This window comes from Pristiophorus japonicus, chromosome 5 (genome assembly GCF_044704955.1).
Source record: "Pristiophorus japonicus isolate sPriJap1 chromosome 5, sPriJap1.hap1, whole genome shotgun sequence".
NCBI classification, from domain to species: Eukaryota; Metazoa; Chordata; class Chondrichthyes; family Pristiophoridae; genus Pristiophorus; species Pristiophorus japonicus.
This window is the reverse complement of record NC_091981.1, coordinates 250,761,477-251,049,834: the sequence shown is the minus strand read 5'-3', so window position 1 is coordinate 251,049,834 and position 288,358 is coordinate 250,761,477. Positions and strand designations below refer to the sequence as shown.

At 45.9% G+C, this 288,358-nt stretch overlaps 1 protein-coding gene across 1 annotated transcript; it reads left to right on the top strand.

The window, feature by feature from the left end:
* Positions 1-57,221: 57,221 nt before the first annotated feature.
* Positions 57,222-58,420, top strand: LOC139264160 (putative nuclease HARBI1). Its single transcript, XM_070880245.1, has 2 exons — positions 57,222-57,329; positions 57,578-58,420. Exons 1-2 carry the CDS (start codon positions 57,222-57,224, stop codon positions 58,418-58,420), a joined length of 951 nt encoding a protein of 316 aa, XP_070736346.1.
* The last annotated feature ends 229,938 nt before the right edge of the window (positions 58,421-288,358 follow it).

Sequence of the window (288,358 nt, the reverse complement as noted above, 5' to 3'; positions counted from 1 at the left end):
AGGCAGGGAATTCCAGAGCTTAGGGTCCAGGCAACAGAAGGCATGGCCACCAATGGTTGAGCGATTATAATCAGGGATGCTCAGGAGGGCAGAATTGGAGGAGCATAGAATTGGAGGAACACAGATATCTTCGGGGGGCGGGAGGGGGGTTGTGGGGCTGGAGAAGATTACAGAAATAGGGAGGGGCAAGGCCATGGAGGGAAAACAAGGCTGAGAATTTTGAAATCATCAGATGGTGGAGGCTTTGAACCACACTTCACAATTCCAATGAGTGGAGCTTGGAGCTTCAATTCTGGGTTTAGCCCAGCATCCGGTGGGTGTGAGTGGCCCACACCTCATCGTGTGGGATCCCATAAAACCCTCCTTCACATAGGACTAACTACCCTATTGGTTGGTATAAAGATGGTTGCGGTCACAGAAGGAGGGTTTCGACTGTCAAGCAGCTGCCAAATTTTTCCTATCCTTCACATTGTTTCCAAGGGAAGAATGTTTATGAGGGGAAGGGGGGAGGGGCGGAGGGAAACAACCCCCCCCCCCATCATTGTGGGACTAGAAATCGACCTCTATTGCAAGAAATGTAAATGGAGACTGAAAATGGCTGGCATCCACATTCCCGGTAAGCTGCATAGCCATGCAACTGCACAGCGCTCTGCAAGTCCCGCGCAGGCCGCACATCGGCTTCTACAGGAAAGAAACCACGCGTGCGCAAAAATTTGAAATGGGCCGCACACCAAGTTAAAGGGACCGCGCACTTAAAAAGTTTGGTTAGCGTGTATGATTTAAATTAACTGCATTTTTTCCACTTCTCGCATTGTGATTGGAACCAGGTGAAAAAGGAAAGGCAAACCCGCCGGAGTAATAATGACATCCACTTTGATCCACTTCTGCAATGTGCATCATGCAGTGGCAGCCATCCTTTCGAGTTAGTTGGGAAGGAAAGGCTGGAACTGGCTTCTGAAGCCTTGGTTGCACAGTGAGTTTGCAACTTCTTTACTGAATGATGTGCCGACTTAGCATGCATCACAATTTTGTTTGCCTACAGCTATTGAATACTGACCATCTGTGAGTGACAGAGCAACATGTGCCAAACCAGACAATAAATAATTTGTGCACATCCCGAATGCATTTGTAGTTAGTGCAGCCACCCATCGATCACCATGGCTCAGTTTTGATACACATACACTCAGCGGGACAAGACTAGAACACTTAGTAAGGTAAAACACATATTTCCCATTGCTGTGTTTATTACAGTTAATTTCTGTGAATGGCCTGTGCATGTTTAGCTTTGGGATGCATTCACCTCTAGCTGAGAGCAGGTCGAATCTCAGAGTGAACATAAGAAATAGGAACAGGAGTAGGCCATGCGGCCCCTCGAGCCTGCTCCACCATTTAATACGATCATGGCTGATCCGATTATGACTCAGGTCCACTTCCCTGCCCGCTCCCCATAACCCCTTATTCCCTTATCGGTTAAGAAACTGGCTATGTCTGTCTTAAATTTATTCAATGTCCCAGCTTCCACAGCTCTCTGAGGCAGCGAATTCCACAGATTTACAACCTCTGAGAGAAGAAATTTCTCCTCATCTCAGTTTTAAATGGGCGGCTGAGTGAGATAGAGAAGATCTCCTTCAGTCGGGTACAAAAAAGGTCATTCCGTCAGCTTATCAAGAAACATGGTGACTACTGCCCCAGAGCATTCCAGCCGAATGTCAGAAACAAAGCTCCATCCTCTACGCAATGTCAAAATACAATAGGAAATGAGTTTTATCTCCATAGAATCAGGCTTCTCGGTTGGCTCTTGTGACCTCTCAGTATTTTTTCCATCTTGAACCAGTTCTGATGAAACGTGATGGACCTGAAATGTTAACTCTGTTTCTCTCTCCACAGATACTGCCTGGCCTGTTGAGTGTTTCCAGCATTTTATGTTTTTATATCAAAGTTGTGCTTCAGTGACAGTTACTGGCAATTTGTAAAACCTCCGTCCCTCCTGACTCCCTCCTCCTCCACCTCTACAATTGCTCTGTCAAAACCTGACAGTCAGATGCGGCGCATATACTTCTTATGGGACCTGTGCACAAATTGTATAGATTATGTATTAATCTGCACTGTTAAAGTAATACATCCCTGTTTCTCCATTACCCTTTTCCCTCATCCCTTCCCTCTGTCACTGACTATTTCCCTCCTACTATTCGCTCCAGTAAGAGAGGCATTTGACCTGTGCTCAGAGCCACAGCTGAAGTCTCCACATTCAGTACTCAAGCTCTGGGGATGCCATAACTGGGTACTGGGTCCCTAACGATACAGTGTAGATATTAATTCAGAAAAAAGCCAGATACGTAGAATTTAATTTTAAAACAGTAAATCATTTTGATGTTCAAGGCAGAAAAAAATCAATGAGCAAGTTATTATTTAAATGGAGAAAAATTGCAAAGTGCTGCAGGACAGCGGGACCTGGTCGTACTTGTGCATGAAACGCAAGGTTAGAATGCAGGTACAGCTGGTGATCAGGAAGGCCAATGGAATCTTGGCCTTTATTGCAAAGGGGATGGAGTATAAAAGAAGTCTTGCTACAGTGATACAGGGTATTGGTGAGGCCACACCTGGAATATTGCGTGCACTTTTGGTTTCCTTATTTAAGAAAGATATACGTGCTTTGGAGGCAATTTAGAGAAGGTTCACTAGGTTGATTCTGGATAGTTTTGGTCTCCTAACCTGAGGAAGGACATTCTTGCTATTGAGGGAGTTCACCAGACTGATTCCCGGGATGGCGGGACTGACCTATCAAGAAAGACTGGATCAACTGGGCTTGTATTCACTGGAGTTCAGAAGAATGAGAGAGGATCTCAGAGAAACGTTTAAAATTCTGATGGGTTTAGACAGGTTAGATGTAGGAAGAATGTTCCCAATGTTGGGGAAGTCCAGAACCAGGGGTCACAGTCTAAGGATAAGGGGTAAGCCATTTAGGACCGAGATGAGAAACTTCTTCACCCAGAAAGTGGTGAACCTGTGGAATTCTCTACCACAGAAAGTTGTTGAGGCCAATTCACTAAATATATTCAAAAAGGAGTTAGATGTAGTCCTTACTACTAGGGAGATCAAGGGGTATGGCGAGAACGCAGGAATGGGGTACTGAAGTTGCATGTTCAGCCATGAACTCATTGAATGGCGGTGCAGGCTAGAAGGGCCAAATGGCCTACTCCTGCACCTATTTTCTATGTTTCTATGAGGGGGGTTGACTTATGAGGAAAGATTGAGTAGGTTGGGCTTCTACGCATTGGAATTCAGAAGAATGAGAGGTGATCTTATCGAAACGTATAAGATTATGAGGGGGCTTGACAAGGTGGATGCAGTGAGGATGTTTCTACTGATGGGAGAGACTAGAACTAGTTGGCATAATCTTAGAATAAGGGGCCGCCCATTTAAAACTGAGATGAGGAGGAATTTCTTCTCTGAGGGTTGCAAATCTGTGGAATTCGCTGCCTCAGAGAGCTATGGAAGCTGGGACATTGAATAAATTTAAGACGGAGATAGACAGTTTCTTAACCGATAAATGAACAAGGGGTTATGGGGAACAGGCAGGGAAGTGGACCTGAGTCCATGATCGGATCAGCCATGATCTTATTAAATGGCGGAGCAGGTTCGAGGGGCTGTATTGCCTACTCCTGCTCCTATTTCTTATGTTCTTAAGGCAAGTCCAGAAGTTCGGTTGTACGTTTTTAAACTAAAATTCTTAAAAATATATATTTTCCATCTTGTGTTTTGAATTGAAATGATCGAGTCTATTAGATTTTGCTGTATCCACTGTCAATTTGAAGGACAGGTTGGTAATAGGAGGGAATAATTTCTGATTGGCGCTGTTTTGGTTCAAATGCCTCACAGCCTTTATCTAAATTTCTGTCTGTTTTTAAAACGTGAAAACGTGAAAGGGATGTGAAAACGTACGTTACATTGTTAAAATCTTGAGTGAGCTCCAAACGTGTGATTAGAGAGATACCATCATTTCTTTATTTCAGCATTTAAATTGTTGTACAAACTCTTATTAAAATACACTAGCTTTATTTAAAAGGCTTACTATTGGCAACTGTATAATTAAGTAACATCTGATTGTATTAGGTTAGGTTTGGTGTTCCTCAGCCAGCATTTCAGCAGCGAATTAGACAGTTAAAACAATTACTTTAAAAGACTACCCCAGATGGAAGTATGTGTATTCATTTGGACTGTTCAAAAGTGTATTGTTATCAATTACCTCCTGATGTTTTAATTTTCAGGAGAGGGGAATAGCAACAGAGAGAACTGAAAAGGAAGGAGTAACAGATAGCAGAGAGAAAGGGCTGAGTTCATGGAATAGTACAGCACAGAAGGAGGCCATTCCTCCATCGAGTCTGCGCTGGCTCTTTCTAAGAGCAATCCAATTAGTCCCACTCCCCCCCCCCACCCCCCCACACCCCACCTCTTTCCCCATATCCCTGCAATTTTTTTTTCTCTTTCAAGTATTTATCCAATTCTCTTTTGAAAGCCACTATTAAATCTGTTTCCACCACCCTATCAGGCAATGCATTCCAAATCCTAACCACTCGTTGCATCGAGAAGTTTTTCCTCATGTTGCCTCTTTTGCCAATCACCTTAAATCTGTGGCCTCTGGTTAGTGACACTTCAGCCATTGCAAACCGTTTCTCTTTAGTTGCTCTATCTAAACTCTTTATGATTTTAATCACCTCTATCAAATCTTCTCTTAGCCCTCTCCGTTCTAAGGAGAACAACCCCAGCTTCTCCAGTCTGTCCACATAATTGTAATCCCTCATCCCTGGAACCATTCTAGTAAGTTACAGAGATCGCAGAAAGCAAAGGTGGGTAACAGAGAATAGCACTGAATCACAGCAGAGACAGAAGGGGGAAACAGTGAAGGAGTTGTGGCCTTGCAATATTTTGGGTGGGGACGGGTAGAGAAACTGGACTATGGTTAGGATATAGGACAGAATGGATCTACTCAGTGTACTGTTGACTAATCAGGTTGGGTAGGGGGTTCTGGCAGACAGATTGACCGAGTTATCCAAGGGCTGTCGCAGAAACGCTAATCAGATGAGAGAGAGAGAGGATTGACAAGGACAGAGAAACTGACCTGTATCCAGAGACTGGAACAAAGGATAGGGTTTCAAGTAGGAAGTGGGGCTGTCTGGAAATGTAATGCTTTCACTTGATGATGTTAATTTCATATCATGTTTGAGGAAAGAGGCAAAACAGGAACTGTGCAGAGAAGTTAAATTGATTTCGTGGGGCGATGTTGAGTTAATATTTAGATTGTTTGTGTGAGTGAGTTAATGTCGAGTTAGTCTGTACATTTACCAAACCAGTTTATTAAGTTTCCCTAGTTGTAAATATGGGCGATTTTTCCAGCGTTAGTGGTTGTATTATTTTTCGGGATCGCCGGAATATCATCCATTTTAAAAAACGCTAGTTTCGACTTGTTAATTTGGGCGATAGCCTTAGCAATGTTAAATGGGCGATAGCAATTTACTCCGTCGTGCGTCCATAGCAACGGCCATTCTGCGTATTGGTGTTTTTTTTTGGTGATTAACTTTTCCCGCGATTCATGAGGTCAGGGGTCATCTGCGCATGCTCAGAAGACTGAAAGAGAGAATAGACAAAGCATTTCAGTCGATCAAAAAAGCAGATAGTACAATGCAGATGGATTACGTGGAGTTGGGAGTGAGTGATGTTGATGAGGTGGCGGAGGTAGGTGAGGGGTGTGATTTGGCAGAGATGGGTGGGAGAAGGAGAGCAAAAAGGTTTTCCAATGAAGCAAATGCTGCCCTGGTCCATGAGGTGGAAACTCGGTGGGCCCAATTAACCCGGGGTGGTCGTGGTAAACCCCTTCCCTCCCCCCCCCCCCCCCCATATATACCAAAGAATCTGGGCAGAGATTGCTGACGTTGTTTCATCAGCGACCCATGATGTGCGAGAGCCAAACCAGTGCCACAAGTGCTGGAACGACCTGGTTGGGTCTGGATGAGTAAGTATTAAAATATTACATTTATAATTGTAATGATGCAATGACTAATTAATTAAAATGTAAATCTGCCAGATTATAATTAAGCTGGTAGTCTTGGTGCCATGCGTTAGTTCCTAACCATGATCTTATTAAATTTATTTTCCGACCGTAGCTATAACCATAATAATGTTCACGATGAATAACATGGGTGATGAAGAATTGTAGATTTTCTGCGTGTTGCGTAATAGTATCTAGTAATAGATGTAATAGTACCTAAACAATTAGCTTATGGCATGCTCTTGTCACCTTTGCAGAGGAAAATTTAAAAAAATAGAGCTGAGCAAAGGCGGACCGGAGGAGGACCTGCAGAACTGTGCCAGCTCACAGACTTGGAGGAGCGGGCCATGGCACTAGTGGGGTGCATAATCGTTCGGCCACCCATGGTGGTGCTGAACCCGTTGTTGCGCCACGTGAGTAATGTATAAACCATTGGTGATTTAAAGTAATTTAATGCCATTTCAGTATTATATATGATTGATGTAATGTTATGTAATTAATGATGGGATCATGAAATATCATAGTACAGAGTCTGCATGGCATTACAATCATGATGTTAATTATAATGTGACGTGTCAGTGATACTTATTACAGTAGTGTTGCTCCTCCTCGTACATATGCCTGCGTAGTGTAAGCATTCTCATGTCACCCTGGCCTCCTCTTCTCTTCTACAAACCTCAATTATGTTTTCTAGGTTCTCAGGTTCCCCAGGAGCAATCCAGAAACATGGAGGCCCCTAGAGCATCACCACTTCTCGTGCAGATCATGTTGACCACGGAGGAGACCGGCGAGGAGAAGGGTGATGAGCCTCAAACAGGCTGCTCCAATGTTCCTGCGGCCACGTCGTCTTCAACTAAGGAAGCAGTGGGGCCAAGTCCCTTGCAGCAGGGCACCCCGAGTGGTTCAATGCCTACGCCAACCCTGCGGAGGTTGGTTCGGCGAGATTGGATTGCTCAACAACAGGCAGAACTGGACATGGTTGAACTGTCAAGGATGAGCATTGACATTGGTCGAGAACTCCTCCAGGCAATGAGCGGATTGACCGGTCACATTGCCGCTCTGACTGCGTTAATCTCGGAGGAGATGCCGCAGATGGTTGCGGCAATGTGGAGAATGGCCGATTCCGGCGATGCCATGGGGCAGGCGGTGGTCTCGGGAAACAGCACTACACCCCAAGGTGCCGTACCACCCTTGTCGACAGATGCGAGTCAGGAGGAAGCAGTTGCTTCCAACTTGGAAGACGTTTCTTTGGAAACGTCGTCTACAGATTCTCCAGCTTCAACTGTGACTCTGCCACCATTAGCTCCCACACGGCTGCAGTGCTCGAGGTGCCCTGCTACAAGGCGGCTTGGTGTTAATGCGGGTAGAAGGGGTCGGTGTAAGTCGGGGTGGGGGGCTTCAGATCAGGGGGGATAGAGGCAAGGCGAGGTGTGGCCGTAGGTAGGGTGGGGGGTGATGGGTGGCATTATTCTTGTTTTTGTATTGTTCGCTGTTGGGGTTGTTACTGTTATTAATTTGTTGACTGTTAGGGGAGGGGGGGGGGGTGGATATTTATGTCATGTTATATTATAATTATTGAAAAATTGATAAATATTGTTAAACATTTCACTGTTGGAGTGGGGGGGATATGGGTGTTTATATTCATGTAGATGTTTTTTTCACTTTAGTTTGTTGAAAAAAAATTAAAATTTTGTAATTATTAAATATTTTTATTTAACTTAACATTGTCTTCCAATAACAGAAATGTTAAACGTCAATACAAGATTTGCAAACAATGGAGAGAGCAGGCTAGACAGGAATGAAACGTAACGTAACACAACTATAACTGTCACCAACGTAACTTCACACAAAGCATTCATTTATGAACTGTTGAAGCAGCAGTCTTGCAGCTGTGTAACTACCATGGGGCTTTTCCTGCAGTCTAGGGTGGGGTGGGATGCGAGCATGGCTTCAACACCAGTCTGATTGTCCTCCCCGAGGTCGTCCTCCTCCTCCTCCTCCTCCTCCTCCTCCTCTTTCACCTCCCCTCCCTCCTGCGATGGACCGGCAGTCCCATTTGGCAATTCTTGTCCCTTCTTGATAGCTAAGTTATGCAACATACAGCACATCACAATGAACTCAGCGACCTGCTCAGGATGTATTGTAAGTCGCCTCCTGAGTGGTTGAGGCAACTGAACGCTGCTTAAGCACTCCAATTGTCTTTTTGGCGATATTGAGTGTGGCTATATGGCTTTCGTTGTATCGTTTCACTGCTTCTGTCGGGGAGTTACGCAGGGGGTTATGAGCCAGCTGGCAAGACCATACCCTTTATCCCCCCACATCCAACCATGACCTTGTGGCTGACTCTTAAACAGATCAGAGACAGTGCTCTCACACAAGATGTGCGCATCATGGATGCTCCCTGGAAATTTAGCATTTACTGCCATGATTATTTGCTTGTGGTCGACAATGAGTTGCACATTCAGGGAGTGGAATCCCTTTCAGTTCTGAAACACCTCTACATCCTGTAAAGGTGCTCGCAGGATGATGTGCGAACAGTCTATTGCTCCCTGCACTTTGAGGAAGTTTGCTATTCTCGAGACCTCCAAAGCCTTCTCACTCTGTACCTCCCTGGTCATAGAAAAGTTTATAAATTCCATCCTGCGAGTGTAAAGGGCTTCAGTCACCTGTCAAATGCAGCAATGTGTGGCTTGTTGAGAGATGCTGCAAATGTCGCCAGCTGATGCCTGAAAGGAGCCCGATGTATAGAAGGAAAGTGCCACTGTAACCTTAAGCTCAACGGGCAGTGCGGTCCTGATGGTGCTAGTAGGCTGCAGAGCTTCCTTAATTAGCTGGCCTATCTCACTGATGACCTCCTTTGGGAAGCGCAGCCTCCTAAGGCACGTGTTATCGGATAAGTCCAGGTATGACCACTTATCCCTGTAAATGCTTTGGGTGTCTCCTCCTCCTCAGCTGGATTGGGCACATAATGCTCTTCAATAAATCTTCTCCCATCTTTATTCTGCAGCATGTGAGTAGTCATCAATACTGGCTGAGAAATATAGGCCCCATTACTATAAATGCCCTAATATGTCTTCAAAATTATTAAATTGTCCTCTACAAACGCAATGTAAACTCAAAGTTCACCACAATGTGATTAGATAGTTGTCAAGATTTTAAAACAACCTTAAAATCACTCATGTATTGCTTCAATGCTCCCATCAACTTGAAGCAGCCTTTCACTAAAAGTCCTCTGATTAACAAAATGGCGTCCACATCACTGGGTTAAGGTCAGGTGAGTGCAGCTTTTCTTGAGCGTCTTTTTGGGCGAGCGATCATATGGGCGAGATGTCATAAGTAGTGCTCGGCGATAATCTGGGTGGTATTTGGGTGTTAGTTTCCATTATAAACAGTCTTCTGGGCGGTGCACAAATGATGACGCCAGATTTTATTTAAAAAATATGGCCGGGCGGTTCAGCTAATTCCCGGCGATAATTGTATGCCGAAAGTTACGCCGGCGATAATTGGGCATTAGTTTCCATTTATAATCAAATATGGGCGGTAAACTCAATCTCAACAGTTCAATGAGCGGATATATGCCGAAAGTCTAGCCCATATGTAATGTAATTTAATCTTTCTATTTAAAAAAATGTTATGCTATATGAGCAAGCTCACAACCTGTTAGTATTTACATGACATCATTTAGCTATGGTTTACTAGCTGATATTTTGGCCCCTATATTAATAATCATTTGGAAATGTGACTTTTGCCTGCCAAATGCTTATATATAGGACTGTCTTTTGAGTTTGCATTTTTGAAGCTGTTTGCCCACTTTTGTGCATTTTCCCAGTTGCCATGTAGTATGTTGTCTAATGCCAAGGAGGGGAGGTCTTTAAAGGCCGCAACTGGTGATAAATCATCTTCCATACCAGGATAGAACTGCCAATGAAAAAAACATCTGGCAATGGTCAAAGCTACTTAGGCTTAAACCTCAGAATTGTTTCTTTTGCAGTGATTTTAAACCTCATGTTAGGGATTAAGTATCAAAATGATGGGCCTTAAATCAATTGAAGTAAGTTGTGGATGGTCAGATATGCTATATCCATTCAGTCTTCCCAGTTATACCATTCTGGTCATTACCTTCAGTTCAAGCCAACCCAAGGCCAGAAGAGCGCCACCAGAGATCAGCTCGTGAGTTTTATAGATCAGTTACAGTCTATCACTTTGATTTCAAAGTTGTCTATATTTCAAAGGGTCTCTGTAATATTCAGGGTCACTGCACTAACTAATCTTTTTTTTTCACTCCAACTCAACCTCCGAATAAGTGAAAGAAAGAATGTGCATTTATAGAGCACCTTTCACATCCTCAGAATGTCCCAACGTGCTTTACAGCCAATTAATTACTTTTGAATTGGGGTCAATGAAATGTGTAGCAAATTTGCACACAGCAATGATATAAATGATCTGTCAGTCTTTTATTGGTGATGTTGATTGAGAGATCAATGTTAGCCACTACACCAGGAAAGAACGGCCCTGTTCTTCAAATGAGATCTTTTATGTCCAACGGAACAGACAGATAGGCTTATCCAAAGGCAGCATCTCCGATAATGTTCAGTACTGTACTGAGGTTTCAGCCTGGATTATGTGCTTAAGTCATGCAATGGGCCTTGAACCCACAGTCTTCTGACTGCAAGTCAAGAGTGGTACCATTGGTGAAGCTGACACAGGTGAAGTAAAAGAATAGAACTAATTGAATTTTATGATCATGGTCTGAGAAATTAAACATGTCCTTCAAAGCACACAAAGTAAACAATCCTTTAAGTATGTGCAGATAGTTGGCCATAAACATCACCTACTTCTGCAGAGCTATCTAGAATGTCAAAGGGAATTCCGGCATTCAGGTGATGGGCAAGTATTACCCAATATATGGTGTTGTCCTTCAACTTACATCCATCTTTTTCACTAATACCTTTGTGAAGTTGGACATATATAGAACCATGGAATTTTACAGCACAAAAGCGGGGGGCATTTGGCCCATCGTGCCAAACTTTTTAGGCCAGCTTTCTTGGTTTATTGATTGGAATAGACAACGTGCAGACTTTCTGGAGCATGCATTGACCGAATTGTCCAATTTAGTCCGACATCCCAGCTTTCTCCCCATAATCCTGCAAGTTAGTTCTCTTCGAGTACATGTCCAATTGCCTTTTGAAAGTTCCTATGTGCATTTCAATTTGTGCATTTCAGATCATAACAACCATCTGTATGAAAAACATGTCTCTTCATTTCCCCTCTAGTTCTTTTGCCAGTTATTTAAATATTTGATCTCTGGTTACTGACTCACTTGCCAGAGTAAACAGTTTCTCCCTCCTTGCTCTATCAAAACCCCTCATAATTTTGAATACCTCTTTTAGGTCTCCCCTTAACCTCTCTGCTCCAAGGAGAACAATTTCAGCTTCTCCGATATCCCCACATAACTGAAGTTCCTCATTCCTGGTATCATCCTGGTATATCTCCTCTGCACATCTCCAAGGTCTTGACATCCTTCTTAAAGTGTGGTTCCCTAACCCTCGGAATACATTGTAGCCGGGAATGTTTAGTTCCCTTTCTTGCCCAAGTGTAAGCCAGGTCTCTGTTATAGCCACTCTATCATAACTCCATGTGGCAACTTGCATCTGTAGCCCATCAACCTTATTTGTAACAGTCCTCGCATTAACACACATCCATTCCAACAACATGCTCGTCAGCTTTGCTTTTTTTCCTCCATCCAATTCCTGCTCTTTCTACACTATTCTTTGTTCTGTTTCTGTTTATCCCTCCTAGTTTTCTTCTCTCTGCTGCAACATCCTGGTGCTCTTCCCCCTGCCAAATATGCCTCTTGCTATTTATACATCTGGTTCACAGCCTGGAAAAGTCCCAATTAGAAACTTTCCAAGTTCCAGAAAACCTCAAAATAAATCTCTATTAAACAGCAGCCTACCTCGGCTATTGCAAACCTTAAAATCCCTGACACCAAGTGAATCACTGTTTCCTCGCAACAATTGAACCTATTAGCTGGTCACAGTGGTGGATTTTGCCACCTTGTAATCCTGCATTGCTCAGGTACAATATCCAGACTGATATATTATTAGCATGGCTCTTAAGGTGCATCCTCTCTTGCTGGGAGGCACAGGTGGGATCAGAATACTTGGTTCTCGAAGATAAAATGGAGAATGATTTGGTTACCAATCCAGCAGATGAGCTGAAAGTAGCAAGTCCAATCAGACTTCTGGGCACTCTGATGAAACATGCTCATGGACTGGAGGGGACAACTTTCTAAATTTTTTGCTAGGATGCTCCAAAAGACCTGCACATAGTCTATTCCAATTAGTAAACCAAGAGAACTAGCCTAAAAAGGCTACAGCACAAAAGGACACACAGAATTAAATTATCAGTACATCTATTTTAATGATCATCATCATAGGCAGTTCCTCGAAATTGAGGAAATCTTGCTTCCACTCTAAAAATGAATCTTTAGGTGGTTGAACAGTCCAATACGAGAACCACAGTCCCTGTCACAGGTGGGACAGATAGTCGTTGAGGGAAAGGGTGGGTGGGACTGGTTTTCCGCACGCTCTTTCCGCTGCCTGCGCTATATTTCTGCATGCTCTTGGCGATGAGACTCGAGGTGTTCAGCGCCCTCCCGGATGCACTTCCTCCACTTAGGGTGGTCCCCGGCTAGGGACTCCCAGTGGGGATGTTGCACTTTATCAGGGAAGCTTTGAGGGTGTCCTTGTAATGTTTCTTCTGCCCATCTTTGGCTCGTTTGCCGTGAAGGAGTTCTGATTAGAGCGTTGCTTTGAGAGTCTCGTGTCTGGCATGCGAACAATGTGGCCTGCCCAGCGGAGCTGATCAAGTGTGGACAGTGCTTCGATGCTGGGGATGTTGGCCTGGTCGAGGACGCTAATGTTGGTGCAGCATTGAGGGATAACGGTTGGCCAGGACACCTGGAAAACTCCTGTGCTCTTCTTCAAATGGTGCTGTGGGATCTTTAAATTCCACCTAAGAAGGCAGATAGGGCCTCAGTTTAACATCTCAACTGCTCACACAGTACTGCACTGAAGCATCAGCCTACATTATGTGCTCAAGTCCCGGAGTGGGACTTAAATCAATGAGGCAAGTGTTACCAATGAGCCAAGGATGAAATTTATTAAACCTTTTATTTTTGCAACCTAAATGGAAGACAAAAGGTTACATACTTAAAAGTATAAAAGGCTTTACAATGTTGAATATTGAAGGAAAAAAACAAGGCAAATAATAAGACTAGAAAATAGTAACCGAAACACTGCATTTCTCTGGATGCAATTTTATTTGTACATCTTTGGCCAAAGGATTCATTTCCAGGCTTGGAACTGATTCACTCATGTGTGCCAACTGTAACTTCCACGAATGCTGCAAGAAAAAGACCACTCTATTACATATTCATTTCCAGTGGTAGTTGTATATTTGCGCAACGATATTTTGCAAATGGTCCATGTTACATAAAATGCAACCAGCATATTGCAAACATCAAACATTCTGCTGTATAATTAAATTAATGGTGAAAACAGTAAGATCTGACCAGTATAATTCATGTTCCGCTTGCCTAACTTTACAATGAAACCCATAAGAAATATGTGCGTTTCCTACTCAACAGACTAATGAATTTTGATATTCCTTTATGCATCTACAAGTAGCTTATGGTTCATTCTTTTAAATTGTAGTGGTCCTAGCCTCTTATTTTCTGCAGCTCTTTCATCTCTCAAAGCAAAGGAATGCTCAGATGTTTTGCCCAAAATGTAATTGTAAAGATTTTGCCTGAATGCTCTATCTTAACCCTTCATGAGATATCGTAACACATGTCAGAAGAAAAGGCCATTGTGCCATCAAGATTGTTCCTCCTATAAGACCAATGCTCCCTGCAATTGTTTTGGAGGGCCATGCGACTCCTTTAACAGTCTGCATGGCCCATTCAAAAATCTGGGTATGTGTGTTTTTTGCATTTAAAAGCCAGTTGTAAGGGGCTTCCAGAGTGCTGCACGCTTGCGGATCTTACAGAGAACGTTGCATTGGGCTCATCCAATCTACCTCATCATGGGCTCTACCCAATGCAATCAAAATCCCCAAGGTAGATTTTGCAAAGTTTCTCCTCTTCAACATGTCAGCTGTGGCTCAGTGGGTAGCTCTCTTGCCTCTGAGTCATAAGGTTGTGGGTTCAAGTCCCACTATAGGAACCTGTAGCTCAAAACATCTAAGCTGACACTCCAGTGCAGTGTTGAGGGAGTGCTGCACTGTCGGAGGTGCCGTCTTTCGGATGAGACACTAACCGAGGCCCCGTCTGCTTTCTCGGGTGGACGTAAAAGATCCCATGGCTTTATTTCGAAGAAGAGCAGGGGAGTTATCCCCAGTGTCCTGGCCAATATTTATCCCTCAATCAACATAACATAACAGATTATCTGGTCATTATCACATTACTGTTTGTGGGAGCTTGCTGTGCACAAATTGGCTGCTGCAGTTCCTACATTACAACAGTGATTACAGTCCAGATGTACTTAATTATCTGAAAAGCACTTTGAGACATAGTGAAAGGTGCTCTATAAATCCAAGTCTTTCATTCCTCTTTCTTTCTCTACCCACCCTCTACCCCAAGACAATCTATGGAAATTGGATTTTAATGAAGAAATAATCATAACTAACAAACCTGCTAAGTAGAGGGGCCCACGTAAAAAGGTGCTTCTGTGCACAACCTAACAACTACACATATTTTATATGATGGCTGTGTCGTCACCATAGAGTTATCACCTGCATTTGCAACAAGCCTACCTTCAGTTTTATTACTCTTTTATATTTTACCCATTTGCTGTGCTTTATTTTCTCCTGGCCTCTGCCAAAGCCATTCTGAATTGACAGCTGAGGAGTTGCACGCTATCTCCAAGTGTTGCTGTTGTCCTGAAGGAGAGGCACCCAGGCCCTGCTAGTAAAGTGGCTGAGATGAGAAACTTAGCACCATACTCTTGTATGGAGCTGCTTATAAGGAATCCAATGCAAAGCGCCACCTGATTGCTCTTGTTTAGTTAAAATGTATTAATTTTGACGTTGATAGTACAGAGTGACAAACCAGTGACACACCAAATATAACGGCAAAGAGTATCTGCTTTGGGCGCAATCTGCCACCTGGTCGCAAATTGCGCTCAAAATTCGGCTAGTTTTGAGAAGTGTGTTTTTTTCAAAGTTTCCGCTCAAACTCATTCGCATATCGCCGAAAGCAAAATCTGTCATGGACCAGCGCAACAGGTTTTAGAATGTAATATTTTTTTAAATAAAAATTTTGCATTAAAAAATATTCCTTAATATATTGAGTGTTAACCTACTGCAGCTTTATTAATGCAGTTGAAAATAGATGTATTTGAAAAATAAGCATTTTAATCAGTGTGTAGTGCACCATCTGTGAATAACCTAATTTTGAATACTGAAAGTTACTTTCAAAAAAAAACTATACAGCACAATTTACCAGTTACATTGTTAGTTTCTTTGTAAAGTAAAAAGTATCGAGGGCGCATCCTCCGTGTTTTGAAGTTTTTGGATTGTGGCGGAGATGCCGTCGATATTCGACACTTTGAAGTTTTTTCCGGCCGGGTCGGATGTAGTTGTGGCCGAGGGGCGGAAGTGCCCCTGCAACGGATCGACCAACGCGACGTCAGCGCGACAGCGATGTGCTGCGTCGCTCTGACACGTAACAATGTCCCCCTACGGTTAAAAGAGAAGGCCGCTGCGAGCTCTGCATATTTTTCCACATAGGTTCACTGGGCCACCAGGGAGGGCTTTGGCCGGGCCAGGGTGCTGGCACCCAAGAGTGGGTGCCAGGCTGCCTATTGGCAGCCCGGCCAAACACAGGGGCATAATTGTCGGGCCGACCTAACAGTTGGCCACAAAAAACAATAAGATGATGTCGCTGGCAGTACCACTTCCCCTCTGGGCGGCCGCACTGCTGACCATCAAGAAGTGCGACAACAGAAAAAGCTGTCAGTGGCACCGATCAGTGCCAGCGCTGCTCCTGCGGGGCAATTCCGCAAAATGGATATTTCCTGCCGAGCAATTTAGGGAAGGGGTCACCACTGGTCAGCACTTGCATGCCGAGGCGGGAAAACGGGCCAAGCCGTCCCCTACACCGCTCCAACCCTCAGGAAGGGCAATTTAAAAAATGGCGGCTCCTCCGCGGAGAGTCGGCGGCCATTCTGCCCCGCTCCATGGCCGCCGCTTTTTGGTAGCCAGAGGTCTTATCGGGAGGGGCAATTTCAGCCTCATAATATGTTAAAGGCTTTTAAAACATGCCTATTAGTGTCCTTGCATCTAAAAAAAAAACTTAATTTTTAGAGTCTCCTCAAAGGTCTGCAAACTAGCACAATTAGTGGATACTTGCAATAAACATTAATTCGATCTGGGGGCATGGGCAGTTTTGTGGGTGAGGCCGGCTTCTCACGCAAATGATCGTGGAAACTCTTAAGTGCTGAATGCAATTTGCGCTTAAAATTCCGCAATCTTTTGCACTGGTTTGGCCGATTTTGGGCAAATTGCACTGAAGAAACCAGCACAACTGAGCAAAATCTCTTACCCAGTATTGTTCCAATTTGCAATTAATTTTACAATGTCATCCATTTTGTATTATTTGGTCATGTCTAACTGCTATATAAATATATTTATTGTTTGCTTGGGCGCAATTGCCAATACTTATGGATACTTAGGGCTCATTGAGAGTGATTTTAAAGTTTGTGAGGGGAATGTATATTTAATATGCATCAACAGGTAACTGTACCAGCAAGCTACTTTCTCCAAAATTATCATGGCACAGAGAGCCAGAGCAGCATAGGATAGATGAGCTAAAGGCGCAATAAAGTTCTGTCAAATAATGAGAAATTATGTGATTCCATTTAAACAAAAATCACTTAATATCATAGTATTTTACAACACCAAAGGATTCCAGTCAGCCTGTGCTGCCTATTTGATAAACCTATCCCTTTAGTCCCATTACAGTGACCTTTTCTCTTTTGCAATTTACATTTTTCTTCTTCAAATATTCATCCACTTCCGATTTAAAAGTCATGATATATTCTGCTTTCATAACTTCTTTTGGTGATCTTAAATTTATACCTTCTACTTAGCGACTCATCATTCAGCAGCGCCATTCAAATATTAAATAATTTGCAGTTTACATTTACCTTGACGAGCACCTCTGCTAGTTTGCACCTTAACCTTTAATGAAAAAAGCCGCAATTGCTCTGTTCTTTCCTCAGGTTTAAAGCGTCTTATCCCTATTATCGTCTTAGTGAATCTCTTCTGCATCCATTCCATGGTTTTGACATCCTCCCTAAACTTTCAAAATCATGAGGCGTCTAGACAGAGTAGATCGAGAGAAACTGTTCCCATTGGCAGGAAAGTCAAGAACCAGAGGACGCAGATTTACGGTGATTGGCAGAAGAACCAAAGGCGACACGAGGAAAAACATTTTTATGCAGCAAGTGGTTAGGATCTGGAATGCACTGCCTGAAAGTATAATGGAGGCAGATTCAATTGTGGCTTTCAAAAGGGAATTGGATAAGTACCTAAAGGAAAATAATTTGCAGGGCTACGGGCAAAGGGCGTGGGAGTGAGACTCGCTGAAGTGCAGAGAGCCAGCATGGGCTCAACAAGCCAAATGGCCTCCTTTCTATGATTCTGTGATATTCTAAGTGCAGGATAACCTGTGATTTGTATAAGTTCAGTGTTACCTTTGCTTTTATACTCAGTGCCCCCATTGGGAAAACCTAGGATATTTTTGAACAATTTAATCAACGTCCTCTGATTTTTATAGATTTGGGTATCTGTTTGCTCCTTTTAAAGTTTTGACATTTAGTTAAAAATGTCTCACCCAATAGGGACATTGTTACAAGCTGTTTACGCTTCAATGAGAAGGCAGATAGATGGCAAGGGTTGAGATCTGTCAAAAAGCAATAGGCTTCTTAGATCTAACAGCAATTCCCTGCTCCTAAATCATCTTTAGTTTTTGTGCTTTATGGTGGCAAAAATGTTCACACCAATAAAAGAAGTATCTATCTCAATATGTGGCACAACACCTTTAGGAAGGTGTCACCACATCTTTGTTGGATTTTATTTTAAACATTAGAGTTCGTCACTTTTTGTCCTATTTTTCAGCGTATGTTGGTCTCACGGAGGTTGCAATGACTTTTGTGCAATTTTCTCTGATGGTTCAGTCATGGTGGGGATGTGTCTAATCTGGTTGGAACACATTCCAGCCGATATAATTTAAAAAGAATGGATATGAGGTTGGAAAAACATATCAACTACTTCAACAGGAATGTAATAATGAAAAACTTGAAAAAACAAGAGAAAAGGCATTAAAATGTAAAATAAGTTTTGTTTCAAATATCTGAAATTGACATACTATGTTATTTTGAAATTTCACATATTGTGAGAAGTAATTGAAATGATGGTCCACCACAAGTATTAAAAGTATCCTTCAAAGGACCGTGGGAACAGTTGAGACTTTAAACAGGAAATTGGCAAAACAAAAAGTGGTTCCTTCTGGTTAGCATCCAAAAGTTTGAAGTGTTTAGTATTTAACTTTAAAACTTTTGTGCAGTTGTGTGCAGATATAAGCGGATTTGATCTTTGCAGTGTGGAGTCACAAAAATGAGAAAAGGATATATTTAAACAGTTGCAAATAATTCCATTACATACTTGAACAAACTTAATAATTCTTGCATGTAGATTATTGGCAATTTCCATTTTTACATGTAATACGGAGAAAGTGTCTCTTTGATGTTAAAATGTATATCAAGAATTACAATTTATTAGCACAAACTAATTCTGGTCATTCATGGTCCAGCAGTGAAACTAAAAAAAGAATATTGAAAAGAAGGTAATCAACGGATTTACTGCATGCATTGCTGTGGTTTCTATTTTAATTGCAAATTACATACGAACGGATTATCAACTACTTGCTGATACATATTCCATTCTCATCACTTTAGCAAATAATTTATTTCTGACTGCAACTTGGTTGTCTAGAGGAAGATGTAGAGTTACATAGAATGAAATAGAATGTACAACACAGAAACAGGCTATTCGCCCAACAGGTCCATGCCAGCGTTTTGTACATTGCAACAGTGATTATGCTCAAAGTACTTCATTGGTCTTTGGACCAACAACATTGCTGTTTGTGGGACTTTGCTTTATGTAATTTTGGATGCGGCATTTCCCTACTTTGACTGCAGTTCAAAAGCACTTAATTGGCTGAGATGCGCTTTGAAATTCTTGAGGGCATGAAAGCTGCTATATAAATATTTATTCTTAAAAGATGGAAAAATAACGTTGGGTGAACAATTATAATAAAAAATCTTGATTGCAAGTTTTCTTCTTCAACAGAATGAACTTTCATTCATATATTATTGTACAGATAGATCTTCTCTTAATTCAAGTGTTGTTTTATCAGCTGGGATGAACACCAATAATCGGTTTAATACATTGAAAGAGATGAGAGTAATGTACAGTTCCTCCGGTGATGAGAGTATTTTACCCTTCCTCGTGAGATCAGAGTATTGTACACCGCCTTCAGGAGATTAGAGTATTGTTCACAGTCCTCGGGAGATCGCAGGGATAGCGTTGGTGAGAATTTACCAAAATTCCCTGGATTCTGGGGAGGTCAAAGCAGATTGGAAAACTGCAAATGTAACACCCCTATTTAAAAAAGGAGTCAGACAAAAAGCAGGAAACTATAGACCAGTTAGCCTAACATCTGTGGTTCGGAAGATGTTGGGGTCCATTATTGAAGCAGTAGCATGACAGTTGGAATAGCAAAATTTGGTCAGGCAGAGTCAACATGGATTTATGAAGGGGAAGACATGTTTGACAAATTTGCTAGAATTCTTTGAGGATGTAACGAACAGGGTGGATAAAGGGGAACTAGTGGATGAAGCGTATTTGGACTTCCAGAAGGCATTTGACAAGGTGCCATATAAAAGGTTACTGCACAAGATAAAAGTTCACGGGGTTGCGGGTAATATATTAGCATGGATAGAGGATTGGCTAACTAACGGAAAACAGAGTCGGAATAAATGGTTCATTCTCCGGTTGGCAATCAGTAATTAGTGGGGTGCCGCAGGGTTCAGTGCTGGGACCCCAACTATGTACAATCTATATTAACGACTTGGAGGAAGGGACCGAGTGTAATGTAGCCAAGTTTGCTGATGATACAAAGATGGGAGGAAAAGCAATGTGTGAGGAGGACACAAAAAATCTTCAAAAGGACATAGACAGGCTAAGTGAGTGGGCAAAAATTTGGCAGATGGAGTATAATGTTGGAAATTGTGAGGTCATGCACTTTGGCAGAAAAAAAATCAAAGAACGTTATTATTTAAATGGTGAAAGATTGCAAAGTGCTGCAGTACAGTGGGACCTGGGGCACTTGTGCATGAAACACACAAGGTTAGTATGCAGGTACAGCAAGTGATCAGGAAGGCCAATGGCATCTTGGCCTTTATTGCAAAGGGGTTGGAGTATAAAAGTAGGGAAGTCTTGCTACAGTTATACAGGGTATTGGTGAGGCCACACCTGGAATACTGCGTGCAGTTTTGGTTTCCATATTTACGAAAGGATATACTTGCTTTGGAGGCAGTTCAGAGAAGGTTCACAAGATTGATTCCGGAGATGAGGGGGTTTACTTATGAGGAAAGGTTGAGTAGTTTGGGCCTCCACTCATTGAAATTCAGAAGAATGAGAGATGATCTTATCGAAACGTATAAGATTATAAGGGAGCTTGTCAAGGTGGATGCAGAGAGCATGTTTCCACTGATAGGAGAGACTAGAACTAGAGGGCATGATCTTAGAATAATGGGCCGTCCATTTAAAACTGAGATGAGGATAAATTTCTTCTCCTGAGGGTTGTGGATCTGTGGATTTCGCTGCCTCAGAGAGCTTTGGAAGTTGGGACATTGAATAAATTTAAAATAGAACTAGAAAGTTTTTAACCAATAAGGGAATAAGGGGTTATGGGGAACGGGCAGGGAAGTGGATCTGAGTCCATGATCGGATCAACCATGATTGTATTAAATTGCCGAGAAGGCTCGAGGGACCGTATTGCCTACTCCTGCTCCTATTTCTTATGTTCTTATGAGAGTATTGTACATCTTCCTCCGGAAATGAGAGCATTTTACACATTCCTTGAGAGATCAGTGTATTATACACATTCCCCAGAGATGAGAGTATTGTACACATTCTTTAGGCGATGACAGTATGATAGAATCATAGAATCATAAAAATTTATAGCATGGAAGGAGACCATTTCAGCCCATCATATCCGCGCTGACCGACCAAGAGCTATCCAGCCTAGTCCCTCTTACCAGCTCTTGCTCCATAGCCCGGTAGGTTATGGCATTTCAAGTGCACATCCAAGTATTTTTTAAATGTAGTGAGGCTTTCAGGCAATGAGTTCCAGACCCCCACCACCCTCTGGGTAAGGACATTTCTCCTCAAATCCCCTTTAAACCTCCCCTCAAATACTTTAAATCTATGCCCGCTGGTTGTTGACCCCTCTGCCAAGGGAAACAGGTCCTTCCGATACACTCTGTCCAGGCTCCTCATAATTTTATACACCTCAATCAGGTTTCTCCTCAGCCTCCTCTATTCCAAAGGAAACAGACCCAGCATATCCAATCTTTCCTCATAGCCAAAATTTTCCAGTCCAGGAAACATTCTTGTGAATTTCCTCTGCACCCTTTCCAGTGCAGTCACATCTTTCCTGTAATGTGGTGACCAGAACTGCACACAGTACTCCAGCTGTGGCCTAACTAGTGTTTTATACAGTTCAAGCATAACCTCCTTGCTCTTGTATTCTATGCCTCGACTAACAAAGGCAAGTATTCCATATGTCTTCTCAACCACGTTATCTACCTGGCCTGCTACCTTCAGAGACCTGTGGATATGCACTCCAATGTCCCTTTGTTCCTCTGCACCTTTCAGTGTCGCACCATTTAATGTGTATTCCCTTGCCTTGTTGACCTCCCCAAATGCATTACCTCATACTTACCTGGATGAGAGTATTGTACATCTTTCTCGGGAGATAAGAAAGAGAGCATTATACACATTCCTCGGGAGAGGAGGGTATTGTACACCTTCCTCAGGAGATGAGAGAGAGCATTAAACACATTCCTCGGGACATGAGAGAGAACATTATACACATTCCTCAGGAGATGAGAATATTGTACACCTTCCACAGTAGATTAATGTATTAAATGGTGGAGCAGGCTCGAGGGGCCATATGGCCTACTCCTGCTCCTATTTCTTATGCTCTTATGGAGATGAGAGTATGGTGCATCTTCCTCAGGAGATGAGAGTGCCTGTGATTTATTTTTTACGCCATCACTAAGTACACTACACACAAGATGGCTCTACAGAATCTTGACCTAGTCACATGATGTTTTTATTGTATTTGCACCAGCAGTTGCATTACCACAGCAGCCCACTAGGTGGAGCAGTAATCCACTAAGGGGAGCTGTATATTACACTTCTCCTTCCTTAATGAAGATGTAATCAGAACAAAATAAGCTTTATACATTACTTGCATGGTTATACACAACAAAAGACATGGACTTATTTTGCCATATTTACAAATCAAGCTGACTGGTTTTTTGTTCCGAAGAGGATAACTTCACTCTTGAACTGAACCTTCCAAACATGGTGTCAAACTGAGACTCATTCTAGGCTGAGCCTGAGGAGAGTTTTTTCTCCAAGGGCAACCCTTGATCTACATTTGATTCTACAACTTCAGACTTTGTCTGCCTGGCTCAGACTCAGAATTAAATTCTGACTTTCTGTTGGATTTGTTTCTAGTACATCTGATGTAGGATTTGCCACTGGTACTCTACTTGTAATAAGACTATCTGACTCATCAGAAATAATCAAATCATTCCAACTTTCAACTCCTTCCACATCTGTAGGTAAAATATGGTCAATGTGAACAAACCTAACCTTTCCACGATCAAACATCTTGACCAAATATGTGCGAGGGCCACATATCTTCACTATTCTTCCTGATAACCACTTTAACTATTTATGGTGATAGTTCTTCACCTTTATCTGCTGATTCAATTGTATACTTCTCTCTCATTCGACCTCTATCATGATTCTCTTGTTGTCTTAATTGTTTATCTTCTACTGACTGTGCCAAGTTTGGCTTTAACAATGAGAATCTGGTCTGTGGTATAATTTGAGAAACAAATCTGCTGGTATTCTCCCAGTAGTTGTTTGAGGAGTTGGTCCAATGACAACTGCCATTTCTTTGGATTTGGATATAACATTTGCTTGATGAGAACAGGTTTTACAACTCATACAATGCGCTCTACTGCACCATTTGAAGCAGGGTGGTACGGTGCAACCTTGGTATGTTTCACACCATTTTTGCTCATGAACTGTGCAAATTCTTCTGAAAATCATGCAAATCATGGCCCATTGTCAGAGACAATTTCTTCTGGGAGGCTGTATGAAGAAAACAATCTTCGCAAATTGTCTAATGTTTTACTTATTTTCCGCATCGAAAACACCTCTACCCATTTCAAATGGCTATCAATCACAATGAACAATTATTCTCTTTACCGAATGACATGTTGTACACTGACAAATGATGTACTCAATATCTTTATCGAGATCTGGCCACCATAAGTAACTGCATGCAAAACTCTTGGTCAAGCACATTCCCAAGTGCTAGTCATGAAGATCTCCGAACAATTTGGATCAGAACTTATTTGGAATAATTATTCTTACGACCCACATGATGCAACCATAATCCACTGAAGTATGGATGAATATCTTCCTCTGATACCTGATTTGGCCAGCCATTTTCTATCTAATCATATACCTTTGACATAACTGGGTCACGTTTGGTTGCTCTACCAATCTCTTCAGCTGTGATGACAGTTCATCAATGTATGACAAATAGAACACTTCCCTATTGGGTGTAACTTGTGATGGGGATGGAAACCTCGACATAGCTTCAGCAGTACCATCTGACTTAGGTACAACAACAATGGGTGTAGCCCAATTACTGAGGTCTACCTTAGAGATAATGTTCTCAGTTTGTAATCTTTGAGTTCTTGCTCAACACTCTCCTTGGGTGCATATGGTATGGAACGTGCCTTGCAGCAAACTGGTCTAGCGTCCTTATGCACTCTGACACTCACCTTGAAACCCTGGATCGGATTGCCTGTTTTGCTGAACACCTTCGGATACTGCTTGATGACATCATCCTTTGATGCAAATCTCATTTCAACACAAAAAGTCTAATTCAAATCCATCTTTAGTGACCCCAACCAATTTCTACCTATCAAGGCAGGCTTGTCTCCTGCCACTACTATGAGAGGCAAGCTCTGAAACTGATCCTTGTATTTCACTGGTAAGGTGAGACATCCTACAACAGGAATTTGCTCTCCTGAGTAGCCTTGCAGCTCTAGCTTCGACTTCTCCATCGGAAAATCGCTCAACTTCTCGGGATATAGCAATTCAGATACATAAGAACATAAGAAATAGGAGCAGAAGTAGGCCATTTTCCCCCTCTAGCCTGCTCCACCATTCAATAAGATCATGGCTGATCTATTCTTGGCCTCAAGTCCACTTCTCTGCCTGCTCCCCATAATCCTTGACTCCCTTATCATTCAAAAATCTGTCTATCTCCACCTTAAATACATTCAATGACTCAGCCTCCACAGCTGTCTGGGGTAGAGAATTCCAAAGATTCACGATCCTCTGAGAGAAGAAGTCCCTCCTCATTTCTGTTCAAAATGGGCGACCCCTTATTTTTAAACTATGCCCCCTAGTTCTAGATTCCCCCACAAGGGGAAACATCCTCTCTGCATCTACTCTGTCAAGCCCCTTCAGAATCTTATACTTTTCAATAAGATCACCGCTCATTCTTCTAAACTCCAATGAGTTTCGGCCCAATCTGTTCAACCTTTCTTCATAAGGCAACCCTTTCATCTCAGGAATCAACCTCGTGAACTTTCTCTGAATTGCCTCCAATGCAATTATATCCCTCCTTAAATAAGGAGACCAAAACTGTACACAGTACTCCAGGTGTGGTCTCACCAATGCCCAGTGCAGTTGTAACAGGACTTCCCTATTTTTGTACTCCATCCCTGTCATGTATCTTACATTATTATATATAACTGTATCCTAACATGCTATACATGACTGTAATAAGAGATGACCTGTAACCACCAGCATACCTTACCACCAGGGGTGCACTTGCAAGAAACAGGTATATAAGGACAGGTCTCAGGCAAGTGCAGCATTCCAGAGCTGTTAAATAAAGGTGCAGGTCCGGAGTGACCTTGACTTCACGACATGCCTCGTGCGAATCTGTACTGAGGGGACAGGACTTTACAATGGCGACGAGTTACGGGATTACAGAATCCAAAGAATGGCGAACAATAGATCAGATGAAAAGTACAATGCTGGAGACAATTGGGAGGACTTTATAGAAAGGCTCCAGCAAAGCTTTGTAACCAAAGACTGGTTAGGCGACGATAAGGCAGACAAGGGAAGAGCCCATCTCTTTACCAGCTGTGGCTCGAAAACATATGCTTTAATGAAGGATCTGCTGGCACCCGAGAAACCAGCAAGCAAGTCGTTTGAATAATTGAACACACTGGTAAGAGACCACCTGAAGCCAGCGAGCAGCCTACACATGGCCAGACACAGGTTCTACAACTACAGACGCTGTTTGGGCTAGAGCATACCCGACTTCGTGGCAGAACGTCGGAGGTTGGCTAGTTTATGTGAGTTCTCCGATGAACTGAGGGGAGGAATGCTGAGAGACTTTTTCATTGAAGGAATAGGCCACGCAGGCATATTCCGAAAGCTCAAAGAGACCAAGAACCTGACCTTAGAGGCAGCAGCACTGGTTGCACAGACATTCTTGGTAGGGGAAGAAGAAACGAGGTTGATTTACAATGCAGGTACGACAACTAACGAAATAATGGAACAAGAGTTCACAGCATTAGACAAGCTGCTACCCCCACACACAGACAAAACCGGGAGAACAGGCTCTCAACAGCAGGCAGTGGTGCCAGAAGCCATCAAGGGCCACAGGAACGGCCGTTCACATCTCATCAACCCACAATGCGAGCAATCAACTACAAACCGAGAGAAGCTCAAGAGAGATCAGCCAGACGCAGCTCATTCTTTGGGAACAATGAAAGCAGTCTGTGCTGGAGGTGTGGGGGTGGGCACTCGTCAAGGGGATGTCGATTTCAGCTGGCTGTTTGCAGGAACTGTGAATATACAGGGCATTTGGCCTGCATGTGCAAAAAAACGGCAGCTCAGCTGGTATACGAATCGGATAGGTCGGAAAGCGGACCAGTAGACGGTGGGGACCGTACCCGGGACACCGATGTACAGCGGGTCAACACGATCAATGGCTGCTGCTCCTACAACAGGACGCCTCCTATAATGATGAGGGTCCTACTCAACGGGATACCTGTCAACATGGAGCTGGATACGGGAGCGAGTCAATCTCTCATGGGCGCTCAACAATTTGAACAACTGTGGCCGCATAAAAGAGACAGACCAAAACTCACAAGGGTCGACACCAAACTAAGGACCTATACCAAAGAAATCGTACCAGTCCTCGGCAGCGCCATGCTCTCTGTCACACACAAAGGGATAGTGAACCGACTTCCCCTGTGGATTGTCCCCGGAGACCCCCCAGCACTGCTGGGGAGAATTTGGCTGGCAAAACTAAACTGGAAATGGGATGATGTCCATGCCATGTCATTAGAGGAACGGACTTCCTGCTCAATGTTATAAAGTGATTTGAACATCTCTTTCAGCCAGGTGTGGGCACTTTCAAAGGGGCCAAAGTCAAAATCTACATCACACAGGATGCTAGACCGGTCCATCACAAGGCCAGAGCTGTACCCTATATGATGAGGGAAAAGATTGAACATGAACTAGATAGGCTTCTGCGGGAAGGCATTATATCACCTGTGGAATTTAGCGACTGGGCAAGTCCCTTCGTCCCAGTCATGAAGCCTGATAGATCCATACGAATCTGTGGGGACTACAAATCTACCATAAACAGAGTCTTCCTACAGGACCAGTACCCATTGCCCAGAACAGAGGACTTATTTGCCACATTGGCTGGAGGTAAACTTTTCTCAAAACTAGACCTCACATCTGCGTATATGACGCAAGAATTGACCGAAGAATCCAAGCTACTCACCACCATCAACACACATCGAGGCCTTTTCATGTACAATCGATGCCCATTCGGCATCAGGTCGGCAGCTGCCATATTCCAGCACAACATGGAGAGTCTGCTCAAGTCCATCCCGGGGACGGTTGTATTTCAAGACAACATATTTATCACGGGCAGGGACACCGACTTCCATCGCCGTAATTTGGAGGAAGTATTAAAGCGGTTGGATCGGGTAGGCCGACGAGTCAAGAAATCCAAGTGCCTGTTTCTCGCACCCGAGGTTGAATTTTTGGGCAGAAGGATTGCCGCTGATGGAATCCGCCCAACAGAGTCCAAAACACAAGCAATTCGCCTGGCACCAGGCCCCGGAATGTTTCAGAACTGCGCGCCTTTCTCGGGCTACTCAATTACTTTGGGAACTTTATGCAGAACTTAAGCATGCTGCTGGAGTCTCTCCACGTGCTACTCAGGAAGGGGTGCAAATGGTTTTGGGGGGATGCCCAGGAACGCGCCTTCAATAAGGCACGCAACCTTCTATGTTCCAACAGTGTTTTGACTTTCTTTGATCCAGGTAAAAAGCTAGTTCTCACATGTGATGCGTCAGGTGCGTTTTACAACATGTCAATAGTGCGGGCAAATTACAACCCATAGCTTATGCCTCTAGGTCACTTTCGCGGGCGGAGCGCGGGTACGGAATGGTAGAGAAGGAGGCGCTCACGTGCGTGTACGGTGTCAAAAAGATGCACCAATACATTTTCGGGGCCAAGTTCGCGTTACAAACCGATCACAAGCCCCTCGCGTCCCTCCTATCTGAGAGCAAGACAATAAACGCCAACGCCTCGGCGCGAATTCAACGGTGGGCACTCAAGCTGGCGTCCTACGACTATACCATAAGGCACAGACCAGGCACAGACAACTGTGCCGACGCGCTCAGCAGGCTACCCCTGGCGACCACGGAAGGGTCTGACGAACAGGACTGTGAGATAGTCATGGCAATCAATGCCTTTGAGTCCACAGATTCGCTCATGACGGCTCGCCAAATCAAGGCCTGGACGGCCAGCGACCCCACGTTATCCTTAGTAAAAAGATGTATCCTAACTGGTGACTGGGCAGAGGCTCACGATGCCTGCCCCAAGGAATGAAAACCCTTTAACAGGCGCATGCATGAGCTATCACTACAAGCAGACTGCCTGATGAGGGGCAGCCGAGTAGTCATGCCTCTGCGAGGCAGAGAGGCATTTGTCCGGGAGCTCCACCGCGAGCACCCGGGGATCGTTCTCATGAAGGCCATAGCCAGATCCCACGTCTGGTGGCCTGGTATTGACGCGGACTTGGAGCTCTGCGTCCGAAGGTGCACCATTTGTGCCCAACTCAGCAATGCCCCCAGGGAGGCTCCCCTGAGCTCCTAGCCCTGGCCTACCAAACCGTGATCGCAGGTGCACGTAGACTATGCGGGCCCATTCATGGGCAAAATGTTCCTCGTAGTTGTAGATGCATTTTCAAAGTGGATCGAATGCACCATTTTAAACTCGAGCACAACCTCCACCACTGTGGAGAGCCTCGCAACCATGTTTGCAATGCACGGAATCCCTGACATATTGGTCAGTGACAATAGTCCGTGCTTCACCAGCGCAGAATTCCAAGACTTTATAATTGACCATGGCATAAATCACGTCAAGACGGCACCGTTCAAGCCGGCTTCCAACAGCCAGGCGGAGAGAGCAGTGCAAATTATTAAACAAGGCATGCTTAATATCCAATGTCCTATGCTGCAGAGTCGCCTGTCACGACTGCTGCTGGCATACAGATCTCGTCCGCACTCATTGACTGGGATCCCCCCCACCGCGCAACTGTTGATGAAAAGGAATTTAAAGGCAAGGCTCTCATTAATCCTCCCAGACATGCACAAAATCGGTGAGGCAAAGCGCCTTAAGCTGACTGAGTACCATGACAGAAATTCGAGGGGGAGATGGAATGAGATAGGGGACAAAGTGCTTGTACTAAACTATGGCAGGGTTCCCAAATGGCTTGCAGGGACAGTAACGGGCAAGGAAGGAAACAGGCTACTGGTAGTACAAATGGACAATGGCAAAACCTGCTGGAGGCATGTTGACCAAGTCAAAAGCAGATTTACCAACAACACTGCAGAACCAGAGGCAGACTACAATGTGGAACTCGCACCACACCTGGTGGGTAGACAGAGGGAACAACCTGAGGAAAGGGCAATCCCAACAGACAGCCCAGGCGAGTCAACAACAATCACACCAATTGAAACAGACAGCCCAGGCGAGATACCAGCAACCACACCCAAAGAAAAACAATCACCACGGCAAACAACTGAACCACAACTCAGACGCTCCACGCGAGAGCGTAGACCACCTGAGAGACTGAACCTATAAAGACAATAAGACCTTGGGGGAGGGTGATGTCATGTATCTTACATTATTATATATAACTGTATCCTAACATGCTATACATGACTGTAATAAGAGATGACCTGTAACCACCAGCATACCTTACCACTAGGGGTGCACTTGCAAGAGACAGGTATATAAGAACAGGTCTCAGGCAAGTGCAGCATTCCAGAGCTGTGAAATAAAGGTGCAGGTCCAGAGTGACCTTGACTTCACTACATGCCTCGTGTGAACCTGTACTGAGGGGACAGGACTTTACAATCCCTTTGAAATAAAGGCCAACATTCCATTTGCCTTCCTAATTACTTGCTGTACCTGCAAGCTTAACATTTTTTGTTTCATATACAAGGACCCTCAGATCCCTTTGTACTTCAACATTTTGTAATCTCTCCGCATTTAAATAATTTGCTTTTTTATTTTTCCTAACAAAGTGGATAACCTCTCATTTTCCCACATTATACTCCATCTGCCAAATGGTTGCCCACTCACTTAGCCTGTCTCTATCCCTTTGCAGATTCTTTCCCACCTACCTTTGTATCATCAGCAAATGTGGCTATATTACACTCGGGCCCGTCATCCTAGTCATTAATATAGATTTTAAATAGTAGAGGGCCCATCACTGATCCTTGTGGCACCCCACGAGTTATAGTTTGCCAACCGGAAAATTACCCATTTATCCCGATTCTCTGTTTTCTGTTAGTTAGCCAAATCCTCTATCCATGCTAATATATTACCCTCAATCCCGTGAGCTCTTGTGTAATAAACTTTTATGAAGCAGTAGCTGGACATCTGGAAAAGCATAATTCAGTCAGGCAGAGTCAGCATGGATTTATGAAGGGGAAGTCATGTTTGACAAATTTGCTGGAATTCTTTGAGGATGCAACAAACTGGGTGGACAAAGGGAAACCAGTGGATGTGGTGTATTTGGACTTCCAGAAGGCATTTGACAAGGTGCTATATAAAAGGTTACTGCACAAGATAAAAGTTCACGGGGTTGCGGGTAATATATTGGCATGGATAGAGAATTGGCTAATTAACAGAAAACAGAGTCAGAATAAATGGTTCATTCTCGGGTTGGCAATCAGTAATTAGTGAGGTGCCGCAGGGATCAGTGCTGGGACCCCAACTATGTACAATCTATATTAACGACTTGGATGAAGGGATTGAGTGTAACGTAGTCAAGTTTGCTGACGATACAAAGATGACAGGAAAAGCAATGTGTGAGGAGGATACCAAAAAACCTGAAAAAGGACATAAACAGGCTAAGTGAGTGGGAAAAAATTTGGCAGATGGTGTATAATGTTGGAAAGTGAGAGTTTATGCACTTTGGCAGAAAAATAGAAAAGCAAGTTATTATTTAAATGGAGAAAAATTGCAAAGTGCTGCAGTACAGCAGGACCTGGGGGTCCTGGTGCATGAAACACAAAAAGAAAGTATGCAGGTACAGCAAGTGATCAGGAAGGCCAATGGAATCTTGGCCTTTATTGCAAAGGGGATGGAGTATAAAAGCAGGATATTGGTGAGGCCACACCTGGAATACTGCATACAGTTTTGGTTTCCTTATTTAAGAAAGGATATACTTGCTTTGGAGGCAGTTCAGAGAAGATTCACTGGGCTGATTCTGGACATGAGGGGGTTGACTTATGAGCAAAGTAGAGTAGGTTGGGCCTCTACTCATTGGAATTCAGAAGAATGAGGTGATCTTATCTTACTGCTTCATACTGCTTCATAAAAGTTTATTACACAAGATTATGAGGGGGCTTGACAAGATGGATGCAGAGAGGATGTTTCCACTGATAGGGGAGACTAGAAATAGGGGGCATAATCTTAGAATAAGCAACCATCCATTTAAAACTGAGATGAGGAGGAATTTCTTCTCTGAGGGTTGTAAATCTGTGGAATTTGCACCTCAGAGAGCTGTGGAAGATGGGTCATTGAATAAATTTAAGACAGAGATAGACAGTTTCCTAACCGATAAGGGAATAAGGGATTATGGGGAGCGGGTAGGGAAGTGGATCTGAATCCATGATCGGATCAGCCATGATCGTATTAAATGGCGTAGCAGGCTTGAGGGGCCATATGTCCGACTCCTGCTCCTATTTCTTATGTTCGTATGTGGCACCTTATCGAATGCCTTCTGGAAATTCAAATACACAACATCCACTGGTTCTGCTTTATCCACCCTGCTCATTACATCCTCCAAAGAACTGCAGCAAATTTGGCAAACATGATTCCTGTTATGTATGTAAACGTTAGCAATGTGTAAGACTTGCCAACAGGGGGCGCACCTCTGGGGGATCCAAGGGTCACCTGCACACCCTGGGCAAGCAGGTATAAAAGGCAGTCCACCATGCTGCCTCCTCACTCTGGAGTTCCAATAAAGAGTCCAAGGTCACAACAGTTTGAGCATACGATATACAGCCTTATGGAGTTATTCTGAACGTAACAATTGGCGACAAGTAATAGATCACAAACCTTCACGCGGTTATGGCTGCCGTTGGTATTCTTGAGAGATTTGTTGAGGATGATGATTGGGAAGATTTCGTTGAGCGTCTTGACCGGTACTTCGTGGCCAATGAGCTGGAAAAGGAAGAAACAGTGGTCAAGCGCAGGGCGATTCTCCTCACTGTTTGTGGGTCCACGATACATGGCCTCATCAAAAATCTGCTAGCACCGACGAAACCAACGGAGAAGACAAATGAAGAATTGTGCATGCTGCTTCGAGAACATCTCAAGCCGAAGGTGAGCATCTTGATGGCCAGGTATCGCTTTTATACACACCACCGTTCTGAGGGCCAGGACATGGCGAGCTATGTCGCCAATCTAGGACACCTTGCAGGACCGTGTGTATTTGCTGGATTTGTTGCGGGACATTTTCGTGCTTAGAATCGGCAACGAGGTCACTCTTCACAAACTGCTGTCTGCTGAATCCTTATATCTGAGCAAGGCCATCACGATAGCTCAGGCTTTTATGTCCACGAACAATAACACTAAAACAGATATCATTGCAGCACCGGTACTCACCGGCAAGTAATGTGCATAAAATAATGCCTTCAGCAGGCAGAACTGTACATGGCAGGGCCTACACTCCCAAGGAGGCCGGACCTAGGATGACTCAGAGTCCGTCGTGGGGCGTGAATGCGAATCCATTAGCACCAGGTCGGCGCTGCGGGGGTAATCAGCGAGTCCATCCATGTCGATTCAAGCACTACGTGTGCAAGGGTTGTGGAACAATGGGGCACCTCCAGCGAATGTGCAGACGTGCTGTGACTCACCACATGGCAGAGTCGGCAGAAGATGACCGATCTGGCGCGGATCTCGCTGAACGAGTAAGAAAGGCAACTCAACCCGAGGCTGAAGAGGGAAGTATATGGGGTACACGCCTTCACCTCCGATAATGTTAAAAGTCAAATTAAACGACATTCCAGTTTCCATGGAATTGGACACGGGGGTGAGTCAGTCAATTATGAGCCAGAAGACTTTTGAGAAACTTGGGGCAACAAGGCCAAAAGGCCAAAACTAAGCCCAATCCACACCAAGCTGCACACTTATACCAAAAAGCTCATACCAGTCATTGGCAGTGAAGGTATCGTATGATGGAGCTGTGCATGATTTATCACTATGGATTGTACCAGGCGATGGCCTAACGCTGTTCGGCAGAAGCTGGCTAGGAAAGATCCGATGGAACTGGGACAAGATCAAAGCACTGTCTTTGGAGGATGACGCCTCGTGCGCCCAAGTGCTAAACAAATTCCCGTCGTTATTCGAGCCAGGCATCGATAACTTCACAGGCGCCAAAGTGCAGATCCATCTAGTACCTGATGCACGACCCATTCATCACAAGGCTCGAGCGGTTCCACACATGATGCGAGAGAAAGTAGAGATTGAGCTAGACAGACTTCAATGAGAGGGAATCATATCGCTAGTCGAGTTCAACGAGTGAGCCAGTCCAATTGTGCTCGTGTTGAAAAGCGACGGGACGGTCAGAATCTGCGGGGACTACAAGGTAATGATCAACTGAGTCTCGTTACAGGACCAGTACCCACTATCCAAAGCGGATGACCTGTTGGCAACGTAGCAAGCGGAAGTCATTCACCAAGCTGGATCTAACCTCTTCTTACATGTCACAGGAGCTGGCTGACCCTTTGAAAAAATCAACCACAGATGCCCTTTTGGGATTCGCTCGGCTGCGGCCATCTTCCAGAGGAACATAGAGAGTCTGCTGAAATCGGTTCCGTGCACCGTGGTGTTTCAAGACGACATCTTGATCACTGGCCGCAACACCACTGAACACTTGCACAACCTGGAAGAGGTTCTCAACCCAACTGGACAGAGTGGGACACGGGCTGAAATGCTCCAAGTGTGTTTTCCTGGCACCAGAGGTCGAATTTCTGGGGCGAAAGATTGCAGCGGACGGCATCAGACCCACGGACTCCAAGACTGAGGCCATCAAGAAAGCACCCAGACCACAGAATGTGATGGAGCTGCGTTCATTCCTGAACTCCTCAACTAGTTTGGTAACTTTCAACCGGGGTTGAGCACTTTGCTGGAATCATTGGATTTATTGCTACGCAAAGGTGATGACTGGGTTTGGGGTAAATCTCGAGACAGCCTTTAACAAGGCTAGAAACCTGCTATGTTCTAACAAATTACTTGTATTGTATGACCCGTGTAAACATTTAGTACAAGCTTGTGATGCATCTTCGAATAGGGTCGGTTGTGTGTTGCAGCAAATCAATGGGTCAGGCAAACTGCAACCGGTTGCATATGCTTCCAGAAGCTTATCCAAGGCTGAAAGAGCCTACAGTATGGTTGGGAAAGAAGCATTATCATGCCTATACAGGGTTAAGAAAATGCACCAATACCTATTCGGACTCCGGTTTGAGCTTGAAACTGAGCACAAGCCTCTCATTTCGTTGTTCTCAGAAAGCAAAGGTATTAACACCAATGCTTCGTCCCGCACCCAAAGATGGGCACTAACGTTATCTGTGTATGATTATGTAATCCGCCACAGACCAGGCACTGAGAACTGTGTGGATGCCCTCAGTCGGCTACCATTGCCCACCACCGGGTTGGAAATGGCACAGCCCGCTGACTTGCTTCTTGTAATGGATGCTTTTGAGAGCGAGGGGTTACCCGTCATGGCTCGCCAGATCAAGACCTGGACTAGCCAGGACCTGGTGCTATCGCTAGTAAAAAGCTGCGTCCTCAATGGGAGCTGGTCAGCGGTCCCAGGGGAAATGCAAGACAAAATTAAGCCGTACCACCAATGCAAGGATGAAATGTCCATTCATTCAGACTGATTGCTATAGGGGAATTGTGTAATTTTTCCAAAAAAAGGCAGGGAAATGTTTATACGCGACTTTCACAGTACCCACCCAGGCATAGTCATGATAAAGGCTATCGCCAGGTCACACGTTTGGTGGCCTGGCTTTGACTCGGAATTGGAGTCATGTGTACACCAATGTAACACTTACTCACAGTTGAGCAATGCCCCACTGAGTCTGTGGTCATGGGCCTCCAAACCATGGTCCAGGGTCCACGCAGATTTCGCCGGCCCCTTTCTAGGAACGATGTTCCTAGTAGTAGTGGACGCTTACTCCAAATGTATTGAATGTATAATAATGTCGTCATGTACGTCCACTGCCACCATTGAAAGCCTCCGGGCCACTTTCGCCACCCATGGTTTTCCCGACGTCTTTGTTAGTGACAACGGGCCATGTTTCACCAGCTCGGAATTCAACGAGTTCATGACCCACATCAAGCATGTCAGGTCTGCACCATTTAAGCCCGCATCCAATGGTCAAGCAGAACGGGCAGTCCAAACCATCAAGCAGAGCTTGAAACGCATGACGGATGGCTCCCTGCAGACCCGGTTATCTCGGATTCTGCTCAGCTACCGCATGCAACCCCACTCACTTACCGGGGCTCCCCCTGCAGAATTGCTAATGAAGAGAGCACTCAAAGCCATCCGGATCTCAATGCTCATGCAGAAACCCGGCGTCATCGGCATAACATGTGCCACGATCGCGCGGCTGTATCACGTGACATTGAGGATAATGACCCTGTATTTGTCCTTAATTATGGTCATGGTCCCAAATTGCTTGCTGGCACTGTGTTAGCCAAGGAGGGGAATAGAGTGCTTGTTGTCAAACATTTGAATGGACAAATGTGCAGAAAGCACTTGGATCAGACCAAACTGTGGTTCACTGACAACCAAGAACAGTTTGAAGAGGACATTACCATCAATGATCCACCCACACACATCCAACCAGCAATCGACCTTGTGGTCAGCCACGAGAATGAACCCACCATGCCCGACAGTCCAATCAAACCAGCCACATCGCAGTGCAGCAATGATCCGACCGACTCACCCATGCCAGGACTTCAACTCAGGCGATCAACCTGGGAACACAGAGCCGTGGATTGCCTCAACTTGTAAATAACTTGTATCGAAGACTTTGTGGGGGGAATGATGTTATGTATATAAACATTACCAATGTGTAAGACTTGCCACCAGGGGACGACCCTGTGTGAGACCCAAGGGTCACCTGCACACCCTGGGCAAGCAGGTATAAAAGGCAGTCCACTATGCGGCCTCCGCACTCTGGAGTTACAATAAAGAGACCAAGGTCACAACAGTTTGAGCTTAAGATATACAGCCTTGTGGAGATATTCTGAACGTAACAATTTCCCTTTCATAAAACAATGCTGACTCTGCTTGACTGTATTAATGATTTTCTAAATGGCCTGCTACTACTTCCTTTATAATGGATTCCAGAATTTTCCCAATGGCAGATGTTCGGCTAACTGGCCTGTAGTTTCCTGCTTTCTGTCTCCCTCCTTTCTTAAATAGTGGTGTTACTTTTGTGGTTTTCCAATTCACTGGGACCCTCCCAAGAATCCAGGAAATTTTGGTAGCTTACAACCAATGCATCCACTATCTCTGCAGCCACTTTTTTTTAAGACCCTAGGATGCAGGCCATCTGGTCCAGGGAACTTATCCACTTTTAGTCCCATTAGTTTGCCTCGTACTTTTTCTCTAGTGATAGTGATTGTTTTAAGTTTCCCCCCCCTCCCAATAACCCCTTGATTATCAATTATTGGGATGCTTTTAGTATCTTTTACTCTGAAGACTGATACAAAATATTTATTCAAAATCGCTGCCATTTCCTTTTCCTATTATTAATTACCCAGTCTCATCCTCCAAGGGACCAGCTACTTGCTTCCATTTTATATACCTGTAGAAGCTCTTACTGTCTGTTTTTATATTTCTTGCGAGTTTCCTCTCACTTTATCTTCTCTCTCTTTTTATTATGTTTTTACTTGTCCTTTGCTGGTTTCTAAAAATTTCCCAATCCTCTGGCCTTCCATAAGAACATAAGAAATAGGAGCAGGAATAGGCCATACGGCCCCTCAAGCCTGCTCCGCCATGTAATACGATCATGGCTGATTCAATCATAGACTCAGGTCCACTTCCCTGCTTGTTTCCCATAACCCCTTATTCCCTTCTTGGTTAAGAAACTGTTTATCTCTGCCTTAAATTTATTCACTGACCCAACAGATCTCTGAGGCAGCAAATTCCACAGATTTACAACCCTCCGAGAGAGAAAATTTCTCCTCAGCTCAGTTTTAAATGGGCGGCCCCTTATTCTTCACAACATTGTATGCCTTTGTCTTCAATTGGATATCATTCTTTTCTTCCTTAGTTAGCCACGGATGGTTCATCCTTCTCTTAGAGTCTTTCTTTCTCACTGGAATATATCTTTGCTGAGAGTTATGAAATATCTCCTTAAATGTTTGCCACTGCACATCTACCTTTAATCTATTTTCCCAGTCCACTTTCACCAACCCTGCCTTCATACCGTTGCAATTGCCTTTGTTTAAGTTCAAGGACACTAGTTTGAGACCTAGCTTCCTCCCCCTCAAACTGAATTTGATATTCTACCATGCTATGATCACTCTTCCCAAGAGGATCCTTTACTATGAGATCATTAATTAATCCAGTCTCATTACGCATTACCAGATCTAAAATAGTCTGCTCCTTGGTTGGTTCCACAACGTATTGTTCTAAGAAAGCATCCTGAATACACTCTATGAATTTTTCCCCAAGGCTACCTGTGCCAATTTGATTTGTCCAATCAATGCACAGATTAAAATCACCCATGATTATTGCTATACCTTTCTTACACTCACGTTCATGAATGCAGAGTGTCGATTTCCATAGGTATCCTGGTTCCTGCAACGCCTACTTGAATGACGATACTTTGCAAATCGCTATTAGATACCCTCGTGCTCCTGATCTTACAGTAAGACAAAGGTCCTCCACCAGCCTGTCCTCGCTGCACAGCACTGGCCCCCAGTCATCAAGATCCATGGCGCGGCCCTGGACAACGTGTACCACTTCCCTTATCTCGGGAATCTCCTATCAACAAGAGCAGGCATTGACGATGAGATCCAACACCGCCTCCAGTGCAGCCTTCAGCTGCCTGAGGAAAAGAATGTTTGAAGACCAGGCCCTCAAAACTGTCACCAAGCTCATGGTCTACAGGGCTGTAGTAATACCCGCCCTCCTGTATGGCTCAGAGACATGGACCATGTACAGTAGACACCTCAAGTCGCTGGAGAAATACCACCAACGATGTCTCCGCAAGATCCTACAAATCACCTGGGAGGACAGACGCACCAACATTAGTGTCCTCGACCAGGCCAACATCCCCAGCATTGAAGCACTGACCACACTTGATCAGCTCCGCTGGGCAGGCCACATAGTTTGAATGCCAGACACGAGACTCCTAAAGCAAGCGCTCTACTTGGAACTCCTTCACGGCAAACAAGCCAAAGGTGGGCAGCAGAAATGTTACAAGGACACCCTCAAAGCCTCCCTGATAAAGTGCAACATCCCCACCGACACCTGGGAGTCCCTGGCCAAAGACCGCCCTAAGTGGAGGAAGTGCATCTGGGAGGGCGCTGAGCTCCTCGAGTCTCATCGCCGAGAGCATGCAGAAATCAAGCGCAGACAGCGGAAAGAGCGTGCGGCAAACCAGTCCCACCCACCCCTTCCCTCAACTATCTGTCCCACCTGTGACTGGACTGTGGTTTTCGTATTGGATGGTACAGCCATCTAAGAACTCATGTTAAGAGTGGAAGCAAGTCTTCCTCGATTCCGAGGGACTGCCTATGATGATGATGCTCCTGATGACTTGGATCTCCAGAACTTCCTCGTCCTGTTGCTTCTCTTCAAAGCTATGTAGTGTCTGGCAATTTCTAATTATAGCTTTAAAAGTTAGTTTAATCTTCAGTTTTCACCTTCACAAGATGCTCAGTTTTCTTGCAGAAGAAACATTCTGCCTTCACATAGTGACAACTTTGTTCAGTGTGTTGTGCCAGACACTGATAGCATGACTTCAATGCACTATTAACTTGGCCAGTTATTGAGGCCTTGGGGGACCAGCTGCCTTTTGCTTTTAACCTGCAGGCGATTCACCTCGGTTGTCGGATGACTGGAAATGGTGTGAAACTTTCAGGAGTATTGGTCGGCCATATCCATCGACATAGCTGTCTAACAAGCTAACTAAAAATTCCAGTTAGGGGTTGTTAACAAATTTCTTCTGATTGCTTCATTTTTCATCCCACAAAAAAGCGGTCACGTAATGCTTGGTCCTGAAAGTTTACGAAATGACAGTGAATGGATAGCTTTTTTAACGCTACAGTGTACTCACTGATACTCTTGTCAGTTAATTGATCTCGTATTCCAAAACGATAACTATCAGCAATTTCCAGGGGCTCAGGACTTCAGTGCTGTTCTAACTTGGTTAGAATCTCTGTCAGTGGTGTGTCCTTTGGTTTGACGGGAACAAGCACATTTTTCAGGGTGTCATACACCTCGGGCCTGCTTCAGTCAAGAAAACAGCCCGTTTTCTTTCTAAAACCACCTGGTTAAGGTTTTCATCATTGGGGACTTTGATACCATTCATGGTGAAAAACATTTCTAGCTGCTCCACATATGCTCTGAAAGTGTCTTGTCCATGTGTCCTATTATTCCCATAGGTGCAACCATCTGGACTCCTTTCTGTTCAGCCAAGTGTGCTTGTAATTTACCTGTTCTGCAAAATAAAGAACCTCTCAAAGTCATTCTGTCGGTTGGCTGGTCATCCACCAACAAAATTTTTACCAGAGAATCCAGAAATCCCATTCTCGTTGCCAAGGTGATATATTCTTTATGACATCACTAAGCACACTACACACAAGATAGCTCGACAGGAACTTGTCATCATATGATCTGGTTGCATGATGCTTTTATTGTATTTACATTAACAGTTGCATTACCACAGTAGTCCACTAGGCAGAGCTCTATATTATAATATCGCACACTTTCCTCAGGCGATGAGAGTAATGTACTCCAACCTGCGGAGATGAGCATATTGTACACCTTCCTTGGGAGATGAGAGTATTGTACACATTCCTTTGGAGATGAGAGTATTGTACACATTCCTTGGGAGATGAGAGTATTGTACACCTTCCTCGGGAGATGAGAGTATTGTACACCTTCCTCAGGAGATGAGAGTATTGTACACCTTCCTCGGGAGATGAGAGAAAATTGTACACTTTCCTCAGGAGATTAGTGTATTGTACACCTTCCTCAGGAGATGAGAGTATTGTACACCTTCCTCGGGAGATGAGAGAATTGTACACCTTCCTCGGGAGATGAGAGAATTGTACACCTTCCTTGGGAGATGAGCGTATTGTACACCTTCCTTGGGAGATGAGAGAATTGTACACCTTCCTTGGGAGATGAGAGTATTGTACACCTTCCTCGGGATAATGACTGCATACATTCTTACTATTGCAATTAGTAGCTTCTGTTATTTACTTCTACCCTCATCAAGGGACTGCACTACATTGAACAATACGGTGCAGACGTTCTTTAACCAAACAACTAATTATTTTTTCAATTAAATTTTGCTTTTGCTATGTAAAAACAAAACTAGATGCCCTTCTGTTCCCCCTCCCCTTTCAATGTTTCCCCTCCTCTCCTTGGAAGCAGACTGATGGTGAGGTGTGTGAGCACCAGAAGCCTGCCTTTACTGCACTTGAGGGGGCCATACCTTATGAGAACCTGAGCAGTGAATGACTTTGTCCTCTTGCAACCTCCAGGTGTCTACTTCCAGCAGTATCAGCATCAGGAATGCTGGCTGTTTTTCTGCTCCTTATCCTAGGAGTGCTGAGGACACTGTCATACCCTAGCTGACATCCACTTACTCAGCATATATCGCAAATCAAATCTGGGACCTTCCTGACAAGTGTGGCTCAGTTCCACCCTGTGCAGTGTCCAACCGAGGCATCCCGGGCCCTTGCTTTTGTTAATTTAATAAGGGTTTTGTAGAAGAACAACTGGAAATAATTTATATTCAAGTCTGTAAATTGGACAATATTTAATAGTTCTTGTGGAAATGATGGGTAATTCACCAAACAGTATAATTGCAGCATAGTAAAGAAAGCAATAATAGTCTCTTGAAAAGCATTGAGAATGGATTCGATGCAGAGGTACCAACTGGATGCAGTCAGAATTGAATTGAATTATGTTGCAGGTTATTCACTATGTTTAAAAATTAAGGAAGTTCATGTTTCCGGAAACATATATGGGACAAGAAAAGGCAATTAGGACTGTTCAGTCCGTCTCGTTACCAGATCAATTCCAATCGTGGATTCTGCCCAAATCGGTTTCCTAAGCGAGGCTGCCAAGGAAAGGTAAAATACAGCTGTGTGCAATTTTGTCACAGTCCTCAACGGGACTGGGCTCTTCCAAGAAATAATTGACTGCTAGAGCAAACAAAAATGTAAAAGCTGGAAATCTGAAATTTGAAAAAGAAAATATTAGAAATATGTGGCAAGCCAGTCAGTATTTGAAAAGCTAGGTTAACGTTTTGGCTAGAGAATCATGATCAGATCTCTCTACCCACACCACTGGCCTGTCTTTGCTCTGTACAGGTGCTGATGAACTTGTATGCTGCCTACATTTTCTATATTTATTATAAATTCTGTTTTATGATATCACAATACTTCACACATAGTCCCCTGGACACAGTATGTGAGGAAACCATACATTTTTTTAATGCAAGTGGATTTAGGATTCTCTTCAAACAGCACTGAAAAGCCTATTGAATGATTGCAATGCTTCGCTCTCTGTTACAAGCACAAATTTATTCTACAGGCTGCAAGATTCTGCCCTCGAGATAATGATCACAAGACACCAATTTCTTCGGACTATTTTATTTCCATTCATGGGTCTCTGGCTGCTGATTCAAACTCACGTTACTAAAGCAACAATATAACTCATAACAGAATGTTGCCTTGACGGCCCCATTGCCCTCTGACATCCCTGCATATAGTATAGGAATTTCTCAATATGTCTATCATCACTTGTAAAAATATATTTTTGCCACATTGTTATATTTTATGTTATATTTGTGGTATTGAACTGAAAATACGAATGGTTCCCGCTGGCTCTGGTATTTATCGACAGGGCTTATCTCTGACCACACGTGATCAGCTCTGCTGGGCAGGCCACATAGTTTGCATGCCAGACACGAGACTCCCAAAGCAAGCGCTCTACTCGGAACTCCTTCATGGCAAACGAGCCAGAGGTGGGCAGAGGAAACGTTACAAGGACACCCTTAAAGCCTCCCTGATAAAGTGCAACATCCCCACTGACATCTGGGAGTCCCTGGCCAAAGACTGCCCTAAGTGGAGGAAGTGCATCCGGGAGGGCGCTGAGCACCTCGAGTCTCATCACTGAGAGCATGCAGAAATCAAGCACAGGCAGTGAAAAAAGTGTCCCACCCACCCTTTCCTTCAACCACTGCCTGTCCCACTTGTGACAGGGACTGTGGTTCTCGTATTGGACTGTTCAGCCACCTAAGGATTCATTTTTAGAGTGGAAGCAAGTCTTCCTCGATTCTGAGGGACTGCGTATGATGATGATGATTCTTCAGAGTACATGTGACCACATTACTTGCATGTTATTCCGGGAGGTCCATGGACTGAAGACAATGAGGGGGAGAAATTCAGTCAGTTAGCACCCCTGGAAAGGGTCGGAACAGCGGCGATAAAGAGGTCGGAGCTGCGAGCACCGGCATTCGCGCCACTTGGCACATTCAGTGTGCCGGTGCCGGCTGCACTGAGCAGTATCGCCCGGGAGCGTCGCACCAGTGGGCAACACCCCCGGTTTTGACAGCGATGCGATATTTGGTTGGAGTGGCACACGTAGCACCCTGTACTGACACCGCTAGAGAAAGCTGATGTACAGAGCTGTCCCGGGGCACTAAGGGAAGGAATCATTTTAAAAAAGGGAAGTGAAATTTATATTTATTTGAATTTTTTTGCGATTCACCTTTATTTGGAAGGGAGTACTTTATTGGGAATGGTTTTTGTGCCGATTTTTTTTTTGTTGTTGCAGGGAGGCCTCTCTTCGGCTGTTCTGAAGCTGGCTCTTTAGCAACGGATTTTCAGTTGCTCACCCTGCCTAGGATCTCTCGGGGCACAGCAACTGAATTTTTTGGCTGCCGTTGCAAACCATTTTCCGACGCAAAATTTACAGACCCGCCACCATTAGCGCCCGAAGAAGCCTCCAACCGAATTTCCACCCCTGAGATTCTCCATTTGCCCATGATCCTTTGAGGTCAGACATTTTTTCTTGCAGATAATACAGGTTTTGCCAACTCGGAAAATGTATTGCTGTTAACGGTTACCGCCCACCTCCAGCACACCTACATAGCTGGGAAAAATCCATCATCCAGCACCATATTAGAATATTCAAAATATACCTCAGTCATGCCCACTACTCTCCGTAGGTAGAACGTTCCCCAGAACAGATGAATTGAGAAGGATACACTGATGATTAGTTATCTTCATTCAGAATGCATTATCACAGAGCTGAGACAGACTGTTTTAATCACACATATGGCAAACAATACATTGTTATGTATTAATGAGAAAAGGCCATCAGGCCAATACACATTTTCCCATTTTTTTTCATGGACTTAACCCCACCTACCTATTTGCACTCGGCACCTCCCATACACCGTAACATCCTGGGAGAGGACGGAAAGTCACAGCCAATTCAGGAAAGCTCTGGTAGAAATCCCTCTACAACTCTTCAAAGCAAGCACAACTATGTGCCAAACCTGGTGGCTATTACTCAAGATCTTACTTTCCTCTGCCGTGATCTTGTAGTTTTTCAAAAATGTATCGAATGCCTTCTTGGAGGACAGTGAGGTATATGTTCTCACGACTGCCTCCTGAATGATGCACCACAGCGCTTAGTTAGTGACAGATTGCAATACGTGAAATTCCTTGCTGCACCCTCTCAAAAATGCCATTCGACCAAATGTCAGAGGCCCTGCCACTGCCCTGCTGAAAATTATTAAAAAAGCAGTGTTTAAATCACTGGCTCCAATCCTAGCGTGTCAGCAACTCTGGGGCAGAACATGATAAACTGCAGAAGAAAACTGGTGCTGGTTGGTTGGCGGGGGCGGGGGGAGATAGATAGTGAAGTGCTTTCTGTTAGTGTTATGAAAATGGGAAAATATAAGGAGAGGTAGTAATACCACTGTCCTATCTTTGGCTGCCCTGTTACACTTTTCTGCTTTAATGCCAGCTTTAACATGAGACCAAATTTATTTTACCAGCCATTGCTGCCAGATAAAGGTTAATCAAAAATTGGGCAGTAATTTTAGCATCAAAAGAAACGTCTCAGCCATGATTTTTAACTCTACACTTATCCATCTCATTTATGCGCGAATATATTCCTTCATAAATAGATTAATGGAATAAAGTTGAATGACAATAAAAATGAGTTGCGCAAAATAAATTTAGGAATACACTTCATATTTTGTAACAAACAGAAGTTAATGTAACAATTAGTCATTTATTTTTATATATCTATATAACTTGCTGAATTAACAAATAAGCAGTTTAAATAGTGAAATACCTTGGAGAAATTGAGGTTACTTATTGATCTATGCATGGTATAAAGTAATTGTTACTGAAAAATATTGTAGACATCAGTGAAACTATTGCTTGCACTGGCTTTATGATTTCTCTCGCTTAATGTACTGCATCCTAACACCCAGTTGTCAACTGAATATTGTACACCACTGGCATCCCATTAATTTTAGCTGCAAACATCAGTCTTTAATTGTGATTAATTATCAGTCATTTGAGATGCCGATGTGACCACGCTGGGTGTCACCTCTGCTGACTGTGGGGTTCAGCTGTTTTCTGATGACTCTACTAATTTTTTAATGATGCTAAAATTCTTGGGGCAGAAAGACCAAATTACAAATGTGCGTAGGGCTTTTTGTGCAATATGCATTGTGCAAAGCACTTGCCTGAAGAAAATATGTGCTTGGAAGTGGAATTTGCTGCCTACATGCCTATGGTGGTTATTGGAAAAGAGTTGGTGAGATTTTCGGGCTTTTCCACGTGCTTTGCCATTTTTGTGCAGTACAAATTAACTGTATTTAAAAGAGAAAAATTGATTGTAAATTTTTAATTTTTTTGCTCCCCAGGGACAAACTAACAATGAAAGAATTGCAGATTGATAAAATCTGAGGCAAATTTTTGTCTTCACTGCTGGGGCAGTTGCCTGGCAGAACGGATCACCCACCCGTTAAAGAACCCGTCTGATTATCATTCCATTGATTTCAATGAGATGAAAATCGGACAGATTCTATTCTAGTGGCATGATCCACGCTGCCAGATTACTGCCCATGCAGTGAAGACAAAAGTTTACACCTCTCTGTTTACTCTGGTTTTATTGTCACTGTATGTCTGCAATAAGAAACAGAAAAGTGACACATCAACGTTCACTAATTAAATGTTCAATTTTTAGATATTAGCCTACTGCTGTCTAACAAGACTACACCTTTTTAAAAAAACAATATGGTAGCTCACCTCCCATTTCTGTGGTTGAAGGCTTAAACCTGCGTAGAGATTAATATTTCAACTAGGAGCCTCCCATTTAAATGAAGAAAGTACGGAGTGAGGTCGGATGTGCAGAAGTTTGAGTTTTTATTTTTCTCAGAGGGTGATCGACCTGTGGCACAGCATTCAGGAGGCAGGAGTGAGAACATACACATTGCAGTCCTTCAAGAAGGCATTTGATGCATTTTTGAAAAACTACAAGATCACGGCAGAGAAAAGTAAGATTTTGAGCAATAGCCTCCAGGTTTGGCACATTCTTGTGCTTGCTTTGAAGAGTCGGAGAGGGATTTCTACCAGAGTTTTCCTGAATTGGCTATGGCTTTCCATGCTCTCCCGGGATATTATGGAGGCGTGGAGGGTGTGGAGTGCAGGTGGGATTGAGTCCTCGAAAAAATGGTAAAATGTGTATTGGCCTAATGGCCTTTTCTCATTCTTAATACATAACATCATGAAGCGGGAGTTCGTGGCGTTGGTGAGGCCTATAAAGGCCCAGCGGCAGCGAGAGGTGGCGGCAGTCAGAGGCGGGAGTTCGTGGCGTTGGTGAGGCCTACAAAAGGCCCAGCGGCAGTCAGAGGCGGGAGTTCGTGGCGTTGGTGAGGCCTACAAAAGGCCCAGCGGCAGTCAGAGGCGGGAGTTCGTGGCATTGGTGAGGCCTACAAAAGGCCTAGCAGCAGCGAGAGGTGGCGGCAGTCAGAGGCGGGATTTCGTGGCGTTGGTGAGGCCTACAAAAGGCCCTGCGGCAGCGAGAGGCGGCGGCAGTCGGAGGCGGGAGTTCATGGCGTTGGTGAGGCCTACAAAGGCCCAGCTTGTGCAGCTCCAGCCGGGAGAAAAAGCAAAAAAGAAGTAGAAAGAAATCAAAAGGTGACGTGACAGCCAAAGGGGTAAGTGATTGGCTGGCGATTGGTGAGTAGCTTTTCTTTTTTCTTTTTTATATCAGTAAGTAACTTGTTGACAGTGTTGTCGCCAAATTAAGTGTATCTAAGGGTTAAGTCATGGCAGGAGAGCTCGGTCATGTGGTATGCTCCTCCTGTACCATGTGGGAACTCAGGGACACTTCCGGTGTCCCTGATGACTACGTGTGCGGGACGTGTATCCGCCTCCAGCTCCTGACGGACCGTGTTGCGGAATTGAAGCTGAGAGTGGATTCACTCTGGAGCATCCACGATGCTGAGAATGACGTGAGTAGCACGTGTAGCGAGTTGGTCTTACCACAGGTAAAGGGTACACAGCCAGATAGGGAATGAAAGATCAGCAGGAGGAGCAGTGCAAGAAAGGTAGTGCAGGGATGCCCTGCAGTCATCCCCCTGCAAAACACATACACCGCTTTGAGTACTGTTGAGGGGGATGACTCATCAGGGGAGGGCAGCAGCAGCCAAGTTCATGGCACCGTGGGTGGTTCTGCTGCGCAGGAGGGTAGGAAAAAGAGTGGGAGAGTGAAAGTGATAGGGGATTCAATTGTAAGGGGAATAGATAGGCGTTTCTGCAGCTGCAACCGAGACTCCAGGATGGTATGTTGCCTCCCTGGTGCAAGGGTCAAGGATGTCTCGGAGCGGGTGCAAGACATTTTGAAAAGGGAGGGTGAACAGCCAGTTGTCATGGTGCACATTGGTACCAATGATATAGGTTTAAAAAAAAAAGGGATGAGGTCCTACGAGATGAATTTAAGGAGCTAGGAGCTAAATTAAAAAGTAAGACCTCAAAAGTAGTAATCTCGGGATTGCTACCAGTGCCACGTGCTAGTCAGAGTAGGAATCGCAGGATAGCTCAGATGAATATGTGGCTTGAGCAGTGGTGCAGCAGGGAGGGATTCAAATTCCTGGGGCATTGGAACCGGTTCTGGGGGAGGTGGGACCAGTACAAACCGGACGGTCTGCACCTAGGCAGGACCGTAACCAATGTCCTTGGGGGAGTGTTTGCGAGTGCTGTTGGGGAGGAGTTAAACTAATATGGCAGGGGGATGGGAACCAATGCAAGGAGACAGAGGGAAACAAAATGGAGACAGAAGCAAAAGACAGAAAGGAGATGAGTAAAAGTGGAGGGCAGAGAAACACAAGGCAAAAAACAAAAAGGGCCACTGTACAGCAAAATTCTAAAGGGTCAAAGTGTAAGCTCGGTGCCTCAATGCGAGGAGTATTCGGAACCTGGAAGAGGGCTCTGAGCTAGTTAGAGTGGGTGAGAGCTCAGATGAACAGGACTCCAATAAAGAATGCAAAAGGCAGGAGGCAACAGAGCAGAGTAGCACTGGAATAAATGTAAACCACAAGGTGAGAGGAAGGGACATTATGTATGAATATAAAGGGAATGCAGGAGGGGTCAAAACTAAAAATCATGGTTTAAAAACTAGTATTAAAACACTCTACCTAAACACATGCAGCATTCGAAATAAAGTAAATGAGTTGACGGCACAAATCATTACAAATGGGTATGATTTGGTGGCCATTACAGAAACATGGTTGCAGGGTGGCCAAGACTGGGAATTAAACATACAAGGGTATCTGACAATTTGGAAAGATAGACAAGAAGGGAAAAGAGGTGGGGTAGCGTAGCTCTTTTAATAAAGGATGATATCAGGGCAGTTGTGAGAGATGACATTGGCTCTAATGAACAAAATGTTGAATCATTGTGGGTGGAGATTAGAGATAGTAAGGGGAAAAAGTCACTGGTGAGCGTAGTTTATAGGCCCCCAAATAATAATTTCACGGTGGGGCGGACAATAATCAAGGGAATAATGGAGACATGTGAAAAAGGAATGGCAGTAATCATGGGGGATTTTAACCTACATATCGATTGGTCAAATCAATTCTCACGGGGTAGCCTTGAGGAGGAATTCATAGAATGCATACGGGATTGTGTCTTAGAACAGTATGTTACAGAACCTACAAGGGAGCAAGCTATCTTAGATCTGGTCCTGTATAATGAGACAGGAGTAATAAACGATCTCCTAGTAAAAGATCCTCTCGGAATGAGTGATCACAGTATGGTTGAATTTGTAATACAGATTGAGGGTGAGGAAGTAGTGTCTCAAATGAGCGTGCTATGCTTAAACAAAGGGGACTACAGTGGGATGAGGGCAGAGTTGGCTAAAGTAGACTGGAAACACAGACTAAACGGTGGCACAATTGAGGAACAGTGGAGGACTTTTAAGGAGCTCTTTCATAGTGCTCAACAAAAATATATTCCAGTAAAAAAGAAGGGCGGTAAGAGAAGGGAGAACCAGCCGTGGATAACCAAGGAAATAAAGGAGAGCATCAAATTAAAAACCAATGCATATAAGGTGGCCAAGGTTAGTGGGAAACTAGAAGATGGGAAAATTTTAAACGACAGCAAAGAATGACTAAGAAAGCAATAAAGAAAGGAAAGATAGATTATGAAAGTAAACTTGCGCAAAAGATAAAAACAGATAGTAAAAGCTTTTACCGATATATAAAACGGAAAAGAGTGACGAAAGTAAATGTTGGTCCCTTCGAAGATGAGAAGGGGGATTTAATAATGGGAAATGTGGAAATGGCTGAGACCTTAAACAATTATTTTGCTTCGGTCTTCACAGTGGAAGACACAAAAACCATGCCAAAAATTGCTGGTCACAGGAATGTGGGAAGGGAGGACCTTGAGACAATCACTATCACTAGGTGGGTAGTGCTGGACAGGCTAATGGATCTCAAGGTATACAAGTCCCCTGGTCCTGATGAAATGCATCCCAGGGTATTAAAAGAGATGGCGGAAGTTATAGCAGATGCATTCGTGAAAATCTACCAAAATTCTCTGGACTCTGGGGAGGTACCAGCGGATTGGAAAGCAGCTAATGTAACGCCTCTGTTTAAAAAAGGGGGCAGACAAAAGGCAGGTAACTATAGGCCGGTTAGTTTAACATCCGTAGTGGGGAAAATGATTGAAGCTATCATTAAGGAAGAAATAGCAGGACATCTAGATAGGAATAGTGCAATCAAGCAGACGCAACATGGATTCATGAAGGGGAAATCATGTTTAACTAATTTACTGGAATTCTTTGAGGATATAACGAGCATGGTGGATAGAGGTGTACCGATGGATGTGGTGTATTTAGATTTCCAAAAGGCATTCGATAAAGTGCCACACAAAAGGTTACTGCAGAAGATAAAGGTACGCGGAGTCAGAGGAAATGTATTAGCATGGATAGAGAATTGGCTGGCGAACAGAAAGCAGAGAGTCAGGTTGGAAATTGGTGGTTAGTGGTGTGCCACAGGGATCAGTGCTGGGACCACAACTGTTTACAATATACATAGATGACCTGGAAGAGGGGACAGAGTGTAGTGTAACAAAATTTGCAGATGACACAAAGATTAGTGGGAAAGCGGGTTGTGTAGAGGACAAAGAGAGGCTGCAAAGAGATTTAGATAGGTTAAGCGAATGGGCTAAGGTTTGGCAGATGGAATACAATGTCGGAAAGTGTGAGGACATCCACCTTGGAAAAAAAAACAGTAAAAGGGAATATTATTTGAATGGGGAGAAATTACAACATGCTGCGGTGCAGAGGGACCTGGGGGTCCTTGTGCATGAAACTCTTTTTGGAGTTCATCTGCAAAAAGTTAGTTTGCAGGTGCAGCAGGTAATCAGGAAGGCGAATGGAATGTTGGCCTTTATTGCGAGAGGGATGGAGTACAAAAGCAGGGAGGTCCTGCTGCAACTGTATAGGATATTGGTGAGGCCGCACCTGGAGTACTGAGTGCAGTTTTGGTCACCTTACTTAAGGAAGGATATACTAACTTTGGAGGGGGTACAGAGACGATTCACTAGACTGATTTCGGAGATGAGGGGTTTACCTTATGATGATATATTGAGTAGACTGGGTCTTTACTCGTTGGAGTTGAGAAGGATAAGGAGGGATCTTATAGAAACATTTGAAATAATGAAAGGGATAGACAAGATCGAGGCAGAGAGGTCGTTTCCAGTGGTCAGGGAGACTAGAACTAGGGGGCACAGCCTCAAAATACCAAACAGCCAATTTAAAACCGAGTTGAGAAGGAATTTCTTCTCCCAGAGGGTTGTGAATCTGTGGAATTCTCTGCCCAAGGAAGCAGTTGAGGGCTAGCTCATTGAATGTATTCAAATCACAGATAGATAGATTTTTAACCAATAAGGGAATTAAGGGTTATGGGGAGCGGGCAGGTAAGTGGAGCTGAGTCCACGGCCAGATCAGCCATGATCTTGTTGAATGGCGGAGCAGGCTCGAGGGGCTAGATGGCCTACTCCTGTTCCTAATTCTTATGTTCTTATGTTCCCACATTACCGTGACCAGCAATTTTTGGTATGGTTTTTGTGTCTTCCACTGTGAAGACCGAAGCAAAATAATTGTTTAAGGTCTCAGCCATTTCCACATTTCCCATTATTAAATCCCCCTTCTCATCTTCTAAGAGACCAACATTTACTTTCGTCACTCTTTTTCGTTTTATATATCGGTAAAAGCTTTTACTATCTGTTTTTATCTTTTGCGCAAGTTTACTTTCACAATCTATCTTTCCTTTCTTTATTGCTTTCTTAATCATTCTTTGCTGTCGTTTAAAATTTTCCCAATCTTCTAGTTTCCCACTAACCTTGGCCACCTTATACGCATTGGTTTTTAATTTGATACTCTCCCTTATTTCCTTGGTTATGCACGGCTGGTTATCTCTTCTCTTACCGCCCTTCTTTTTCACTGGAATATATTTTTGTTGAGCACTATGAAAGAGCTCCTTAAAAGTCCTCCACTGTTCCTCAATTGTGCCACCGTTTAGTCTGTGTTTCCAGTCTACTTTAGCCAACTCTGCCCTCATCCCACTGTAGTCCCCTTTGTTTAAGCATAGTACGCTCGTTTGAGACACTACTTCCTCACCCTCAATCTGTATTACAAATTCAACCATACTGTGATCACTCATTCCGAGAGGATCTTTTACTAGGAGATCGTTTATTATTCCTGTCTCATTACACAGGACAAGATCTAAGATAGCTTGCTCCCTTGTAGGTTCTGTAACATACTGTTCTCAGAAACAATCCCGTATGCATTCTATGAATTCCTCCTCAAGGCTACCCCGTGAGATTTGATTTGACCAATCGATATGTAGGTTAAAATCCCCCATGATTACTGCCGTTCCTTTATCACATGCCTCCATTATTCCCTTGATTATTGTCCGCCCCACCGTGAAGTTATTATTTGGGGGCCTATAAACTACGCCCACCAGTGACTTTTCCCCCTTACTATCTGTAATCTCCACCCACAATGATTAAACATTTTGTTCATTAGAGCAAATATTGTCTCTCACAACTGCCCTGATATCATCCTTTATTAACAGAGCTACCCCACCTCCTTTCCCTTCTTGTCTATCTTTCTGAATTGTCAGATACCCCTGTATGTTTAATTCCCAGTCTTGGCCACCCTGCAACCACGTTTCTGTAATGGCCACCAAATCATACCCATTTGTAATGATTTGTGCCGTCAACTCATTTACTTTATTTCGAATGCTACGCGTGTTTAGGTAGAGTGTTTTAATACTAGTTTTTAAATCATGATTTTTAGTTTTGACCCCTCCTGCAGCCCCTTTATATTCATACATATTGTCCCTTCCTCTCAACTTGTGGTTTACACTTACCCCATTGCTACTCTGCTCTGTTGCCTACTGCCTTTTGCATCCTTTCTTGGGGTTCTGTTCATCTGAGCTCTCACCCACTCTAACTAGCTCAGAGCCCCCTCCTGGGGTCCCATCCCCCTGCCAAGCTCGTTTAAAGCCCTCCCAACCGCACTATCAAAACCACCCGCGAGAACATTGGTCCCGCCTCTGTTGAGGTGTAAGCTGTCCGACTTGTCCAGGTCCCACCTACCCCAGAAGCGGTCCCAATTGTTCAGGAAACTAAAGCCCTCCCTCCTACACCAATGCCCCAGCCACGTATTTACCTGACTAGCCTTCCTATTTCTACCCTCACTAGTACGTGGTACTGGCAGTAATCCTGAGATTACCACCTTTGAGGTCCTGGCTTTCAATCTTACTCCCAGCTCCCTAAACTCAGCTTTCAGGACCTCACCCCACTTTCTACCTATGTCGTTGGTACCAATGTGGACCACAACCACTGGCTTTTCCCCTTCCCTCCCCAGAATGCCCTGCAGTCGCTCAGTGACATCATTGACCCTTGCACCAGGGAGGCAACACACTATCCTGATGTCACTTTTGCTGCCGCAGAAGCGCCTATCTGCTCCCCTAACTATTGAATCTCCTATCACTATAGCCCTTCCCGTCTTCTTCCTCCCCCCCTGTGCAGCTGAGCCACCCACGGTGCTGTGGACTTGGCCCTGGCTGCACTCCCCAGAGGCATCACCGCCCTCGCCAGTAGTCAGAATAGAGTACCGGTTGGAGAGCGGGATAGCCTCAGGGGACTCCTGCACTACCTGCCTCGCCATACTCTTGTGTGCGGTGGTCACCCATTCCCTATCCTCCTGTGCCCTTTTAATCTGTGGGGTGACCAACGCCTGAAACGAGCTATCCACGTACCTCTCGTTCTCTCGGATGCTCCTCAGTGCTTCCAGTCCTCGCTCAAGCTCCGAGACTCGGCGCTCGATTGGAGGAGCTGGAGACACTTCCTGCACATGTGGTCATCCCCGTTGCGGGAAGCATCCAGGAATTCCCACATGGCACAGGTGTTGAATTCAGTTTGAACGAGCTGCCCTGCCATCCCACTAGTTACCCTTAAAGAGACGATTCACTTGGCTGATACCGGAGATGAGGGGGTTACCTTATGATGATAGATTGAGTAGACTGGTTCTTTACTCGTTGGAGTTCAGAAGGATGAGGGGTGATCTTATAGAAACATTTAAATAAATGAAAGGGATAGGCAAGATAGAGGCAGAGAGGTTGTTTCCACTGGTCGGGGAGACTAGAACTAGGGGGCACCGCCTCAAAATACCGAACAGCCAATTTAAAACCGAGTTGAGAAGGAATTTCTGCTCCCAGAGGGTTGTGAATCTGTGGAATTCTCTGCCCAAGGAAGCAGTTAAGGCTAGCTCATTGAATGTATTCAAATCACAGATAGATAGATTTTTAACCAATAAGGGAATTAAGGGTTATGGGGAGCGGGCGGGTAAGTGGAGCTGAGTCCACGGCCAGATCGGCCATGATCTTTTTGAATGGCGGAGCAGGCTCGAGGGGCTAGATGGTCTACTCCTGTTGCTAATTCTTATGTTCTTATGTTCTTATATTGTTTGCCATATGTGTGATTAACACAGTCTGTCTCAGCTCTGTGATAATGTATTCTGGATGAAGAAAACGAATCAGTCTCAACTAATCATGAATTCTCAATTAATTTGTTCTGGTACAAAAATGTTTGTTTGGGCCTCTCCTAGAACCAGCCCACAACTGAAGAGGGGCTTCAATACAAATTTAAGGCACAGATACCACAGGGAGGCCATGACTAAATATATTATATGAGTAAAAAGAGACTGATTAAAAACTTTTTTTTGTGTATTTTTCATTCACGGTATGTGGGCATCGCTGGTAAGGGCAGCATTTATTGCCCACTTCTAATTGCCCTTGAGGTGGTGGTGAGCTGTTGCAGTTTTTTGTAGTGGCTTGCTAGGCCATTGCAATTAAGAGTTCACCTCATTGCTGTGGGGCTGGAGTCACATATATAGGCCAGATCGGGTAAGGACGGCAGATTTATTTCCCTAAAAGGCATTAGTGTGCCAGATAATCAAATTTAAATTCCCCAGCTGCCATGGAATATGAACTTGTGTCATTAGCCCAGGCCTCTGGATTACTTGTTCAGTGACATAACCACTATGCTGCCATACCCAGTTTTAAATATATAAGATTGCAGCTCAGTTTGGTAAATGCACTGCCCAGTGGAACTGAGTCATACAGATTTGGAAAGTCCCAGATTGGGCCTTCTCTGACTTAGCAGATCTCAGCAGGATGCCAATAGAGGTACTACAATTGGTCTCAATACCTCTACTCAGAAGGAGGAAATTATTTAATGTTTCCACCCACTCCTCATCACTATGCAGTGACTCCTGCTGGAAAGTCTGGGTGCTTGGGCATAAAGTGGGCAAAGGTTTGGGCCCATCTGTGATGCCCACTGTGGTTGAATGGACTAGCAACACAAGGGTTGCTCGTGAAGAATGGTCACATTCTTGATCCCAAAGGAGGCTAGTGCCTGTGTAAGACAAAGGTCCTCTACCAACCTGCCCCCGCCACACAATACTGCCCCCCCCCCCTCCCCCGATTATCAAGATCCATGATGAAGCCTTGGACAACGTGGACCATTTTCCATACCTCGCGAGCCTACTGTCAACAAGGACAGATGTCGATGACGAAGTCCAACATCACCTTCAGTGTGTCAGTGCAGCTTTAGGTCGCCTGAGAAAGAGAGTGTTTGAAAATGAGGACCTCAAACCTGGCACCAAGCTCATGGTCTACAGAGCAATAGTGATACTCACCCTCCTATATACGTCAGAGACATGGACCATGTACAGCTGGCACCTCAAAGCACTGGAGAAGTACCACCAACGCTGCCTCCGCAAGATCCTGCAAATCCATTGACAGGATAGGCGCACCAACATCAGTGTTCTCACTCAGGCCAATATCACCAGCATCGAAGCACTGACCACGCTCGATCAGCTCCGATGGATGGCCACATCGTCCGCATGCCCGATACTAGACTCCCAAAACAGGTGCTCTACTCAGAGCTTCAACACGGCAAGCGAGTCCCAGGTGGGCAGAGGAAATGCTTCAAGGACACCCTCAAAGCCTCCTTGAAAAAGTGCAACATCCCCACCGACACCTGGGAATCCCTGGCCCAAGACCACTCAAAGTGGAGGAGAAGCATCTGGAAAGCACCAAACACCGAGTCTGTTTGCCAGGAGCAAGCGGAAGCCAAGCAGAAGGAGCGCACAACAACCCAAGCACCCCATCCACCTGTCCCTTCAACCACCGTCTGCCCCACCTGTGGCAGAGGCTGTAGGTCCCACATTGGACTCATCAGTCACCTGAGAACTCATATTAATGTGGAAGCAAGTCATCCTCGACTCCGGGGGACTGCCTCAGAAGAGAAGAACTATACCTCAATGCCTTCAGGGGAGGAGAGAAGTAAACGAAAGGGAAGATCTGTGTTTATTATCAACAATGTAACTAAAATGATTTAGTCTCTGTAATGAATATGATTGAGGGAGTTTCTTTTCTTGACTTATGTCAGCTACACTAATATCAACATCAGTTCTGATACAGCACCTGTGTTAGATGATTATGTAGGAAAGATAATATGGCTTAGAACTATCTACATTCATATAAGGTATGAATTTCTCATCAACCCACCTCAGCAGCTTAATTGGAATTATCTCTGATTTCTCATTGTTTTCACAAAAGGTCACTGAAGGGAGAAATTCATAAGGAAGCTGCACAGAAAACAATCCTGTATCTTTCATTATTTTAAATCTGTTTCCTAATACAGTATAAATCTTCACAGAGCCAGGTTATGAATCATTTACTAATAATTTTGTGTCAGCTGTTAGTCACATGTCTGTCCAATTTCATCACACAGTGGCAGCTGTGGCTCAGTGGGTAACATTCGCGTCTCTGAGTCAGAAGGTTGTGGGTTCAAGTCCCACGCCAGAGACTTGAACACAAAAATCTAGGCTGACACTCCACTGCAGCGCTGAGGGAGTGCTGCACTGTCGGAGGTGCCGTCTTTCGGAGGAGATACTAAACCGAGCCCCGTCTGTTCTCACAGGTGGACGTAAAAGATCCCCCATGGCACTATTTCAAAAAAGAGCAGGGGAATTATCCCCGGTGTCCTGGCCAATATTTATCCCTCAATCAACATCACTCAAACAGGTTATCTGGTCATTATTGCTGCTTCTGGGATCTTACTGTGCGAAAATTGGCTGCTGCGTTACAACAGTGGCTACGCATCAAAAGTACTTAATTGGCTGTAAAGCGCTTTGGGACGTCCAGTGGTCGTGAAAGGCATTATAAGGCTGGAAGCTTCCCAGCCCTGCGAGTGCGGGTTTGGAGGTGGGCCCGCTGTCAAATTGACTGAGATTGGCAGCGGGACAGGATCCCGCTCTGAAACTGTCTCCATGTCAGTTTCTCAACTATCTGGTTTGCCTGTGGCTCACAGACCCGTCAGCAAGCGGCAGGTCAGTCAATTAAGGTACTTAACAGGTAGTTTAATGGTATTTAAGATGATTATAACCAGACACTTACCATTTTACCAACTTTTTGAGGAGTTTGCCGTCCCTCCGGGAGCACGCAAGATTAAGTGTGTCAGGTTCTCAGTGTCTCTCCATTGCTTTCAATAGGTGACAGCTGCAAAAGTGGTATAAAAGCTACCATTTCACAGCTGTTCACTTTCTAATCTCAGAAGCTGTAGCCTCAGAAGCTGTTTGAAAGAATCTTTTCAGCTTTACTACACACTTTGGGATTGTTTGTAGTGAATTCTATATTCACTCTAACCTTCTTGAAGGAACATTTCTGACCATTGACAGATTGCTTCTCTCAACTCAAATGGATCTGGCATATCAAGAATCAGAATGGGCACGATGTATGCTCTTGCATCTTGGTCCTCAGAGTCTGATGAGGAAGAGCCGCAGGAGCAGCAGAACCAGCAACAACAGGAGCACCAACCTTCCCCTGAGCCCCCTGATGCTGTACAGGGCGGGGGGCATCATCGTAGAGATGCGCCACACCAGAGGCATTGCCCCCAGCGCAGGGTCTTATCGTCAGAGGATGAGCTACCTCAACATGACGGAGCAGCAGTGCCAAAGGAGACTCAGGCTATTGCACCAGGTGGTCACCGACCTTTGCGCATTGCTGGAGGAAGATCTGCAACCCAAAGGACGGGGGGGAAACCCAGTGGCTGTCAAAGTCACTCTTGCCCTCAACTTCTTCGCCTCAGGCTCCATGCCAGGCATCTGCCGCAGACATTAACGGCATTTCCCAGTCTGCCGCCCATAGATGCATCGTACAGATCACTGATGCCCTGTTTAACAATTCTGGCAACTACATAAAGTTTGCTACGGATCAAGCCAGTGTGACTGAGCAGGCGATTGGCATTGCCGCACTGGCTGGCTTCCCATGGGTCCAGGATGTGATTGGCTGCACACATGTGGCCATCAGGGCACCCCATCACAATCCGCAAGCTTTTCTGAACCGCAAGGGTTTCCACTCCCTAAACGTTCAGCTGGTGTGTAAACACAGTAAAATCATCATCCATGTGTGCACCAAGTTCCCTGGCTGCTGCCATGGTTCTTACATCCTGAGCCACTCCACCGTCACTCAGCTTTTCTCACCGCCAACCAGTCTTTCAGGTTGGCAGCTTGGGGACAAGGGCTGTTCCCTCAAGGCGTGGCTGATGACACCTTTGAACGAGGCTGATGGACGGACAATCAGAGCTTCATCTCCACGAGATCAGGAAACTATAATTGAGCAAACTATAGGGTTGCTTAAAATGCGGTTCAGATGCCTGGACAAATCTGGAGGGGCCCTTCAGTATGCACCAGCAAGGGTATCGAGAATAGTCATGGTCTGCTGCGCCCTGCACAACATCATTCAGCATCGAGGACTGCCACGAGATGATGAAGACGGCGCAGAGCGAAGAGCTTCATCGAAGGGGGAGGAGCAACAACATGAGGTTGACGACGCCAATGAGGAAGATCTGGAGAAGCCAGCACTGCCATTAAGAAAGAACGTTGCTGCTTGTAACGCCAGGGACGCCCTCATAAATGCCAGGTTCCAGTAACTTTATGGATGTCACACTTTCACCTGACTTTCACCTGACTTTTTACCTGACACAGGCGTCCACATGTTAGCATGATTCCACACCAACAACATAAACCATTCAATCAATGACTACTTCCTTCTTTTCATGAACAGCACCATTGCTGCATGTCAAGTCAGCCCTGACCCTACACTCTGTCACCTCCATTCTATTCCACACATCTGGCTGCGACTGCAAAGTGTGACAAAGAAATGATTTAATTACATAGCTCCATCTTAGACAACCATCATGATGAGAGTGAGAATCACATGTGAGTGATGACCTTTGTGACTATTTGTGTGGGATCTTTCTTTTCCAGGTGCTGCCACATGGTGCAACCCCTGTGGCTTTAGCAGAGGTAGGGGCAGCCTCCTCCTCATCTCCCTGCTGCTACTGCGAAGACACCTTTGATGGCTGCCTTCTGGGTTTTGGGGCCTGTGAGGGCCCCGCCAAAGTCTGCTCCTCCTGCGACTGTGTGGGGGCAGACTCGGCCATCACTCTCCGGGGAGGCATCTGGCGCTTGGAGAGGAGCCGCCACTTCCGTGTCCCCTCCCACCACCATCTCTCTCATGGGCCACCCACACTTCCCTGCAAGCAAGGAGCTGGATAGCACCTTGCTGCACTTCAGTGGGGCCCTGGGGGCCCACATCTATACAGACACCCTTCCTAGGAAGGATGTCTATGAGTCTCTGGTTTCTCTCTTCCATAGATGCCCATCTATTTAGAAGCAAAACCATGTTGTCATTACACTGGTGCTGTGATTCCTCCATGCAGGTGGCCACCCTATCCATCGAGGAAGCTATAGTGATTACGTGGTGCTCATGTTGGAGATGGTCTCCTCCATTCTCTGCACACTCGTAGTCAGCGCAGTCGTAAAACCTGTCAGAGCCTCCTGCACGTGTTCCTGCAGCTCCAGGATCGCCCTCTCCCTGGATGGCCCCCGAGGCTCAGCGTCTTCAAGCAGCCGAACAGAGCTAGGAGACTCCGGCACCCTCCGACGAGGAGTTTCCACTGCTGTCACTGTCTCCACCATCTGTTCTTGCTCACTTGTGATCTGAGAGACACCAGGTGACAACACTGCTCTATCTCGCGACGGCCCCACCGAGGTGTGCGTATCTGCGCTGGTGCTGGGTTGCGTTGTCTGAGGCGACGCTGCACCCTCGGAGGCAGTAGGCTCTTGCTCATGGACGGTGGGGGTGGGGGGCTCCTGACGGACCCGTTGGAGAGTAAAGACGTTATATAAAAATATCACATCTCAAGTGCAGACACATAACATTATACACATCATCAACGTTCATTTTCTGATCACATAACACCCCATATGAGTGACTGATGAAAGGCATGCAACTGTATGGATAATGATTCTGTCACCAGTTTCTTCTATTGAGCCTCTCTCTCCATCCCCCACTTCCGGAACCTCCACCACACCAGCACTATCGAGCGCTGCCTCCTCTGCACTTGACAAATAAAAGATTGACTGAGGGCCTCCTCCCGTTCTCTCCCTCTCACTCTTATTGTGGGCAATCTTTTCCTGCAAGGAGGCAAAGAAGAGAAGTTTTAAAGAGAATGATGGAATCACCATCATCAATGCAGTGGGATCGAGCTTCACAGGGAGACTTTGATGGAGTGGCGTGGCGATACCAAGTTGCCTCCTATTGTGCTGTTACTTGCTTTCATTGCATAATGATGATGCTGAGTGTGAGGGGTAGAAACTAAGACCTTATAATGTAATTACAGCGAGACGCATGGATGAAGGTCTGAGGGATCTTGGGCTGAGTAACGTTGTGCAGGAGTAGGGTTGGCAATGCACAATGGTGGGGATATGATAACAGGCACAGCAGAATCAAGGTAAGTGTAGATTTATACTTACTTTTCCTGATCTTAGAAGACCATTAAAGCTTTTCCTGCACTGTACCCATGTGCGAGGCATTACTGAATTCACCGTAATCTCTTCGGCTATATTAAGGCAAGCTGATTTAATCTGTTGGGGAGGGCTCTTCCTGTCATAGGAGGGAAGAGAACCTCTCTACGTGCCCTCACACCCTCAACAAGATGCTGGAGGGACTCATCATCAAAACGATGTACAGATCTCTCCCTTGCAGACGTCATGGTACAGACCTCCACTCACTAACACAAGCTTCACGAAAGAATACCCAACTGTCCGCAAACAGGGCCATGTCCCGTTTAAATATACCGGCAAGAAACATGTCATCCGGTAATGTCACCAGACCCACTCCCATTAATTGGAATGGGAAATGAGCAGGGCGGGCCTAACTCGGCTCATTATGGTAAGATCTTATTTTTGGCCGGAATCGTCACAGGAGTGGGTTCGCCACCCGCTGCCGCCATCTCCCGCCTTCACCCCGCCCAGGTAGGGGAAATGGCGACCCATAATTGCAAGTTTTATTTCTTTTCTTTCTTATTTATTTATGACACAGTGATACCTACATTTATCAAAGTCAATTTTATTGTTTTCTTTTCCATCTTCTCCAGTTCTGAAAACAACAGTTCCATGGGTTTCAGCAGCCTTTTGGTAGTCCCTTTATTGTTCATATATGAGCTCAGAGGGTAAGTGTTGGCAAGTCGTTGGACTGAGTAGGCAACACAACTGAGTTTGATCCCATCCACAAAGGTGCACTGTCTACAAGATGTACTGCTGCGCCTCGCAGCCCTGCAATATCTATCTTCGAGAAGGGCAAGAGCAGAAAGATCTGGAAACCACCATCACCTCCAGGTTCCCCTCCAAGTCACACACCACCATATATCACTGTTCCTTCATTCTCACTGGGTCAAAATCTTTGATATCCTTGCCTAACATAACCATGGGAACACCACCACCACAATGACTGCAAGGAAACAGCTCACCACTACCTTCTTACTACCACTATCCTGCCACAGGACTGAAATCTTATCAGCGTCACAAATGACATCCAATGTGACTGTGACCGTCGTAAACTATCCCTCCTTGTCCTTCTCGATTTATTTGCAGCCTTTGTCTTCCAGTGCAACTTCACCATCGTCCAACTGGGTGGGATGGCACTTGCCTGGTTCCATTCTTATCTATCCAGTCATAGCCAGAGAATCACCTGCAATAGTCCCCACCACAAAATCTGTTCCCAAGCCACTGGCTCCACCCCTCTCCTTGCCAACTGTCTGTGGCTGAACCAGACCATTCGTAACTTGGTGTCGTATTTGACCCGGAAGTGAGCTTTCGACCACGTATCCGTGCCATCACCAAAACCTTCTACACCCATCTTTGTAACATCACCCGACTCCGCCTCTGCCTTGGCTCCTCTGCTGCTGAAACCCTCATCCATGCTTTTTTTTAACCTCTCGACTTGACTATTCCAACATTCTCCTCAACGGACACCCACACTCCACCCTTCATAAACTTGGTTATCCAAATTCTTTGCCCATATCCTAACTCGTACCAAATCCCGTTCGTTCATCACCCCTGTGCTCGCTGATCTACATTGGCTCCCAGTCCGGCAACACTACAATTAAAACATTTTCATCCTTGTTTTCACATCTCTCCATGGCCTCAACTTTCCTATCTCTGTAACTTCCTCCAGCCTGACAGCCCACCGAGATTTCTGCGCTTCTAAAACTCTGGCCTCTTGTGCATCCCCTATGTTAATCATTGGTGGCCGTGCCTTCAGCTGCCTCAGCTCTAAGCCCTAGAATTCCCCCCATAAACCTCTCCGCGTTTCTACCTCTCCTCCCTTAAGATGCTCCATAAAACCTTCCTCTTTGACCAAGGTTTGATCACCTGTCCTAATATCTCCTTATTTAGCTTGGTGTCAAATTTTCTTTGCTAACGCCCCTGTGAAAGCACCTTGGGACGTTATACTATATAAATGTTGTTGTCCTTCGGGAAGCAAGGAGCGCCTCGTCAGTGTTACCCACATCCCAAGCACAATTTAAAAAAAAAACAAGGTAGTGGAAGAGCCACAGGACTTGAAAGATACTCTCATAGAGAACAAAGAGATGAGTCTCGTGACACAGGAGTCAGGACTCAGTGGGAGACATTATTTGGGAGATGGAAATTGTTTAAGAGTTATCATAGCATTGCAAAGTGCTCCAGTCCACATTAATCATTGATTATAGAGCTAGAAATCTAGACTACTCTGAATTTAATTGATTCCATAAACCCAGGCCAAAAAAAAAAAACTCCTTTTAGCCATAGATAAGATTAGGGACCCGAAATTGAAAAACTTACCACCCACTGCCGTTGACATTGCTCTGGTCGAACCGCCCTTTGCCACTTTCGACGTGGCCCGGAGCGGGCGGGAGGAGAGAGCTGCCGGGAAGCACCCGCCGACGTCAGCGGACGAACGAGTCGCTCAACTGACCTCCCGCCTGCTGAGCTGCGATATTGATGTGGGAGGGAGTCGCCAGCGGTTGGCGGCAGAACGGGGGTGGACCGCTGGCTGGAGGCTGGTCTATCCCCGACGGTAGGTAGGAAGATGGTGAAAAAAAGTTTAGTACACTTGTCATTTTTTTCTTTACAGGGACCTACCTGGAAGGGGTCCCCTGAAGGTCGTCCAGTGGTTTTAAAAAAAACATTTTTATGCTTTTCCTTTTCAGCTCTTCGACCCTCCGTGGGCCCGACTCCATCCTTGGCGGCACTTGGGCAGCAAGTGCCTTTGCCGCTGAGAATGAGAGCTCCTGCCGGCTGCCGGCCAGATTGGCGGCGTAAGTCACTCATTTGCCGCCCACCGACCTTCGAGGGACCTCTCCGATGAAAACCCCACTCAAAGTACCATCCAGTATCTCGGCGGCCATTGGCGGTCCTTTGGGTGGATGGAGGCCTTCAGCAATTTCGGGCCCTAGATTTCTTTGAAAGTAAGCCTTTTGAGTCTTAGTCTTTTTTTGACTGAGTAGTTTCTGTTCTCACTGAACTAAGTAGGAGTAGCAGCAAAAAGATTCCGGGGGGGATTTCATTCAGCTGGTATCAGTTTGTGATGAGTGCAATACCATATGACCACAACATTTGGATAAAGAGTACTGGTGGAGAGAAAACATCTTGTTTAATTCTAACTGTAGTTTTCACTGGCATTTACTTAAATTTTATATTAACTCTTTCGTAGAGTTTAACTCAACTCTTGAACCTGCTGTTACTGCAAACCCTGCCTCATCAGAGTCATAATTCAGCTGAAGACACCCACAGGCGCATTCATGAATTCCATTGTAACTCGGGGCTCCTCGCAGTGCTGCATGTATCCCATAATTACCACCACCGAGAGAATTTAAATCACCACCATGTTACCCTTTCGGAGAAATTTAGGCCCTTTGCCAGCTTCCAATCGGGAAAAAACTGAAAAACATCATCTGCTGTCTGGAATCTATTTATGAGAGAAACAACAGTGATTAATTTAAAGCAGTCTGTTCACACTACAAGACATCTATTAGTGGAGACTAATTGCAAAAGAAATTATTAAGCCAACTCCTCTATCTTCATCTTATTGCAATACATCAGAATGGTGGCAATGCTGCCATGGATCATGTGAAACTAAGGGACTGGCACGAAATGGTGGCAGTTAGGCATTGGTCAAAAATCCAAGGATCAATTTGACGCTGGCAAAGTAAAAAGAATCTAGTTGTCTTTTTTTCTTACTTTCAATTAGAAAGAAGAAAGAACTTGTAATTCATTGCAGTATTGTGGGACCGCTGTATTTTTGGAGGTTACCACCTTTTAGATTCTGTTACACCAAGGTCCTGCCTTCCCTTTCAGGTGGACATCGAAAACCACAGGGGAGGGGAGATCTTCTGCTGTCTTGGCCAATATATATCCTTCAACCAAAACAGGGTACCACAAAAACAGATTATCTGATGATCTATTTCATTGTTGTTTGTGGGACATAGCAGTATGCAAATTAGCTGCTGTGTTTACCTATGTTGCCACAGTGATTACACTTCAAAAGTAATTAATTGGCTTCAAAGCACTTTGGGGAGTACTGAGGATGTGAAACCTTCTTTCATTATTTCATTTATAGTTCGTGCTACCAAATACAAAAACACTTCACATGCTATGAATTACTGAGGTGCAGTCACAGTTCAGTCACTCAAGCAGCAACCATTTTACATATAACCAGGTCCCACAAATAACAACAACCACTTGTATTTATATAGCGCCTTTAATGTACTGAAACATCCCAAGGCGCTTCACAGGAGTATTATGAGATAAAAATTTAACATCGAGCCACATAAGTAAACAATGAGATAAATCAGTTTATTTCTGGTGGTTTAGTTAAGGGGCGAGTGTTGGTCAGGATATTCCCTACTTTTTAACATCTTTTACATGTTGTAAATTAATGGTGCAACAAACAGGATTAAGTCGTGTGCTTTGATATATATTAATGACGGGACTTGGGTAAACAACAACAGCAACAACAACTTGTATTTATATAGCGCCTGTAACGTAGTGATACATCCCAAGGTGCTTCACAGGAGTATTATGAGGTAAAAAATTTGATACCGAGCCGCATAAGTAGAAATTAGCGGTGGTGACCATAAGCTTGGTCAAAGAGGTATGTTTTAAGGAGCGTATTGAAGGAGGAAAGAGAGGTAGAGAGGCAGAGAGGTTTAGGCAGGGAATTCCAGAGATTGGGGCCGAGGCAATAGAAGGCACAGCCACCAATGGTTGAGCAATTATAATCAGGGATGCTCCAGAGGGCAGAATTATAGGAGCGCAACATCTCAGGGGTTGTGGAGCTGGAGGAGATTGCAGAGATAGGGAGGGGCGAGGCCATGGAGGGATTTGAAAACAAGGATGAGAATTTTGGAATGAGGCGTTGCTTAACTGGAAGCCAATGTAGGTCAGCGAGCACAAGGGTAATGGATGAGCAGGACTTGGTGCGAGTTAGGACATGGGCAGCCGAGGTTTGGATCACCTCTAGTTTACGTAGGGTAGAATGTGGGAGGCCAGCCAGGTGTGCGGTGGAATAGTCAAGTCTCGAGAAAACAAAGGCATGGATGAGGGCTTCAGAATGGAGGAGCTGAGGCAAAGGCGGAAATGGGCGATGTTATCGAGGTGGAAATAGACGAATGACAAACAGGGCAAAATTTAAAAGTTTGCAGATAATACGAAACTCAGAAATGTAGTAAACAATGTGGAGGATATTAACAGACTTCAAGAGGAAATAGACAGACTGGTAAAATGGGCAGATTCATGGCAGATGAAATTTAACGCAGAGAAGTGTGAAGTGATATATTTTGATATGAAGAATGAGGCGAAGCAATATGAACTAAGTGGTACAATTTTAAAGGGGATGCAGGACAGAGAGACCTGGGGGTGTATGTACACAAATACTTGAAATTGGCAGGACAAGTTGCGAATGTTGTTTTTAAAAAAAAAAGCACATAGGATCCTTGGCTTTATTAATAGAGAAATAGAGTACAAAAGCAAGGAAGTTATGTTAAACTGTTATAAAGCTCAGCTGGAGTATTGTGTTCAGTTCTGGGCACTACACTTTATAAAAGGCATTAAGGTCTTGGAGAGAGTGCAGAAGAGATTCACTGGAATGGTATTATGGATGAGGGTCTGCAGTTTTGTGTGGAGAGATTGGAGAAGCTAGCTTTGTTCTCCTTGCAACAGAAAAACTTAAGAGGAGATTTGATAAAATTATTCAGCATCATGAACGTTTTTGATAGAATAATGGGAAACTGTTTCCAGTGGCAGAAGGGTCGGTAAACAGAGGACACAGATTTAGATGATCAGCAAAAGAACCAGAGGCGACATGAGGAAACATTTTTTTTACACAGCGAGTTATTGTGACCTGGGATGCATTGCCTGAAAGGGTGGTGGAAGCAGATTCAATAGTAACATTCAAAGGAGAATTGGATAAATACTTGAAGGAAAAAATTTTACAGGGCTATAGAGAAGGAGTGGGATTAATTGGATAGCTGACACAGGGACGATGGGCCGAATGGCCTCCTTCTGTATTGTATCATTCTATGATTCTATGTGAAGAGAGTGTGTATTCAATCTTAAGCAAACAGGAACATTGCCTATGTGAATTTCTCAGAAGCTTGTTTGAGACATTCTTGAGCTTGGTGTTGGGTTTCCATTGTTATCAATCACCTGATCAAAATAAAACAAGATTCCATTGGCAGTGCAAAAGATCTGGGCATGAAATATTGTGGGCCCCTAATTAATCACATTTACATATGCAAATATATTTTCATAATTAACACACTTTATTTATAGGTTTTACTTTTAAACAATGATTGGCTTCTCCAAGTATCACACAAATAGAACTTGGATATCAGAGTTACGGGGTGAAGGAGCATAATTTGCAATTAATTTAATTTGTGTGTACAACTTAGATTGATTTAACACAACCACTCAGGCAATGTCTCAGCTCACTGGCTCTGATTGAACTCATAAAATATTGAAGACCCTGTGTTACTCAAAGTCAGTTTACCAGCACAGTACTCAGACAACAAGACTATTATACTTTGTGAGAGCTTTGGGTTAGTTCATTGAATTTTCACCAGCATTCATTGTATCTTAGTTCACAAAAGGGCAGTCTGGCACTGAGCTGAACCTCGAATGGTTCTGATGCCGTGAGACCTAAAAAGACCATTTGGTTTTCAGATTTCACTGCAGGATCATGGGTCTGTGCACATTTGGTGAAAACACAAGAGGGGAGAAGCAGAAGAATTAAAAACAGATGTTTTCCAACAAGGTGGGAGGCGAGTCACCTCTGATGCTCTTGCAAGGATCGGCCATTGTACAAAAGGCAATGGAATCAACTAATTGGAGAGGAGGTCATCATGTAAAAGCAGCAGCATATATTATAGCAGTGAAGTTAGTCCACGCCATTTAGACCAGTACAGAGAATAAAGTCTGCCTCGGAATCCTTTTTTGGGTCCCCTAATTTAGAAATTACAATTGTTTTTGTCTATGATGGTTTTTAAAACCTGGATTACGTCTTTTTGATGTGAGTAAATTGACTCCAGATGTCAGCATAATTTTCACGGCAAACTTGATGCCATTCACAAACGTGACTAATTTGTACTTTTGCTGTTCATCTCCAGACAGGAAATACTGGTTTTAGTGGTTTGGTTATGGTCTGTATTTCATAGCCTTGGTTCATATTGCTTTAATAATTGAATAAAAATCAATGAAACCCCAAACTCAGAATTGGGCAGCTAAAATGTGCACTCACAGAGTTGTTGGTTTGTGGGTTATGCTTACATATATATGCTTCTGTTAAAGGGAAACTGAAAGCAACGTATGAGAGTTACTGTTGAAAACTTGTATACGTCACATACAATCTGTGGCTCACAGATTGCAGATTATTGTATCTGTGCCTGTGACGCTTGAATGATTGTTGCCAAATATACGAGTCTGAAAAATTTAAGTTCAAAAATATGATATAAGGCTGGTGGTCATTTATGATGCGGCTGGAATAGTAGTGCATTTAAATAGGAAAGCTATTTTGCACATAAGTACGACGAATTTCTATTTTCATGGTTAGATCTAGGCTCATAATTGAAAGGAGATTTAAGGTCCATATCACAACTGTCTATCCAAGATAGGAACATAAGGGCCAAGGCACAATTGTGTGAACTGGAACTGGGTTAGGGAGGGGAAGCATGGGGTTGTTGGAGCTGATCCAGGGTTATGGTGAATATTATTCGGAACTCAAAAAGATTGACATCATCCAGGATAAAGCAGTCTGCTTGATCATGACCTCATTCACTAGCGTAAATACCCACCCCCTCCACTATCACCGTGGGTGCAGTGTGTACTCAAGCTCCATCCCTGTACCTCTTTCCATATGGGTCTCCCACCCACATTTTGTTCATGGCGACCCAGTTTCCTCTATTTGTCCTGTAATTAACTCTCATTTGCATGAGTTCATTGTACACAGACTTTAGTCCTCTCGGTGCAATGGCCGAATTTCTAGCCTTATCTCAGTTGCTAGCATTCATACCTCTGTGTCAGAAGGTTGTGGATTTGAGTCCCACTCTAGGGGCTTGAGCACATAATCTAAGATGGTGCTCCAGTGCAGTACTGAGAGGAGTGCTGCACTGTCGGAAGTGCCGTCTTTCGGATGAGACATTAAACCGATGCCCGGTCTGCCCTTTCAGGTGGACATAAAAGATCCCATTACACTATTTTGAAGCAGGGGAGTTCTCAGTGTCCTACCAATATTTATCCCTGAACCAACAGCAGTAAAACAGACAATCTAGTCATTATCTCTTTGCCATTTGTGGGACCTGTCTGTGCGCAAATTGGCTGTTGCGTTTCCTACATTACAGCAGTGACTACACTTCAAAAGTGCTTCCTTGGTTATAAAGTGCTTTGGGATATCCTGAGGTTAGGAATGGCATTATATAAATGCAAGTCTTTTTTTCCTTTCTTGATTTCCGCCATTCCCTTCAATGAGGCAATAGGGTTTTTGTTAAAAAAAATTGTTCTCCAGATGGGAAACCATAGGAATGACACCTGTCAAAGTCATTGGAAATGTTCAAGATGATGATCGATGAATCACTTGGACTTGAGAGACAAACCAACTCTGAACAGAGCAGAAGGCTGACCTAGGGAGCTAGAGCTGGGGCCCAGATGGGAAATTGTGTGAGGGAGAAAAAGTTTAAATTGCTTTTATGTTGGGCCCACCACTCATGGGGGGAAAAGATTTCCTAAATGTTAAAAATACTTGTTCATTTTTAATTGTTGCTTTGAGCATTCAGAAATAAGTTTTTCAGAAAGTTGAAAACTTAAAAAAAAAATCCTGCTTAATTTTTTATTTTAAATATTATCATTTCGCTCTGAGAAGTCTGATTTTTAAATATATTTCTCAGATATGGTTAGACTGAAATCACTCCAAAAAGACAACAACAAAATTAATGGTGTGCCACTGCATGGACTCTGGTGGGTACATGGCTGTTTTGAAGAAAGTTGGAGATAAATGGTTCCAGGGATGAGGGGCTTCAGTTACGTGAATGGACTGGAGAAGCTGGAATTGTTCTCCTTGGAGCAGAGAAGATTGAAAGGAGATTTGATAGAGGTGTTCAAAATCATGAGGTGTCTAGACAGAGTAGATAGAGAGAAACTGTTCCCATTGGCAGAAGGGTCAAAAACCAGAGGACACAGATTCAAGTTGATTGGCAGAAGAATGTAAGGCGACATGAGAGAAAACTTTTTTACGCAGTGAGTCGTTAGGATCTGGAATGCACTGCCTGAGAGGTGGTGGAGGCAGACTCAATCATGGCTTTCGAAAGGTAATTGGATAAGTACCTGAAGGAAATTTTTTTTGCAGGGCTACGGGGAAAGGGCGGAGGAGTGGGACTAGCTGAGGTGCTCTTGCACAGAGCTGGCATGGGCTTGATGGGCCGAATGGCCTCCTTCTATGCTATTTTAAAAAAAATCAAGGAAGAAGGTATGAAATTAATCTCGGGAAAAGGTGTGGTTGTGGTGACCTTTATGGGTAGTAAGCGGGAGGAATTAACAATAACTAGGTTAATGCAGGGTGGGGTTGAGTTGGGAAAGGAAGGAATAAAGGCTAAGGAGTATAGAGGCAAATGAGAAATTGGTGGATTTTTCCTTTGCTGAGCTGGCATCGAAACTGAGAGAGAAGCAAAATTGTGATAATTGGACAGTGCTTTGGAAGGGAGAAAAAGAGGTACAGTGATAGAGCTCGAGTCTTTTACACAGCATACATAGAATTACATAAAATATACAGCACAGAAACAGGCCATTTGGCCCAACCAGTCAATGCCCGTGTTTATGCCCCACTCGAGGCTCCTCCTGTCTTTCCTCATCTCACTATCAGCATAACCATCTATTTCCTTCTCCCTCATATGCGTATCCAGCTTCCCTTTAAATGCATCTATATTATTTGCCCTCAACTACTCTAAAAACAAATATTTAAATGTTGTGGGAAGATTGTGAGAAAAGTGGAAAACAGATTCAAATAGACAGTCAGAGCAGAAACATGACTAAACAGGTTATTGTACCTGATGAGATGGCCAGGCGAGGGTGAGGACAAGAGACTCAGAGAGGTAATGACAGTGGGAGATTCAATGCATAGCAAAGCGGGTAACCAACTGGCACAAGGAAAATACAAAATGAATAGTGAGCTGCCTATCCAGACCAGAGACAGAATTGCCCACATTGAAGAAAGGCGTGGACCGTAGGTTACTGGAGGTAGCATGATAGATTCTATGGCAATTGTCCACTGAAGGGTGACATAAGGTGAGGTCACATTGGCGCCCTACAGCTTTTATTGTCACTGCCTCTAACTGAATATATTAAACAAGAACGCCATATTGTTTTAGCACAGCCATGTACTTGGCTATTTTGCTTTCAACATTCTTCTCAGCAATTTTCTACAAGACTGATATGAAAGAATAGGTTGCGAATTGAGAGACAGGAGGTAATATTTTTGTGTCTACTTCCAGTGTTAAGTAAATGGATGAGAAAACTGAGAAAGTTAACAGTTGGTGCAAAAAAAAACAGAGTTTGTCAATGATTGTTTTTGTTTTGGGCTTTAAGGGTGGTATGTGCTGCGTCTAAATAGGACAGGCATCCAGAAGCTCGTGAGGAACATAGAAATTGCTATTGGGCATCTTTTAACTTAAATGGGGATAGGTCACGGTGAGTCAGGAATAGGCAGGATAATTGGAAGCGAACGTGTCAGAAACAAGAATACAACATCATAAGGAGTATCATGATATCTAGACAGCAAAGGCTTGACAACCAGATAGGAAGGAGAATACGAGAAGCATTCAAAGTAAAGTGGTTGAACGAGAGGCATGGGTGGCAACTGATAATTATGATGTAATAGGCATCACAAAGTCACAGGCAGCCTCGGATGTTGGAAATGATTATAGCTTACGAAGGGATTCAGGAAGGACAAGGATATAAACGATTGAGGGGTTGCTTTATGTGTAAGGGACACCTGGGAAGTTGAGGTAGTAGAGCCAACATTGCAGATGTATAAGATTATGAGGGGGCCTTGACAGGGTAGATGCAGAGAGGCTGTTTCCCCTCGTCTCACCCCACAGCCTATGAATGAATGAAACTAGAACTGGGGGCTTAGTTTCAGAATTAGGGGTCGCCATTTAAAATGGAGATGAAGAGGAATTTCTTCTCTCGGAAGGTCGTGAATCTATGGAATTCTCTGCCCCAGAGAGCTGTGGAGGCTGGGTCATTGAATATATTTAAGGTGGAGATAGACAGATTTTTGAAAGATAAGGAAGTCAAGGGTTATGGGGAACGGGCAGGGAAGTGGCGTTGAGGCCAAGATCAGATCAGCCATGATCTTATTAAATTGTGGAGCAGGCTCGAGGGGCAATATGGTCTACTCCTCCTATTTCTTATGTTCTTATAAATAAGCCACAGCATGAAAATCTCTGCCTACATGTGTGCAATGAGAAGAGACTACAGACTGTGGCCCCGACACTTCCAGTGAGGCGGGGAGAGAATGGGGGAGATCGTAAACGGCCAAAGGCGGCGGAGGTCCTGCCAAGTCTAATTGCTGGACCTCATTATCAATTTTTTCTTCCATTTCCCGCCTTGCAGCCAGTCAAATTGATGGCCTGGCCAGCTGCCAGTCGGGAAAATCTGTGACAGGAGACTGCAGCCGGAGAATCTTGGGGATTATCGGCGCTAAATGGGAAGGTCCGATTGATGTTCGGAGCATGGGGGGTTGGGAGGAGAATCATCATCATAGGCAGTCCCTCGGAATCGAGGAAGACTTGCTTCCACTCTTTAAAAATGAGTCCTTAGGTGGCTGAATAGTCCAATATGGGAACCACAGTCCCTGTTACAGGTGGGGCAGATAATCGTTGAGGGAAAGGGAGGGCGGGACAGGTTTGCCGCACGCTCTTTCCGCTGCCTGCGCTTGATTTCTGCCATGCTCTCGGCGATGAGAGCTACCCAGATATGTCCTGTCCACAAAAAGCAGGACAAATCCAATCTGGCCAATCACTGCCCCATCAGTCTACTCTCAATCATCAGCAAAGTGATGGAAGGTGTCGTCGACAACCCGTTTAATCGGCATTCGCTCACCAATAACCTGCTCAAGGATGCTCAGTTTGGGTCCCTCCAGGACCACTCTGCTATGGACCTTTTTTTTTCCCAAAAATATACTTTATTCATATAAAATTTTCATAATACATTGGAAAATAGTTCAGTGTCTTGCGGTCAGCAATTCCATACAATTCACTTGGATGCTGACAGCAGTTCCATACAATGCACTAGCATGCATTTCATTTCAAGGTACAGTTTAGTGCAATCCGCAAATCATGTTACATGTAGTACTGTGCAAATGAGGCTATTACATGCAGCAGATGAGAACAGGTTTACATTCGATTCCAGGATACATTTCAATGCCGATCACGAATCACGTTACATGTAGCACTATGTAGATGAAAGCAATACACGGAACGGATGGGGATACATTTACATTTCTTTACAAGTTACTAAACAGTGCAGAGACTTTCATTATACATGGCACAACACAGGTGTTTTTCAGTAGATGGTGCTCTATGTATACTAGCAGATTAACAAGTACAGCCCGAGGGGGGTCTGATTCCATCCCCTGGGTTTACCGTGGCAGAAGGGCCTTAAACTGTAGCTCTTCCCCATCGTGCCTTTGTGGCGGCTGCACCAATCTTTAGTGCATCTCTCAGCACGTACTCCTGGACCTTGGATTGCGCCAATATGCAACACTCGGCCGTGGATATCTCCTTGCTCTGGAAGACCAGCAAGTTTCGGGAAGACCAAAGTGCGTCTTTCACCGAGTTGATGGCTCTCCAGCAGCAGATGATGTCCGTCTCGGTGTGCGTCCCTGGGAACAGTCTGCAGAGCAGAGTGTCCTGTGTTACAGAGCTGCTTGGGATGAACCTCGACAGCAATCACTGCATTGCATCTCCTTCCAGACCTGTCTTGCAAAGGGGCAATTCCAAAGGAGATGGATGACAGTCTCGTCTGCACCGCAGCCAACACGGGGGCAGAGTGCCGTGTCTCTGAAACCCCGGCTGTGCATGAAGGATCTGATGGGTAGGGCCCTTCTCACCGCCAACCAAGCTACGTTTTGGTGCTTGTGTGAAAACTCTGGTGATGAGACATTCTGCCAAACGAGTTCAACAGTCCGCTCAGGGAAACGCCCAACAGGATCCATCATCCCCTTCTTTTGTAGGGTGTCCAGGACCTTGCGTGCCGACCACTGCTTTATAGCCTTGTGCTCAAAGGTGTTTTTCTTGAAAAACTTTTCCACGAAGCACAGGTGCTGGGGCATGGTCCAACTGGTTGGAGCGTTCCGCAGCAGCCTGGCCAGACCCATCCTCTGCAACACCGGGGACAGATAGAATCTCAGCACGTACTGACACTTGGTGTTTGCGTACGAAGGGTCTATGCACAGCTTGATGCAGCCATACACAAAGGTGGCCATCAGGATGATGGCTACGTTTGGAACGTCCTTTCCCCCCTTGTCCAGAGATTTGTACATTGTGTCTCTGGGGACACGGTCCATTTTTGATCTCCAGACGAAGTGGAAGACGGCTCGGGTGACTGCCACGGCACAGGAGCGGGTTATGGGCCAGACCTGCACCACGTACAACAACACCAAGAGCACCTCACTCCTGATGACCAGGTTCTTTCCTGCCATGGAGAGTGAGCGCAGCTTCCACCATCCCAGTTTATGTTTGGCATTAGCGATACGATCCTTCCAGTTTTTGGCGCACGCCCCGTCCGCTCCGAACCATATTCCCAACACCTTCAGGTAATCTGATTTCACGGTGAAGGGTATGAAGGATCAGTCGGACCAGCTTCCATAGAGCATGGCCTCGCTTTTGCTGCGATTTACCTTCGCTCCCGAGGCCAGTTCAAACTGGTCTGTTATGGACCTTATTACAGTCTTGGTCCAAACATGGACAAAAGAGCTGAATTCCAGAGGTGAGGTGTGGCATTTAGGCAGCATTTGACTGAGTATGGCATCAAGGAGCCCCAGTAAAATTGAAGTTAGTGGGAATTGGGGGAAAGTCTCCATTGGCTGGAGTCAGGCGTAGCACGAAGGAAGATGGTTGTGTGGTTGTGGTTGTTGGAGTTCAATCCTCTCAGCCCACAGCCTATGATTGAATGCATAAATTTTAAAAAAGGTCGGCCACAATACATTAGGGTAAATTTTGAGTCAATGCTTTTTAAAAATTTGTTTACAGGATGTGGGCGTCGAACATTTATTGCCCATCCCTAATTGCCCTTGAGAAGGTGGTGGTGAGCCGTCGCCTTGAACCGTTGCAGCCTGTATGGTGAAGGTACTCCAACAGTGCTGTCAGGGAAGGATCTTGACCCAGTGGCTATGAAGGAACGGCGATATATTTCCAAGTCAGGATGGAGTGTGACTTGATGGGGAATTTTCAGATGGTGATGTTCCCATACGCCTTCTGCCTTTGTCCTTCTAGGTGGTAGAGGTCACGGGTTTGGGAGGTGCTGCCAAAGAAGGCTTGGTGAGTTGCTGCGGTGCATCTTGTCAAAGGTGCACCAGTGGTGGAGGGAGTTAATGTTTAAGGCGGTGGATTGGGTGCCAATCAAGCGGGCTGCTTTGTGTTGGATGGTGTTGAGCTTCTTGAGTGTTGTTGGAGCTGCACTCATCCAGGCAAGTAGAGAGTATTCCATCACACTCCTGACTTGTGCCCTGTAGATGATGGAAAGGTTTTGGGAAGTCAGGAGGTGAGACACTTGCCGCAGAATACCCAGCCTCTGGTAGCCACAGTATTTACGTGGCTGGTCCAGTTAAGTTTCTTGTCAATGGTGACCCCCGGATGTTGATGGTGGGGGATTCAGCGATGATCGTTGTTGAATGTCAAGGGGACAGTGGTTAGACACTCACATATTGGAGATAGGCAGCTGTTGTGTATGTAATAATATAAGTACACTCCCTGTACACTCAATGTACAGTTACATAAGACCACTGGATGTACCTTCACACTGTATATACTATGCTTGTACCACCAGAGGGTGCAACTGGTGGAGACCCCAGGAGTCACCTGTACACGACAGGTAACCAATATAAAAGAGAGCTCACCATGCTGTACCCTCACTCAGGAGCTGTAATAAATGAACTAAGGTCACCACAGTTCAAGTACAATATCCTGCCTCGTGGCGTCATTACTAGAGTGCTTACAGACACTTACAGCGAGATCGGAGGCTGATAAAAGGAGCGCCCTAGAGCGGGAGCAGAGTGGCAGCTGCAAGGGTGGAAGAAAACCCACAAGGAGTGACATCATAGGATAGCTGATAACTGATTGGATGGTAAAGGTCACATCATTTTTCTTTGCTCTTCAGATTCGGGGCCAGTGAGTATAACTTGTTTTTTGTCTGTTGCCTTTTAATCTTTAAGGGCAGAGGGGTACACTAAAAACTTTTAGTTAATTAATCTAATAACTGGAGGCATGGCAGGGCAGCTCGGTCCTGTGGAGTGCACACCCTGTGCCATGTGGGAAGTCCTGGCTGCTTTGCATAGGCTGGATGACCACATGTGCTCCGTGTTTCGGAGCTTGAGCGGCAGCTGGAGTCACTGCGGTGCATCTGCGAGGCTGAGAACTTCGTGGATAGCACTCTTCTAGAGATGGCCACCTCACAGCTTAAGAGTGGGCAGGCTGAGAGGGAATGGGTGACCGCCAGACAGAAGGGGAAGACCAGGCAGATAGTGCAGGAGTTCTCTTAGTGCATCTCGCTCTCCAACCAGTATTCTGTTCTGGATACTGGTGGGGGTGATGGTGCCTCTGGGGAGTGCAGCCAGAATAAAGTCCACGGCACCACGGGTGGCTTACCTGCACAGGGGGTAGGAAGAAGAGTGGAAGAGCAATAGTAGTAGGGGATTCGATAGTTAGGGGAGCAGATAGTAATTTCTGCGGCCATAGACGTGACTCCAGGATGGTATGTTGCCACCCTGGTGTCAGCGTCAAGAATGTCACCGAGCGGCTGCAGGGCATTCTGGGGGGAGAGGGTGAACAACCAGAGGTCGTGGTCCATATTGGTACCAATGTCATAGGTAGAAAGAGGGATAAGGTCCTACAGACAGAGTTTAGGGAGCTAGGAGAGAGGTTAAAAAGCAGGACCTCAAAGGTAGTAATCTCTGGATTACTCCCGGTGCCACGTGCTAATGAGTACAGAAATAGAAGGATAGAGCAGATGAATGCGTGGCTGGAGAGATGGTGTAGTTCGGAGGGCTTTAGATTCCTGAGGCATTGGGACCATTTCTGGGGGAGGTGGGATCTGTACAAGCCGGACGGGTTGCACCTCAACAGAGCCGGGACCAATATCCTCGTGGGGGGTGGGGTGGGGGAGATTACTTGTGTTGTTGGGGATGGTTAAACTAGCTTGGCAGGGGGCTGAGAACCTGAGAATATATTCAGAAGGGAAAGAAGTAAAGCTGAAATTGGAAAGCAGAAAATTAGAAACTGAATTTGGAAGACAGAGGAAACAAGTGCAAGAAAATAGACAAGGGAATTTGGCATTGATAAATAGTATATACAGGAAACTCTCGTTTATCAGAATAGCTCAGGGATTCGGCAATTCCGGGTAAACTAATTCTCCGACGGGGCGAGTTTACATTTTAAAGCTAATATTTGAAGTTGATTGTTATATATGTAAACCTGTAAATACCTTGTTTAACCACCAGAGGGTTCATTCCCTGGAATCCCAAGAGATCCTACAATCCCTTGGGAGCACCTGGACATAAGGAGGCCTCACAGGCTGGAGAGGCACTCTGGAGACCTATAATAAAGGACTACGGTCACACGTTACTTTGAGCTTACAGTATCTGGTTGGATTCTTTATTCAAGACATAACAGTGATCGAACCACCCACAAAGATTTAGTTCATGTTATTTGAATATCAACGTAATAAAATAAATGAAAATTGATTCATAACGTTTCGAAATTAAAAATTATTTTATTCTGTTAAAACTGAGATTGATTTTTAAAATAGTGATCTTATATCTGCTTGTTTAAATGAATTAATTTTCTTCTTAATTAAAATGTTGTGGATGATATGAGTTTGTTGAACCTCGTGAGAAGTAAAATGAGAATTCTCCTCAAAAAAACCAACGACATATTTCATTGCTTCTTCAGCGGTGTCCAAGTCTTTTTTTGTTTTTCTTCAATTTCATTGTCTGAATCGCTCATCTCTTTGTCAGATTTGTCTTTACTGGTGACTATACCGATAAGTTCCTTGTCAGTGTAAATTTGCGTTAGATCTGTTTCGATGTCAACATCTATCCACTTAGCAATGTCATCTTCTGCTTGGAATTTAAGTGCATTTGTTTCGTGTGCACTGCTGACAATCGCCACGATTCCTTTTACAGCCTGTTCTTTATTAGTCAGTACATAAAAACCTTCGAATTCTTCGTCATCAGAAGCACTGTCTTCGAATATGACATTGGGCCACAACTTACGGCAACACCTCGTCAATGTAGCGTTTTTTTACTTCTTTCCATGCCAACGAACATGCATAGATGACATCTTTAATATTGTATGCTCTCTGGAAATCAGAGATTGATTGATCTCTATTAATCAATTTGCGCATGAAGTTATTCCTATAGTGGCACTTGAAAATTTGTATGACACCCTGATCCATAGGTTGAATGAGTGAGGTCACTTTGGGGGGCAAATAGCATGCAAAGTTGTTGCTACAACTAGACACTAATTTTGACTCATGCGGGTGTGTTCTGCAATTGTCAGAAGCAGCACATACTTTCCATTTGGTTTGCCTATTTTCTTCATGTTTTCTCGAGCTTGGGGGATGAATTCTGTTGAAACCCATTCCATGAATATGTCCTTGTCCATCCACGCACTTCTCTGAGCCTTATAGCTAACTGGTAAATGAGCAATTCCTTTTAAAGCACGTGGTTTCCTTGATCTGCCAATCACTAAAAGTGGAAGTCTAGGTTCTCCAGAGGCATTGGTACAATTGAAGATTGTTAACCTCTCCTTATTCATTTTAAAGCCTACAGCTTCCTTCTCCACTGCTGCAGCCAAAGTAACAGTTGGCAAACACCTCCAAAGTAAGTCAGGCTCATTGGCGTTGTATATTTGATCTGCAGTCAATTTCATTTCTGTCATGTATGTAGACCATATATATTAACTGTATAGTCACATAAGGTGTGCCACCAGAGGGCACTGCAGTGGGAGACCTGATGGTCACCTGCATAGGTGTGCAGGGCCCAGTATAAAAGGCTGCCCACCATGCTTGTGCCTCACTCTGGAGTTACAATAAATGGGACTAAAGTCACAACAGCTCAAGTACAATATGAGACCTCGTGGAGTCATTCATAAGAGTATTAAAGACAACAATTTCCTGCACCATTTCAGCAAATGTTCTTGAATAATTCTGTGTGGCCTCATTGTCTGCTGATTTTTTTTTCGCCCGACACATCCAGCTGGCAAATGCCGTGGCAGTGCTTAAAATGTGTGAGCCAGCCTTCTGAAAAAATGCACTCTTCAGTTAGATTCATTCTCATCTTGAAGTCCTTGACCTTTGCTGTAATCATTGGCCCTGACATTCCCATACCTTCAGACCGTTTCAAAGAAAACTATTCATAAAGTACTTGGTCTAGTTTGTCAAGCTTCGGTTTTCACAAATTCTTGCGGGACATTGCCTTGACGGAAGATTCAGAAACATCGGTGAAACTTTCTAAATCTTTCTTTTACTTCTTGACATCGTAAATTGTTGATGATCCAACTTCATATTCGTTCATCAAAGTACACACACTTCTGCCTGCTTCAGATCTTTATAATTTCTAATTTCTGCTGAATGCTCAATACTTTTTGTTTCCTTTTAGTGCTGTCACAAGACATTTTAAATTGTACACCCGACTGCTTGAACTGCTTTCAACGCATGTGACAGTTGAATAGTGAAAAAGAAGTCCACGCCTGCATCAATTTATGTGTAATTGTGCAACCTGTTCACGTTTGCAATAGTTGAAGTGAGCAAGATATTCACGTGTGTGACAGTTATTTTAAATTCTGTTATGGCGGGTTTTCTGTTACATTCGTATCCGGATAAACGAGAGTTTCCTGTACTTCAATGCAAGGAGTATAGGGAATATGGCAGATGAGCTGAGAGCACAGATAGACACTTGGGAGTACGATATTATAGCTATTACTGAGACATGGCTGAAAGAAGGGCAGGTATGGCAGCTCAATATTCCTGGTTATAGGGTTTACAGACAGGATAGAGGGGGGAGGGTAAAAAAGGAGGGGGGGGTGGTTGTAGTATTGATTCAAGAAACAATTACAGCTGTGAGGAGGGATGATATGTTAAAAGAATCATCAAATGAGGCCATATGAGTTGAATTGAAGAATAAAAAAAGGGGCGATCACACTGCTGGGAATGTACTATAGACCTCCAAACAGTCAGAGGGAGGTAGAAGAGCAAATATGTGGACACATTTCTGAGAAGTGCAAAAACTACAGGGCAGTAATAGTAGGGGATTTCAACTACTCTAATATTAACTGGGATAAAATGAGTGTGAAAGGTATAGAGGGTGTGGAATTCCCAAAATGCATTCAGGCAATTTTTTTAGCCAGTATGTAACAAGCCCAACAAGGGAATGAAGCTAGGCAGATGGAAGGGGTATCAGTGGGAGAGCATTTTGGTGTCAGTGATCATAATTTAGGGGCATTATGGAAAAGATCAAAGATAGACCAGGAATAACGATTCTCGATTGGGGAAAAGCCAATTTCGCTAAGCTGAGATTTGATTTAGCCAAAGTGGACTGGAAACAGCAACTTGAAGGTAAATCAGTGTTGGAGCAGTGGGAGGCATTCAAGGAGAAGATCCTGAAGGTTCAGAGCAAGTATGTTCCCTTAAAGAAAAAGGGTGGATCTAACAAATCTTAGAGCCTCCTGGATGTCAAGGGACATACAGGGTAGAATAAAGAAAAAAAGGGAGGCTTATGACAGATACCGAGGGCTCAATACTGCAGAAACTCTAAAGGAGTATAGAAAGTGCAGGGGTGAAATTAAAAAAGGAGATTAGCAAAGCAAAGAGAAAGCATGAAAATATGTTGGCAAGTAAAATCAAGGAAACCCCCAAAGATGTTTTACAAATACATAAAGAGCAAGAGCATAACTAAAGAATAGGGCCTAGAAGTGGGTATGGTTCTTAATAAATACTTTGCGTCTGTTTCCACAAAGAGAGGGGCAATGCAAACATTGCAATCAGAGAGGAGGAGTGTGAAATATTAGATGAAATAAAGATAGTGAGAGAAGACGTATTAAGAGACTTAGCAGCTATGAAAATGGATAAATCCCCAGGCCAGAATGGTATGTATCCAAGGCTGTTAAGAGAAGCAAATGATGAAATAGCAGAGGCTCTAACCATCATTTTCCAATCCTTTCTGGTTACAGGTGTGGTGCCAGAGAACTGGAGGACTGCTAACGATGTACCGTTGTTTAAAAATGGAGAAAGGGATAGACTGAGAAATTAAAGACCAGTCAGCCTAACTGGTGGTGGGAAAATTATTGGAAAAAATTCTGAGGGTCAGGATAAATATTCATTTAGAAAGACACGGATTAATCAAGGATAGTTGGCATGGATTTGTTAAGGGAAGGTAGTGTCTGACTAACTTGATTGAATTGTCGATGAGGGTAGTGCATTTGATGTAGTGTATCTGTATTCTAGCAAGGCTTTTGATAAGGTTCCACGTGGCAGACTGGTCATGAAAGTAAAAGCCCATAGGATCCAGTGCAAAATGGCAAGTTGGATCCAAAATTGGCTCAGAGGCAGGAAGCAAAAGATAATTGTTCATGGGTGTTTTTGTGACTGGAATGCTGTTTCCAGTGGGGTTCTGCAGGCTTCAGTACTAGGTCCCTTGTTTTTTGTGGTATATATCAATGATTTGGACTTGAATGTAGGGGGTATGCTTATGAAGTTTGCAGATGATACTAAAGTCAGCTGTGTGAGTGATAATGAAGAAGAAAGCTGTAGACCAGGAAGATATCAATGAACTGGCCAGGTGGGCAGAACAGTGGCAAATAGAATTCAATCTGGGGAACTGTGAGATAATGCATTTGGGGTGGACTAACAAGGCAAGGAAATACACATTAAATGGTAGGACACTGAGAAGTATAGAGGAATAAAGGGACTTTGGAGTGCAAGTCCATAGATCCCTGAAGGTAGTAGGCCAGGTAGATAAGGTGGTTAAGAAGGCAGATGGAATACTTGCCTGTATTAGCCGAGGCATAGAACGCAAGAGCAGGGAGGTTATGCTTGAACTGTATAAAATACTACTTAGGCCACAGCTAGAGTACTGTGTGCAGTTCTGGTCATCCCATTACAGGAAGGATGTGATTGCACTGCAGAGGGTATAGAGGAGATTTAGGAGGATGTTGACAGGACTAGAGAATTTTAGCTATGAGGAAAGATTGAATAGGCTGGTTTGATTTCTTGGGCACAAACAAGGCTGAGGGGAGAACTTATTGAGTTGTGTAAAATTATGAGGGGCCTCGATAGAATGGATAGGAAGGACCTATTTCCCTTAGCAGAGGGATCAACAACCAGGGGGCATAGATTTAAAGTAATTGGTAGGAGGTTTTGAGGGGATTTGAGGGGAAATTTCTTCACCCGGAGTTTTGACAAAGGGTCATAGACCTGAAACCTTAACTCTGTTTCTCTCCACAGATGCTGCTTGACCTGCTGAGATTTCCAGCATTTACTGTAGTATATGATTTTTCTCCTGATCCAGTGTATCATGGAGTCTGCAAGAGACAGCACCCTCCTTGATTTGGTGAGTGAAGCAGACATGATTCGAAAGGCACAAATAGTTGATCCCACTAGCTGACAGTGGATTCCTAATAGTTAATCCTACTAGCTGATAGTGGATTCCTAATAGTTGATCCCACTAGCTGATAGTGGATTCCTAATAGTTGATCCCACTAGCTGATAGTCGATTCCTACTAGTTGCTCCCACTAGCTGAAAGTGGATTCCAAGTAGTTGATCTCATTAGCTGATAATGGATTCCTAATAGTTAATCCCACTAGCTGATAGTGGATTCCTAATAGTTGATCCTACACGCTAATAATGGATTCCTACTAGTTGCTCCCACTAGCTGAAAGTGGATTCCAAGTAGTTGATCCCACTAGCTGATAGTGGATTCCTAATAGTTGATCCCACTAGCTGATAGTGGATTCCTAATAGTTGATCTCACGAGCTATTGTACAACATTGTGATACGGCACAGCCATGTAACCAAACCCTATTCCAGGGACTTGAACAGGAACTAGGCTGACACTCCAATGCAGTGCTGAGGGACCACTGCACTGTCGGAGTGGCTGTCTTTCGGATGAATCATAGAAATATAGAAAATTGGTGCAGGAATAGGCCATTTGGCCCTTCAAGCTTGTACCACCATTCAATAAGATCATGGCTGATCACGCAACTTCAGAACCCCATTCCTGCTTTCTCTCCATACCCCTTGATGCCTTTAGCCGTAAGGGCCACATCTAACTCCCTTTTGAATATTTCTAACGAACTGGCCTCAACAACTTTCTCTGGTAGAGAATTCCACAGGTTCACAATTCTCTGCGTGAAGAAGTTTCTCCTCATCTCAGTCCTAAATGGATTCCCCTTATCCTTTGACTGTGACCCCTGGTTCTGGACTGCCCCAAAATCGGGAACTTTCTTCCTGCATCTAATCTGTCCAATCCCGTCAGAATTTTATATTTTTCTATGAGATCCCCTCTCATTCTTCAAATTACAGTGAATATAAGCCTAGTCGATCCAGTCTTGCCTCACATGTCAGTCCTGCCATCTTGGGAATTAGCCTGGTGAACCTTCGCTGCACTCCCTCAATAGCAAGAATGTTCTTCCGCAGATTAGGAGACCAAAACTATTGTGTTCCTAACACAGATGAGACTGCACACAGGGAAGTTAAACTAACAGTGACCTCAGTCTTTATTAAGACACTCCAGAGTGAGGAACAGGCCTTAGGGGGCCGGCTTATAGACAGTGCTCCCAAGGGATGCTGGGATCCCTTGGGACTTCAGAGGATGCACTCCCTGGTGGCGGAACATAGGAGTGCATGCTTTACAGATACACAACATCACTCCCCACCACCCCCGCCCCCCGCAAAGTCAAAGTGAAAACTATTTACAAGGTGAGGCGGTCGGGAGCCTTTCTTTCCCTGGTGGACCGCCTCGGTACAAATATCTGTTCTGGTATGTTGGCTGTGCCCTTGCTGGGCTGGCGTGTTGTTGGCCCTGCAGGACTGCTAGGTGAGCCTGGCCTTGATGGGCTGTTGGGCGTGATGGGGACGATTTCCTGGTCCGGGGTGGTGTTGTAGATCCTTTGGGTGTGTGTTGTGGGCTCGAAAAAGGTGGCGTCTGCTGTGGGTTGTTCAGGGCAGTCTGTGAACCGCAGTCTCAATTGGTCCAGGTCTTTCTGCAAATTTGTCCATTGTCTACAAACACGCTACTCCCTTCTTTAGCTATCACCGTGCCCACGATCTACTTGGGACCACGTCCATAGTTTAGCACATACACAGGGTCATTCAGATCAATTTCCCATGACACAGTGGCGTGACCATCGTTTACATTTTGTTGCTGCCGTCTGCTCTTTACCAGATCATGCAGGTTGGGTGAACCAGCGAGAGTCTGGTTTTAAGTGTCCTTTTCATGAGTAGCTCAGCGGGGGGCACCCCAGTGAGCGAGTGGGGTCTCGTGCGGTAGCTGAGCAGTACTCGGGACAGACGGGTTTGGAGTGAGCCTTCTATGACTCGTTTGAGGCTCTGTTTGATTGTTTGTACTGCCCGCTCTGCCTGCCTATTGGAGGCTGGTTTAAACGGGGCCGAGGTGACATGTTTGATCCCATTGCGGGTCATGAATTCTTTACATTCGGCACTGGTGAAACATGGCCCGTTGTCACTGACCAGTATGTCAGGCAGGCCGTGGGTGGCAAACATGGCCCTCAGGCTTTCAATGGTGGCGGTGCTTCCCGACATTTTCACATTCAATCCATTTTGTAAAAGCATCCACCACCACCAGGAACATTTTACCGAGAAACGGGCCTGCATAGTCAACATGGATCCTTGACCATGGTCTGGAGGGCCAGGACCACAAACTTAGTGGTGCCTCTCTGGGCGCATTGCTCAACTGAGCACACACTGCATTGCCGTACACAGGACTCTAAGTCAGAGTCGATACTGGGCCACCACACGTGGGATCTGGCTATCACTTTCATCATTACTATACCTGGGTGTGTGCTGTGGAGATCCGAGACGAATGTCTCCCTGCCCTTTTTGGGTAGCACTACGCGGTTATCCCACAACAGGCAGTCTGCCTGAATGGACAGCTCGTCCTTTCGCCACTGGAATGGCTTGATTAGCTCTTGCATTTCAACGGGGATGCTGGCCCAGCTCCCATGCAGTACACAATTTTTTTTACTAGGGACAGCAGACGATCTTGACTGGTCCAAATCCTAATCTGGGGGGCCGTGACAGGTGATTTATCATTTTCAAATGCTTCCATGACCATCAACAAGTCTGCGGACTGCGCCACCATCAACAAGTTTGCAGGCTGCGCCATTTCCACGCCCGAGGTGGGCAATAGTAGCCGACTGAGAGCATCCGCACATTTCTCGGTGCCTGGCCTCTGGTGGATGGTATAGTTATACGCTGATAGCGCGAGTGCTCACCTTTGTATGCAGGCTGAGGCATTCGTATTTATCCCCTTGTTTTCAGCGAACAGGGATATGATCGGTTTCCAGCTCAAATTTGAGGCCAAACAGGTACTGATGCATTTTCTTTACCCTGAACACACATGCTAATGCCTCTTTCTCAATCATGCTGTAGGCCCTCTCGGCCTTAGACAAGCTCCTGGAGGCATAGGCGACAGGTTGCAACTTCCCCGCAACGTTAGCTTGTTGTAATACACACCCGACTCCATACTATGACGCATCACATGCTAGCACAAGTCTTTAACATGGGTTATACAATACAAGCAGCTTGTTGGAGCATAAAATGTTTCTGGCTTTCTCAAAAACAATTACTTGTTTTTTTTCCCCATACCCAGTTCTCACCTTTATACAATAACACATGTAGAGGCTCTAAGAGGGTGCTTAACCCCGGTAGGAAGTTACCAAAATAGTTGAGGAGTCCCAGGAACGACCGCAGCACCGTGACATTCTGTGGCCTGGGCATGTTCCTGATAGCCTCTGTCTTGGCGTCTGTGGGCCAAATGCCGTCCGCCGCGATCTTTCTCCCTAAAAACTCCACTTCTGTTGTCATGAAGACGCATTTCGACCTCTTCAGCCGCAGCCCTACGCAATCCAGTCGCTGGAGGACCTCCTCCAGGTTTTGTAGGTGCTCGATGGTGTCCCGACCCGTGACCAATATGTCATCCTGAAAAACCACCGTGTGTGGTACCGACTTGAGTAGGTTCTCCATTTTCTCTGGAAGATCGCTGCAGCCGACCGAATTCCAAACGGACATCTGTTGTAGATGAACAGTCCCTTATGCGTGTTGATGCAGGTGAGGCCCTTCGAAGATTCCTCCAGCTCCTGCGTCATGTAGGCCGAAGTCAGGTCAAGCTTGGTGAATGTCTTGCCTCCTGCCAGCGTCGCAAATAGGTCGTCTGCCTTAGGTAGTAGGTATTGGTCCTGTAGCGAAAAACAATTAATAGTTACTTTATAATCGCCGCAATTCCTGACCGTGCCATCACTTTTGAGCACTGGACCAATCGGGCTGGCCCACTCGCTGAATTCTACTGGGGAGATGATGCCCTCGCATTGCAGCCTGTCCATCTTGATTTCCACTCTCTCCCTCATCATGTGAGGTACCGCTCGTACCTTGTGGTGAATGGGTCGTGCCTCTGGATGCGCACCTTCGCCCCGGAAAAGTTTTCAATGCCTGGCTCAAAAAGGGAATGAAATTTGTTCAGAACCTGGGTACATGAGGCCTCATCGACATGTGATAGAGCTCAGATGTCATCCCAGTTCCAGCGGATTTTGCCCAGCCAGCTCCTTCCAAGCAGTGTGGGGCCATCACCCGAGACAATCCAGAGTGGCAGTTCGTGCACCATGCCCTCATAGGTGACCTTGACCATGGCGCTGCCCAGGACAGTGATGAGCTCTTTGGTATACGTTCTCAGTTTCATGTGGATGGGACTCAGGACTGGTCTGAATGCCTTGTTGCACCACAGTCTCTCAAAACATCTTTTTACTCATGATGGATTGGCTAGCGCCAGTGTCCAGTTCCATGGCTATGGGTAAGCCATTCAGTTTTACATTTAGCATTTTTGGTTGACATTTCGTCGAAAATGTGTGCACCCCGTGTACCTCCTCTCTCTCAGGCTCGAAATTGTTTTGATCCACCATGGATCGATCTTCCTCTGCCACGTGGTGGTTAGCAGCTTTTGCAAAGCTTGCAGCTCGTCTGCAAGCTCGTTGGAGGTGCCCCATTGTTCCACAGCTCTTGCAAACATACCCTTTGAAGCGGCATGAATAGGCTGAATGGAAGTCTCCACAACGCCAACAAGGTGTGAATTGCCTTGCATTCATCCTTTGTTGGGGGCTCTGAGTCATCTGGGTCACCTGAGGCCTGCTGGCAGTTGCAGACTCGTGGTTTCTGCCTTGTATATTTCTGCTCGCAAACACAGTTCCAGTTTATTTATGAACATTGCTAGCACTTGTGTGCTGAGAGATTTGTTTGGTGTTATCACTGGTGGACATAAATGCCTGTGCTATCTCAATGGCCTTACTGAGGGTCGGTGTCTCCACCATTAAAAGTTTTCATAGGATGGTCTCGTGGCCAATGCCCAGTACAAAAAAGTCTCTGAGCATCTGCTCCAGGTAGCCATCATACTCACATTGTCCTGCAAGTCGCCTTAGCTCGGCGACGTAGCTTGCCACTTCCTGACCTACAGATCGCTGGCATGTGTGGAACCGATACCTCGCCATCAGCACGCTCTCCTTCAGGTTAAGATGCTGCTGAACCAGTGTACACAGCTCCTCACACGACTTATCCGTGGGTTTCACCAGAGCCAGACGATTCTTCTTGAGGCTGTAGGTTGGTGCCCCGCAGACCGTGAGGAGGACCGCTCTCCTTTTTGCAGCGCTTCCTTCTCCATCCAGCTCGTTGGCTACAAAGTACTGGTCTAGCCATTCGACATAGGCTTCCCGGTTCTCACCCTCCGAGAACTTCTCTAGGATGCCCACAATTTGCTGCATCTTTGCTTTGGATTGGTATACTCGTCGCCAGTTATTGTGTTCCTAACGCAGATGAGACTGCACACAGGGAGGTTAAAATAACAGTGACCTCAGTCTTTATTAAGACACTCCAGAGTGAGGAACAGGCCTTCGGGACCGGCTTATATACAGTGCTCCCAAGGGATGCTGGGATCCCTTGGGACTTCAAGGGATGCACTCCCTGGCGACGGAACATGGGAGTGCATGCTTTACAGATGCACAACAAAAACTGTACACAGTATTCAAGCTGTGGCCTCACCAAGGCCCTGTACAACTGCAGTAAGACATCCCTGCTCCTGTACTCAAATCCTCTCGCTATGAAGGCCAACATACCATTTGCCTTCTTCACCACCTGCTGTACCTGCATGCCAATTTATAATGACTGATGTACCATGACACCCAGGTCTCGTTGCACCTCCCCTTTTCATAATCTGTCACCATTCAGATAATCTGCCTTCCTGTTTTTGCCACCAAAGTGGATAACCTCACATTTATCTACATTATACTGCATCTGCCAGGCATTTGCCCACTCACCTAACCTGTCCAAGTCACTCTGCAGCTTCTTAGCATGCTCCTCACAGCTCACACTGCCACCCAGCTTAGTGTCATCGGCAAACTTGGAGATATTATATTCAATTCCTTCGTCTAAATCATTGATGTATATTTTAAGTAGCTGGGGTCCCAGCACTGAACCTTGCGGTACCCCACTAGTCACTGCCTGCCATTCTGAAAAGGACCCGTTTCTTCCTACTCTTTGCTTCCTATCTGCCAACCAGTTCTCTCTCCATGTCATTACCCCCAATACCATTTGCTTTAATTTTGCACACTTATCTCTTGTGTGGAACCTTGTCAAAAGCCTTTTGAAAGTCCAAATACACTACATCCAGTGGTTCTCCCTTGTCCACTCTACTAGTTACTTTCATAAATCCATGCTGGCTTGGACCGATCCTGTCACTGCTTTCCAAATGTGCTGTTATTACATCTTTAATAATTGATTCCAACACTCTCCCCACCATCGATGTCAGGCCAACTGGTCCCTCCTCTCCATTAAACCGAGGCCCCATCTGCCCTCTCAGGTGGACGTAAAAGATCCCATGGTACCATTTCGAAGAAGATCTCGGGATTTATCCCTGGTGCCCTGGCCAATATTTATCCCTCAGTCAACATAACAAAAAAAACAGTTTATCTGTTCATTCTCACATTGCTGATTGTGGGAATTGCTGTGTGCAAATTGGCTGCCGCGTTTCCTACATTGTGCTGAACATTCCGGCCTCACCAGGTGTGTGCGAACTGCGCATGGACCTGGTGAGGCCGCGCAAAAGCCATTTTTTGAGGCGAGATGCACATGCGCCAAAAAACGGCTTTTCTGATCTGTCAACAGGAAGGACATCCGCGTGGGAGAGATTGGGCTATTTGCTTGCTTTTACCAGCATAAGAGTTTTAAAACATATAAAAATTAAATTTAAACACTCATTCTTATGTTTAAAAACCCTGTCCATTCAGGTAAGTTTATTTTTAACCATATTAAAAAACATTTAAAAAAATTGCAAAAAATATATATTTTTTCTAAAACATTTAATTACATTTAATTTCAATTAATTTTGAATATGAGAGGTGTTTTTAAAATTTATTATCTTGTGTTTCTTGTTTTAGGGGGTGTTCTCATTGATAGTAATGGGAACTCGTAAAAACGGAGTTTCCATTATTATCAATGACAATATTGTATAGTGATTGGTGGTCCAGGCCCACTTAATTCCAGAATTTCCATACGTACAGGGAAGTTGTCTCCCCATACGTTGCGCAAAGAATGACGGCCTCCGACCGGAATTGAAGGTGCCTCTGTGACCAATAGGTATTTTCGTTAAAAGATTTTGGGTCGGAGGTGTTCATCTGAAGGAAGCCTCCGACTGCAATTTTCCTCCCATTACAACAGTGACTACATTCCAAAAGTACTTCAGTGGCTGTAAAGCGCTTTGAGACGCCCGGTGGTCGTGAAAGGCGCTATATAAATGCAAGTCTTTCTTTTTATTTCTGGTATACAATTTTAGATAGGCAACTTCAAGAGCATGGGACCCGAGTTTGGTAACATGGAGCAGGGAACACTGCAAAGATAAATCTCTGCAGGATAAATGGACATCCTTCAAAAATATTATGCGCAGCGTACAGGAGAGGTCTATCTTTAAGCGAAGCAGGAGTAAATCAAACAAAAATACACCAAAATAGGCCAATATAGAACTGAAAAGGGTGATTAAGAAAATAATATTTACAGATTTTGGGTGAGGAGAGGGCAATCAATCGGCAGAGTAGACACTAGACAGAAGCAGTTAAAAAGATATTGGTGTCAGGAGAGTACTGGAAAGTGACATAGCAGAAGATGTAAGACATAAAGTCAAAACAATTCTATAGCAGCAAGAGGGTAGTCAGGGATAAAGTTAAGATATTCAGGGATCAGTATGAAGCTGAAAATAAGGATAAACATGATCAATGGCTACTTTTTGAAGTTTTATTTTACCAGGAAAGATACTAACAATATACCAACCATCATCAAACACACATTGTGTTTGCTTTGGAGCTTTGACACTCGCAAAGCAGAAAGTCTAGAGAGGATCAAGGGTCTGAAAGCTAATAACTTCTTGGACAGGTGAATTACATACCAGTGCACTTAGAGAGACGAGGGAGAAGATTTGTGAAGTACTGATAGTCATGTTGAGGGAGTCAATGAAATTGGGGCAGTTCTGAGTGACTGAAACAAGCAAATGTCTTTCCCAGATTCAATGTGCCCAATTGAAGTGAACCTGGCAAGTATAAATGGGAAGGAAAATAAACTGTAAATGCTGGAAATCTGAAATACAAAGAGAAAATGTTGAAAATACAATAACTCTATCAACATCTGTAAAGATAAAATATATGTTTATGGTTTAGATTCCGTTCTGAAGAAGCCTTACTCCCAAAATATTATCCTGTCCTTTCGTTTCACAGATGCTGACAGACATGTTGTGCATTTCCAGCATTTTCTGTTTTTAGTTCTGGCAATTACAGATCCATTAGCCAGGCCTCAATAATTGGAAAACTAATGAAACCGTAATCCAAACTACAGTGAAAGATATTTTTAGAGCTGTATATAAATAACCTAATAAATGCCAGCTAATGCATCTTCAAAAGAGATTGATCTTATTTGGCCAGCCGCATAGACTTTTTTTTAATGAGGTGATAATCCAAAACAGTGCAATGTAGTTTACCAAAAGGCCCTTGATAAATGACCTAATGTAAGACTCATTTACAAACGAAAGATCAGTGCATATCAAAGGTAGATGATGAAAACAGGTTGCATAATATTTAGAATATTGAGGGCTGATTTAATTGAGCTGTTTTAAATGATAAAGGATTCAATAGAGCCATCATCATCGGCAGTCCCTCGAAATCGAGGAAGTCTCGTTTCCATTCTAAAAGTGAGTTCTCAGGTGACTGTACAGTCCAACACAGGAATTACAGTCTCTGTCACAGGTGGGACAGACAGTGGTTGAGGGAAAGGATGGGTGGGACAGGTTTGCCACACGCTCTTTCCGCTGTCTGCATTTGGTTTCTGCATGCTGTCGGCGATGAGACTCGAGGTGCTCAGCGCCTTCCCGGATGCTCTTCCTCCACTTAGTGCGGTCTTTGGACAGGGACTCCCAGGTGTCAGTGGGGATGTTGCACTTTATCAAGGAGGTGTTGAGGGTGTCCTTGAAATGTTTCCTCTGCCCACCTGGGGCTTGCTTGCCATGTAGGAGTTCCGAGTAGAGCACATGCTTTGGGAGACTTGTGTCAGACATGCGGACGATGTGGCCTGCTCAATGGAGCTGGTCGAGATTGGTCAGTGCTTCGATGCTGGGGATTTTGGCCTGATCGAGAACACTAATGTTGGTGTGTCTATCCCCCTAGTGGATTTACAGGATTTTGCGGAGGCAGCGCTGGTGGTATTTCTCCAGTGCTTTGAGGTATCTACTGGATATGCTTCACATCGCTGAGCCATAAAGGAGGGTGGGTATCACTACTGCCCTGTAGACCATAAGCTTGGTGCCAGATTTGAGGTCCTGGTCTTCAATCACTCTCTTCCTCAGGTAACTGAAGGCTGCGCTGGCACACTGGCGGTGGTGTTGGACCTCATTGTTGATGTCTGCCCTTGCTGCTGATAGGCTCCCGAGGTATGGAAAATGGTCCACGTTGTGGATTTTGATGACCAGGGGTCAGTGCTGTGTGGTGGGGTCAGGTTGGTGGAGGACCTTCGTCTTATGTATGTTTAGTGTAAGACCCATTCCTTTGTACGCCTCGATGAAGATGTTGACGATGGCTTGGAGTTCAGCATCTGTGCGCAGATGCAAGAGTCATCCGCGTACTGTAGTTCGAAGACAGAGGATGGGACGACCTTGGATCTAACCTGGAGGCGACGACGGTTGAACAGGTTCTATCGTTTAGTTCCATTCCATCAGGGAGCTTGTTGAGAGTGAGATGGAGCATTGCAGTGAGGAAGATTGAGAAGAGCGTTGGTGTTATGATGCAGCCCTGTTTGACCCTGGTCCGGACGTGGATTGGGTCTGTGGTGGATCTGTTGGTCAAGATCATTGCTTGCATGTCGTTGTGGAGCAGGTGGAGGATGGTAACAACCTTTTGGGAGCAGCTGAAATGGAGGAGGACGCTCCATAGTCCATCATGGTTGACAGTGTCAAAGGCCTTTGTGAGGTCATGTTCAAGGGTTGGTGCTGTTCCCTGCATTTCTCTTGTATGTCGCGAGGTGAAGATCATGTCCGTTGTACCTCTTAGTGGACGGAATCCGCATTGTGAATCTGGGAGGAGCTCTTCAGCCACAGGGATAGGACAGTTAAGGAGGATTCTAGTGATGACTTTCCCAGTGGCGGACAGCAGGGGAGTCCTCTGTAGTTGCCACAGTTGGACTTGTCCCCTTTTTTGAAGATGGTCACGATTACAGCATCTCTGAGATCTCCTGACATGCTCTCCTCCCTCCAGAAAAGAGAGATGAGTTCATGCATTCATGCCAATAGTGCTTCTCCACCATACTTTAGTGCCACGGCGGGGAATCCATCTGCTCCTGATGCCTTGTTCTTCACCATTTTCCATACCTCGGGAGCCTACTGTACAAGAACAGACATCGACAATGAGGTCCAACACCACCTTCAGTGTGCTAGTGCAGCCTTCGGTCGCCTTAGGAAGAGTGTTTGAAGACCAGGACCTCAAACCCGGCAGCAAGTTCATGGTCTACAGAGCAGTGGTGATACCCGCCCTCCTATATGGCTCAGAGACATGGACGATTAACAGCAGGCACCTCAAAACACTGGAGAAGTACCACCAACACTGCCTCCGCAAGATTGTGCAAATTCATTGGCAGGATAGGTGCACCAACATCCCCAGCATCGAAGCACTGACCATGCTCGATCAGGTCCGCTGGACAGGCCACATCGTCCGCATGCCTGACACAAGACTCCCAAAACAAGCGCTCTACTCGGAGCTCCGACACGGCAAGTGAGCCCCAGGTGGGCAGAGGACACCCTCAAAGCCTCCTTGAAAAAATGTAACATCCCCAACAATACCTGGGAATCCCTGACCCAAGACCGCCCAAAGTGGAAGAAAAGCATCCGGGAAGGCGCTGAACACCTTGAGTCTCTTCGCCGAGAGCAAGCTGAAGCTTTGGGGCTCTATTAATGTTGATGATGGAACTGAGCGCACGGCAACCCAAGCACCCCACCCACCTGTCCTTTCAACCACCGTTTGCCCCACCTGTGACAGAGGATGTAGGGTCCCGCATTGGACTCTTCAGTCACCTGAGAACTCATTTCTAGTGTGAAAGCAAGTTATCCTCGACTCCGAAGGAGTGCCGATGATGATGATGATCTTGAGCTGACGGATGGCCTTTTCTACCTTGTGCACGGCTGGGGTTTTGCTAAGATGATGGCGGGTAGCATGTAGCGGGATGGAATCGAGAATACTTGTGTCAAAGGCAGAGTCCCGATTAAGGAGCTCTTCGAAGTGCTCCTTCCAGCGGGTTCTGACTTCCTCGGTGTCCTTAATGAGTGTCTCCCCCGTTCTTGGCCAGCAGTGGGGTGGGGCCTTGGGTGCTTGGGCCGTAGGTGGACTTAACTGCGGTGAAGAATCCTCGCACGTCATGGCTGTCGACCAGCTGCTGGATCTCCTGTGCTTTCTCCACCCACCATCTATTCTTTAGGTCACGGTTTTATGTTGGACCTCGGCCTTCAGCCGTCAGTAGAGCTGCTTTGCTGCTCCCGAATTGGGTTGCTGCTTTTAAGTTCAGAAATGCCCTGCGCTTGCGACTTATTAGGTCCTGGATCTTTTGGTCATTTTGTCAAACCAGTCTTGGTGTTTCCTGGTTGAATGACCGAGCATCTCTTCACAGGCACTGGTTATGGTGGCCTTGAGGACAGACCAGGCGCTGTGGGCACTCTGTGTCTAGGGGTCATCGAGGGTCGCCAGGTTGGCAGTGAGGTGTGGCTGTATAGGGCTCTCTTAACTGGGTCTTTGAGTGCCCCGGCATTGATTTTTCTGCGGCATTGCTTCTGTTGCCATCACCGCTTTGGGGCTATATTAATGTTGATGATGAAACGGATTAGGCGGTGGTCCTTCTAGCAGTCATCGACTCCTGTCATGGTGCGGGTGATGCACATGCCCTTGCGATCCCTCACTCAGACGATGATGTAGTCGAGCAGGTGCCAGTGCTTGGAGTGAGGGTGTTGCCACGATGCCTTGTACTTTTTCTTCTGGCGGAACAAAGTGTTGGTGATGACAAGGTCGTTTTCTAGGCATTTTGTCAGGAGTAGGGTACCGCTGGAGTTGGTTTTGCCTATCCCCTCTCGGCCGATCACGCCTCCCGAGAGGTCTGTGTCCTTACCGACCCTGGCATTGAAGTCGTCGAGGAGGATCAGTTTGTCGTCCGTAGGGACTTGGGATAGAGATTGTTCGAGACTGGAGTAGAATTCCTCTTTGGCCTCAAATGTTGCATCGAGTGCTGGGATACACAAGCTGATAACTGTGGTGCATTGGTTCCGGGATCAGGTGAACCGGAGTGTCATGAGACGTTCGCTTATCCCAAAGGGGGAATCTCTGAGGCGGCCAACCAGCTCGTTCTTGATGGCAAAGCCAACTCCATGGAGGCGGCATTCTTCTTCTGGTTTGCCAAACCAGTTCTTTGAGCTGGCCTTCCGCTGCCCGCCGGGCCTCGCTTAGGGCGGCGATGTCGACGTCGAAGCGCCTGAGCTCCCAGGCAATGATGGCAGTGCGGCGTTCCCGTCTGTCACTGGGGTTGTCCATGAGGGTCCTGACATTCTAGGTCCTGACTTTCATTTTGTAGGGGTGGATGATGCCTGTGCATGAGTTCTTTTAACGTGGGGTGGCAGTTACACACCAGCTACCACACAGGCTTAGCAGAGCAAGGTCTTGGTCCAGTGGCAGGGGATTCCAAGATGATGGAGACCAGACACTGCTGTATGAGCCTAATTGCCTGCGGTGGGATGCGAGCCGTAAGCTTAGTGCTGAGCAGCACCCTTCGCTGAGGTGGTGAGAGATCTGAAGCATGAATCCGAGATGGCGGATGGGATGGCAGCTCCCTCGGGAGCTCTCCTTGAACAAATTTCCCTCTGGCCACCTGCTATCATCGTCCACTCATCGCTCCCCCAATCTTCCACACACCTCCATTTTTTAAGGCCCCCGGCCCTAATAGTGGGTGCAATTCCTACCCCTGTAGGACATTCAGAAGGATTTTGACAAGGTCCCACACACGAGATTGGTATGTAAAATCAAAGCACATGGTATTGGGGGTAATGTACTGACGTGGATAGAGAACTGGTTGGCAGACAGGAAGCAGAGAGTCGGGATAAACGGGTCCTTTTCAGAATGGCAGGCAGTGACTCGTGGAGTGCCGCAGGGCTCAGTGCTGGGACCCCAGCTCTTTACAATATACATCAACGATTTAGACGAAGGAATTGAGTGTAATATCTCCCAAGTTTGCAGACGACACTAAACTGGGTGGTGGTGTGAGCTGAGGAGGATGCTGAGAGGCTGCAGGGTGACTTGGACAGGTTAGATGAGTGGGCAAATGCATGGCAGATGCAGTATAATGTGGATAAATGTGAGGTTATCCATTCTGGGGGCAAAAACAAGAAGGCAGAATATTATCTGACTGGCGGCAGATTAGGAAAAGGGGAGGTGCAACGAGACCTGGGTGTCATGGTTTATCAGTCATTGAAAGTTGGCATGCAGGTACAGTAGGCAGTGAAGAAGGCAAATGGTATGTTGGCCTTCATAGCTAGGGGATTTGAGTATAGGAGCAGGGAGGTCATACTGCAGTTGTACAGGGCCTTAGTGAGGCCTCATCTGGAATATTGTGTTCAGTTTTGGTCTCCTAATCTGAGGAAGGACGTTCTTGCTATTGAGGGAGTGCAGCGAAGGTTCACCAGACTGATTCCCGGGATGGCAGGACTGATAAATGAGGAGAGACTGGATTAACTGAGCCTTTATTCACTGGAGTTTAGAAGGATGAGAGGGGATTGCATAGAAACGCATAAGATTCTGACGGGACTGGACAGGTTAGATGCGGGAAGAATGTTCCCGATGTTGGGGAAGTCCAGAACCAGGGGACACAGTCTTAGGATAAGGGGTAAGCCATTTAGGACTGAGATGAGGAGAAACTTCTTCACTCAGAGAGTTATTAACCTATGGAATTCCCTGCCGCAAAGAGTTGTTGATGCCAGTTCATTGGCTATATTCAAGAGGGAGTTAGATATGGCCCTTACGGCTAAAGGGATCAAGGGGTATGGAGAGAAAGCAGGAAAAGGCTACTGAGGGAATGATCAGCCATGATCTTATTGAATGGTGGTGCAGGCTTGAAGGGCCGAATGGCCTCCTCCTGCACCTATTTTCTATGTTTCTAAAGTATTTCCCTTAACCCTAAAACCCGTGCTGTAAAGGCAGCTATCTGGGCTCACTGCCCATCCCCCAACCATTCCTGCTCACCTACATCATTGAGTGTCAGATTTATATTCCAGATTGACCTTCCTGCTGCCAAGCATTTTGCTCCCCACTGGACGTGGCTGACTCAGCTGCTTAACCCGATCCCCAACAGTATCTGGTGAAGCTCCAACCACAGGTTTGAGCCCTACCTTCTTTCTTCGCCCTCGCGTTCGGGCCTCCACCTCTCCAGCGACGTTATGGCCCTTATCCCTCCGGCGACGTTTGGGCCTCCATCCCTCCAGCGACATCTTAGCCTTCCTTCCTTTCTCCAGTGAAGTTCTGGCCTCCCTCCGGCCGCTGGTCCCACTCAACCGCGGAGCCCCTGGCGAGCACGTGGTGTGCACAATAGTTATGGCCATTCTGACCTCTCCTCCTTCCATGAAGTGGACCTCTGGCCACCCCAATGCCTGCCCTCAGTCAGGAGCTAATACCTGGGAGAAGACAGCATTATCTCAAATCTCGCAATAGAGTAGATAGAGAGAAGCTATTTCCTCTGGCGGGGGATTCAAGAATAAAGGGGCCATAATCTTAAAAATGTGAGCTCGGCCTTTCAGTAATGAAATCAGGGAGATGTGGAACTCTTTCCCTCAAAAGGCTGTGAAAGCTTGGTCAATTGACATTTTCAAAACCGAGATCGACAGATTGTTATTTGGTTAGTGTATCAAGGGATATGGAGTTTGAGGTACAGATCAGCCATGACCTAATTGCATGGCAGAACAGACTCAAAGAAAGAAAGATTTGCATTTATATAATGCCGTTCACGACCACCAGACGTCTCAAAGCGCTTTACAGCCAAAGAAGTACTTTTGGAGTGTAGTCACTGTTATATGGCCTACTCATGTTCCTCTGTTTGGGCAGCTGGCTGATGGCGTGCACCCAAATGGGAAACAAGTGCCCCTGAGCAACCAGCCGTCTGGCCAGAATAAGATGTGTCCGGGGGAGTATGCACTCTGTGGGGAGAGCAGCCCGATAGCAGCCCGGGTTGTTTCTGTGGTCCCCCTTGTCCTCATTTTCCATTCTACATTCAACAGATCATCCTCCGCCATCTCCACCGACTCCAGTGCAATGTGACAACTAAACATGCCTTCCCTCACCCTCTCCTCTTTCAGCATTCCAGAGGGACCTTTCCATCCACTCTTTCATCACCCTCAACACCCCCTCCCCTTCCCACGGTGCCTTCCCGTGCAAGCGCAGCAGATGCAACACCTGCCCTTTCACCTCCTCCCTTCCCACCGTCCAGGGAGGCTGCTCGATGCTCCCTACACCTTTCGCTGATGGGGAACAGCCAGTGGCTGGGCGGCGCGTTGCCACAAGAAGGGGAGGGCGGACCGTCGCGGTTGCCATTTTATTTTAATTGTTGGCCAACTCTGAAGTCAGCCTGACAGTGGTGGCCACGGGTTCATCCGGGCCGCCAACAGGCAGCCCCGGCACCCCATCTTGGGTGCTGGACCGCTGGCCTGGCCGAAGCCCTCCCTGGTGGCCCGTTTGTGCCACTAAAGTGGCTTCAGAGCTCGCAGCGGCCGTCCCCTTTAATTGAAGGGGAGGGACGATGCTACGTGTCAGCACGAGGCGCACGTCCGCATCACACTGACGTCATAAGCGTCACACAGATGTGCTCAGCGCGGCACTGATGACACCGCCCGCCTTCCATCACACGCCCGACTCACTTCCGCCCCTCTGGCGCCCCAAATACCGCCCCGATTTTAAAAAAAAAGTTAAAGAGGCCAATTTCACTCTATTCTCCGCCTCATCGATTTTGGCAGAGAATATTCATTTAATTCAAATTATCCGCCCCAAACAGGATGGAGGGCAATTTTGGCCCCTTAATCTCTTAACATCTTCCAGTTCTGATGATAGGTCATTGACCTGCAACATTACCTCTGTTTCTCTCTCCACAGATGGGCCGGAACCTTCCCCTGCCAGTGTGGGTTTGGAGGCAGGCCGCCTGTCAAAATGGCCCTGATTGACAGCGGGTTGGGATCCCGCTCTGAACCCAATCTGTGTCAGTTCTCAGCTGTCAGATCTGCGTTCGGATCGCAGACCCAACACCAAGCAGCAGGCCAGTTCATTAACATAATTAACATGTAGTTTAGTGGTATTTAAGAGGATTAAAAGCAGACACTTACAATTTAACCAACTTTTTGTCAGGTTTCCTGTCCCTCTTGGAACACGCCAGGTAAGTGTATCGGGTTCTCAGTGACTTTCCATTGCTTTTGGCAGGTTGACAGCTGCAGAAGTGGTATAAAAGCTACAATTTTCCAATGTCAGAAGCTGAAGCCTTCAAGATTTGGAAGGAAATGTTGCACTGTATGCAGGTTACAAGTCTTTTCAATGAACTCTCTATTCACTGTCACCTCCTTGGAGCAACCACTCTCACCATTGACAGATCGTTTCTGTCATTTCAACCTCGGCTGCCATCTATTCCAGCAGCATCGGTACCTTGGTCCTCATAATCCCACCATGATCAACCCCAACACCAACATCATCAGGTGCACCAGCATCACCAACAACACCCCCAACTTTCTCTGCAATCACCTGATGCTGCACAGGTCACAGGGCATCAGCACCCGACCACATTGCTGCGTGAGAGGCCAGAGATGGCCTTACCATGGCTACATTTACTTAACTTGATGCTGTGCACCCTGGCTGCCACATGATGTGCCAGGTTGGCACCACCCCACACAAGCACCATAAAGTATCCCTGCAATGTCCAAGCCATTCCTTTCACACTTGTCACCATTGTGCAGGATACTCTTATGTCTGATCATTCACTCTAACTCACTAAGCCACTTCCAAAGATGCACACAAATCTGCCCAAGAATACAAAGTGTTCAAAATAAAGATTTCAATATTTGACAACACATTAGCAGATACTCCAAATGAACATTGGCTGAAATGCAAGTGTCTACCCTTGCGTGCTAATGTTAGTTGCTATGATTGGACAAGGAATGACGGTGAGTGTGAGGGGTGGCTAGTGAGATAGGGAAGTGATAATGTAGCTTGAGAGGGATGGTTGGAGGTGCACGGTAAGTTGGTGTGAGTAAGGATGTGCAGGAGTAGGGTAGGGAAGGCAGAGTGATGGGAATGTGATGAGAGGCACAGCAGGATGAAGTTGAGTGCGGCTTTGCAGTAAGGTTTCGTGATCTACTGAGATCATTGAAAAGTTTGTGCCACTGCAGCCTGGTTCTTGTGATGACATCTCTGCTTGTGCCCTCCTATGCAATGTGCAACCAGGCTGTGTTGGTCTCCTGCGGAAGTCTCTTCCTCCATTGGAATGGAAGAGAACCTCCCTGCGAATCTGGAGAGAGTCCTGGGAGAGCCTGGGTGCAACCGTGCACCTCTGTGCAGTGCTGGTCAGTGTTTGCAACAGCTCAACACTGACAGAAGAACTGTCAAAAACAAATGTTGGGCATGGTCCCTTTACATAAACTGGCAGATGACACATTAACAGGTGATGTCATAGAAACATAGAAAATAGGTGCAGAAGTAGGCCATTCAGCCCTTCGAGCCTGCAGCACCATTCAATATCATCATGGCTGATCATGCAACTTCAGTACCCCATTCCTGCTTTTTCTCCATACCCCACTGATCCCATTAGCCGTAAGGGCCACAACTAACTCCCTTTTGAATATATTTAGTGAATTGGCCTCAACAACTTTCTGTGGTAGAGAATTCCACAGGTTCACAATCCTCTGAGTGAAGAAGTTTCTCCTCATCTCAGTCCTAAATGGCTTTACCCCTTATCCTTAGACTGTAATCCCTGGTTCTGGACTTCCCCAACATCGGAAACATTCTTCCTGCATCTAACCGGTCCAATCCCGTCAGAATGTGATATGTTTCTATGAAATCTCCTCTCATTCTTCTATAATTCCAATGAAAATAAGCCGAGTCGATCCAGTCTTTCTTCATATGTCAGTTCTGCCATCCCGGGAATCAGTCTGGTGAACCTTCGCTGCACTCCCTCAATAGCAAGAATGTCCTTCCTCCGATTAGGAGACCAAAACTGTACACAATATTCAAGGTGTGGCCTCACCAAGGCCCTATACAACTGCAATAAGACTTCCCACTTCCAGTGTTTGCCCATTTCCAGTTAATTGGCTGGGAAACCCGCAGGGCGGACTTAACGAGCCCCAGCCACAGACGATTGAAGGGTGAGGCCGGGCTGCACTTCAGAGCAGGTTCCCCACGCTGCACCAATTGTAGTGTGTATATAGGCACCTTTGGTAATGACTCCATGAGGCAGGGTATGGTACTTAAACTGTGTAGACTGTAGTCCTTTATTTGCAGCTCCTCGAGTGAGGACACCAAGCTGTGAGCTTCCTTTTATACTGGGTTACCTGCAGTGTGCAGGTAACCCTTAGGTCTCCAGCAGCAGCATCCTCTGGCGTACAGGTAAGGTGTGTACAGTGTAAGGGTACATTTAGTGTTACAGACATCATACAACAAGCAAGCATGCATATATAACAACACTCCCCCCCCTAAGCATTTTTAATATCCTTATTGTCATGGGACCTGGGGAGGTGATCAGTGGTGGGCTCTGGGAGGTTTGGTGAGGGTTGTGTGGGTGCCAGGTGTGATCCCTGTACTTGAGGCTGGCCTCATACTTCCCTACCCTCCCCCCCCCCCCCCCCCCACCCCAGACACACACACACACACACACACAGACCATGTGGGTGTCACTGTTGTGGGATCCCTCAGGGGAGTAGCCATAGCAACAGTGGGTAGAGTGCATACACTGTGATGTGGGTAATTGTGTGGTGGTGGGCAGGGCCACAGAATTGTGTGGGCTCCTTGTCCTCCAATTGGGATGAGAGTCTGGTCATCCCAGGGTTTGCCAGGGAAGCTGGAGGGTATTGGCCTCTTGCTCCTGGTGTTGGCCCTGATGGCCAGTGGGAGTAGGGCTGGTCTGGGACAGGTTGCCAGTGGTGGTGGCTGTGCTGCCCATTGACCACTGTCCCTGTAGTGGGTCTGCTCCCACTGGGTGTGTGTGGGCCCTTCCAGGGGCATCACACTTGTTCCAAAGGTCCAGGCTACATGGTCTAGTAGCCAGCTGGACCTGGGGGTCTCCCACAGAGGGATTCCTCTAGCATTTGCATGGTCCCTGTAGAACCCAGCGTCCTTTAGTAGTGTCCTACCTGTATACATGACACCTTGGCTCTGATCACACATAGTCGAGCCCTATATTATTGACTGGCTTTGCATTATAAATTACAGCATTTGTATCACTTTTTGGTGTCATGGTCTCACCAGACATGGTTAGATTAGGCATTTCAAAATCTCTGTCATAATCATCAAACATACCAAGCTTGTTCTTAACCTTACTTACACAAGCATTCATCTCATTTGTCACATTAATTACACCAGTGTCACAATTCATGGTTACATTATCATACTTGCACCCTTTTACTGCATCTTTAGCTTTAAAGTCCTTGTCATCATTGAGTTGAAACTGTCCCTTTAAATTTTTTTGGTTACCGGTCTCCTTTAAGGGAGCCTTCCAATCTGATTGGCCGCTCGGTGCCATGTGTCGCTCCTCCAATGCTGCCCCTCGTGGTGTGGCCGCCATCTTCTGACTCTCCTCCAGGTAGGCTGTGATGGTCTTTTCTTCCTGAGGTTTGGCCATGGGCATCTGGAATCCACTTCTTTCGACAATGTTTACCTCTTGGAGTCCTGCCCCGGCCCGGAAGGTGGAGTTTGAGCTTTCGGTCCTATAGATTTCGCCGCGATGTTGTGGAGTCGTCGCTGCACAGTAGAGTTGGACAGTGGGATCTCTGGATGCAGCGGTGGATCCATGTTTGCTGTCGATTGCTGGAACCCGGAGGCCGTCGCCACTTCGACCGACTTGGACCTGGCTCATCCAATTCCTACCCAGCAGCGTGGGACTGTCGCCGGCTACGATCCACAGGGGGGGTTTGTTCAACACGCCGCCCTGGGAGACCTGGATGTCCACGCTGGCAACGACCGGGATTTTACCTTTGGTATAGGTGAGCCGCTTCGCTTAGACAGGATGCAGTTTTGGTCAATTGGCGGAATTTATCCAACGTTTTTCAAAGGTCGTTTGGCTCATCAGAGACTTGCTCGCCCATGTGTCGATCTCCATAGAAACTGGGACCCCGTCGATGTCTACTTCCATCGTCCACGGAGAACTTTCGGTGGAGCAGGTATACACTCCATACTCTTCATTCAGGGGTTGAGCACCTTCACTTTCATCTGTGTCGGAGCCCTGGTGATCAGCCAACTCATCAGAGACGCGGTGAGTACAGCTTTTTCTGCACATTCTTTGAAGGTGCCCTTTCTCTTTGCAGCCTTTGCATGCATAGTCTTTGTAGTGGCACTGGTGGGCCCTGTGGTTTCCTCCATAACGCCAGCACGGGGCCATCCGGTTTGCCTCATGTGGCGGACTCAGGTTTGCGGGACTTGGGGCAGCATTTTTGCCTTTAGAAGTATCCATGTGGTGCACTACGTTCGCTGGTTTAGAGTCCTGGGTCAGTATTCGCCTGGAGTCGCTGGCCGAAACCATGTAGGCCTGGCTCACTTGAATTGCTTTCTGCAGGGTGACTGTGATGTCGGCAGAGAACAATTTGTGTAAGAGGCCCTCGTGGCTGATTCCAATGACAAATATGTCGCTTCGTGCTTCATTAAGGTGGTCTCCAAAATCACACGGTGCAGCTAGTCTTCTTAAGTGTGAAGCATACTTAGTAATTTCTTGGCCCTTGGGTCGCCAGTAAGTGTAGAACCGGTGCCTGGCTGTGAGGATGCTTTCTTTTGGTTTTAGTTGTTCCTGTATAAGTGTTACAAGTTGCTCATTGCTCTTGGTGGTTGTCTTTGCTGGGGCTAGCAAGTCCCTGATGAGACAATGGATGGTGGGTCCACAACTGCTAAACAGGATGGCCCTGCGCTTGTTCGGTCGTGTAGCCGGTGTGTCCCCATCCAGGTCGTTGGCTATGAAGAAATGTTCCAATCTTTCTACAAGAGCATCCCAATCTTCCCCATTGGTAAATTGCTGAAAGTTGCTGAGATTCGACATGCTGAGCGTGTAGTTCGTGACCTCATATCCTCGTCGCCAGTTGTAGTGTATGTAGGCACCTTTGGTAATGACTCCACGAGGCAGGGCATGGTACTTAAACTGTGTAGACTGTAGTCCTTTATTTGCAGCTCCTCGAGTGAGGACACCAAGCTGTGAGCTTCCTTTTATACTGGGTTACCTGCAGTGTGCAGGTAACCCTTAGGTCTCCAGCAGCAGCACCCTCTGGTGTACAGATAAGGTGTGTACAGTGTAAGGGTACATTTAGTGTTACAGACATCATACTACAAACAAGCATGCCTATAAAACACCAATGCTGTCCGCATCGAACTTGCCCCTGTTGGCGAAATCCCGGCCGTGATGTGTGAGTGTTTTCCAGCATTTTCTTGTTTTTATTTCAGATTTCCAGCATCTGCAGTATTTTTCTTTTGTTTCTGTGGTTCCTGGAGCAGCTTTACCCGCTGGGCTCCTCTTTGGCTTTACTGGCAGCTAACACTGGGACATGCTCCACCCAGGACTATCCTATAAGAGCAATTGGGGCCCTACGTACAGCCTCTGCATATTAAAAGGGCCTACCCACCTGGCTCAGGCTGGGGAAGAGAGGAGACAGCCACACGCTCTGAGTGAATGGGGCGGCAAATCATTCCCCTCCATTTCTGGGATGCCGCAGCCTGTTTGCACTGGGCGGGTGCCTCAAAATCTCCCCTCAAATTCAGGAGAGATGCCAGGAAATGTTTCTTTTACGCAGATGGAATGAATTTCCAGGAACAGTGGGTGAAGCCAGGCCATTGGTACTGCAATGGGGAGTTGGTGCGATTCGTATCTGGAAGGATGAAATCAAATGGTGTGAAGGGCTGCCTTCATTGGAACCCGTCTTACGACCTTGTGAAGGAAATAATCCAGAGCAGAGCTCTGGAAATGTAAAACTTAGGGAATAAGATTGGCATTAGAATGGCCATGTTGGAAACCATACTGGTGATTCGGAGCTTTAATTTGAAAGTTAGCAGCTTCAATACCTTTAGAAAGTATTTATAGAGGTCCCAACGCAATTGGATGACAGTTTGAAGGGTAGGAAGAATAACTTTTTTTAGGGATAGCGTGAACAGAAGCAAATTTCCCAGGAGAAGGAAAGGCTAACTGGGAGAATGGCATTGAAAGATGAATGCTGCAGGGATTAGTTCAGAAGCATGCATCTTGATGCCAAAGGCTTTACTGGAGCCCAGAATGTGGAGGATCTGACACAGGAATTAAATCACCTCTGATGTTTGTCATAATGGCGGAACAGTGGAGCTGGCTTCTTTACCAAGACAGTCCAAATTATTGTTGGAGAAGAACAACATGTGAAAACGTTTAGGGGGAGTTAGCAACCATCATAACAGGTGCGCAGGAGGCTTCACAGAAGTTACAAGAGGCAGCTTTGGCAAAGCACCAGCATAAACAGATGCTGAAGGGGCAGAAAGACAGCAGTTAATGTTTCTTTTCAATGTGTGTTTAGCAGCTCTAATAGTTGTTTTGCAGAAGTTCTAAGTAGAGGTAGCATTGTCTCCGAATGCCTCAGACCGATTGAGACACTGAGTGCGAGCACCAGAATTGTGATGACAGACCGCAAAACAGCAGACTTCATTGTGCCAAGATACAGCTGCAGATCTGTTGAAAAGCACAGAGTGAGGTTTGAAGCCTTGAATGTCAGCCAGAGGGTGCTGACACAGGAGGAGGAGGAGAGGGAGGTGGAGAGGTTTAGGGAGGCAATTGCAGAGCATAGGCCATAGGTGGCTGGGAATGAAACATAGAAAATAGGGGCAGGAGTAGGCCATTCGGCTCTTCTAGCCTGCACCGCCATTCAATGAGTTCATGGCTGAACATGCAACTTCAGTACCCCATTCCTGCTTTCTCGCCATACCCCTTGATCCCCCTAGTAGTAAGGACTATATCTAACTCCTTTTTGAATATATTTAGTGAATTGGCCTCAACAACTTTCTGTGGTAGAGAATTCCACAGGTTCACCACTCTCTGGGTGAAGAAGTTTCTCCTCACCTCGGCCCTAAATGGCTTACCCCTTATCCTTAGACTGTGACCCCTGGTTCTGGACTTCCCCAACATTGGGAACATTCTTCCTGTATCTAACCTGCCTGAACCCATCAGAATTTTAAACGTTTCTATGAGGTCCCCTCTCATTCTTCTGAACTCCAGTGAATACAAGCCCAGTTGATCCAGTCTTTCTTGATAGGTCAGTCCCGCCATCCCAGGAATCAATCTGGTGAATCTTCGCTGCACTCTCTCAATAGCAAGAATGTCCTTCCTCAAGTTAGGAGACCAAAACTGTACACAATACTCCAGGTGTGGCCTCACCAAGGCCCTGTACAACTGTAGCAACACCTCCCTGCCCCTGTACTCAAATCCCCTCGCTATGAAGGCCAACATGCCATTTGCTTTCTTAACCGCCTGCTGTACCTGCATGCCAACCTTCAATGACTGATGTACCATGACACCCAGGTCTCGTTGCACCTCCCCTTTTCCTAATCTGTTACCATTCAGATAATAGTCTGTCTCTCTGTTTTTACCACCAAAGTGGATAACCTCACATTTATCCACATTATACTTCATCTGCCATGCATTTGCCCACTCACCTAACCTATCCAAGTCACTCTGCAGCCTCATAGCATCCTCCTCGCAGCTCACACTGCCACCCAATTTAGTGTCATCCGCAAATTTGGAGATACTACATTTAATCCCCTCGTCTAAATCATTGATGTACAATGTAAACAGCTGGGGCCCCAGCACAGAACCTTGCGGTACCCCACTAGTCACTGCCTGCCATTCTGAAAAGTACCCATTTACTCCTACTCTTTGCTTCTTGTCTGACAACCAGTTCTCAATCCACGTCAGCACACTACCCCCAATCCCATGTGCTTTAACTTTGCACATTAATCTCTTATGTGGGACCTTGTCGAAAGCCTTCTGAAAGTCCAAATATACCACATCAACTGGTTCTCCCTTGTCCACTCTACTGGAAACATCCTCAAAAAATTCCAGAAGATTTGTCAAGCATGATTTCCCTTTCACAAATCCATGCTGACTTGGACCTATCATGTCACCTCTTTCCAAATGCGCTGCTATGACATCCTTAATAATTGATTCCATCATTTTACCCACGACTGAGGTCAGGCTGACCGGTTTATAATTCCCTGTTTTCTCTCCCTCCTTTTTTAAAAAGTGGGGTTACATTGGCTACCCTCCACTCGATAGGAACTGATCCAGAGTCAATGGAATGTTGGAAAATGACTGTCAATGCATCCGCTATTTCCAAGGCCACCTCTTTAAGTACTCTGGGATGCAGTCCATCAGGCCCTGGGGATTTATCGGCCTTCAATCCCATCAATTTCCCCAACACAATTTCCCGACTAATAAGGATTTCCCTCAGTTCCTCCTCCTTACTAGGCCCTCTGACCCCTTTTATATGCATTGCCACTAATCTGGGGTGATGGGAAGAAGGAATACATGAGGCCAGGATTGAAGGAATGGAGAGTTCTGGTAAGGATCGTTGGAGATTACCGAGATACGGAGCAGCAAGGTCATGAAGGGATTTTAAAGACAAGGGTAAGAATTTTAAATTGAAAACGTGGGAGGACTGGGAGCCAAAGTAGTTCAGCAAGGACAGTGGTGATGGGTGAGCAGGACTAAGAGCGAGATGGGATCCGGGCAGCAGAGTTTTGGATGAACTGAAATTGAGTGTGGAGACTGGCAGGCTGCCCAGGGGAGTATTGGAATTATCGAGGCTGGAGGTGATAAATGCAGGTGTGATGAATCAGGCACAAAGTCTGCTCGCATCACTACTGCATTTACAGACCCAAACAGTCTCACATGAGACAGATGCAATGTAAGAGTTAGAATCGGAGGTGAGGAAACAACCCATGAGGTTAGCTGCATTGATCAGACATACAAATCAGCTGATTGATACGTTGCGGGAAGTGACTTGCAATATGAAGGATTTAGTGTTCGTGTCAATCTGATCAATAGAACACGAGGAATAGAGCCTTTGTTAATGATGAACAATGAAGTTTCCAAAAATGGTGATTTCAGCAGAGGTGAAGTTACAGCTGATAGAATGACAAAATGCTGACAAATGTTAGAAGAGTGATAAAGGCAGCAGATTGAAGAGGTGAGAGAATGATATTTTGAGTAACAGGAGATTGATTCAAGGCAACTAAGACAAGCATGTCAGAATGGATGTCAGTCCTTTTGGATGGAGGTTGGAGTAGAACATCATTTGGATGGGCTCTGTGGTGACCTTGGGACCGAAGAAAAAAAATAGATGAATTTTAAAGCAGATTTTGGTGAAAAAGCTTTCGTATAGAATTGATGTTATGAATCAGGGCCAGTGTCAGGGAAGGGTTAATCACTGGTCATAGAATCACATAGTATCTCCTGTACAGTAACAGGCCATTGGGCCCAACTGGATAGTATTTATACTGCAGACAAGCCTCCTCCCACTTTATTACCACCCTGCCCTTCCCTTTATCCTTCTATTCCCTTTTCCCTCATGTAGACATCAAGCCTCCACATATGTGATGTCTGCTTCATCCACTCCATGTCTATGGGCCAGACTTTCGGCTTCATTATCGGCGATTTTCCCGGCGTTATAGCTGGTTTTTCGCCCGGTGAGAGTTTCCACGTAAGTTTTTGAACGTTATCGTCCACATCTGAAGTCGCCCGCCGGGACCAAACCGCCCATGTGCAATGCTGAGAACAACTGCCAGGGCATAAGTTTGGGCTCAACCACCGATGTCTAGATCGCCGATGAACTGGCATCAACAACTCTCTGTGGCAGGAAATTCCACAGGTTAACAACTCGCTGAGTGAAGAAGTTTCTCCTCATCTCAGTCCTAAATGGCTTACCCCTTATCCTAAGACTTTGTCCCCTAGTTCTGGACTTCCCCATTGTCGGGAATATTTTTCCCGCTTTTACACGGCGGTAAGGGGGGACCCTGCAAAGAAAGGTAAGTTGAAGGTTATTTAATTATTTTAAAATTTTACCATGGCGATTAGGGTTAAAACAGTCTTGGGAATGCTTTGTATGTGTTTATTTTTTTAATAATGAAAATTATTTTTAAAAGTTTTCTCCCCTCCCTAGGCCCAACCGCAGCCTCGGACTAGGTTTTGCTACTTACCATCCATTCCGGTAACGACCGCCCATTTGTCTAACTTTGCACTTACCCGCCGAGAATGAGTGTGCAATGCCCACTTTTTCACCGGGCGATCAGTTCTACTTACTTTTACCTTCAAAATGGAAATTCTCGCCCGCTTTTTTCGCCAAATGTTAGCGGTCCTTCTCAGCGGGCAATCGGGCATTGAGGGCCTTTATGGAAAGTCTGGCCCATAGAATCAGAGGATCGTACAGCACAGAAGGAGGCCATTTGGCCCATCTTGAAACATAGAAACATAAAAAATAGATGCAGGAGTAGGCCATTCGGTCCTTTGAGCCTGCATCACCATTCAATAAGATCATGGCTGATCATCACCCCTTTCCTGCTTTCTCTCCATACCCCTTGATCCCTTTAGCCATAAGGGCCATATCTAACTCCCTCTTGAATATAGCCAATGAACTGGCATCAACAACTCTCTGTGGCAGGAAATTCCACAGGTTAACAACTCTCTGAGTGAAGAAGTTTTTCCTCATCTCAGTCCTAAATGGCTTACCCCTTATCCTAAGACTTTGTCCCCTAGTTCTGGACTTCCCCATTGTCGGGAATATTTTTCCCGCATCTAACCTGTCCAGTCTCGTCAGAATCTTGTAAGTTTCTTTGAGATCCCCTCTCATTCTTCTAAACTCCAGTGTATAAAGTCCCAGTTGATCCAGTCTCTCCTCATATTTCAGTCCTGCCATCCCAGGAATCAGTCTGGTGAACCTTCGCTGCACTCCCTCAATAGCAAGAATGTCCTTCCTCAGATTAGGAGACCAAAACTGAACACAATATTCCAGGTGAGGCCTCACCAAGGCCCTGTACAACTGCAGTAAGACCTCCCTGCTCCTATACTCAAATCCCCTTGCTATGAAGGCCAACATACCATTTGCCTTCTTCACCGCCTGCTGTAGCTGCATGTCATCTTTCAATGACTGATGAACCATGACACCCAGGTCTCATTGCACCTCCCCCTTTCCTAATCTGCTGCCATTCAGATAATATTCTGCCTTCATGTTTTTGTCCCCAAAGTGGATAACCTCACATTTATCCACATTATACTGCATCAGTCATGCGTTTGCCCACTCACCTAACCTGTCCAAGTCACCCAGCAGTCTTTTAGCGTCCTCCTCACAGCTCACACTGCCACCCAGTTTAGTGTCATCTGAAAACTTGGGAGATATTACACTCAATTCCTTCATCTAAATCGTTGATGTATATTGTAAAGAGCTGGGGTCCCAGCACTGAACCCTGCAGCACTCCACTAGTCACTGCCTGCCATTCTGAAAAGGACCCGTTTATCCCAACTCTCTGTTTCCTGTCTGCCAACCAGTTCTCTGTCCACGTCAGTACATTACCCCCAATACCATGTGCTTTGATTTTGCACACCAATCTTTTGTCTGGGACCTTGTCAAAAGCCTTTTGAAAGTCCAAATACACCACATCCACTGGTTCTCTCTTGTCCACTTGACTAGTTACATCCTCAAAAAATTCCAGAAGATTTGTCAAGCATGATTTCCTTTTCATAAATCCATGTTGACTGTGCCAGCTCTTTGAAAGAGCTATCTAATTAGCCTCAGCCCCCTGCTCTTTCCCCATAGCCCTGCAAAACTTTCCTTTTTAAAGATGTATCCAATTCCCTTTTGAAAATTATCATTGAATCTGCTTCCACCACCTTTCAGGCAGTGCATTCGAGATCATCATAACTCGATGCGTAAAAATAATTCTCTTCATTTACCCCCTGGCTCTTTTGTCAATTACCTTAAATCGGTGTCCTCTGGTTACTGATCCTCCTGCCATTGGAAATCTATCTACACTATTAAAACCCTTTCAATTAAATCTCCCCTTAAACTTCTCGCAGTGGGGGCATTATACCTCTGATTTGCATATGCAGAGGCTCTAACACCTGTTTCAGGCATGGCCGCTGCATGCCAATTTTTTGGAGGCCTTTACCAATATGGTGGGTGGTGCACTTCCAGCTTGTAATGAGTGTGCCCTTCCTGGCCACCATATTGGAGGCTCAGGAGGCCATTTAGCTTTCAAAAAATGAGTGCAGTGTGGCTGAAACTCTAGGCCGGGGTCTTGCCCTCCTTAAGCTTGGCTAGTTTCTTTCTATTTTAATTGTTGTAATATCCCTCTTGACATCTTCTGTCGTTGTCATTTCCTCTTTGTTAGCCTCGTCAGTGAAAGTATCTATTCAGTATTCCTGTCATTTGTACGTCCTCTCCTGTGAGTTTATCTTGCTCATCACTTAGTGGCCCTACCCCGAGCTTAATTATACTTTTGTTATTTTTGTGTCTATCGAATAAATTAGTTTTTCTTCTTGAATTCTTCTGATATTTTAGAGTTGTGCCTGTAGTTGATTCTAACTGTGTGAGAAGGTATCAACAGCTGAGAGCTGTTGGCACTCACGACAGAGTTATTAACACAGAGAAGAGCTGTCAAAATTTAAATCCCTGGCCTTATTCCACGACAGTTGGTGGCAGCAGGGAAGGGAAGAATGGAATTCTCTGCTTTCCTGAGAGTCATGGAACCCGAAGGGAGAATTTAAATTATGGGCACAGGATCAGTCAATCAGGATAGAAATCCTTTAACTAGCCAGTCGCTGCTTAACACCTGTTTTTCAGGAAATTTGGAGCCGTGGGACAGGAGGTCTGACTGAGAATGGCCAAAGTTAGTGAAGCCAGAGGCGTGCTTTTAAATTGGGCCTGGAATCGGGCGGTGCGTGGGACGTGCAGCCAGCACCGATCCATCTGACACCACCCTGGAGCGTGAGTTCCGGGAGATTTTTACTCCTGGGCCTCGTCAGCATGCAAACCCTCGCCCAAAGCCAGACGGAATGATGTCATCGCTGGCGGGCAGGAGTCAACAGTTACGGGGGAATCGAGGCGTTGCTGGGGTCCCATGGAAACAGCCCCATGCAAAATAACCCAGGAGCGAGGGGTAATGGGGAAGTCCGCGATGAGGCTGAGTGGGGGTAGGCCCGAGAGTGGGGAGGCCCAAGGTATCCTTGTGGGACCAGGCGGAGCATTCCTGCTCCTCTTAGCCCATAAGAAACCTTCAAAAAGAAAATTGCTTACCTGAGCCTCTTGCAGCTTGGATTCTGCCTGCTGTCAACTTTCACTGACCAATTTGAGACTGTGCAGTTAAAATGGTGTGTGCGCACCACCTTTTAAATAACATAGTCCGCTCCTGAGGGGTGGGCGGCATACCTGTTCCTGCAGTCAGGCAAGTTAAGATAGGAGTAGTGGGAATGTGTCAGGAATGCGGCACAAACCCTCCTGGGTAGGATGGGGGAAGGTTTTAAATCATAGAAACATAGAAAATAGGTGCAGGAGTAGGCCATTCGGCCCTTCGAGCCTGCACCACCATTCAATAAGATCATGGCTGCTATTCACCTCAGTACCACCTTCCTGCTTTCTCTCCATTCCCCTTGATCCCTTTAGCCGTAAGGGCCATATCTAACTCCCTCTTGAATATATCCAACGAACTGGCATCAACAACTCTCTGCAGCAGGGAATTCTACAGGTTAACAACTCTCTGAGTGAAGAAGTTTCTCCTTATCTCAGTCCTAAATGGCTTGCCCCTTATCCTTAGACTGTGACCCCTAGTTCGGACTTCCCCAACATCGGGAACATTCTTCCTGCATCGAATCTGTCCCGTCAGAATTTTATATGTTTCTATGAGATCCCCTCTCATCCTTCTAAACTCCAGTGAATACAGACCCAGTCGATCCAGTCTCTCCTCATATGTCAGTCCAGCCATTCCAGGAATCAGTCTGGTGAACCTTCGCTGCACTCGCTCAATGGCAAGAACGTCCTTCCTCAGATTAGGAGACCAAAACTGAACACACTATTCCTGGTGATGCCTCACCAAGGCCCTGTACAACTGCAGTAAGACCTCCCTGTGTCTATACTCAAATCCCCTCAAATGGCCAACATGCCATTTGCCTTCTTCACCGCCTGCTGTACCTGCATGCCAACTTTCAATGACTGATATACCATGACACCCAGGTCTCGTTGCACCTCCCCTTTTCATAACCTACCGCCATTCAGATAATCTGCCTTCGTGTTTTTGTCACCAAAGTGGATATCCTCACATTTATTCACATTATACTACATCTGCCATGCATTTGCCCACTCACCTAACCTGTCCAAGTCACCCTGCAGCCTCTTAGCATCCTCCTCACACCGCCACCCAGCTTAGTGCCATCTGAAAACTAGGCGATATTACACTCAATTCCTTCATCTAAATCATTGATGTATAATGTAAATAGCTGGGGTCCCAGCACTGAGCCCTGTGGCAGCCCATTAGTCACTGCCTGCCATTCTGAAAAGGACCCGTTTATCCCGACTCTCTGCTTCCTGTCTGCCAATCAGTTCTCTATGTCGAGGAACCAACTAGAGGGCTGGCCATCCTCGACTGGGTGATGTGTAATGAGAAAGGACTAATTAACAATCTTCTTGTGCGAGGCCCCTTGGGAAAGAATGACCATAATATGGTAGAATTCTTTATTAAGGTGGAGAGTGACACAGTTAATTCAGTGACTAGGGTCCTGAACTTAAGGAAAGGTAACTTCGATGGTATGAGACGTGAATTGGCTAGAATAGACTCGCAAATAATACTTAAAAGGTTGACGGTGGATAGGCAATAGCAAACATGTAAAGATCACAAGGATGAACTTCAACAATTGTATATCCCTGTATGAAGTAAAAATAAAACAGGGAAAGTGGCTCAACCGTGTCTAACAAGGGAAATTGAGGATATTGTTAAATCCAAGGAAGAGGCATATAAATTGGCCACAAAAAGCAGCAAACCTGAGGACTGGGAGAAATTTAGAATTCAGCAGAGGAGGACAAAGGGTTTAATTAGGAGGGGGAAAATAGAGTACAAGAGGAAGCTTGCTGGGAACATAAAAACTGACTGCAAAAGCTTCTATAGATATGTGAAGAGAAAAAGATTAGTGAAGACAAACGTAGGTCGCTTGAAGTCAGATTCAAGTGAATTTATAATGGGGAACAAAGAAATGATGGATCAGTTGAATAAATACTTTCTTCACGAAGGAAGACACAAATAACCTTCCGGAAATACTAGGGGACCGAGGGTCTAGTGAGGAGGAGGAACTGAAGGAAATCCTTATTAGGTGGGAAATTGTGTTAGGAAAATGGATGGGATTGAAGGCCAATAAATCCCCAGGGCCGAATAGGCTGCATCCCAGAGTACTTAAGGAAGTGGCTCTAGAAATAGTGGATGCATTGGTTATCATTTTCCAACAGTCTATCGACTCTGGATCAGTTCCTATGGACTGGAGGGTAGCTAATGTAACACCACTTTTTAAGAAAGGATGAGAGAGAGAAAACGGGGAATTATAGGCTGGTTAGCCTGACATCAGTAGTGAGGAAAATGTTGGAATCCATTATTAAAGATGAAATAGCAGCGCATTTGGAAAGCAGTGACAGGATCGGTTCAAGTCAGCATGGATTTCTGAAAGGTAAATCATGCTTGACAAATCTTCTCGAATTTTTTGAGGATGTAACTGGTAGGGTGGACAAAGGAGAACCAGTGGATGTGGTGTATTTGGACTTTCAAAGGCTTTTGGCAAGGTCCCACACAAGAGATTGGTGTGCAAAATTAAAACACATGGTATTGGGGGTAATGTACTGTCGTGGATAGAGAACTGGTTGGCAGACAGGAAGCAGAGAGTCAGGATAAACGGGTCCTTTTCAGAATGGCAGGCAGTGACTAGTGGGGTGCCACAGGGCTCAGTGCTGGGACCCCAGCTATTTATGATATACATTAATGATTTATATGAAGGAATTGCGTGTAATATCTCCAAGTTTGCAGATGACACTAAGCTGGGTGGCAGTGTGAGCTGTGAGGAGGATGTTAAGAGGCTGCAGGGTGACTTGGACAGGTTAGGTGAGTGGGCAAACACATGGCAGATGCAGTACAATGTGGATAAATGTGAGGTTATCCACTTTGGTGGCAAAAACACGAAGGCAGAATATTATCTGAATGGCGGCAGTTTAGGAAAAGGGGAGGTGCAACGAAACCTGGGTGTTATGGTACATCAGTCATTGAAAGTTGGCATGCAGGCGGTGAAGAAGTCAAATGGTATGTTGGCCTTCAGAGCTAGGGGATTTGAGTATAGGAGCAGGGAGGTCTTGCTGCAGTTGTACAGGGTCTTGGTGAGGCCTCACCTGGAATATTGCGTTCAGTTTTGCTAATCTAGGGAAGGACGTTCTTGCTATTGAGCGAGTGCAGTGAAGGCTCACCAGACTGATTCCCGGGATGGCTGGACTGACATATGAGGAGAGACAGGATCGACTGGGCCTGTATTCACTGGAGTTTAAAAGGATGAGAGGGGATCTCATAGAAACATATAAAATTCTGATGGAACTGGACAGGTTCGATGCAGGAAGAATGTTCCCGATGTTGCGGAAGTCCAGAACCAGGGGACATAATCTTAAGGATAAGGGATAAGCCGTTTAGGACTGAGAAGAGGAGAAACTTCTTCACTCAGAGAGTTGTTAACCTGTGGAATTCCCGACCGCAGAGAGTTGTTGATGCCAGTTTGTTGGATATATTCAAGAGGGAGTTAGATATGGCCCTTATGGCAAAAGGGATCAAGGGATTTGGAGAGAAAGCAGGAAAGGGGTACTGAGGTGAAAGATCAGCCATGATCTTATTGAATGGTGGTGCAGGCTCGAAGGGTCGAATGGCCTGCTCCTGCTCTTATTTTCTAGTTTTTAGGTTTCTATCCACGTCAATACATTACCCCCAATACCATGGGCCCAAGTTTCCACACGCGCCTAGAACGGCGCAGTCCCGACCTGGACGCCCGTTTTTCGCGCCACAAAGTGCGCCTAAAAAAATCCTCGGTATTCTCCACCTCCCTGCAGGTCCTCTGGCCCTCGGCGCAGCCAGCACGAGCTGTGGGGGGGCAGAGCCAGGTCCATGCACTGAAAACAGTGCCGGGACCTCTGCACATGCGCGCTACAGTGGGCACGCAAGTGCAGTAGCTCCAGGCGCCGAACTGTGTGGGAGGGGCCCAAAGCACGCAGTCCCTAGACCTGGCTGAATGGCCTCACTGGGGCTGCGTGAATAAGGCTCCTCCCACGGCCAGCTCCTGCTTCCCCCCCCCCGACCAGACCCGACACCCGCTCTCCCCCCCCCGCCCCCAGCCTCCGGACCAGACCCGACACCCGCTCCCCCCGACTGACCCGACCCCCCGCTCGCCGCCTCCCCGACTGGACCCGACCTGCGCTCCTGTTCCCGCTCCGCCACCCACCCCCCCCCCCCCGACTGGACTCGACCCGCGCTCCTGTTCCGGCTCCGCCCCTGGACCCGACCCGACCCGAGCTCCTGTTCCCGCTCCCCGCCCCCCCGACTGGACCCGACCCGACCTGACCTGAGCTCCTGTTCCCGCTCCCCGCCCCTCCGACTGGAGCCGAACCGACCCACGCTCCTGTTCCCGCTCCCCGCCTCCCCGACTGGACCCGACCCGACCCGCGCTCCTGTTCCCGCTCCCCACCCCCCTGACTGGACCCAACCCGACCCGTGCTCCCGCCCCCCCCGACCCGACCCGACTCCCGCTCCCGGACAGGATCCGACCTGACCTCCCCCCCCGACCCGAACCGAACCTCCCCTCCCCGACCCGACCCAACCCAACGCCACCTACCTGTAAATCTGGTGCTGGGGACGGGCCCTGCCCGAGGTCTCGGGCCAGCCCGTTCAGCCTTCGGTCCTGAAAGGCCTGCCTGAAGCACTTTCACACAGGTAGGAAGATGGTTTATTTAATCTTTTCTTTGCTTCTAAATGTTTATTCAGGTAGAAGTATAAATAAGGATTTATTATAGAATTTAATGACTTCCCTTCCCCCCACCCCCCCACCTCGTTCTGGACGCCTAATTTGTAACCTGCGCCTGATTTTTTAATGTGTAGAACAGGTTTTTTCATTTCTACAAAAATCTTCACTTGCTCCATTCTACTTTAGTTTGGAGTACGTTTTCACTGTGGAAACTTTGAAATCAGGCATCAGTGGCCGGACACGCCCCCTTTTGAAGAAAAAATACTGTTCCAAAGTAGAACTGTTCTACCTGACTAGAACTGCAGAAAAAAAAATGTGGAGAATTGCGATTTCTAAGATAGTCCGTTCTCCACCAGTTGCTCCTAAAAATCAGGCGCAAATCATGTGGAAACTTGGGCCCCATGTGCTTTAATTTTGCACACTAATCTCTTGTGTGGGACCTTGTCAAAAGCTTTTTGAAAGTCCAAATACATCACATCCACTGGTTCTCCCTTGTCCACTCTACTAGTTACATCCTCAAAAAATTCTAGAAGATTTGTCAAGCATGATTTCCCTTTCATTAATCCATGCTGACATGGACCTATCCTGTCACTGCTTTCCAAATGCTCTGCTAGTTCATCTTTAATAATAATTGATTCCAACATTTTCCCCACTACTGATGTCAAGCTAACCGGTCTATAATTCCCCGTTTTCTCTCTCCCTCCTTTTTAAAAAAAAAATCAGGCCTTATATGTATAAATTATTATTTCACATGTGGTGAAAAGGTATTCATTGGAGATGGTCAATTGAAATGGATCTGAAGGAGGAAGGGTCTGAAGGACTCAAGCAGCTGAAGTCGAGGAACTGATTGACCTTCACCATTGATGAGGGGGAAAGAAAAGGTTTACTTAACGCTTAACCTAGAAGAGCAGGGAAACTGAAGATGAAGGGTATCATCGATTATTTTATGGCCAATATTTATCCCTCAATCATAGAAACATAGAAAATAGGTGCAGCAGTAGGTCATTCGGCCCTTCGAGCCTGCACCACGATTCAATAAGATCATGGCTGTTCAACATAACAAAAACAGAATACATAGCCATTATCGCATTGCTGTTTCTGGGTGTTTGCTGTGCGCAAAATGGCTGCACCGTTTCCCACATTACAATAATGACTACACTACAAACAGTACTTCATTGGCCGTAAAGTGCTTTGAGATGTCCGGTGCTCGTGAAAGGCGCTCTATAAATGCAAGTTTTTCCTTTTTTTGCCTTTATTTTAAAAGCGAACACAATCCTAATTTTTAAAAATTTGCAAACCTTTTTCAGTGGGACAAGGAGAAGGCTCAGAAAATAATGTGTGGTTTTTAACAACCGATTTTCCTGAAGGCAAGTGCCCATTTAAGCCCTTTTCACTATTACCTGGCCTATAGGAGTGAATTCTCAGAGCAGAATGGAATGGGGAATCCAAAATTCTGATTCTTACCTGAACCTGTAGCAGTTCTGAACACTTCACACACACCAAAACATTGATCATTTTTTCTTCACAACCACTGACGAATCTGATGTGTTTCTGTGAGAATTTGGGTTGAGAGTTTCCGCTTTGAGCACAATCGGCAAATTGTGGCCAAAATTGCGCCTGTTTTAAGAAAAGTCTTTTTCTTCCCCGAGTTTCCGCTCAAACTCATTTGCATAATCACCGTGCACAAAATCTGCCACGAACCAGCGCAATTGCACAGCATTTTAAAACGTAATTTAGAAAATAATTTTGCTTTAAAAAATAATCATTGATATATTTAAGAATGGTAATTTGGTAAAGTTTGATTAATACAGCTGAGAATGGATTTATCATAAAGAATAAGAATTTTAATTCAGAGTGTCAATCACCACCTGTGAGTAACCAGAGCTTAAATTACTACAAAAGACTTAGAAAATTGTTTTTTTTTTAGTTATATTGGGGTACAGTAGTCAGTTCCTTTGAATGTTTTTTAAAAATTCATTCAAAACATTTCGAAACGTACCTATTAGTGTCCTTGCGCCCATTGCATCCTCCTCGAAGGCCTGCAAGTGAGTGCAATTAGCGGAAACTTCGGATGAGACGTTAAACCGAGTCCTGGTCTGCGCTCTCAGGTGGACGTAAAAGATCCCATGGCAATATTTCGAAGAAGAGCATGGGAGTTATCCCCGGTGTCCTGGCCAATATTTATCTCTCAACCAACATTGCAAAAAGTTTATCTGGTCAGTATCACATTGCTGTTGGTGGGAGCTTGCTGTGTGTAAATTGGCTGTCGCATTTCCCACATTACAACAGTGACTGCACTCCAAAAAAGTATTTCATTGGCTGTAAAGAGCTTTGAGACGTCCGGTGTTCGTGAAAGGCGCTATATAAATGTCAGTCTTTCTTTCTTCTTTCTTTCTTATGGTGTTGAATTCGCCCTGGGGCCGTGGCTAGTTTTGTGGGCAGGGCCTGCTTCTAAAGCGATGATCTTTTGCTCGGTTACGCCAATATCGGACGAATTGTGCCGACAAAAACGACGCAATCGAGCCGAAACTCCGGGCCCTTTTGTTTTTACTTCAGTTTGTTTCTTTTTCTTTTTAACTTGGACTTGAAGCTTGATTGTAGAAAGCTTTAGCCAAAAGGCTGATGTTTCACAGCAAATCCCAGGGTCATGCTCACCAATGATAGATTTGTACACTATGTAAGGCGGATCAGAGTAGCACGTCCAGGAATCCAGCTACCATCATAGTGTCAACATGAAAGTCAGATTTAAAATTGAAAAAGGCACAGCAGATCCATCGGCATCTGAGAAGAGGTAAAACGGGTTCATCCAAACAAGTTAAAGATCACCACATGAAACATTAATCTGTCTTTTCTCTTTTCAAATGTTGATGGATCTGCCGGGCATTGTCGGGGTTACTTCAGATTTGCAGCTTTATTTTTTTATCTCTCAAAATCCAATCTGTGCTTCTTTCATGTTTTCGAGTCATTACCTGCTTGAGCTTTTTACCTTTTCCTTCAGAGAGTGGAATTCAGCCTCGTTCAGTTGAAGAAACTGTAACCTGCACAAGTGCAAATTGAGTCTTCAAGTCGAATTAAGTTCGTGGCCCTTGTCCTGAGTGCGAGTGGTGTTGGCTCAGGGAAGATTTCCTCCGTGTATCACATGTTACAAAATCATACAGAGTTAATGTTTCAGGTTGCTGACCTTTTGTCATCGACCTGAAATGTGAACTCTGTTTTTTTTCTCCACAGATGCTGCGTAACCTGCCAATATTTTCTGTTTTTATATCAGATTTCCAGCCTCAGCAATATTTTGCTTCTGTAGCAAAATCATACACCTGTTTAGAACTAACGGGCTGGAAATTGCCCTTCACCCCATTTGGGGCAGAATTATGACCGCCCAGTGGGAGTCGGAGGGAAGAGATGGGAAATTCGGATCTTTAACTTTGTCAGCTCTTTGGGGCGCTGTTTGAGGCGGTGTCGGGGCGGGTTTGCATCGGGAGCGGGGTGGTGTCCACTTAAAGGGGAGGAGCGCTGCAAGGCCTAGTAAGGCCTCCTTGGCGCCCACTGGGCCACCAGGGAGGGGTTCAGCCAGGCTAGCGGCCCGGCACCCAAGAGGGGGGTACCGGGCGGCCTGTTGGTGGCCCGGGTGAACCAATGGCCTCCATTGTCGGGCCGACTACAGATTCGGCGACAATTAAAACCTGCCTCGCGAAGCTGTCAGTGGCACTGACCGGAAAAGGGGTCGCTGCCGGGCAGTAAGGGGTTGGCACACGGCCGACAAAGGGTTGGTGCGCCAGTTGGGGTGGAAGCTCGGGGCCGCACCTGGCCCGTGGCCAATTGTGGATGGGTCATATCATCCGCCTGCCCCCGGTCGGAAAGGCCTGACCGCCCTGTTACTGCCTCTTAGGGGCGGTAACTGGCCTTAAAAAAGGGGGCAATCTTGGACCCAACATATTTACAATTTTACCACATAGAAGACGAGTTCTCCCCTGAATATTAAGAATGTAGCATTAGACTCTGGCCTGGGGATAATTCCTCACCACAAAAAAGCAGTGTCTGTAGAATGCCATCTCTAATCATTTCCTTGTATCCCTCACCCTCTTCCCTCTACCCACCTCACTTACTTCTGCATCTAACCTTGGAATAAAACTCCGCAGAATCACTTACGACACTTTTCAAACTGTCTAGCCTTTCGACCTCCATTCAACACAATACTTCTGCAGCTGTCAATTTGCTTAGACGCTCCCTCATCTCTGACTTTGATGCTCTTGTCCCCAGTTTAAAAAATTCTCATCCTTGTTTTCAAATCCCTTCATGGCCTCACCCCTCCCTAACTCTGTCATTGTCTCCAGCCCACAACCCACCAAGATATCTGCGCTCCTCTAATACTGGCCTCTTGAGCATCCCTGATTATAATCGCTCAGGTGCTGAGGCACCAAGCTCTGGAATTCGCTGCCTAAACCTATCAGCCTTTCTATGTCTCTTTCCTCATCTAAGATGCTCCTTAAAACCTACCTTTGCCTTAATTTCTTTTTATGTGACTCGGTGTCAAATTTTGTTTTATAACGCTGCTGTGAAGCGCCTTGGGACGTTGTACTATGTTGTTGTGTAACCCTTCCTCTCTCCCAGCCTGGTTGTTCCCTTGGTATGGCTCCTATTTTCATTCCCTCTAGTCCAAGGGATGCAGACTTGAACACGTCTGGCACGCAACTGGATTAACAATTCATTGCCAGATCTGGGTTGATATGGTCGAGCCAAGCTTTCCCCCAAGGCTTCCCCCTGACGTAACCCTGAACCCGTATCTTTCGCGAGTTTCTCTCCTATCTTCACACATAAGAAATAGGAGCAGGAGTAGGCCATAAGGCCCTTCGAGCCTGCACCGGCATTCAATAAGATCATGGCTGATCTGATCATGGACTCAGCTCCACTTCTCTGCCCGTTCCCCATAACTCCTTATCCCCTTATCGTTTAAGAAATTGTCTATTTCTGTCCAAGCTCATGTTATCCATGAGACCCATCTCCTGCTCTTGACCCTACACTCACTGAACTTCTGACCACCCAACTTTCCTTCCTAGTTGCCATGCTAGCTGACATTGTGAACAGCTCCCTCTCCTCAATCCCTGCATCTCACTATCATTTGCGTAGACATTGTGCAGAAAAAAGTGCATCTGGGTCACGAGCTCCACTTATGGAAGCAGCTGATAACAGCCGAGCAAATATCTAGCATCAAAAACCCCAAAATGTGACAGTGCGCTTCTTTGCTCTATGGAGTCCCACCTTATCTCATTTTCATGTATTCATTCTTGGGATGTGAGCATCGCTGACAAATGCTGGCATTTATTGCCCATCCCTTGTTGCCCTGAGAAGATGGTGGTGGGCCGCCTTCATGAACCGCTGCAGTCCGTGTGTTGAAGGTGTTCCCACTGCACTGTTAGGTAGTTAGTTCCAGGATTTTATCCCAGTGACGATGAAGGAACAGCGGCGATATATGTCCAAGTCAGGATGTGAAGAGGCAGTTGAACTGGTGAAACAGGAAATTCCAAACTGCTGCTAACAAATTTTTTTTCTGGGTCGGCAAGGCAGAATTCAACAAAAGGTCAAAAAGAGTTCTATCCAACCAGTCAAACAACTGTGATTTTAATTAATTTTGCCACTGTAGGTGAAAAATGTGCAAAGCAGACTTTTGGACACTACGCTGGACTTCCAATTGTTTTTGGCACCTGACTTGTATAATCAAACTGCTCGGCTCTGTTAGGGAACTGCCAGCTCATGTTACATTAACATTTCAAAACCATCAGGCAATTTCTGATACAATTGATTTGTAAATATAGTCGATCGACAGCACCCTGGGGAACTGACCGGCAAATTCCAACAAAACCAACAGCTGTTCTCTAGACAAATTTGTATCTTATCTCACTTCCCCACCACACAAAGACAAAGGAATTCCTTTCAGAAAGCGGTTAACAGAGCTTTAAATTCACAACATATTGCCCAATGTGCAATTTCATATAAAACATAAACCGTGCGGTTTTTATGGTTTGAAGCAAGGTGGGGGCTCCCCCTTCCACCACAGTACACTACAAAGAAGCTTCAAGTACAAGAAATGTTCTTGCAAACAATGTCCAAGTTTTTGCCCAGCTCTTTCAGTCTTCGTTCGCAACAAACCAGCAGCCTTTGTAGAACAAACTTAACCAGCCGCTAATCCATAACAAGCCTTTCCTCAGCAAATAATTAAAGTCTGAACAAAATCCCACTCTTCCTCGACTGACCCCAAGGCTGCTGGTGATGCTGTCTTGCAGCAGGCCTCTGCTATCTGCCCGAACCTTTCTTTTGCCACTTCCCAGTGGATTCTGGGCAGGGCCGGGGAGTCTACCAAATTTATTTCAATGACTGACCCTGGGAACTGGGCCGGGATCAATGGGCACACCTGTGCAGAGGGCAGAGGTGCCCCCACCCCCCGCTCCAACCCCCCACCACCCACCCCCCTGTCACACTCCCACCGGTGTTTTTGTCACGTGAAAGATGTAGCTTCATGATCTTCGCCGCACAACAAATCCAAGAAAAATGTAGGGAACTGCACCAACCTCTGGACATGGCCGCCTTTGACCGCACAAAGGCCATCAACTGTCAACCGTGAGGGATTACGGAGAGCCCTTCCTTCTCAAATTCGTCTGTCCTCAAAAATTTGTCACCATCCTCCGCCTGCTTCACGATGAACATGCAAACCGTGATTCTTACCAACGGATCCACCACAGACCCAATACAAGTGCAGACTGAGGGTCAAGCAAGGCGGTGTCATCGCACTAATGTTCTTCTCAATCTTCCTCGTTGCAATGCTTCATCTCACCCTTAACAGGCTCCCCGCTAGAGTGGAGTTAATTTACAGGACAAGTGGGAAATTGTTCAACCTCCGCACCTCCAGTCCAGATCCAAAGTTGCTCCAGCCTCTGTCATTGAATTACAATATGCAGATGACGCTTGTGTTTGTGCACACTCGGAGTCCAATCTCCAAACCATCGTTGACACCTTCACTGAAGCGTACGAGAGTCTGGGCCTCACATTAAACATCAATAAGACAGAGGTCCTCTGCCAAACTGCCCCCGCCACTAAGTACTGCACCCCAGTTATCAAGATCCACGATGAGACCTTGGACAATGTGGACCACTTCCCATACATTGGGAGCCTACTATCAGCAAGGGCAGATGTCGATGACGAAGTCCAACACCGCCTTCAGTTTGCCAGTGCAGCCGTCGACTGCCTGAGGAAAAGAAAGTTCAAAGACCAGGATCTCAAACCCGACACCAAGCTCATGGTCTACAGAGCAGTAGTGATACCCGCCCTCCTATATGCTTCAGAGACATAGACTATGTACAGTAGGCATCTCAAAGCACTGGAGAAGTACCATCAACGCTGCCTCCACAAAATCCTGTAAATTCATTGGCACCAACGTCAGCATTCTCTCTCAGGTCAACATCCCCAGCATCAAGGCATTGACAACGCTCGATCAGCTCCGGTGGGCGGGCCACATTGTCCGCATGCCTGATTCTAGACTCCCGAAACAGGCACTCTACTCTGAGCTACGTTACGGCAGACGAGCTGCAGGAGAGCAGAGCAAACTTCAAGGACATCCTCAAAGCCTCCTTGAAAAAATGCAACGTCCTCACTGACTCGTGAGAATCCCTGGCCCATGACTGCTCAAAATGGAGGAGGAGCATCCGAGAAGGCACCGAACACCTCGAGTCTCTTCGCCGGGAGCACGCGGAAGCCAAGCGCAAACAGCGGAAGGAGCATGCGACAAAACAAGCACCCCTCCCTCCAACCACCGTCTGCCCCACCTGTGACAGAGACTGTAGATCCTGCATTGGTCTCATCAGTCACCTTCGAACTCATTTTAGTGTGAAAGCAAGTCATCCTCCACGCCGAGGTACTGCCTCAGAGAAGAGAGAAGCGAAAACCCTTCTCTCGCCGCTTCCCAGCGAGATTCCGGGCGGGGCCAGAATCTTTCAATGACTCTGAGCCTGGGAACTGGACCGGGATCAAGGGGCAGCCCTGTGCAGAGGGCAGAAGTACCCCTTCCCCAACCACCCTGTCGCATTTCCACTGGTGATTTGATCATGTGAAAGATGTAGCTTCATACCTTTACGAAACTCAGAAAGATCAATCACTATTTTATTAATAAATTATATTCTTCAGACATTGTTGCTAATAGGTCACGCTGTCACATTAATCTGCACATGGAAATTAGTTTGAAGATGGCCTTTCTACTTAAATACTACAAATGCCATTTACACAGGTGAAGTGCCATAGTATCATCATGTTTAGTTATGAATTGTGTGATGAAACACACCTCATTAATTTATTCTCAATTAATCAACAAATAATTTGCCTACAAACCAATTTCTGTCCAGATTCTCAATATCAGATTGAAAAGGTGCCTGATTAAAGATGACAATAAAACTGGGGACATTGTAACCCATGAATAAACTATTTAATATTTCTCACATTTGGTACATGACTAATTAACATTGAAAAGCTGCCATTCCTGTCATGTTTTCTGAAATTTGAGGGAACATTTTCAATGCATAAATTTCAAAGTACGAGTCAATCTTTGCATCTGAAAATGAACTTTAAGCATTCTTGTTGCTGTTGGCAACAGAGGAGACAAACAGGCACTTTGTTTGGTTGGTTGATTTACATGCACAAGCCTCTAGCTATGGAAGTGTAATTTAACTGACTTACATCTAGGTTCTGTTTTCACTCCTGTTCTGCTCAATCCGATAACATTTTTAAATAATCTTAGAATTTAAAAAAACATTCTAAGTGACACAAATGAAAATCTATAACAAATGAAATAAAGTAATATGAATGGCCAGCGTGGTAGCTTAGGGAATGTAGACTTATCTAAAGGTCTGAGTCTCACAAGTGCCTAAACGTAAGAAAGTAGTGGATGATTAAAGGCCATTTACCTCATCAAATCACACCATGAATTCACCTTGAAACAGAGTGCTACAAATTTTCTCCCTTGCTCCCAAAGCACGTCTGCACAATTCACGTCTGTATTTACACCTTCGCTACTGGAACATTGACAGTTATTTTATATAGGTGAAAGTTCCATGATCTGACCTGCCCAGGAGCCATCATGTCCCATGCTGTATTTGATCATCTTTGCCTCAACATATCCCTACAACCATCAACCATCCTAACCAGATATCCATCGAGCTCATTTTAAAAGCACTAAGATTAGTTGTTTGACTGATAATGAAATGTTCTAGAGATACATCTCTGTACTCGACTAGTCTTGTTGTTAATAGCTTCACATTAAAACTTTATTGAATGGTCAATAACCACACTCAATGGCTTTTTGTAAGCTTGAGGAACAGCACCTCATCTTTCAATTAAACACTTTACAGCCTTCTGGACTCAACATCGAATTCAATAATTTCAGATCATAACCTCTGTTATGTATGTGAACCTCACCTGTGTGTAAGACTTGCCACAAGGGGGCACACTTGTGGGAGACCTATGGGTCAACGGTGTACCCTGGGGCAAGCAGATACAAAAGGCAGGCCACCACGTTGCACCTCACTTTGGAGTTATATTAAAAAGACCAAGGTCACAATGGTTTGAGTTTACAACACGGTCTCGTGGAGTTATTCTGAACTTAACACCCCATTTTTTTTGGAAAAGAGCTGTTGGCAACAGCTATTGATTCTGCCATTCTCATTTACACTTCTTCTACCCCCATCTTTTGTTTCTTTACTCGTGCCATTACCATCTTCTTTTGCCTTGCACCATCATCTCTTTAGGCATTTAATCATTCCGGCCTTCCATCCTGTCACAGACCTTTCCTTTTGTTCTTTCCTCCTCTCCCCCATTCACTGCCTCTGTGACTTGCTTAACTCTGTTTCTCTTTGCACAGATGCTGCCTGACCTGCTGACTATTTCCAGCATTTTGGGGCTTTTTTTTTTGAGCCCATTCTGATGAGCATCTCTTCATCATGTAAACACTTCGAGGCTGAAATTGTCCCTTATTTTGCGCCCTCTTAGTGCTGCCGTTCAGCGCTAATGGGGCGCAAACCCCTTTTCAACTGGGGGCGGATGTTTGTGGAGCCTCTGCTGAAATTGCCCCAGAGATTTTGGGGGCGATTGGCAGTTCGAGCCGCGCCCCGCATTTTGCATCCCAGGGCCTCACAGGCCTACGCCGACCCCTTTGGAAATTGCCCCATGGGACGCCCCTTGAAGGGGAGGGCATGTGTGCCCCGGGCCGTCATGTTTTATTGTCGGCCTCATCCTGACCGGGCCGCCATCATCAGCCCGGCACTGCATTTTGTATGCCGGGCTGCTGGCCCAGTCCAAAATCCAAATGGGTGACCCAGTGGAACCCACCAAAGGGGCTGCAGAATCCGCAACGACCCTCCCCTTTAAATGAAGGGGAGGGGCATTGTGTCACGTCAGCGCTATGAGGAGCAGCCGCGGAGCACTGACCTCTTCAGCGTAGCGCTGACCTCAGCACCATGCTACCGCCTGGTATCACCCCCGAAAAGAGTTGGAGCGCCCGAGACAGCGCTCCGCCTCGTATCCAGGTCACAAAGGGGCAATTTCACACCGGGGGTGGGACTTCTGCCCCGGGCGTTAAATGACCTGGGCCGGGAAGGTTAGCGCCCTCGATGGGCCATGGGGCAATTTCGCCCCCTGCAATGTTTTGGACTATTTTTTAACCATTTCTCCACAGAAAGGATTTGGAAAAGAAAGTTATGTTTAAAAATAAGGTTTTTAAAAAAAGTGGAATGCATTCACACAAGTTTAAAAATAACACTGAGACCAGAGACAGTTAGGCCTTGAGCAGGTAGCTGGGCATTGAAATTGTTTCTCCAAAGACTAAAAACAATAAGCAATTTGTGAGCTTGCCTCAGTAATTGATAATTGCCTCACAGCTTAGAATATTAAAAACATTCCCACTAATGTTCTCAAGTATTTTCTTCATTCATGGTGTTATATCGCCTGATTTATAATTTCCAAATTCCAGTTGTACTCTCTGTTTGAAAATTGGATAATATTTGCTGTCCTCTAATTCGTAGCTGTATTTATGAAACCCCTAGAAATATAACTCATTTCCTCTGATATTTTTGAGGATTCTAGAGCAAATGTCATCTGCTTCAGATGCCCTGTTAGAGTTTCTTCATGACGTGTGGCCTGTACATATGTTATAGATTAAAAACATAAGAACATAAGAAATAGGAGCAGCATTAGGCCATTTGGCCCCTCGGGCCTGCTCTGCCATTCAATAAGATCATGGCTGATTTGATCATGGGCTCAGCTCCACTTCCCTGCCCGCTCCCCATAACCCTTTATTCTCTTATCGCTCAAAAATCTGTCTATCTCCACCTTAAATATATTCAATGACCCAGCCTCCACAACTCTCTGGGGTAGAGAATTCCACAGATTTACAACCCTCTGAGAGAAGAAATTTCTTCTCATCTCCGTTTTAAATGGGCGGTCACTTATTCTAAGACTATGTTCCCGAGTTTTATTTCCCCCTATGAGTGGAAATAACCTCTCTACATCCATTCCCTCATTATCTTGTAAGTTTTGATAAGATCACCTCTCATTCTTCTGAATTCCAATGAGTATAGGCTCAACCTATCTTCATAAAGTCAACCCCCTCATCTCTGGAATCAACCCAGTGAACCTTCTCTGTTCAGCCTCCAATGCCAGTATACCCTTCCTTAAATACAGAGATCAAAACTGTACGCAGTACTCCAGGTGTGGCCTCACCAATACTTGTACAGTTGTAGCAGGACTTCTCTGCTTTTATACTTTATTCCCCCTTGCAATAAAGGCCAACATTCCATTTGCCTTCCTGATTACTTGCTGTACCTGCACACCAACTTTTTGTGTTTCATGCACAAGGACCCCCAGGTCTCTCTGTACTGCAGCACTCTGCAATTTTTCTCCATTTAAATTATAATTTGCTTTTCTATTATTTCTGCCCAAGTGGATAACCTCACACTTTCCCACATTATACTCCATTTGCCAAATTTCTGCCCACTCACTTAGCCTGTCAATATCCCTTTGCAGATTTTTGGAGTCCTCCTCACAATTTGCTTTCCCACCCATCTTTGTATCATCAGCAAACTTGGCTACATTACACTCGGTCCCTTCATCCAAGTCATTAATATAGATTGTAAATAGTTGAGGACCCAGCATCGATCCCTGCGGCACCCCAGTAGTCACTGTATGCCAACCGGAAAATGACCCAACTCTCTGTTTTCTGTTCGTTAGCCAATCCTCTATCCACCCCAACCCCGTGAGCTTTTATCTTGTGCAGTAACCTCTTATGTGGCACCTTATCGAATGCCTTCTGGAAATCCAAATACACCACATCCACTGGTTCCCCCTCATCCATCCTGCTCGTTACATCCTCAAAGAACTCCAGCAAATTTGTCAAACATGATTTATCTTTCATAAAACCATGCTGACACTGCTTGATTGAATCATGCTTTTCCAAATGTCCCGCTACTGCTTCCTTAATAATGGACTCCAGCATTTTCCCAATGACAGATGTTAGGCTAACCAGTCTATAGTTTCCTGTTTTTTGTCTGCCTCCTTTTTTAAATAGGGGCATTACATTTGCGGTTTTCCAATCTGCTGGGACCGCCCCAGGAATCCAGGGAATTTGGGTAAATTACAACCCATGCATCTACTATCTCTGCAGCCACTTCTCTTAAGGCCCAGGGGACTTGTCTGCCTTTAGTCCCATTATTTTACCTGGTACTACTTCATTAGTGATAGTGATTGTATTAAGTTCCTCTTAATCCATTCTTGAGCCAAATTGGATTGATCCAGCATTCGTCCACAGGTTTTACTTCTGACGATGCTAAAAATTAATTTGACACATCTGCCATTTCCTGTACTTGCTACAGAGATGGAATGTACTCAGCTCAACGTTAGAAAGTGTGACAGAGTCTCTGGACCCATCCAGTTTATACTAATAAGAAATTCTTCATTTTATGAATTGGTGGCTTTACCTGGGCACTGAAATGACTGTTGACTTTGTTAAGATTTTCTTTCAGTCTTAGCTTTAGAGCCTCTAGGCCACGTACATCTGTTTGGGATCTGAATCAGATTAAGTCAAATCTTGTTTGTTTCTGTTGTTTGCAGCTGTTAAAAAAGCATACGGGATCCTTAACTAGAGCAAGGAAGTTATACTAAACCTTCATAACTCATTGGTTAGGGTTCAGCTCGAGTACTGTGTCCAATTCTGAGCATCACAATTTAGGAAGGATGTCAAAGCCTTGGAGAGCATGCAGAGGAGATTTACCACAATGATAGCAGGAATGAGGGACATCAGTTTCGTGGAGAGTTTAGAGAAGCTGCGATTGTTTTTCTTCGAGCAGAGACTGTTAAGCGGGGGTTCAAATAGAGGTGATAAAAAATTATGAGAGGTTTTGACAGAGAAAATAAGGAGAAATTGTTTCCACAGTTGGGTTGGTTGGTAACCAAAGGGAGGATCTGGATTTAAGATAATTGACAAAAGAACTAGAAGGGAGATGAGAATTTTTTTTAAGCAGCGAGTTGTTATAATCTGGAATGCACTGTTGAAAGGCTAGTGGAAGCAGATTTAATAGTAACTTTTGAAAGGGAATTAGATATATTCTTGAAAAGTAATAATTTGCAAGGATATGGGCAATGGACTGGAAAAATCTACTTGAAGGTAAATCAGTGTCAGAGCAGTGAGAGGCATTCAAGGAGGAGATCCGCAGGGTTCAGGCCAAATATGTAAACTCAAAGAAAAAGGGTGAGACGAACAAATCTAGAGCCCACTGGATGTCTAGGGACATGCAGGGTAGAATAAAGAGAAAAAGGGAAGCTTATGACAGATACCGATGGCTAAATACTGCAGAATCTCTCGGAGTATAGAAAGTCCAGGGGTGAGATCAAAAAGGATATTAGGAGAGCAAAGAGAGAACATGAAAAATTCTTGACAAGTAAAATCAAGGAAAACCCAAAGATGGTGTATAAATATATTAAGAGCAAGAGGATAACTAAAGAAAGGATAGGGCCTATAAGAGACTATGAGGGTCATCTGTGTGTGGAAGCAGATGATGTGGGTGTGGTTTTAATGAATACTTTGCGTCTGTTTTCACAAAAGAGACGAACAATGCAGACACTGCTATCGAGGAGGAGGATTGTGAAATATTAGATTAAATAAACAGAGTGAGATAGGATAAGTACCCAGGCCCGGATGAAATGTATCCCAGGCTGTTAAGCAAAGCAAAAGAGGAAATAGGAGAGGCTTTGACCATCATTTTCCAATCCTCTCTGGCTTCAGGTATGGTGCCAGAGGATGGAGGACTCCTAATGTGGTACATTTGTTCAAGAAGGGAGAAAGGGATAGACCAAGTAATAACAGGCCAGTCAGCCTAACTTCAGTTGTCGGAAAATTATTGGAAGAAATCCTGAAGGACAGGATAAATCTACATTTAGAAAGACATGGATTAATCAGGGACAGTCAGCACGGATTTGTTAAGGGAAGGTCGTGTCTGATTGAATTTTTCGAGGAGGTAACTAGGTGGGTCGATGAAGGCAGTGCTTATGATGTAGTGTATATGGATTTTAGCAAAGCTTTCGATAAGGTCCCACATGGCAGACCGGTCACGAGGTTGGGGGTAATATATTAGCATGGATAGAGGATTTGCTAACTAACTAACTAACTAACAGAAAACAGAGAGTCGGGATAAATGGTTCATTCTCAGGTTGGCAATCAGTAACTAGTAGGGTTCCGCAGGGATCAATGCTGGGACCCCAATTATTTACAATCTATATTAACAACTTGGAAGAAGGGACTGAGTGTAACATAGCCAAGTTTGCTGACGATACAAAGATGGGAGGAAAAGCAATGTGTAAGGAGGACACAAAAAATCTGCAAAAGGACATAGACAGGCTAAGTGAGTGGGCAAAAATTTGGCAGATGGAGTATAATGTTGGAAAATGTGAGGTCATGCACTTTGGCAGAAAAAAAATCAAAGAACAAGTTATTTAAATGGGTACTTGTGCATGAAACACAAAAGGTTAGTATGCAGGTTTGGCACGTGATCAGGAAGGTCAATGAAATCTTGGCCTTTATTGCAAAGGGGATGGAGTCTAAAAGCAGGGAAGTCTTGCTACAATTGTTCAGGGTATTGATGAGGCCACGCCTGGAATACTGCGTGCAGTTTTGGTTTCCATATTTATGAAAGGATATACTTGCTTTGGAGGCAGTTCAGAGAAGGTTCACTAGGTTGATCCTGGGGATGAGGGGGTTGACTTAAGAGGAAAGGTTGAGTAGGTTGGGCCTCTACTCATTGAAATTCAGAAGAATGAGAGGTGATCTTATCAAAACGTATAAGATTATGAGGGGGCTCGACAGGATGGATGCAGAGAGCATGTTTCCCCTGATAGGGGAGACTAGAACTAGAGGGCATGATCTTAGAATAATGGGCCACCTTTTAAAACTGAGACGAGGAGGAATTTCTTCTCTGAGGGTTGTAAATCTGTGAAATTCGCTGCCTCAGAGAGCTGTGGAAGCTGGGACATTGAATAAATTTAAGACAAAGATAGACAGTTTCTTAAATGATAAAGGATTAAGGGGTTATGGGGAGCAGGCAGGGAAGTGGACCTGAGTCCATGATCGGATGAGCCATGATCATATTAAATGGCAGAGCAGGCTTGAGGGGCCGTATGGCCTACTCCTGCTCCTATTTCTTATGTTCTTACGAAAGTAAAAGCCCATGGGTTCCAGGGCATATAGCAGATGCATTTGTTATAATCTACCAAAATTCTCTGGACTCTGGGGAGGTACCAGCGGATTGGAAAGCAGCTAATGTAACGCCTCTGTTTAAAAAAGGGGGCAGACAAAAGGCAGGTAACTATAGGCCGGTTAGTTTAACATCTGTAGTGGGGAAAATGCTTGAAACTATCATTAAGGAAGAAACAGCGGGGCATCTAGATAGAAATAGTGCAATCAAGCAGATGCAACATGGATTCATGAAGGGGAAATCATGTTTAACTAATTTACTGGAATTCTTTGAGGATATAACGAGCATGGTGGATAGAGGTGTACCGATGGATGTGGTGTATTTAGATTTCCAAACGGCATTCGATAAGGTGCCACACAAAAGGTTACTGCAGAAGATAAAGGTACGCAGAGTCAGAGGAAATGTATTAGCATGGATAGAGAATTGGCTGGCGAACAGAAAGCAGAGAGTCGGGATAAATGGGTCCTTTTCGGGTTGGAAATCAGTGGTTAGTGATGTGCCACAGGGATCGGTGCTGGGACCACATCTGTTTACAATATACATAGATGACCTGGAAGAGGGGACAGAGTGTAGTGTAACAACATTTGCAGATGACACAAAGATTAGTGGAAAGCGGACTGTGTAGAGGACACAGAGAGGCTGCAAAGAGATTTAGATAGGTTAAGCAAATGGGCTAAGGTTTGGCAGATGGAATACAATGTTGGAAAATGTGAGGTCATCCACCTTGGAAAAAAAAACAGTAAAAGGGAATATTATTTGAATGGGGAGAAATTACAGCATGCTGCGATGCAGAGGGACCTGGGGGTCCTTGTGCATGAATCCCAAAAAGTTAGTTTACAGGAGCAGCAGGTAATCAGGAAGGCGAATGGAATGTTGGCCTTCATTGCGAGAGGGATGGAGTACAAAAGCAGGGATGTCCTGCTGCAACTGTATAGGGTATTGGTGAGGCCGCACCTGGAGTACTGCGTGCAGTTTTGGTCACCTTACTTAAGGAAGGATACACTAGCTTTGGAGGGGGTACAGAGACGATTCACTAGGCTGATTCCGGAGATGAGGGGGTTACCTTATGATGATAGATTGAGTAGACTGGATCTTTACTCGTTGGAGTTCAGAAGGATGTGGGGTGATCTTATAAAAACATTTAAAATAATGAAAGGGATAGACAAGATAGAGGCAGAGAGGTTGTTTCCACTGGTCGGGGAGACTAGAACTAGGGGGCACAGCCTCAAAATATGGGGGAGCCAATTTAAAACCGAGTTGAGAAGGAATTTCTTCTCCCAGAGGGTTGTGAATCTGTGGAATTCTCTGCCCAAGGAAGCAGTTGAGGCTAGCTCATTGAATGTATTCAAATCACAGATAGATAGATTTTTAACCAATAAGAGAATTAAGAGTTATGGGGAGCGGGCAGGTAAGTGGAGCTGAGTCCACGGCCAGATCAGCCATGATCTTGTTGAATGGCGGAGCAGGCTCGAGGGGCTAGATGGCCTACTCCTGTTCCTAATTCTTATGTTCTTATGTTCAAAGTGGCAAGTTGGATCCAAAATTAGCTCAGAGGCAGGAAGCAAAGGGTAATGGTTGACGGATGTTTTTGTGACTGGAAGAATGTTTCCAGTGGGGTTCTTCAGGGCTCGGTACTAGGTCCCTTCCTTTTTGTGGTGTACATCAATGATCGAGACTTGAATATAGGGGGTATGATTAAGAAGTTTGCAGATGATACAAAAATAGGCTATGGGTGTTGATAATGAAGAAGAAAGCTGTGAACTGCAGGAAGATATCAATCAACTGGTCAGGTGGGCAGAACAATGGCAATGCATTTGCATGCTAACAAGGAAAGGGAATATACTTTAAATGGTAGGACATTGAGAAGTGTAGAGGAACAAAGGAACCTGGGAATGCATGTCCACAGATCCCTGAAGGTAGTCGGCCAGGTGGTTAAAAAGGCATAAGGAATGCTTGCCTTTATTAGCCAAGGCATAGAATATAAGAACAGGTGGGTTATGCTTGAACTGTATAAAACACTGGTTAGGCCACAGCTGGAGTACTGCATACAGTTCTGGTCACCGCATTATAGGAAGGACGTGATTGCACTGGCGAGGGTACAGAGGAGACTTATGAGGATGTTGCCGGGAGTGGAGAATCTTAGCTATGAGGACAGATTGGATAGGCTGGGTTTGTTTTTCTTGGAACAGAGGAGGCTGAGGAGAGACCTCATTGAGGTGTATAAAATTATGAGGGGCCTATTTCCCAACAAGCAAGCGGTATAAATTTAACATAATTGATAGAAGGTTTAGAGGGGATTTGAGGGGAAATTTCTTTGCAAGGAGGGTTGTGGGGGTCTGGAACTCACTGCCTGAAAGGGTGGTAGAGGCAGAAACCCTCACCACATTTAAAAAATACTTGGATGGGCACTTGGAAGTGCCGTAACCTGCAGGGTTACAGACCTAGAGCTGGAAAGTGGGATTCGGCTGGATAGCCTCTTGTTGGCCGGCGCGGTCATGATGGGCCGAAATGGCCTCCTTCCATCCTGTAAACTTCTATGATTCTGTGATTCAAAGAGCAGGAGAATGAAATTAATTGGATTTTTCAAAGAGACACGTTGGGCTGAAAGACCTCTTTCTGTGCTGTAAAATTATATGATTCTGTGGTTCTGAGAGTTACTTTTGTGCCTGATGTGTCACTACAAGGTATCAGCCATGGCTCAGTGATAGCAATCTCACCTCAGTCGGAATGTCATGGGTTCAAAGCCCACTCCAGAGACTTGGACATAAAATCTAGGCTGAGGGAGGGCTGCATTGTTGGAGGTGCTGTCTTTTGGATGTGACGTTAAACTGAGGATTGCACACTCGGGTGGATGTAAAAGATTCCATGGCACTATTTCAAAGAAGAGCAGAGGAATACTCCCCGGTGTCCTGGCCAATATTTATCCCTCAACCAACATCACTAAAACAGAATATCTGGTAACTGTTACATTGCTGTTTGTGGGAGCTTGCTCTGTGCAGATTGGCAGCTGCATTTCCTACATTACAGCAGTAGCTACACTTCACATGTACTTGATGGGCTGTGAAGCATTTGGGAAGTCCCGAGGCCGTGAAAGGCGCTATATAAATGCAAGTTCTTTCTTTTCTTAAAGAGGGAATCTATCCCAATTAGTCAGTACAATAAATTTATTTCAGGAATTTATTCAAGTCAAAAATGCTTTGTCGGAAAACTGCAAAACTGTCCATTACTGAAGTCAGTGTAATTGTTGCCGTACAGAGACTTGCTCCAGTTGGTGAAGAATGAAAGTTTACCAAGTTCCCAGCTAATCAGAATGGATTTTTGTTTCTTATTTTAACAGATAATTTTCAAGTTGTATCTTTCCCTTTACAAATGCAAAAAACAAGACTCAGAATAAAGTAAATGTGTTTCTTTGATTTTTCCCATCACTATTTCTTGCACTCATACATTACTTTCTAGAAATGGAAATGGTACAATCTGCTGCAGCATAATTACCCAGTTTGCTTCAGAATGTGACAGACGACCTTGCATGTTTCAATCATTTAAAAAAAATAACATTTGCATCCAAATGCAATTTTTGGAGCTGGCATGGAAGAGAAACAAACATTTCTTTCACTGTTACTTATTACACTTTCAATTGTTTCCGAGCAGAACAGTTTACAGAAGGTAGCAGTAGTTGCCAAAATGTCATTTGCCTTTAGCTTTGTAAGGCTGTGAATGCTCATTATCTCTCCCCGCCCCAAAAAATTAGATTGTTTTTGTCTGATGCATACTGGTGACACAGCCTGGTATGCAGTACATATGCAATTTGTACCCCCATCAGGAAATAACAAAAAGGTGTTAACACACTTCCCACCTCCAATAGCTGCCACTGTCATTTTAACAATTAAACAAGATTCAGAGGGCTTGCTTTGCATAATTCGATTTGCTCCAGGCGAGGCCCTGATATGGTCCCTTCTGACCTACTTCCTCTTGCGCCTTGCGGCAACTCTTCCTGTTTCCACTCTCTTGGTACAAGTCTGTAAAAAGGGATAAAAAAAAAACATACAAGGTTAATGAGCGCTTTTAACCCAGGCATTACTTTCGCTGACATTTCAGTGCAAATGTTACTTATTAAAAGTTTGGTTCTTTGCACTGGCAAATGTCTCGTATCAATATTGTGCCATATTACAGTTAAAAAAATGTATATATGTTTCATGTTCTCGCTATTTGGGCCTTCCACTGATGTAGCCACACTACTTTTTTTTTTAGCATACTGGGCCAGATTATCTGCATCACAAGCTTTTGTTTGGCTTGTGCTGAAGGAAGTATGTGTTCTTTTCTGTCAAATGACCTGCCCAAAGCATGGGAACCAGGCAAATTGATCAATGTAGAACAGTGTCATGGAGTGACCAGCTATAAGTTTTAGACTGCTATCTGTGATGGTGGGGACCTCAGGAGGAGGCTCAGAAGGAGCAGCCACTGCTAGTGGAAGATGGTTGCAAGCGCTTCAGCCGTATTTTTCAAATTCACATGCTAGTTTCTGCTACCATTGAGGATGTGGATGCTCATGGAGCCGCCTCCTCTCATTCGCTGCTTAATTGTCCATCACCATTCATGACTGAGTGTGGCAGGGGCTGCAGAGCTTTTGACAGTGAGACAGGACATACCCAGGGATGGTAATGGAGGAGTCTGGGGTATTGGCTTTATCGGTCTGATTTTGTGAGTATGACTGTTTCAGGCTATTGCTTAACTATTCTCTGGGACAGCTCTCCCAACTTTCATACCAGTCTCCAGATGATGATGAGGAGGAACTAGCAGGGTCGACTGGGATGTGCGTGACTTTGTTGTGGCCTCATTCGACGCCTCGCTCGCAGTTGAGTGGTCCTTCCAGTTTTGTTCATCTTTGTAGCATTTTGGTACAAATGAGTGGCTTGCTCTATTGAAACCAGTTAAGAGACAACCACTTTGGTGCGAGACTGGCGTCACATATAGATAAGTTTTACATTTGTGAACCAGTTGGGTTTTAACGACAATCTGAAGTTTTGTGGTCACTTTTACTGATGCCAGCTTTTTGGCCCCAAGTTTCGACATGATTTGCTCCTGATTTTTAGGAGCAACTGGTGTTGAACGGAGTATCTTAGAAATCGGAATTTTCGTCATTTAGTTTGCTTCAGTTCTAGTCAGTTAGAACAGTTTCACTTTGGAACAGAATTTTTTTTTCAAAAGGGGGCGTGTCCGGCCACTTACGCCTGTTTTCAAAGTTTCGTCAGTGAAAACTTACTCCAAACTAACTTAGAATGGAGTAAGTGAAGATTTTTGTACACTCGAAAAAACCTTGTCTACACTTTAGAAAATCAGGCGTAGGTTACAAATCAGGCGTAGGGAATGGGGGGGGGGGGGTTTAAAGGGAAGTTTACAAACATTAAACATTTCAGTTTAACAAATAAAGAGCCATGATCAATAATAAATGATAAATACATCAATAAATCAACCAATAAATCAATCAAAAAAAATTAATAAGAAATAATTTTTTTAAAAATCAATAAATAAAACGTTTTCTACTTACCGACTGCAGCACCGGGAGCCCTCCAACAGCGTGCTGGGATGTCTCCCCAGTGTGTCTCTGTCAGTGTCTCTATCTCTATGTCTGTCTGTGTGTGTCTCTCATTCTCTGTCTGTCAGTGTCTGTGTTTCTGACAGCGAGAGGAGGGGGGTAGAGGGAGAGGGGGGGGAGGGGAAGGGGGCGGGATGGGGGAGAAGGGGGAGGGATGGGGAGAAGGGGGAGGGATGGGGAGAAGGGGGAGAAAAGGGGGAGGTGGGAGAAGGGGGAGGGGGAGATGGGGGGAAAGGAGATGGGGGGAGGAAAGGAGATGGGGGGAGGAAAGGAGATAGGGAGGCGGGGAAGGAGATGGGGGAGGGAAGCTGAATGGACCAGGCCCGAGACTTCGGGCAGGGCCCATCCCCAGCACCAGATTTACAGGTAGGTGGCATTGGGTCGGGTCGGAGGGAGCGCGGGTCGGGGGGGGTGGTGGGAGGGAGGTCGGTTCGGTTTGGGTCGGGGGGAGGGAGGGAAGTCAGGTCGGGGGGAGGGAGGTCAGGTCGGATCCAGTCCGGGGGCGGGGTGGGGGGAAGCGGGAGTCGGGTCGGGTCCAGTCTGGGGGGTCGGGTCGGGGGCGGTGGGGGGGGAGCCGGAGTTGGGTCGGGGTCGGGTCCGGTCCGGGGCGGGGGTGGAAGCGGGAGTCGGGTCGGGGTCGGGTCCGGTCCGGGGTGGGGGAGGGAAGCGGGAGTCGGGTCGGGTCCGGGGTGGGGGGTGGAAGCGGGAGTCGGGTCGGGTCCAGTCGGGTCGGGTTCGGAGGCGGGAAGCGGGGGAGGGGTGGAAGCGGGAGTCGGGTCGGGGTGGGGGGGGGAAGCGGGAGTCGGGTCGGGTCCGGGGCGGGGCTGGAAGCGGGAGTCGGGTCGGGTCCAGTCGGGTCGGGTTCGGAGGCGGGAAGCGGGGGAGGGGTGGAAGCGGGAGTCGGGTCGGGGTGGGGGGGGGAAGCGGGAGTCGGGTCGGGTCCGGGGCGGGGCTGGAAGCGGGAGTCGGGTCGGGTCCAGTCGGGTCGGGTTCGGAGGCTGGAAGCGGGAGTCGGGTCGGGGTCGGGGTCCGGGGGAGATGGGGGAAGCGGGAGTCGGGTCGGTGTCGGGGTCGGGTCCGGGTGGGGGCGGGGGTGGAAGCGGGAGTCGGGTCGGGTCGGGTGCAGTCCGGGGGGTCGGGTCGGGTCTGGAAGCGGGATTCGGGTTGGGGTCGGGTCCGGTCCGGAGGGGGGAAGCGGGAGTCGGGTCGGGTCGGTGTAGGGGACGGGTCCGGAGGCGGGGGGCGGGAGTCGGGTCGGTGTCGGGTCCGGTCCGGAGGCGGGGGGGAAGCGGGAGTCGGGTCGGGGTCGGGTCTGGTCCGGAAGCGGGAGTCGAGTCGGGTCGGGAGGAAGCAGGAGCTGGCCGTGGGAGGAGCCTTATTCACGCAGCCCCAGTGAGGCCATTCGGCCACGGCTAGGGGTGCGTGCTTCGGGCCCCTCCCACACAGTTTTGGGCGCCTGGAGCTAAACATGCGCGCCCACTGTAGCGCGCATGTGCAGAGGTCCCGGCACTGTTTTCAGCGCAGGGACCTGGCTCCGCCCCCGACAGCTCGTGCTGCGCTGCGCCGAGCTGCAAACGACCTGCAGGGAGCTGGAGAATCTGGAGGGTTTTTTTAGGCGCACTTTGTGGCGCGAAAAACGGGCATCCAGGTTGGGACTGCACCGTTCTAGGCGCGGCTCGAAACTTGGGCCCCATATTTCCACATTTTAAAAACTGTATTCAATTTCTGAAACTGCCATGCTGGGATTTTGACTCACGCTCTCTAGATTATTGGGTCAGGCCTCTGGATTACTCGTCCAATAACAAAACCACTACACTACCTGTACCCATTGACACTGTTGAAGCCCTCATCCATGCCTTTGTTACCTCTAGGTGTGACAATTCCAACGTACACCTGGCTGGTGTCCCACATTCTACCCTACGTAAACTAGAGGTGATCCAAAATTCGGCTGCCCGTGTCCTAACTCGCACCAAGTTGCGCTCACCCATCACCCCTATGCTCATTGACTAACATTGGTTTCCAGTTCAGCAACACCTCAATTTCAAAATTCTCATCCTTATTTTTAAATCCCTGCATGGCCTCGCCCCTCCCTATCTCTGTAATCTCCACCAGCCCCACAACTCCCCCGAGATGCCTGCGCTCCTATAAGTCTTCCCTCTTGAGCATCCCTGATTATAATCGCTCAACCATTGGTGGCTGTATCTTCTGTTGCCTAGGCCCCAAGCTCTGGAACTCTCTGCCTAAACCTCTCTGCCCCTCTACCTCTCTTTCCTCCTTCAAGACGCTCCTTAAAACCTGCCTCTTTAAACAAGCTTTTGGTCACTTGCGCTAATTTCTACTTATGCGGCTCGGTGTCAAATTTTTTATCTCATAATACTCCTGTGAATTGGGATGTTTCACTATGTTAAAGGCACTATGTAAATACAAGTTGTTGTTTATCAGAAACAAAGCATAAAGGTAAATGGATGTTGCTGGTATTGGGGAGTGTCAGATGTACTGTGCCTCAGGGGCAATGCTGGACCCAATTTTTTTCTGTGTGTGTGTGTGTATATACAGTGTGGATTTATGCATAAAAGAAAGAAAAATAGACTTGCATTTCTTTCGGGGAAAGGGCAGGGGAGTTGAACTAACTGGGGTGCTCTTACAGAGTGCCGGCAAGGGCTCGACGGGCTGAATGGCCGCCTTATGTGCTGTAACCATTCTATGGTTCTATAGCACCTTTCAGAACCTCAGGATGTCTCAAAGCAGTTTACAACCAATGAATTAATTACTTTTTGAAGTGTAATCACTGTTGCAATACATAAAGAGCACAAAAGCTTGGTTTGCGAAATCGCACACATGGTAGGAGGTTTGACAAACAGTGAATGACTTCAGGGTAACAGACGAGTTAGTGGAATGGGCGGACAGGTGGCAAATGCAATTTAATGCGGCTAAGTGTGAGATAATAGATATTGGGAGGAAAAACAAGGAATGGGAGTATACACATAATGGAAAGACACTGAAGGATATGGATAAACATAGACTATGGAGTCAAAACAATAACATGAAAGTATGTGTGCAGGTAGATAAAGCCATAAAAAAGATCAACAGTATTAAGATTTTTATGAATAGAGTGCAAGAGTAAAGAAGCAATGGTAAATTTGTATAAAGCTTTGATTAGGCCACAGTTTGTCTAGTTTTGGATGCCTCATTATAGAAAGGACATTAAAACTATGCAAAGTGCACAGCATAGGTTCACTAGAATGATGCCAGGGATGGGAAACTATCATAATGGGAGATACTTGAGATGCTGGAACTATTTCCACCGGAGCAGGGAAGGCTAAGAGCAGACTTAATAGAGGTTCTTAAAATTATGATGGTTTTCAGTAGAGTGAATAGGATAATTTCCTCTGGCAGAGGAGGTAGTGATGCAGGATCATCAATTTAAAAATATCACAAAGAGAATGAGAAGAAATTCCTTTTCACCGAGGGTTGTTGGAACATGAATGCTTTGCCACAGGGGGTGGTTGAGGCAGAGACCAACTTTTAACTTTTAACGTAACTTTTAACAGTAAATTAGATAAATATTTGAAACGGTGGAATATACTGGGTAATACTATCACTAGGGGGGTAGTGCTAGACAGGCTAATGGGACTCAAGGTAGACAAGACCGCTGGTCCTGATGAAATGCATCCCAGGGTATTAAAAGAGATGGCGGAAGTTATAGCAGATGCATTCGTTATAATCTACCAAAAGTCTCTGGACTCTGGGAAGGTACCAGCGGATTGGAAAGCAGCTAATGTAACGCCTCTGTTTAAAAAAAGGGGGCAGACAAAAGGCAGGTAACTATAGGCCAGTTAGTTTAACATCTGTATTGGGGAAAATGCTTGAAACTATCATTAAGGAAGAAATAGCGGGACATCTAGATAGGAATAGTGCAATCAAGCAGACACAGCATGGATTCATGAAGGGGAAATCATGTTTAACTAATTTACAGGAATTCTTTGAGGATATAACGAGCATGGTGGATAGAGGTGTACCGATGGATGTGGTGTATTTAGATTTCCAAAAGGCATTCGATAAGGTGCCACACAAAAGGTTACTGCAGAAGATAAGGGTACGCGGAGTCAGAGGAAATGTATTAGCATGGATAGAGAATTGGCTGGTGAACAGATAGCAGAGAGTCGGGATAAATGGGTCCTTTTCGGGTTGGAAATCGGTGGTTAGTGGTGTGCCACAGGGATCGGTGCTGGGACCACAACTGTTTACAATATACATAGATGACCTGGAAGAGGGGACAGAGTGTAGTGTAACAAAATTTGCAGATGACACAAAAATTAGTGGGAAAGTAGGTTGTGTAGAGGACACAGAAAGGCTGCAAAGAGATTTAGATAGGTTAAGCAAATGGGCTAAGGTTTGGCAGATGGAATACAATATCGGAAAGTGAGGTCATCCACTTAGGGAAAAAAAACAGTAAAAGGGAATATTATTTGAATGGGGAGAAATTACAGCATGCTGAGGTGCAGAGGGACCTGGGGGTCCTTGTGCATGAATCCCAAAAAGTTAGTTTGCAGGTGCAGCAGGTAATCAGGAAGGCGAATGGAATGTTGGCCTTCATTGCGAGAAGGATGGAGTACAAAAGCAGGGAGGTCCTTCTGCAACTGTATAGGGTATTGGTGAGGCCGCACCTGGAGTACTGTGTGCCGTTTTGGTCACCTTACTTAAGGAAGGATATACTCGCTTTGGAGGTGGTACAGAGACGATTCACGAGGCTGATTCTGGAGATGAGAGGGTTACCTTATGATGATAGATTGAGTAGACTGGGTCTTTACTCGTTGGAGTTCAGAAGGATGAGGGGTGATCTTATAGAAACATTTAAAATAATGAAAGGGATAGACAAGATAGAGGCAGAGAGGTTGTTTCCACTGGTAGGGGAGACTAGAACTAGGGGGCACAACCTCAAAATATGGGGGAGCCAATTTAAAACCGAGTTGAGAAGGAATTTCTTCTCCCAGAGGGTTGTGAATCTGTGGAATTCTCTGCGCAAGGAAGCAGTTGAGGCTAGCTCATTGAATGTATTCAAGTCACAGATAGATAGATTTTTAACCTATAAGGGAATTAAGGGTTACGGGGAGCGGGCGGGTAATTGGAGCTGAGTCCACGGCCAGATCAGCCATGATCTTGTTAAATGGCGGAGCAGGCTCGAGGGGCTAGATAGCCTACTCCTGTTCCTAATTCTTATGTTCTTATGGGGAGACAGCCGGGAAGTGGGCGTGGTTCTGGACTGCTCTATTAGAGAAACGATGGACTTAATGACGTCCTTCTATGCTGTCAGGTTCTGTGGTTAAATATTGAACAGTAGAAAGCCAAACAAAAGGGCACAAACGCTCAGGCTGTTACTTCAGTGGTGGTAAGAGTGAATGTGCAGCTAAAGGAAAATTATGTTCATTTTGTAGAAAAATGAAACCCGTTTCATACTGCGAACAATGGATGATGAAGAACTTGAGAACTGAGGTGAAGCATCAAGCACAGAACAATGAATAAAGGACACAATTCACTAAATCTAAACTATATAAAAGGACCTGCCTGTTAGAGGAGGAGAAATATTTGTTTCATTTCAAAGGCAAAACCAAAGCAAAGGTGGACCTGAGGTTAATTCGGCACTAAAGTATGGCAGAGAGGCACTGTTGACCTCATCTCTCTCATCTGGAGGAAGGAGAGCATGCCGGGAGATCTCAGAGATGCAGTGATCGTGACCATCTTTTAAAAAGGGGACAAGTCCGACTGCGGCAACTACAGAGGAATCTCCCTGTTGTCAGCCACTGGGAAAGTTGTCACGAGAGTCCTCCTCAACCGCCTTCTCCCTGTGGCCGAGAAGCTCCTCCCGGAGTCACAGTGCGGATTTCGTCCCCTACAGAGCACAACAGTCATGATCTTTGCAGCGTGACAGCTGCAGGAAAAATGCAGAGAACAGCACCATCCCTTATACATGGCCTTCTTCGACCTTACAACGGCCTTTGACACTGTCAACCGCCATGGTCTATGGAGCGTCCTCCTCCGTTTCAGATGCCCCCAAATGTTTGTCAACATTCTCCGCCTGCTCCAGGACAACATGCAGGCCCGTGATCCTTACCCACGGATCCATTACAGACCCAATCCACATCTGGACCGGGTCAAACTGGGCTGCGTCATCGCCCCAACCCTTTTCTCAATCTTCCTCGCCGCCATGCTCCACCTCACAGTCAACAATAACAACATAAGAATTAGCAACAGGAGTAGGCCATCTAGTCCCTCGAGCCTGCTCCGCCATTCAACAAGATCATGGCTGATCTGGCCGTGGACTCAGCTCCACTTACCCGCCCGCTCCCCGTAATCCTTAATTACCTTATTGATTAAAAATCTATCTATCTGTGACTTGAATACATTCAATGAGCTAGCCTCAACTGCTTCCTTGGGCAGAGAATTCCACAGATTCACAACCTTCTGGGAGAAGAAATTCCTTCTCAACTCGGTTTTAAATTGGTTCCCCCATATTTTGAGGTTGTGCCCCCTAGATCTAGTCTCCCCGACCAGTGGAAACAACCTCTCTGCCTCTATCTTGTCTATCCCTTTCATTATTTTAAATGTTTCTAAAAGATCACCCCTCATCCTTATGAACTCCAACGAGTAAAGACCCAGTCTATTCAATCTATCATCATAAGGTAACCCTCTCATCTCCTGAATCAGCCTAGTGAATCATCTCTGTATCACCTCCAAAGCCAGGATATCCTTCCTTAAGTAAGGTGACCAAAACTGCACGCAGTACTCCAGGTGCGGCCTCACCAATATCCTATACAGTTGCAGCAGGACCTCCCTGCTTTTGTACTCCATCCCTCTCGCAATGAAGGCCAACATTCCATTCACCTTTCTGATTACCTGCTGCACCTGCAAACTAACTTTTTGGGATTCATGCACAAGGAGCCGGCGCCTCACAACTTGAGCCGCCTCGGGGAAATCCCCTCCGTGCCTTTCAGTTCCGCGCGGAGGGGTTTCCTGTATGGGCTGCTCCTGCACACCCTCAACTTTGCCATCCTCGCCGGCCGTCCGGACACGCCATGGCGTACCATCTTGCCGTCCGGAGGAGGCGGGGGTCCCAGATGGAGGGCACTCTACACAGGGGTCCTCCCACTATTCATCGGGGACTTGGCCTGGAGGGTGGTGCACGGAGCAGTGCCGTGCAACAAATTTTTAAGCCGGTTCACGGACTCCCAGGCCGCCTGCAATTTCTGCGGTCTGGAAGAGTCCGTGTTCCATGTTTTTATGGAATGCACAAGGTTGCAGCCCCTGTTTTATTATTTGAAGGGGCTGCTCCTGAAATTCTGGCTGCACTTCAGTCCCACTCTCCTGATCTTTGGGCACCCTGTGCGGAGGGGAGCGGGTAGGTCCGAAGGCCTCCTCGTAGGACTGCTCCTGGGCACGGCCAAGGGTGCCATCAGCCGGTCCAGGCAGCGGGCGGTCGAGGGGGTCGTTCAACCTGACTGCCAGCCTCTCTTCCGCTCTTACATCCGGTCCAGGGTGTCCTTGGAGATGGAGCACGCGGTGTCCACCGGTACGCTCGCGGCCTTCCGCGAGAGGTGGGCACCGGAGGGACTGGAGTGCATCATCACGCCCGGCAACCAAATTTTAATTTGATTTTACGTTTTAAAGTTTAATTTGTTTTAATTGCCGGTGCTTTTAGTGTCCCCCTCCCCTTTTATAGGGGGCACTGGAAAAAATTTGATTTTAGCGCCCCCAAAAAAAAAACCAAAAAAAAAGGAAAAAAAAAAAAAGGGGCCTTGAAAATGTCTGCTGTGTCACCCAGGCGGGTGGCACGGTTTAATGTTTATGTTTATTTTCAGGTAAACTCAAAAGAGTTTCATGCACAAGGACCCCCAGGTCCCTCTACAGCGCAGCATGTTGTAATTTCTCCCCATTCAAATAATATTCCCTTTTGCTATTTTTTTCCCCCCAAGGTGGATGACCTCACACTTTCCGACATTGTATTCCATCTGCCAAACCTTAGCCCATTCGCTTAACCTATCCAAATCTCTTTGCAGCCTTTCTGAGTTCTCTACACAACCTGCTTTTCCACTAATCTTTGTGTCATCTGCAAATTTTGTTACACTACACTCTGTCCCCTCTTCCAGGACATCTATGTATATTTTGAACAGTTGTGGTCCCAGCACTGATCCCTGTGGCACACCACTAACCACCGATTTCCAACCCGAAAAGGACCCATTTATCCCGACTCTCTGCTTTCTGTTCGCCAGCCAATTCTCTATCCATGCTAATACATTTCCTCTGACTCCGCGTACCTTTATCTTCTGCAGTAACCTTTTGTGTGGCACCTTATCGAATGCCTTTTGGAAATCTAAATACACCACATCCATCGGTACACCTCTATCCACCATGCTCATTATATCCTCAAAGAATTCCAGTAAATTAGTTAAACATGATTTCCCCTTCATGAATCCATGCTGTGTCTGCTTGATTGCACTATTCCTATCTAGATGTCCTGCTATTTTTTCCTTTATGATAGTTTCAAGCATTTTCCCCACTACAGATGTTAAACTAACCGGCCTATAGTTACCTGCCTTTTGTCTGCCCCATTTTTTAAACAGAGGCGTTACATTAGCTGCTTTCCAATCCGCTGGTACCTCCCCAGAGTCCAGAGAATTTTGGTAGATTTTCACGAATGCATCTGCTATAACTTCCGCCATCTCTTTTAAATACCCTGGGATGCATTTCATCAGGACCAGGGGACTTGTCTACCTTGAGTCCCAATAGCCTGTCCAGCACTACCCCGCTAGTGATAGTGATTGTCTCAAGGTCCTCCCTTCCCACATTCCTGTGACTAGTAATTTCTGGCATGGTTTTTGTGTCTTCCACTGTGAAGACCGAAGCGAAATAATTGTTTAAGGTCTCAGCCATTTCCACATTTCCCATTATTAAATCCCCCTTCTCATCTTCTAAGGGACCAACATTTACTTTCATCACTCTTTTCCGTTTTATATATCTGTAAAAGCTTTTACTATCTGTTTTTATGTTTTGCGCAAGTTTACCTTCGTAATCTATCTTTCCTTTCTTTATTGCTTTCTTAGTCATTCTTTGCTGTTGTTTAAAATTTTCCCAATCTTCTAGTTTCCCACTAACCTTGGCCACCTTATATGCGTTGGTCTTTAATTTGATACTTTCCTTTATTTCCTTGGTTATCCACGGCTGGTTATCCCTTCTCTTACCGCCCTTCTTTTTCACTGGAATATATTTTTGTTGCGCACTATGAAAGAGCTCCTTAAAAGTCCTCCACTGTTCCTCAACTGTGCCACCATTTAGTCTGTGTTCCCAATCTACTTCAGCCAACTCTGCCCTCATCCCACTGTAGTCCTCTTTGTTTAAGCATAGTACGCTCGTTTCTGACACAACTTCCTCACCCTCAATCTGTATTACAAATTCAACCATACTGTGATCACTCATTCCGAGAGGATCTTTTACTAGGAGATCATTTATTTTTCCTGTCTCATTACACAGGACCAGATCTAAGATAGTTTGCTCCCTTGTAGGTTCTGTAACATACTGTTCTAAGAAACAATCCCGTATGCATTCCATGAATTCCTCCTCCAGGCTACCCCGTGCAATTTGATTTGGCCAATCGATATGTAGGTTAAAATCCTCCAATGACTACTGCCATTCCTTTTTCACATGCCTCCATTATTCCCTTGATTATTGTCTGCCCCACCATGAAGTTATTATTTGGGGGCCTATAAACTATGCCCACCAGTGACTTTTTCCCCTTACTATCTCTAATCGCCACCCACAATGATTCAACATTTTGTTCATTAGAGCCAATATCATCTCTCACAACTGCCCTGATATTATCCTTTATTAACAGAGCTACCCCACCTCCTTTCCCTTCTTGTCTATCTTTCCGAATCATCAGATACCCCTGTATGTTAAATTCCCAGTCTTGGCCACCCTGCACCATGTTTCTATAATGGCCACCAAATCATACCCATTTGTAATCATTTGTGCCGTCAACTCATTTACTTTATTTCGAATGCTGCGTGCGTTTAGGTAGAGTGTTTTAATCCTAGTTTTTAAACCATGATTTTTAGTTTTGACCCCTCCTGCAGCCCCTTTATATTCAGTGGTCCTTTTTGTTTTTTGCCTTGGGTATCTCTGCCCTCCACTTTTATTCATCTCCTTTCTGTCTTTTGCTTTTGTCTCCTTTTTGTTTCCCTCTGTCTCCCTGCATTGGTTCCCATCCCCCTGCCATATTAGTTTAACTACTCCCCAACAGCACTAGCAAACACTCCCCCTGGGACATTGGTTCCGGTCCTGCCCAGGTGCAAGCTCCCCGCTGGAGTAGAACTAAACTACAGAGCCAGTGGGAACCTGTTCAACCTTTGCCATCTCCAGGCCAGGTCCAAGACCACCCCAACCTCTGTCGTTGAGTTACAGTGCGCGGATGACGCCTGCGTCTGCGCAGATACCGAGGCTGAACTCCAGGATATAGTTGATGTATTTACTGAGGTATCCAAAAGCATGGGCCTTACACTAAACATCTGGAAGACAAAGGTCCTCCACCAGCCTGTCCTTGCTGCACAACGCTGCCCCCCAGTCATCAAGATCCACGGCGTGACCCTGGACAATGTGGACCATTTCTCATACCTTGGGAGCCTCTTATCAACAAGAGCAGACATTGATGATGAGATTCAACACCGCCTCCTTCGGTTGCCTGAGGAAAAGATTGTTCGAAGACAAGGCCCTCAAATCTGTCACCAAGCTCATGGTCTACAGAGCTGTAATAGTACTCTCCCTCCTGTATTGCTCAGAGACATGGACCATGTACAGTAGACGCCTCAAGTCGCTGGAGAAATACCACCAACGATGTCTCCACAAGATCCTATAAATCCCCTGGGAGGACAGACGCACCAACATTGGTGTCCTCGACCAGACCAACATCCCCAGCATTGAAGCATTGACCACACTTGTTCAGCTCTGTTGGGCAGGCCACATTGTCCGCATGCCATACACGAGACTCCCAAAGCAAGCGCTCTACTCCGAACTCCTTCACGGCAAATGAGTCAAAGGTGGGCAGAGGAAACGTTACAAGGACACCCTCAAAGCCTCCCTGATAAAGTGCACCTTCCCCACCGACTGCCTTTGATGATCATAAGAAAAAAAGAAATAGGAGCAGGCCACGATGAGTTGCACTACAGATTGAAGACCCACATGTGAAAGAGGTGGCTGACTCGGTCCCAGAAAGAAAATTGATGATTACAGTGCCTATGACATTGAGCGGAATGCTCGATCGAAGCTAAGACCACATAAAACGGAGTGCCGCTGTTTCCCGCGTGGATCTGAAACACCTCTGTCAGTGCTCAATAATCTCAGAGGAATAATCAAGGGACAAATCTAAGTCAAAACTGGCAAGGTCTTCTGCCAAGCCTGCAGATAGCCGAAGAATTGCAACTGCTGAGTATAAACAGTGCCATAAATAAAGTGAACGGAAGTAGCATTGTCATTGAAGTATGCAAGGAATTTCCAAACATCTCCATAGTCATCAATAAGAAAAAGGACAAGTGATTCCATACATAGATGAACAGATGAACTCAAGGACAGGAGTAGGCCATTTAGCCCCTTGAGCCTGTTCCACCATTCAATGAGATCATGGCTGATCTGTGACCTAACTCCATATACCTTTTGTCCCATAATCCTTAATACATTTGGTTAACAAATCCATGGCGTCTATTGTACAAGGACATTGGAAATTGTGTTGAATAAATGAGCCTTCTTGGCCTCCTCCTGAGGTCTCCACCATCACAGATGCCAATCTTCAGCAAGAAATGGCTGAATGCACTGAATACGGCAAAGGATATGGGCCCCATCAACATCCCAGCTGTAATGCTGAGGACCTGTGCTCCAGAACAAGCTGTACCTCTAGTTAAGCTGTTCCAGTATGGCTATAACATAGGTATCTAACTCACAATGTGGAAAATTGCCCAGGTGTGTCCTGTCCACAAAAAGGACAAATCCAACTCTGCGTAATTACCGGCTTATCCAGCCTACTCCCAATTATCAGCAAAGTGATAGAAGTCATCAACAGTGCTATCAAGCAGCACTTACTTACCAATAACCTACTCACCGATGCTCAGTTTGGGTTCTGCCAGCACCAAACCTCATTTCAGCCTTGGTCCAAACATGGGCACAAGAGCTGAATTCTAGTGGTGAGGTGAGAGTGACTGCCCTTGACATCAAGGCAGCGTTTGGCCGAGTGTGGCACCAAGGAGCCCTAGTAAAATTGAAGTCAATGGGGATCAGGGGGAAAAACCTCCAGTGGCTGGAGTCATACCCAGCACAACAGAAGATGGTTGTGGTTGTTGGAGGCCAATCATCTCAGCCCCAGGACATTGCTGCAGGAGTTCCTCAGGGCAGTATCCTCGGCCCAACCATCTTCAGCTGCTTCATCAATGATCTTCCCTCCATCATTAGATCAGAAGTGGGCTGTTTGCTGGTGAATGCAGTCTTCAGCTCCATTCTGAATTCCTCAAAAAATGGTGCGGTCCATGCCCGCATGCAGCAAGACCTGGACAACATCTCGGCTTGGGCCGATAGTGGCAAGTAACATTTATGTCTTGCAAATTCCAGGTCATGACGATCTTGAACGTGTGAAAACCTAACCACTTTCCCATGACATTTAATGGCATTGCCATCACCGAATCCCCCACCATAAACATCCTGGGGGTCATAAGTACATAAGAAATAGGAGTAGGTCATATGTCTCTTCAAGCCTATACTTTAACCAATTCTCTATCCATACTAATATATTACCCTCAATCCCATGAGCCCTTATCTTGTGCAACAACCTTTCATGTGGTAACTTATTGAATCCCTTTTGAAGGTCCAAATATACTATATCCACCGGTTCCCCTTTATCTACCCCGCTAGTTACATCCTCAATAAACTCTAATAGATTTGTTAAACATAATTTCCCGCTCATAAAACCATGTTGACTCTGCCGATTCATATTTAATTATCTAAGTACCCTGTTACCACTTCCTGAATTTTCTAGCATTTTCCCAATGACTAATGTCAGGCTAACTAGCCTGTAGTTCCCTGTTTTCTGTCTCTCTCCTTTCTTGAATAGTGGTGTTACATTTGCTACCTTCCAATCTGTTGGGTCCATTCTAGAATCTAGGGAATTTTGGATGATTACAACCAAAGCATCCACTACCTCTGCAGGCACCTCTTTTAGAACTCTAGGATGTAGGCCATTGGGTCTAGGAGATTTTTCAGCTTTTAGTCCCATTAATTTCTCCAGTACTACTTCTTAATATTAATTACTTTAAGTTCCTCACTCTTATTAGACCATTGACTTCCCATTATTTCTGGTATATTTTTGTTTCTTCTACTGTTAAGATAGATATAAAATAGTTGTTTAACGTCTCTGCCAGTTCCTTATTCCCCATTATAATTTCTCCTGTCTCAGCCTCTAAGGGACCCACCTTTACTTTTGCTACTCTCTTTCTTTTCACATACTTGTCAAAGCTCTTACAATCTGTTTTTATATTTCATGCTCGTTTACTCCCTTATCTCCACCCAAACTGATCCTCAGAGCCAATATCATTTCTCAGTAATGCACTGATCCCATCACAAATGAGGGTACGGGGCCCAGAAGAGCCGAGGTCTTAGGCAGCACGGGCCTGCCCACACTGCGATGTGTGTGCGCACTATGTCCGTGCAGCAGAGCAGGTCTCCAGTCGTCTTGGTTAATCCTTGCCACTGGACCAAGACCTAACTCTGTCAAGCCCGTGTGGTGGCTGGTGTGCAACGGTCACCACACGTTAAAAAAATTCACGCACGGGCATCTTCCACCCCCTCAATTGGAGTTCAGGACTGGAACATCGGGTCCTTCATTGAAACATCTGTGAACTCATGGAAGCAAGTCATCCTCGTTCGAGGGACTTCCCATGATGATGATGACTCTCATATCTATTTTCTCCTTCTATCAAATTTTTGGTCATCCTTTGCTTGTTTCTAAAACTCTCCCAATCCTCAGGTTTACTACTACTCTTGGCAACATTATAAGCCTCTTTTAAAAATCTAATAGTATCCTTAACCTCTATAGTTAGCCACAGATGGATCGCTTTTATATCTCAATGAAATGTATATTCTTTGAGAATTATTCCTTTAAATGTTTGCAATAGACAATTTTTTTTAGATTATTGCGCTCAAGTTTCGAGAGCAGGACTTGAGCTCACAACTTTCTGACTTGGGGGTGATAGTGTGATCCACTGACCCACAGCGAACACTTTGGTCACCATTGGGTCATCATTGAAAAAACTCAAGTGGACCAGCCACATTAAGCTATGAGGACAAATTGGATAGACTGGATTTGTTTTCATTGGAACAGAGGAGGCTGAAGGGAGACCTCATTGAGGTATATAAAATTATGAGGGGCCGAGATATAGTGGATAGAAAGGGGCTATTTGTCTTAGCAGAGGGGGCAAAAATTTTAATTAATTGGTAGAAGGTTTAGTGGGGATTTGAGGGGAAATTTCTTCATGCAGAGAGGGTGTGGGGGTCTGGAATTCACTGCCTGAAAGGGTGGTAGAGGCAGAAACCCTCACCACATTTAAAAAGTACTTGGATGTGCACCTGAAGTGCCGTAACCTGCAGGGTTACGGACCAAGAGCAGGAAAGTGGGATTAGACTGGATAGCCTCTTGTTGGCTGGTATGGACACGATGGGCTGAAATGGCCTCCTTCCGTGCTGTAAACCTCTATGATAAATGCCATGGCTACTAGAGCAGGTCAGAGGCAGGGTATTCTATGGTGTCCCTCCACCACCTACTGGACACAAGTCAGGAGTGTGATGACATACTCTCCACCTGCCTGGATGGGTGCAGCTGCAACAGCACTCAAGAAGCTCAACAATATCCAGGACAAATCAGTTTGCTTAATCAGACCCCATCCACTGGCTTAAACATCCACTCACTTCACCATCAGTATACGATGGCTGTAGTGTGTACTACTTGCAAGATGCACCATAGAAACTCATCAAGGCTTCTTTAACAGCACCTCCCAACCCTGCGACCTCCACCATCTAGAAGGACCAGGGCAGCAGATGCAAAGCCATTACCTCCAAGTTCCCCTCCAAGTCACACATCATTATGACATGCACATATATCGTGGTTCCTTCATTGTCACTGGGTCAAAATCCTGGCACTCCCTAACGATAATGCGTGAGCATCTTCGCCACACAGACTGCAGTGGTGCTAGTGCACCACTGGCTTCTCAAGTGCAACTAGAGATGATTAATAAATCATCTCTATCTGCCCATATCCCAAGAATGACTAAAACAGTAAAAAGCTAAAAGCTCATAGAAATTATATAATTAAAGATGCAAGTAGTGTATCTCTGGGATATCAATAATAGTAACGGCACCTAGAAATATTGATGATGTCTCTGTCATGTATTCAACCAGCATTGTAACCCATGTATAAACTGACCTAAGTTGTACACCGTGAGAACACTGACCATTAGGTGGGAGGCACTCCTAACCTGGACCTTCAGGTATAAAAGGGGAAGCTCCACCCACCTTCATCACTTGAGTGCTAAGGAATGAAGGACAGGTCACAGACTGACCTCTCAAGCATGGGCCTCGTGTGCATTTATACTGTGTAGTAAGGACGTATCAATGGCGACAAGAAACTGGAATTTAAACCACGCGAGCATGGCCACTAGCAGAACAGACGAGAGGTACTGTGTTAAGGAATGGTTGGGACAGAGATTCAACATTGTTAAAGCAGCACACAGTTCTCCAGGCAGACAAGGGCAGTCAGGCATGCCCCAACATGTAGTCGAACCCAGAGGGGGAGTTCGACAGAGACAATGGCAAGCTGAACAGCGATTCACGCCATTGCAAGGGACAATGCGGCCAGCAATGGGGCCATCGACACCTGTTAATGGTGCACTCAAGGACAATAACAGGGGCAGTCAGGGACGATCGACTGGCAAGGGACCTTTTGTTTCAAACCGCAACTCATGGTGGAGGCGTGGAGGCACACACTCAGCCGGAGTTTGCAGAGATGAGCAAAATACCTGCAGAAATTGCAGAAATGGACACTGGGGGAAATCGCTGGAAGCTGAAGTTCAGCGAGTTCATGTGGAACACGTATACAGTTCATACACTAGGACGCCACCGATAATGATGAAAGTGCTCCTCAAAGGCATCCCAGTATCAATGGAGTTAGACACGGGTGCCAGCCAGTCCCTGATGAGTATCAAACAGTTCGAAAAGTTGTGGGCATCCAAGGCTAGGAGGCCAAAATTATCGCCGATTGACGCACAGCTACGGACTTACACAAAGCAGATCATTCCGGTGCTAGGCAGCACCACGGTAGTCGTGACCCACAAAGATTCGGAGAACAGGTTGCCACTCTGGATTGTCCCAGGGGACGGTCCCGCACTACTGGGGAGGGGTTGGCTTGCTGTCATGAACTGGAAATGGGGCGATGTCAATGCAATTTCCTCTGTGGAGCGAGTATCATGCTCACAGGTCCTGGACAAATTTGACTCATTATTTCAACCCGACATTGGCACTTTCATGGGGACCAAGGTAGTGATTCACATAAACCCAGACGCAAGACCAGTACACCACAAGGCCAGAGCGGTGCCGTACGTGATGCGGGAAAAGATAGAAGGCGAATTGGACCGCCTGTTGAGGGAAGGCATCATCTCGCCAGTTGAATTCAGTGACTGGGCGAGCCCGATTGTGCCGGTGCTCAAGGCGGATGGGTCGGTCAGGATATGTGGCGATTACAATGCCACCATCAATCGGGTGTCACTCCAAGACCAGTACCCGCTACCGAGAGCGGAGGACCTCTTTGCGACGCTATCCGGTGGAAAACTTTTTTCAAAATTGGACCTGGCCTCAGCTTACATGACCCAGGAGCTGGCGAGTGAGTCGAAGAAGCTGACCACCATCACGACACACAAGGGGTTGTTCGGGATTTGCTCGGCCGCCGCGATCTTCCAACGAAATATGGAAAGCCTCCTCAAGTCGATTCCAGGGACGGTGGTTTTTCAGGATGACATCCTCATTACGGGTTACGATACTGAAGAACACCTCCACAACCTGGAGGAGGTGCTACGCAGACTGGACCGGGTAGGTCTGCGACTGAAAAAGGCGAAGTGCGTCTTCCTAGCTCCAGAGGTAGAATTCCTGGGGATAAGGGTAGCAGCAGACGGGATCAGCCCTACTGCATCCAAGACGGAAGCGATCCAGAGAGCACCCAGACCCCGTAACACGACGGAGCTGCGTTCGTTCCTGGGGCTCCTGAACTATTTTGGTAACTTTCTTCCCAAATTGAGCACACTGCTAGAGCTGCTACACATGCTCCTACGCAAAGGTCGCGAATGGGTCTGGGGGGACAGCCAGGAAAGGGCTTTTAATAGAGCACACAATTTGTTATGTTCCAACAATCTGTTAACGCTATATGACCCATGTAAGAAACTTGTGTTAACGTGCGATGCGTCGTCCTATGGTGTCGGGTGTGTGTTGCAGCATGTCAATGCCAAGGGTCAGTTACAGCCGGTATCTTATGCCTCCAGGAGTCTGTCCCAGGCAGAAAGGGGCTACGGGATGGTAGAAAAGGAGGCGCTCGCATGTTATATGCGGTAAAGAAAATGCACCAGTACCTGTTTGGCAGGAAATTTGAGCTGGAGACAGATCACAAACCCCTAACGTCCCTTTTGGCCGACAACAAGGCCATAAATGCAAACGCATCGGCCCGCATACAGAGGCGGGCACTCACGTTAGCTGCCTATGACTACACAATTCGGCACAGACCTGGCACCGAAAACTGCGCCGATGCACTCAGCAGGCTCCCACTAGCCACCACTGAGGGGGCCACCGAGCATGGCGCTGAGATGGTCATGGCTGTTGAAGCTTTCGGAAGCGAAGGCTCACCCGTGACAGCCCGTCAGATTAAAGTCTGGACAAATAGAGACCCGCTATTGTCTCTAGTCAAGAAATGTGTCCTGAATGGGGACTGGGCAGCCACGTACAGGGCATGCCCTGAGAAATTTAAACCATTTCACAGGCGCAAGGATGAATTCTCGATTCAGGCCGATTGCCTACTGTGGGGAAACCGCGTAGTCATGCCCCAGATGGGCAGAGAGGTGTTCATCAGAGAACTCCACAATGGGCACCCGGGCATTGTCACGATGAAGGCAATTGCCAGGTCACACGTTTGGTGGCCAGGGATAGACGCAGATCTGGAACTTTGTGTTCGCAGGTGCAACACGTGTGCCCAGCTGGGCCATGCGCCCAGGGAAGCCCCCCTTAGCCCCTGGCCATGGCCCGCCAAGCCTTGGTCACGCATCCATGTGGACTACGCAGGTCCTTTCATGGGGAAAATGTTTTTGGTTGTAGTAGACGCCTACTCCAAATGGATCGAGTGTGACATTTTAAATTCAAGCACATCCTCTGCCATGGTAGAAAGTCTAGGGGCAATGTTCGCCGCCCACGGTTTACCGGACATCTTGGTCAGCGACAATGGCCCGTGCTTCACAAGCACTGAATTCCAGGACTTCATGGCAGGCAATGGAATTAACCATGTTAGAACGGCACCGTTCAAGCCGGCCTCAAACGGCCAGGCAGAACGAGCAGTGCAGATAATCAAACAGGGGATGCTCAGATTCCAAGGGGGTTCCCTACAAACCCGCTTATCACGCCTCTTGTTGGCTTATAGATCCCGACCACACTCGCTCACAGGGGTTCCACCCGCAGAGATACTAATGAAAAGGACGCTCAAAACCTGATTATCCCTTATACACCCCACCATGAAAGAAATTGTCGAGAGCAGGCACCAGTCACAATATCACTACCATGACAGGAATGTGAGGGCGCGATGTATTGATATAAATGATCCTGTTTTTGTCCTCAACTACGCTGCTGGGCCCAAATGGCTCGCAGGCACTGTGGTTGCCAAAGAGGGAAATAGGATTCTGGTAGTTAAACTTACCAATGGACAAATCTGCTGCAAACATGTGGATCAAACAAAAAGGAGGTTCAGCAACACCATAGAAGAAGCAGAGGAAGAACAAGATATGGAGTTCACTCCACCACAGGTGATCGAACACCGGAACCAAAGGGAGGAGAGCCCAGTCACTGTGGGCAGTCCGGACAGGCCTGAGGCACTACAAACAGCAGACACTCAGGCCAGCGCCCAACAACCGGAGCCCCAACTCAGGCGCTCTACAAGGGAGCGTAAACCACCAGAGAGACTCAACCTGTGATCCCAATAAGACTTTGGGGGGGGAGGTGATATTATGTATTCAACCAGCATTGTAACCCATGTATAAACTGACCTAAGTTGTACACCGTGAGAACACTGACCACTAGGTGGGAGACACTCCTAACCTGGACCTTCAGGTATAAAAGGGGAAGCTCCACCCATCTTCATCACTTGAGTGCTAAGGAATAAAGGACAGGTCACAGACTGACCTCTCAAGCATGGGCCTCGTGTGCATTTATACTGTGTAGTAAGGACGTATCAGTCTCATTATGTGTCGTGCTGTATCTTTTGCATGGGTTGCAAGGAGGCTTTGAAGTTCTATAAATCAGGAGGATCTCGTAAAACTGTTTGTGTTCCTGAAATCCGTGTAAAACATAAAATTCACTGATGAAAATCATAGGCTGCCCTGACTTTTTGGACTCAGTGCATCTTGTGTAGCCTGTGTAAAATGCAACTGTAATGATCTGTGGATGTGCATGCTGCAAGTAAAGCTCTTGGAAATGAGTAACTTAACTTGCGAATGCTAGGTGAAATAATCAAATGAATTGTGTGAATATATCTGAGATCAGGATGCCACCAAATTGAAATCAGCCAAAAAATGTATTGCAACACGCTATTCTCCATCCACACTGGCCTTAAATGTTACAAAAATCAAAGTTTGGGATCTTGTCTCTAGTCAAATTATTCCGGAGCGTTATTGCGGGATCTGGACCATATCTGATCTCTTGGTACATGCACCTAACCATGCACCCTGGAATTCTATGCAATTAAAGACCCGGATGAAAACACTGGAAGAGAAAATTCTTAATGTTAATAGCAAAAAAAAGTAAATTCAGTGAGCAGAAACCAGCTTGGTACATGGAAAACCATTGAAATGAAAAAAGTACTGTTCATGCTTTATGTCTAACTACATCACTATCATAGAACCATTGTAAGAACTAATATGTAAGATGCAAAACTGCACTGGGACGACAAGCATGACAAAGCCTTATAGCAGTTGAAAGATTCACTTTCTAGTGAGGCTGTTATGTCCTGTTTCAATACTGAGAAATACACGGAATTTTGAATGGATGTGAATCCTGTTAATCTGGGCCAATTTTAATTCAATTGATGAGAAGAATTGACAGTTATGCTAATTATTATCTTTCTCCCACAGAACAGCGATATAGCCAGATTGAATGAGAGCCACTTGCAAAAGAGTAGGGAGTACAAAGTCATTCACTGAAGGTTATTACTGACCATAAATCCCTTTTACCTGTTTTTGGAAATCTATCATTGTACCCTTTACTCCTGATCCAATTCCCTGGAACAGATGGTATTTATCCCAGAGTGCTGCAAGAGAAACTAGTGAAGAGATTTGTGAGGCAATCATTGTGAGGGTGTCACTGGATACCGGGGCAGTGCCAGTAGATTGGAAGCAGGCTTACATACATGTTCAAAAGGGTCAACAAAACAGACCCATTAGTTTTACTTCAATCACATGTAAAATAATGGAATGAATTAACAAGTGTTAACTTGAGGATTATTCGTATAGTAGTATAGTATTGTATTCGGCGGTCCCTCGTATCGAGGATGACCCACTTCCACACCAAAAAGGGATGAGTTCACAGGTGGGATCTGACATTCTAGGTCCCGAACTACATATTGAAGGGTGGAAGATGCCTGTGCGTGGATTCTTTTAATGTGGGGTTGCCGTTTACACACCAGCCACCACACGGGCTTGACAGAGCTTGGTCTTGATCCAGTGGCAAGGGTTAACCAAGATGACTGGAGACCAAGCTCTGCTGCATGGACCTAATGCATACACATGCTCCTACTATTCATAGATCGCAGTGTGGGCTGGCCCGTGCTGCCCCTGGGCCCTCGCCTCTTCTGGGCCCCAAACCGTCGCCTCTACTGGGCCCCGATCATGATTTGTATAATATAGCCCTGGTAAACAGTAGTCAACATGAATTCAGTAGGGGAAGATTTTGGCCTAGAAATTGTACCACTTGCGAGGCACAAGACTTTGTGCCAGGCATAGAAATCTCACCCCTCGTGATAAATTGGGGTTATTGTCCCCGAAAGGACGTGGAGCGCTAAATCAAGTGCTCCACTTCCTTCCTGGAAAGGGAGTGGGGCGCACGGCTCAGCAGCATAGAGCTGTCGCATACGAGGGGCTTTCCCCTCAATTAAAGGGAAGGGCCCAAGCTGCATACTCTACATAATAGGAACACATCTACTTGGACCACCGGGGAGTGGGGGTGCCGCGCGATCAGCCGGGCACTCAAGCAGATCGCGGCACCGACCCCACCACTATAACACCACGGGAGCGCAAAGGGAAACGGCAGATTTTTTTCAGCAGCAGCCAGCTACCTCGCCTTTAAATTTCACCCCAGTAGCGAGCGACTGCCTGGTACGTGTCCCCTGAAACTGTCGCTCTCATTGTCCTGGCGCAGCTTCAGAGGGTGAAACCCAATTTAGGGGCCGGGGCGATGCGCATGGCGATAATGTCACGATCTCTGGGCGCAGAAGATCGGGGCGCAATGCTGTAGCACCGCCGCTAAACACCCACCGAATTTAGCGGGAGTTGTTAGCGGCACCGTGCCTGGTCACAAAATGATTTGCGCCCCTTTAGATGCCCCCGGGAGGTGCAAATGCACCCAATTTTTCCCCCGTTGCGTCACTAACTTCCTCAACTTCTTTGAGGAAGTGACAACTCAATTGGACTGTGGAAAGCCTTACATGATAGACTTACAAAAGGCATTTAACGAAGTTCCACTTGAAAGATTGTTAGTTATGCTTAAACATGGGGGGATGGATAAGAAACTGGCTGAAGGATAGAAAAAATGGGTACTTGATAGAGGTTAGGGTATGAGGACGTAGTCAGTAGGATGACCCGGGATTAGTATTGGGACAGCTTCTATTTGTAATTTCAATCAATGACTTCATTTCAGAAGTTCAATGTAAATTGCTCAAATTTGCAAGTGGTACCAAAATATGAGGGGCAATGAAATCAGAGGAAGCAGCTGAGGAATTACAGAATGAGTTGGATAAGAAGTGGAAAAGCAATAGCAGATATTATTGAATGTAGACATGTGTAAAGTACTGCACGTAAGAAGGAAAAATCTTCCCATACACCGACCCAAAGTAAGCAAGCTTCTGCTTGCTGAATTTAGGCTTTATGTAATTAATTGAGAGATTTTTTTCTCCCAGTCCTTTTATCGGGGTCCTTAAATGCATATTTGTTCCAGGGTGTGTGACGTGATGCATGTACAGTCCCCACCTTTTCTAGCGGGTGAGTAGGTGTCATCGCGATTTACCCACCATACTCCTTGAATGATTTATCCCCTCCATCTGCAACACACGTGGGGAGTAGATCTTGACTTTGTATGATTGTGTAAAATCAGTGATAGCAAGTCGGCAGTCCATTATACATCTCTTCTGATTCTTATTTCCTTTGACTTCAATGGAAATAAAAATCGGCAAAGTTGTAAAACGGACTGCTGACTCGTCACCACCCATTTTATGCAATCGTGCAGAGTCAATATCAGCTACCCCATGATGCTCAGAAGAATGAACTGAACTATCAATGAAATAGATTGAATGTAAGTACATGTAGTAAGAAAGCTGAAAAATAAGCGATGATAAGTGAAATACAGCTATAAGGATAGTGGGCGATGTTCGTACTACACAAGAGATGAAAGATTACCTACCTGCTACTTTGTACGTTGGACCTAAACAGGCTGTTATTTACCTTGTTATTGCAGTCAGTGCTGAGTGATTGCACCTTAATGAGGTGCGAACTACTGAGTGAACACCTGTTTCTGCCATAAATATCCGATGCAGTTTATACGCTGTAGATGGAGAACATTGTGATGCTGCAGACTTCCGGGCAGCCCGTGTCCTAACTCGCACCAAGTCCCACTCACCCATCATCCGTGTGCTCGCCCACCTACATTGGCTCCTGGTTAAGCAACACCTCGATTTCAAAATTCGTATCCTCGCCCCTCCCTATCTCTGTAGTCTCCTTCAGCTTCAAAACCCCTGAGATCAGTTTTTACGTTGGAGGACACTAACAATATTCCAACAGTGAATAGTCACGGGGCTATAGGGGGGGAAGAACTTAACAGAATCACAATCACTAAGGAGGCAGTGCTCTGTAAGATAATGGGACTAAAGGCAGATAAATCCCCTGGACCTGATGACTTGCATCCTCGGGTCTTAAGAGACGTAACAGCAGGGATTGTGGATGCATTGGTTGTAATTTACCAAAATTCCCTGGATTCTGGGGAGGTCCCAGCAGATTGAAAAACTGCAAATGTAACGCCCCTATTCGAAAAAGGAGGCAGACAAAAAGCAGGAAATTATAGACCAGTTAGCCTAACATCTGTGGTTGGGAAAATGTTGGAGTCTATTATTCAAGAAGCAGTAACAGGACATTTGGAAAAGCAAAATTTGGTCAGGCAAAGTCAGCATGGATTTATGAAGGGGAAGTCATGTTTGACAAATTTGTTGGAATTCTTTGAGGATGTAATGAACAGGGAGGATAAAGAGGAACCAGAGGATATGGTGTATTTGGACTTCCAGAAGGCATTTGACAAGGTGCCACACAAAAGGTTACTGCACAAGATAAAAGTTCATGGGGTTGGGGGTAATATATTAGCATGGATAGAAGATTGGTTGACAAACAGAAAACAGAAAGTCGGGATAAATGGTTCATTCTCTGGTTGGCAATCAGTAACCAGTGGGGTGCCTCAGGGATCAGTGCTGGGACCCCAACTATTTACAATCTATATTAACGATGTAGAAGAGGAGACTGAGTGTGATGTAGCCAAGTTTGCTGACGATACAAAGATGGGAGGAAGGGCAATGTGTGAGGAGGACATAAATAGACTGCAGGAGGACATAGACAGGCTAAGTGAGTGGGCAAGAATTTGGCAGATAGAGTATAATGTTGGAAAGTGTGAGGTCATACACTTAGGCAGAAAAAAATCAAAGAGCAAGTTATTATTTAAATGGAGAAAGATTGCAAAGTGCCGCAGTACAGCGGGACCTAGGGATACTTGTGCATGAAACACAAAAGGATAGTATGCAGATACAGCAAGTGATCAGGAAGGCCAATGGTATCTTGGCCTTTATTGCAAAGGGGATGGAGTATAAAAGCAGGGAAGTCTTGCTACAGTTGTACAGGGTATTGGTGAGACCACACCTGGAATACTGCGTGCAGTTTTGGTTTCCATATTTACAAAAGGATATACTTGCTGTGGAGGCAGTTTAGAGACTAGGTTGATCCCGGGGATGAGGGGATTGACTTATGAGGAAAGGTTGAGTAGTTTGGGTTTCTACTCATTGGAATTCAGAAGAATGAGAGGTGATCTTATAGAAACATATAAGATTATGAGGGGGCTTGACAGGGTGGATGCAGAGAGGATGTTTCCACTGATGGGGGAGACTAGAAGTAGAGGGCATGATCTTAGAATAAGGAGCCGTCAATTTAGAACAGAGATGAGGAGAAATTTCTTCTCTGAGGGTTGTGAATCCCTGGAATTCGCTGCCTCAGAGAGCTGTGAAAGCTGGGACATCAAATAAATTTGACAGAAATAGACAGTTTCTTAACCGATAAGGGGTTATGGGGAGTCGGCAGGGAAGTGGAGCTGAGTCCATGATCAGATCAGCCATGATCTTATTGAATGGCGGAGCAGGCTCGAGGGGCCTTATGGCCGACTCCTGCTCCTATTTCTTATGTTCTTATGTCTACGCTCTTCGAAATCTTTCCCCTTGACCATCCCTGATTACAATCGCTCAAGCATCGGTGGCCGTGCCTTCAGCTGCCGGGGCCCTATGCTCTGAGCTAGTTGAAGCATGACCTTACTCCAGTTTATTTATTCTCAAAGTGAGGATTCAACATGGCTGCCAACATTATATACACGGCTTGCATGTGTCTGCCAGTGACCATTCGGACTCCAACAGTCGCGCCCTCCGGTGGCAGGTAAAACCCAGTTAACATACATAACATCATTCCCCCCAAAGTCCTTGGTACAGGTTGTATTTACAAGTTGAGATGGTCCAGGCCCTTCTGCTCCCTGGTTGATCTTCTCAGTTCGAACCCAACCTTGAGTGAGTTAGTAGGACCATTGCTGCATTGCGGAGCAGTCGGTCTGACAGGACTGTCGGGAATGGTAGGTTTGTCTTCATGAATGACACAAGGGTCAACTGATGGGTGGAGTGTGTTGGTTGGTCGATGATGGTGTCATCTTCAATTTGTTCTGGGTTGTCTGTGAATCGCGGTTTGGTTGATGTGCCCCTTGCACGTTTGGCCATTTAACAGTTTACTCCAAACACCCTATTCCCCTCCTTGGCCAAAACCGTGCCAGCAACCCACTTTGGACCATGACCATAATTCAGGACAAACACAGGATCATGAACAGCAATATCACGTGATACGGCCGCACGATCGTGGTACCATTGCTGCCGTTGCCTTCTGGTTTCGACGTGATCATTGAGATCTGGGTGTACAAGGGAGAGCCTGGTTTTGAGGCCTCTCTTCATTAACAGCTCTGCAGGAGAGACCCCGGTGAGCGAGTGGGATCTCGTCCGGTAACTGAGCAGAATGTGGGACAAGCGCGTCAGTAGGGAGCTGTGAGTCACGCGTTTTAGGCTCTGCTTAATGGTTTGGACAGCCCGCTCCGCTTGACCATTAGATCCAGGTTTGAAAGGGGCAGACCTGACATGCTTGATGCCATTACGGGTCATAAACTCGTGGAACTCTGAACTGGTGAAACACGGTGTTATATATGTAAACTTGTATTACATCTGTGAACACAGGACTCTAATTCCGCATCGATACCGGGCCACCACACGTGGGATCTGGCTATTGCTTTCTTCATTATGACGCCTGGGTGGGTACTGTGGAGATCATTGATGAAGTTGTCTCTGCCCTTCTTGGGGACCACTACTCGATTGCCCCACAGACGGCAGTCTGCCTGTATAGACATTTCATCTTTGCGCCGCTGGAACGGCGTTATCTCTTCCTGCATTTCCACTGGGACACTGGACCAGCTCCCGTGAAGCACACAGCTTTTGACTAAAGATAATAAGGGGTCCTGGCTTGTCCAGGTTTTGACCTGCTCGGCAGTGACGGGTGATTGCTCACTCTCAAATGCTTCCATAACCATGGCTAGATCTGCGGGCTGCACCATTTCCACCACCATGGTGGGCAATGGCAGCCTACTGAGAGCATCGGCGCAGTTTTCTGTGCCTAGCTTGTGACGGATGGCGTAGTTGTATGCGGTCAACGTGACCGCCCATCTCTGGATGTGGGCCAATGCGTTAGTATTTATCCCTTTACTCTCGGAGAATAGGGATATAAGTGGCTTATGGTCAGTTTCCAATTCGAATTTTAGCCCAAACAGTTATTGATGCATTTTCTTTACCCCATAGACACATGCTAATGCTTCTTTCTCAATCATGCTGTAAGCACTCTCAGCCTTAGACAGACTCCTGGATGCATAAGCAACTGGTTGCAGTTTCCCGAAATCATTAGCTTGTTGCAATACACACCCGACGCCATATGACGATGCATCACATGCTAGTACCAAACGCTTACGTGGATCATACAACACAAGCAAATTTTTTGAGCATAACAATTTTCTCGCTTTTACAAAGGCATTTTCTTGGCTTTTGCCCCAAACCCATTCGTCCCTTTTTCGTAGTAAGACATGCAGTGGTTCTAACAGTGTGCTGATACCCGGTAGGAAGTTACCAAAGTAGTCCAGTAGTCCCAGAAACGACCGCAGCTCCGTCACGTTCTGTGGCTTTGGTGCATTCTCGATTGCCTCCGTCTTCACGTTGGGCCTGATGCCATCCACCGCAATCCTCCTTCCCAAGAACTCCACTTCAAGTGCCAGGAAAACGCACTTAGAGCGTTTTAAACTGAGCCCCAAGAGGTTGAATCGACTAAGAACCTCCTCCAGGTTCTGCAGATGCTCGACTGTGTTCTGGCCTGTGACCAAGATGTTGTCCTGGAAGACCACGGTGTGTGGGACCGATTTCAGTAAACTTTCCATGTTTCTCTGGAATATCGCCGCCGCTGATCGGATTCCAAACGGGCATCTATTATAAACAAAAAGACCTTTGTGCATCTTGATGCAGGTGAGGGCCTTCAATGATTCCTCCAGTTCCTGTGTCATGTAGGCTGAAGTCAGATCCAGCTTTGTGAATGTCTTTCCTCCTCCAGCGTTGCAAAGAGGTTGCCGACCTTTGGTAGTGGGTATTGGTCCTGCAGGGAGAAACGATTGACAGTGACTTTGTAATCGCCACAGATTCTGACGGTACCGTCTCCCTTGAGGACTGGGACGATAGGACTGGCCCATTTGTTGAACTCGATCGGGGAAATGGTGCCCTCTCTTTGCAGCCGGTCTAGCTAGATCTCTACCCTTTCTCTCATCATGTATGGCACTGCTCTTGCCTTGTGATGGATGGGTCGCGAGCCGGAATTAGGTGGATCTGTACTTGTGCTCCTTGGAATTTCCTGGTTTGAACAGCGAAGGAAATTTGTTTAAGACCTGGGCACACGAAGTGTCGTCAGCGGGCGATAGCGCTCGGACGTCGTCCCAGTTCCAGTGTATCTTTCCCAGCCAGCTCCTGCCGAGCAGCATGCAGCGTGGGACCATCGCCCGGTACCACCCAGAGTGATAGCTTGTGCACCGCTCCATTGTAGGAGACCTTTACGGTAGCCCTGCCGATTACAGGAATCAGTTCTTTCGTGTAAGTTCTTAGTTTCTTGCGAACTGGAGTTAAGACTGGACTTGAGGCCTCATTGCACCACAACCTTTCGAAAGTCTTTTTGCCCATGATGGACTGGCTCGCACCCGTGTCCAGCTCCATTGACACCGGGAGTCCATTTAGTTCAACATTCAGCATTATCGGGGAACAATTTGTGGTGCATGTGTGCACCCCATGTACCTTTGCCTCCTCGATCTGAGGCTCTGGTTCGTCGTGATCCTCCATTGATCTGTCCTCCTCTGCAACATGGTGGTTTGCAGGGAAAACAGGATTTGCAGCTCGCCTGCACACTCGTTGGAGGCGTCCCATTGTTCCACAGCCCTTGCAAATGTACTCTTTGAAATGGCATGAATGGAAACAGTGATCACCCCCGCAGCGCCAACAAGGTGTTAATGGCCTTGCATTCATCACCCTTGATGGTGGACTCTCAGACATCTGCGGACGTGAAGCTGCAAGTATGTGTGACCTGCCCTGTATGTTACGATTCGAAAACAACATCATTTTGTTCACAGCACTTGTAGCAGCACTTGTGTGCTGAGAGACTTGCTTCGTATTGTCACTGGTAGCAATGAATGCCTGGGCTATCGCTATGGCCTTACTCAAGGTTGGGGTCTCTACAGTCAAAAGTTTGCAAAGGATGGTTTTGTGGCCAATGCCAAGTACGAAAAGGTCTCTGAGCATGTGCTCCAAATGTCCTTCAAATTCACAATGTCCTGCAAGGCGTCTTAGCTCGGCGACATAACTCACCACTTCCTGGCCTTCAGACCTTTTGTAGATGTAGAACCAATACCTCGCCATCAGAACACTTTCCTTCGGGTTGAAATGCTCTCAGACCAGTATGCACAAATCATCGTACAATTTTGCCGTGGGTTTCGCTGGAGTGAGCAGATTCTTCATGAGGCCATAAGTTGGTGCCCCACAGATGGTGAGGAGGATCGCCCTTCGTTTGGCAGTGCTCTCTTCCCCATCTAGCTCGTTGGCCACAAAGTATTGGTCGAGTCGCTCCACAAAAGTTTCCCAATCATCTCCCTCCGAGAATTTCTCCAGGATACCCACTGTTCTCTGCATCTTTGGGTTCGCTATCTGTATCTCGTTGCCAGTTGTTGTGTATGGAGAAAGAGTCAGACTGAACACTGAGAGCTCAAAGTAAAGTGTGATCTTAGTCTTTTATTGCAGGTCTCCAGAATGCCTCTTCAACCTGTGAAGCCTCCTGAAATACCTGTGCTCCCAAGGGATTATGGGGTCCCTTGGGACTCCAGGGGATGAGCCCTCTGATGGCTGTACAGAGTAACTGCAAGTTTACATGTATAACACATGGTCCATTGTCGCTGACAAGGACGTCGGGCAGGCTATGGGTGGCGAACATGGCCAAGAGGCTTTCAATAGTGACTGTGGACATGCTGGATGACATGGTTACGCATTCAATCCATTTGGAGTAAGTGTCCACTACCACTAAAAACATTTTGCCGAGAAAGGGCCGGAAAAGTCTATCTGGATCCTTGACCACGGTTTGGAGGGCCATGACCACAGACTCAACGGAGCCTCCACAGGTGCGTTACTCAGTTTCCTGCAAGTTTTGCACTGATGCATACTTGACTCCAAGTCTGAGTCAATGCCGGGCCACCAAACGTGAGACCTGGCATCATGACAATGCCTTGGTGGGTACTGTGTAAATCTCGCACAAAAGTTTCCCTGCCTTTTTTTGGCATAACAACATGATTACCCCATAAAAGACAATCTGACTGAATAGACAATTCATCTTTGTGGTGGCTATAAGGCTTAATTTCATCCTGCATTTCCCTGGGAATGGCAGACAGATTTCCATTTAGGATACGCCTTTTTACGCTTGACAGTACAGGATCCTGGCTGGTCCAGGTCTTAATTTGGCGAGCCGTGACGGGTGACCCCTCGCTCTCGAAGGCATCCATGACCAGCAGCAAGTCTGCGGGCTGTGGTATTTCCACCCCGGTTGTGGGCAATGGTAGCCGGCTAAGCACATCAGCACAGTTTTCAATGCCTGGTCTGTGGCGGATGAAATAATCATAAACGGATAATGTCAGTGCCCATCTTTGGATGCGGGACGAGGCATTGGTGTTAATACCTTTGCTGTCAGAAAACAACAAAATGAGCGACTTGTGGTTTGTTTCAAGCCCAAACAGGTAGTGGTGCATTTTCCTAACCCCATATACGCATGCTAAAGCCTCTTTCTCTCCCATGCTATAGGCTCTTTTAGCTTTAGACAGACTTCTGGACGCATATGTAACTGGTTGGAGTTTGCCTGATACATTGGCTCTCTGGAGCACACAACCGACCCCATGTGATGAGGCGTCACAGGCCAGCACTAACCGCTTACATGGGTCATAGTGTATCAGTAATTTATTGGAACATAGCAAGTTCCTGGTCTTCTCAAAGGCTGTGTCTTGAGATTTGCCCCAAACCCAGTCATTACCCTTTCTCAGAAACATGTGCAAGGACTCTAGCAATGTGCTCAAACTAGGTAGAAAGTTACCGAAATAGTTGAGAAGGCCCAGGAACGAACGCAGCTCCGTCACATTCTGGGGTCTGGGTGCATTCTTGATGGCGTCTGTCTTCGAGTCCGTAGGCCTGATGCCATCTGCTGCAATCTTTCTTCCCAGGAATTCGACTTCTGGTGCCATGAAAACACACTTGGAGCGTTTTAGCCTGAGTCCCACTCTGTCTAGACGACGTATAACCTCTTCCAGGTTGTGCAGGTGTTCCGTGGCATCACGACCGGTGATCAGGATGTCATCTTGGAACACGTTGATTCTCGGGATGGACTTCAGCAAACTCTCCATGTTTCTCTGAAATATGGCTGCTGCCGAGCGAATTCCGAAAGGGCATCTGTGGTATATAAATAGTCCTTTGTGCGTGTTGATGCACGTCAGATTTTTTGACGATTCAACCAGCTCCTGTGTCATGTAAGTGGAGGTCAGGTCCAATTTGGTGAACGACTCCCCCCCCCCCCCGGCTAGCGTTGCAAACAGGCTGTCAGACTTGGGTTACGGGTACTGATCCTGTATCGAGGCTCGGTTGATCGTTACTTTGTAGTCGCCGCAGATCTTGACCGTGCCATCACTTTTCAACACCAGGACAATTGGACTGGCCCATTGGCCGAACTCAACTGGTGATATGATTCCTTCCCGTTGAAGTTTGTCCAATTAGATATCGACTTTCTCCCTCATCATGTACGGAACCGCCCGAGCCTTGTGATGGACGGGTCTTGCATCCGGGCCTAGGTGGACCTGCACCTTGGCTCTTGTGAAGTTGACGATGCCCGGTTCGAACAATGAGGGAAACTTGCTCTGCACTTGAGCGCATGAAGCGTCTTCCACTGATGATAAGGTTTTAATATCGTTCCAGTTCCATTTAATTTTCTCAAGCCAACTCCTGCCAAACAGCGTTGGGCCATTGCCTGGAATGATCCACAACGATAATTCATTCACAGCTCCATCGTACGATACCTTTATTACCGCGCTACCAATGACTGGTATGAGCTCTTTGGTGTAGGTACACAGCTTCGCATTGATTGGGCTCAGTTTGGGTCTTTTTGCCTTAGTGTCCAACAGCTTTTCAAAAGCCTTCTGGCTCATTATTGACTGACTCGCACCCGTGTCCAATTCCATGGATACTAGAACCCCATTTAATTTAACTTCCAGCATTAGAGGAGGACTTTTGGTAAAAGAATGTACCCCATATACTTCTTCGTCCTGTACCTGTGCAGTTTGGTCCACGCTGGATCGATCATCCTCAGCCAGGTGATGTGTCGCAGCACGCTTGTTCGGTAGCGGGCACATTCGCTGAGGGTGCCCCATTGTTGCACAGCCTTTGCACACGTATTGCTTGAATTGGCATTGATGGGCCCGACAATAGTCCCCACAACGCGAGATTTGATTCACCCCCGATGGCGGACTTTGAGCAGTTACAGGTCATACGAACGCAGATGAGTAGGCCCTGCTATGTGCAGCTCTGCCTGCTGACAATATTATTTTATGCACAGTACTTGCCGGTGAGTTTTGATGCTGGGAAGATATCTGTTTTGAGTTTTCGTCTGTGGCCATGCATGCCTGGGCGATTGTGATGGCCCTGCTCAGGTCCAGAGATTCAGCAGCCAGCAGCTTTCAAAGGATGACCTCGTGACCAATGCCAAGAATGAAAAAGTCTCGCAGCATTTCCTCCAACGCAGCTCCGAAGTTGCATGGCCCAGCGAGATATCACAGGTCGGCGACAAATTCTGCCACGTCCTGGCCCTCTGAGCGATTGTGCATATAGAAACGATACCTTGCTATGATGATGCTTTCCTTCGGTTTAAAGTGGTTCCGAACCAGCATACACAATTCATCGTAAGTCTTATCCATTGGTCTAGTCGGTGAGAGTAGATTCTTGATAAGGCCGTAAATGTTTTATCCACAGTTGGTGAGGAGAACCGCCCTGCGCTTAATTGCGTTGTCGGTTCTTTCCAATCCGTTGGCTACGAAGTACTGGTCGAGGTGATCAGTGAAATCCTCCCAGTCTTCCCCTTCCACGAATCTCTCCCAAATGCCAACAGACATGGTTGCGTGCATGTTCATATTTTTAACTCGTCGCCAGTTGTTAAGTGTCGAATAACTCCACGAGGTTAAGTACGGTGAGTTAGTTCAGGCATGACCTTACTCCAGTTTATTTATTCTCAAAGTGAGGATTCAACATGGCTGCCAACATTATATACACGGCTTGCACGTGTCTACCAGTGACCATTAGGACTCCGACAGTCGCGCCCTCCGGTGGCAGGTAAAACCCAGTTAACATACATAACAGAAGGAAAGCCCTTTATATAGTACCTCATTGCATCTTCAGAGCATCTCCAAACGTACCACCATGATTATACATTGTGATTGATCTCACAGTTGATGAAATCGAACAAGAATCAAAGATACCGTTTCAAGCTATGATACAATGTGATACAATATCACTGTAGAATTAAATGAAGGAGTCATGGCGGAGGTGCGACGAGTGTTTTTGTGGCAGAGGAGTGGTGAGGGATCGTGGTGGAGGTGCAGCGAATGTTTGTGGCGGAGGAGCGGTGAGAGATCATGTCGGAAGTGCGGTGAATGAGGGTACGGGGCCCAGAAGAGCCGAGGGCCCAGGAACAGCACGGGCCAGCCCACACTGCTATATGTGTGTGCACTAGGTCCGTGTAGCAGAGCAGGTCTCCAGTCGTCCTGGTTAACCCTTGCCACTGGATAAAGGCCTAGCTCTGTCAAGCCCTTGTGGTGACTGATGTGCAACGGTCACCACACGTTAAAAAAATCCATGCACAGGCATTTTCCACCCTTCAATTGGAGTTCAGGACTGGAATATCGGGTCCTTCATTGAAATATCTGTGAACTCTTGTGGAAGCAAGTCATTCTCGTTCAAGGGACCGCCTATGATGATGAGAGTTAAATGGTACAAGATGAAAGAGACACACAGCATGCCATGGACTGTAAGAGACTAAATACAAATGCATAATGGCGAGTTTCTTTCAGAATTGTCATCCTTTAAACATTGTAAGATTGCACATCTTTGCATATGGTAGCTACTAAAATTATGAAGACAAAATAAAATGTAATTAATAAGAAAGCTGAGCATACTGTGAAGTCTGACATGGCTTGCATGTGCTAAGAGTTAAATTTGGTTTATTGTTTACAGCTAGACTTCACTTAGAAGTTTAATGTTATCAGAAAAATGAATAAGTGAACATGCTACCTATTTTATCAATGACTGTCAGAGTCAATTGATCTCGACCAAAGACTGGTAGTTAAGTTTTATCACCTTTGCATCTTTTCAAGGACAAGAGAGATTGTTATGCTGGTGCCACGAACTCCATTCCTTAGTGAATTCCATTCCTTTCCTGGCCACTGTCTCAGGCTGAAGCAACATGTTCACAACCTCAGCTTCCGATTTGACTCTGAGCTGAGCTTCCAACCCCATCTCTTCTCCATCACCAAGTCCACCTACTTCCACCTTCATAACATCTCGGCTGCTGAAACTCTCCTCCACGTTTATTTTTACCTCCAGACTCAACAATCCAAGGTTCTCCTGGCTACAACACTGGCAATGTGACACCAGCTCTTCAGTTGGTCTCACTATTAAGGCATACCGACCAGTTACTAACAAATCAGCACCTTTGAGGTTGGCACATTGCATGAGGTAGCTCGCACCAACAGCAAGGACAAGAGGTGGTTCCGTGCTCTGGCACTTGCGGTGGGGATCAACGCTCACAGGAAGCGCATCTCTGGAAATTGCAGGTGTGTAGCCCAAGGTTTTCAGCCCATTAACCATTAATGGATGGAAATCTACTGACTGCACACATGCACTTTTCTGAAACCTGCTCCCTGCAAGGGAGTGTGTCTCTTTCATCTTCTTTGTGGAATCATCCCTGTCTAGTGTAGGAGGTATTAGTTTGCTTCTGTAGGCCTGGGATCAGATCCCTGCTGTTTTTGCTGCAATGTCATGTGCGCATTGAGAGCTAAAAGAAAAAATATGAAACATTAATTGCACAGTTGCATGCATGGAATATTATTTAAATGATGTTTTTCTAAGGGGAATTAATGGCTGCAGTATGGCAACAATTGAGATCTTAAAGAGGAAGTTTGCCTCAGCAAAGTATTATTTTGAGGATGTGGTGGAGGCAGTGGGTCAGAGGCAGGGAGCATGGGTACTGTTATGTCTGTAATGTACTTATGAATGACTCCACGAGGCAATGTGTTGTACTCAAACTGTAGTGATCTTGGTCCTTTATTCGTAACTCTAAAGTGAGGCAGCTGCATGGTGGCTACCCTTTTATACAGTCGCTGTCACCAGGGCAGGAAACCCCGGTCTCCACCAGTTACATCCTCTAATGGTGCCAGCATAGAAAATAGGTGCAGGAGTAGGCCATTCGGCTGTTCTAGCCTGCACCGCCATAGTATATACACAGTGCATATATACATAGTACATCAGGTAAACAAGTCTCCATCTTATGCAACTATACAGTGACTACACAGAGAGTATATCTATAATCTGCATATATAACATCACTCTTCCCCCAAGTCCTTTGTGCCAATTACCGTTGCACTATGTGCTCTGGCTTAGCTCTCCCCAGACTTAAGTGCCAATAGCCCTTGCACCTTGGCTGTGCTTTGGCTTGACTCGCTCCCTGTTAACCTCCAAGTCCTTTTGCCACAACGTTGGGAGGGAAGTGGTTACCAGTTTGGATGGTTCGATGATACAGTGGAGGTTCCAGAGGGTTCTGGGTGTGATCCATGGCTACAAAAATCCATCCCCACCCCCCCCACAGCGAGATCATGCAGCTGGCCCGTTACATTAACATACAGGATCAGACACAGTGCAAGTACAAAGTATAGTTTGTAGCGTGACACCTTGGTTCAGAGACTTACATTAGTTACGTTTTACGGTCGTGCGCCAGGATTGAGTAGATTGCATTCATGGTCAGTACTGAGGTAGCAGTACAGGTATGTGAGGACGCTAGTTCCAGAGCAACCGGACGGGGTCCTAGTCATCTGATGGTGGCGCTGCGCTCTCTGCTAGCAGGGTGGTCTTGGTTCGCTCACCTTGCCAGGACTCAGGGCCTTTGCCATTGCCTAGTGGTGGGCAGAGCCACAAATGTATGTGGCCTCCCTGTCCTCCTTTGAGGGCTGTAGAATCTTCTGCCTGCTTTCTAATGGTGTTGGGAACCTGGCTGTTCCAGGCCCCGTTTGGGGAACTCGTTGGTTCTGACCTTTCGCTCCCAGACATGGTCGAGGTAGTGACTGGGTCTGGGGGCTGTACCGTCTCCACCCGGGTGGTGGGCAACGGCGGCTGACTGCGTGTATTGGTGGCGTTTTCATTTCCAGGTCCGTGGCGAATAGTGCCATCGGGTGCCTGCAGCGTGGGATAGACCTGGGGCAGGGTATCAGGATCAGTGCCTTCACCCTCCTGAGGTCGCTGGCCTATAACTTGTGGGGACACCTGGGGCAGGGCATCAGGATCAGCAGCTTTATCCTCCCGAATTCGCTTGTTTGCTACTTTTGGGGACACTCTATTCCCGACATCTCGCAACAACGTTTTGTTCTTTACATTAGGAATAGTACCGACATCTCGCAACAACATTTTGTTCACAATCTTAGTCGGTTCATTACTTTGATTGCCATGCATACAATGTCTCTAAGTTCAGTTGGTTGCAGGTCTCCTTTAAGAGAACCCTGCTGGCCTTACCCCAAATCAAATCCTTTGTTAGACACCACGTATTGGTCCCTCAGCGTTGCACCTCGTGTTTTGGCCATCTTTTTTTTCAGCCACGCTGCACCTGGGATGCCATCTTGCCTCTGTCCTCGACGTCGACTGGCTTGATCCTTCTCTCCCGCGGTTCTGCCACAAAAGCTGGAAGAGTGCCTGTGAATTTGATGTTCCTCCCCAGGAGTCCTGGAGCTGGGAATGTACTTTTAGGTCATTCCGGTTGGATCATTACCACGCAGTCGTGATGGACGGTCTGTGTCTCAGGTGCCGCGCTGGTCTGTTCTCTGGTGCCGGGCCCAAGCGAAGGTGAGATTTTGCTCTACCTCTGAGCACGGGGGACATCGATTGCTGGAGTGAAGAGGTCTTCCCATTTCCACTGGATCGTCCCCATCCACCTTCTTCCGAGAAGCGTTGGACCATCACCTGCAACAATCCACAGCGGTAACTTGTGCATCATGCCATTATGGATTACACTTACATCCACACTATCAAGGACTGGGATCAGCTCCTTTGTGTCGGTGCGCAACTTTTCCTGTACTGGAACCAGCTCGGGTCATTTTCCATTCCATAGCCCCTCAAAGGCATCCTGGCTCATCACTGACTGGCTCGCTCCCGTGTCCACTTCCATGAAGACTGGACTGCCGTTTATCTCGACTTCCATCTTCACTGGAGGACAATCGATGGTGCAGGTATACACTCCATACACTCTTCTTGGGGCTGAGCTGCCTCTCTGGCCAAATCATCACACTCCCCGCTGGATTCAAAGTCATCTACCGACTCCTCTGCTAGACGGTGAGTTGTATTTCTTTTACACATACGCTGGAGGTGGCCCTTCATGTTACAGGCTTTGCATGCATACTCAGCAAGCTCTATGGTTTCCTCCGCAACGCCAGCATGATGCTACTTGATTAGCACCCCTCGGCGGACTCTGAGTTCTGGAACCCTGAGGTCTGTGCTCTCTGCCCTGGGCAGAGCCACGTTCTACAGTCTTGCCTGTGAAAGGCACCATTCTTTGTACAGTACTTGCCAGGTTTAAGTCCACAGGATGAATAATTTGCTTGGTGCTGCACGTCGAGGTCATGAACGCCTGACTGATGCTGATGGCCCTCTGCAGGTTGACTGTGGTGTCGGCAGATAATAGTTTATGAAGGAGGCCCTCGTGGCCAATTCTCATAACGAAGATATCTTGGAATGCTTTGTTGAGGTGCATGCCGAAATCACACGCCGCAAGTCTCCTGAGGTCAGCAGAATATTTGCAATCTCCTGGCCCTCAGGTCTGTGGTGAGTGTAGAATCTGTGCCTAGCCGTGAGGATGCTTTCTTTTGGTTTTAGTTGGTGGCGAATTAGTTCAGTCAGCTCATCGTATGTCTTATCCTTCATGGGTGCCAGCAAGTCCCTGACGAGGCAGTAGACCTCGGGCCCACAACTGGTCAGCAGTATAGCCTTGCGCTTCTCTGCCAATGCGTCCGTCTCCCCTGCCAGGTCGTTTGCCACGAAATATTGCTCAAGCCTTTCCATGAAGACATCCCGATCATCACCCCTTGCGAAGTCTTTTAGTGTGCCAAAGGTAGCCATAATCGCGTGAAAGTCCGTATACTCATCGCCAGTTGTTATGTCTATAATGTACTTATGAATGCCTCGTGGAGTCAATGTGTTGTACTCAAACTGTAGTGACCTTGGTCCTTTATTCGTAACTCCAGAGTGAGCCAGCCGCATAGTGGCTACCCTTTTATACAGCCCCTGCCACCAGGACAGGAAACCCCGGTCTCCACCAGTTGCACCCTCGAGTGGTGCCAGCATAGTATATAGACAGTGTAAACCTTATTGATAGTACATTAGGTATACAAGTCTCCATCTTATGCAACTATACAGTGATTACAAAGAGAGTATATCCATAGTCTGCATATTTAACAAGTACAAGTTGGATTTAACATGGCTATAAATACAAGTTGTTGTTGTTGGATACTTCTTCCACTCAAGTGGAGCACCTCGAGTCTCGTCGCCGAGAGCATGCAGAAAGCAAGCGCAGGCAGCGGAAGGAGCGTGCGGCAAACCAGACGCCCCACCCACCCTTTCCTTCAATGACTATCTGTCCCACCTGTGACAGAGACTGTGGTTCTCGTATTGGACTGTTCACTCACCTAAGAACTCCCTTTTAGAGTGGCAGCAAGTCTTGATTTTGAGGGACTGCCTATGGTGGTGATGATGATCTGCTTGACTCCCAGTCTGAAAAGTGCTAGACAGAGAATGTGGAATCACCCTGAGACACGGAGAGGGTAGTGAGAGATATTCCTGTCAAGTTACTTCTGAGACTCACCCAGCAGCTGATCATAAGTAATTAGTAAAGCTTTGGGGATGTAAGAGCTAAAACACAATAGGATAAAACAGAACCATGCAATACTATCAAAGGATAAATGCCCTTGTGGTGTATGTAGCACACAAATCACTGACTCCACACGGTCTGGTGTAAGTCTAACTGCTGTGACCTTCGTCCTTTATTGTTCAGCTCCAGAGTGCCTCCCAGGTATGGTGGACAGCCTTAGATAGCCCTTGTTACAGGTACTACCAGGGTTTCCCAAAGCAGCGCCCTCTGTGGTGTGGCATAGTACTTACGATACATTTAAGGTACTGGGACGATACACACATCATTACATAACATCACCTTCCCCCCCCACCTGGACGCAGGACAACGATACACACATCATTACATAACTTCACACTTGTCCAACAGAAGGCAGGTGGGCATAGACAGTGCGTTAGTATGGTACATATTATCTGGTACATTAACTGGTTATTGACTGGTAGCGGAACCTTGATTTCCTTGTTAACCGTTATCATTAATTGTACTTCATCCATTATTTTACACAAATACAGTGGCCATTCAGCATAAAAAAAGTAATTCTTATTATAAATTCACTATCTCACGTTAACATAGCTCATTTTAGACTCGCTCTGCCAAACAGAAGTCCTTTGTGGGGACCACCTCTTTGTAAGGCCCTTTTAAGACTCCTGGGTGCATTTCCTCTTTAAGGCGCCATCTTTGATGCAGGAGGATTCCACGAGGCTTCTCCTTGGGCACTGCCATCTTTGATGCTCTGCAGCTCCGACACGATGCCACCGCCATCATCTTCTCCGTCGCTCCGAAAGCCCTCCGCCGTCGCAGCTTCTGCCACCTGACTTGTCGCCTCTCCTGCGGCCGTCGTGGCCTCTCCAGCGGCCGCACTTGCTGCGTCCCCCCACGGTCTCCGTAGCGGCCTCCCCTGCGGCTGCCATGGCCGCCGACCGACGCTACCAGCTCCTCTGCGGGGCCCTTCCGAACCGCCGGCCCCTGGATCCCTCAGCACCCCGCCCGCAGCGCCCCGCCGGCTCAACCCCCACCCCCCCTTGGGCCCCTCTGTGCAGTGCTGCTTGCCTGTGGGGGCTGGGGCTGCAGGGTCTCTGTGTGAGATCTGGGCCTGGGACTTGCCTGTGGGGATTAAGGCTGCAGGGTCTCTGTGTGAGGTCTGGGCCTGGGACTTGCCTGTGGGGATTAAGGCTGCAAGGTCTCTGTGTGAGGTCTGGGCCTGGGACTTGCCTGTGGGGGCTGGGGCTGCAGGATCTCGGTGTGAGGTCCAGGCCTGGGACTTGCCTGTGGGGGCTGGGGCTGCAGGATCTCGGTGTGAGGTCCGGGCCTGGGACTTGCCTGTGGGGGCTGGGGCTGCAGGATCTCTGTGTGAGATCTGGGCCTGGGACTTGCCTGTGGGGATTAAGGCTGCAGGATCTCGGTGTGAGGTCCGGGCCTGGGACTTGCCTGTGGGTGGATTGAGGCTGCAGCTCCAGCTCGGTCGGTGCTGCTCTCTGGGAACCCGGGGCACGGCAGCACCCCGGGGAGCAGCAGCCTGTGGAGTGATGAAGTCTTCCCAGCTCCCACGGACCGTCCCCATCCACCTCCGGCTGAGGAGTGTCGGCCCATCGCCTGCAACGACCCACAAAGGTAAAGCGTGCGTCTCGTCCCGGTGGGATACCTGCACCATCGCTCTGCCGAGAACAGGTATTAGTTCCCTGGTGTAGGTACGCAGCTTCGCCATGACCGGGACCAGCTTTGGTCGTGCAGCTGGGTTAATCCACAGTTTATCAAAAGTTCTCTGACTCATCAACGACGGACCCGAGCCCGTGTCCACTTCCATACTCACAGGGACTCCGTTGATTTTTACTTCACTTATCACTGGGGGCGAATCGTCGGTGCACGTGTGCGGTCCAAACACCTCATCTTCTTCTACCTGCTCCTCGCTGAACAGTGGATCATCCCCCATCTCCTCAGCCACACGGTGAGTCCGATTTCTTTTACACATACGCTGAAGGTGGCCTTTAACGTGGCAGGTATTGCACGTGTACTCCGCAAACCTGCACCGGTGAGCCCCATGGCTTCCTCCACAGCGCCAGCATGGTGCTGCTTGATTGGCCCCTCTCAGCGGACTCTGAGTTCCAGGATCCCGAGGTCCATGCTCTCTGCCCCGGGCAGAGCCACGTTCTGCAGTTTTGTCCATGGTGGGCGCTATCCTGTGGACAGTGCCTGCCGGGTTCGAGACAGTGTGGATCATTTGCTTGGTGCTGCAAGTCGAGGTCATATATGCCCGGCTGATGGCGATGGCCTTTGTCAGAGTGACTGTGGGTTCCGTGGCCAGCAGCTTGTGAAGGAGGCCCTCGTGGCCAATTCCCATAATGAAAATGTCCCGCAAAGCCTCGTCAAGGTGTGCCCCAAAATCACACGGCGCCGCGAGTCTCCTGAGGTCCGCAGCATATTTGGTGATATCCTGGCCCTCGGGTCTGCAGTGATGGTAAAATTTGTATCTGGCCGTGAGGATGCTCTCCTTCGGTTTCAACTGGTCACGAATGAGTTCAGTCAGCTCCTCGTATGACTTGTCCCTGGCGCTCCCAGGTGCCAGCAAATCCCTGACGAGACAGTAAACCTCATCTCCACAACTGGAGAGCAATATCGCCTTACGCTTATCTCTCATTGCGTATGTGTCCTCCGTCAGGTCATTTGCTGTGAAGTAGTACTCGAGCCTTTCCGTAAAGGCCTCCCAATCATTGCCCACGGTAAAATCCTTTAGCGAGCCCAGAGTAGCCATGGTTGCGTGGAGTTCGTCCACTTCCTCGTTGCCAATGTGGTGTATGTAGCACACAAATCACTGACTCCACACCGTCTGGTGTAAGTCTAACTGCTGTGACCTTCGTCCTTTATTGTTCAGCTCCAGAGTCCCTCCCAGGTGTGGTGGACAGCCTTATATAGTGCCTGTTGCAGGTACTACCAGGTTTCCCACCACAGCGCCCTCTGTGGTGTGGCATAGTACTTACGATACATTTAAGGTACTGGGACGATACACACATCATTACATAACAGCCCTCAACAAACAAAAAAAGGGAAAAAACATTTTATTTTGAGCTTGTGGTGAAATATTTTAACTTTAGTGTATTAATACAATGAAATCAATACTTCCTGTGGGGTAATTTTAACTTTAGACAATAGCCTAAGCGTGCGATAGTAAATCAGCCACCCATTATAGATCCCACCTGAGTTGAAAAGCGAGTGGGATGTATAATGGGCGGCCGATTTGATATCACCCATTGTCGAAAGTTAAAATGACTCCCCTTGTAACCAAATCTCTGTTGAACTTCAACTGAAAAAATTCTTTCCTCACCTTGTGCTCTCCCACCCCTCCTCACTCCCCACCACACACGGGGTGGGGGTCACTGGGTAGCGATTAGGAATGGGGAACCTTGACTGATTTCTTTTCTCTCCTCTCCAGTCTCATGTGTTGAAGCCCCACTGCTATTGTTCCCACTGCCATTCCACGTGAGAGCCGTTAACTGTGTGGATCTGAAATCACATCCGAGAAGCTCCATGTGAGCGATTTTAAACATACAGCATAAGAAAATGTGAATGTGTCGTGATGGAAAATGATGGAAATAGAAGTCATCAGAATCTGATATTTACTAAAAATACAGTTAATTCTTGACTAGATTTTTGGAGATTTTTAGATTGTCGTAGCCCAGAGGTGGAGCAGCATGGACAAGACCAAGGGAAGGCACAGAACGGGCCAATAACGAGGCTGTGAGGTCGCGAGGCTCACATTGCGTACTATGAAATCCACGTAGGGAGAGGTTCTGTGGGAAGGAGGACAGTAGGAGTATGTTTGAGGTTGTGTGTATGTATTGGCACATCTGGCGGAGCCTGGTCTCCAGTTGTCTTGGATCCCCTTGCCACTGGACCAAGACCTAGCTCCGTCAAGCCCGTGTGGTGGCTGGTGTGCAACGGCCACCCCATGTTAAAAGGCATCTTCCACTGTTTAAAATGAGTTCATCTTCACCCGAGTACTCATTTTTAGTATGGAAGCAAGTCATTCTCGACCCCGAGGGACTGCCTATGATAAGGGTGATGATGATGATGAGATTTTTGGATTTAGCCCTGCATACTCACCTGCACTGTACTGTACGATCTTTCTACTTCTCATTAAAAGGACTTGTTTGATGTTGGCAGTGATATTTCGTTGACCGCACTGTTTATTCTGACTATATTGGGAATATTACCTAGGGGAGGTTAGACTCCTTTCATCGGAGAACCTAGAGGTGTTTCACAAAACATTGCTCTCTCTCTCTGTTCCGTTTCCTTTCAGGCCATGTTTACATGAGCAGACAATTCGAGGACAAACTTTATTTTCTAACCTCATTGTAGGATTGCTGCTCTCACACTTCTTAGAGTAGCTTGACAATGTGACAGACTGGAGCACAGGTTTTTAAACGAGGTCCTTTAACATATGGTTGAATGCTTTTTACCTCATGACAGACTTCTGTTCTTGAAAGGAGTTTGTTTATGTGGTGAGGGAATCACATTTTCTGCTTTTCTGTTGTAATCCTTTTACAGTCTTCGCGTGTATATAATTCAGTGATTCAAACAGCAGATTGCAAACATTTTGATTTTTTTTTTGCTGTTTTAAAATTTCTATTAATAGAAAATAAAAGCTTTCCTGACAAGTCAGTTGACAGCTATACTCAGTGTGGGACTGAGTTCTGCACTCCAGGAAGTTCTCTGCTTTACTTACTGGTCTGTGCTGAATTAGTTGTTTGGGTAGAGTTGCTATAACTGGTTTCAGTGCCCTAGGTAAGGGGGTGGTGCAAAAATCACCTACAATTCCTGTTGGAAAGTGCATTGTGTGAGGACAGGTTCAGGCTCAGTTCTGATGCCCCTATATTTGAATAGCCTACTGATACTCATTGCCAATGAGTATCCGACTCTGTTTCCTACATTACAACCGTGACTACACTTCAAAAGTATTTCATTGGCTGCAAAGCACTTTGGGATGTCCTGAAATCATGAAAGGCGCTATATAACTACACCAACAAGAACTTGTATTTGTATAGCGCCTTTAACGTAGTAAAATGTCCCAAGGCGCTTCACAGGAGTGTTGTAAGACAAAACAAATAAATTGGGCTGGATTTTCAAAGGGTTTGCGACCAGTTTAGTGCCTGGGCAGGTCGCAAAAACGTTTATTTTTGGTGCAAAAACGAGGCACACAACACTTTGCGCCTGGGCGGAACATTCGGCAGTGGTTTTGCGGCGGTGCTAAAACCGCGTGATCTATTCACCGTTTGGATGATGTCAATTAGTGTGCAATGCTGCGCTGGTGCCCTGGCGGAACTTTCGAGCATTGGAGACGCCGTCTGGGAACCCACTGGATCTGCTCGAGGTGTGGAAGGCCTGGCTTCTGACTGGCAAGCCTCTTGATCGGTGTCACCAGTCACAGGTGGTATGGGGGTGTGTCTGAGTGTCACACTGGGGACTGCACTGTGACTGGTGGAGGTCGTCAGTAACGCGTGGGCATTGATGGCCTTGCAGGTTTCGTGGCTCCATTACGGTCTCAGTGAGTTTGTTGATGGTCGCGGTCAGCTCCTCCTCCTCAAATTCATCCTCCTCCTCATCCCTTACATGACGGCCTGAGGCGGAGGTTTGTCCCGATGGATTCAGCACCTGCGACTCCTCATCTGCAAGTGGAAAGCAACAGATGAGTGGTTAGCAGCAGGGCAGGAGGCAGGGTGACATGAGGAAGGTCACATAGCACAGGCTCATTTGAAGGAGCGACGCTACTGCATTATATGTCGTCCAGAGACACTGTATCACATTGCTCTAACCCTAGTCCACAGACACTGCATCACATTGCCCCAACCCCAATCCACATACACTGCATCACATTGCCCTAACCCAGCCCAGGGAGTGTGCAGGACTTACTGTCAATATCCAAGAGGGGGGTCAGCACCCCCACGGACAGTTGCCCGATCTGAGTCACCGATGAGACCTGCCATTCTCTCCTCCAGGTCGGTGAGTGGCAGGGTCTGAGGTGGACCTGTCCGTCGCTGCTCCCAGTGATTGTGTGACTTCTTGGCCTGCAAAGATGAAAATGGGACTGGTTAGCAGAGGGTCCATATGCTCTTGTGACACACACAGATAGCCACCAAAGCACTTATACCATACTGTCGGAATGTAATACAGTCCTCTGTTTAATGGCCTTGGAAGTTGGACTTGGTACAACAGAAGGACATCGAAGTGTGGAAACATCTTATAAGATCTCAGAAAGCAATCTTAATAATGTGTAAAGATCACTCATGGCAAATAGGGTGCTGAACTAAGCCTACCTCTGTGTCATGCATTTTATGAGGTAACCCATAGAGTGCTGAGAGGCACCAACAGCATGAGAACAAATAGTGTCAGATTTATATTGTAAGTAATGAAGGAGTGCATCAATAAAAAATGTACTCACTCTAACGACACTTGAATGATCGTTCATTTTTTTCCGCCACTGTGTTCCAGTCCTTTGCACAGTGACGGAGGCAGAGACCTCCTCTGCAATCTGCCTCCATATCTTTTTAACTACTGATGGGAGGGGAGGTCAAAGTCCACCCCTCCTGTGCAACTCAGGTCATCGACACTCCACTGTCCCCACTAGAGCTTCATTTGCTTCTGGGCTGAATCTGAAAGCACGCTGCCTAGTGGTGTCCTCCTCCTCCGCGATGAAAGTCAAAAAGTAAAATGGCTGATTCAGCCCCGGGTGTACTGCGCATGTGCGTGGCCGCGCCCTGCATATGAACGTTTGTGATTGGACAGCAGACCAGAAACGCGGGGGAAAAAAAATTCTCGCATGCGCAGAGCGGTCGATTTTATTTTTTGGGGTCGCAACTTTCGGCTCCGGCGCACAAATTCTGTCGTGCAACGCCGGAGTTAGCGCTAGCGCTCGTTGTGAACGTTCATTTGACACAAGTTGCGCGCACTAGCACGAACGCTAACCCGCCGCTAAAAAAAAAAATTTTTGCCGCGATTTGTGCCCAGAAACGGGCGAAATCGTAAAAACACGAAAATCCAGCCCTTTCTTTCAAAGTGCACCATGAAAAATGGGAACTTTGCCAAGGTAACACAGGACAGCTGATGTCTTGGAGCACTTGGAGTTAGCCTTTTCAGCAAAGGAGTAGTGGCAATTGGAAGAAAAATAGAAAATATATAACTGCAAATTGTCAAGAATCACAAATTACAATTATTAGTCAGAGATTTGGAAGTACGAATGGTTGGGTTCTTTCTATGATCCATCTGAATTGCCCCACAATTATATTGTATCCAAAATAAATTACTTAAGAGCAGGTAAGTCAGATCTGTGGTTATTTAGTAACCACATGTGTTTATCCCGTTCCACTCACTGAAATGAACAGATGTATTCCCACACTCGGCTAAACAAAATCAGATAAACCATATTGTGAAGAATTCTGACTTGTATTTATTGACCATTAATAACCTGTGGAAGATAAGGAAATGGATTTAGCATTATGGATTCCACAAATCCAAATCCCTGTGAACTCATCTAGACGTAGCTATCACTGTCCAGGAGCTACGAGCTGGCATGGATCTGCCTGGGATCTCAGCCAGCTCCTCTGTCCTATACTCCCCAAGCTCTGCATGCTCCAGAACATACAGCAGACGTAAACCTCGCTGCTTGGAATGTGAACCTTGTACCATTAGTCCCTTCCATGTTCAGTGGAGTGGGAGCATAAAACAACTGCATCAACAAAACCTGTGACTTTGCGCTTTAAAACATTCGCTTCCCGTTGCTTGTGCAGTGTGCATACACCAACAGAAACAGCAGAAGTGTTTCTTAAACCTGGACTGCAGCAGACAAAATACCACGGGGTGGAGATGCCTCCTTGCGCTATTTTTAAGCGTCAAATTCCTGTGCAGGCCTTCTTAAATAAAAATGCTGACGGGAGTTCGATGCAAACATATCAGCCAATGTATTAAACATGGCGCACAGTCCCCAGATCCCATCTTTAGTAGTGAATGAGTTAAAGGTTTATGGTTCCGCAAATGCCTGCTGACGGCTATTGTAACGAGAACCAAAACCCAACTGATGATGTCATCTCTTTCAGCACTCTTACTTCATTTCACTCTGGTTGTTTGGCTGCTATTTCTTCTTTTATGTTTGGCAGCAGAAGTTTTTGTGTTCTTTCACGCCTTTTGGGCTTCCAGGACATCTGCTTCCGGCTAAGAATTATGGATAAATAATACCATACGCAACTCATGGGTCCAGTATCAAGCACATCCCCAGGATATCATTCTCATTTATGTCATAAAACTGATCTTATGGGGAAGCCGAATGCTTCAACTCACTTGCGTGCCACAGAGGCCTGGGGGTACATCCTCTTAACTGGGAGTGTAGTATAACAGGGGGCTAAAGAAAGGGAGGAACTCCATGTAAGAACTGGGGAACTGAAAATGAATGATGTTACAAAATGTTACTAGAGTTTCTCAATGATGGGCAAGACATGTAGCCTTGCTGACATAAACCACATCCGGTGAACAGATGAAAAAAGCAGATGATGCATTCCAAAAGTGGCCTGTCAGACCCAGCTATTTAAGTCAAATATGTAATGCAAAAATAAGATCTCATGGCCACCAGAAGGACTTGAGTAAGTGAACACAACCTGCACTGATCACAGGAACAAAAGAATAGAATGACAATCACAGTAATTAAATGGAGGGAAAAGTGAATAACATAATGAAAGCAGTGACTTCGCCACTGGGAATTGTCTTCCTATTAATGGGAGTACTGTTAAACGAGAGCAATTAAAATCTTTTATTGCCATCCCCGTTACCACACACATTCAGCTGGAATACATCTCAACTCCGCCCCGGCCTCGGGCAGCCTACAACACAATTATGTGCCGACGTGATACAGCCTGAGTAATCTTCAACAGAACAGGCCCAGCCTCATCCCAGTGATCAGGAACTGTGCTGTGGCTGTCATCAATCCCTGTCACACACATTCTTAACAGTAGATGTTGCATCTAATGATATCAGAGAGAAATTCGGCACTGCAATTCTTATGTTTCTTGTCTGTCTGCAGTTGAGACTTGAAAGAAATGAAACGAATTTACCGATAATGAGGAGATTTGGAGAAGTGTAAGATCAGCAAATTGGTACTTTTTTCCCACTTAATTTACTGAGAATGACAGGTCAATTTTGAAATGCGTCAATCGTTTTTTTTCATTTGTTCTCAGGATGTGGGTTACACCCAGGGACGGATTAACCATGGGGCAGCTGGGGCTGCAGTCCCAAGCCCACCAAAGAATATAGGCCTACCAAATGAATGTAGGAAAATACATATAAGGCCTCCCAAATAGGTTGAATAGAATAGACAATGAGAGGAAAAGCAAGACTGAGGAAAATAGTGTTTATTGTCCTAACGTGTACAGAACTATTTTTGCAGAGACAAGGTCTATTCTATTTATCTGTGTTATTGTTTTAACTATGTTATTATATAATATATAAAATATATGTTACCAGAACCAGAATATATACCAATGCTTTGATTGTTGAATATACTGGCCTATGTTTTCATACTCAGAATCAGAATCATATACATAATGTAATGAACATGAACAAACAAAACTATAGACCCATTTGGATCAGTTTGCCCCAGGCCCATCAAACCTTTACTCCGGCCCTGGTTACACCAACAAGGCTACATGTATTGCCCCTAGCTACTTGCCCTGAGAATGTGATGATTGGCTGAGCAATTGTTTCTAGGAGCGGCTTGCTGTGCCAACTTCAGAGGGCATTAAGAGACAATCATGTGGTGTGGTGCTAGAGTCAAGTGTAGGCCAAACTGAAATCAATGGGATGAAAATTGGGTAGGTTCTACAACAGGCAGACGATCCACCCCACCAGATTACCATGAGGGTTGCCAAACCTGGTTGGACGTATTCCTGGAGGTTTCATCACATGAACTCACCACTCCAACCACCCCGCCCAGTGGAAATGGCCTCCCTCCCCCCCCCCCTCCCCATCTCCAACATTATTATAATCAAGAATCAAAAGTGTTCCGTACCCCTATAAGTTTTCACCTGGGTTGCTCACAGCAGTATCTAAGAGATTAAACTTTAATTTGTGGAGACTACAGATCAATCCTGGAGTGTTGATAACCCTAATTATTCCCCAGGTAGTGAAGGTGAAAATTCCCCCTCCCCTCCCACCCCCGCACCTCCGTCTCATATGCCATGATATTTTATGTGAACTTAGCTTGTATTCCCTTGCGTATAGAAGCTTGAGGGATGATCTGATCGAGGTATTTAAAATGTAAAACGGATCTGGTAGGGTAGAGACGGAGAAACAACTTCCTCTTTATCAAGAACGAGGGGCCGGAATCTTAAAATTAGAGCTAGGCCATTCAAGAGCACTTTTTCCCCCACACAGCTGTAGAAATCCAGAATTCTCTCCCCTAAAAGGCTGTGAATGCAAGGACAACTAAAGCTTTCAAGACTGAGATTGATTCATGGTTGTTAGATAAGGGATATGGAGTAAAGGTAGATAAATGGAGTCGAGGTACAGATTAGCCATGATGCAATGGAGTGGTGGAGCAGGCTCAAGGGCTGAATGGCCTCCTCTTGTTCCTAATGCTCATTAAATATTCTGTTGCCTTTCCCTATATACCTGCTCACCACTGATGGGCTAATGAGTTGGGGGAAGAGAAAGACCCTCCTCTTTGAAAGGTCTTTGCTGCTCTGCACCCAATGGCTCTGATTCTGACAGTGGGCAGCAAACCCCAACTTGCCAGCCTGTCTGATCTTTATCAAGGTGATCGAGTCCTTGATCTTCCCTGTTTGTTTTAGCACGGTCCATAGGTCCATTCTGCAGATTGGAAAACTGCAAATGTAATGTCCCTATTTAAAAAAGGAGGCAGACAAAAAGGAGGAAACTATAGACCAGTTAGCCTAACATCTGTGGTTGGGAAAATGTTGGAGTCCATTATTAAAGAAGCAGTAGCATGACATTTGGAAAAGCAAAATTCGGTCAGGCAGAGTCAGCATAGATTTATGAAGGGGAGGTCATGTTTGACAAATTTTCTGGAGTGCTTTGAGGATGTAACAAACAGGGTGGTTAAAGGGGAACCAGTAGATGTGGTGTATTTGGATTTCCAGAAGACATTTGACAAGGTGCCACATAAAAGGTTACTGCACAAGATAAAGGTTCACGGGGTTGGGGGTAATATATTAGCATGGATAGAGGATTGGCTAACTAACAGAGAACAGAGAGTCGGGATAAATGGTTCATTCTCTGGTTGGCAACCAGTAACTAGTGGGGTGTCGCAGGGATCAGTGCTGGGACCCCAACTATTTACAATCTATATTAACGACTTGGAAGAAGAGTTCCAACGTAGCCAAGTTTGCTGATGATACAAAGATGGGAGGAAAAGCAATGTGTGAGGAGGACACAAAAAATCTGCAAAAGGATAGACAGGCTAAGTGAGTGGGCAAAAACTTGGCAGATGGAGTATAATGTTGGAAAGTGAGAGGTCAAGCACGTTGGCAGAAAAAAATCAAAGAGCAAGTTATTATTTAAATGGAGAAAGATTGCATAGTGCTGTAGTACAGCAGGACCTGGGGGTACTTGTGCATGAAACACAGAAGGATAGTATGCAGGTACAGCAAGTGATCAGGAAGGCCAGTGGTATCTTGGCCTTTATTGCAAAGGGGATGGAGTATAAAAGCAGGGAAGTCTTGCTACAGTTGTACAGGGTATAACTGTAGCAAGACTAGAAAGACTGGATCAACTGGGCTTGTATTCACCGGAGTTCAGAAGAATGAGAGGGGACCTCATAGAAACGTTTAAAATTCTGATGGGTTTAGACAGGTTGGATGCAGGAAGAATGTTCCCAATGTTGGGGAAGTCCAGAACCAGGGGTCACAGTCTAAGGATAAGGGGTAAGCCATTTAGGATCGAGATGAGGAGAAACTTCTTCACCCAGAGAGTGGTGAACCTGTGGAATTCTCTACCACAGAAAGTAGTTGAGGCCAATTCACTAAATATATTCAAAAGGGAGTTAGATGAAGTCCTTACTACTCGGGGGATCAAGGGGTATGGCGAGAAAGCAGGAAGGGGGTACTGAATTTGCATGTTCAGCCATGAACTCATTGAATGGCGGTGCAGGCTAGAAGGGTCGAATGGTCTACTCCTGCACCTATTTTCTATGTTTCTATGTTTCTATGGTATTGGTGAGGCCACACCTAGAATACTGCATACAGATTTGGTTTCCATATTTACAAAGGATATGCTTGCTTTGGAGGCAGTTCAGAGAAGGTTCACTAGGTTGATTCCGGGGATGAGGGGGTTGACTTATGAGGAAAGGTTGAGTAGGTTGAACCTCTACTCATTGGAATTCAGAAGAATGAGAGGTGATCTTATCGAAACATATAAGATTATGAGGGGGCTTGACAAGGTGGATGCAGAGTGGATGTTTCCACTGATTGGGGAGACTAGAACTCGAGGGCATGATCTTAGAACAAGGGGCCGCCCATTTAAAACAGAGATGAGGAGAAATTTCTTCTCTGAGTGTTGTAAATCTGTGGAATTCGCTGTCTCAGAGAGCTGTGGAAGCTGGGACATTGAATAAATTTAAGACAGAAATAGACAGTTTATTAAATGATAAGGGGTTATGGGGAGAGGGTGGGGAAGTGGAGCTGAGTCCATGATCAGATCAGCCATGATCTTACTGAATGGCGGAACAGGCTCGAGGGACTGTATGGCCTACTCCTGTTCCTATTTCTTATGTTCTAATAAGGCTCGCTGAATGCTTTTCGTACACTGTCGGCTTATGATTATCGACAAGTTCCTTTTTACTTCATATTTCAATGAGTTCAAAAAATTTATTAAATTATTCAGATTAAAGGTGTATTCAATTATTTATTCGATTGCGACTGTCTGTTGTGTGTCCACTAGATTCACAAAATGGATCAACATCAATGTCAAATATTATTGATTGCACAAAATAGAAGTAGGACAGGATGACATGTAAGTTTATGCTGTCCACAAGGAATTCACCCAGACTTAAATCCAGCTTCATGTCAGTGAAAGATAAATATGATATATAGCTGAGTATAAGGTATTAATTAATTGTGATGTGTTACCTATCCAAAATGACCAGTCTATAACCTGAAGTAATACCCATAGGAAATATTGCAGTCAAAGCAATGAGATACTGTTTATAGCCTCCTTTAATGTGATTCTAAGAATGCAACAAGTATTGTCTACATAACTAGGGATAGCTACTAACCTAATACATTTATTCTTTGGGGTGTATTCAAACTTAGACACAAAAATCATGCCAAAAATTGCTGGTCACGGGAATGTGGGAAGGGAGGACCTTGAGATAATCACTATAACTAGGGGGGTAGTGCTGGACAGGCTAATGGGACTCAAGGTAGACAAGTCCACTGGTCGAGAGATGGCGGAAGTTATAGCAGATGCATTCGTTATAATCTACCAAAATTCTCTGGACTCTGGGGAGGTATCAGTGGATTGGAAAGCAGCTAATGTAATGCCTCTGTTTAAAAAAAGGGGGCAGACAAAAGGCAGGTAACTATAGGCCGGTTAGTTTAATATCTGTAGTGGGGAAAATGCTTGAAGCTATCATTAAGGAAGATATAGCGGGACATCTAGATAGGAATAGTGCAATCAAGCAGACGCAACATGGATTCATGAAGGGGAAATCATGGTTAACTAATTTACTGGAATTCTTTGAGGATACAACGAGCATGGTGGATAGAGGTGTACCGATGGATGTGGTGTATTTAGATTTCCAAAAGGCATTGTATAAGGTGCCACACAAAAGGTTACTGCAGAAGATAAAGGTACGCGGAGTCAGAGGAAATGTATTAGCATGGATAGAGAATTGGCTAGCTAACAGAAAGCAGAGAATCGGGATAAATGGGTCCTTTTCGGGTTGGAAATCGGTGGTTAGTGGTGTGCCACAGGGATTGGTGCTGGGACCACAACTGTTTACAATATACATAGATGACCTGGAAGAGGGGACAGAGTGTAGTGTAACAAAATTTGCAGATGACACAAAGATTAGTGGGAAAGCGGGTTGTGTAGAGGACACAGAGAGGCTGCAAAGAGATTTAGATAGGTTAAGCGAATGGGCTAAGATTTGGCAGATGGAATACAATGTCGGAAAATGTGAGGTCATCCACCTTGGAAAAAAAACAGTAAAAGGGAATATTATTTGAATGGGGAGAAATTACAACATGCTGCGATGCAGAGGGACCTGGGGGTCCTTGTGCATGAATCCCAAAAAGTTAGTTTGCAGGTGCAGCAGGTAATCAGGAAGGCGAATGGAATGTTGGCCTTCATTGCGAGAGGGATGGAGTACAAAAGCAGGGAGGTCCTGCTGCAACTGTACAGGGTATTGGTGAGGCCGCACCTGGAGTACTGTGTGCCGTTTTGGTCACCTTACTTAAGGGAGGATATACTAGCTTTGGAGGGGGTACAGAGACGATTCACTCGGCTGATTCCGGAGATGAGGCGGTTACCTTATGATAATAGATTGAGTAGACTGGGTCTTTACTCGTTGGAGTTCAGAAGGATGAGGGGTGATCTTATAGAAACATTTAAAATAATGAAAGAGATAGACAAGGTAGAGGCAGAGAGGTTGTTTCCACTGATCGGGGAGACTAGAACTAGGGGGCACAGCCTCAAAATACGGGGGAGCCAATTTAAAACTGAGTTGAGAAGGAATTTCTTCTCCCAGAGGGTTGTGAATCTGTGGAATTCTCTGCCCAAGGAAGCAGTTGAGGCTAACTCATTGAATGTATTCAAATCACAGATAAATAGATTTTTAACCAATAAGGGAATTAAGGGTTATGGGGAGCGGGCGGGTAAGTGGAGCTGAGACCACGGCCAGATCAGCCATGATCTTGTTGAATGGCGGAGCAGGCTCGAGGGGCTAGATGGCCTACTCCTGTTCCTAATTCTTATGTTCTTATGTTCTTAAAGTTTCTAACTAATTTTGCATTCATTAAAGTGAGGGATGTTATTGTTGACAAATGGAACAATTTCCCAATCTCAGGCAGAGTGCCAGCATCAAAAAATCAAGATTAGGTACAACGTGGTACAGAATAAAACTTATTTCACTCTGTCTCAGTCCCACATGGCACTACTCCAACTTTCCCATTGCCCACATCAATTGTCCTATGGCCTCTCTGAGTAAGATTGCCAAATTAGTGTCACTAATTACAACTGCACTTATGAACTCCCAACTGTCCAGTCATTGGTCCTCCATTCACCATGACATATCTGCAGCTACCGATCTGCTCAATCATATCCTCACCACCACCTTTTGATGCCCTAGTCCCGGTTAAAACAATTACTCTCTCTCACCCTGGCCATCCTCCTGGTACAGCCCTGATTTTTGCTCCCTTATGTCTAACGGATGTAGACTTCAACGGATATGGCAGAGAACTGGTTTAGCCATTCACCGCCAGATCTGGCTGACCACATAAAACATTATCGGGTCCTGCTCTCATCGGCCAAAATTGCTCACTTTCCAGAATCATTCTGGAATGTAAAGATAAACCCCGCCTTCTATTCTCACTGCTAACCGTCTTTTAAAACCCCTTTCCTCAGACTCCACCCTCACCTCCAATAATAAATATGAGGGCTCATGGACTTCTTGGTCTCGAAGATTGAGACCATCCATTCGGCCGCCTTTGCCTCTTTCCTTCCTTTCTCTAACCCACCGGGTAAAACTTCCTCGAAGGGTCTCTCCGCTGTAGCCCTAACCGCACATCTTTCTCCAGTTTGTCTCCGATCTCCCCTCATGACCATTCCGAGCTCATCCTGTCAATGAGACCCACTTCCGATTCCCTTGACACTATTCCCACCAAACAGCCGACCACCCAACTTCCTTTCCTGGCTCCCATGTTAGCTGATATTGTGAACGGTTTTCTCTCCTCAGCTACTGTCCTCCTCTCCCTCAAATCTGCCGTCATCACCCCGCTCCTTAAAAAAACAACCCTCGACCCCCTCTGTCCTTGCAAACATCTCCAACCTTCCTTTCCTCTCCAAAGTCCTTGAACGTGTTGTCACCTCGCAGACTGGTTCCCATCTTTCCCGCAATTCCATGTTTGAATCCCTCCAATCCGGTTTCTGTGCCTGTCACAGTACCGAAACGGTTCTCATCAAAGTCACAAATGACATCCTTTATGACCATGACAAAGGCAAACTATTCCTCCTCGTCCTTCTTGACTTGTCTGCAGCCTTAGACATGGTCGACCACTCTATCCTTCTCCAATATCTCTCCACCGTCGTCCAGCTGGGTGGGACTGCACTCGCCTGGTTCCATTCTTATCTATCTAATCGTAGCCAGAGAATCACCTGCAACGGCTGCACTTCCCACTCCCGCATCGTTACCTCTGGTGTCCCCCAAGGATCTATCATTGGCCCCCTCCTATTTCTCATCTACATGTTGCCCCTTGACGATATCATCTGAAAACACAGCGTAACTTTCCACATGTACATTGATGACACCCAGCTCCATCTCATTACCACTTCTCTCGACCCCTCCACTGTCTCAAAATTGTCAGATTTCTTGTCCGACATTCGGTTCTGGACGAGCAGAAATTTTCTCCAATTGAATATTGGGAAGACCGAAACCATTGTTTTTGGTCTCCGCCTCAAACTCCGTTCCCTAGCCACTGACTCCATCCCTCTCCCCAACTTCTGTCTGAGGCTGAACCAGACTGTTCGCAACCTTGATGTCATATTTGACCCTGAAATGTGCTTTCCATATTTTATAGTCTCTTGAACACTCTTAGTTCAAATTAACTCTCTTTATTTGGGAGATCTCAGACAGCCATGTGCAGTTTAAAATAAAGTTCCTTATCCGACAAGCAGCTTTCTTAATATACAGGACTCCAGACCTCCCAGCCAGAGGGCGCTATACATTATATCGTTACACCTTTCCTTTCATAACAAACAACATGAATTAAAGTGAGCTTCAATCTAAACTGGTAATTAACTTCTTATCAATAAATGTAGTAAACAACTACAAGTTTAATAAACAACAACAAAACCCATGTCTTATTGATTATTTATCCAAGTGTCCAGTGTCCATTGCTTATTTCTGTACATAGTGTTCCAGGTATTTTGGTGTTGTGCGGATTCTGTTGCTTCACCTCAGACTGGTTGTTGCAGCGGTGTTCTGTGCACTGATCGCTTTCGTCCCTTTATCAGTGCTCTGAGGGGAAATATCAGGCGATATATCCCTGTTTTCACGTGTTGTCATTGAAGTGCTATTTCGCGTCTTAGTTGGCTGTGTTGTCAGCGGATCGTGTGTGGGTGCCACTGAGATCTCTGGAGTTTCGATGAATGTCTCGGCGCTCTTTCTCAGATGTTTCCTATTTCTGCGATACGGCCATCTTCTGTAATAACCTGATATGATCGAATGCCGACTTGTTTCTGAACCTGAGCTTTTTGCCACACTTTGTTGTCTCTCGTTTGTTTGAGTCTCACTGTTTCTCCTTCCAACAGTGTAGGAAGTGCTGTAGCACCTCTGTTGTCGTAGTGTTATTGTTTGGCATGGTTCTTTTCTTTGTTTACATTGACGTCCTGTATGATTCTTGGTTTGAGTGGTTCATTTGCGATTAGGATGTTTGTCTTTGTGCGACAACCGCATAAGCGTTCTGCTTCAGTTGGTATGTTTCGCCAGATGAGAAAGTTCATGTAGAAGTCACCACAATCTTTCTTTGTCTTCTCGATTAAACGCTTTGCGAGCTTAACCGTGTTCTCAACCTTTCCGTTGCTTTGTGGATATTCTGGTGAGCTTGTTGCGTGATTGAGTCCATAATCTGTGGCAAAATTTATGAACTGTTGTGGTGAAGGGAGGTCCATTGTCGGATTGAACCTTGTCTGGAATACCATGGTTAGAGAAGTGTTTCTTGAGGTGTTTGATGATGACAGTGGCATCTTTCTTTCTGTGCAGATTGTCTATCTCGAAATAGTCCAAGTAGTAATCCACTGTGCATAAGTAGTCTTTGCCATCGAGTGTGAATATGTCACAACCAATCTTTTCCCACGGTGTTTGAGGGAGATCGTGACTTATCAATGGCTCTTTTGGTTGGCTCGATTGATAGGTGTTGCATGTTTCACACTTTGAAACATATATGGGCCCAAGTTTGGTCTACTTACCGCCACCGGCTGTCGCCGAGTTTTCTCGCCGGTCTCCATATTTTCTGGTCGCTTTCCCCTCTGAGCGAGTTTGGTGAGGTACTCACGCCGGCGGAGGAGAAGACCGCTGGGAAGCGTGTGCGGCGTGCAACGCCGACAAATGTCCTCCCGCGCACTCACTTCCCAGATTGGTCCAGCTGTCCTCCGCTCCAGCAGCAGAAGAGGCAGGTCTTACCTGAACGGTAAGTATGAAGACCTGCAAAAAAAAGGTTAGTGAACTGGTTTTCTTCATTTCTTTTGCAGCGATTTTGGTGGATGGGATCCTCTGAAGAACTTGTAGTAGTTTTTTAATGTTTTGAGAATTGCTTTTTTTCCCGTTCCCCCCCCCCTCCCTGGGCCCGACTCTATCCTTGGCGTTACTTTACCGCGCAGAATCGGCATGCAAGGCCCATTTTTTCCACCGAACAGTTTTTTTCCACATTTTTCCACCAAACTTCTACCCAAAGTACCATCAGGATCTTAGCGGTCCTTTCGATGATACTTGGACAGAACTTAGGTTTGACCAAACTCGGGCTCATAGTCTTTTATGTCATTGTTCAGTCCTGGCCAGTAAACGGATTCTCTGGCACGTCGAAGAGTGCTCTCGACGCTAGTGTGAGCAGCATGAACTTGCTGACGAATATCGGATCTCAGGTATGACACAGCGATAGCCTTTGAAGACTATGCCATCCTGAGTTGTGAGCTTGTCACGAACTTTGAAGTATGCATGCGTTTCAGGCGGGAATTCATGTGTCGTTTCTGGCCATCCTGTTGTGTTTTGTTGTATGACCAGTTGTAGTGTGGAGTCGCTTGCAATTGCGTGTTGTATGTTAGTCAGTCCTTGTTTGGAGAGTGGGAGAACGTCCACCATGTGGATGCATTCCACTGCAATTTCAGTTGATGATCTCGCCACGTTTTTGAGGTATGCGTGCGAGAGGGTGTCTGCTAGGTACATTTCGTTTCCTGGTTAATACTTTATTTCAACCTCATATTGGTTGAGCCGAATGAGCAGACATTGTAGCCACTTGGGTACTGCAGATAACGGCTTGCGTCGTATGGCAACAAAAAGGCTTATGGTCTTTCCATAGCATGATCTTGCGACTGTACACATATTGATGGTTTTGTTCCATTTTAAGGACTTGAAAAAACAGCTCCTTTTTCGATTTGAGAGTATCGTGTTTCTGTTGGTGTGAGCGCTTGGCTCATGTATGCGATTGGTTGTCCCTGTTGCAGAGGGATGAACCCAAGACCCTTGCTTGAAGCATCTCCTTGACCTCCAGTTGCAAGTTTGTGGTCAAAATACTTGAGCACCGGAGAAGCTGTCACGCGTTGTTTGATAGCTTCAAACGCTTTGTTTTGTTCTTCAATCCATTTCTAGACCGTGTCTTTATGAGTACCGTCACAGAGGCTCGCTGAGGTCTGAAAGATCTGGCAAGAATTTTGCGAGGTACTTTGTCATACCAACAAATCATTGTACACCTGCGACATCCTACGGTTTCTGCGTTTCGTTGATTGTGACCATTTTGCTAGGATCGGCTTTGAGTCCATCACTGGACAGTATGTGTCCCATGTATTTCACTTGGGAGCTCTTGTATTCGAAGTTTAGTTTGATGTTTCGCTCTCTGCATGAATTTGAATAAGTTTGTGTCATGATCGTGATTGGCCTCTTTTAAATGTCTCACCTCGCCCAGTGATCAAGATATCATCTGCAATCTTGTAGACTCCATCTAGACCCTTGAGCTTCTGGTGTAGTTTCTTCTGGAAAATTTCCGGGGCAGGACTGATGCCAAATGGCATTCTATTATATCGATATCATGCCCATGGCGTCTGGAAGGTCGTGAGGTTGGAGGACTCGGTGTCTAGTTCACATTGCAAGAAACCCTCCTTATAGTCTGCTTTATTGAGGACCTTTACATTTGACATCTGTGGCAAGATGTCATCGATCACAGGAAGTGGGTAGTGTCCACGTTTCAGGGCATTGTTCAGATGTTAAGGGTCGATACATACTCATATCTTTCCATTTGGCTTTTGTCCATTCACTAGACTGGATACCCAGTCCATCTGTTCAACAACTTTCGTGATGATTTGTCGTTCTTCCAAACGATCGAGTTCCTCTTTCAGCATTTGTTTGATTGCGATTGGCACTCGTCTGGGTGGCATTATCGCTGGTGTCGCTGATTCATTAAGTTCAAGGTGAACTGTCCCTGGCATGTGTCCAAGTCCCTTAAACACATCCGCATACGCATTGTTGACATCAGTTTTTGACACTAGCGCGATGTTTGCCTTGTTCGTAGTTTGCGATTCGCGTGGTTCATTTATCACTGCGATATTCTGATGCGACAACTGCAAGAGAAATGCAGGGAACAGCACCAACCCTTGCACATGGCCTTTTTTGACCTTACAAAGGCCTTTGACACTGTCAACCGCGAGGGACTATGGAGTGTCCTCTGTTTCGGCTGCCCCAAATGTTTGTCACCATCCTCCGCCTGCTCCATGATGACATGCAAGCCGAGATCATGACCAACGGATCTATCACAGACCCAATCCACATCAGGACTGGGGTCAAGCAGGGCTGCATCATTGCGCCAACCCTCTTCTCGATCTTCCTCACTGCAATGCTTCACCTCACACGCAACAAGCTCCCCGCTGGAGTGGAACTAAACTACAGAACAAATGGGAACCTGTTCAACCTTCGTCGTCTCCAGGCCAGATCCAAGACCGTCCCAACCTCTGTTGTGGAACTACAGTACGCGGGCGACATTCGCGTCTACGCACATTCAGCGACTGAACTTTAAGTCATAGTCAACATGTTCACTGAGTCGTACGAAAGCATGGGCCTTACACTAAACAGTCGTAAGACAAAGGTCCTCCACCAGCCTGACCCCGCCACGCAGCACTGCCCCCAATCATCAAGATCCACGGTGCGGCCCTGGACAATGTGGACCACTTTCCATACCTCGGGAATCTATTTTCAGCAAGGGCAGACATCGATGACGAGGTTCAACACCGCCTCCAGTGCACCAGCGCAATCTTTGGCTGCCTGAGGAAAAGTGTGTTTGAAGATCAGGCCCTCAAATCTGGCACCAAGTTCATGGTCTACAGGGCTGTAGTGATACCTGCCCTCCTGTATGGCTCAGAGATGTGGACCATATACAGTAGACATCTCAAATCGCTGGAAAAATACCACCAACGATGTCTCCGCAAGATCCTGCAAATCCCCTGGGAGGACAGACACACCAACGTTACTGTCCTCGATCAGGCCAACATCCCCAGCATTGAAGCACTGACCACACTTGACCAGCTCCGTTGGGCGGGCCACATTGTTCGCATGCCTGGCACAAGACTCCCAAAGCAAGCGTTCTACTCGGAACTCCTACACGGCAAGCGAGCTCCAGGTGGGCAGAGGAAATGTTTCAAGGACACCCTCAAAGCCACCTTGATAAAATGCAACATCCCCACTGACACCTGGGAGTCCCTGGCCAAAGACCGCCCTAATTGGAGGAACAGCATCTGGGAGGGCGCTGAGCACCTTGAGTCTCGTCGCCGAGAGCATGCAGAAAGCAAGCGCAGGCAGCGGAAGGAGCCTGCGGCATACCAGTCCCACCCACCCTTTCCTTCAAAGACTGTCTGTCCCACCTGTGACAGAGACTGTAATTTCCGTATTGGACTGTTCCGTCACCTAAGAACTCACTTTTAGAGTGGAAACAAGTCTTCCTCGATTTCGAGGACTGCCTATGCTGATGATGATGATTCTGATGCTGCATTTTTATCAGTTGTAGTTGTTGAGCAGTGCGTGAGCCAATCAGTGGTGCTCTTTGGTCCTCAATGATCACAAAAGGCACAATGTACTTTTGCTTATTCTTTGTATTTTCCAGTGGCAAATTATAAGTTCCTACCACTGGAATGGTTGCATGTTTGTCATATAGTGACAGTGTTGTCTTAGATTCTTTTACCTTTAAGCCTTTAGGTAAGTATCTAAGAGGTAGCACATTGCATGTGGCCCACAATCTATTTGCATTCTTACCATTTAACCTTTAATGGAGAAGGCAGCCATAATCTTGTTAGGACACTTTCTGTCAGTTTTGTCCTTGACTGTGTGATCAACTTTACCAAGCAGCTTTACAGCCATGACTTCAAAATCAGAATCATCACTGTCTTCATATGCTGGGCATTTAGTTTTTGACAGCTTCATGTCTTTTGGCACGATATCTACAGTTGTTTGTGAACTCTTTGTCTGTGAATTCTTTCTTCGTGGGTCGGGGTTTCTGTCTGACAGCTTTGACATCTTCAGAGTCTAAATCTGTTTTTAATGAGCTTCATGAATTTCATTTGCGCAACTGTGGCCTCTGTAGCTTTACAGAGCATCACACATCTCGTGTTCGGCTTGATTCTTGCAACAGCCTCTTACGCAGACTATGCGGTCTCTGATGAAATCGTCCCTCAAATTGCTGAAATCGCATGACGATGCTAGCTCTCTCACTTTCACGAGCTATCTGTCAAAACTATCGTCCCCTTGAACACAGTTGTTAAACTTGTACCGTTTATAGATGATGATGGTTTTACCTTTACAGTGCTCTTCCCAGAGATTCAAAAAAACCTCAATTTCCTGTTTGTCTTCCTCTGATTCGTAGGGAAGATTATTGTGGATATCTAGGGCATCTCTGCCAATGGCAGTGATAAACGTTGCAACCCTAATTCTATCTGGCTTTTCCACAATATTCGTGATCATTTCATAGCTGCCCCACAGCTATTTGAATTTTTTCCAGTTGGCTTTCAAATTGCCAGTCACCTACAATGGAGGTGGGAGAGGAATGTGCGCGGGAGTTGTTACCGTGGCGATCATGATGGCTCACTACAGTTTAGGACTTTGAGTTTGTCACATACATGTATACAGTTCAAATACCCAGAGGACTAGAACAAGTCTAATAGTAAAATATCGTGGCCATGTATTTGTAGAAATACTTTGTCGATCAAGGCTCTACAAGAGCTTATGCTACCTTAAGTTACCTTTACTAATGGCTCTAGATTACTTTACAAGCTTATGACTATTTATCGCCCATAACAGAGCCACTCGCAATGTGTAGGAAGCACGCTTTGCATTGCACTGCTTAACATCGATTTTGATCAGTTCAAAAAAGTCTTATAGTTCCAATATTTGAATCGTAGATGTGTTCGACGAAAGATCGGAAACATCCCACTTCTGACACCATGTATTTTATAGTCTCTTGAACACTCTTATTTCAAACTAACTCTATTTATTTGGGAGATCTCAGACAGCCATGTACAAATTAAAATGGAATTTATCATCAGACAAGTAGCTTTCTTAAAATACAGATCCAAGACTCTAGACCTCCTAGCTAGAAGGCGCTATACATTATATCATTACACTTTCGACCACATATCGACAGCATTAACTATAACTGCTTATTTCCACCTCCATAACATCGCCCGTCTCCGCCCTTGCCTCAGCTCATCCGCTGCTGAAGCCCTCATCCATGCCTTTGTTACCTCTAGACTTGACTATTCCAAAGCACTCCTGGCTGGCCTCCCACATCCTACTGTCCTAACGCACTCAAAGTCCCACTCACCCATCACCCCTGTGCTCGCTGACCTCCAGTGGCCTCCGGTTAAGCAATGCCTCGATTTCAAAATTTCTCATCCTTATTACAAATCCCTCCATGGCCTCGCCCCTCCCTTTCTCTATAATCTCCTCCCACACAACCCACCGAGATGTCTGCGCTCCTCTAATTCTGCCATCTTAAGCATCCCTGATTATAATCGCTCAACCATTGGTGGCCGTGCCTTCTGTTGCCTCGGCCCCAAGCTCTGGAACTCCCTGCTTCAACCTCTCCGCTTTGCTATCTCTCTTTCCTCCTTCAAGACGCTCCTTAAAACATACCTCTTTGACCAAGCTTTTGGTCACCTGCCCTAATTTCTACTTATGCGGCTCAGTGTCAAATTTTTTATCTCCTAATACTCTTGTGAAGAGCCTTAGGACGTTTCACTATGTCAAAGATGCTATATAACTACATGCTGTTGTTGTTGTAGTGTCAGCTATTGGCAGTTGTGTGCCCTGGGCCTCCTCACCTCGCTCGTCCCAATAAAACATAAGAAAATCCAGATTGAGAAAAGGCCATTCAGTCTTTCAAACTATTCCATCATGCAAGACTAATCCATTGTGAACCTCAATTTTTTTTTATTTGTTCATGGGATGTGGGCATCGCTGGCAAAGTCCAGCATTTATTGCCCATTCCTAATTGCCCTTGAGAAGATGGTGGCAAGCCGCCTTCTTGAAACGCTGCAGTCCATGTGGTGAAGGTACTCCCACAGTGCTGTTTGGCAGGGAGTTCCAGGATTTTTACACAACGAGTAAGAAGGAGCCGTGATATATTTCCAAGTCAGATGGTGTGTAACTTGGATGGGAACTTTCCGTTGATGGTGCTCCCTTAGGTGGTAGAGGTCGAGCATTTGGGAAGTGCTGTCGAAGAAGCCTTGGCGAGTTGCTGCAGTGCATCTTATAGATGGTACACACTGCAGCCATGGTGCGCCGGTGATGGAGGGAGTGAATGTTTAAGGTGTGGCTGGGGTGCCAATCAAGTGAGCTGCTTTGTCCTGGATGATTTCGAGCTTCTTATGTGTTGTTGGTGCTGCACTCATCCAGGCAAGTGGAAAGTATTCCATCACACTCCTGACTTGTGTCCTGTAGATGGTGGAAAGGCTTTGGTGAGTCTGAAGGTAAGACACTTGCCGCAGAATGCCCAGCCTTTGACCTGCTCTAGTACCACAGTATTTATGTGGCTGGTCCAGTTGAGTTTCTGGTCAATGGTGATCCCCAGATTGTTGATGGTGGGGGATTTGGCGATGGTAATGCCATTAAATGTCAAGGGGTGGTGGCTAGACTCTCGCTTGTTGGAGATGATCATTGCCTGGCACTTGTGTGACACAAATATTACTTGCCACTTACCAGCCCAAGCCTGAATGTTGTCCGGGTCTTGCTGCATGCAGGCATGGACTGCTTCATTATCTGAGAAGTTGCAAATTGAACTGAACACTGTACAATCGTCACCTATGATGGAGGGAAGGTCATTGATGAAGCAGTTGAAGATTGTTGGGCCAAGGACACTGCCCTGAGGAACTCCTGGTGCTGAGATGATTGGCCTCCAACAAACACAATCATCTTCCTTTATGACTCCCGATATGACTCCAGGCAGCAGAGAGTTTTCCCCCTGATTCCCATTGACTTCAGTTTTACTAGGGCTCCTTGATGCCATACTTGGTCAAATGCTGCCTTGATGTCTAGGGCAGTCGCTCTTACCTCACCTCTGGAATTCAGCTCTTTTGTCCATGTTTTTGGACCAAGGCTGTAATGAGGTCTGGAGCTGAGTGGTCCCAGCAGAACCCAAACTGAGCATTGGTGAGCAGGTTATTGGTGAGTAAGTGTCACTTGATTGCACTGTTGATGACATCTTTCATTACTTTGCTGATAATCGAGAGTTGACTGAGAGGACTGTAAATGGCTGGATGGGAATTGTTCTGCTGTTTGTGGACAGGACATATCTGGGCAATTTCCACATTGTGGGGTAGATGCCAGTGTTGTAGCTGTACTGGAACAGCTTGGCTGAAGGTGTGGCTAGTTCTGAAGCACGTCTTCAGCATGACAGCCGGGATGCTTTTGGGCCCCATATACTTTGCTGTATCCAGTGTGCTCAGCCGTTTCATGATATCACGGGGAGCGAATTGGTTGAAGACTGGCTTCTGTTCTGTTGGGGACCTCAAGAGGAGGCTGAGTTGGATCATTCACTCGATATTTCTAGCTGAAGATGGTTGTGAATGCTTCAGCTATGTCTTTTGCTGGGCTCTGCCATCATTGAGGATGAGGATGTTCATGGAGCCTCCTCCCGTTAGTTATTTAATTGCCCACCACCTTCACGACTGGATGTGGCAGGACTACAGAGCTTTGATCTGATCTGTTGGTTGTGGAATCGCTTAGCTCTGTCAATGGCAAGCTGTTTCCGCTGTTTAGCATGTATGTAGACCTAAGTTGCAGCTTCACCAGGTTGGCACTTCATTGTTAGGTACGCCTGATGCTGTTCCTGGCATACTCTTCTACACTCCTCATTGAACCAGGGTTGGTCCCCTGGATTGGTGGTAATGGTAGAGTGAGGGATATGCCGAGCCATGAGGTTACAGATTGTGGTGGAATACAATTCTGCTGCTGCTGATTGCCACAGTACCTCATGGATGCCCAGTTTTGAGCTGCTGGATCTGTTCTGAATCTATTCTATTTAGCATGTGGTAGTGCCACACAACACGATGGAGAGTGTCCTCAGTGTGAAGGTGGGACTTCATCTCCACAAGGACTGTATGGTGGTCACTCCTACTAATATTGTCACGGACCAATGCATCTGCGACATGTAGATGGTGAGAATGAGATCAAGTTGGTTTTTCCCTTGTGTTGGTTCTCTCACCACCTGCTGCATGCCCAGTCTAGCAGCTATGTCCTTCAGGACTCGGCCAGCTCGTTCATTAGTGGTATTTACCATGCCACTCTTGGTGATAGATATTGAAGTCCCCCACCCAGAGTACATTCTGTGCCCTTGCTATCCTCAGTACATCTTCCAAATAGTGTTCAACATGGAGGAGTACTGATTCATCAGCTGAGGGAGGGTGGTAGGTGATAATCAGCAGGAGGTTTCCTTGCCCATGTTTGACCTGATGCCATGAGACTTCATGGGATCCGGAGGCAATGTTGAGGACTCCCAGAGCCACTCTCTTCTGACTGTATACCACTCTGCCACCACCTCTGGTGGGTCTGTCCTGCCGGTGGGACAGAACTTATCCAAGGATGGTGAAGGAGGAGTCTGGGACGTTGGCTGAAAGGTATGATTCTGTGAGTATGACTATGTTAGGCTGTTGCTTGACTAGGCTGTGGGACATCCCCCAATTTTGGCATAAGTCCCCAGATGTTAGTGCCAGATGATTAGTCCAGGCCTCTGGATTACTAGTCCAGTAATATAACCAATATGCTACTCCTTCCCACCCACTTTAGGGAACAAGAACCTGCTTCCCCGATATCCCCCCAAAACAAATCTTGCAAGTGTTGTTAGATAAACCCCAATTTGTCTCTCAACAAATACCAGTCAAGCTCTTTTATTTAACAGAGCCAATTGACCATAAATCTGTTTGTTCAGGATACCCACCATCCTGTGTGAGTAGAAGTTTCTAACCTTACTTAAGACTGATTAATTTTATATTTAATAACAGCATCCAACTGCTTCTTAAATGTCTCTGAGGTTTGTGCTTCCACTACCCCAGCCGATAGTCCATTCCGAGTATTATTCACTCGTGTGAAGAAGAATGTCCTGACATTTTTGCCTTAAACCTTTTTGAAATGCTATCCCCTGGTTTTACTTCATGCTATTCTCCATAGTGCCCTGGATTTACCTACTCCATACCATTTAATTATTTATTGTACCTCAATATATTCCCCTCCCTTGTCCCACTTTTCAAGGCTGAAGGACCCAAGTGTTAGGGATCGATATTCGGGGCTGCAGTATTTGAGGCGGTGTCACCGCCTGAGTGCTGATTTTATTGGCAGGCATTAGGTGCAGGCTCCAAGTGCCAAATTCAGTTTTTATGCCCAAAGATGAGAGAACAGCACTAAAAAGTGGCGTTGAACACTCATCCTCACTCAGGAGCTCAGGAGGCCTACTCAATTTCGCTTCGGGAGACTGTCACCGTGCTAGCTGGAAAAAGGGAAGAAAGAAAAAAACCCTCAAACTTCTCCGACCCACGCACAAACTTCCCCACTGTTAAAACTAATGAAAAAATGAAGAAATAAATAAAGAAAAAAACTTACCTGGCTCTCGGGCCGATTCCGCCCAAGTTCCACTGTTTAAGCACCACTTTTTTCAGGCTGTACGGCCGCCTGCCGATTCAGCAGCTGTACAAAGCAAATATTGCGATAGAGGCATCAAAGAGGCGTTGTACCCTGGATGACGTCACCACGCAGATGGCGATAGCCGGCACAGCGTTGCCTCTTGGTGCCTCTGCCAAAGAGTCGACTCAATTTCAGCTGGAGCGTGGACACCGTTTACCATCCAAGGTAGGCCTTTGCTGCCTGTTAGTCACCTCCCACACGCGATAACAGGCGGCAGTATAAACTGAATTTCCACCCTTAGTATTTCCTCAAATTCAGTACTGTGCCACTAGCCTCAAGATTATCCAGTTAATTCGTGCTAGTTGGAAAGTTTAGCATGACATTGAATCACCTTTGTATCATCTCCAGGGCTTGAATATTTCTCCTGTATCTTGCTAATTAAAACTGAACACAGTACTTAAGCTGCAGTTTGGCGAGAGCTCTAACTTTTCTCTACTAATGTGGCCATGTAGCTCAGCATTCTATTTGCTCGCTGATTGCCACTCCACACAAGCTTTGTCAAAGGCTTTCTGTAAATCTAAGTACAGCACAAAATGGGTTTTTCCACTGTCCAATTATTGAAAAATAAAGAACATTAGGACTAAGTTCATTAGCAGAAATAATATGGAATGATTATATTTGTTCTGTTTTTCTCAGACTATTACACAGTGTTAAAGGATTGTCTGCTCTCTAGAATATTTGGGCTTCAAATAAACTACAATCCATGTATTTACTTACTTTCTTTTGTGCACTGACACCCCACCACAACTTTAATGGGAGCATCCTTCAGGCAGTAAAACCGAGACTACCATTGTTGTATAATAACAAACAGACATATTAATTATAGAATTAAAGAAAACCACACAAACCAGTATCTAATTTCCAGTTTTACACATATATATTTTTCAATAAATCATACCTTATCTAGATCAGCTTTGCGACAGTCCTTAAACATATTCAGGAGGTGAATTAAAATCTTTCCTGCGAGAATATTGTGCATATGTGTATTTGACACTGGTAAACACTTTTCTCTTGCCATCACCCAACCAGGAGGCATCAAACCCTGAATGGTGTTGATGCTGAGAGCTACATTGCTGAAAGATCTGCTCTTTAACATAAGTTTAGTATTTGTTTCTCACATGACAACACCAAGTTCTGGATTAATAACTGTGTCCATGCTCATGTCACTCTTTAGTAGCTAGGAATGCTCCAGGCTCTTATTTAAATGAAATGCTGTGAGGTGCCCAGTGTCTGGAATATTTTAAACCAGCAGCAGCTTTATAACCTTTAATTTCATATAAAACATGCCTTTATAATATATAACTCTACAATGATGTTTTTTTAATATTCCATAGGTTTTCAAAATCGGGTCCGAGGGAGCCTGCAAGGAGATCCCCAATGCCATCATAATACTGTCTGGCTATAATCAAATTGCTGTTTTTTTCTCTATTTCTTGACTTGCTAGAATCTGGCATCTCATTCTTTACACGAATAAATGATTTCTGCAATGACAGGGTCTCAGAGAAGTTTCAAAGCCACTTTTGTAGTCAATTCGTGCTAGTTGGAAAGTTTAGCATGGCATTGAATCGCACATACTGTTCCCATCTATGAGAAAATTTGGGTGACATTCAGTGTGTTGTAGTCATGAAAATAATATACTTTTTCCATAATAAGTAGCAATTACTATTGTAAGGACAACAAATACATCAGTTTTAATAACAGGCTTATTCCAGCCAAGTATACATGCCAGCAACATGGAGATTACAGGTAGAAAGGTCATCATTAAATTCATGTTATTGTATAAACATTGTCACACAACCAGTCGTATTTGGAGAAATTGATTCTGGTAACCCTCTAGATCACTGTAGTCCAATAGAAATTGCTGACTCATTTAGAATCATAGAAATTTACGGCACAGAAGGAGGCCCATCGTGTCTGTGCCCACTGGTAGAGCTATCCAGCCTATTCCCACTTTCCAGCTCGTGACCCATAGCCCTGCAAGTTACAGCACTTCAAGTGTACATCCAAGTACTTTTTAAATGTGTTGAGGGTTTCTGCCTCTATCACCCTTTCAGGCAGTGAGTTCCAGACCCCCACCACCCTCTGGGTGAAAAAAGTTCTCCTCAACTCCCCTCTAATCCTTCTACCAATTACTTTATATCTATGTCCTCTGGTTATTGACCTCTCTACTAAGAGAACTAGGTCCTTTCTATCCACTCTATCTAGGCCCCTCATCATTTTATACACTTCAATTGAGTTTCACCTCGGCCTCCTCTGTTCCAAAGAAGACAACCTCAGCCGATCCAATCTTTCCTCATAGCACTTGTGTGGTTACGGTGAACTTATGTTAGCCGCATGCACTAATTTTAGTAAAAAGTACCGTAGAACAACACCGTACTAAAAATTGTGATTATCCACATCTGAATTTCCAATATGTCTAGTGGTTACTGCATTCGACAACATTGCTCTAGATTGAGTAGCTTAACGGGCAGAATAGCCTTCTTTAGCTCTGGGATTCACAAGTTCTTAAATGAAGCTCTTCACTCTCCAGGTAACCACATAGTAAGTAAATACCAGCAGTGGGTGCTGATCAGAAAAAGTCAAATTTGGCTAAAAGTACAAGCAAGTCACCTTTTTCAGAGCATGAGGCTGACTCGAAGATGGTCAGGTGTACCCGAATCATGTGGTTTGTGGTTGTGAATTTAACGATCCCACCTTAGCATCAGGAGGGAAGAGTGTAATGAGGTGCAACTGTACTTCATAGAATGCATCAGGAGATAGCCATGATTCCTCAAAGATCAGCCTTACAGTTGATCAAGGTGCTTATCTACTGTAGGTACCCAGCAACAAGTGCCTTTAACATAGAAAAATGTCCCAAAACACTTCCCAGAAGTGTAATTAGACAAGAAGGAGATACTAGGTTGGATGACTTAAAGGCATAGTCAAAGTGATGGGTTTTTAGCAGGGTCTTTAAGGAGGTGAGGGAGGTGGAGAGGCAGAGGGGCTGAAATTGCCCCTCTCCTTAAGGCCTGTTACCACCGCAAATCGGTGGCCACGCTGTGGAGTGGAGTGGCCACCGACATTTCGTGGTATAGCCGCTGATAGCCCAATTGCCCTCCCGAGTTTTCCCGGCGGTGCCCCGACTCCCCCCCCGCTGCTGCCAATCGGTGTTAAGCACGTCATCACCATGCGCACCACCAATCTACGCCAACACCCCGCCCCCCAATGGCGGCATTCCCCTCCGAAAATCTTTGGCCCGCCCGGCGGTACCAAAACAAGCTTTTTCCCGGTGGTCCAGTGAGCCTAAGGTCTTCTGCAGCGGTGGTGCGGCTTCCCTTGAAGGGGAGGACGCACTGCCATTGCCGCCATGTTTTTTTTTTGTTGGCCGACTGCCGTGTCGGCTCGACAATTATGCCCCCGGGTTCGGCCGGCTGGCCAACAGGCAACCTGGCACCCCCTCTTGGGTGCCAGGCCGCTGGCCCGGCCGAAACCCTCCCTGGTGGCCCAGTGGCCCGAAGTTTATAAATCGCGCAGGCTCTCCCCTTTAAGTGAAGGGGAGAGCCGTGATGATGTCATCATGGCGGTGACTCCGCTCCGCATCCAACTTCCGCCCCTCAGTTACTGTCACCACTGCGTATCTGCCCCTCAGGTGTTGTCACAGCCCCATTAAGATCGAGTTCCAGATGCATGGAGAGAAAAACAACAAAGAGCTGAATGTCGCGCAAGAGTTGACCTGAACTGCAGCTGTGGTTAAAAACCATCGAAACGGGATGAGAGCTCCCCGTTTTGGGCAGGGGCAATTTCTACCCCAGAGAATTTTAGGGAGGAAATTACATTGTGTATAGCCTGAAGGCACAATGCTGGGGCGAAGAGAATCAATAACGCACAAGAGCCAATCTCGGAGGCTTGTCAGGCTGGAGGAGATTACAGAGAAAGGGAGGGCCGAGGCTGTGAAGCCAATGTTGGTCAGCGAGCTTGAGGTGATAGTTGAGTGGAATAGGATATAGGCAGCAAGGTTTTAGATGAGTTGAAGCTTATGGAGGGTGGAGGTTGGGAAACCGGCCAAGAGAGGAATAGTTGAATCTGGAAAAAAGCATGGAGGAGGGTTTCAGCAGCAGGTCGGCTGAGGCAGGGATGAGGGATATTATGGGGTTGAAGCAGGTGGTCTTGACTCTGGAGATGAATTAAGGTCAGAATCTCAGTTTGGGGTCAAATAGGAGGATGAGGTTGTGATCGGTCTGACTTTAATGTAAGATAATAGCCAGGGCGAGGGATGGAGTTTGGTGGTGAGGATACGGTTTGGATGGCGTTGGTCCGAAGGTGATGGCTTAAATTTATCCAATATTTATCAGTCTAGCAACATAGAGGCAGTGGAGGGTCTGAGAGAGGTAATGGGGAGCTGGTGGTGGTGTCAGCATAGATGTGGAACCTCATTTATTTCTTCTGATGATGTTGCCAAGGAGACTCCAGAGGGAACTCTGTGGGGGTGGGAAGAGAAGCCATCGCTGGAGATGCTGTCGCTATGATTGGATAGGTAACTGGAAGTAAGTGGGGACAGTCGTACTGAGCTGGACAACGGACGAGAGGCAAAGGATGTTGTGGTCAACCGTATCAAAACGGCAGCAGAGAGGTCAAGAAGGATGATGGAGAATAGTGCACCATTGTCACAGGCAAAATGCATCTTATTTGTGACTTTGATTAGGCTCTTTCACTGCTGTGTTAGGGGGAAACTGATTGCAGAGATTCAAGCCGACAATTGCAGAAAAGATGACTACTGATTTTGGATGCATAATCAAGGACATTGGAGAGGAAAGCGAAGTCGGAGATGGAGCAGCAATTAGCAAGGCCAGAGGGGTCATGGATGAGATTTTGGGGGGAAAGTGATGGCGGCAGATTTGAAAGGGATGGGAGAGTACCTGAGTTGGACAATGCTTACCGATGCAGAAGATTAAAAAAATGGTTACTGTTAAGGGATAGAGAGGTTTATCTTATATGTGGCTTTCAAAAGGGAATTGGATAGTACCTGAAGGAAAAAAATTGTAGGGCTACGGGGAAAGGGCGGGGCCGTGGGTCCAGCTGAAGTGCTCTTTCAGAGAGCTGGCATGGGCTCGATGGGCTGAATGGCCTCCTTCTGTGTTGGAATCATCTATGTACTGTATCTCACTCCAGAGAAGTGATACAGGTGCCCACGACCAGGAAATAGACTGTAGTTCAATATCACAACCACAAGCACTGCAGTTGGTGTCACTGAAGGCCCTTTTTAATTATTACACATAGGGCTAGACTTTAGACTTCATTGGCCTGGAATCCTGGCCTCTCCGGGTCTGTACGAAGTTTCTACAGACCTGGGAAGACATCGGAAAAAACGGTTTTCGGCGCGCATTGGCTTTTCCTATCTGTCAAGCTGGAACTTGACAAATGATTCACAGATCGGGAGCGAGGACACTTGCAGGGCAAGATTGCGGGATTTACGCATATCTTGCCCAGCAAATATCCTCAAAATTATATGCATAGCCTAGTTTTGCAGGTGCAAGTGTTTAAAAACATACATAAACATAATTAAATTAAATTAAATAAACATATTTTATTGTTAAAAACACTGCCCACTAAGGTAAGTTTATTTTGAACCTGAATTACAAAACTTTTTTAAACATTGTTTTTTTCTAAGGCATTTATTAACTTTAATTTCAATTAATTTTAATAATGTGAGGTCTGTTTTTTATTTTTTATTAGTGTGTGTTTGTTTTTTTTTCCCATTAATAGCAATGAGAACTTGTAGATACGGAGTTCTCATTGCTATTAATGGGAAAGCTGTGGAATACTGTACCTGATTGGCTGAGCAATGACACGTGATTGCATCTTCCGCGTGGGAACCCTCCGGACGGGAACGCGCTTCGCAGCGACCCCAACGGCCTCCCCAATGGAATCCAAGGCACCTCCTCGACCACCAGGTAGATTCGTAAAAGTTCTCTGGTCGGAGGCAATTGCCCGCGAGAATTTCAGGGCCAATGTATTTGGGGTGATAATGGCGGTGGTGCGGGAAAGTTAGCGCACGGTATTAGCTTGCGCCTCAGTAGGTAAGTTTGGACAGCGGGGCCCTGAGCCGGGGGGGGGCGCAGCGCTAAGGGAGACGTTGTACACCACTCTTGGGCGCAAGGATGGGAAACTCCCGAGCTAAAAGGCTGGGCTGGGAGAGCTCCAAGAGATGCCTGGGGGGGGGAAGGGAGAAAATTTAAAAAATAAAAAGCACAGAAACAGTCTCAAAGCAGCGCCCACGCCACCACAACAAAAATCGCAAAAAGAATTCAAAGAAAAAACAATCACACTTGCCTTCGGAGTCCATTGCCTACTTTTCCGCTGTCAGGATGGTTGGACCGCCCTGATTTCCAAGGCAGTCAGTGCGAGGCGCACTTTGGGGTCTACGGGTCGGGTAGATAGTCCAAACTTGCGCCGGTGTCGCAACCAGGGGCGTTGCACACCAACCGCAGCTCTTCTGGCTGCTGCTGCTCAGCGCTGCTGCTAAACCGGACCCAAGGATTGTTGCGGGGTGCTTGACCACCCGGCCAAGGCACCTCACCGCTGCCATTGCCACTGCTCTGGGGCGATCAACGGACTGGAGAAGACCCGCAAATCCAACCCATAAACTTTCAAAAGGTAATATACTGTGGTATACCAATTGGGGATTTATGACAAAGATCAGATCCTGTGGAGCCAGCAGTCAGGTAGCAGAATAGATTCAAATATGGCTAGAAAACAGTGGGAAGAGGGTGGGGGGGGGGAACAGTTAAGAGAGTTGAGGGAATTTTCTCAACGTGGGAAGTCGTGTCACACGGGGATCTGTGCTGGGACCGCTGTTGCTCACCATCTACATAAATGATTAGCACTCAGAAATTGGAGGTATTGTGTTGAAATAAGCAAATGATACCAAATTGGGAGTGTGGGTGGCATAGCTAATAATGTAGAGGACAGCACTGAAATACAGGAAGACATAAACAGGCTTGCAAAGTGGGTGGATAAATGGCAAATGAAATTCAATATCGTGAAGTGTAAGGTGGTTCATTTTGATAAGAGGAAAAGTAGGGTGGAAAATCATAGAAACTTACAGCACAGAGGAGGCCATTCGACCCATTGTGTCCGCGCTGGCCTGAAAAAGAGCTATCCAGCCTAATCCCACTTTCCATATCTTGCACTGTAGCCCTGTAGGTCATGGCACTTCAAGTGCATATCCAAGTACTTTTTAAATGTGATGAGGGTTTCTGAGGTAGAAATGAGGTAGAGGAGTAAAAAGATCTGAGATTACAGATACATAAAAAAACACTAAAAGTAGCAACGCAAGTTGATAAGGGCATAAAGAGTGCAAACAAAGTACTGGGGTTCATTTCTAGCAGAATAAAATACAAAAGCAGGGGAGGTTATGTTAAATTTACATAGAAGCTCGATTAGACCACTATCAGTGCAGTTCCGATCTACGTACCACAAAAAGGATATTGAAGCATTGGAGATTTACAAGGATGTTACCAGAATTGAGAGGATGCAACTATCAGGAAAAGATTGAGCAAGAAAAGAGGAGACCTGATAGAGGTCTTCAAATTTATGAAGGTGTTCGATAGGGTGTATGTGGGGAAACTGTGTCCACTTGCAGGTGAGTCCTAAATGAGTGGATATAAATATAAGATAGTTGATCAAATAAAGAATCAGGAGTGATGAGAATGTGGAACTCACTGCCACATGGAATGGTTGATAACATTGACTCATTTAAGGGGAGGCTTGATGCATGCATGTAATTAGAGTGGGAGGAGGCTTATAAGAACTAGAAGCAGGAATAGGCCATTTGGTCCCTTGAGCCTGCTCCGCCATTCAATAAGATCATGGCTGATATTCTATCTCAACTCTACTTTCCTGCACTATCCCCATATCCCTTGATTCCCTTAATATTCAAAAATCTATTGATCTCTGTCGTGAATATACTCAACGATTGAACCTCCACAGCCCTCTGGGGCAGAGAATTTCAAAGATTCACCACCCTCAGTGAAGAGGTTTCTGCTCATTTCAGTCCTAAATGGCTGACCCCTTATTCTGAGACTGTGACCCGTGGTTCTAGACTCCCCAGCCAGAGGAAACATCCTCACTGCATCTACCCTGTCAAGTCCTGTCAAGCCCTGTAGGAATTTTGTATGTTTCAATGAGATCACCTCTCATTATTCTAAACCCTAGAGAATATAGGCCTAGTCTACTCAATCTCTCTTGTGCGGGGTTTAAACACTGGCATAAACCAGGTGGGCCGAATGACCTGTTTCTGTTCTATGTAATGTAATGTGTCACCATTCACTTCAGTTATTTGTCCCAGTTATTTGGAGCTTTTAATGTACTGGCCCTTCATGTTTTGCAGCTAATTGAGTCAGGGTCTGCAAACCCTATTCTCTCCTCTTATGGTGCATCACCCTCTCCTCCAGCTCCTCCTCTGATAGGTACAGTTGTACGCCAGAAGCTGTGTTGCCCATCCACTTTTTTCCTGTGACGATATTTCAACCCTGGCCCCAGTCCTTTACATTAATCAAACATAGCATATAACCTCAGGTGATCAGACCTATGAAAATGATTAAAAACTGAGGTTAAACCTTCATCGGAAAATATGACTTGGTGTGAACCATACACAGACACATTTTTACACTCAGTGTGCTATTTTCTGGATGGCTCTAAGTCACCATGAAAATTACTGACACTTGGAAAGTAGCCCGACTATTTCCTGAGGAGCCATATGCTGTATAATAAATTATGTTAAACCAGATACTTTCTTGTATTTCAACCATCCGTGGAAAACTGAGCAGAGCTTAGTATCATGTGTGGGGATCTCTTTCTGTACTGAGCTCCCATTGCAATTTGCACAACATGTGTATATATTTCAAACATGTACTATTGCAGAAATTATCAGTAAATTAGTAATGTTTTAAGAATTTGTATATTTCCTCATTTGCAGCCTGCAAATGAAATTTTAAAATCCGATCATATTTGAACTCCTAGCCAGAAGTAAAATCCAACTCTCTTCCTGTTCCTGAATAATAAATAAAGATGAATACATTTCAACTTCTTCACTACCTTTTAGCCAGGCTTCATAACTGCTTACCGTGAAGTGCTCAAAGGAAACAAACTCAGCATTATTATGAAACACAAAGAGGGAAGTCAGAAAGAATTTGCACAGAGGGTTATTAAGACATCTAGGCCGTGAATTTGGGCACTCCCCATTTTGGACATGCTGGGGCGCAGGGTCACAGTAGCCTTCAGGTAGGTAGGTCCTGGGTTGGGGGGGGGAGTGGGGGGAGGGTGGGCAGCGGGGCCAGGGGTTGGATTGGGACCACAGGTTTGACCCAGGGAAAGGGGGTGTGGGGGAATCAAAACAAGTGGTTGGGAGCAGCGGCAAGCATGCATTAAATGATCCACATTCAAGTAAGTAAACGTGAAACATTTGCCTTTTATTTACGATATACATCAATGATTTAGAGGAAGGAATTGAATGTAATAGCTCCAAGTTTGCAGATGACACTAAGCTGGGTGGTGGTGTGAGCTGTGAGGAGGATGCTAAGAGGCTGCAGGATGACTTGGACAGGTTAGGCAAGTGAGCAAATGCATGGCAAATGCAGTATAATGTGGATAAATGTGAGGTTATCCACTTTGGTGGCAAAAACAGGAAGACAGAATATTATCTGAATGGTGGCAGATTAGAAAAAGGGGAGGTGCAACGAGACCTGGGTGTCATGGTACATCAGTCATTGAAGTTTGGCATGCAGGTACAACAGGTGGTGAAGAAGGCAAATGGCATGTTGGCCTTCATAGCTAGGGGATTTGAGTATAGGAGCAGGGAGGTCTTATTGCAGTTGTACAGAGCCTTGGTGAGGCCACACCTGGAATATTGTGTTCAGTTTTGGTCTCCTAATCTGAGGAAGGACGTTCTTGCTATTGAGGGAGTACAGCAAAGGTTCACCAGATTGATTCCCGGGATGGCAGGACTGACATATGAGGAGAGACTGGATCAACTGGGCTTGTATCCACTGGAGTTTAGAAGAATGAGAGGGTATCTCATAGAAAGATATAAAATTCTGAAGGGATTGGACAGGTTAGAGGCAGGAAGAATGTTCCCTTTGCTGGTGAGTTCCAGAATCAGGGGTCACAGTTTAAGAATACAGGGTAAGCCATTTAGGACCGAGATGAGGAGAAACTTCTTCACTCAGAGAGTGGTTAACCAGTGGAATTCTCTACCACAGAAAGTTGTTGAGGTCAGTTTGTTAGATATATTCAAAAGGGAGTTAGATATGGCCCTTACAGCCAAAGGGATCAAGGGGTATGGAGAGAAAGCAGGGAAAGGATACTGAGGTTGAATGATCAGCCATGATCTTATTGAATGGTGGTGCAGGCTTGAAGGGCCGAATGGCCTACTCCTGCACCTATTTTCTATGTTTCCATGTTTCTATGTTTGTAGGTACTGGGCGATCTCAAGGTCTGGTTTTCCTGAACTAAGCCGGCACTGCCTCAGGGCTAACCAATCTTGAAGTGGGGGTTTCAAACAGGTATTAGGCTCGTTATTTGCATATGCCTAGGGTCGAATGCCTGCTTCAAGCGTGGGTTAAAAAACGCCTTTTTTTTTTCTCCTTTCCAATATTGTGGGCGCTGCACCTCTGTACATGCTCTTCCTGTCCACCAAATTGACAGTTTACTAGATCAGTTAGCTCCCGAATTTATAGACGGTAATTCTTTATCACAGGTGGTCATCGAGACAGGTAGGAATTGGATAGGTATTTGAAAAGGAGGAATAAGACAGGACACAGAGAAAGGCTTGGAGCCTCTTTCTGCACTTTATATTCTATAGTTCTATTCACCAGCCCTCCAATTTTTTCTCTCCCCTTCATTTAAGAAGCCACCTGATCATCACTCCCTGATGGCCTCATAGAAGACAAGAGCTCATCATGTGGAGAATGTGGGCACAAAACAGTGATCTGCTAATGGTACTCCGTGCCTTAATGTGTTAATAAATCATTGTGCTGGGCTACTGGACTGCTATCAATTGCTTCTTCGCCAAACTAATGTCTTGGTAACGCACATTCGACATCCACAAAATGTCAGGAGTATTCAGAAGCCCTATACAAAGCTCCAAGGTTTAACAGGCAGCTCTGTGGTACAGCTTTTAGACAGGAACACTAGCATTTTTTTTTGAAGATGCTCAGAAACTGAAATTAAGGATGATTACGTACTGCAATAGGATCTTGTTGTAACTCTGTGCAGCACTGTGATAATGTTATTCAGGAAATCACAGTCAATTACCACCACACGTTGACTTGGTGGGCAGGATTACATGGGCCACCATCAAGATTAATCATAACCTAATCAATGCAGAATCACTAGATCAGCACTCAGTCCCATTCCCCATAAATTCACTTTTCTGCCAGTGACTTGAAACTCCATGAATTACAGGCTGGGATTTCCATCTGATAGTTATCGATAGAATCATACAGTAACAGGAGGAGACCATTCCGCCCATCGTGCCTGTGTCAGCTTTTTCAAAGAAGTTACCAATTAGTCCTACTCACCTGTTCGTTCCCCATAGCCCTGCAAATGTTTCCTTTTTAAGTACATATCCAATTCCCTTTTGAAAGTTACTTCCATCAACCTTTCAGACAATGCTTTCCAGATAATAACAACTCGCTGAGTAAAAACATTTTTCCTCATCTCTCCCCTGGCTTTTTTGTTAATTATCTTAAATCTGTGTCCTCTGGTTACTGACCCTCCTGCCAGTGGAAACAATTTCTCCCTATCTATTCTATCAAAACCCCCTCATAACTGAATATCTATATTAAATCTCCCCTTAACCTTCTTTGCTCTAAGGAGAACAATCCCAGCTTCTTTAGTTCTTCCAGATAATTCAATTCACTCATCTCTCGTACCGTTTGGTAAATCTCCTCTGTACCCTCGCCAAGGCATTGGCATTCTTTCTATGGTGTGGTGCCCAGAATTGGACCATACTAGTGGGTGACTCAGTAATCAGAGTACACAGGTTTAAGACAATTGGCATCAGAACCAGAGTAGAGATGAACAACATTCCCTATACGCTGCGCAGCTCTCTGTCGGTCCCACGTAGCCCAAGACCGGGCTTTTGCAATGTTAAATTGCGTGCATGCTCAAATCTGTGGAGGGGCCATGCACAGAAAAAAAATGACAGGGAACATTGGAGATGAGAATTTTTTTTTCACGAGTTGTTATGGTCTGGAATGCACTGCCTAAGAGAGTGCTGCAAGCAAATTTAATAGTAACTTTCAAAGGGAATTGGATATATACTTGAAAATTAATATTTTTCAGGGCAACAGGGAAAGAGCAGCCGAGTGGGACTAATTGGAGAGCTCTTTCAAAGAGCCGGCACAAACACGATGGGCCGAATGGTCTCCTTCTGTGCTGTCAGATTCTATGCATCTATGATTTTATAAATTTGATCCAATTCAAAAATCGTCTTCCGCTCACTATCAATCCTGTAGCCACATGAACTTGTAACTAATCGCTAAATCCCAAACCAAAAACTGTTATTGATAACCACATGAACTAACCTGTGATAATAGAACCTACTCCATTTACTCTGTATCCGAAATTGAGTCGGAAGTGCACCAAAGTTGGTGCTTTAGTTTACACTGCACCCTATTTAATCTCCTTCCTTTGAAAGGAGATAGAATACTTCCTCAAACTGAACTCCACCATAGGAATATCCTCTTTCTTGTTTTACACAGGATTACATGAGATATACAGCACAGAAACAGGCCATTCGGCCCAACCAGTCCATGCCGGCGTTTATGCTCCACTCGAGCCTCCTCCCATCTTTCCTCATCTAAATCTATCAGCATAACCCTCTCTTCCTTGCTCCCTCATATGCTTATCTAGCCTCCCCTTAAATACATCGATACTATATCGCTTCAACCACTCCCTGTGGTAGCGAGTTCCACATTCTCACCGCTCTTTGGGTAAAGAAGTTTCTTCTGAATTCCCAATTGGATTTCTTGGTGATTATTTTATACTGATGGCCTCTAGTTATGTTCTTCCCCACAAGTGGAAACAATGTGTGGGGGGATGGGGGTTATAGTTGGAGGCTTCCTTCGTACGAGTGCCTCCAACCCTAAGAAAATCTACGAAAGTAAATGGTGTGCCGGAGGAACGTAAGATTCTGGTGGGAGGCCTCGATTCACTGCGCAGCGCATGGGGAGATGAGTTTGAGGTACGTATGTACATGTTTGGAGTCATGTGGGCCTGGACCACCAATCACTATGCAGTATTCTCATTGATAAAAATAGGAACTCCGTTTGTACGAGTTTCAATTACTATCAATGAGGAAAAACCCTAAAACACTGAAACACAGCATAATAAATAAATAAAACACCTCGCATATTTAAAATTAATTGAAATTAAATGTAATTAAATGTTTTAGAAAAAATATAAATTTTTTGGAATGTTTTTAATGTGTTTTAATAGTGTTAAAAATAAACTTACCTTAATGGACAGGGTTTTCAATATAAAAATGAGTGATAATATTTAATTTTTATATGTTTTAAAACTCTTACGCTGGTAAAAGTAAGCTATGGGCAAATAGCCCAATCTCTCCCGCACAAATGTCCGGGGATGCGGAGGGCCTATCATGAGAAATTTTGACAGATCATAAAAGCCAGTTTTCAGCGCATGCACATCACGCCCCGAAAGCCAACCTTTGCGAGGCCTCGCCGGGTTTGTATGCACCCGGTGACGCCAGAATTTTCAGCCCATTCTCTCTGTATCCACTCTATCAAAAGTTTTCATATTTTTAAAGACCTCTATTAGGTCACTCCTCAGCCTTTTTTCAAGAGGAAAAATACCCAGCCTGTTCATCCTTTTCTGATAGGTACACCCTCGCATTTCTAGTATCATCCTTGTAAATCTTCTCTGCACCCTCTCCAGTGCATCTATATCCTTTTTATAATATGGTGACCAGAACAGTATGCAGTACTCTATGGGCTAGACTTTGCATCGTTGTCCAGATCACCCAAAAATGGGCGATATTTCCAGCGCCAATGATATTTTTTTTCGGAATCGCTAGAATATCGCCCATTTTAAAAAACGCTAGTTTACATTTTTTTATTTGGGCGTTAGCAGTAGTGATGTGAAATGGGCGTTCGCAATTTATTCCATCGTGCAAGGCTGGCATCCATAGCAACGGCCGTTCTGCGCATGCAGGGTTTTTTTGTGATTAACTTTTTCCGTGATTCGGGAGGTCAGGGGTCATCTGCACATGCTCAGAGGAAAGAGAGAGAGCGGAGTTGTTGTGAGGAAGCTGGTGTGGATTATTGGATTGGTGGCTGGATTATTGAATTATTGATTAAAATGGAACAAATTGATGAGGTTATGACCAATGTAGAGGTGGAGGAGGTGGCTGAAGTGGGTGATCTGGGCGAGGTGGGAGAAGAGATGGGTGGTAGAATGCGCGCAAAGCGCTTTTCCAAGGAGGCCAATGCCGCCCTAGTCGTGGAGGTCAAAAATCTTTGGGTCCAATTGACCTGGGGCTGTGGTGGGAAACCACCACCCCCGGGTGTACCAACGAATCTGGGCGGAGATCACCGAAGTGGTCTCTTCCACGACACACGAGGTCCGTGAGCCTAACCAGTGCCGCAAGCGCTGGAATGACCTCGTTGGTTCTGGAAGAGTAAGTATTAAATTTATTAAATAATTTGTAATGATGCAATGACTCATTAATTCAAATATAGATCTGCTGGATTGTAATTAGGCTAGTAATCTTGGTGTCATGTGTTAGTTCCTAACCTCGATCTTATTAAATTTATTCTCAGACCGTAGCTATACCATGTATTTAATTGCACACGAAACCTATTAACATATAGCGTTAATGATGAGTAGCATGGGCGATGACTAATTCGGGATTGTCTGTGTGTTCTATATGTTGTGCTGTGTGTGTTGTGTAATAGTAGTAATATCTGTCATATCTGTAATAGTACCTAGGCAATGAGCTTATGCCATACTCTTGTCAGCTTTGCAGAAGAAACTGTCCAAAAATAGGGTGTAACAGAGGTGTACTGGGGAGGACCGACAGATATATCCCCATTGACGAACCTTTAAGAATGGGCGTTGGCCTTAGTGGGGGTCCACAATCAGTTGGCCATCCATAGTGGTGCTGAATCTGTTCTTGTGCCACGTGAGTAATGTATAAACCAATGGTGATTTAAAGTAATTTCATGCCATTTCAGTACAACATATGATTGATGTAATAGAAACATAGAAATTTACAGCGCAGAAGGAGGCCATTCTGGCCCATCGTGTCTGCGCCGGCCAACAAAGAGCCCCACGGCCCTTGGTCAGCAGCCCTAAAGGTTACATATAAACCTATGAACAATGACGGGATGGAAAGGCAAAGAGCACCCAGCCCAACCAATCTGCCTCACCACAACTGCGACACCCCTTATACTGAAACATTCTACACTTCACCCCAACCAGAGCCATGTCATCTCCTGGGAGAGAAAAAAACCAGATAAAAACCCAGGCCAATTTAGGGAGAAAAAATCTGGGAAAATTCCTCTCTGACCCATCCAGGCGATTGAAACTAGTCCAGGAGATCGCCCTGGCTGTATTCTATTCCCTGCAGTGCTTACCATTATATCTGCGCCATCCAACAAAAGGTCATCCAGTCTAACCCCAATTATCAGCTCGAGGTCCGTAACCTATGGTATGAGACGTGAATTGGCTAGGATAGACTGGCAAATGATACTTAAAGGGTTGACAGTGGATAGGCAATGGCAGACATTTATAGATTACATGGATGAACTTCAACAATTGTACATCCCTGTCTGGAGTAAAAATAAAAAGGGGAAGGTAGCTCAACCGTGGCTAACAAGGGAAATTAGGGATAGTGTTAAATCCAAGAAAGAGGCAGATAAATTGGCCAGAAAAAGCAGCAAACCTGAGGACGGGGAGAAATTTAGAATTCAACAGAGGAGGACAAAGGGTCTAATTAGGAGGGGGAAAATAAAGTATGAGAGGAAGCTTGCAGGGAACATAAAAACTGACTGCAAAAGCTTCTATAGATATGTGAAGAGAAAAAGATTAGTGAAGACCAACGTAGCTCCTTTGCAGACAGAATCAAGTGAATTTATAATGGGGAACAAAGAAATGGCAGACCAATTGAATAAATACTTTGGATCTGTCTTCACTAAGGAAGACACAAATAACCTTCCGGAAATATTGGAGTATCGAAGGTCTAGCGAAAAGGAGGAACTGAAGGAAATCCTTATTAGTCCGAACATTGTGTTAGGGAAATTGATGGGATTGAAGGCCGATAAATCCCCAGGGCCTGATAGTCTGCATCCCAAAGTACTTAAGGAAGTGGTCCTAGAAATAGTGGATGCATTGGTGATCATTTTCCAACATTCTATTGACTCTGGATCAGTTCCTATGGACTGGAGGGTAGCTAATGTAACACCACTTTTTTAAAAAGGAGGGAGAGCGAAAACAGGAAATTATCGACCTGTTAGCCTGACATCGGTGGTGGGGAAAATGTTGGAATCAATTATTAAAGATGAAATAGCAGCGCATTTGGAAAGTAGTGACAGGATCGGTCCAAGTCAGCATGGATTTATGAAGGGGAAATCATGCTTGACAAATCTTCTAGAATTTTTTTGAAGATGTAACAAGTAGAGTGGACAAAGGAGAACCAGTGGATGTGGTGTATTTGGACTTTCAAAAGGCTTTTGACAAGGTCCCACACAAGAGATTAGTATGCAAAATTAAAGCACATAGCACTGAGGGTAATGTATTGAAGTGGATAGAGAACTGGTTGGCAGAGAGTCGGAATAAATGGGTTATTTTCAGAATGGCAGGCAGTGACCAGTGGGGTGCCACAGGGTTCAGTGCTGGGACCCCAGCTATTTACAATATACATCAATGATTTCGATGAATGAATTGAATGTAATATCTCCAAGTTTGCGGATGATACTAAGCTGGGTGGTGGTGTGAGCTGTGAGGAGAATGCTAAGAGACTGCAGGGTGACTTGGACAGGTTAGGTGAATCGGCAAATGCATGGCAGATGCAGTATAATGTGGATAAATGCGAGGTTATCCACTTTGGTGACAAAAACAGGAAGACAGAATATTATCTGAATGGTGACAGATTAGGAAAAGGGGAGGTGCAATGAGACCTGGGTGTTATGGTACATCAGTCATTGAAGTTTGGCATGCAGAATACAGCAGGCGGTGAAGAAGGCAAATGGCATGTTGGCCTTCATAGCTCGGGGATTTGAGTATAGGAGCAGGAGGGTCTTATTGCAGTTGTACAGAGCCTTGGTGAGGCCACACCTGGAATATTGTGTTCAGTTTTGGTCTCCTAATCTGAGGAAGGACGTTCTTGCTATTGAGGGAGTACAGCAAAAGTTCACCAGATTGATTCCCGGGATGGCAGGACTGACATCTGAGGAGAGACTGGATCAACTGGGCTTGTATCCACTGGAATTTAGAAGAATGAGAGGGGATCTCATACAAACATATAAAATTCTGACGGGATTGGACAGGTTCGAGGCAGGAAGAATGTTCCTGTTGCTGGGGAGTTCCAGAACCAGGGGTCACAGTCTAAGAATACGGGGTAAGCCATTTAGAACCAAAATGAGGAGAAACTTCTTCACTCAGAGAGTGGTTAACCTGTGGAATTCTCTACCACATAAAGTTGTTGAGGCCAGTTCATTAGATATATTCAAAAGGGAGTTAGATATGGCCCTTACGGCCAAGGGGATCAAGGGGTATGGAGAAAAAGCAGGAAAGGGGTACTGAGGTTGAATGATCAGCCATGAACTTATTGAATGGCGGTGCAGGCTCGAAGGGCCAAATGGCTTGCTCCTGCACCTAATTTCTACGTTTCTATGTTTAACCCTGCAGGTTACTGCAATTTAAGTGCCCATCCAACCATCTCTTAAAAGTGGTGAGCGTTTCTGCATCACCACTCTTCCAGGTAGCGAGTTCCAGATCCCCACAACCCTCTGCGTAAAGAAGCCCCCCCTCAAATCCCCTCTAAACCTTCCACCAACTACCGTAAAACTATGCCCCCTCCGCCAATGGAAATAAACCCTTACTATCCACTATATCCAGGCCCCTCAATATTTGGTACACCTCAATGAGGTCTCCTCTCAACAACCTCTGTTCCAATGAGAACAAACCCAGCCTATCCAATCTGTCCTCATAACTAAGATTCTCCATTCCAGGCAGCATCCTAGTAAATCTCCTCTGCACCCTCTCTAGTGCAATCACGTCCTTCCTATAATACGGCGACCAGAACTGCACGCAATACTCCAGTTGTGACCTAACCAAAGTATTATACAATTTAAGCATAACCTCCCTGCTCTTATATTCTATGCCTCGGCCAATAAAGCAAGCATTCCGTATGCCTTGTTAACCACCTTATCCACCTGGCCTGCTACTTTCAGGAATCTGTGGACAAGCACTCCAAGCTCCCTTTGTTCACCTACACTATTAAGTGACCTACCGCTTAATGTGTATATCCTTTCCTTATTAGCCCTCCCAAAGTGCATCACCTCACACTTCTCTGAATTAAATTCCATTTGCCACTGCTCTGCCCACCTGACCAGTAGATTGATATCCTCCTGCAGTCCATGACTTTCCTCTTCATTATTAACCCCACAGCCAATTTTAGTGTCGTCTGCAAACTTCTGAATCATACTCCCTATATTCAAATCTACTCCCTATATACCACAAAAAGCAAGGGTCCCAGTACTGAGCCCTGCAGAACCCCACTGGAAACATCCTTCCAATTACAAAAACGTCCATCAACCATTACCCTTTGCTTCCTACCTCCAAGCTAATTTTGGATCCAACTTGACACTTTGCCCTTCATTCCATGAGCTTTCAACTTCATGACCAGTCTACCGTGTGGGACCTTATCAAAAGCTTTGCTAAAGTCCATCTATATTATATCGTACGCACTACCCTCATCGACCCTCTTAATTACCTCCTCAAAAAATTCAAACAGGTTAGTCAGACATGAGCTTCCCTTAACAAATCCATGCTGACTGTCCCTAATTAATCCTTGCCTTTCTAAATGCAGATTTATCCTGTCTTTCAGGATTTTTTCCCACCACTGAGATTAGGCTGACAGGCCTGTAATTACTCGGCCTGTCCCTTTCTCTCTTAAACAAGGGTACTACATTAGCAGTCCTCCAATCTTCCGGCACCATGCCCAGGTCCAAAGAGGACTGGAAAATGATGGTCAAGGCCTCTGCTATTTCCTCTTTTACTTCGGTCAACAGCCTGGGATGCATATATCCAGGCCTGGGTACTTATCTACTTTCAAAGCTGCTAAACCCCTTAATACTTCCTCTCTCACTATATTTATTTCATCCAGAATATCATACTCTTCCTCGATAGCAGTATCTGCATTGCCTCTTTCCTTTCTGAAAACAGATGCAAAGTATCCGTTAAGAACTCTCCCAACATCTTCCGCCTCCACATAAAAGATAACCCTCATGGTCTTTAATAGGCCCTACCCTTTCTTTAGTTACCTTCTTACTCTTAATATATTTAAAGAACATCTTAGGGTTTTCCTTAATTTTCCTGGTCAAGAATTTCTCGTGCTCTCTCTTAGCATTCCTAATATCCTTTTTAATTTTGCCACTTAACTTTCTAGATTCCTCTAAAGATTCTATCGTATTTAGCCATTGATATATGACATAAGCGTCCCTTTTTTTCTTAATCCTCCCCTGTAAGTCCCTAGACATCCAAGGGGCTCTAGAATTATTTTTCCCATCCTTTTTCTTTAAGGGCACATGTTTGGCCTGAGTCTTCTGGATCTCCTCTTTTAAATGCCTCCCATTGTTCCTGTTATGTCTTGAATAAAGAATCAGACTAGACACTGCAAGCTCAAAGTAAGGTGTGACCGTAGTCCCTTATTACAGATCTCAGAGTGCCTCTCCAGCCTGTGAGGTGCTCCCAAGGGATTGTGGGATCCCTTGGGGCTGCAGGGGATAAGCTCTCTGGTGGTTAGACATGGTATTTACAGGTTTAAATACATAACAACACTCCCCACCAAAGTCAATAGTGTAACTATTTACAATGTGAATTGATCTGGGGCCTTCCTTTCCCTGGTTGATCGTCTCGGTGCAAATGCTGGTTTTGGTGAGTCATTTGCTGGGCTCTCGCTGGGCTGCTGCACAGCTGGCCTTGCTGGGCTGCTGGGGGTGGTGAGTCCTGCTAGGCTGCTGTGGGTGATGGGTTCTGCTTCGTGGTCAACCGTTGGGTCGGTTGCCACTTGTGTGTGTGTTGGAGGGTTGACAAAGATAGAATCTATTGTGGATTGTTCTGGATAGTCCGTAAATCTGAGTTTGGTTTGCTCCAAGTGTTCCCATCAGGTGAGTCCATTTGCGAGTTTGACTACAAACACCCTACTCCTCTCTTTGGCCAAAACAATGCCAGGAAGCCACTTGGAACCTTGTCCATAGTTCAACACAAATACAGGATCATTTATCTCAATTTCGCGTGACACATTTGCGCGATCATGATATGTACTCTGTTGAAGCCACCTGCTCTCTACCTGTTCGTGTCGATCAGGGTGGACTAATGAGAGCCTTGTCTTAAGTGTCCTTTTCATGAGCAGTTCAGCGGGAGGAACCTCAGTGAGTGAGTGGGGTCTTGTGCGATAACTAAGCAGCACTCGGGGTAAGCGAGTCTGCAGTGAGCCCTCAGTTACCCTTTTCAAGCTCTGCTTGATTGTTTGAACTGTTCGTTCTGTCTGACTGTTGGATGCTGGTTTAAATGGGGCAGATGTGAAGTGTTTGATTCCATTGCGGGTCATGAACTCCTTGAATTCGGCATTGGTAAAGCACGGCCCATTGTCACTTACAAGGACATCAGGCAGGCCATGCGTGGCAAACATGGCCCACAGGCTTTCAATGGTGGCAGTGGACGTGCTTGCCGACATTATCACATGTTCAATCCATTTGGAGTAGGCATCTACAGCCACTAAAAACATTTTTCCCAAGAATGGGCCTGCATAGTCAACATGGACCCTAGACCATGGTTTGGAGGGCCAGGACCATAAACTTAGTGGCGCCTCCCTGGGTGCATTGCTTAACTGGGAACATATATTACACTTGTGCATGCAGGACTCCAAGTCTGCATCGATACCGGGCCACCACACGTGGGATCTGGCTATCGCTTTCATCATTACAATGCCTGGGTGGGTGCTGTGGAGATCCTTAATGAAGGTGTTCCTGCACTTTTTTGGCACAACTACCCGATTACCCCAGTCTGCATGTATAGACATTTCATCTTTGCACCGCTGGTACGGCTTTATTTCTTCCTGCATCTCTAATGAGACATTAGACCAACTCCTGTGGAGCACACAGTTTTTCACTAAGGACAATAAGGAGTCCTGGCTTGTCGAGGTTCTAATCTGTCGGGCAGTAACAGGTGATTGCTCACTTTCGAATGCTTCCATTACCATAACTAAATCTGCGGGCTGTGCCATCTCCTCCCCGGTGGTGGGCAATGGAAGCCTGCTGAGAGCATCGGCACAGTTTTCTATGCCTGGCCTGTGGTGGATGGCGTAGTTGTCTGCGGACAACATGAGCGCCCATCTCTGGATGTGGGCCGATGCATTCGTATTTATCCCCTTACTTTCAGAAAAGAGGGATATAAGCAGCTTATGATCGGTTTCCAATTCAAATTTGAGCCGGAACAGATATTGATGCATTTTCTTAACCCCGTAAACACAGGCTAACGCTTCTTTTTCGATCATATTGTAGGCCCTCTCGGCCTTGGACAGACTTCTGGATGCATAAACAACCGGTTGCAATTTCCCAAGTTCATTAGCTTGTTGCAATATACATCCGACCCCGTACAACGACGCATCACATACTAGTATCAAATGTTTACATGGATCGTACAACACAAGCAATTTGTTTGAACATAACAGCTTCCTAGCTTTCTCAAAGGCATTTTCTTGGCTTTTACCCCATACTCCCTTACGCAGTAAAGTGTGCAGGGGTTCTAACAATGTGCTTAGACCCGGTAAAAAGTTATCAAAATAGTTCAGGAGTCCTAGAAACAACTGCAACTCCGTCACGTTCTGTGGTCTCGGTGCGTTCTTGATTGCCTCCATCTTCGAATCGGTGAGTCTGATGCCATCCGCCGCGGTTCTTCTCCCCAGGAATGTCCTGGAAGACCACGGTGCATGGGACCGACTTCAGCAAGCTTTCCATGTTCCTCTGAAATATCGCCGCGGCCAATTGAATCCCAAACGGACATCTGTTGTAAATGAAAAGACCTTTGTGCGTGTTGATGCGGGTGAGGCCTTTCGATGATTCCTCCAGCTCCTGCGTCCTGTAGGCCGAGGTCAAGTCCAGCTTCGTGAACGTTTTCCCTCCCGCCAGCATCGCAAATAGGCCGTTGGCCTTTGGTATTGATCCTGCAGTGAGAAATGATTGATAGTTACTTTGTAATCACCACTGATTCTGATGGTGCCATCTCCGTTGAGGGCTGGAACGATCGGACTGGCCCACTCATTGAATTTGATTGGCGAAATGATGCTCTCTCGTTGTAGCCTGTCCAGCTCGATCTCCACCCTCTCTCTCATCATGTAAAATACCGCTCTCGCCTTGTGATGGATAGGTCGCGCCCCCGGAATCAAATGGATCTGCATTTTTGCTCCTTGGAACTTCCCGATGCCTGGTTCGAACAGCGAGGAGCATATGAAGTGTCGTCGATGGACGAAAGCGCTTGGAGGTCGTCCCAGTTCCAGCGTATTTTTCCCAGCCAGCTCCTGCCGAACAGCGTGGGGCCATCGCCCGGTACCACCCAAAATGATAATTCGTGCACTGCTCCATCGTAGGAGACCTTTATGGTAGCACTGCCAAATATGGGAATCAGTTCCTTTGTGTACGTTCTCAGTTTAGTGCGAATGGGTGTCAGGACTGGCCTTGAAGCCTTGCTGCACCACAATTTATCAAAAGTCTTTTTGCTCATTATGGACTGGCTTGCATCCGTGTCCAGCTCCATGGACACCGGGAGTCCATTTAATTCAACCGTCAGCATTATCGGGGGACACTTTGTGGTAAATGTGTGCACCCCATATAACTCTGCCTCCTCGGTCTGAGGCTGTGGCTCGTCGTGATTCATCGTGGATCTGTCCTCCTCTGCAGCATGGTGGTTTGCAGGATTAGCAGGGTTTGCAGCTCGCCTGCACATGCGTTGGAGGTGTCCCATTGTTCCACAGCCCTTGAAAATGTATCCTTTGAAGCGGCATGAATGGAAACGATGATCATCCCCGCAGCGCCAACAAGGTGTTAATGGCCTTGTGTTCACCACCCTTCATGGTGGACTCTGAGTCATCTACGAGCATGCAGCTGCAGTCGTGCAAGTCCTGCCATTTACATTTCGATTCGAAAACAACGTTACTTTGTTCACTGTACTTGCAGCAGCACTAGTGTGCTGAGAGATTTGTTTGGTATTGTCGCTGGTGGCGATAAACGCCTGGGCTATCGCTATAGCTTTACTCAAGGTTGGTGTCTCTACAGTCAAAAGTTTGAAGTATTACTTCTTTGTACTTGGCATTGGCCATGAAGTCCCTGAGCATGTGCTTTAAGTGCCCTTCAAATTCGCAATGTCCTGCAAGGCGCCTTAGCTTGGCGACGTAGCTCGGCGCTTCCTGGCCTTCAGACCTCTTGTATATGTAGAACCGATACCTCGCCATCAGAACGCTTTGTTTTGGGTTTAGATACTCCCAGACCAGTGTGCACAACTCATCGTATGACTTTTCTGTGCGTTTCGCTGGAGCGAGCATGTTTTTCATGAGGCCATATGTTGGTGCCTCGCAAACAGGGAGGAGGATCGCCCTTCGTTTGGCAGCATTCGCTTCTCCTTCCAGCTCGTTGGCCACGAAGTATTGGTTGAGTTGCTCCACGAAGGTTTCCCAACCATCTCCCTCCAGAAATTTCTCCAGGATGCCCACGGTTCTCTGCATTGTTGCGGTGGGGTTCGTCATCTGTATCTCGTCGTCAGTTGTTATGTCTTGAATAAAGAGTCAGACTAGACACTGCAAGCTCAAAGTAAGGTGTGACCGTAGTCCTTTATTACAGATCTCAGAGTGCCTCTCCAACTTGTGAGGCCTCCTTATATACAAGTGCTCCCAAGGGATTGTGGGATCCCTTGGGATTCCAGGGGATAAGCCCTCTGGTGGTTAGACATGGTATTTACAGGTTTACATACATAACAGTTCCGACACTAATTTACCCACAAGGAGCTGTTTCCAGTCCACCATGGCCAAATCACACCTTAACTTAGCAAAATTAGCTTTTCCCCAATTCAGAACTTTTATTCCAGGCCTATTCTTGTCCTAATCCATAACCAACTTGAATCTGACTGAATTATGGTCACTGGCACCCAAGTGCTCTCCCACTAATACCCCTTCAACGTGCCCAGCTTCATTCCCCAAAATTAAATCCAAGACCGCCCCCTCTCGTGTTGGGCTTGCTACATACTGACTAAAAAAAGTTCTCTTGAATGCATTTCAAGAATTCCGCACCCTCTATACCCTTCACACTAAATTTGTCCCAATCAATATTTGGATAGTTAAAATCCCCTACTATTACTACCCTATGGTTTTTAGTCTTCACAGCAATTTGCCTACACATTTGCTCCTCTATCTCCTTCCCATTGTTTGGGGGTCTATAATACATGCCCAGCAGTGTGATTACCCCTTTTTTATTTTTCAATTTGACCCATATGGCCTCATTTGATGATCCCTCTAACATATCATCCTTCCTCACCACCGTAATATTTTCTTTAATCAGTACCGTAACACCCCCCCACTTTCCTTTTTACCCCACTCTCTATCTTCTCCAAAAATCCTGTAGCCAGGAATATTGATCTGCCAAACCTGCCCCTCTTTCAGCCATGTTTCTGTAATGGCTATAATGTCATACTCCCAAGTGTCTACCTGTACTGTTAGTTCATCCACCTTATTTGCTATACTCCTTGCATTAAAATATATACCATTCACCACAGGAAGACCTTGCTTACTACATACTAAACCCTGTTTCCTCTGTCTTACAGATTCGCTTTCTAGATTATTACTATCCAATTTCTGCTTTATTTCCTTCCCTTTTGAATTCGTTCTCAGGTTCCCATCCCCCTGCCAAGCTAGTTTAAACTCTCCCCAACAGCACGAGCAAAACTCCCCGCGAGGATATTGGTCCCGGCGCTGTTGAGGGCAACCCGTCCGGTTTGTACAGGTCCCATCTCGCCAGAAACGGTCCCAATGCCTCAAGAATTGAACCCTCCCTCCTACACCAACTTTCCAGCCACGTGTTCATCCTCTCTATCCTTCTATTCTTATACTCATTAGCACGTGGCACCGGTAGTAACCTGGAGATTACTACCTTTGAGGTCCTACCCTATACTTTTCTTCCTAGTTCCCTAAATTCTTCCTATAGGACCTCATACCTCATTTTACCTATGTCGTTGGTCCCGATATGGACCATGACCTCGATCTGTTTACCCTCCACACCACCTCCCCAGGATGCCCTGCGTCAGTTCTGTGACATCCTTGACCCTGGCACTAGGACGGCATAAAACCATTCGGGAGTCACGTCTACGGCCACAGAAATGCCTGTCTGTTCCCCTAACTATAAAATCCCCTATCACTAGGGCTCTTCTGTTCTTTGTCCCTCCCCCCTGTGCCGCTGAGCCACCCGTGGTGCCTTGGAATTGGCTCTGGCTGCACTTTCCAGAGGCACCATCGTCCTTACTGATACTCAGAAGTGAATATTGGTTTGAAAGCAAGATGGACTCACGGGGGGACTCCTGCACTACCTGCCTAGCACACTTACTACGTCTGGTGGTCACCCACTTCCCCTGTACCTGCACGCCTTTAAGCTGCGGGATGACCACCTCCTGAAACGTGCTTTCCACGTAGCTCTCAGCCTCGCGGATGCACCATATTGACTCCACCCAGTGCTCCAGCTCCAAAATGCAGAGCTCGAGTAGTTAAGCTGGAGACATCTCCTGCACACATGGTTGTTGAGGCTGCACGAAGCGTCCAGGACTTCCCACATGCTGCAGGATGTGCACTCTACGGGACTGAGCTGCACTGCCATCCCTCTAGTTAGCCTTATCTAGTTTAAAGTCTGCTTAAAAAGAAATAGAGAAAAGAGAGCTACTCACCAACTCACCTCACCGACCTCCGAACTCACGGCCTCCGAACTCCCGACTCGCCGGCCTCACAGGTCCTACCGACTCGCCGACCTCAGGGCCTACTGACTCGCCGACCTCGGGGCCTACCGACTCGCCGACCTCGGGGCCTACCGACTCGCCGACCTCAGGGCCTACCGACTCGCCGACCTCGGGCTACCGACTCGCCGACCTCAGGGCCTACCGACTCGCCGACCTCAGGGCCTACCGACTCGCCGACCTCAGGGCCTACCGACTCGCCGACCTCAGGGCCTACCGACTCGCCGACCTCGGGGCCAACCGACTCGCCGACCTCAGGGCCTACCGACTCGCCGACCTCAGGGCCTACCGACTCGCCGACCTCAGGGCCTACCGACTCGCCGACCTCAGGGCCTACCGACTCGCCGACCTCAGGGCCTACCGACTCGCCGACCTCGGGCTACCGACTCGCCGACCTCAGGGCCTACCGACTCGCCGACCTCAGGGCCTACCGACTCGCCGACCTCAGGGCCTACCGACTCGCCGACCTCGGGCTACCGAGTCGCCCACCTCAGGGCTACCGACTCGCCGACCTCAGGGCTACCGACTCGCCGACCTCAGGGCCTACCGACTCGCCGACCTCAGGGCCTACTGACTCGCCGACCTCAGGGCCTACCGACTCGCCGACCTCGGGCTACCGACTCGCCGACCTCAGGGCCTACCGACTCGCCGACCTCAGGGCCTACCGACTCGCCGACCTCAGGGCTACCGACTCGCCGACCTCAGGGCCTACCGACTCGCCGACCTCAGGGCCTACCGACTCGCCGACCTCAGGGCTACCGACTCGCCGACCTCAGGGTCTACCGACTCGCCGACCTCAGGGTCTACCGACTCGCCGACCTCAGGGCCTACCGACTCGCCGACCTCAGGGCCTACCGACTCGCCGACCTCAGGGCCTACCGACTCGCCGAGCTCAGGGCCTACCGACTCGCCGACCTCGGGCTACCGACTCGCCGAGCTCAGGGCCTACCGACTCGCCGACCTCAGGGCTACCGACTCGCCGACCTCAGGGCCTACCGACTCGCCGACCTCAGGGCCTACCGACTCGCCGACCTCGGGCTACCGACTCGCCGACCTCAGGGCCTACGGACTCGCCGACCTCAGGGCCTACTGACTCGCCGACCTCAGGGCCTACCGACTCACCGACCTCAGGGCTACCGACTCGCCGACCTCAGGGCCTACCGACTCGCCGACCTCAGGGCTACCGACTCGCCGACCTCAGGGCCTACCGACTCGCCGACCTCGGGCTACCGACTCGCCGACCTCAGGGCCTACCGACTCGCCGAGCTCAGGGCCTACCGACTCGCCGAGCTCAGGGCCTACCGACTCGCCGACCTCGGGCTACCGACTCGCTGAGCTCAGGGCCTACCGACTCACCGACCTCAGGGCTACCGACTCGCCGACCTCAGGGCCTACCGACTCGCCGACCTCAGGGCTACCGACTCGCCGACCTCGGGCTACCGACTCGCCGACCTCAGGGCCTACGGACTCGCCGACCTCAGGGCCTACTGACTCGCCGACCTCAGGGCTACCGACTCGCCGACCTCAGGGCTACCGACTCGCCGACCTCAGGGCCTACCGACTCGCCGAGCTCAGGGCTACCGACTCGCCGACCTCAGGGCCTACCGACTCGCCGACCTCGGGCTACCGACTCACCGACCTCAGGGTCCACCGACTCGCCGACCTCGGGGTCTACCGAATCGCCGACCTCAGGGCCTACCGACTCGCCGACCTCAGGGCCTACCGACTCGCCGACCTCAGGGCCTACCGACTCGCCGACCTCAGGGTCTACCGACTCGCCGACCTCAGGGTCTACCGAATCGCCGACCTCAGGGCCTACCGACTCGCCGACCTCAGGGCCTACCGACTCGCCGACCTCAGGGCCTACCGACTCGCCGACCTCAGGGCCTACCGACTCGCCGACCTCGGGGCCTACCGACTCGCCGACCTCGGGGCCTACCGACTCGCCGACCTCGGGGCCTACCGACTCGCCGACCTCAGGGCCTACCGACTCGCCGACCTCCTAACTCAGTCACCGACCTCCCGACTCACCAACTCGCTGACTCTCCCGCTCTCGGACTCTCCGTCTGAAGTACTGTGGGGGACACACCCTGAAATTAACACCGACTCCATAACGTTATATAATTAATGGTGGGATCATGAAATATCATTGTAATGCAATGCAGATTCTGTACTATCATGATGTTATTTATACGAGACGTCTGTCAGTGATATTTATAGCAGTAGTTTTACTCCTTGTACTTATGACTGCATAGCGTAAGCATTCTCATGTCACCCTGGCATCCTCTTCTCTTCTACCAACCTCAATGATGTTTTCTAGGTCCCCAGGCTTCACAGGCTCTACAGGTTCCCCAGATTCGTCAGGCTTCCCAGGTTCCCCAGGTTCTGGAGGTGAGGAGGCAAGCGGCGTTCCTGTCCTGTTGCAGATGCTCCTATCCACCGAGGACAGCGAGGAGGTGGAGGAGGAGCCTGCAGTCATGTCTTCCTGTGTTCCTGCGGCTACGTCCTCATCTACCAAGGAAGCAGCGGGGCCAAGCTCCTTGCAGCAGGGCACCCCGAGTGGTTCCATGCCTGCACCGACCCCGCGGAGGTTGGTTCAGCGAGGTCACACTGCTCAAAGACCGGCAGATGTCAGCGTGGACATGGTTGAACAGTCCAAGGCGAGCGTCGGCATAGGTTGAGAGCTCCTCCAGCCAATGGGCGAGTTTACTGGTCACACTGCCACTCTGACCGCGATAGTCTCGCAGGAGATGTCGCGGATGGAGCGAATAGCCAAGTCCATGGATGCCAGACGGCAGCCTGTGGTCCCGGAAGACGGCATTGCACCCCAAGGTGGCGTACTGCCATTGCCACCGACACATGCGAGTCAGGAGGAAGCTCTTGCTTCTGACTCAGAGGCCGTTTCTTTGGAGACGTCCCCTCCATCTTCAGCCCCATCTTTGACTCTACCGTCAGCCCACACTCAGCAGCAGTGCTCCAGGTGCCCTGCTCCAAGGCGCCTTGGAGTGTGTACCAGGGGAAGGGGTGGGGTTCAGATTAGGGGGTAAAGGAAAGGAGAGGTATGGCCGCAAATAGGGGAGGGTGGAGAATGTATTTTTTTGTACCATTATTGTTTTATTATTGTCAGAGTGGCAACATTGGGTGGGTGGATGTTATATTTATAATTATTTTTGAAAGTTTGTTCCTGTTTTTATTGTTGTTGTTATACCGTTATATATCATGCTGTTGTTAATGTTATTATTACTTGTTATTTAAAAAAATGTCATTGTTTGGGGTGGGGGTCGGGGTAGATGGGTGTTTGTTGTTAAAAAAAAAGTGTCTAAAACTTTTCTATTCATTAATTTTTTTAAATGTCACTTAACATTGTTGTGCAGTGTCTTCCAATTAACAGAAAAGTTAAGCATATAGAAAGTTTGCAAACAATGGCAAAGCCAGGCCAGACCAGGCAAAGATGAAACGTAACGTAACACAACTGTGGGCTAAACTCTCCTTTCATTTTCGGCGGGTTCTCAGCAATTTTTTCGGCAGTACAGCTGTTTTTCCACCCGGCGAAAGTTTCCCCTTTTGTTTTTCGATGGTAACACCCAAATCTGAAAACGCCTGCCGGGAGCAAACCGGTGACGTGCACCGCTGAGAAAATCGCCAGGGCATAAGTTTTGTCTCAACAGAAGCCCGTCCAGATCGTTGAGGGAACCGCCCTGTGAAAGATGCTTAAACAAGCCGGTAGGTGAGTACTCTGCGAAGAAAGGTAAGTTAAAGGTTCCATATTTATTTACTTTTAATTGTAAAATGACAATTAGGTGTAAAAGTGTCTTGGGAATGTTTTTTATCTTTTTATTTTTTTTAAATGAAATTTTGTTTAAAAGTTTTCCCTCTCCCTAGGCCCAGCCACAGCCTCGGACTAAATTTATAAAAAAAAACGCCCGGTTTACTTAGTTTCCCTGAGAAAACCGCCGAGAATAATGGTGGAAGACCCATTTTCTCGCTGGGCAATTAGTTTTAACTTAAAAGTGGAAATTTTCACCAACGTTACTTACCCAACGTTAGCTTTTTTTGTGGGCAGGCAATCGGGCGTTGAGGGGCTCTCGGGAAAGTCTCACCCTGTAACTGCTACTGTCACCAACGTAACGCAAAGCGTTCGTTTATGAGCTGTCGCAACAGTCTTGCAGCTGTGTAACTACCACGGGGCTTTTCCTGCGGTCCAGGGTGGAGTGGGGGCCTGGTTTCATCACCAGCCTGATTGTCCTCCCCGAGGTTCTCGTCCACCTCCTCGTCCTCCTCTTCCGCCTCCCCTCTCTCCTGAGGTGGACCGACAGTCCCATCTGGCAATTCCTGTCCCCTTCTGATAGCTAAGTTATGCAACATGCAGCACACCACAGTGATCTGAGTGACCTGCTCAGGTTGGTATTGTAAGTCGCCTCCTGGATGGTCCAGGCATCTGGAGCACCTCTTAAGCACTCCAATTATCTTTTTGACGATATTGCGGGTGGCTATGTGGCTTTAGTTGGAGCGCTTCGTGGCTTCTGTCTGGGTCTTACGCAGGGGCGTCATGGGCCAGCTGGCAAGGCAACGGGCTAGAACCTCCACTTTTTTTGCCTGTTTAACGTCCACTTAACGCCCATTTTACCGCTGAACTGATGTATCACGCCCATATATCGCCCATTTTGGCACAAAATCAAAACTGGCAGGCATTTTTTGGAAACTTATTGCCGAGCGTCACTTTCCCCATGTGCGTAATGCCGGGGAAAAATATTACCGCCTGCCCACTTTTTTGGGGCGGAATCAGCAGAATGGGCGAAATCAACGCCCATAATATCACCCAGCGTTACTTTCTGCACGGAATTAACACCGAGATTCAATATGAAAGCCCGCCCACTGTTTTTTGTCGAAAAGAGCATATTTACCCAAACTAGCGGTGAGCATCCATCGTCAATTTCACCACCTCGCACACATATCGCCCAGATTATTGCTCGCCCAAAGAAAACGCCCACAAAAAGTGGAACTAACCGGAACGAACGCCAGCGGTATGGTTGGCATTTGTTAAATCCCACTCTTACGTGAGGAGCTGATATCTAAAAGATTTACCTGAAAGAGCGTTGATGTGAGTGACAACGCTGACACACTGCTGTGTGTGTGCAGCTCAGACATCAATGGTGCCCATCACCCTGGTGCCAGTTAAAGTTTACGTTGATTGATGTTAAGTTGTATTTAACCCTTTCACGGTAAGGAATCACCAGTGTGTAATGAACCAGCTATCTGAGACAATGCGCAACAAGGTTATGTTCAATAACAAAAGTTTAATACCAACTTTGGTCTGAAATCATAAGTATCACAGCCAATAACACCCAACCCCAGCCCACACCCCACTTTTTCTACCATTAACATAAATCACATGTTCAACATGTTCAGCAACACAGAATACAAAGGCAAAGCAGGAGCGTGGTCCCCAGCCCCCATACATTGCAACAAATTGCATACACCCAGATGGAGATATAACACAGCCATCACCTGCGCACATGCACCTCACTTTCCTTCCCCTCTCTCCTTCTCCCCACCTCTACCCCTTCCCCTCCTTGCTCCACGGCGCCTGGCTGAGGAGCTCCTCAGGCGGTGCCTCATTGGGGGCGATGAAGACAGATGCGATGGTTGCACGGGTACGGGAGCGGGGGTTGCCGAGAGGGCAACATTTTCTGACGCAGAAGCAGGATCTTGGTCCTTGCTCTCATTTGTCGTTCGCAGTCGTGGTGCGGAACCTAGGGTTGGAGTGCCGCACTCGGGGGCCACGACGAGGCCTGTGGCAGCAGTGTTCCTGGCTATTGCATCCAGCGACTCCGCCATGCACGGAATGTACTCAGTCATGGTGGCCAGCTGTCGGGATATGCCCCCCAAATGCTTCGATGAGCTGGTCACCAATGTCTACAGTCCTGGACAACTGTACCATCTCTCCGCTGTCATGACGCGCTCGTGAAACAGACCTGCCGCGTCCACGAGGCTTCCGCGGGGTCAGCGCCGTCCTGGGAACAAATGGAGTGCCCTGTGGAGAGGTGCTTGGGGCCGGTACCTCCAGAGTGGAGGCAGGAATGACCGGAGGATCACTAGATGGCCTTGGGGTCGAATGGCTTCTGGAGTGTGGCGATGCAGGTTCTTCGAAGTCTGCGCTCTCATCCGTGGAGAATAGACCCAGCGGATTGACAGGCGAGAATCGGATCTCCTCAGCACCAGATGTAGTAGGATCATCCGCTGACTCCTGCCCCGCGCCCCACCTTCTGGCCTCTGTGGTCTTGCGGTGCTGGGGACGCGCTGTTGGCTGAGCTGCAAAACACAAATGAGGTTATTAGAGGAGAAGTGGGTGCTAGGGTGACAAGGTGAGTCCAGCGTTAGACACAGCATTTGCACGACAAAAGCACCACCGCTATCAAAATAATCACAGACATCACATTTCATGACCATCAACACACTGTGCATTGCAATGATTTTCATTCGGCCAGCATTATTTCTATGACACTTTTGGAAATCATCGATGATTGTTCGGCTATGAGTGGGTGTGGCATCTATAGACTTTACATCACGCAATGGTGTAAGCTTTACTCACGTTGCATCACTTCAGGGTCTGCAGATGCGTCCGTGGCTGTCTGGAGCACTCGCTCCTCCACCTCTGTGATGTCGCTGGGGACTGGTGGCCCCCACCCGCTCGCCTCTGCACGGACCTCATCGTTGATAGCTTCTTCTGTAAAAGGTGACAGGACGACATAGCATGAGATCATTGTGTGATATCATTGCTAGGTACTGTCACAGAGACTGATACAACACATAACCGACAGATGTAATCATGATTATTATGATTATTATCATTCCTTACCTAAAGACGTACACCGTGACCGCAGGCTTTGAGTAAAACATTCCCGGTATAAGTGCAAGACCTCACATCTGTTGATAGTCACTCATGACTGTTACAAATCAAATTATATAAATACATAAGTACATGTAAATCAATGTAATACTTACTCTTGCGGATCCCACAAGGTCGTTCCCAGCTATTTATAATATATATTAATGATTTGGACGAAGGAATTGAATGTAATTGTTATGTCTTAGATAAAGAGTCAGACTAGATGCTGCAAACTCAAAGTAAGTTTGACTGTAGTCCTTTATTGCAAATCTCAGAGTGCCTCTCCAGCCTGTGAGGCCTCCTTATATACAGGTGCTCCCAAGGGATTGTGGGATGCCTTGGGGCTCCAGGTGGTTAGACATGGTAATTACAGGTTTATACACATAACAGTAATATCTCCAAGTTTGCAGATGACATTAAACTTAGTGGCAGTGTGAGCTGTGAGGAGGATGCTAAGAGGCTTCAGGGTGAATTGCACAGGTTAGGTGAGTGGGCAAATGCATGGCAGATGCAGTATAATGCGGATGTGTGAGGTTATCCACTTTGGTGGCAAAAACAGGAAGGCAGATTATTATCTGAATGATGACAGATTAGTAAAAAGGGGAGGTGCAATGAGACCTGGGTGTCATGGTACAGCAGTCATTGAAGTTTGGCATGCAGGTACAGCAGGCGGTGAAGAAGGCAAATGGCATGTTGGCCTTCATAGCTAGGGAATTTGAGTATAGGAGCAGGGAGGTCTTATTGCAGTTGTACAGAGCCTTGGTGAGGCCACACCTGGAATATTGTGTATATTGTGTTCAGTTTTGGTCTCCTAATCTGAGGAAAGACATTCTTGCTATTGAGGGAGTGCAGCGAAGGTTCACCAGACTGATTCCCGGGATGGCAGGACTGACATATGAAGAAAGATGGGATTGACTAGGCTTATATTCACTGGAATTCAGAAGAATGAGAGGGGATCTCATAGAAGTATATAAAATTCTGATGGGATTGGACAGGTTAGATGCAGGAAGAATGTTCCCGATGTTGGGGAAGTCCAGAACCAGGGGTCAAGTCTACAGATAAGGGGTAAGCCATCTAGGACCGAGATGATGAGAAACTTTTTCACCCAGAGAATTGTGAACCTGTGGAATTCTCTACCACAGAAAGTTGTTGAGTCCAGTTCGTTGGATATATTCGAAAGGGAGTTAGATATGGCCCTTATGGCTAAAGGGATTGGGGGTATGGAGAGAAGGCAGGAATGGGGTACTGAACTTGCATGATCAGCCATGATCATATTGAATGGTGGTGCAGGCTCGAGGGGCTGAATGGCCTACTCCTGCACCTATTTTCTATGTTTCTATGTTTGCGGCATTGGATGCCCTCACGCACCTCGTTGGTCGCCGATGAGACCACCTCTGCTATCTCGGTCCATATCCTCCGGTAGGCCTTTGGGGTGGGCTTCCCACGCCCTTCCTGTGTCAAATCAGCCCAGCGTAATTCGACCTCCTGCAGGAGGGAGGCATTTGCCTCATCCGAGAACCTCCTGGCTCTTTTGCGGCTTTCAATGTGCTCCTCTCCCAGCTAACTGCTCTCTCCAGTGTCAGTCTCCACAGGGTGCTGTGATGCCTCCTCCTCCCTCATTATTATAAGGCAAATTCTGTTAAATATGTGGCTGGTAAGAGCTACTTTTTGTTTTCCTACTTGCTGTGAGGCACTAAAGTCTCCCTCCTTCCTCCCAAAGCAGCCACACCACACCCAGCCACGCTGACTTCAGTCCCTCTGAGCTCCCTCTCTCTCTATCTCCTCTTCTGACACTAGAGCAGCTGATAAGGAGTGCGAGAGTAGGAGACGGAGGCCCAGAGACCAGCCCAACCAGCTGCAGACAAAGATAGAGGGGTGAGAAATTGAGAGGTGATGTCAGAGTGCGGGGAGGAGCAGCGTCAGCGGCAGTCCAGGGTCAGCGGCCTACAAAGATCCAGGGGCAGTCGGTGAGCGAGCAGTGCCGGGAGGAGGGACAAGAAATCAAAAAGTGACGTCACAGCCAAACTGGTAAGTGGTTGGCTGATCGGCTGGTGAGTATATCTTTGTTTTTGTGTTCTAATAGATAAGAGGATAAATTACTAAATAGCTGTTTAGTGTGTGTAGTGGGAGTCAGTGTTTTTGCTGGGTAATTTAAGGGTAACGAGTGGGATGACAGGGCAGCTCGTTCAAACGGACTGCAACACCTGTGCCATGTGGGAATTCCTGGATGCTTCCCGCAAGGGGGATGACCATATGTGCAGGAAGTGTCTCCAGCTCCTCCAACTCGAGTGCCGAGTCTCAGAGCTTGAGCGAGGACTGGAGGCACTGAGGGGCATCCGAGAGAACGAGAGGTACGTGGATAGCTCGTTTCAGGCGTTGGTCACCCCACAGATTAAAAGGGCACAGGAGGATAGGGAATGGGTGACCGTCGCACACAAGAGTATGGCGAGGCAGGTAGTGCAGGAGTCCCCTGAGGCTACCCCACTCTCCAACCGGTACTCTATTCTGACTACTGGCGAGGGCGGTGATGCCTCTGGGGAGTGCAGCCAGGGCCAAGTCCACAGCACCGTGGGTGGCTCAGCTGCACAGGGGGGGAGGAAGAAGATGGGTAGGGCTATAGTGATAGGAGATTCAATAGTTAGGGGAGCAGATAGGCGCTTCTGCGGCAGCAAAAGTGACATCAGGATAGTGTGTTGCCTCCCTGGTGCAAGGGTCAATGATGTCACTGAGCGACTACAGGGCATTCTGGGGAGGGAAGGGGAACAGCCAGTGGTTGTGGTCCACATTGGTACCAACGACATAGATAGAAAGAGGGGTGAGGTCCTGAAAGCTGAGTTCAGGGAGCTTGGAGTAAGATTGAAAGCCAGGACCTCAAAGTTGGTAATCTCGGGATTACTGCCAGTGCCACGTACTAGTGAGGGTAGAAATAGGAAGGCTAGTCAGGTAAATACGTGGCTGGGGCATTGGTGTAGGATGGAGGGCTTTAGTTTCCTGAACAATTGGGACCGTTTCTGGAGTAGGTGGGACCTGTACAAGTCGGACAGGTTACACCTCAACAGAGACGGGACCAATGTTCTCGCGGGTGGTTTTGATAGTGCGGTTGGGAGGGCTTTAAACGAGCTTGGCAGGGGGATGGAAACCCGGGAGAGGGCTCTGAGCTAGTTAGAGTGGGTGAGAGCTCAGATGAACAGAACCCGAAGAAAGGATGCAAAGGGCAGGAGGCAACAGAGCAGAGTAGCACTGGGGTAAGTGTAAACCACAAGGTGAGAGGAAGGGACAATATGTATGAATATAAAGGGGCTGCAGGAGGGGTCAAAACTAAAAATCATGGTTTAAAAACTAGTATTAAAACACTTTACCTAAACGCACGCAGCATTCGAAACAAAGTAAATGAGTTGACGGCACAAATTATTCCAAATGGGTATGATTTGGTGGCCATTACTGAAACGTGGTCGCAGGGTGGCCAAGACTGGGAATTAAACATACAGGGGTATCTGACAATTCGGAAAGATAGACAAGAAGGGAAAGGAGGTGGGGTAGCTCAGTTAATAAAGGATGATATCAGGGCAATTGTGAGAGACGATATTGGCTCCAATGAACAAAATGTTGAATCATTGTGGGTGGAGATTAGAGATAGTAAGGGGAAAAAGTCACTGGTGGGCGTAGTTTTTTGGCCCCCAAATAATAACTTCACGGTGGGGCGGACAATAATCAAGGGAATAATGGAGGCATGTGATAAAGGAACGGCAGTAATCATGGGGGATTTTAACCTACATATCGATTGGTCAAATCAAATCGCACCGCCTTGAGAAATTCATAGAATGCATACGGGATTGTTTCTTAGAGCAGTATGTTACAGAACCTACAAGGGAGCAAGCTATCTTAGATCTGGTCCTTTGTAATGAGACAGGAATAGTAAACAAGCTCCTAGTAAAAGATCCTCTCGGAATGAGTGATCACAGTATGGTTGAATTTGTAATACAGATTGAGGGTGAGGAAGTAGTGTCTCAAATGAGCGTACTCTGCTTAAACAAAAGGGACTACAGTGGGATGAGAGCAGAGTTGGCTAAAGTAGACTGGGAACACAGACTAAACGGTGGCACAATTGAGGAACAGTGGAGAACTTTTAAGGAGCTCTTTCATCGTGCTCAACAAAAATATATTCCAGTGAAAAAGGAGGGCAGTAAGAGAAGGTATAACCAGCCATGGATAACCAAGGAAATAAAGGAGAGTATCAAATTAAAAACCAATGCGTGTAAGGTGGCCAAGGTTAGTGGAAAACTAGAAGATTGAGAAAATTTTAAACGACAACAAAGAATGACTAAGAAAGCAATAAAGAAAGGAAAGATAGATTACAAAAGTAAACTTGCGCAAAACATAAAAACAGATAGTAAAAGCTTTTACCGAAATATAAAACGGAAAAGAGCGACTCAAGTAAATGTTGGCCCCTTAGAAGATGAGAAGGGGGATTTAATAATGGGAAATGTGGAAATGGCTGAGACCTTAAACAATTATTTTGCTTCGGTCTTCACAGTGGAAGACACAAAAACCATGCCAAAAATTGCTGGTCATGGGAATGTGGGAAGGGAGGACCTTGAGATAATCACTATCACTAGGATGGTAATGCTGGACAGGCTAATGGGACTCAAGTCCCCTGGTCCTGATGAAATGCATCCCAGGGTATTAACAGAGATAGCGGAAGTTATAATCTACCAAAATTCTCTGGACTCTGGGGAGGTACCAGCGGATTGAAAAGCAGCTAATGTAACGCCTCTGTTTAAAAAAGGGGGCAGACAAAAGGCAGGTAACTATAGGCTGTTTAGTTCAACATCTGTAGTGGGGAAAATGCTTGAAGCTAGCATTAAGGAAGAAATAGCGGGACATCTAGATAGGAATAGTGCAATCAAGCAGACGCAACATGGATTCATGAAGGGGAAATCATGTTTAACTAATTTACTGGAATTCTTTGAGGATATAACGAGCATGGTGGATAGAGGTGTACCGATGGATGTGGTGTATTTAGATTTCCAAAAGGCATTGTATAAGGTGCCACACAAAAGGTTACTGCAGAAGATAAAGGTACGCGGAGTCAGAGGAAATGTATTAGCATGGATCGAGAATTGGCTGGCTAACAGAAAGCAGAGAGTCGGGATAAATGGGTCCTTTTCGGGTTGGAAATCGGTGGTTAGTGGTGTGCCACAGGGATCGGTGCTGGGACCACAACTGTTTACAATATACATAGATGACCTGGAAGAGGGGACAGAGTGTAGTGTAACAAAATTTGCAGATGACACAAAGATTAGTGGGAAAGCGGGTTGTGTAGAGGACACAGAGAGGCTGCAAAGAGATTTAGATAGGTTAAGCGAATGGGCTAAGGTTTAGCAGATGGAATACAATGTTGGAAAATGTGAGGTCATCCACCTTGGAAAAAAACACAGTAAAAGGGAATATTATTTGAATCGGGAGAAATTACAACATGCTGCGGTGCAGAGGGACCTGGGGGTCCTTGTGCATGAATCCCAAAAAGTTAGTTTGCAGGTGCAGCAGGTAATCAGGAAGGCGAATGGAATGTTGGCCTTCATTGCGAGAAGGATGGAGTACAAAAGCAGGGAGGTCCTGCTGCAACTGTACAGGGTATTGGTGAGGCCGCACCTGGAGTACTGTGTGCAGTTTTGGTCACCTTACTTAAGGAAGGATATACTAGCTTTGGAGGGGGTACAGAGACGATTCACTAGGCTGATTCCGGAGATGAGGGGGTTACCTTATGATGATAGATTGAGTAGACTGGGTCTTTACTCGTTGGAGTTCAGAAGAATGAGGGGTGATCTTATAGAAACAGTTAAAATAATGAAAGGGATGGACAAGATAGAGGCAGAGAGGTTGTTTCCACTGGTCGGGGAGACTAGAACTAGGGGGCACAGCCTCAAAATACGGGGGAGGCAATTTAAAACCGAGTTGAGAAGGAATTTCTTCTCCCAGAGGGTTGTGAATCTGTGGAATTCTCTGCCCAGGGAAGCAGTTGAGGCTAGCTCATTGAATGTATTCAAATCACAGATAGATAGATTTTTAACCAATAAGGGAATTAAGGGTTATGGGGAGCAGGCGGGTAAGTGGAGCTGAGTCCACGGCCAGATCAGCCATGATCTTTTTGAGTGGTGGAGCAGGCTCGAGGGGCTAGATGGCCTACTCCTGTTCCTAATTCTTATGTTCTTATGTGCACATGTCCTGGTGACCCTTGACCTCCAGAATCGCAGGAATCAAGCATTGCCATGTAATTGCTAAGGATGGCCACACTTTACAGCAGAAAGTCAAAAAAATGTAACGCTACTGCCCATTTGATATCGCTTGCGGTAACGGCCATTTTCAAAAATGTAAACTAGGTGTTTTGAGAATGGGCGAGCTGCAGGTGATTTGAAAACCCTTTTTTAACGCCCACACCGGAAATAACACCCATTTTTGGGCAATAAGCACAAAGTTCTAGCCCCATATCCTTTATCCCCCAGCATCTAACCGTGACCTTGTGGCTGACTCTTAAACAGATCAGAGACAATGCTCTCACGCAAGATGTGCGCATCATGGATGCTGCCTGGAAAATTTGCATTTACTGCCATGATTATGTGTTTGTGGTCATCAACGAGTTGCACATTCACGGTGTGCAATCTCTTTTGGATCCGAAACACCTCTGCATCCTGAAAAGGTGCTCGCAGAACGATGTGCTCCCTGCACCTTGGGGAAGTTTGCTATTCTCAAGAAACCCAAAGCACTCTCAGGCTGTACCTCCCTGGTCATAAGGAAGTTTCTCAACTAAATCCTGTGAGCGTAAAGGACTTCAGTCACCTAGCGCATGCAGCAATGTGTGGCGTGCTGAGCAATACCGCAAATGTCGCCAGTTGAGGCCTGAAAGGAGCCCGATGCAAAGAATGAAAGTGCCGCAGTAACCTTTACCTCAACGGGCAGTGCAGTCCTGATGGTGCTGTTAGGCTGCAGATCTCTCTTAATTAGCTGGCATAGAAACATAGAAAATGGATACAGGATTTGGCCATTCGGCCCTTCGAGCCTGCACCACCATTCAATATGATCATGGCTGATCATGCAACTTTAATACCCCATTCTTGCTTTCTCTCCATACCCCTTGATTCCTTTAGTTGTTAGGGCCACATCTAACTCCCTTTTGAATATATCTAATGAACTGACCTCAACAACTTTCTGTGGTAGAGAATTCCACAGGTTCACAATTCTCTGAGTGAAGAAGTTTCTCTGCATTTCGGTCCTAAATGGCTTACCCCTCATCCTTAGACTGTGATCCCTGGTTCTGGACTTCCCCAACATCGGAAACATTCTTCCTGCATCTAACCTGTCCAATCCCGTCAGAATTTTACATGTTTCTATGAGATCCCCTCCCATTATTCTAAATTCCAGTGAATATAAGCTTAGTCAATCCCGTCTTTCTTCAACTGTCAGTCCTGCCATCACAGGAATCAGTCTGGTGAACCTTTGCTGCACTCCCTCAATAGCAAGAATGACCTTCCTCAGATTAGGAGACTAAAACTCTACACAATGTTCAAGGTGTGGTCTCACCAAGGCCCTGTACAACTGCAGTAAGACCTCCCTGCTCCTATACTCAAATCATCTCGCTATGAAGGCCAACATGCCATTTGCCGCCTTCACCACCTGCTGTACCTCCATGCCAACTTTTAATGACTGATGTACCATGACACCCAGGTCTCATTGCACCTCCCCTTTTCCTAATCTGTCACCATTCAGATAATATTCTGCCTTCTTGTTTTAGCCACTGAAGTGGATAACCTCACATTTATCTATATTATACTGCATCTGCCATGCATTTGCCCACTCACCTAACCTGTCCAAGTCACCCTACAGCCTCTTAGCATCCTCCTCACAGCTCAAACTGCCACCCAGCTTATTGTTATCTGCAAACTTGGAGATATTACATTCAGTTCCTTCATCTAAATCATTAATGTATATTGTAAATAGCTGGGGTCCCAGCACAGAACCTTGCGGTACCCCACTAGTCACTGCCTGCCATTCTGAAAAGGATCCGTTCATTCCTACTCTTTGATTACTGTCTGCCAACCAGTTCTCTATCCACATCAATACATTACGCCCAATACCATGTGCTTTAATTTTGCACACTAATCTCTTGTGTGGGACCTTGTCAAAAGCTTTTTGAAAGTCCCTTGTCCACTCTACTAGTTACATTCTCAAAAAATTCTAGAAGATTTGTCAAGCATGATTTCCCTTTTATAAATCCATGCTGACTTGGACCGATCCTGTCACTGCTTTCCAAATGCACTGCTATTACATCTTTAATAATTGATTCCAACATTTTCCCCACTACTGATGTCAGGCTAACTGGTCTGTAATTCCCCAATTTCTCTCTCCCTCCTTTTTTTAAAAAGTGGGGTTACATTAGCTACCCTCCAATCCATAGGAACTGATCCAAAGTCTATAGAATGTTGGAAAATGACCACTAATGCATCCACTATTTCTAGGGCCACTTCCTTACGTACTCTGGGATGCAGACTATCAGGCCCTGGTGATTTATTGGCCTTCAATCCCATCAATTTCCTTAAAACAATTTTCTGAATAATAAGGATTTCCTTCAGTTCCTCCTCTTCGCTAGACCCTCGGTCCCCTACCATTTCCGGAAGGTTATTTGTGTCTTTCTTAGTGAAGACAGAACCAAAGTATTTGTTCAACTGGTCTGCCATTTCTTTGTTCCCCATTATAAATTCATCTGATTCTGACTACAAGGGACCTACATTTATCTTCATTAATCTTTTTCTCTTCACATATCTATAGAAGCTTTTGCAGTCAGTTTTTATGTTCCCTGCAAGCTTACTCTCAGACTCTATTTTTCTCTCCTAATTATACCCTTTTTCCTCCTCTGCTGAATTCTAAATTTCTCCCAGTCCTCAGGTTTGCTGCTTTTTCTGGCCAATTTATATGCCTCATCCTTGGATTTAACACTATTCCTAATTTCCCTTGTTAGCCATGGTTGAGCCACCTTCCCCGTTTTATTTTTACTCCAGACAGGGATGTACAATTAATGAAGTTCATCCATGTGATCTTTAAATGTTTGCCATTGCCTATCCACCGTCAACCCTTTAAGTATCATTCGCCAGTCTATTCAAGCCAATTCACATCTCATATCATCAAAGTTACCTTTCCCTAAGTTCAGGACCCTAGTCTCTGAATTAACTGTGTCATTCTCCATCTTAATGAATAATTCTATCATATTATGGTCACTCTTCTCCAAGGGGCCTTGCACAATAAGATTGCTAATTAAACCTCTCTCATTACACAACACCCAGTCTAGGATGGCTAGCTCTCTAGTTGGTTCCTTGACATATTGGTCTAGAAAACCATCCCTTATAAACGCCAGGAAATCCTCCTCCACCGTATTGCTACCAGTTTGGTTAGCCCAATCTATATGTAGATTAAAGTCATGATAACTGCTGTACCTTTATTGCACGCATCCCTAATTTCCTGTTTGATGCCATCCCCAACCTCACTACTACTGTTTGGTAGTCTGTACACAACTCCCACTAGCGTTTTCTGCCTTTTGGTGTTCCACAGCTCCACCCATACTGATTCCACATCATCCAAGCTAACGTCCTTCCTCACTGATGACCTCCTTTCAGAAATGCAGCCTCCTAAGGCACGTGTTATCGGACAAATCCAGGTATGACCTCTTATTCCTGTAAGTGCATTGGGTGTAAAGTCTCCTCCTCAGCATCTGCCACCTCTTTGATTGGGCACATAATGCTTTTCAATAAACCTTCTCCCATCTCCAGTCTGCAGCTTGTGAGTAGTCATCAATACTGGCTGAGAAATTATTGGCCCCATTACTATTACTAAATGCTCTATTTATATGTATTCAAAATTATTAAATTGTCCTCTTAAAAACTCAATAAAAAATCAAAATTCACCACAATATGGTTGTCAAGAGTTTTTAAAACCACCTTAAAAGCACTCACAAATTACTTCAATGTTCTCATGAACTTGAAGCAGCCTTTTATGAAAATCCTCCGAATTACAAAATGGAGTCCATATCACTGGGTTAAGGTCAGGTGAGTGCAGCTTTTCTTGAGCGTCTTTTTGGGCGAGCGATCATTTGGGCGGTGTATGGGTGAGATGCCGAAAGTAACGCTCGGCGATATTCTGCGCAGTATTTGGGCGTTAGTTTCCATTATGAACAGTCTTCTGGGCGGTACACGAATGATGACGTCAGAATTTAAAAAAAAAATATGGGCAGGTGGTTCTCGGCGTTAACTGTATGCCGAAAGTCACTCCGGCGATAATTGGGCATTAGTTTCCATTTGTAATCAAATATGGGCGTTAAACTCAATCTCAGTGGTTATGTAGGCGATAACTGAACGGTAATTGGGCGAACCCGATGGAAAAGTCAAGCCCTAGTCTAACCAAGATTCGATACAGATTTAGCATAACTTCCCTACTTTTCAATTCTATATCTCTTGAAATGAACTCTAGTGCTTGTTACAGGAGATGACCGGTGCTGAAGTAAATAATAGGCTTGGAGAAAGAGATTGCCAGGTTGCAAGTTGAAAGTAGATGTGCTTGGGACCTTCTATATGTTCTGTTCATTTGTTTTTAAGAGGGAATGGTTAGCTCTTAATCTGGGCCCGAAATTGGTCATTACATAAGGTCAGCCCATGTCTCGGCGGTATGCCGGTGGTGCGCCATTTCAAACCGCCAGCATCATCATCATCATCATAGGCAGTCCCTCGGAATCGAGGAAGACTTGCATCCACTCTTAAAATGAGTCCTTAGGTGGCTGAACAGTCCAATACGAGAGCCACAGTCCCTGCCACAGGTGGGATGACAGCCATTGAGGGAAAGGGTGGGTGGGACAGGTTTGCCGCACGTTCTTTCCACTGCCTGTGTTTGTCTTCTGCACGCAGTCGACGAGGAGACTCGAGACGCTCAGCACCCTCCCGGATGCACTTCCCCCGCTTAGGGCGGTCTTTGGCCAGAGACTCCCAGGTGTCGGTGGGGATGTTGCACTTTATCAGGGAGGCTTTGAGGGTGTCTTTGTAACGTTTCCTCTGCCCACCTTTGACTCGTTTGCATGAAGGAGTTCCGAGTAGAGCGCTTGCTTTGGGAGTCTCGTGTCTGGCATGCGAACAATGTGGCCTGCCCAGCGGAGCTGATCAAGAGTGGTCAGTGCTTCAATGCTGGGGATACCACCGGCATGCCGTTGAGACCGAAGAGGACAAAATTGGTTGATTTTTTTTTGGCGTTATGTCGGCAGTATGCCAGCAGTCTGCAGTGGGTGGTATATCACATAGTAGTCGATCCAGATCGACTTTCCTTTCGATGGATGTTGTGGCACTGAACTGCGCATGCGCGATTTCTTTCCCCCCGGTTTTTTCACAGAAGTGTTTTACCTGCGATTTTGGGGGTCAGGGGTCCACCCACGCATGTGCAGTGAGTTGAAAGGAAGGGAGAGAGGGTGAGAAGGAGCAGCAAGCTAGTCGACGGGCAGTTACTTTAAAAACACATTGCAGAGTTTAAAAATATTCTTAACTAATAATTCTGCAGTTTGAAGAATAAAACGACATATTTTACAAAGCAAAAATCATAACATAAATATAATGGAAATGTTAAAAAAAAGGTTGAAGCACAGGAATATCAAAGGACGGGAGGTTGAGGGCGCCCACTTTTGATGAGACAGAGTTACCTGCCCTTCTCGAGAATATTACAGAGAGGTACTCCGAGCTAACGAAGGGTGGTCGTGGAAAGCCCCCCCCCAAAGGAATAGAACAGGATATGGGATGAGACTGGGAGGCTGTGTCCTCAAAAAGTACCATGGTACGCATCGGGGAAAAGTGCCTTAAGAGGTGGAACGACCTGGTGAGGGTCGCAAGGGTAAGTAATGATTTTATTTATGCACCCCGCCATGTGCCATGTACCATGTAAATATAGGTTCAGTGTCACACGGATGATTTTATCTTAAGGTTACAGCGATGTATTTGGGCTTTCAGGCAATGACAAGAGGATCAATGCAGTGTTTTTTAATATGTGTGTGTGTGTGACCCTGTGTGTCTGCGATGTTAAATGGATTGAAGATTGTTACTTTCATTTACTTTACTTTCTGCGGAAGAAGACATCTGCAATAGCAACGGATCAGCGAATGGGGGGAGGACCCACAACCCCAGAGCCATTGATTGAAATAGAAATCCGTGCCCTGTCCTTGGTTGGGGATAGCAACCGTGCCACCGCCAGCATTGGAGCTGACCCACCCACACAAGATGGTAAGTTGAATACAATCCAGTCTGTGTTGCGGTCCCCTCATGTCATGTAATGTAACTGTAATGTTGGCCTGATGTAATGTAATGTAAGTTTATTGCGCTGTAATGTTGGCCTGATGTGATGTACTGCAATGTTGGGGGCATATAACGCAATGCATATATGTATTGTCTGTCTGCGATATGTAATGCAACACTGCAGCAGTGGTGGACATTTAATTAAGACTGCGATAAGTCACTGTACTCATGTACTCTTGTAACCCTGACCCCTCACCTGGTGCCAAGCATTTTTAAATGTTGTTTTGTATTTCCAGACTCTGACGATTCAGACCACACCGACACAGAGAGACCAGACGACAGAGCCATTGCCTCCACCTCGGGGATCACCCAGCCCTCTCCCAACTTCAGCACTGGCAGAGATGAGGAAGACGAAGAGGAAGAGAAAGAGCCATTGATCCTGGAGCCAGTGGAGCTGGAGGTGAGGGTGCAGACAGAGGAAGATACACCAGTTCCATGTGGGCCAGCTGGAACATCCTTCACCACCGACTCTGTATTCAGGGGATTTCCGATTCTGCGGGACCAAGCTGTGTGCAGCAACGCACCCCAGTGTTGCAGCGTCTTTGCCGCAGCGATGGAGGTTGGTGCCGAAAAGGTCAGTTGCTGCATGATAGATAGGCACGTACCAGAACATGGTGTGTCTGTCACAGGCCAGTGTCAACATAGGTCGAGTGCTGCTCAATGCCATGGCTATGATAGCCACAAACATCGCGGTTCTATCAGAGCGGCAATCGGAGGATATGTCGTGTATGATCATCGCAATGAAGTGAACCGCCGATGCTGTCTAAGCCATGCGGCAATCGATGGGATCGGGACATGGTGCGGAATCCCCCCGTGCGATAATAGTCAGGTCGACAGCACCTGAGGGTGGGGAGCTGACAGCATCTCCCAGCCCTGAAGCCGTGCCTTCTACATCACGAGCTTCTCCTGAGGCCCCATTTATTGCACCTGCAATGTCTGACCCCCAACGACAGGAACAACACTCTGGGTGCGGTGCTGCACGCCAGCTTGATACCACCACGGGGAGGTCCGGGCTCAGGGGCTGTGGGAAAGGGAAGGGTGGGAATATGAAAGTGGGGAATAGTCCTAAGGGTGGTGTAGCATGCGGTTGAGGTCGAGGTCGTGGTCGAGGACAGTAAAAGGTCTTTTGTTGTACGTGTTCATTGAATAATTGAAGTTTGATTTTTTAAAGTTTATTAAAGTTGTTAAAGTTGTTACAGTTGTTTTATAGTTATAAGTTTTACAAAAGTTTTAAGATTGTTGTATATTTTTGACATTTTTACATAAACGTTTGAATTGAATTTAAGCACTCTAGTACAGTGTTAAACTTTTGGGGCAACAGTCATCAGGGTCACAAAACGCAGCTCTCCACATTCAAGCAAAGTGTTCATTTATGAGCTGCTGACATAACAATTTTGCAGTTGCATACGCTCCGCTGTGGTGTTGGGGGAGGTGGTGCCATGGGTTCATCTGGAAGCTCCTCCTCACCCTCCTCCCCCTCATTTTCCTCTTCTTCCTCCTCCGTCTCCTGCACTCTCTCCCCAGGTGGTCCCGCAGTACCCGATGGCAATTCCTGTCACTGCATGATTGTTAAATTATGCAACATGCAGCACACCACTGTGAACTGAACAACCTGCTCAGGGTTGTATTGCAGCCTGACTCCCGAGTGGTCCAAGCATTGAAAGCGCTGCTTCAGTACTCCAATTGTCTCTTCCATAATATTACGTGTAGCTATATGGCTCTTATTATATTGTTGCTCGGCTTCTGTCTGAGGGCTCTGCAGTGGGATCAAGAGCCAGGTGGCGAAACCGTACCCTTTGTCCCCCAGCATCCAGCATTTATCTTTAGTTCAGACTTCAGCAGGTCAGACACAGCGCTCTCACGCAAGATGTGTGGATCATAGATGCTCCCTGGAAAGTTGGCATTCACTTCCATTATGCGCTGTGTATGGTCGCAGACGAGCTGTACGTTAAGGGAGTGAAAACACTTATAGTTTTGGTACATCGCCACCTCCTGTAATGGTGCTTGCAGTGCAATATGAGTACAGTCAACAGCACCCTGCACTTTGGGGAAGCCGGCAATGCGTGTAAATCCCAAAACCCTCTCACTCTCTGCCTCCCTAGTCATTGGGAAGTTTATAAGTTCCATCCAGCGTGCATACAGTGCTTCAGTTACCTGTCAAATGAGTAGCATACTGAGAAATAGAGCATATTGTAAGGTTACTAATCTTCAGAAAGATGCAGACAATGAACTAAAAATTGATTGATACAAGCTTTGGAATTAAACTGGACAATTAAGGACATTCTGTGGTCAGGAACCAAAACTGACTTCATGCATAACAACAATGGAGTTGTTACGTGAGGCCCTGAACTTGATTGACCAGGGTGGGGAAAAAAGCCACTGGAGACATCGAGTTTCTAACAGCAAAGGACCCCCACAAAGTGCAAATTTTTGGGCTAACAGCATTCAGCATAAGAAAATATCTTTTGCATTGTCAACGCCGCCTGCAACTTAGGAGCCATTCAACCTCATCACCAACGAGTTAAACAGATCGCTAATCAAATTTCGTCACAGCGGGAAACTTATTCAAAACCTGGATATAAATATACGAACTCATCATCATCATCATATGGCAGTCCCTCGAAATGAGGATGACTTGCTTCCACGCCGAAAACGGATGAGTTCGCAGGTGTTTCAATGATATTCCGGATCCTGAACTACATGTTGAAGGGTGGAAGATGCCTGTGCTTGGATTTTTTTTAATGTGGGGTGGCCGTTGCACACCAGCCACCACATGGGCTTGCCTTGGTCCAGTGGCAAGGATTAACCAAGAGGACTGGAGACCAGCTCTGCTGCACGGACCTAGTACGCACACATACCGCAGTGTGGGCTGGCCCTGGGCCCTCGTCTCTTCTGGGCCCCAGGAAGAACACAGGAAGAAGAAACAGCAAGCAGCGAACACAGGAAGAAACACAGAAACAAGAGGGAGAGACAGAAGGACACGAAAGGAACAGGCACTGCAGAGAACAGACAGAAGGAGAACCAATCGGTCATGGAACCAATGACCACGAATGTACAATAGCTCCAGCCAGGGCTGGTGATTGTATGTCTAAAGTCAATTTTCTCTCAGCAGTCTAGTCCTGTAGTTTTTAGTTGGTTTTTGTTGTGTAATTAAAAGAACACTGAGTTAAGCCTAAAATTTTGTGCCACGTGTTGTCCTTTTCCACGATAAGTTCCGAGATCCAAGAATCAGAGCAGAGTGAACAAAACAAACACCCTATAATATGTCAGTGATCACCTCTATTCGGAAGCGCAGCCTTTGAACCCACTGTCGATCGGTCAGGTCCAAGTATGAACGCTTCTCCCTGAAAATCTTTTGCGGGTAAGGCCTCCTCCTCCTCCTCATCAGTCTGCAACCTCCTCCATTACCCTGATAACTCTGCTCAATAAACCTTCTCGCATCTGGTTCCTCCATTAGACAGGTAGTCAGCAATACAGGCCCCATTATTTTAAATCTCCAGAATATTTTTCAATGAAAAAATATAACTAAAATGCCTTTGATCTTATAAGTTACTCAGTACCAATAGAAATACCTTTTCCACAATAAATTGCACTTTAAAGTCACTGTTCACCTCAGAAATACAGAGGTGCTGCTTTAGCTGACAGTTCCCGATTTCAAAATGGTGGCTACGTGCCCTCCGCCCATTCCCGCCCACTTAACATTGCGTAAAATCGCCTTTTCCAGGACGGTATACAGCTCCGGTGGTATGTTGGCGGTAAGCGATGAAAATCAAACATTTTGGGCGGTATGCAGGTGGTCCTGTATGGCGGATGGTGTGCATATCCCTCGGCGGTATGTCAATGATGAATATTCCGCCGAGCCGTATGTCAGCAGCATGTAAGTGTTTTTTCACCAAAATCGCATTTTTGAGCGGTAAGCGGGCAGTATGTCGATGAATTTCGGGCACTGAGGCCAGGACATTGCAGTCATCAAACAAGCAGCTGCATGTTGTAATGGAAAGATAGTAGGGTTAGTATTCTAGAAGGATGAAATCAAATGTGCTGAAGGACCTTTTTCCATTCAAACCTATTGTGACCTTCTGATCTGAATAACTTAATAATATTTGAACCAAAATTAACAAGTGTTCTTTTCTCACCAGTCACTTTAAATAGGCCTGCTTGGATCTTTCCATTTGGCTTATATCGCACTGTACTGATATCTCTACACGGTGAATTTATAATCTTGGCCTGCCAATCAAGAAGAATACCAACTGGAAGCTGGAACTCCACAGAGGAAAGTTTGAAATGAATCAACAAGACCTGCTTATGCACTCACTGCAGATGGTTACAGATTGGCAGAGACAGAAAGTTAATGATAGAAATTCCTGTAGGTGAGATTAATAGCCGAACTCTCAATGCATTTGCATGATCTTCCTCTTAGCAGAGAAGGTAACCTATTTCAAGTAAACTGTGTTAAATAGTCGACAGAGAACAGTTAAGCGAAAGCAGTACAAGTAATTCATAGCATAATGACATAGAAGGTGGGAGGATTTTTTTTAAGTTTCTGTCAACTTCAACTAATTTTCATAAACATCCTCTTACCAGTAGACAGCAGGCTTCTGTTTAAAATCAATGGCCACATTTGGATCCTTGTGTCCATATTTCAGCAAGAATGAATCCCCTCATTAAAAAACAGGTACAAAATTCAACAATTCTAAAAATTATAATAACAATTGTTTTCTGCCTCCAGTGATGTACTTTCATGTGTCTTTTAAATGATGCAGTCATAATGCAAAGCTGCAAATAAAAAGAAATCTTACATAAAAGCATGGAAAAAACAAGTGTGTTTGCTGCTGCGAATATCGTGATCAGTAAGGTTATGAAAGCAAGGGCTTTTTTTGCTTTTCATCACCATTTTCATGTCTGTGTACACTTCCTTCTCGTGACGTTTTGAGTGCTTTTTCAATGATTTATACAACCTTCTCTGTCAGCACCTTTCAGGAGGGGAATTTTTATGAGCATTGCTGATGGTTCTAGTCAATGCTGGTGCAGAATTGCTGCTGCATCCTCAAAGGATTAAGAAGATAAGACATAAATAAGAACATATTAAAAATCCAATAGAATTTTAAAACCGTGCGACAAGTGTTTATTTTTAAAATCGAATCGAAACAAGGACACGTGAAAAGTATGGATCGCTGTAGTCCTTTTGCGTCCTTCATATATAACCCAGGCAGCTAAGTGGTTTTAATGATGACTGGGAGCATCCAGGTAATGACTGGTATGGTTTGATGCACAGTGGGAGGTGGTCACCTCCCCCACACCCATCACAGGTATAACTGGAAGCTGAGGGTTGCGGAAAATAAGCTTTGAGTGCAGTTCAACTTCTTGACAGCTTTTATGCTGATACCTCCTTTCATGTACAAGAACTGAAACTAGATTCTTGGTTGCTCTGCTAATGTGGAATAGCTGCAATTCGATGTAACTTCTTGAAATAATAATTTCATTTTATATAAAACATATTGCATACAATAATACACAAAAGGGAGTCTGAAATGAATGAGTGAATTTATATATTATGTACAGTTGTACATATTCTGAAAGAAGTTAATTGCTACAGCACCGTCGTACTGGCAGTTGCATGTACAGCCCACTCAAACATCTGTGTCATGGATATGATCCCGACTTTTCTATTGTGTCACAGCCTGCAATTGGTTCCGAGATATCTGCTCATCTTTGAATCTGAAAAGCTGAGTAATTATATTTTTGTCCCACTCAATGTACCAACACAGAATATTCGCTAGACAACACAAGATGCAGAAGTCCATTGAAATATATTCTAATGAGATTTGACTGTGGAAGGAAAATCGTCACTAAAACCTAACTGTAATTATAAAAATGGATTCAAAATCTAATGTAAATGACTTCAGTGATGTGAAAACAGAAATGTGTATTTTCCTTTTCACATCCTGAGTAAGTATAGACTCCAATTAGAGGACCGAATTTTGCGGCCACTGGGATCAGTCCCACTGACACAGAATGGGATATGTGAAGATCATAGAAATTGGGTTGGACTTCATTGCGCCAGATTCCCGCTCAATTTGCACTGTGCAACATCTTCCAACCTGCCTTTTAGGCTGGCATAAAATGTTCTTGCGCATTCTCTGAAAATATATTATAATTGATTTAAATTACCTTCTGTTTTATTTTGTGGTTGTGTCATGGGGAATGTGCTGTGCACTCAGCTTGCCCATAAAAAAATGGTTGATTAAGGCAAGTGACATTCTGGCTTTTCAAGAAACGAGTACTTAAAGCTGAACTGCTTGATTCTTCATTGCACACCTGAATTCTTAAAATGGGGGAGGAATTTAGTGTTGTTCCCTGTTTGAGTTCTTTATTAAGAGGCAAAAGAAGAACTGAGCATGGAGGGCTGGATGAACCCATTCCAGCCATGCATCTGCTATTGGGAACTCTCTCACCCTATCGGTAATATATTTGCTTCATGGGTTCTTGCTTAAGAGTTCATAGCAACACATTGCTATTAAGAACTAGTTGATTTATTAACAAAGGTTTAACAATCACACTACACATTACCAGTTTATCCACAACTGCATACCTCATCGTGGATGACCTAGACCCAACTGACTGGGGTTTTATTGAGTCTCATGAACATCAAGTTACTGCTAAGCCACTCACAATGCAACAGCTCTACAGATGACAATCGGGTAACACTGAGCAGGATGGGAGGAAAGCAGTGTTAAATTGAAGAGTTTCCAGGAGTGGTGTTCGAACCCACAGGTACAAACTCATTTGATGTTAAGTCCAACGCCTTAACCATTTGGCCATCCTGGCTCGACAAACCTGTGAGCATCCTCACAGGTGCGTACATTACACTTGTCCACTGATTAAACCTCTGGGCAGCAGTGTGAGGGTTGTGAAGCTTTGCCGTCTCAATCTGATTCCACAGCAGGCTGAAGCTGGACAAGAGAGCTTGTTGCGGACGGGAGCCCAAAGCTTCTGTAGCAGCAGCATGAGAATTACAAGAGACATGCTCCCACTTTGTTACAGGGGTGTTTGGCAGCAGATGCCCCTGAGGTGGCCGCCTGCTCCATGTTAGACTGCAGCATCAATAAAGCAGAGCCAGCAGGATTACACGGGAATGAATAGCGAACTTTTCCATGGTCGCGGGCAGACTCTGCAGGAGTCTTGGATGGTCCCAAATGACTGTAGATAATGATTGCGCTCAGCCAGCTGCCTTCCTTAATGTGCAGACCCCACGAGGTCTGAGTGCCTGTTCTGATGCAGGCTGGCCCTCTGGCCAGCAAGCTCCTGTTCTTCCACTGCAGCCAGCACATGCTCCTGCTCCCTTGTGCTCTGTGTTTCAATCGGTGTTCCCTCCAAAAAATGATCTAAATTCCCCAGGGTGGGTGTAGCCGTACTGGCACTTGTGACAGCTGGAGTAAATAATGCTGGGTGTCATGAGGTGCTGAATTCATTTCTACCTCAGGCTAGTTCCTGGGGACTCCTGTAGAAACTGCAAGGAACACAGGTTAGTATAGTGGATGCAAAACAACCTTCCAAATAATATTTACATGGCACTATACTGTGTGTCATAGTGTTGTGCTTGAGTGTGTGTCGATGTATGTGAGTGAGGAGGGGGAAGAAAGTATAACAGGATAAGGATAATACTATTACAAAAGCAAAATACTGTGGATGCTGGAATCTGAAATAAAAACAGAGAATGCTGGAAATCTCAATGGGTCAGGCAGCATCTGTGGAGAGAAAAACAGAGTTAACGTTTTGGGTCGATGACCCTTCGTCAGGATGATACTATGCCTGAGTTTGGGGGAGGCCGTCAGCTTCACCATCCCCGCTCACTGAATGCTCCCAATACACAGGATTTGATGAGTGGCCTCTTCAAAAGGATTTAAGGGCTTATCATTTTGGGCCCTTCTTCCTTTGTGAGTTTTCTCCTTCATGTTATTTGCAGCCTTGTCCTGCAAGTCGAGAAGTTGGGAGTTTGAATACTACAGACGGTGACGGACGAGCAACTAAACCCGTGTGTGAGTAAATAAATATGTTTTCTGGTGTGAGCATGACAATAGTTTCCGTTCTAAATTGCAGCGAGAAGGTGTTCCTTACTGTAGTATAGACACGCACGCGAAGCTATACAAGAACTCTAAGGTTGTCTGAGTGCACGTGGCTTCCGTCGAGGTGTAGCAGGTTGAAAGCAAAAAAATTGTTGGGCATGTATACTTTGCCCATCTACTTGGTATCGCAGAAAATAACTTCACCTTAGAAGATATTGTGAGGTTGCAAACTTCTCCCTCATCTGCTCCCATTACCCTTTCGGTCACCTTCTCACACAAAGTCTGGATCAATCTCTGTGGAGATGGTGCCCCACAGTTAGAAATGGCAAACATCCTTTTGCCCACTTCATGAAGCAATGGGTCTATCGCTGCGTCGGCGAATAGGCATTGCACCATTGCTTCACAACAAAAGATTTGCTGTCTCTGCATTCCTTTCTGCTTCTGATTTCAAATCTGTTTAAATTTCCATCGATACCAGTTTAACTCCAGACCAGCGTGAAGCTACATTCTAACAGTTGATATGGAATGGACACCCCCCCACCATGGGGCTGCCCTAACAGTGACGCGAGTGGACGAGTTTCCACCAATACAACTCCAGTCTGCCAGCCACGTATCTCAGTTCATGGACACTGGTCTCAGACCAGTAACTGCAATGTGACTATGATACCAGTTTAGAAAAATGCAAGAGGACCTTGGATAAATAAGAATGATTTACTTTGTGGTAGATTATCGGTAGCTTTGCGACATACATTCCTGGCTGAGAGGATGGGTCGGGGAGTGGGGAATCTAGTCGCAGGCTTCTGCCAATACTACTTTCTCACAGGTTCCTTGGAAGTAGATGAGAGAGGTCTGTGTGGACTTTCCCCCCCCCCCCCTTCCTTATCCTCCTTTGCTGTAATCTAACCTCAGATGCTGACCTGACCTGCTGAGTATTTCCAGCACTTCCTGTTCTTATTTCAGATTTCCAGCATCCGCAGTATTCTGCTTTTGTATTTGCTGTAATCTAACCTCTGCTCGGTATCTCCTTCCGGACAATAGGCCTGAGATCAGGAATTTATCATTTGAGGAATCAGACACCATTCTACATCCAACTGCTGTGTGACACAGCTCATTGGCGCAGGAATGTACCAGACCACTGCTGCCAATAAGCCCCGTGGCAGTATCAGCATTCTGATTTATTTCCGATTCCAGTAAGAGGCACAAATTTAGCAGATTGCTTTATTTGTCATTTCTCATTTATGTTGTTTTTATCCTGACATCCATAAGCTGATGGATGTGCCATTATATTAGCAAGAAGATAAAAAAATTATACAATGCTTCAACGTCTGTCTCGTTACCTGATAAAATTACTGAACTGGATCAGTTCATGTTTGTCCAACGTATAAGACTAAAGCATCCTGCTTCATATCATCGAGGAACAGTTTCTAGGGGAAAGGGCAGGAGGAAGGGACTAAGTGGATAGTTCCTTCAGAAAGCTGGCACAATCACAATGGACAATTGGCCTCTTTCTATGGAGCAGATTTTCCTGCTCCTGTACCTGGGTGTATTGCACTGCCTGGGTGCAATTTATAGAAAAAACACTGGTTGCGGAGGATTGCAAGTTCCATTCGGGAACCTGCCCAATTTCCATTCATTCAAATAAATGGACAGATAAATGTGCGGGTTTCTTCGCCTGCCTGATTCTGTTACCTCGAGACTTGACTGTTCCAATGCATTCCTGGCCGGCCTTCCACATTCTACCCTCCCTAAAGTTCAGGTCATCCAAAGCTCGGCTGTCCGTGTCCTAACCTGCTCCAAGTCCCATTCCCCCAACACCCCTGTGCTCGCTGACCTACATTGGCTCCTGGTTAAGCAACGCATCAATTTTAAAATTCTCATCCTTGTTTTCAAATCTCTCCATGGCCTCGTCCCTCCCTATCTCTGTAATCTCCTCCAGCCCTATAACCTTACAAGATATCTGTACTCCTCCAATTCTGGCCTCTTACGCACCCCCGATTTTAATCGCTCCAGCATTGGCGGCCGTGCGTTAAGCTGCCAAGGCCTTAAGCTCTGAAATTCCCTCGCTAAACTTCTTCACCTCGCTACCTCTCCCTCCTCCTTTAAGACGCTCCATAAAAAACCTACCTTTTCATCTGCCCTAATATATCCTTATGTGTCAAATTTTGCTTTCTAACGCTCCTGTGAAGCGCTTTGGGATGGTTTACTAATATGGCAGGGGGAAGGGAACCTATACAGGGAGACAGAGGGAAGTAGAATGGGGACAGAAGCAAAAGATAGAAAGAAGAAAAATAAAAGTGGAGGGCAGAGAAACCCAAGGCAAAAATCAAAAAGGGCCACATTACAGCAAAATTCTAAAGGGACAAAATGTGTTAAAAAGACAAGCCTGAAGGCTCTGTGCCTCAATGCAAGGAGTATTCATAATAAGGTGGATGCATTAACTGCGCAGGGAGCTATTAACGAATATGATATAATTGGGATTACGGAGACAAGGCTCCAGGGTGACCAAGGCTGGGAACTCAACATCCAGGGTTATTCAACATTCAGGAAGGATAGACAGAAAGGAAAAGGAGGTGGGGTGGCATTGCTGGTTAAAGAGGAAATTAACGCAATAGTAAGGAAGGACATTAGCTTGGATGATGTGGAATCAGTATGGGTAGAGCTGCGGAATATCAAAGGGCAGAAAACACTAGTGGAAGTTGTATACAGACCACCAAACAGTAGTAGTGAGATTGGGGACAGCTTCAAGCAAGAAATTAGGGATGCATGCAATAAAGGTACAGCAGGTGTCATGGGCGACTTTAATCTACGTATACATTTGGCTAACCAAACTGGTAGCAATACGGTGGAGGAGAATTTTCTGGTGTGTATTAGGGATGGTTTTCAAGACCAATATGTCAAGGAACCAACTAGAGCGCTGGCCATCCTAGACTGGGTGTTGTGTAATGAGAGGGGACTAATTAGCAACCTTGTTGTGCGAGGCCCCTTGGGGAAGAGTGACCATAATATGGTAGAATTCTTTATTAAGATGGAGAGTGACACAGTTAATTCAGAGACTAGGGTCCTGAACGTAAGGAAAGGTAACTTCGATGGTATGAGACGTGAATTGGCTAGAATAGACTGACGAATAATACTTAAAGGGTTGACGGTAAATAGGCAATGGCAAACATTTAAAGATCACATGGATGAACTTCAACAATTTACATCCCTGTCTGGAGTAAAAAATAAAACGGGGAAGGTGGCTCAACCGTGGCTAACGAGGGAAATTAGGGATAGTGTTAAATCCAAGGAAGCGGCATATAAATTGGCTAGAAAAAGCAGCAAACCTGAGGACTGGGAAAAATGTAGAATTCAGTAGAGGAGGACAAAGGGTTTAATTAGGAGGGGGAAAATAGAGTATGAGAAGAAGCTTGCTGGGAACATAAAAACTGACTGCAAAAGCTTCTATAAATATGTGAAGAGAAAAAGATTAGTGAAAACAAATGTCAGAATCAGGTGAATTTATAATGGGGAACAAAGAAATGGCAGACCAATTGAACAAATACTTTGGTTCTGTCTTCACGAAGGAAGACACATATAACCTTCTGGAAATACGAGGGGACCGAGGGTCTAGCGAGAAGGAGAAACTGAAGGAAATCCTTATTAGTCAGGAAATTGTGATGGGGAAATTGATGGGATTGAAGGCCGATAAATCTCCAGGGCCTGATAGTCTGCATCCCAGAGTACTTAAGGAAATGGCCCTAGAAATAGTGGTTGCATTGGTGATCATTTTCCAACAGTCTATCAAATCTGGATCAGTTCCTATGGACTGGAGGGTAGCTAATGTAACACCACTTTTTAAAAAATGAGGGAGAGAGAAAACGGGTAATTATAGACTGGTTAGCCTGACATCAGTAGTGGGGAAAATGTTGGAATCTATTATTAAAGATGAAATAGCAGTGCATTTGGAAAGCAGTGACAGGATCGGACCAAGTCAGCATGGATTTATGAAAGGGAAATCATGCTTGACAAATCTTCGAGAATTTTTTGAGGATGTAGCTAGTAGAGTGGACAAGGGAGAACCAGTGGATGTGGTGGATTTGGACTTTCAATAGGCTTTTGACAAGGTCCCACACAAGAGATTGGTGTGCAAAATCAAAGCACATAGTATTGGGGGTAATGTATTGATGTGGATAGAGAACTGGTTAGCAGACAGGAAGCAGAGAGTAGGGATAAACGGGTCCTTTTCAGAATGGTAGGCAGTGACTAGTGGGGTGCCGCAGGAATCAGTGCTGGGACCTCAGCTATTTACAATATACATTAATGATTTAGATGAAGGAATTGAGTGCAATATCTCCAAGTTTGCAGATGACACTAAGCTGAGTAGCGATGCGAGCTGTGAGGAGGATGCTAAGAGGCTGCAGGGTGACTTGGACAGGTTAGGTGAGTGGGCAAATGCATGGCAGATGCAGTATAATGTGGATAAATGTGAGGTTATCCACTTTGGTGGCGAAAACATGAAGGCAGAATATTATCTGAATGGCGGCAGATTAGGAAAAGGGGAGGTGCAACGAGACCTGGGTGTCATGGTTCATCAGTCATTGAAAGTTGGCATGCAGGTACAGCAGGCGGTGAAGAAGGCAAATGGTATATTGGCCTTCATAGCTAGGGGATTTGAGTATAAGAGCAGAGAGGTCTTACTGCAGTTGTACAGGGCTTTGGTGAGGGCTCACCTGGAATATTGTGTTCAGTTTTGGTCTCCTAATTTGAGGAAGGGCGTTCTTGCTGTTGAGGGAGTGCAGCGAAGGTTCACCAGACTGATTCCCGGGATGGCAGGACTGACATATGAGGAGAGACTGGATCGACTGGGTCTGTATTCACTGGAGTTTAGGAGAATGAGAAGGGATCTCATCGAAACATAGAAAATTCTGAAGGGACTGGACAGGTTAGATGCAGGAAGAATGTTCCCGATGTTGGGGAACTCTAGGACAGGGGTCACAGTCTTAAGGATAAGGGGTAAGCCATTTTGGACCGAGATGAGGAGAAACCTCTTCACTCAGAGTTGTTAACCTGTGGAATTCTCTACCGCAGAGAGTTGTTGATGCCGGTTCGTTGGATATATTCAAGAGGGAGTTAGGTATGGCCCTGATGGCTAAAGGGATCAAGGGGTATGGAGAGAAAGCAGGAAAGGGGTACTGAGGTGAATGATCAGCCATGATCTTTTTGAATGGTGGTGCAAGCTTGAAGGGCCGAATGGCCTACTCCTGCACCTATTTTCTATGTTACTATGTTAAAGGCACTATATAAATACAAGTTGTTGTTGTTGTTGTTGATTTTCCTCTATTCTCTGTGACCAGCCGATCCAACATACCCAATCTCAGGAACAGGAAATGTTGTTCCTCTCATTCTACTGGTCCACTTCCGAGAAAACCAATAAACTAGTGAACAATAAATGAAGGAGGGAGAAGAAACAAACAAATTGCTTGGCTAGGGATTGGTGCAAGGCATTTGCTCCTCTTCCACTGTGATGGCATTTTTGACTTCATCAGCAACTTAAAATAATATCTTGGTCTCCATAGTAACACTTATTATAATGATGATGGTGGTGTTGCTATAGATACTCAACATTCAGCATAGAGCTCACAAGTAAAGCCAGCTAATAATGAAATACACATAATTTCACCCAACTGCGCATACTTTAATACTCCGTATACATTCACTACACTTGCGAAGATTCAAAGCATCAGTTTGAACTGTGGCTTCTAATTATATGCTTTTCCTAATGCCACATATGGTTGCTAATGTTTATATCTTCATGCCAAGAAGTAAGGAGTTGTAGTACACCTCTACTGAGAACAACCTAGTCCTTAGTCCCAATGCGTTCATTCACACTTCGACACACATCGAGTGATTCTTGATATCCATTTTGTTCAGCAGAGCTCTGTGAGTTCCTGAACAAGTACGGTGGCTGTTTAAAAGCTATGCAGGCTTTCTGAATATTTTGAGGTAGACAATGAAAGCACTTGGACAGCACCTTAAGTCCATTTAAGGATAACATCATCATAATAAGTAAATGACGTCACATAATGAATTAACTCTTTGATACGACAGCCATCCTCTATGAAATTGAATGTCTCCCTGCTCAGTTTGGGCAAATTCTGCTAGCTGTCTTGTACACCTCCATTTTGTATCCAAATGCAGCAATAAGGTAAAACAGATTTGATCTGGAAATATCCATAATAACAATAAACAGCACTTAGATCTTTTTGAGCTGTTTGTTCTGGATCTGGAGAAAGATACTATGATGGGTATTATGATTAGCTACTGCATTTTTTAACATGTAAGATTACCATATGATCCATTGTAGTGTGATAGTTAGTGGTGATAGTAGGTACATCCATTCCCCAATCACAATGATGCATCTCTTTCCTCATTGTCCCGTCATCAGTCAATAGTCCAAACAATGTAAATCTTTTATGCTTGCTTGTCAATCAAACTTCTGAACATCCATAATCCAGTGATTAGTCATAGGTATCCCTATTGGAACCAGCAATGCAAGATGAAAAAGGTACTTCTATGTTATAATAGAAATTGTATATATTACAAGATATTATACATTGCATGGGACTAATGGCCGAAACCCTGTTACCTCATATATACGGTAAAATGGTTTCCCTCAGAACAATATGATCAATTAGATATTGACCAACAGTCATCCAGTATTTTGACAGGCACGATCAATCAAATGATTGCAAACAATATCAAGCTAATCTTATTTTGTATCCCTATGGAAACTAAACTGATTGACACAGTGACTGATAGCATTTGGTCTGGATGTGAATATTCCTGTCTGCCAAAGACACTCTGACCGCTTTAGCAGCATAATGTGCTCGCTCAATATAACACTAAGTTCGCTCTGGTGCTCAGTTATAGGTGGTTTCTTTATATTATCATTTAATTGAATTTGTAAACCCTCCCGAAAAGTGGCTAATCATTAATTACAATTGAAAATAATGGAGATTCCTAACATTTCTACTGGAAAAGGGTGAAGTAGTTTTGTTAACTCCTTTATTGAGCTACAACTGTATTAACTGAGGCGTTTGTCAGCTAAGGCAGTGGTGCTGCTAACCAGAAGCGTATAGTTTCAATTCCCGGCTAGCTAATATTCACAGGCAGGAGTAGAAATTGGCATGCATTATGGGGAGTGCTACCTTCGACTCCACAGTCCTAACGATCGCCAGATCCCCTTCCCATTGCCCGATCTGACTTCACCTCCCAGAATTTACCTGTGGGTCACTGTTGGCAGCCCAAAACTCTTTTTTTTTCATCATGGGGCAGCTTGAGTTTCCCATGGAGGCACGACAGGCCTTCATGAGATTAAAACAGTCAGCTCAAGCCGAAGATGTAGGTGAGGCCTGAGGCCCAGTTTTGGAACGGCCTTGGGCCTGTTCGTTCAGGTGTGCGCTGCTCATGTGGCAAAATTGAACCCAGACTAGGAATGGAGATTTGAGGGGGAGACATGGTAGGGATTGAGAAGGTTAAAGAGAGAGGGAGGGGTTAGGCCAGGAATGGATTTAAATATGAGGATGATAATTTTAAATCTGAGATGTTTGGGGATCAGGAGCCAATATAGGTCGACAGGGGCGATGGGCAAGCAAGGCACAAATTTAACATGACCACAAAAAGAATTCAAGTGGTGGTTAGTTAATAATTCTTTACACAGAAGGTGGTTAGTTTTGAATTTTCTGCCACAAGTTATGTTGAGTCCATACATTTCTTTAAAAGGGAATTAGATAATTACTTGACAAAGTGGAATATGAAAGTGTATGAAGAACAAGCAGGAGAGTGGGATTAAGTGGCTCGTGTGGAGAAAAACACCAGTACAGACTAAATGGCCTGTTTCTGTGCTGTATCATTCTCGAATTCTCGTTTAATATTTATGTTTTTATTCTTATTCTGTGCTATACATTTCTAAATTTGTTTTCACTGAGATAAGGCAATGTTTTAATCATGTGACTACAACCCTTATCTCTCTGCTACTGCACCTACAGATCAGCAAATGTCCTTGATATGAGAATTATTTTCTCTCGGGATCTCTACAAAGTACTGCAAAGCTCAGGAAAATTGGACTCTACTCGTATGCCATGCCAACAATTGTCCATGAGAACAGGCTCACAGCACTATCAATAGAGCCCCCCTTTCTGCCAATAGATGTTACAGTAGTGCAAAATCTGGTGTAATACCCATAGGTTTGATAGATTTTTCTCAGTGGCTGTGTGCCAGAGTCTATAGAGTTCAACTGAGTCATTTTGTCCATTTATCCGTCATCAACGCACGTCGAAAGCAAACAATCGATTTGTCATATTCACTACAATAAAACTTCCATTAACTCAATTCAGGAAAATAGCCACACCTGTCATTTTGTGTCAAATTTACAGAAACAAATTCCCTCAAAAATTATTGCATATATTATGGAATCCCCAGCTGTTTCCAGTTATTGGTGTTCCAGTGTTTTGCCTGCATTTAACAATTTAGGCCTGTCATTTCCATCGAGATAATAACGCTATTATTCAGCTGTTGATGCTCATTGCTATTTTTGCATCTTATAGTCATTTCATAACAGCTGGCAACGCCTGCAGTAGAAATCTGTAAAGATCATCTGTGCCCTGTTAGTCTGCAATAATAATTCCATCAGAAGAAGAAATCAGTAACAATAGCATGAGGAAATTAGAATGCTTCCTTCACATTCCTATATTTAGGAGTTCAAATCCCGAGATTATTGACATGCCAGTCCACCACCCACAAATGGGATGAATGGATGAATTTCACCAGTTCTTAGACCCCTCCGGACATCACTTTATGCAGCTTCTTGGCTCAGTTGGTAGCACTCTTGCATCCGGGTCAAAAAGTTGTGGGTTTGATTCATCAGAACTTGCGTGCCTGAGCTCAGCTGATGCTCTGTCGCAGTATTGATGCAATGCTGCATTGCTGAAAATGCTATCCTTTAGATGAAATATTAAGCTTCAACACTGGCTGCCTCTATGACCCTGGCTTAAATTTTCCAATCATAACGCTAACGGTAACCCATTTAAAATACTGTTGGCATTGCGGTTGGAAAATCTGGTCTCCTGTGTCACTGCTCAAGAAAGGGCAGTGAGTCGTCCTGCTGCCTTGGCAAGTATTTGTCCCTCAAGCAATCATAGAATCTTACAGCACAGAAGGAGGCCATTCAGATCTGTCGTGCTTTGAAACAGCTCTCCAATGTAGTCCCACACCCCAGCTTTGTCCCCATAACCCTGAAAATGTAGTCCACTTCAAGCACATGTCCAATTGCCTTTTGAAAGTTCTTATGGAATCTGATTCCACCACCCGTTCAGGTTGTGCATTCAAGATCTTAGCAACCCTTTGTGTGAAAATAATGTCTCCTCATTTCCCCTCGAGTTCTTTTGACAATTATTTTAAATCTGTGACCTCTGGTTACCAACTCACTTGCCAGAGGAAACAGTTTCTCCCTCCTTGCTCTATCAAGACCCTTCATAATTTTGAATACCTCTATTAGGTCTCCCCTTAACCTCTCTGCTGTAACGATAACAATCCCAATCCCTCCTCATAACTAAAGTGCCTCATCCTATTTTGTACCCTCTCCAAGGCCTTAACATCCTTCCTAAAGTGTGGTGCCCAGAATTGTAAACATTACTCCAGCTGAGGCCTAACCAGTGATTTGTAAAGGTTTAGCATGGCATCTCTGTTTCTGTCTTCCATGTCCCTATTTACAAAGCCAATATCCGGTACGCTTTCTTAACCATCTTATCAACTGACCCGGCCACCTTGAAAGATTTGTGAACATATACTCCCAGAGCCTCTGCTGTTGCAGCTGCCTCAAAATAGATTATGCTGCCTCTCAATGTTGTTCCCTTCAAAGTGCATCACTTCATAGTTATCCAGATTAAATTGCATCTGCCATATGTTTGCCCAATACCACCAACAAGCTGATTAGTTCGTCCTTTGTCTCATTGCTGTCTATGGGATCTTGCTGCTCTATTTGCTTACATAACTATGTTACTACACTTCAAAAAAATAATTGTGTGAAGCGCATTGAGATATTCTGATGACAGATTAAGGCACTGGATAAATGCATGTCTTTTCTTTTCCATTATTTGGGCTGCACATTGCTGAGGAACATGCAATATTAGGACCTAGATTAGGATCTTCAGTGCATTAAGGATGCCCTTTGTGGAAATCCCTCTCCCGCGCCCCCCATCATCCATGGCAGATGCTCCAAGTTATTGCTGCACATGTATCAGTGAAGATTTCAAATAATTGTGTGACGAATGAAATCATAAACTAGTCCTATTAGAATTTTTGAGCGATAAGGGAGTAAAGGGTTATGGGGAGCGGGCAGGAAAGTGGAGCTGAGTCCATGATCAGAGCAGCCATGATCTTACTGAATGGTGGAGCAGGCTTGAGGGGCCAAATGGCCGACTCATAGAAACATAGCAATATAGAAAATAGGTGCAGGATTAGGCCTTTCGGTCCTTCGAGCCTGCACCGTCATTCAATGAGTTCATTTCTGAACATGCAACTTCAGTACCCCATTCCTGCTTTCTCGCCATACCCCTTGATCCCCCTAGTAGTCGGCGGCGGCAGTCGGGAGCAGCATCGAGGAGGTGCGTGGAGAGGCCTATAAAAGGCACAGCAGGGAGTCCGGGGCCCAGCGTCGGCGGCAGTCGGGAGCAGCGTCGAGGAGGTGCGTGGAGAGGCCTATAAAAGGCACAGCAGGGAGTCCGGGGCCCAGCGTCGGCGGCAGTCGGGAGCAGCGTCGAGGAGGTGCGTGGAGAGGCCTATAAAAGGCACAGCAGGGAGTCCGGGGGCCAGCGTCGGCGGCAGTCGGGAGCAGCGTCGAGGAGGTGCGTGGAGAGGCCTATAAAAGGCCCAACTTGTGCAGCTACAGGGAGAAGGCAAAAAAGAAGTAGAAAGAAATCAAAAGGTGACGTCACAGCCAAGAGGGTAAGTGATTGGCTGGTGATTGGTGAGTAGTTTTTCTTTTTTCTCTTCTATATCAGTGAGTAACTTTTAACATTGTTGTTGCCAATTTAAGTGTATATAAGGGTTAAGTCATGGCAGGAGAGCTCGGTCGGGTGTTATGCTCCTCCTGTACCATGTGGGAACTCAGGGACACTTCCGGTGTCCCTGACGATTACGTGTGCGGGAAGTGTATCCGCCTCCAGCTCCTGACAGACCGCGTTGCGGAGTTGGAGCTGAGGGTGGATTCACTCTGGAGCATCCACGATGCTGAGAATGACGTGAGTATCACGTGCAGCGAGTTGGTCGTACCGCAGGGAAAGGGTCCACAGCCAGATAGGGAATGGAAGACCAACAGGAAGAGCAGTGCAAGGAAGGTAGTGCAGGAGTTCCCTGTGGTCAACCCCCTGCAAAACAGATACACTGCTTTGGGTACTGTTGAGGAGGATGACTCATCAGGGGAGGGCAGCAGCAGCCAAGTTCATGGCACCGTGGCTGGCTCTGCTGCACAGGAGGGCAGGAAAAAGAGTGGGAGAGCAATAGTGATTGGGGATTCAATGGTGAGGGGAATAGATAGGCGTTTCTGCGGCCGCAACCGAGACTCCAGGATGGTATGTTGCCTCCCTGGTGCAAGGGTCAAGGATGTCTCGGAGCGGGTGCAGGACATTCTAAAAAGGGAGGGAGAACAGCCAGTTGTCGTGGTGCACATTGGTACCAACGACATAGGTAAAAAAAGGGATGAGGTCCTACGAAACGAATTTAAGGAGCTAGGAGCTAAATTAAAAAGTAGGACCTCAAAAGTAGTAATCTCGGGATTGCTACCAGTGCCACGTGATAGTCAGAGTAGGAATCGCAGGATAGTGCAGATGAATACGTGGCTTGAGCAGTGGTGCAACAGGGAGGGATTCAAATTCCTGGGGCATTGGAACCGGTTCTGGGGGAGGTGGGACCAGTACAAACCGGACGGTCTGCACCTGGGCAGGACCAGAACCAATGTCCTAGGGGGAGTGTTTGCTAGTGCTGTTGGGGAGGATTTAAACTGATATGGCAGGGGGATGGGAACCAATGCAGGGAGACAGAGGGAAACAAAAAGGAGGCAAAAGCAAAAGACAGAAAGGAGATGAGGAAAAGTGGAGGGCAGAGAAACCCAAGGCAAAGAATAAAAAGGGCCACTGTACAGCAAAATTCTAAAAGGACAAAGGGTGTTAAAAGAACAAGCCTGAAGGCTTTGTGTCTTAATGCAAGGAGTATCCGCAATAAGGTGGATGAATTAACTGTGCAAATAGATGTTAACAAATATGATGTGATTAGGATTACAGAGACGTGGCTCCAGGATGATCAGGGCTGGGAACTCAACATCCAGGGGTATTCAACATTCAGGAAAGATAGAATAAAAGGAAAAGGAGGTGGGGTAGCATTGCTGGTTAAGGAGCAAATTAAGGCAATAGTTCGGAAGGACATTAGCTTGGATGATGTGGAATCTATATGGGTAGAGCTGCAGAATACCAAAGGACAAAAAACGTTAGTGGGAGTTGTGTACAGACCTCCAAACAGTAGTAGTGATGTTGGGGAGGGCATCAAACATGAAATTAGGGGTGCGTGCAATAAAGGTGCAGCAGTTATAATGGGTGACTTTAATATGCACATAGATTGGGTTAACCAAACTGGAAGCAATACGGTAGAGGAGGATTTCCTGGAGTGCATAAGGGATGGTTTTTTAGACCAATATGTCGAGGAACCAACTAGGGGGGAGGCCATCTTAGACTGGGTGTTGTGTAATGAGAGAGGATTAATTAGCAATCTCGTTGTGCGAGGCCCCTTGGGGAAGAGTGACCATAATATGGTGGAATTCTGCATTAGGATGGAGAATGAAACAGTTAATTCAGAGACCATGGTCCAGAACTTAAAGAAGGGTAACTTTGAAGGTATGAGGCGTGAATTGGCTAGGATAGATTGGCGAATGATACTGAAGGGGTTGACTGTGGATGGGCAATGGCAGACATTTAGAGACCGCATGGATGAACTACAACAATTGTACATTCCTGTCTGTCGTAAAAATAAAAAAGGGAAGGTGGCTCAACCGTGGCTATCAAGGGAAATCAGGGATAGCATTAAAGCCAAGGAAGTGGCATACAAATTGGCCAGAAATAGCAGAGAACCCGGGGACTGGGAGAAATTTAGAACTCAGCAGAGAAGGACAAAGGGTTTGATTAGGGCAGGGAAAATGGAGTACGAGAAGAAGCTTGCAGGGAACATTAAGACGGATTGCAAAAGTTTCTATAGATATGTAAAGAGAAAAAGGTTACTAAAGACAAACGTAGGTCCCCTGCAGTCAGAATCAGGGGAAGTCATAACGGGGAACAAAGAAATGGCAGACCAATTGAACAAGTACTTTGGTTCGGTATTCACTCAGGAGGACACAAACAACCTTCCGGATATAAAAGGGGTCGGAGGGTCTTGTAAGGAGGAGGAACTGAGGGAAATCCTTATTAGTCGGGAAATTGTGTTGGGGAAATTGATGGGATTGAAGGCCGATAAATCCCCAGGGCCTGATGGACTGCATCCCAGAGTACTTAATGAGGTGGCCTTGGAAATAGTGGATGCATTGACAGTCATTTTCCAACATTCCATAGACTCTGGATCAGTTCCTATGGAGTGGAGGGTAGCCAATGTAACCCCACTTTTTAAAAAAGGAGGGAGAGAGAAAACAGGGAATTACAGACCGGTCAGCCTGACATCGGTAGTGGGTAAAATGATGGAATCAATTATTAAGGATGTCATAGCAGTGCATTTGGAAAGAGGTAATATGATAGGTCCAAGTCAGCATGGATTTGTGAAAGGGAAATCATGCTTGACAAATCTTCTGGAATTTTGGTAGCACTCTTGCATTCGGGTCAAAAAGTTGTGGGTTTGATTCATCAGAGCTTCTGTCGCAGTATTGATGCAATGCTGCATTGCTGAAAATGCTATCCTTCAGATGAAATATTAAGCTTCAGCACTGGCTGCCTTTCTGACCCTGGCTTAAATTTTCCAATCATAACGCTAACGGTAACCCATTTAAAATACTGTTGGCATTGCGGTTGGAAAATCTGGTCTCCTGTGTCACTGCTCAAGAAAGGGCAGTGAGTCGTCCTGCTGCCTTGGCAAGTATTTGTCCCTCAAGCAATCATAGAATCTTACAGCACAGAAGGAGGCCATTCAGATCTGTCGTGCTTTGAAACAGCTCTCCAATGTAGTCCCACACCCCAGCTTTGTCCCCATAACCCTGAAAATGTAGTCCACTTCAAGCACATGTCCAATTGCCTTTTGAAAATTACTATGGAATCTGATTCCACCACCCGTTCAGGTTGTGCATTCAAGATCTTAGCAACCCTTTGTGTGAAAATAATGTCTCCTCATTTCCCCTCGAGTTCTTTTGACAATTATTTTAAATCTGTGACCTCTGGTTACCAACTCACTTGCCAGAGGAAAGTTTCTCCCTCCTTGCTCTGTCAAAACCCTTCATAATTTTGAATACCTCTATTAGGTCTCCCCTCAACCTCTCTGCTGTAACGATAACAATCCCAGCTTCTCCAGTCGCTCCTCATAACTAAAGTGCCTCATTCTATTTTGTACCCTCTCCAAGGCCTTGACATCCTTCCTAAAGTGTGGTGCCCAGAATTGTAAACATTACTCCAGCTGAGGCCTAACCAGTGACTTGGAAAGGCTTAGCATGGCATCTCTGTTTCTGTTTTCCATGCCCCTATTTATAAAGCCAATATCCTGTAACCACTTTATCAACTGACCCTGCCACCTTGAAAGATTTGAGAATATGCACTCCCAGAATCCTCTGCTGTTGCACCTCCTCAAAATAGATTATGCTGCCTCTCAATGTTGTCCCCCCCAAAGTGCTTCCACATTAAATTGCATCTGCCATATGTCTGCCCAATACCACCAACATGCAGATGATTTAGTCCTTTATCTCACTGCTGTCTTTGGCATCTTGCTGGCACAATATGACTGCCCTATTTGCTTACATAACTACGTCACTACACTTCAAAAGAAATAATTTTAAGATATTCTGATGACACATTAAGGCACTGGATAAATGCAAGTCTTTTCTTTTCTAGTATTTGGGCTGCACATTGCTGAGGAACATGTAACATTAGGACCTGGATTAGGATCTTCAGAGCATTAAGGATGCCCTTTGCAGAAATGCCTCCCCCGCACCCCCCACAATCCATTGCAGATGCTCCAAGTCATTGCTGCACATGTATCAGTGAAGATTTCAAATAATTGGTGTGACGAATGAAATCATAAACAAGTTCTATCAGAATAACCCAAGCAATACTCCCAATATTGTTTCGTAAAAATTTGGAGCAATAAAGGTAACTAGGTAGGAGTTGAATATGAACATACGAACAATGATGGACCAGTAAATTCCATCTGGTCCATCAAGCCTGTCCTACACAGTACTGATATCTTGTGTATCACAACAAATCTGCAAAAGGACAGAGACAGGCTAAGTGAATGAGCAAAAATTTGGCAGATGGAGTATACTGTTGGAAAGTGTGAGGTCATGCACATTGGCAGAAAAAAAACCAAAGAGCAAGTTATGATTTAAATGGAGAAAGATTGCAAACTGCTGCAGTACAGTGGGACCTGGGGGTACTTGTGCATGAAACACAAAAGAATAGTATGCAAGTACAGCAAGTGATCAGGAAGGCCAATGGAATGGAATCTTACTGCAGTTGGACCTATAAAGGCCCAGCGTCGTTCGGAGAGGCGGGAGTGCGAGCAGTCGGAGTCCGGGGACAGCGGAGCAGCCTTTCAAGGCCCAGAGTCGTTTGGAGAGGCGGGAGTGCGAGCAGCGGGAGTCCGGGGACAGCGGAGTGGCCTATAAAAGCCCAGTGTCGTTCGGAGAGGCGGGAGTCCGGGGACAGCGGAGCGGCCTATAAAAGCCCAGTGTCGTTCGGAGAGGCGGGAGTGCGAGCAGCAGGAGTCCAGGGAAAGCGGAGCGGCCTATAAAAGCCCAGTGTCGTTCGGAGAGGCCTACCGGTGCAACTGCAGCAGGGAGAGAAGGCAAAAAAGAAATCAAAAAGTGACTGTGGTGTCCTTACACCTTACTATAGAATCACACGAGGCATGTACTGCAGACAAAGTCACTATGTGACCTAAACCTTTATTCCCAGGACCAAGAAGTGCTGGCTCTGCGTGGGACCTCCCTTTATATACCTGGATGACCAGGTGAGGAGTGTCTCCCACAAGTTCACCCCCTGTGGTCAAGGTGTGCATTACTCAGGTGTTTACAGTGTATAGTGTTGTTACATAAAGGTTACAGTTATGTGAAGGTTACAAACATGACATCACCTCCCCCCAACATTACCCCAACCCAGTAACATTACCTCAGCACAGTAACATTAACCCAACCCAGTATTATTACCCCAGCCCAGAAACATTACCCCAACCCAATAATATTACTACAATCCAGTAACATTAGCCCAGCTCAGTAACATTACCCCAACCCAATAACATTACCCCAACCCAATAACATTACCCCAACCCAGTAACATTACTCCAGCCGAGTAACATTATCCCAACTCAGTGACATTACACCATCCCAGTAACATTACATCAGCCCAGAAACATTACACCAATCCAGTAACATTACACCAACCCAAAAACATTACTCCAGTGGAACAACATTACCCAACCCAGTAACATTACCGCAACCCTGTAACATAACCCTAGCCCAGGCGGTCGACGCTCTCTCGTGGAGCGCCCCATTGGGGCTCTGGTGGTTGGGCCTTGGCATACGTCTCTGTCACCTGAGGTGATTCCGGCCTGTCCGGGCTGGCTGCAGGGACTTTGCACGCTGGTGAATGTCCTTGTTGTTCGTTCTCTGGCAGTGGTGTGGGTGACATCTCATGATCTTCCTCCGGTTCCTCAGTCTCCATGCTGAACCTTTTCTTTACTTGGTCCAGATGTTTGCGGCATATCTGGCCATTGTTAAGTCTGACCACTATGACCCTATTCCCCTCTTTGCCAATTACAGTACCCTCAAGCCACTTGGGTCTCAAAACATGATTGAGAACGAATACAGGGTCATCGATTTCTATGCATCTCCCCACTGAGTTGCGATCATGGCACTCAATTTGGGACTGGCGCTTGCCCTCAACAATTTCTGACAGAGCAGGGTGAATGAGGGACAGCCGCGTTTTAAGCGTGCGTTTCATGAGTAGTTCCGCGGGTGGGACTCCCGTGAGCGAATGCGGCCGGGACCTATAGGCCAGCAGGAGGCGCGATAGGCGGTACTGAAGGGAGGGTCCTTGAATCCGGTGCATGCCCTGTTTTATGATTTGAACCGCACGTTCCGCCTGGCCATTGGAAGCCGGCTTCAACGGTGCTGTCATGACGTGTTTGATTCTATTGCCCTGGAATTCATAGCTAGTGAAACACGGGCCTTAAATCCATCCCTGGAACAATCGTTTTCCAAGATGACATCCTAATCACGGGTCGAGACACCGAGGAACACCTCCACAACCTGGAGGAGGTGCTACGCCGACTGGACCGGGTAGGCTTGCGACTAAAGAAGTCTAAGTGTGTGTTTTTGGCCCCAGAAGTCGAGTTTTTGGGCAGGAGGGTTGCCGCAGACGGGATCCGGCCTACCGAATCCAAAATGGAGGCAATCCATTGTGCGCCCAGGCCTGGCAACACATCAGAGTTGCAGTCATTTCTGGGACTATTGAACGACCTCGGGAACTTTCTGCCGAACTTAAGCACATTGTTGGAGCCGCTGTACGTGCTCCTGCATAAGGGTTGTGAATGGTTTTGGGGGGGACTGTCAAGAACGGGCTTTCAATCGGGCGCGGAATCTGCTTTGTTCTAACAAGCTGTTGACCTTGTACAACCCCTGTAAGAAACTGATTTTAACGTGTGATGCATCATCCTATGGGGTTGGTTGCATGTTGCAGCAGAGTAATGATGAGGGCCAACTCCAACCGGTGGCTTATGTCTCCAGGTTGCTCTCCCAGGCAGAACGGGGATATGGGATGGTTGAAAAGGAAGCACTCGCATATGTCTACGGGGTGAAAAAGATGCACCAGTACCTTTTCGGCAGAAGGTTTGAGTTAGAAACGGACCACAAACCGTTAACATTCCTGTTGTCCGACAGCGAGGCTGTCAATGCCAATGCGTCAGCTCGCATACAGCGGTGGGCCCTCACTCTGGCTGCGTATGATTACACCTTACGGCACCGGCCAGGCACCGAAAATTGCGCTGACGCGCTCAGCAGGCTCGCACTGGCGACCACCGAGGGGGCGTCGGAGCCTCAATGGCCATGACCATCTCGTCGCCAAATTTGGTGTCCTTACACCTTACAATAGAATCACATGAGGCATGTACTGCAGACAAAGTCACTACGTGACCTAAACCTTTATTCCCAGGACCAAGAAGTACTGACCCTGCGTGGGACCTCCCTTTATATACCTGGATGACCAGGTGAGGAGTGTCTCCCACAAGTTCACCCCCTGTGGTCAAGGTGTGCATTGACAGCTTGACAAATCTTCTGGAATTTTTTGAGGATGTTTCCAGTAGAGTGGATAAGGGAGAACCAGTTGATGTGGTATATTTGGTCTTTCAGAAGGCGTTCGACAAGGTCCCACACAAGAGATTGATGTGCAAAGTTAGAGCACATGGGATTGGGGGTAGTGTACTGACATGGATTGAGAACTGGTTGTCAGACAGGAAGCAAAGAGTAGGAGTAAATGGGTACTTTTCTGAATGGCAGGCAGTGACTAGTGGGGTACCGCAAGGTTCTGTGCTGGGGCCCCAGCTGTTTACACTGTACATTAATGATTTAGATGAGGGGATTAAATGTAGTATCTCCAAATTTGCGGATGACACTAAGTTGGGTGGCAGTGTGAGCTGCGAGGAGGATGCTGTGAGGCTGCAGAGCGACTTGGATAGGTTAGGTGAGTGGGCAAATGCATGGCAGATGAAGTATAATGTGGATAAATGTGAGGTTATCCACTTTGGTGGTAAAAACAGAGAGACAGACTATTATCTGAATGGTGACAGATTAGGAAAAGGGGAGGTGCAAAGAGACCTGGGTGTCATGGTACATCAGTCATTGAAGGTTGGCATGCAGGTGCAGCAGGCGGTTAAGAAAGCAAATGGCATGTTGGCCTTCATAGCAAGGGGATTTGAGTACAGGGGCAGGGAGGTGTTGCTACAGTTGTACAGGGCATTGGTGAGGTCACACCTGGAGTATTGTGTACAGTTTTGGTCTCCTAACCTGAGGAAGGACATTCTTGCTATTGAGGGAGTGCAGCGAAGGTTCACCAGACTGATTCCCGGGATGGCGGGACTGACCTATCAAGAAAGACTGGATCAACTGGGCTTGTATTCACTGGAGTTCAGAAGAATGAGAGGGGACCTCATAGAAACGTTTAAAATTCTGACGGGGTTAGACAGGTTAGATGCAGGAAGAATGTTCCCAATGTTGGGGAAGTCCAGAACCAGAGGTCACAGTCTAAGGATAAGGAGTAAGCCATTTAGGACCGAGATGCGGAGGAACTTCTTCACCCAGAGAGTGGTGAACCTGTGGAATTCTCTACCACAGAAAGTTGTTGAGGCCAATTCACTAAATATATTCAAAAAGGAGTTAGATGAGGTCCTTACTACTAGGGGGATCAAGGGGTATGGCGAGAAAGCAGGAATGGGGTACTGAAGTTGAATGTTCAGCCATGAACTCATTGAATGGCGGTGCAGGCTAGAAGGGCCGAATGGCCTACTCCTGCACCTATTTTCTATGTTTCTATGTATACAGTGTGCAGTGTTGTTAAATAAAGGTTACAGTTATGTGAAGGTTGCAAACATGACAGTGACGTCACAGCCAAGGGGGTAAGTGATTGGCTGGTGATTGGTAAGTAGTTTTTCTTTTTCTTTTCCTTATCAGTAAGTAACCCTTAGCATTGTTGTTGCCAAATTAAGTTAATCTAGGGGTTAAGTCATGGCAGGACAGCTCAGAAACGTGTTCTGCTCCTCCTGTACCATGTGGGAAGTCAGGGACACTTCCGGTGTCCCTGACGACTACTTGTGCGGGAAGTGTATCCGCCTCCAGCTCCTGATGGATCGCGTTGCGGAACTGGAGCTGCGGGTGAATTCACTCTGGAGCATGCACAATGCTGAGAATGATGTGAATAGCACATTTATCGAGTTGGTCTTACTGCAAGTAAAGGGTCCACAGCCAGATAGGGAATGGAGGACCAACAGGAAGAGCAGTTCAAGGAAGGTAGTGCAGGGATCCCCTGCGGTCATCCCCCTGCAAAACAGATACACTGCTTTGGGTACTGTTGAGGGGGGGATGACTCATCAGAGGAGAGCGGCAGCAGCCAGGTTCATGGCACCATAGCTGGCTCTGCTGCACAGGAGGGCAGGAAAAAGAGTGGGAGAGCGACAGTGATATGGGATTCGATTGTAAGGGGAATAGATAGGCGTTTCTGCGGCCGCAACCGAGACTCCAGGATAGTATGTTGCCTCCCTGGTGCAAGAGTCAAGGATGGCTCGGAGCAGGTGCAGGATATTCTGAAAAGGGAAGGTGAACAGCCAGCTGTCGTGGTGCATATAGGTACCAACGATATAGGTAAAAAATGGGATGAGGTCCTACGAGACGAATTTAGGGAGCTAGGAGTTAAATTAAAAAGTAGGACCTCAAAAGTAGTAATCTCAGGATTGCTACCAGTGCCACGTGCTAGTCAGAGTAGGAATCGCAGGATAACTCAGATGAATACATGGCTTGAGCAGTGGTGCAGAAGGGAGGGATTCAAATTCCTGGGACATTTGAACCGGTTCTGGGGGAGGTGGGACCAGTACAAACCGGACGGTTTGTACCTGGGCAGGACCGGAACCAATGTCCTCGGGGGAGTGTTTGCTAGTGCTGTCTGGGAGGAGTTAAACTAATATGGCAGGGGGATGGGAACCTATGTAAGGAGACAGAGGGAATAAAATGGAGACAGAAGGAAAAGATAGAAAGGAGAATAGTAAAAGTGGAGGACAGAGAAACCCAAGGCATAAAACAAAAAGAGCCACTTTACAGCAGAATTCTAAAGGGTCAAAGTGTGTTAAAAAGACAAGCCTGAAGGCTCTGTGCCTCAATGCGAGGAGTATTCAGAATAAGGTGGATGAATTAACTGCGCAGATAGCAGTTAACGGATACGATGTGATTGGCATCACGGAGACATGGCTCCAGGGTGACCAAGGCTGGGAACTCAACATCCAAGGGTATTCAGCATTTAGGAAGGATAGACAGAAAGGAAAAGGAGGCGGGGTGGCGTTGCTGGTTAAAGAGGAAATTAATGCAATTGTAAGGAAGGACATTAGCTTGGATGATGTGGAATCGGTATGGGTGGAGCTACGGAATACCAAAGGGCAGAAAACATTACTGGGAGTTGTGTACAGGCCACCAAATAGTAGTAGTGAGGTTGGGGACAGCATCAAACAAGAAATAAGGGATGTGTGCAGTAAAGGTACAACAGTAATCATGGACGACTTTAATCTACATATTGATTGGACTAACCTAACTGGTAGCAATGCAGTGGAGGAGGATTTCCTGGAGTCTATTAGGGATGGTTTTCTAGACCAATATGTCGAGGAACCAACCAGAGAGCTGGCCATCCTAGACTGGGTGATGTGTAATGAGAAGGGATAATTAGCAATCTTGTTGTGCAAGGCCCCTTGGGGAAGAGTGACCATAATATGGTAGAATTCTTTATTAAGATGGAGAGTGACAAAGTTAATTCAGAAACTAGGGTCCTGAACTTAAGGAAAGATAACTTTGATGGTACGAGGCGCAAATTGTCTGGATTAGACTGGCAAATGATACTTAAAGGATTGACGGTGGATAGGCAATGGCAAACCTTCAAAGATCATAAGGACGAACTTCAACAATTGTACATCCCTGTCTGGAGTAAAAAATAAAACGGGGAAGGTGGCTCAACCGTGGCTAACAAGGCAAATTAAGGATAGTGTTAAATCCAAGGAAGAGGCATACAAATTAGCCAGAAAAAGTAGCAAGTCGGAGGACTGGGAAAAATTTAGAATACAGCAGAGGAGGACAAAGGGTTTAATTAAGAGGGGGAAAATAGAGTATGAGAGGAAACATAAAAAATGAGTGCAAAAGCTTCTATAGATATGTGAAGAGAAAAAGATTAGTGAAGACAAGTGTAGGGCCCTTGCAGTCAGATTCGGGTAAATTTATAATGGGGAACAAAAAAATAGCAGACCAATTGAACAAGTACTTTGGTTCTGTCTTCAGAAAGGAAGACACAAATAACCTTCCGGATGTACTGGGGACCAAAGGTCTAGTGAGAAGGAGGAACTGAAGGATATCATTATTAGGCGGGAAATTGTGTTCGGGAAATTGAGGGGATTGAAGGCCTAATAAATCCCCAGGGCCTGATAGTCTACTTCGCAAAGTATTTAAGGAAGTGGCCCTAGAAATCGTGGATGCATTGGTGATCATTTTCCAACAGTCTATCGACTCTGGATCAGTTCCTATGGACTGGAGGGTAGCTAATGTAACATCACTTTTTAAAAAAGGAGGGAGAGAGAAAACGGGTAATTATAGACCGGTTAGCCTGACATCAGTAGTGGGAAAAATGTTTAATCAATCATTAAGGATGAAATAGCAGCGCATTTGGAAAGCAGTGATAGGATTGGTCCAAGTCAGCATGGATTTATGACGGGGAAATCATGCTTGACAAATCTTCTGGAATTTTTTGAGGATGTAACTAGTAGAGTGGACAGGGGAGAACCAGTGGATGTCGTGTATTTGGACTTTCAAAAGGCTTTTGACAAGGTCCGAAACAAGAGATTGGTGTGCAAAATCAAAGCACATGGTATTGGGGGTAATGTACTGACGTGGATAGAGAACTGGTTGGCAGACAGGAAGCAGAGAGTCGGGATTAACGGGTCCCTTTCAGATTGGCAGGCAGTGACTAGTGGAGTGCCGCAGGGCTCAGTGCTAGGACCCCAGCTCTTTACAATATATATTAATGATTTAGATGATGGAATTGAATGTAATATCTCCAAGTTTGCAGATGAAACTAAACTGGGTGGCGTTGTGAGCTGTGAGGAGGACGCTAAGAGGCTGCAGGGTGATTGGACAGGTTAGGCGAGTGGGCAAATGCATGGCAGATGCAGTATAATGTGGATAAATGTGAGGTTATCCACTTTGAGGGCAAAAGCACGAAGGCAGAATATTATCTGAATGGCGGCAGATTAGGAAAAGGGGAGGTGCAGCGAGACCTGGGTGTCATGGTTCATCAGTCACTGAAGGTTGGCATGCAGGTACAGCAGGCGGTGAAGAAGGCAAATGGTATGTTGGCCTTCATAGCAAGGGGATTTGAGTATAGGAGCGGGGAAGTCTTACTGTAGTTGTACAGAGCCTTGGTGAGGCCCCACCTGGAATATTGTGTTCAGTTTTGATCTGATCTGAGGAAGGACGTTCTTGCTATTGAGGGAGTGCAGCGAAGGTTCACCAGATTGATTCCCGGGATGGCAGGACTGACATATGAGGAGAGACTGGATCGACTGGGCCTGTATTCACTGGAGTTTAGAAGGATGAGAGGGGATCTCTTCGAAACATATAAAATTCTGACGGGACTGGACAGGTTAGATGCAGGAAGAATGTTCCCGATGTTGGGGAAGTCCAGAACCAGGGGACACAGTTTAAGGATAAGGGTTAAGCCACTTAGGACTGAGATGAGGAGGAACTTCTTCACTCAGAGAGTTGTTCACCTGTGGAATTCCCTACCGCAGAGAGTTGTTGATGCCAGTTCATTGGATATATTCAAGATGGTGTTAGATGTAGCCCTTACGGCTAAAGGGATCAAGGGGTATGGAGAGAAAGCAGGAAAGGAGTAGTGAGGTGAATGATCAGCCATGATCTTATTGAATGGTGGTGCAGGCTCAAAGGGCTGAATTGCCAACTTCTGCACCTATTTTCTATGGCCCCAAGTTTCCACATGATTTGCTCCTGATTTTTAGGAGCAACTGGTGTAGAACGGAGTATCTTAGAAATCGGAATTCTCCACATTTAGTTTTCTGCAGTTCTAGTCAGGTAGAACAGTTTCACTTTGGAACTGAATTTTCTTTTCAAAAGGGGGCGTTTCCAGCCACTGATGCCTGATTTGAAAGTTTCCACAGTGAAAACGTACTCCAAACTAACTTAGAATGGACCAAGTGAAGATTTTTGTACGCTTGAAAAAACCTTGTCTACACTTTAAAAAATCAGGCGCAGGTTACAAATTAGGCGTCGGGAATGAGGTGGGGGGGAGGGGGGATGGGAAGTCATTACATTCTACAATCAATCCTTAGTTATACTTATACAAATATTATACAAATAAATCCAACCTGAATAAAAATTTATAAGCAAAGAAAAGATTAAATAAACCATATTCCTACCTGTGTGAAATGCTTCAGGCAGGCCTTTCAGGCAGCGGTGTGGCGTCAGTGTCTCTCGGCGGCAGGGGCAGGCAGCAAGCAGCCTTCGAACTGAGCTGCGGTGCTTGAGGCAGGCCTTCATTCCCCGCGAAGATGCAGCACTCAGACGGACTTGAGGCCATTCGGCCATGGGATTGCAGCAGCGTCAGTGGCTGGCCGGGAGCAGCAGCAGCCTTCGAGCTGTGAGGGGGACTGACTGAGGCCATTTGGACAGGGAGAGGCATCCACATCGACATCTTTATATTTAAATTTGCAGAATGGGTGCACCACATATTATGCAATGGTTTGCTTCCTCATGCAAGAAATTCTTTGTTCTTGGTGGAAGTTGATCCATTGCAAAGTTGAATTGCCACTTTTGTTTAGCAGTGAAAAGCTGATCTCACTGATTTCAGCAGGTGATTTATTCAGCAGTGCTGCTAAAAGCACTCCCTCACACACAGAAATATCAAGAAAATTAAAATACAAGCCTTTGCAGGGGTCCAAGAAACAAATCTTCACTTTTTCTGCAGCACTTTTAAAAATGGCCGAGTGCCAATGTTTACTTCAGACTGCGCGTGCGCAAACGCTCCAACGTGCACGCGCAGGGTTGCCGGCACCAAGAAGCCTCATTTAAATTGTACCCGCCCCCTCCTACTTACAAATTCGGCGCGAGTGGTAGGCTCCGCCCCCTGTGCGCCGCGCCAAGCAGACATCGAGCTCCAAGGAGCTCGAGAATACCGCATTTTTTTTTCAGGCGCCGTTTTCGGCGCCAAAAACAGGCGCCCAGCTCTGAGGTGCGCCTTTTTCGCCGCGTGTGGAAACTTGGGGCCTATGTTTCTATGTTTCTATATTGCAAAGGGGATGGAGTATAAAAGCAGGGAAACCCTGCTACAGCTATACAGGGTATTGGTGATGCCACACCTGGAATACTGCGTGCAGTTTTGATTTCCATATTTACAAAAGGATATACAGGCAACTCTCGATTATCCGGGGCCCTCGGGGATCGGGCTATTCTGGGTAAACGATTTTGTTGCTCGGGCGAGTGCATGTACTTGCCGAGAATGTTTGGGTCCCAAATTTATACTTTAATGCTAGATTAACTTGCTGGAGTCAACGACCCCGCCCTCAAATCAATGTTGAAACTAGTTAGAACACCAACTTGCCGAGCCTAATCCCCAATCCTTCGGCAGTCATCGGTCGGTGGAGAAAGAGCACAGACAAGCCGGACGGTGCCAGCATGCAAGGTCCCCAGATCCTGCCTCGAAACCCGAGCTCATTCCCCGCTAGTGCCGCGATCAGGCCCAGCGGCGTGGCTGAAAGGTGAAATGGCCAGTCTAAAGGCTTCAACCGCTGGAGGTCGAATGAGACTCGGCTTTACTTACCCCCGAGGCTGGGCGTCACCCTCAGTGGCGGACAGGTGCAGAAAGTGGTCAGCCCAGGACTGTGTGTGGGGTGGGTTCAATGGTCGTGTGCCGCTGTACACGGGACAGAATCACAGTTTTTAGAAGTGCCGTTGCAGCGGGTTCTCCATTAGATCCATGTACGGAAAATCGAGAGTTGCCTGTACTTGCTTTGGAGGCAGTTCAGAGAAGGTTCACTAGGTTGATTCTGGGGATGAGGGGGTTGACTTATGAGGAAAGGTTGAGTCGATTGGGCCTCTACTCATTGGAATTCAGAAGAATGAGAGATGATCTTGGTGAAACGTATAAGATTATGAGGGGGCTTGACAAGGTGGATGCAGAGAGGATGTTTCCACTGATGGGGGAGACTAGAACTAGAGGGCATGATTTTAGAATAAGGGGCCGCCCATTTAAAACAGAGATAAGGAGGAATTTCTTCTCTCAGAGGGTTGTAAATCTGTGGAATTCGCTGCCTCAGAGAGCTGTGGAAGCTGGGACATAAAATAAATTTAAGACAGAAATAGACAGTTTCTTAAATGATAAGGGGTTATGGGGAGCGGGCGAGGAAGTGGAGCTGAGTCCATGATCAGATCAGCCATGATCATATTAAATGGCGGAGCAGGCTCGAGGGGCCGACTGGCCTACTCCTGCTCCTATTTCTTATATTCTTATATACACTCCACCCCACCTGAAACCATGTGATCTCCTGGGAGAGGCAAAAAAACAGATAAAGAACCCAAGCCAAATTGGGAAACAAAATCTGGGAAATTCCTCTCCGACCCATCTAGTCAATCGAAACTAGGAGATTACTCTGACCATTAAATTCCTTGCAATACCTACCTTCTGTAAAAGGGGATCTCCATCGCAGCCAGAAACAAATCCAGCTTTCGCTGAAGGAATTCAACAAGTCTGCATCCACCACATGAAACAGCAGCTTGTTCCAGAGGCCTACTTTTCTCTGGGAAAAGAACCACCTCCTGACATCTAACCTAGATCTAGCCTTATACAACTTAAATATGTGACCCCTGATCCAGCATAAACTATTTAATTGAAATAAGCTGTCAGCTGGAACACTGTCTATTCCCTTCATTATATTATAAACCTCAATCATATCCCCCTTAAGTCTATGCTGCTCTCAGGTATAGAGTCCCAACTCTTTTAACCTGTCTTGATAACGAAAATGCTTTAGACTTGGAATTAGTCCAGTGACCCTCTTCTGCACCCTTTCCAGAGCCTCAATATCACCCACCATGCGAGGAGACCAAAATTGGACACAGTATTCCAAGTGCGGCCTGACTAAGGTCTTGTACAAGGACAAAATGTACGCCTCGTCTTATACTCAATTGTCCTATGGATACACCACAACACCCGACTTGCTCTAGCTATCGCTACATGGCATTGCTCATGTACCTTTAAGGATGTATGCACTAGAATGCCCAAATCTCTTTCTATCTCCACCATCTTTAATGCCTTTCCCTGAAGGGTGTACGAATGTTGAGCTTTTGCCCTGCCCCACCCTGCATAACACTGCACTTATCTAAGTTAGACATCATTTTCCAGTCTTAAGCCCAATCTCCCAACACATTAAGATCTACCTGAAACAGACGAGCATCTTCTACAGTTCTAACACTCGCACAGATCTTGGTATCATCTTCAAATTTGCAAATTGTGCCCCCAACCCCAAATTCCAGATCATTAATAAAAATAGTAAAATGCAACGGTTGCAACACTGATCCCTGCGGGACACCGCTATTGACCGTTCTCCAAACAGATCCAAATCCATCTATAACTACTCTTTGCCTGCGTCCTGCCACCCAGTTCTGAATCCAGCTCAATATATTTCCTCTAATACCAGAGGCTCCGATCTTATAGAATGATATCTAGGACTAGGTGGGTGTATTTACTTAAGAATGATCGGGTGTATTTTGCTTTGGTACCACTGCTGACTGCTGTTTAATTTGGAAAAATCCCTTGTTACAATTTCTTGGATCCGCACCTCACTTTCAGATTCATGAGTCTGTTCTGCTCTCGATCAGATGCAAATAAACATGACCAGACCGAATAACAGCAAAGTTTAAATGACGCTTCTTCCTTCCCATGTCCAGAAACCTGTTAAAACAAGTTCATGTGTGCGCAATCAGGGCTCTAGCCTCACCTGCTGTAAAGAGCGATATGGGAGATTTTGTAAGTGCAAGAACAGAAGAACAGTGGCCATCACCGGTAAATTAATGTTCCAATCTGCTCTATCAACTGGGGAGCATGAACTCCATCACTGAGCTGTATGCACAGGAGACTCGAACCCTGATTTTAATGTCAGGTGGCAGCGGGCTACCGCTGGAACTGAAGGAACGGTCCCGGACACTCGCATAAGGTGCAGGGAAGGCTTTTCAAGAGGGACTCCCATGGGTGTCCTTCCCACCTGCTCAGAAGAGCAGGCTAAAATCAGACTGCGGGAAGAGAGTAGGACTTCGGTGGGTGAGGCCCCCAGACAGTTTTTATTGAGGCTTCCACTGGGTGGCAGGGTTAAAATCGCCCCTTGACTGCCAAACATTTAGCAAATGTGATTAGCAGTCCAAATTTAATGAGAAATTTATTACTCATCAGATTCACATTAATCCCCTGATACTTTCATATCCCATTGGACCATGCATGTTCAGTGACGTGATAATATGATGCTACTTCTTTCTCGTAGGAGTAGAGTAGCATAGTGGTTATGTTACTGGACTCATAATCCAGAGGCCTGGACTAATAATTCAGAGACGCGAGTTCAAATCCCACCAGCTGGGTAATTTAAATTCAGTTAATTAAATAAATCTGGAATAAAAAGCTAGTATCCGTAATGGTACCATGAAACTACCAGGTTGTTATAAAAACCCATCTGGTTCAATAATGTCGTATGGGGAAGAAAATCTGCCATCCTTACCCTGTTGTGCCTACATGTGACTTCAGACCTACAGCAATGTGGTTGACTCTTAAACTGCCCTCTGAAATGGCCTAGAAAACCTCACTACCACCTTCTCAAGGGCAATTGGGGATAGGCAACAAATGCTGGCCATGCCAGCAATACCCACATCCCATGAATGAATTTTTTTTTAATTCAGACACAGTTTTAAGGTCTTATTGATAATATCTTATGTTGCTAATAGCTCCTTTAACTGCTTGAATACATTTTATAATGCTACAGTTAGAACAACAACTTGCATTTATATAATGCCTTTAAAGTAGTAAAGTGTCCTATGGTGCTTCACAGAAGCGATTATCAAACAAAATTTAAGACCGAGCTACATAAGGAGATAGTTAGGTTCTCAGGAGCACCTTAAAGGAGGAGGGAGAGGTAAAGAGGTGGAGAGATTTCGGGATGGAATTCCAGAGCTTAGGGTCTAGGCAACTGAAGACACGGCCATCAATGGAGGAATGAAGGTAATTGAGGATACACATGAGTCCAGAATTGGAGGAATGCGGAGTTTTTAGAAGGTTGTAAGGCTGGAGGAGGTTGCAGAGCTAGGGAAGGGCAAGGTCTTGGAAAGATTTGAGTTAAGGGGGAGTTCTCTAATTTCATACCTCTGTTGGGTGCTTTGCCCACCAGGAATGTTGATCAGATAGTTGGGGTGCACTATATGCGATTTTACAATCATTAATTTAAATAGTTGAAAAATCATTTGTAAAAGCACGCCTAAATTTCTGAAATGCACTTCTCCCTGACAGAAGTACGACATCAGAAAATGACCCCTTTAAGATTCAGTGTCTTCTGTAATTCTTCGTATGTTTTCGTTGCTACAAAGTATCTTTGCATATTAAGGTGTGACTAGGCAACTGCTTTTCCCTGTTCTATTACCCTCCAGAATTTATTACTTGCTTAGAACTGATAACAAGCAGAACCTTTAGGTTCTCCCAGCTGAGTTTTAAAGGTCTGTGGAATGTCTTGTGGGGAATACAGTTTCTGTATTAACTACTGATTTAGATTAGGCTCACACTGCTTTCCCTTTCTGCTTCTCTTTCTCTTCTCACCCTGGATGCAAGCCTGTACAAATCTGCCAC

What these genes read in the sequence shown, in the direction of transcription:
- LOC139264160 (XM_070880245.1), top strand. Translation starts at nt 57,222, where the DNA reads ATGTATGCTCTTGCATCTTGGTCCTCAGAGTCTGATGAGGAAGAGCCG. An exon ending in CCCCTGAGCCCCCTGATGCT is followed by an intron (nt 57,330 to 57,577) that starts GTACAGGGCGGG and finishes TCTTCGCCTCAG; the next exon opens with GCTCCATGCCAGGCATCTGC.